The sequence below is a fragment of the Procambarus clarkii genome, chromosome 74 (genome assembly GCF_040958095.1).
Source record: "Procambarus clarkii isolate CNS0578487 chromosome 74, FALCON_Pclarkii_2.0, whole genome shotgun sequence".
Taxonomy (NCBI): domain Eukaryota; kingdom Metazoa; phylum Arthropoda; class Malacostraca; order Decapoda; family Cambaridae; genus Procambarus; species Procambarus clarkii.
The window spans coordinates 18609267-18897624 of record NC_091223.1 but is presented as its reverse complement, the minus strand read 5'-3'; the positions used below and the strand labels follow the sequence as shown (position 1 = coordinate 18897624).

General features: G+C 43.5%; 3 protein-coding genes and 1 long non-coding RNA gene across 8 annotated transcripts in view; 3 read left to right on the top strand and 1 right to left on the bottom strand.

Annotated features, from left to right (window-relative positions):
* LOC123767374 (streptococcal hemagglutinin) overlaps window positions 1–106887 on the top strand; it is a 137079-nt gene extending 30192 nt beyond the window's left edge. The window contains exons 2-9 of the mRNA XM_045757032.2: window positions 11202–12314; window positions 27526–27795; window positions 50128–54556; window positions 62796–62962; window positions 65771–65884; window positions 89014–89135; window positions 100270–100426; window positions 104798–106887. Of these exons, the coding sequence (XP_045612988.2) occupies window positions 11636–12314; window positions 27526–27795; window positions 50128–54556; window positions 62796–62962; window positions 65771–65884; window positions 89014–89135; window positions 100270–100426; window positions 104798–106752 (7893 nt within the window). The 5' untranslated portion in view covers window positions 11202–11635 and the 3' untranslated portion in view covers window positions 106753–106887. The remainder of the gene's footprint in view (window positions 1–11201; window positions 12315–27525; window positions 27796–50127; window positions 54557–62795; window positions 62963–65770; window positions 65885–89013; window positions 89136–100269; window positions 100427–104797) is intronic.
* A 7367-nt stretch (window positions 106888–114254) lies between these two features.
* LOC123767375 (uncharacterized) lies at window positions 114255–130899 on the bottom strand. Its single transcript, XR_011224632.1, has 2 exons — window positions 130486–130899; window positions 114255–114779 (listed from the first exon to the last, which is right to left on the bottom strand). It is a non-coding gene; the product is annotated as an uncharacterized lncRNA (long non-coding RNA).
* Window positions 130900–131049: 150 nt separating this feature from the next.
* Window positions 131050–210057, top strand: LOC123767377 (mucin-4). 4 transcript variants are annotated; one of them, XM_045757034.2, is made up of 9 exons: window positions 131050–131335; window positions 143954–144835; window positions 154071–154340; window positions 162016–162265; window positions 167476–167615; window positions 176040–176153; window positions 186788–186912; window positions 197604–197832; window positions 200691–210057. In XM_045757034.2, exons 2-9 carry the CDS (start codon window positions 144103–144105, stop codon window positions 203372–203374), a joined length of 4545 nt encoding a protein of 1514 aa, XP_045612990.2. In that variant the 5' UTR covers window positions 131050–131335; window positions 143954–144102; the 3' UTR covers window positions 203375–210057. The 4 variants fall into 4 exon arrangements, with proteins under 4 accessions (XP_045612990.2, XP_045612991.2, XP_069169160.1 ...); XM_045757035.2 differs by having other exon boundaries at window positions 131180–131346; XM_069313059.1 differs by lacking the exon at window positions 131050–131335 and adding an exon at window positions 145302–145353 and having other exon boundaries at window positions 144697–144835.
* A 16352-nt stretch (window positions 210058–226409) lies between these two features.
* On the top strand, window positions 226410–276215 carry LOC123767378 (uncharacterized). 2 transcript variants are annotated; one of them, XM_045757037.2, is made up of 9 exons: window positions 226425–226556; window positions 232945–233984; window positions 235894–236160; window positions 241421–241682; window positions 246614–246816; window positions 259496–259609; window positions 267918–268033; window positions 268686–269481; window positions 272718–276215. In XM_045757037.2, exons 2-9 carry the CDS (start codon window positions 233306–233308, stop codon window positions 276071–276073), a joined length of 5793 nt encoding a protein of 1930 aa, XP_045612993.2. In that variant the 5' UTR covers window positions 226425–226556; window positions 232945–233305; the 3' UTR covers window positions 276074–276215. The 2 variants fall into 2 exon arrangements, with proteins under 2 accessions (XP_045612995.2, XP_045612993.2); XM_045757039.2 differs by lacking the exon at window positions 232945–233984 and having other exon boundaries at window positions 226410–226556.
* The last annotated feature ends 12143 nt before the right edge of the window (window positions 276216–288358 follow it).

Below are 288358 nucleotides of genomic sequence, written 5' to 3'. Positions count from 1 at the left end.
ACTATCAAAGAAGTGTGTTCGGAAGTCAAAACCAGAAATGACCAACAAGAAGCAGAAATTAGGCAAGCAGTTAAGAAAGAACTGGTTTCCAACAGTAAACTAGTACAAAACACTGCAGATAGAACTAAGTCCATAATAATTTTTGGATGTTTAGAGAAGGAAATTTCATCTAGGGTGGACCGAGCAGCAGAAGAGATGAAAATCATACAGAAAATAGTAGGTTTAGGAGAAGGCTCAAAGGAAAATGTCAGTGATTTTAGAAGAATAGGAAAATATGAGAAAGTCAAGAACTGCCCTTTAAGGGTGACATTTAATGGAGTGAAAAACATGATGGAAGTGCTTAGAAATGCCTGGAAATTGCAGAGTGATGAGGTTGGCAAACTTTGGTCAAAAGATGAGACCTCTCCAAGGAAGACAGAGAGAAACTGAAAATGAACCTAATTGAGGCAAAACGTCTAAATGGGGATAGAAATGAAGAAGACAGAAATTCTTTTTTCTACAAAGTGACAGGGACTGGAAAGCTTGTGAAATGGTACATAAAAACAAAGCAACAAGATCAGTAGTGGAAGGGGGAGTAAAGAGCAAAGGAAAAGGGAACATGTTCCTGAAAATTGTATATACCAATATAGATGGAGTGAGATCAAAAACTTTGGAGTTGCAAGATATAATCCAGCTTAGGGTCCCAGATATTGTCTCATTATCAGAGACGAAACTTGAAGGAAATATAATAAATGAAGTCGTATTCCCAAGAGGCTATTCAGTTTGGAGACTTGACAGGAAAACTAGGAAGGGAGGAGGAGTGGTTGTACTGGTGAAAAAACACCTGAAGGTAAAAAGAGTTAATATTTGAAAACCCTCGAGATATTGACATAATGGCATTGCAGATCTGGAATCAGGATGATAGGCTGATAATGTTAAATGCCTACAGCCCACCAGCAAGCAACACATGGACAAAGGAAGAACTGGATGACAAACGAGAGGGTCTCATAATGGTCATGAGAGATATTATTGTACAAGCAGATAAAGATAAATCATGACTGTTGATACTGGGGGACTTCAACTTTAAAGGAATAGACTGGGAGGCCTATGAAGCAAGAACGGAGGACTTTTGGACATGTAGATTTGTGAACCTCATTCTTGAGGGAAAAAGATGTACCATCAGTACTGGATCTAGTACTCACCAGGAAACAAGAAGAGATATTTGACATCCAGTACCTTCCTCCCTTGGGAAAAGAGTGATCACGTCCTGTTAGACATTGATTATGCTTTAAGATATCATCTAGAAGAAAATGGGAACATTGAAACAGTTGATAAACTCGATTTAAGGATAGGTCACTATGGGGAACTTCGAATTTTTTTTAATGAGTGTAATTGGACAGACTTGTTGCTAGGCAGGGAAGTAAATGAAATGTATGCCAAATTTTAACAAATATACGAGGAAGGCACACAAACATTCATATTAAAACAGACATGCAGACCTAGGAAACAGGATTGGTTCAACAGAAATTGTGAGAGGGCCAGAGACCAAAAGACACAAAAGTGGATTCAGTATAGGAAGAGGCCAAACCCCCAAACATACCAGCGATACAAAGATGCGAGAAACAACTATACGGCAGTAAGGAGAGAGGCAGAAAGAAATTTTGAAAAAGGGATAGCGGTTAAATGTAAAACAGAACCAGGCCTATTCTACAAATTCATAAACAACAAATTGCAGGTAAAGGATAATATCCAGAGGTTGAAAATGGGAAACGGATTCATGGAAAATGAAAAGGAAATGTGTGAAACATTAAATGAAAAGTTTCAAAGTGTGTTTGTACAAAATGAAATCTTCAGAGAACCAGACACAATAAGAATTCCAGAGAACAACATAGAGCGGATAGAGGTGTCTAGAGATGAAGTGGAAAATATGCTAAAGGAGCTCAGTAAGAACAAAGCAGCTGGCCCAGATAGAGTTTCACCATGGGTTCTGAGAGAATGTGCATCTGAGCTCAGCATTCCACTTCACCTGATCTTTCAGGTATCCCTGTGTACAGGAATCGTAGCAGACGTGTGGAAACAGGCTAACATAGTTCCAATCTACAAAAGTGGCAGCAGGGAAGACCCCCCTCAATTATAGACCTGTATCATTGACAAGTGTAATAGTGAAAGTATTGGAAAAACTAATCAAAACTAAATGGGTAGAACACCTGGAGAGAAATGATATAATATCAGACAGACAGTATGGTTTTCGATCTGGAAGATCCTGTGTATCAAATTTACTCAGTTTTTATGATCGAGCCACAGAGATATTACAGGAAAGAGATGGTTGGGTTGACTGCATCTATCTGGACCTAAAAAAGGCTTTTGACAGAGTTCCACATAAGAGGTTGTTCTGGAAACTGGAAAATATTGGAGGGGTGACAGGTAAGCTTTTAACATGGATGAAAAATTTTCTGACTGATAGAAAAATGAGGGCAGTAATCAGAGGCAATGTATCGGACTGGAGAAATGTCACAAGTGGAGTACCACAGGGTTCAGTTCTTGCACCAGTGATGTTTATTATCTACATAAATGATCTACCAGTTGGTATACAGAATTATATGAACATGTTTGCTGACGATGCTAAGATAATAAGAAGGATAAGAAATTTAGATGATTGTCATGCCCTTCAAGAAGCCCTGGACAAAATAAGTATATGGAGCACCACTTGGCAAATGGAATTTAATGTTAATAAACGCCATGTTATGGAATGTGGAATAAGAGAACATAGACCACACTCAACCTATATATTATGTGAGAAATCTTTAAAGAATTCTGATAAAGAAAGAGTTCTAGGGGTGGTTCTAGATAGAAAACTATCCCCTGAGGACCACATAAAGATTATTGTGCAAGGAGCCTATGCTACGCTTTCTAACTTAAGAATTGCTTTTAAATACATGGATGGCGAAATACTAAAGAAATTGTTCATGACTTTTGTTAGACCAAAGCTAGAATATGCAGCTGTTGTGTGGTGCCCATATCATAAGAAGCACATCAACAAACTGGAAAAGGGTGGCGAAAACTGGCGAGGGTGACCTTTACATATATATATATATATATATATATATATATATATATATATATATATATATATATATATATACTGTATATATATATATATATATATATATATATATATATATATATATATATATATATATATATATATAATATATATATATATATATATATGTCGTACCTAGTAGCCAGAACGCACTTCTCAGCCTACTATGCAAGGCCCAATTTGCCTAATAAGCCAAGTTTTCGTGAATTAATGGTTTTTCGTCTACCTAACCTACCTAACCTAACCTAACGTTTTCGGCTACCTAACCTAACCTAACCTATAAAGATAGGTTGGGTTAGGTTAGGTAGGGTTGGTTAGGTTCGGTCATATATCTACGTTAATTTTAACTCCAATAAAAAAAATTGACCTCATACATAATGAAATGGGTAGCTTTATAATGTCATAAGAAAAAAATTAGAGAAAATATATTATTTCAGGAAAACTTGGCTTATTAGGCAAATCGTTCCTTGCATAGTAGGCTGAGAAGTGCGTTCTGGCTACTAGGTACGACATATATATATATATATATATATATTATATGTAGACACTCGATTATCCGGGATTTGAACATCCAGAAAATGCCTTTATACGGCCAAAATCGTGACCGGATAAAGTTATCTCAATATCTGGCCAAAATGGCTATGGGAGCCGGATAAAAGCTGGTTTAGCCGGATAAAAAATCGGAGCCGGTTAACTTGCTGCTGATGTTACACTGTTCGGACAGTCAGCCAGATAATCATTGAATTGTCCGGATATTAAAGCCATGGGGCGGGCCGTACAGTATTAATCCCGTCTGGCTGTGGCTCAAGGCGCATGGTTGAGGAGGGGGTGGGGTGGGTGGGTGGTGTCGGGAGAGAGGGGAGCGTTGGGTGGGACCTCCTGGGGGGATGTGGAGGGGCCTATACACAACAGTACAGGAATTACCATTAAATTTAGAACAATTCATCATAGAAAAAAAAAAAGAAATGCTAGTAATTATGTAATAACAAATATATAAGTTTCCTAAAAACAATTTGCACAAGCTGAAGTTTCCTTAAAAAATATTGTGAGTGTTTCCTCCTGGCGGCTTATGTACCGTGTTATAGCTGCCCCAAGTGGACATGTCCAATCCTGGTCAACCCATGTTCTCTCGCCCCTCGTGTTATACCACAGTGCTGCGCCATTAGTGAAATATTTTTTTAAATAACTTTTATATTTTCATAGTAATTTTGAACATTTTTGGCCAAGACTATGTCTGGTAGCAGCATCAATCGTTCTGGAGGTGTTAAGAGGAAGAAGGTTGTCCTAACAATTAAAGACAAGTTTCGTGTTATACAACTTTGTGAAAATGGCCGGTCGACTTCAAGTGAAGGGAAGCCTGAGATGAACCTAGGAGCTGATCATGCAACAGGCCAATTAATACAGAAGGCAAGCTAAACTTGATTCTTATATGGTAAGAAAATCAAGCCAAGCACCTTGAACAAGTGAGGCGTCACAGGCAAGCCAAGCACCTTGAACAAGTGAGGCGTCACAGGCAAGCCAAGCACCTTCAACAAGTGAGGTGTCACAGGCAAGCCAAGCGCCTTCAACAAGTGAGGCATCACAGGCAAGCCAATCTAGGAGTGGTTTCAAAATAAGTGCCTTTAGATTGCGTTCAATTTGATACCAGAATGAAAGACGTAACATGAAAATTGATGTCAGAACACTGGAAAGATATGAATAATTTTGTGGTGATGAGCATCAAAAAGTGTCCAAAAGTTAAAATATTTGTTAAAAATTCTATTATTATGGGACTAGTTTTAAAACACGCACCTTTTTATTGAGAACAATTTGATACCAAAATGAAGGACGTAGCTCGAAAATTTATGTTATCAAACTGAACGAGTATATACATTAGTCTGCAGGTGTGCCAATTGGTGCTCGTTTATGGGTAACTTGTATGACTTTGGGCTTTGCTGTGGGGAGTCACTCCAGGCTCTTAGACCTTATATGGATATACCCCTATAGGGAATTCTATTGCGAACTCAATGATACCAAAACGAACAATGTAGCACGAGAAATAAGGTGAGAAAACTGAAACGAGTATATACATTTTACTGATTTTGCGGGCTCACAGGTAGCTATGCCAACTTTAGTCTTCATACTTTGTTATTGGTATTGCTTATATATATTGCAGTTGTTATTGCTTATATTTGTCTTTATATTTAGAGCATTTTATTGTGAATAAATTGATACCACAATGAACAATGTTGCACAAAAACTTCTGTTAGCAAACTGTATGTGTTTGTCTGGTGTATTGGGTGTAGCAGGTGTGGAAATGAGTGTGCTCTAGCCGGTAAGGTTTTGGCAACTTTAGGGGTCGTTGCGGGTTATGCACCCCCATGTTGTCTAATTTATATGCATATGTCTGTGTAGGAAATTTTATTGCGATCACAGTGATACAAAAAAGAACGATGTCGAACAAGTTTGAACTTAATAAACCTGAAAAGAGTAGTAACATGTTCACACTGTTTGGCGTGCACGGCTAACAAACGATTTAGTTTTTTATTTGGTGCCGGCATCATGTTAACTTTGATGACATATTATATATATGTTCCTGTAGGACATTTCATTGAGAACACATTGATACCAAAATGAAATGCGTACATCGAAAATTACGGTCAAAAACATGAATAGAGTATTTTAGTAGGGGTGTAGCCGATGTGCAGTTGGGCGTTCGGTAGCGGGTAACACTTGGGCAACTTCCCAGGGTCTTGTGGGTGGAGCACACCCATGTTTTGTACTCTATACTCATATGTCTGTGTACGGAATTTTATTGTGATCACAGTAATACCAAAATTAACGACATAGAACAATTTTGGGGGTTGACAAACCTGAAAAGAGCATAAACATTTCTTCGCTGTTTGGCGCTCACGGCTAACGATCCCCAGTTTTTTATTTGGTGCGGGTCCCACGTCAGTTTGGCAAAATTTTATATATATATATTCCTCTAGAGCATTAACGTGCAAACAAATTGATACAAAAATTAAATACATACATGGAAAATTAAGGTCAGCAGACCGAAAAAGAGTATAAACATTTCAATGTTTTTGCGTGGTCGCCCGAAATGCTCATCCCACAATGGAAAAGTTAAAGAGCCTTCTGCTGGGATCGTGATAGTGTTAAGAATATTGTATGAGGAGCCTATGCTACACTTTATAACTTCAGAATTGTTTTTAAATACATGGATGGAGAATTACTAAAGAAATTGTTCACACCTTTTGTTAGACCAAAGCTAGAATATGCAGCAGTTGTATAGTGCCCCATATCTTAAGAAGCACATCAACAAACTGGAAAAGGTGCAAAGACATGCCACTAAGTCACTCCCATAACTGAAGGAAAAGAGCTATGCGGAGAGGTTAGAGGCATTAAATGTGCAAAAATTAGAAGATAGAAGAAAAAGAGGCGATATGAACACTACGTACAAAATAGTAACAGGAATCGATAAAATGGATAAAGAAGAATGCCTGAGACCTGGAACTTCAAGAACAAGAGGTCATATGTTTAACCCTTTAACTGCGCAACGTGCCTGCAGGCCCACGTCTTGGGTGCACTATGTGCCCTGGGTACAGTATTTGTATTTTTCACGTTCCATTCAAAACTCCCACGGCTACATGGGGTTCACATCAGCTTCCTCAGGGCTCTTGTAAACAGACGCCATCTTTAAAAAAGATCATGGTCCACATTCCCAGGTGTGAGAGCTTCAGTAGTGAGTGAGCAACCAAGGCCGGCACATGCAGCATGAGCTCACAGCACTGCTGTTCAGCTTGGGACCACAGCATTGCCTAATAATGTCAAAATATATATATAACTTGTATTATTTAGCCATGATAGTATTACATAAGAGCCTGAGTGTGATAATAACTTTGTACAATGTTCAAATATTAGTGATTCAATGCTGTTCACGATGTTCACAGTGCTAGCCACAGCATTATTTCGTCCATCTTGGAATCTTCAAACGACTTCTTAGGTTCCTTTACAAAATAAACTTGTGGTCAATTATGTATTTACAGGATTTAGTGACCAGTATTGTGATAACAGCAGGATTGTGGTGATAATAAGCACTGTGCGTATTATTGTGGGAGGAGTAATTGTGGTGTGGGAGCGAGGGAGAGAATCGAGGTAGCCTCACTGTGTGGCAGCCAATCTTGTTTTGCTCATCATACTAGCTTAGTGGTTCCCTATGGTGAACACATTTGTACATGGGTATATACAATGTGTGTATATAGTATAGTAACAGCAACAGGATTGTGTTGGGAGGAGCTATTTTGGTGAGGGAGGTGACGTAATCGTAGCGTCGTCTGCTGGCTGCTGTGTGATTTTTCATGCAGTGTATGGTGGCCACTGTAAAGTTTGGACACAATACCGGCTTACTTGCATAGTTCTGGTGAATAAAACATGTAGATAGGTATACATAACTTGTGTAAATAGTGTAATACAAACAATAACAGTATGGTGGGAGGAGCAATGTTGGCGAGTAAGATGTTGGTGGAGTGAGGGAGAGAATGGATGTTGGAGGAGTGAAGGTGTGGCAGCTGACACTCATGGAGTTCTGAGTGTGTTGATGGTGAATGTATATAGTGTGTGATAGTGTATAAATAGACTGTATATATACATAAATTAGCATAATACAATGGAAATATGTGCCGGATATGTGTACACATGTGTCATGCATGCAACACAGTGTCTTCGGACAATACAGATGTTCTACTGCCATAATATAGTGTACGTGTTCATTATACATTCTATTGGCATGTAAAAGCATATAAAATGTATTTGGAACTGTGCGCAGAAAATGAACAAAAATATATTCGCAGCAAGTCACGCATCCTGCCCCGAGCGCCCTACTGGCCCCGGGGGCATATGCCGCGGGCGACCTGGGAATGATGATGTCACGCACGAACTTACGGACCACATAGCAGCTAAAGTACTTACAATTTCAACCTGTTACTATACCCTTACTCAGGGAAGGGTTTTTTAACACTTTAAAAACAGAAAAGATTTTTTTTTTCCAGAGATTTTATTTCCTGCACACTTGGGGGGGGGGGTGTCATATTTGGAGGCCGCGCAGTTAAGGGGTTAAACTAACAAAACAAAACTGCCGAAGAAATATAAGAAAATTCACTTTTGTAAATTGAGTGGTAGACAGTTGGAACAAGTTAGGTGAGAGGGGTGGCAGAGGCTAAAACCGTCAGTAATTTCAAAGCGTTATATGACAAAAAGTGCTGGGGAGATGAGACACCACGAGCATAGCTCTCATTCTGTGACTACACTTAGGTAATTACTATTCTGTTTGGACACTGTACCAGCTTAGTTGTATAGTTATGGTGAATAAAACATGTAGATACTTATTATATAACATGTGTGTATAGTGTAATAAAACCACAAATAGCATTATGGGAGTAGGAATATTGTTAAGTTAGGTGTTGAAGGAGTGAGGGAGGGAGGGAGGGCTGGCTGGGTGTCGCAGCCCAATCTTATTTTGTGGGCTCACCATGCCAACTTAGTGGTTCGTTATGGTGAACACATATGTAGATAGGTATATAAAATATGTGTATATAGTGTAATAACAGCAAAAACTGTTTGATTGTAGAATATAAAATATATGTCACATATATGAGCCCCATAATTTTGAGCATAGCACTGTTCCACACATTGAACTATATAAATTCCATAAATTACACACTTTGAAATAATATTGCAGAAAAAAAACAGAAGAAACTAATGAGAAACATCAAAATAATTGTGAAACATTATATTCATGGCAAAGCAGGGCTGAGTGACCCCAAGCACTCCATCGCTCAGCACCCATAATTTGTTCAATTTCCCAGCTCCATCACGGCTAAAGTATGTCACATACAATATTTTTTTTTTAGTTTCCTGTGATCAGAGACTGCATTTTAACCCTTACACTGCTCAGGGGTCCTGGGGACATTTACACCCCTGTGCGCAAGAAAAAAAAAATAAATTTTTTGTCGTCTTCTAAACATGTTAATTTGTGTCCCCTGAGCACGGGGAAAAAAAAAAAATCGTAGGTGACATATTTTGGGCCAACCCGTTCTCACAAATTTAATAAGTCAATATTGACTTATTAAATATGTGCATAGGTGACATACTTAACATAATAGATACCCTTAAAAAGATTCATAGAAAACACCGACCTTACCTAACCTACTTAGTATGTTAAGATAAGCATCTTATTGCTTCGTAATTACAATTATTACCTAACCTATAGCAGGTATAGGTTAAGTAATAATTGTAATTACGAAGCAATAAGATGCTTATCTTAAGATACTAACAAGGTTAGGTAAGGTCGGTGTTTTCTATGAATCTTTTTAAGGGTATCTTTTATGTTTAGTATATCACCTATGCACGTAGTTAATAAGTCAATATTGACTTTACGAATTTGCGAGAACAGGTTGTTTGGGCGCAATTGACCGAGGAAGTCTGGCAAAAAGTGGGCGTTGACAGAGCGGTCGTCAGACCCGGTCAGCGTCACCCGCGCTGACAGATGGGAGTTGCCACAAAGATATTATTACCTAATTGTTTCAATGTCTTTGATTGATTTTTTCTTAGTTTTTTTGCAGTAATATTATTCAATAGTGTGTATTGTAATATATTTATATAATAAAAGTGGTGAATAATCACTATACTCAAAAGAATGATGTGCATATTAGTGATTCAATTATTATGTTTATAAAACAATAAACAAATAGTTTTGCTGCTATTACACTCTATACACTGGTTATATATAAGTATCTGCATGTTTTGGTCACCATAACGAATCACTAAGTTGGTATTGAGAGTCAAAAAGCAACGAAGAGTTACCGCCACACACCAGCCAGCCACTCGCTGCCACTCCCTCAACACACGCACTAAACTTTCTTCCCCAACAATACCATTTGTGGTGTTATTACACTATATACAGACGTTATATATAAGTATGTATATATTTTGTTCACCACAACTGTACAGCTAAGCTGATATAGTTAGTTCAGGCACTAAGAGTCATCGCTATACACAGATGGCGGCTGGCGGCTCCCTCACTCATTCAAGGTCACACGCACTAAACTTTCTCCCCCAACAATACTGTTTGCAGTGTTATTACCCTATATACAAATATTATATATAAGTATCTACATGTTTTATGCACCGTAACTGTACACCTAAGCTTGTAGTGTGCCCAAAGAGCATAGTGGCCACCCTCTAAACAGCTAGACAAATCATGCAGACGACGTCACCTCCGTCACCCATATGGCTCCTCCCAGCATAATCCTTTTGCTGTTATTACACTAATTCACACATTATATATAAGTATCTACATTTGTGTTCACCATAGAGAACCACTGACCTGGTATGGTGAATGCAAACAATAACAGCTAGCCACACAGTAAACGATGCTGTCTCCCTCCATCTCTCAGCATCACTCCTCCCACAGCGCTGATTATTACAACACTCCTGCTATTATCACAACCCTGGTTATTTATATCACAGTCATGGGTCATCTGTAATATTGTCATCGCTAAATAATAACAATTATATATTTATTTTGATATTTTTCGGCGATGCTGTGGTCACAAGCTGAACAGCAATGCTGTTCGCTTATGCTGCGTGCGCCGGCCTTGGTTGCTCCAACAGTACTGTGCCTCTCACACCTGAGAATATTGCCCACGATTTTTTTTTAAAATGGCATCTGTTTACAAGAGCCCTGAGGAAGCTACTGTGAACCCCGTGTAGCCGCGGGCCATTTGAATTGGGTCTGGCACCCTATGGCATATATATACGCAATGCGCACTGTGGGACATATTACTCAGGGCGTATATATACGCCATGCGCAGTTTAAGGGTTAACAATATAAGAAGAGGAAAATAATTTTTTGGAATGAATTTATTTTTGCCACACCACAGGGTTGTCATATTTTAATGCAGAACAGTGCAGTGGTTAAATTTGTATTATATATAAAAAAAGTAAGTTTTATACATTTATGGTGCTGAGAGGGTGAAATCATTACCTTTTCCTGTCTTTATGGTTTTATTTTGCAATTCATCTCTCAAATATAGTAGTTATTTTTGTTTGTAATTCTTTTCTCATTTTCTTTCAGGTGATGAATAGCTGAAATAGTCGTCTGATTAAGTGGCCCAAAAATATAATAGTGTAGATAAAGCATTAATTCAAGTTAAATCTTAACCTATCAGACATTTCAGCAAGAAAACTGGTATTTAAATGTCTTGCTATACACCATTCCACTGGAAAATTTTAACATTTCCTGATATAGTATAATGAATAAAATAGACTTTTTGCAAGAATGCAAAATAATAAAACTTGCAAATAATGTTGTATATTTCATTCAACATGTCTAACTATGAATAGACAAACTCATGAATTATGATGTGCTACTAAAAAAATTGTACTGCATTTCAAACTAAGCAATTTAAAACAGGTTATTTTGTCCTAACAAGGACAAATATAAGACACAAGAGTATTAAAGGCATCAGCCAAGTTTTAGATTTGGAGTACGGTAATTTATAAGCAGACATGACTCGCCCTCGGGATACTGACTGTGCAGTAAGTATTCAGTCAGATCAAAATAATGTTCAACCTACTGATTTTGAAGGGTTTGAACAAAGTGTTGGTGAACAAGAAGCAGCACATAAACAGATCAGTGCATATCAAACCCTTACATTGCAATATCTCAAGGAAAAGCTTACTTCTACTGTCCTCTCTTCAGAAGAGAAAAAACAAATTCAGTGGAAGGTGAAACAATATTCATGCATGTTGAGAAAGCAAACCAAAAGGTTATGCATGTTAAATACTACATATGAACTTTCCGAAAAAGAAAATTTACAAAGGTGGGAGCTAAATGATTTCTCAGATTCATCATCACACACATTTGTAAATGATCATATTCAATGGTTAAACATGGCATTGAAAACACTCAATTATTGTGGTTCTGGTGATAGCAAGTTCAAACTTACATCATACTTTGTGTATGGAAATGTAGTACAAGCTGAGATCTCAGTTAATGCTATTATGTTTTTAAAAAAGAATCTTAATCACCAATCTACAACAAGCTATTTACATCAGAATTTACCAAGTAGCATGAAGAAAACAGTTACTAAAGCTATGCTGAAGAGATTGATGATGTTGAGTCCTCTTTTCCACTTTGACGAGTCACGTGGAGTTTGGAAGCGGTTGTCAGGATTGCAGCAGAAAAGTAAGTGATCATTATTACAGTTATTATATCATCATATTAGACAACATTTGTCTGTGTAATGGATTGACAATAGATGCAGGGTGCAATAAGTGACTAAATTATATTTAGGTTCACAATCAGTCAAATTTGAGTAAAGTCATTGATTTCTAAACAGTTAACCCCTAAGCTGCTCTGGGCTATTTGGCCTTCAACACTGACAGTCACAAAAAAAAAAAAAAAAAAAAAAATCGTCTTATAAAAGTGTTCATTTGTGTTCCCTGATCACGGTAAAAAACAACAACGTAAATCGCATATTTTGGCTGCAATAGGGCGGGGAAGTCTGGCAAAAAAACAGTGTTGAATATAATGAAATGCCATTTTCTGGGTGTGACCCAGAGGCTCCCCGGAGCAATACAGGCTGATATGCTAATGTCAGACTTTGGCATCAGTCAAGTGTATGGAGGAGTTCTGTGGGCCTACCGGGGACCACGAGCCAGAACCTGGCCCCCTCAGAGAGGCAAGGGGGAGCAATAGCCTGTAGAAACCCCCGTGTGATTGGAAGCATTCTATGTCTGCCATCGACTGGATTGGGCACCCAGAAAGGTAAGCGTCCCAAAACAAACCCCTATTCTGGTTAAAATTGATACCTAATGCCGAACTAGTGGATAGAACTCCCCAAAAAGATACAAGCAAACTAGCATGACATCACACGTCACTGCGCCGCTGTCTGCGCAGTTCCCCCCCTCCCCGGGAGGGGGAAGGGGGAGCCCCAGACCCCCACACCAGCAATCCACACCTCAGTTCTGAGGCTGGATGTCAAGAAAACCCGAAAACCACACCTCAGTTCTGAGGCTGGATGTCAAGAAAACCCGAAAACCACCGACCGGAAGGAGGGAGGGATGCCGGGGAGCCTCCGGGTCACACCCAGAAAATGGCGTTTTCATTACATTCAATGCTGATTTTCTGGGGGGGGGGGAGCCCTGTTGGCTCCCCGGAGCTAACTACCCACAGAGGGACACATCCGGGAGGGACACATCCGGGAGGAAGTCGCTGCATGCTCCACTACTCAAAACCGAGACAACTGGCTGCAACTGCCAACCCAAGGCGACACAAGCCCGACTAGGCCCAGGAACGAGTACGAGACCATGAGCAGCCAGGACCCTGTCCGACCGCCAAAAACCCAGCGCCCGAATGTCAAACCAGGCCACGTTGCCAAAAACGGCAGCAAGAGCCGCTAACGTACGAATGTCACAAGCTATGGTCACAAGTTGGTGACCACAAGTTGTGGTCACCAACCCCACAGGCAGCAGATGGAGACAAAACTGTGAGAGTCACTCTGAGACAAGGGGACAAAGCAACCCTCGAACTCGCACAAAGTTAGGGGGGGGGACTCCGGGGCCACATCCATCGGGCCCACGCTACCCCTAGGGGTTTCCCAGGGTCCTGAGCGTTTACTATAAGAGGACTCGCGCTCAGGTAATCCCAGGCAGGGTACTGTTAACCGGCACCCATGTCTACCAAAAAACTTTATAAAAACTGAACCCCGGGACGTGTGCACTCACGGGGACCTAGCAGGGGGAACCACCGGAAGAAGAGAGCTCAGTACAAAAAGGGGGAAAGGACCAAAGGCAGACCCCCCCCCCCACCAGGTAGACAAACAAAAAGAAAAAGAAAACCCCGCAGTAGTACAGCGTACCCAGGCAGAACAGAGCCGGCCGCTATGATTGGTGAAAATAAGCTGCACAGTACCCTGTGCTCCTACCAGTGCAAACTGCCCCTTACCCTAAGGCGAACAAGGGAGACAAAACTCCCTATCACACAAAGGGCGGCCGAAAACCAAGCAGTAAACGGCCTAGCAGAAGCAGGACCCCAAGGAACTTGTGGAAGGTAACCCCAAGCCCCAAGAGTAGTACTTACAGGGCACCTAGGGAAGGGAACCATAGGCGCATACAGCCTGAGTACTGGAGACTCACTCCTGGCTCACGCATCACCTAGAAGACAGACACCACACTCTAGGTACAGTGCTGAAACAACCACTGGAGCTGGAGCACACAACTGATGTCTACAGCATCAGCCGAAGAACTGAGGTGTGGATTGCTGGCGTGAGGGTCTGGGGCTCCCCCTCTCCCCGGCTGCGCAGACAGCGGCGCGGTGACATGTGACGTCATGCTAGTTTGCTCGTATCTTTTTGGGGAGTTCTATCCACTAATCCACTAATTCAGAATTAGGTAGCAATTTTAATCAGAATAGGGGTTTGTTTTGGGATGCTTATCTTTCTGGGTGCCCGATCCGGTCAATGGCAGACATAGAATTCTTCAAACCACACGGGGGTTTCTATAGGCCATTGCTCCCCATGCCTCTCTGAGGGGGGCCACGCAGGTTCTGGCTCGTGGTCCCCGGTAGGCCCACAGAACTCCATACACATGACTGATGCCAAAGTCTGACATTAGCATAGCAGCCTGTATAGCTCCGGGGAGGTCGACGGGGCTCCTCCTAGAGAAGAGCGTTGACAGAGCAGGCGCCAGAAGAGGTCTGCTTTGACACAGCTGTCAGGTGGAAGTTGCCACAAAGAGGATATTACTTAATTATTTCAATGTCTCAGATTGATTTTTTCTAAGATTTTTTGCAGTAATAACATTCAATAGTGGGTAGTGTGATATATTTATATAATAAAATGTGTGAATCATCGCTATACTCAAAATTATGATGTGCATACAGTATTAGTGATTCAATTTTTATGTTCATAAAACAATAAACAAATAGTTTTGTGGTTATTACACTATATACAAATGTTATATATAAGAATCTGCACGTTTTGTTCACCATAACAAACCACTAAGTTTGGTATTGTGAGTCAAAAAACAAGGAGTGGCCACCACACACCAGCCAGCCAGCCATTCACCACCACTCCCTCGCTCAACAATACCTCACTCGCCAACATCCTCCTCCCACCATACTGTTTTTGCTTTTATTCACTATATACAGATGTTATATATAAGTATCTATGTATTTTGTTCACCATAACTGTTCAACTAAGCTGGTATAGTGCCCAAAGAGCATAGTGGCCACCCTTACACAGCATGACATGTCATGCAGATGACACCACCACCCTCACTAAAATGGTTTCTCCCAACACTCCTTTTGCTGTTATTACACTATATTTACACATTATATATTAGTATCTACATTTGTATTCACCATAACGAACCACTAAGTTGGTATGCTGAGTCAAAAAGCAGCCAGAAGTGTCCAGCACCAGCCACTCGCCAGTCTGTCTAATTACCCAAAGCTACCTAAATCTACTCAAAGCTACCCAAAGCTTCCTAGCATTACGTAAGTAATGAAGAAATATGATATATTTACTCACTGTAACATTGGTGCTGAAGGTAGAACATGAAAACATGAACAAACTATTTTTACTCTGAAATAATATACGTTTATAACGAAATTAGATGAAACTAAGTGGCATGAGAGGCCATAGAAAGTCGTCGATTCAAGCGGCAATGTTGTGGAGCGACTTATCCTAAATATATTGTTGCCTACAGGCTATATTAAGTTAGGTTTAGATAGGTTAGGTTTAGTTAGGTTAGGTTTTGTTAGGTTGGGTTTTGTTAGGTTATGTTTGGGTATGTTGGTTAGGTTAGGTAGGTACAGAAGGCTGATATGCCAGCAAACACTCTCCAAGCAACAATGTGTCTTGGATAAGTTGCTCCACAACATTGTTGCTTGGATCGCCGACTAGCTTTCGCATCACCAGCAGCTTATTTTTGTTTAATTTCATTATGAAATGCTACTTTTTCAGAGTAAAAATATTTTTTTCCATGTTCTATATTCAGCACTACCCACATTATAATGAATAAATATATCATATTTATTCATTACTAATGTAATGTCAGGAAGCTTTGAGTAGCTTTGGGTAATTAGACAGACCCCCACTCGCCACCACTCCCTCCCTCAACACCACGTCACTTGTCAACATCTTCCTCCCACCATACTGTTTTTGCTTGAGAAAAACTGCTTGTGGTACGAAAAAAATGGACTCTTGGGACTTCCAGTGAGAGGCAGCCATCTTAGAAAAAATTCACAGAATGTCCTAGGGCTGCTGGCTGGGTTAGTACTGAGTGAGCAACCATGGGTGGCACAAGCACCTCTGGCTCCCAAAAACCTGTCCGACGCAGTGTTGAAAGATCGCTCTCTGTCGGTGAAATTTAGACCATATTGTTTGAAAAACATAAGGTTCATGATATTGATGAAGCTAGGCGCAATAAGGACCTAACACAAAGGTCGGATGCAAGTGATACAGCACCTATGAGGATGATACAGCAAGCGTATCCAGTTGTAGCTCTGAGTGCCACCCTTGCCCACCTACGCCATCTCCAATTTATATAGATGATACATAGATGAATCGTTTTCTGGGTTCAGTGATGATGCACCTGATACAAGTAGCATAGATGAATAGCGTTAGCAGCTTCCATGGTGGTGTTTTCCATATATATTTTCAAGAATAGCTGAATATCTTCCAGAATGGCTGAATTTCTTCCAGATTGACTGACACTCTCCGAGAATGACTGAATCTCTTCCTATGAGAGACCTTACAAAGAGATCTTTTCAATACTCCTTACGCTTTAAAAAGCTTGGCTACATACCACCTACAAGTACTAAAGCCAAGGGTGTACGTGAGTGCGTTATTCGCAAACACTCAGAACGAAGAAACAGGAAGCGAAAATCTTTCTGTCCCTGGTGCAACGAGAGCGAAGTCGCGCTGTGTACTGTGGACTACTTTGTTGATTATTACCCACTTTTGAAATACTGAGTGTGTAATACAGTGTGTTACTGTATAAATAGTGTGTGAAACTGTACATATTGTAATTTTATTGAATTTTTAACAAGTAATATTGCAACAATAAACATTGTGGATACATTACTGACACATGTATCACAGTTCCATGGAACATTATGAACGTTCTACTGTATACATATTATAAAGGACACAAATATACATCATATACGATAAAAAACAAACAAATAAAACTGCATTGGAAATGCATAGAACAAATAATTGAAAATATATTTGTGGCAACTCGTAGTGCTTGAATGGCCTGCTCGACTGCCTCTGGGAGCTTCACGCACAGGCGACCAAGCCGTCATGACGTCATAGCACACCTTGTCCACATCCCCACAGCAAAAGTAAGTGGAATTTGGTATTTATTTTTACATAGACATATTCAGGGAATTTACCATTTTACAAAGAAAAGTGAATTTTTTGGGAATACTTGATTTCATGCACACAGTTCAGGTGAAAGAACACCTGAATGTAAGACAGTTAATATATGGAAACCCTCGAGATATTTACATAATGGCATTGACGATCTGGAATCAGGATGATAAGCTGATAATTTTAAATGCCTACAGCCCACTAGCAAGCAACACATGGACAAAGGAAGAACTGGATGACAAACGAGAGGGCCTCAGAATGGTCATGAGAGATATTATTGTACAAGTAGATAAAGATAAATCACGACTGTTGATACTGAGGGACTTCAACTTCAAAGCAATAGACTGGGAGGCCTATGAAGCAAGAACGGAGGACTTTTGGACATGCAGATTTGTGAACCTCATTCTGGAGACATTCTTGTATCAACACATAAAGCAGGCCACAAGAATGAGGGAAGAAGATATTCACCAGGAAAGAAGAAGAGATATTTGACATCCAGTACCTTCCTCCCTTGGGAAACAGTGATCACGTCCTGTTAGACATTGATTATGCTTTAAGATATCATCTAGAAGAAGATGGGAACATTGAAACAGTTGATAAACTTGATTTAAGGAGAGGTCACTATGGGGAACTTCAAAATTTTTTAATGAATGTAATTGGACAGACTTGTTGCTAGGCAGGGAAGTAAATGAAATGTATGCCAAATTTTGCAAAATATACGATGAAGGCACACAAACATTCATACCAAAACAGAGATGCAGGGCTAAAAAACAGGATTGGTTCAACAGAAATTGTGAGAGGGCCAGTGACCAAAAGACACAAAAATGGAATCAGTATAGGAAGAGGCCAAACCCCCGAACATACCAGCAATACAAAGATGCGAGAAACAACTATACGTCAGTAAGGAGAGAGGCAGAAAGAAATTTTGTAAAAGGGATAGCAGACAAATGTAAAACAGAACCGGGCCTATTCTACAAATTCATAAACAACAAATTGCAGGTAAAGGATAATATCCAGAGGTTGAAAATGGGAAACAGATTCATGGAAAATGAAAAGGAAATGTGTGAAACATTAAATGAAAAGTTCCAAAGTGTGTTTGTACAAAATGAAATCTTCAGAGAACCAGACACAATAAGAATTCCAGAGAACAACGTAGAGCGAATAGAGGTGTCTAGAGATGAAGTGGAAAATATGCTAAAGGAGCTCAGTAAGAACAAAGCAGTTGGCCCAGATGGAGTTTCACCATGGGTTCTGAGAGAATGTGCATCTGAGCTCAGCATTCCACTTTACCAGATCTTTCAGGCATCCTTGTGTACAGGAATCGTAGCAGACATGTGGAAACAGGCTAACATAGTTCCAATCTACAAAAGTAGCAGCAGGGAAAATCCCCCTCAATTATAGACCTGTATCATTGACAAGTGTAATAGTGAAAGTATTAGAAAAACTAATCAAAACTAAATGGGTAGAACACCTGGAGAGAAATGATATAATATCAGACAGACAGTATGGTTTTCGATCTGGAAGATCCTGTGAATCGAATTTACTCAGAGTCTATGATCGAGCCACAGAGATATTACAGGAAAGAGATGGTTGGGTTGACTGCATCTATCTGGCCCTAAAAATGGCTTTTGACAGAGTTCCACATAAGAGGTTGTTCTGGAAACTGGAAAATATTGGAGGGGTGACAGGTAAGCTTCTAACATGGATGAAAAATTTTCTGACTGATAGAAAAATGAGGGCAGTAATCAAAGGCAATGTATCGGACTGGAGAAATGTCACAAGTGGAGTACCACAGGGTTCAGTTCTTGCACCAGTGATGTTTATTGCTTACATAAATGATCTACCAGTTGTTATTCAGAATTATGTGAACATGTTTGCTGATGATGCGAAGATAATAGGAAGGATAAGAAACTTAGATGATTATCATGCCCTTCAAGATGATCTGGACAAAATAAGTATATGGAGCAACACTTGGCAAATGGAATTTAATGTTAATAAATGCCATGTTATGGAATGTGCAATAGGAGAACATAGACCCCACACAACCTATAAATTATGTGAGAAATCTTTAAAGAATTCTGATAAAGAAAGAGATCTAGGGGTGGTTCTAGATAGAAAACTATCACCCTAGGACCACATAAAGAATGCTGTGTGAGGAGCCTATGCCACGTTTTCTAACTTCAGAATTGCTTTTAAATACATGGATGGCGATATACTAAAGAAATTGTTCACAATTTTTGTATGGCCAAAGCTAGAATATGCAGCGGTTGTATGGTGTCCATATCTTAAGAAGCACATCAACAAACTGGAAAAGGTGCAACGACATGCCACTAAGTGGCTCCCAGAACTGAAGGACAAGAGCTACGAGGAGAGGTTAGAGGCATCAAATAAGCAAAAACTAGAAGATAGAAGAAAAAGAGACGATATGATCACTACATACAAAATAGTAACAGGAATTGATAAAATCGACAGGGAAGATTTCCCGAGACCTGGAACTTCAAGAACAAGAGGTCATAGATTTAAACTAAATGATATAATGATGGCGAAGAAATATTAGAAAATTCACTTTCGTCAACAGAGTGATAGACGGTTGGAACAAGTTAAGTGAGAAGGTGGTGGAGGCCAAAACCATTAGTAGTTTCAAAGCATTATATGACAAAGAGTGCTGGGTAGATGGGACACCATGAGTGTAGCTCTCATCCTGTAACTACACTTAGGTAATTACAGAGAGGCATGTCACAATAAACTCTGCGCATCAAAGTTGTTAAAGCTAACATTGTCGTTAACCCTTAAACTGCGCAACACGTCATATGAAGGGTTGAGTAACTTACAATAAATTGCACATCGCGTCATATGACGCGATGGAGTACTATGCAAGAATTAAACAGCATGTGGATTCACGGGGTTCACCTTGCCTTCATCAGGGCTCTTGTAAACAGACGCCAATTTTTAAAAAAATCGTGGGCCAAATTCTCGGGTGTGAGGGCCTCAGTACTGAGTGAGTGTTACGGACCCGAGCCCAACGTCCGAGCACGGAGCAGTGACGACCGCGCCATCTGTGGGTCAGCTCCCGAAACCCCCTCCAAATGGACGGCGCCATCAAGTGAGGACAGGAAATACCAGCCACAAGGGCTAGTTTCCCGTCCTGATCAGCTCATAACACAGCCGCTGCTGACCTCTGGTGAGGTGGAGCTTAGACAGCAACGCCATCTATGGAGTGGATACGTCGGGCGTTTGTGTCTAAGCCTGTAAGTGAGGTGCCCTAGAGTGTCCCTATTACTGATGACGTGTCTGATTACAGAGTCGACCTGGGACTGCTGTAATGGAAGTTGGATCAGTCTACCCAAGGCAGCCGTCTTGTCTCCAAGTATTTGCTGCAGCAGCTGTGAGTCGCCCCCCGGATGAACACTGTGGTGTTAGCCTGCCTGTGAAGTGGCAGTTGAGGGATTGTCATACCTGGGACTGACTGGTGGAGATGCTTAACCACTGGGGTGTTGTGGAAAGGAGAGTGACCTGTGGGATCACACGAGGCTCCTGACTAGGGCTCGCGACCTTAGTATCGATCGTGGAGTGGCCTAACCAGCGTTGCTGATTTGGAACCTGCCAGCTACCGGCTGGATTTGTGGTTGACGGCCTCCACGACGGTGCCCCCAGTGGAACTGTGATTTGGCTGGCCTGTGGCCAGGGTAAACTCAAGAGAATCGAAGGATCCATCGTAAGGCCACAAGAGGACTAAGAGCTTAGCCTTGTTGAGCACCGTGAATGTCCAGAGTCTTCAGAGGAAGACTACGTTGTATATAATAGTGTTTAACCCCCCCCCCCTTTGTGTAACCTTTTATATATTATGGTGACGGTAATTATTATATTATTAAGTTTTTGCCTTTATTTCCCTTCCCCTTTAATTTACTTGCGTTACGGATCACATCCCTTGAAAGCCACTACTAGCTTGGGGCCGGATACCCTACCTCTAACAACATCAGAGAAAGAACCCGATTGCGACCCGAGAGGGCCGTAACAGTGAGCCACCATGGCTGGCGCACGCAGTATGAGCTCACAGCACTGCTGTTCAGCTTGTGACCCACAGCATCGCCTAAAAATGCCATAATATATATGTTCATGCTATTTATTTAGTGATGATAATATTACAGAAGACCCCTGACTGTGATAAAAATTACCAGGATTCTGATAATAGCAGGATTGTTGTGATAATTAGCGCTGTAGTGGGAGGAATAATCTTGGTGGGGAGGGAGGTAGCATTGTCTGCTGACTCTCTGTGACCACCTTTTACTGTCTGGACTCACTATACCAGCTTAGTTGTTTGCTAAGGTGAACGAAACATGCAGATACTTATATATAATGTCTGTATATAGAGAATAAAACCTAAACAGTGATGGTGGGAGGAGAATGGTGACGAGTCAGGTGAGGTGAGGGAGGGAGGAAGTGACAACCGTGGCGGGCTGCCACTGGCTGCCACTGGCTTCCACTGCCACTCAGCATACCAACATAGTGGTTCGTTATGGTGAACACAAATGTAGATACTTATATATAATGTGTACATACAGTGTAATAACAGCAAAAGGAGTGTGGGGGAGAAGCCATTTTGGTGAGGAAGGTGGCGACATCTGCATGATTTGTCATGTGACCGGGGTGGCAACTATGCTCTTTGGGCACTATACAAGCTTAGTTGAACAGTTATTGTAAACAAAACATGTAAATACTTATACAGTGGTACCTCGCATAACGATTGCCCCAAAAGACGAATATTTTGGGTAACGAACGGCCCGATCGGCGTCAAATCGTCCCGTATGACGAACGCTGGTTTGAGTAACGTCAACACCACATGGTGGGGTCGCGCTGCTGCTTGCACATTCTTAGACGCCTCCGACGATGCACATAAATTATGTTGTTCTTGTTTAAAGATGCTAATGATGCTGGGATATAAAAGGGTGACTGCTGAGATGTTGCAAAGCATTGACGTTTTTGTAGGAAAAAAGAATTGAAATATCTGATATACAACAAATGTCAAAAAAGTTCGTTCGGTGTTCGGCAGGTAGGCTGCTCCATTATAACAATCTTTCTTTGTTTCAAATGTGTTCCATTTGTTTTTTATTTGTCATTTACGTCTCAATAATGGAGAAGCCTACCTTACATACACTGAATAAACCATTATGACATTTTCCTTTCTTCAAATGTGTTCAATATTTATTTTTCATTTGTCTTATAGCAAAAGGTTCGTTCGGTGGTCGGCAGGTAGGCTGCTCCATGTTTCTTACATACAAAAAACGTAAATAATAAAAAAAATGAAGAATTTTGAAAACCAGTACAAATGTCAAAAAGGTTCGTTCGGTGGTCTACAGGTCGACTGCTCCATGTTTCTTAAAAAAAAAAAAATAAAAAAATAAAAACTGTTGAAACAATTTGGAAAATGGACAAATGTCATAAAGGTTCGTTCAGTGTTTGTCGGGTAGGCTGCTCCATTATTGAGACGTAAGTGATAAATACAAAACAAATGGAACACATTTGAAACAAAGAAAGATTGTCATAATGGAGCAGCCTACCCAACAAACACTGAACGAACCTTTTGCTATAACGAATATGAAAGACAAGGGCTGCTGGCTGGGTTAGTAGTGCGTGAGCAACCATTTGTAGCACACGTGCCTCTGGCTCTCAAACACCTGTCCCACACGGTGTTGAAAGACTGTACTCAGTCAGTGCAATTCAGACCCTATTGTTTGAAGAACATAAGGGTCATAACATTGGTGAAGCTAGGCGCAATAAGGGCTTAACACAACGGTCGGATGCCTGTGATACAGCACCTATGAGGATGATACAGCGAGCGTATCCAGGTGTAGCTCTGAGCCCCACCCTTGCCATCTCTAATGTATATAGATGATACATAGATGAATCGTTTTCTGCGTTCAGTGATGATGCATCTGATACAAGTAGCATAGATGAACAGTGTTAGCGGCTTCCATGGTGGAGGTGTTCATTGATATTTTTAAGAATACCTAAATCTTTTCCTGACTGATGGACACTCTTTGAGGCTAGCTGAATCTCTTCCTGACTGATGGACACTCTTTGAGGCTAGCTGAATCTCTTCCTGTGTGGGACCTTACAAAGCGATCTTTTCAAGACTACCTTACAAATTGAGCTTTTCCTATAATCGTTTCAATACTACTTTATGCTTTACAAGCTTGGCTACATACCACCTACAAGTACTAAACCCAAGGGTGCACGCGAGTGCATTATTTGCAAGCACACAGAACGATGAAACAGGAAACAAAAATCTATCTGTAGCTGGTGCAAGGAGAGCTAAGTCGCGCTGTGTACCATGGACTACTTCGTTGACTATTATGCACCTCCAAAGTACTGAGTGTGTAATACAGTGTGTTACTGTGTAAATAGTATGTGAAACTGTACATATTGTAATATTAGTGAATTTTTACCACGTAATATTGTGACAATAAACATTTATTGTGGACACATTACTGACACATGTATCACAGTTTCATGGAAAATTATGAACATTCTACTGTATACATATTGTAAAGGTCACAAATATGCATCATATACGATAAAAGAAACAAATAAAACCGCATTGGAAATGCATAGGAAAAATATTTGAAAATATATTTGTGGCAACACGCGGTGCTTGAATGGCCTGCGCGACCGTGTCTGGGAGCTTCACACTCGGGCGACCAGCCCCTGATGACGTCACAGCGCACCTTGTCCACGCCCTCACAGCCAAAGTAAGTGGAATTTGGTAATTATCTTTACATAGACATGTTCAGGGACGGTAATTTATCATTTTACAAAGAAAAATTATATTTTGGGGAACATTTGATGTCATGCACACTAGGGAAATTTCACAATAAACACAGTGCATCACACTGGTTACATGGGAGACACTCGTTTTGTATGACGTCCGTTTCGCATGACGAACATGGAACGGATTAAATTCGTTATGCGAGGTACCACTGTATATATATTGTGTGTATTTAGGGTAATAACACCACAAACAGTATTGTTGGGGGAGAAATTTTAGTGTGTCTGACCTTGAATGTGTGAGGGAGGCAGCCGCCAGCTGACTATGTGTAGCAACATCTCCTAGTGCCTGAACTAACTTATCAGTTTAGTTGTACAGTTGTGGTGAACAAAACATGTAGACACTTATATATAACATCTGTATATAGTGTAATAACACCACAAACATTATTGTTGGGGGAGAAATTTTTGTGCGTCTGACATTGAATGTGTGAGGGAGGCAGCCGCCAGCTGACTGTGAGTGTATCGATGTCTCATAGTGCCTGAACTAACTATATCAGCTTAGTTGTACAGTTGTGGTGAACAAAACATGTAGATAATTATATATAACGTCTGTATATAGTAAATAAAAGCAAAAACAGTATGGTGGGAGGAGAATGTGGGCGAGTGAGATGTTGAGGGAGTGAGTGACAGCGAGTGGCTGGCTGGTGTGTGGTGGTCACACCTCGTTGCTTTTTGACTCATAATACCAACTTAGTGGTTTGTTATGGTGAACAAAACATGCAGATACTTATATATAACCTGTGTATATAGTGTAATAACCAACAAAGTATTTGTTCACTGTTTGATGAACATAATAATTGAATCAACAATATGCACACCATAATTTTGAGTACAGTGATGATTCACACATTTTATTATATAAATAATCACACTACACACTTGAATAATATTACAGAAAAAAAACTAAGAAACATCAATCAGAGACATTGAAATAATTAGGTAATTATCTCTTTGTGGCCACTTCTGCTTGACAGTTGGGGCGGAGCAGACCGCCTGGGATGCATGATGAGTCGGCGCCTCTTTTTTGCCAGACTTGCCTGCCCTATAGCAAGCAAAATATGCCACTTACGATTTTTTTATTATTTTTTTCCATGATCAGAGCACACAAATTAACAGGTTTAGAAGGAAAATTTAATTTTTTATTTTTTGTTATGTGCCTGTGGGTGACAATGGCCAAATAGCCCTTAGCAACACAAGGGATAAATAATGTATGACATCTATCAGGTGTGGGTTATGTATGCTAGGTAAGATGGTGAGATGATGTAAGCTTCCTTTGTAACTGCCAACGTATATTGTAAGCAATTTTTCATAAGTTTGTGATAACTCAGCTTGTTTTCAATTTTTTATTATTAGTAGTGATTATTGTGCCTAGCAAATTTACCCAGTAGACTCATTAGGCTCCCCTATCGTATGGTGCTCGGTCTCACATCTGTAATGTAGCCACATTAGACGCAGGGGAATTTTTTTATACATTTAAAATTAAGAAAAGTGCATCTTATATGCCGGCAAATGCTGCATATAAATTCCTAAAATTACATACTATTGAATAATATTACTGCAAAAACTAGATAGAAAACTATTCAAAGATATTTAAATAATTATGTAAAAATGTATTTCTGGCAGTGCCCGCCACACTGCTCGGCTTGAGCACACCATCACTGGCATGTCAGTGTGTGAATATTTCCCAGACTTCCTCATCCCATCATGGGCAAATTATGTCACATACAATTTTTTTTTTAGTTTCCAGTGATCAGAGAAAGCATTTTAGCAACATAAGAAAAACAAATTGGGGAAATTATTTTTCTGCACACAAGGCGCTTGTCATATGTAACAGAGGTGCAGCAGATTGGTTAAACAGAATGGCAACACTTGTACTGATACAGGCTATCCAGTGTCAAGAACACCGATATTCTCTTGGCCATTTTATCAATGCTACCTAGTAAAAACCCTGCAGCAACTCTACTGGATGCAAACATAGCACTACCTACTTGGTCCACACAGTCACTGATCTGAGGAATGGGGTGTGAGTCAGTGACAGTGGAGGCATTCATCCTTCTTTATTGAGTACAAAAATGGTATGGACCGTCACTCTTCCTTATAGGCAGGGCAAACACCACTTATTGTCACTGACCTTGGCCAACTCATTTGCCAGCAGATATTCAACTTCCTCATTGCTTTATGCTTTTCTGGGCTGACCTTGTAGTGGTTTTGCTTCACTGGTGTCACTCCTGCCACATTAACACCATGCACCACACTTCTGTGGCATTGAGGAACATCTGTGAACAGCGTCTTGTTGGCTGTATCCAAGATTTATGCTCAGGGATTACAAGGGGGGGCCCATCCAGAATTATTACAAATGAAGAAGTAATTTTAATTGATAAAAACTTGACAAAGGATAGCTAATAAATGTTACCTTTGGTACAGAAATTGAACATCAAAAATGAAAATTGAAAAGTAGGTATACACCATCAACCCTTCCTTCGAATAGACAGTACGTTTTAATACTAAATGTAATAAGTACATTCCTGACTGTCTGCATAGTACATAAATACACCTAATTGTGCTGTTACATTTACCTCCCCATATATTCTCTTAATTTTGTGTTAATACACTCAAAATTTTTAGATTGAAATTTTCATGTTCAATTCTATATACACAAGTTTTAAATATAAAGAATTTCTTTTTCAGTTTTATGAAACAATAGAGATATTGTACAAAATTTTAAAATATCCTGAGTTACTTTATAATTTATTGAAAGACTTTAATTTTGTTTTATTAATTTTATAAAATTGTAATATCAATATAGCAATAGGTTAAGTACTACTGTAATTGTAATTAAGAAGCAATAAATGCTATTTACATGCTTGTCCTCCTACACTTTTAAGGTTAGGTTGGTCAGGGTTTTCTATAAAGCTTTTCAGGTAAACTCTAATATTCATAATATTTTGGTGCGATGCTGGCGATTAAGTGTATTTATGCACTATGCCGATAGTCGGGATTGTACTTATTATGTTTAGTATTAAAACGTACTGTCTATTCGGAGGATGGGCTGACACCATAACCTGCATATATACCCATTTCCATCAATGTATATAATAATACTTAATATTAAATAAATTGTCATGTACAGTACATCTTAAAACAAAAATAACAATACAGTATTGTATAAATGCTAACAATATCTTTCAGATGATTCAAAAGCAATGCACAATTATATTCAATGGCTGGGAGTCCTGGACATACGAAAGATGTGGGCATACAGAGGACTGCAGTTACAAAGCTCCGAAATTCGAGCCCTTTGTGTTGAGAGTATACTCCGCAACAACCCACAGATGACTGTCATTGAGATAACAAGATTGATCTCTGATTATTTCTTTGTGCCAGAGTGCAAAGAAATAATGTCTCTAGTTCATCAAGTGCTTCAGTCATCAAAGAAATTTCATTGCTGTGAAGATCAAGGTACAGTATGTATTTTTATATATACTTGTTTAAGTGTGCATATATATTTTCATCATATACAAGAAACATAGTGCATTTGTTTTATCTCATTTTATTGCCAGTCATCAGTTAAGGAAACAGAAACCTTTAAATATTTAACCTTTAAATATTACATTTAAGCATTTTTATTGCACCTTAATATTTTCAAATATTTCAGAGTGCTACATACACATAAGTATTGGATGTTTCTTCAATCTTGTTTCATTATTTGCTCCTTTCCTTTTATACCTCTCTCCTTCGTTTCATCTCTGTCTTGATTTTAATCTCCTGCTCTTTGCTGTCTTGTTTATCTTTGCTCTCTTTGTTTCCGTTTGCCATTTTTTGTGCTCTTTCTCTGCTTTCTTTATTCTCTTTGTTCCTCTCACTTTGTTTCTCTTTTTGTTAGGGGTGTAAATGGACTGGAGTACACCGGTGCAGCGACATAAACCTGCCTGTGAAGCTGGAGCACTAAGCTTGCAGCCGCCCCTTTTGGATCTGGGAAAATTATAACAGTATTAAAACTACTTAAAATTTGTGAACAGTAGATAAATCAAACAAACTTAAATTTAAAAAAAAGCTGTGATTACAGTATTTGCTTCAAGATAGGTCATCTATATCTTAAGTGTTGTGAATTAACTTTGGCCATTATGTGTATGGTCTGAAATTAGTTTGGGTGTAGCCTGTGTGTTAAATCACATCCTTGATATATTAGTTTACATTTGTTTATGATTCTTGTAAACAATAATAAATCTATGTTGAAATTTTAACAGTTTATTTGCCATTTGTATAGTATCATGTAATATGTGATTGAATCACTTGAGTGCTCCAGTACTGTACCTTCATATTCTATTTATATCCCTAAGCATAAGAGCTGTCATTTTTTTTCTGTTACATGAACACTCGTCTGTCTGTCTGTCTGTCTGTCTGTCTGTCTGTCTGTCTGTCTGTCTGTCTGTCTGTCTCTTTCTGTCTGTCTATCTGTCTGTCTCTGTCTGTCTGTCTGTCTGTCTCTGTCTGTCTGTCTCTCTCTGTCTAGTCTATCTCTGTCTATCTGTCTCTCTCTGTCTGTCTGTCTGTCTCTCTCTCTCTCTCTCTCTCTCTCTCTGTCTATCTGTCTCTCTCTCTCTGTCTCTCTCTCTCTCTCTCTCTCTCTCTCTCTCTCTCTCTCTCTCTCTCTCTCTCTGTCTCTCTCTCTCTGTTTCTCTCTCTCTCTCTGTCTCTCTCTCTCTCTCTCTCTCTCTCTGTCTCTCTCTCTCTCTCTCTGTCTCTCTCTCTCTCTCTGTCTCTCTCTCTCTCTCTCTCTCTGTCTCTCTCTCTCTCTCTCTGTCTCTCTCTCTCTCTCTCTCTCTCTCTCTCTCTCTCTCTCTCTCTGTCTCTCTCTCTCTGTCTCTCTCTCTCTCTCTGTCTCTCTCTCTCTCTCTCTCTCTCTCTCTCTCTCTCTCTCTCTCTCTGTCTCTCTCTCTCTCTCTCTGTCTCTCTCTCTCTCTCTCTCTCTCTCTCTCTCTCTCTCTCTCTCTCTCTCTCTCTCTCTCTCTCTCTCTCTCTCTCTCTCTCTCTCTCTCTCTCTCTCTCTGTCTCTCTCTCTCTCTCTCTGTCTCTCTCTCTCTCTCTCTGTCTCTCTCTCTCTCTCTCTGTCTCTCTCTCTCTCTCTCTCTCTCTCTCTCTGTCTCTCTCTCTCTCTCTCTGTCTCTCTCTCTCTCTGTCTCTCTCTCTCTCTCTCTCTCTGTCTCTCTCTCTCTCTCTCTCTCTCTCTCTCTCTCTCTCTCTCTCTCTCTCTCTCTCTCTCTCTCTCTCTCTCTCTCTCTCTCTCTCTCTGTCTCTCTCTCTGTCTCTCTCTCTGTCTCTCTCTCTCTCTCTCTCTCTCTCTCTCTCTCTCTCTCTCTCTCTCTCTCTCTCTCTCTCTCTCTCTCTCTCTCTCTCTCTCTCTCTCTCTCTCTCTCTCTGTCTCTCTCTGTCTCTCTCTCTCTCTGTCTCTCTCTCTCTCTCTCTCTGTCTCTCTCTCTCTCTCTCTGTCTCTCTCTCTCTCTCTGTCTCTCTCTCTCTGTCTCTCTCTCTCTGTCTCTCTCTCTCTCTGTCTCTCTCTCTCTCTCTCTCTGTCTCTCTCTCTCTCTCTCTCTCTCTCTCTCTCTCTCTCTCTCTCTCTCTCTCTCTCTCTCTCTCTCTCTCTCTCTCTCTCTCTCTCTCTGTCTCTCTCTCTCTCTGTCTCTCTCTCTCTCTCTCTGTCTCTCTCTCTCTATCTCTCTCTCTCTCTCTCTCTCTCTCTCTCTCTCTCTCTCTCTGTCTCTCTCTCTCTCTCTGTCTCTCTCTCTCTCTCTGTCTCTCTCTCTCTCTCTCTCTCTCTCTCTCTCTCTCTCTGTCTCTCTCTCTCTCTCTCTCTCTCTCTCTCTGTCTCTCTCTCTCTCTCTCTCTCTCTCTCTCTCTCTCTCTCTCTCTCTCTCTCTCTCTCTCTCTCTCTCTCTCTCTCTCTCTCTGTCTCTCTCTCTGTCTCTCTCTCTCTCTGTCTCTCTCTCTCTCTCTCTCTCTCTCTCTCTCTCTCTCTCTCTCTCTCTCTCTCTCTCTCTCTCTCTCTCTCTCTCTCTCTCTCTCTCTGTCTCTCTCTCTCTCTCTCTCTCTCTCTCTCTCTCTCTCTCTCTCTCTCTCTCTCTCTCTCTCTCTCTCTCTGTCTCTCTCTCTCTGTCTCTCTCTCTCTGTCTCTCTCTCTCTCTCTCTCTCTCTCTCTCTCTCTCTCTCTCTCTCTCTCTCTCTCTCTCTCTCTCTCTCTCTCTGTCTCTCTCTCTCTCTCTCTCTGTCTCTCTCTCTGTCTCTCTCTCTCTCTCTCTCTCTCTCTCTCTCTCTCTCTCTCTCTCTCTCTCTCTCTCTCTCTCTCTCTCTCTCTCTCTCTCTCTCTCTCTCTTTTTTCTGAGGGAAGCCAATGAGACCCCCCTCAGAAAATCATTATCTTGGTCCAATTTAGAGTTTTATGTACACACTTGACAGTGCCAATCATCATGTCACACTTAACAACCAAGCTTATGTTTGTGTTATAGTCAACGACACAATCTGGTTTATATACTGCTTCTTTTGTTGCTCTGTTGACCTTGCCACTTCAAATGGTTGTCAGAATATTCACTTCATGTCTGTCTTTCCATTGCACTGTAAGTGTTTTCTCACACTTTATCTGACCCTCACCTTCTACAATATTTTCTTTAAATACTTGCATTTCCCTACTTTGTGACTTTACTGTACCACACACTCCAGTTCTATGTTCATGCAGAAATCTAGTGATTAAGGAACTAGTATAATAATTTTCTATATATAAAATGTGGCCCTTGTTCAGCAATGGTGCCATCAATGTCTTTACTACACTTCCTGAGAAACCATAAAGATTATTATTTAGAATGTCTGTGTCACTACCAGCATATTAAATCATGTCAGTGACCATTTCTGTTTCACAATCACAGAGAACAATGAATTTGAGTTCAAATCTGTGTTATTTGGATGGGATATATTGCTTGAAGGCAAGACATCCTTTGAAAAGCACAAGGAATTCATCAATCACTAGCTTCTGACCTTCTGTAGTAATCTTTGTACTTCCCATTCATTTCATTTAACACTTTGGCGTACCCCGCAAGCCACCCCTCAACTGTGCGATTTGGGTCCCAGGGTGTCACGGGAGCGCGCGTAAATTCTGAAAAGTGTATACTCTCTTCAACTTTGTCACCTTAATTCTCGTCCTACGATATTAAATTTGGTTTCATTGTGTTCGCAATAGAATTCTCTACAGCACTAAATGCATATAAACTCCAAAAGCCTGGCTAATTACCCGCAGCAAAAAGAGAAAGTGCGAACGAGTTACCCAGGAGCGCGCAAACGCGATAAAATGTTTTCACTATTTTCACTCTGGTCACCTCAATTTTCGTCCTAGGTCTTTCATTTTGGTCTCAATGGTTTCGCAATAGAATTCTCTAGAGGAACATCAGCATATAAAATAAAAAACCTGGTCACGCTCCAACCGCCGACGAGTTGAAGATGGGCCACGCGTTAGCCGCGAGTGAGCGCTCAGACGCCTTCCAGCTACACTCCCAATTCCCGCCCTTTTCAAGCCTTTCTTTCGCAATTTTCTTCCTGGAAGGGCTTTGTTCATGATCACTATCTATCGTGGAGTAAGCGTAGATAGTTTCTAAATCCGCAGTAAGAAATATAGCCACGGAAAATAGCCGAAATGTTCACACGTTTGAGATGCGAGGGGAGGCGACATCGGTCACAACAGTGGGCGAAAACAATGGGCCGATGGCGTGTGCCGAGCCGCCTGCGGGCCACGAGGCGCAACAAAGAAAATGGGAAGACATCGGCACGCATTTTAAAACCAGTCCCAAAAAAATCGGATAAAAACCTGATTTTTGGCGATTATTTAAAGTGGATGACGCAATGCTGCCTCATCCCCGGCATTACCGACAGTAAACGGATTATCTTGGTTTATAATGCCCGGGCGAAAGTGTTAAGATGTGCCTCACCATCTACAATCTTGGGGTCATGGTTTTCACTATTTTCACAATGAATACATCTGAGAATTAGCAGAAACCTGGTGCAAGACATGTATTTTCCAAAACCAGGTGTTGGGACCACAGTCTTTGTTCCAATTGTCCTGGATGATGTGTTTCACAGAAGGTTTCATAAGCATACAAAGTGCAAGAAACACACATAGTTTTGGGGCAGTGGTTACCATTGAATACATACAATTGTGAATGTACTCACCTAATTGTGCTTGCGGGGGTTGAGCTCTGGCTCTTTGGTCCCGCCTCTCAACCGTCAATCAACTGGTGTACAGATTCCTGAGCCTATTGGGCTCTATCATATCTACATTTGAAACTGTGAATGGAGTCAGCCTCCACCACATCACTTCCTAATGCATTCCATTTGCTAACTACTCTGACACTGAAAAAGTTCTTTCTAACGTCTCTGTGGCTCATTTGGGTACTCAGCTTCCACCTGTGTCCCCTTGTTCGCGTCCCACCAGTGTTGAAAAGTTCGTCCTTGTTTACCCGGTCGATTCCCCTGAGGATTTTGTAGGTTGTGATCATGTCTCCCCTTACTCTTCTGTCTTCCAGTGTCGTGAGGTGCATTTCCCGCAGCCTTTCCTCATAACTCATGCCTCTTAGTTCTGGGACTAGTCTAGTAGCATACCTTTGGACTTTTTCCAGCTTCGTCTTGTGCTTGACAAGGTACGGGCTCCATGCTGGGGCCGCATACTCCAGGATTGGTCTTACATATGTGGTGTACAAGATTCTGAATGATTCCTTACACAGGTTCCTGAACGCCGTTCTGATGTTAGCCAGCCTCGCATATGCCGCAGACGTTATTCTCTTTATGTGGGCTTCAGGAGACAGGTTTGGTGTGATATCAACTCCTAGATCTTTCTCTCTGTCTGTTTCATTAAGTACTTCATCTCCTATTCTGTATCCTGTGCCTGGCCTCCTGTTTCCACTGCCTAGTTTCATTACTTTGCATTTACTCGGGTTGAACTTCAACAGCCATTTGTTGGACCATTCACTCAGTCTATCCAGGTCATCTTGTAGCCTCCTACTATCATCCTCTGTTTCAATCCTCCTCATAATTTTTGCATCGTCGGCAAACATTGAGAGGAACGAATCTATACCCTCTGGGAGATCATTTACATATACCAGAAACAGTATAGGTCCGAGGACTGACCCCTGCGGGACTCCACTTGTGACGTCTCGCCAATCTGAGACTTCACCCCTCACACAGACTCGTTGTCTCCTGTTGCTTAGGTATTCCTCTATCCACCGGAGTACCTTCCCTCTCACTCCAGCCTGCATCTCCAACTTTCGCACTAGCCTCTTGTGTGGCACTGTATCAAAGGCTTTCTGACAATCCAAAAATATGCAGTCTGCCCACCCTTCTCTTTCTTGCCTTATTTTTGTTGCCTGGTCGTAGAATTCAAGTAACCCTGTGAGGCAGGACCTGCCATCCCTGAACCCATGTTGATGCTGTGTTACAAAGTTCCTTCGCTCCAGATGCTCCACTAGTTTTTTTCGCACAATCTTCTCCATCAGCTTGCATGGTATGCAGGTTAGGGACACTGGCCTGTAGTTCAGTGCCTCCTGTCTATCCCCTTTCTTGTATATCGGGACTACGTTAGCTGCTTTCCAAATATCTGGCAGTTCCCCTGTTGCCAGTGATTTGTTATACACTATGGAGAGTGGTAGGCTCAGTTCTCTTGCTCCTTCCTTTAGAACCCAAGGGGAGATTCCATCTGGGCCTATAGCCTTCGTCACGTCCAACTCTAGTAAACACTTCCTTACTTCCCCACTGGTAATCTCAAACTCTTCCAGTGGTTCCTGGTTAGCTATTCCCTCACTTACCTCTGGAATTTCTCTCTTGTGGAATGTGGTAATAAGCCTATGTTCTAATGATTTTGGCAGTATATATGTTCATTTCTTGAACAATATGTTCCATGAATGGCTCATGTATGACCTCACATTGTAAACTCAATGCAATATGGGTTTGTTAAAAATAGATCCTGTCTTACAAACCTGTTCACATTTTTGGAAATGGTAACTAGCTACTCAGACAAAGGACTTCCAATGGACATAGTATACTTGGATTTTGCTAAAACCAAAATAAGGTGCAACATGAAAGACTGGCAAGTAAATTACAGGCTCGTGGAATAAATGGTAGAATATTGGAATGGATAAAACAATGGTTAAAACAAAGAAAACAAAAGGTCATGCTAAATGGGAATGAATCTAACTGGAGAAATGTGGTGAGTGGCATACCACAGGGGTTCATTTTGGGTCCAACCCTTTTTGTCATATACATCACTAACAAAGATGAGAGTATTATAAACCACGCTGTGACGTGTGTCGGTAGCGCAGCATATACTGGGCAGGTGGAATGTTCCTCTCACAAAAAAAAAAAGTAAAAAAAAAATGCTGTTTGCCCTTGCGATGTGAAAGTTGCCAGCAGGAGTAAACAATAAACAGATGAACAATACAATTTACAGGGGTACCTCAGTTTAAGAGTTTAATCCGTTCCTGGAGACAGCTCATAACCCGAAAACTCACAAGCAGAAGCTAATTTCCCCATAAGAAATAATGGGAAATGAATTAATCTGTTTCTGACTACCCAAAAGCTTCACTTCAAACTAAATTTTATACCTAATTCATCCAAATCTACACTATAAAAGTATGTTCAAGTTATTACCCTTGCTGATGACTCCTGTTGGTGTATGGAAGATAGTGAGAAGGTGGGGGGAGGAGGAGAGGTGTTACTGTTTGGAAGGGGAGTCCCCTTCCATTATAACATCAGGCAGTAAAGATTTTTCGGGAGTGCACTCTCTGGCATGTTTTGCAGGCCTACCACTAGGTCCTGATTGTGGCTAACTGCTCAATTTTCTCATAGCAAAACGATCCATTAAAGATTGTTTTTCCCTTCTTTGCAACACTTGTCTGTAGTAAGACATCACATTGTCATTTAAAAGGTCAATGCAACAGCCTGCTACAGCTTTATCTGGGTGAGTTTTTTCAACAAAACTTTGCAGTTCTTCCCATACTTCACACATTTTCTTAATGAGGAAGGTACATCCTCTACTGCCTCTACTCACAACTATTTTCTTAGGTTGAACCTTACCACTGGCTTTCTTGGGACCCATGGCGAGATATATAATAACAACTTTTATGCTCAAATAGCCAAAAATCTGACAAAAAACTGTAAATCCTTGTGAAGAATTCAGGTGGGATAGTCACTGGGCGCAAAGCTCTTGTAAACTGACGGGTGATCGCCGTGCCACCACGTGCTAGGTCAGCCTTTACGTGTATCAACACCCTCGTATTCCAATGTAAATTTTCCGAGCAAATGCTGCTCGTAACCTGAAAAACTCATAAACAGGAACACTTGTAATCCGAGGTACCACTGTACTTGAATCTTAATAATAATAAGCATAAACACATGTACCTGTACTTACTTGGCTCATACACTATAGAAAAAAACAAAAGCAAAAGATTAGGATTAACATTATAACAAAGTGGTGACTATCAACATATTTATATAAATTCACCTCGACCACTGTCACACGACGAAGCAGGAAGCGAGCAGCACCTGAAGAGGAGTCATGATGAATTCCCAGGAGCACCAGACAGAGACTGCTTCCTTATGCCAACAACAGGGCTCTATATACGCCCTCTGGTGATATCACGTCTGGTGGCAACACAACTGTTGACTAGAAGCTGGTGAGATAACAAGCAGTTAGCAGGTGTTAAACAGGTCACTGGCGAACACATCTGGCATGGGCTCACGGGGCTTGGTAAGATGACCCAGGGTAGAGGGTATCCAGACATCTGTCTGGGGTGGCTGTCTGGTTTATGCTGCCATAGAGAGTGATTGTAGCATGAAGATGTTGAGGGTGGTAGGAAGAGGCAACTTTCCATGGCTATGCAGGGGAATTATGTGACAGCTCTTCCATAAAGCCTCTTACTATTACCTGAGATGCTGATGCTTGTAGCAGATTGGAAGTGGGAGGTTCTATTTCATGGACTCGGGAGAGTGCATCTGCGACTATATTGTCCAAGCTTTTGATGTAGAAGATCTTGAGATTGTTGTTTAGCAGGTACAAGGACCAACGGAGTAAGCGTTGGGTGGAGAACTGGGCATGTTGCAGGAACCGAAGAGAATTATGATCAGAGTAGATGGTAATGAGTTGGGGGTCCATGAAGATAGGGTTCATAATGTTGCAAGCACAGTACGATGGTGAGTAGCTCCTTCTCTATAGTATTATAATTATGCTGGTGAGGTTTCAGCTTGTAGTTGTAGTAGCTGACTGGCAAGACTTCTCCCTCTTGTTGTTGCATCAGGACACCAATAATGCTGGAGCTGCTGGCATCGACATTAAGGCTGAAGGGTCGTGTTACATCTAGCGAGGCGAGAAGGGGATTAGTACAAAGTAAGGTTTTCAGTTGTTCAAAAGCAATGGATTGGGAGGTGGTCCAAATGTACTAACTTTTAGGGTTGGTAAGGTTGATTAGAGGTGTGGCAACAGTGCTAAAGTTCTTGCAGAAGCGACGATAATATGAGGCTAGGCCTAAGAAATGCATAAGTTGTTTATGTGAAGTAGACTGTAGATATTGTTGGATGGCTTGAAGGTGAGTGTCTAGATGTGCTATGCTTCCACTGCTAATGATATGATCAAGATAGCACACTTTATCTTTGGCAAAAGTGGACTTGCCCAAATTAATGATGAGACCAGCCTGGAGAAGCTTGTAGAACAGACGTAGCTAGTGTAGATGTTCTTCCCAGGTGTTGGCTGCTACATAGGTGTCATCAAGGTAGGTATAGGTATCGTCAAGGTCTTGGATGACAATGTTGACAGCTCGCTAGAAGGTTGCTGGGAATTGCAGAGTCCAAAAGGCAGTCGCTCATATCTAAAGAGGCCAAAAGAAGTGCCGAAAGCAGAGATGTCCTTAGCACGCACTGTAAGACTGATTTGGTAATAGCCCTTTAAGAGATCTATTTGAGACAAGAATATAGCGTTATCAATGGCATCTAGTATGTCGTTGATGCGAGGCAAGGGGTAAGAACCCTTAACTATGACAGTTTAATTTGCGGTAATCAGTGCACAGTCTTACCTTGCTGTGTGGTTTGGGCACCAATATATACAGGGTGAGGTCCAAGGGGACTCACAAGGTGTAGCTACTCCATTGCTGAGGAGGTACTGTACTTCAGCAAACATGGCTTCCCTCTTCTGTGAACTGATGCGGTAGTATGGCTGACAAATGGGCATCGTTTTGGGAAGCAGCTTGATGTCGTGGCGCACTAAAGTACATTCCTGAGGAGTGTCTTGGAACGAGCCTTTATGAGAAGAGATTAGTTGGGTCATAGGAGCACTGTTAGTAGAGTGCTGTGAGTACAATGGGGCCTCGATTTACGATGCTAATCCGTTCCCAGAGACAGATTGTAAGTCAAAATATCGTAAGTCGAAGCGATTTTTCCCATAAGAAATAAACGGATTTGAATTAATCCGTTTCCCACCCTCCAAAATATTAACATATAAATACATTTTATATTGAATACAATGTTTTTTTCTAACTACAATACTGTACTGTACTACAATACAGTACCTAAGTTTATCTTACCTTTATGGAGGGCTCTTGATGGCATATGGAAGATGGTGATGAGGGGGAGAGGAGGAGAGTTGTTACTGTTTGGAAGGGGAGTCCCCTTCCATTATCACATCAAGCAGTGATGTTTTCTCTGGGGTACTCTCTCTCCTACGTTTTGCCTGAATACCATTAGGACCTGGTTGTGGTTCAGTGCTTGTTTTTCTCACTACAAATTTGTCAAGTGATATTTGTTTTTCCCTTCGTTTTAACATTTGTCTGTAATGATGCATCACTTTAGCACCCATAATGTCCTTTTTCTTAGCCAGTATGGTGGATATCGTTGACTGAGATTTGTTGTACTGCCTAGCCAGTCCAACAACCCGCACACCATCTTCATATTTACGAATGATCTCTTGTTTCTGCTCTATGGTCATCCTTACATGGGATCTCATATGTTGAGCCTTACCACTGACTTTCCTGGGACTCATGGTGTGATATATAATAATTAATGTTCAAAATGCAAAAATTCACCACAATAGCAAAATTTCTTATAGGCGCGATTCTCACTAAGCGGGCAGCTGTAGTAAACTGAGGCAGGTCCGCCGCGTGACTGTGAACCACGCACTAGGTCGACCCGATCGTGTACCAACAAATATCGTAAGTCGACGACATCATCGGATGTCGAGTCGCATTTTTCGATGAAATTTACATCGCAACTCGAAATTATCGTAAGTAGGAGCAATCGTAAGTTGAGGTGCCACTGTACTTGGGAAGATGGTTCAGAATTTCACAGTTAGAGATCACTGGGGTTAGAGTCATTGCATTCAGGAGAAGCAGCAGGGTATGTATCACTGTTGGAATGCATATTCGTAAAAGTGGAAACAGCCATCAATACAAGTGGAGGATTACCTTGGTAGATCTTGAGTAGATTGATGTGGTAAGAGTTGAGTCTTGCGCCCGCCGATCAGGAGTCTCTAGAATGTAGTTATGGTTCTTCCTGCATTCTTTGATGTGGTAAGGACCTAAAAATTTACTCTTGAAGGGAGAGCTTGGGATAGAAAAATATTCCAGGACGAAGTCTTCTACATTAAATTTTCATACTTTAGTATTCTGGCCAAAATGTGCTTTCATTTTACATTGGGATTCTGATAAATTAGCACTGGCAAATTGATTTACCTGTTCAAGAGTGTGTGTCAAGTTTTTAAGAAACTGAGACATATAATGAGAACCACTGAAGGTGTTTGACGTTAATGAATCCTTAAATGCTTTGAGTGGGCTATGACACTTATTACCGTAGAGCATCTCATGAGGAGATACGCTAAGGGACTCGTTTGGAAGACTTCTGAAAATGCACATGATAAGGTCTGATTGTTTATCCCAATCTTTCTCTGTACTAATGCAAAACTTTCTCAAGAGTGATATGATTGTTTGATGACTACGTTCTAGAGATCCTTGTGAAACAGGATGATATGGGCTAGACAAGACTTGGGTTATGTTGACTACCTTAACCATTAAACCGCGCAATACATACATATACGATGGAAGTAACTTTACCAAAACCACGCAATACATACATATACAATTGAGGGTCTAGCGCACGATTTTAAATGCCCTGCAAGGGATAGGGGCAGCTGTAGTCCAGCCACAGCCAATAGTAAACAGACACCACCTAGAAAAAAAATCATGGGGTAACATATCTGGTTGTGAAAGCCTCAGTTCTGTGTGAGCCACCAAGGCTGGTGCATGCAGCATGAGCTTACAGCACTGCTGTTCAGCTTGTGATCACAGCATCACCTAAAAAGTCAATATATATATATGTACATACTATTATTTAGAGACGATATTATTACAGAAGACCCCTGACTGATAAAAATGACCAGGATTCTGATAATAACAGGATTGTGGTAATAATTAGTACTGTGGTGGGAGGAGTAATCTTGGTGGGGAGGGAGGTAGCATTATCTGCTGACTCTGTGTGACCACATTTTACTGTCTGGACTCACTATACCAGCTTAGTGATTTGCTATGTTGAAAACAAATGTAGATACTTATATATAACGTGTGTATGTAGTGTAATAACAGCAAAAGGAGTATGTTGGGAGGAGCCATTTTGGCGAGGGAGGTGGCGTCGTCTGCATGACTTGTCATGCAGTGTATGGTGGCCACTATGCTGTTTGGGCACCATATCAGCTTAGTCACCACAAATAGTATGTTTTGCCTTGAACGAGTGAGGGAGAGGAGGAAGCGTTAGCTGACTTTGTGTGGTGACTTCTGTTATTGCCTGAACTCACCATACCAGCTTAGATGAACAGTTATGGTGAACAAAACATGTAGATAGTTATATATAACATCTGTATATAGTGAATAAAAGCAAAAACAGTATGATTGGAGGAGATTGTTGGGGAGTGAGGTGAGAAAGAGAGTGGCGGCTAGTGGCTGGCTGTCAGGTGTGGTGGCCACTCCTCATTGCTTTTTGATTCACCATACCAACCTAGTGGTTTGTAATGGTGACCAAAACATACAGATACTTATATAACCTGTGTATATAGTGTAATAACAGCAAAACTATTTGTTTATTGTTTTATGAACATAAAAATTGAATCACTAATATGCAGACCATAATTTTGAGTATAGCGATGGTTCACACATTTTATTATATAAATATATCACACTACACACCATTGATTAATATTACTGCAAAAATCTAAGAAAAAATAAATCAGAGACATTGAAATAATTAGGTAATACTGAAATATCTTTGTGGCTCCTGCCTGACAGCTTGGGTGGAGCAGACCCCCTTCATTACTTGCTGTGTCAACGCCTCTTTTATGCCAGCCTTCCCCGCCCTATTGCGGCCAAAATATGTCGCCTACGATTTTTTTATTCTTTTTCCCATTATCAGGGAACACAAATGAAGACTTATAAGACGAAAGTATTTTTTTTTTTCATTTTGTTGTTGCGCGTGGCGGTGTTGCAGGCCAAAAAGGCCTTAGTGGTTTCAGGGTTAAGGGTTTTCTTAAATAACTCCTTGGTGAAGTTTGTACCACAGTCACTTTTAATCCCCTTTGGAAATCCATACTGCATGAAGATCTTCAGGAGGTGCTTGACAACTGTAGCAGCTGTGATGTTCTTGATGGGAATTGCTATGGGGAACCTGGTGGTTGGACACAGAATGGTGTTGTATAGGTTGCCAGAACTGGTACTAGGTAGAGGCCCAACGCAGTTGATGATGAGCTTCGAGAAGGGTTCTGAAGGCACATTAATAGGAATCAGTGGTGCATTAGGAATAGGTGCATTAGGTTTACCTGCCATTTGACATGTATGACAAGTATTAACCAAGGTTTTCATGTCTCGTGCCATGCCTGGCCAAAAATAATCTTGTAATAGAGCATGGTAGGTTTTGTTGATGCTGTAATGAGACATCAGGCCATGTGCTAATATAAGTATTTCCTTGCGTAAAGATGTTGGAACTACCAGCTGATTTACATTAGCCCAATCTGCCTCTGCCTTAACCCTCAAACCGCGCATATCATATATAAATGATATCAGTGACAAAACCGAAACCGCGCACATCATTTATATATGATTTCGTGTTTAGCACTATAATTTAAACGCCCTGCCTGGGATAGGGGCAGCTATAGTATAGCCACGACCGATAGTTGCCAGATGCCACCTAGAAAAAAAATCCAGGCCAACATTCTTGGGTTGCACGAGATCACAGCACCGCTGTTCAGCTTGTGACCACAGCATTGCCTACAAATGCCATAATATATATGATACTGCTATTATTTAGCAGTGATAGTATTACTGAAGCCCCCTGACTGTGATAAAACTGACCAGGATTCTGATAATAGCAGGATTGTGGTGATATTTAGCGCTGTGCTCCATGGAGGGAGGAGTAATGCTGTGGGAGGGAGGGTAGTGGCGTCGTCTTCTGACTGTGTGTGGCCACCATTTATTGACTGCACTCGCCATACCAGCTTAGTGGTTCGCTTTGGTGAACACAAATGTAGATACTTATATATAACGTGTGTATAGTGTGAGATAACAGCGAGAGGAGTAGGTTGGGAGCCGCCATTTTGGTGAGGGAGGAGCGTCGTCTGCACGACTTGGCATGTTGTTTACTGATGGCCACTATGGTCTTTGGGCACCATACCAGCTTATTTGTACAGGTATGGTGAATAAAACAGGTAGATACTTATATATAATGTGTGTATATAGCGTAATAACACCACAAACAATATTGTTGGAGGAGAAATATTAGTGCGTCTGGCCTTGAGGGCGGCCGCCGATCAGCTGACTGTGTGAGTAGCTATGTCTTTGTGCCTTTACTCACCATACAAGCTTAGATGTACAGTTATGCTGAACAAAACATGTAAATACATATATATAACGTCTGTGTATAGTGAATAAATGCAAAAACAGTATTGTGGGAGGAGAATGAGGGTGAGTGAGGTTGTGTTGAGGGAGGGAGTGGCAGCGAGTGGCTGGCTGGTGTTTGGCGGTCACTCCTCGTTGCTTTTTGACAAACAAGACCAACTTAGTAGTTCATTATGGTGAACAAAACATGCAGATACTTATATATAACCTGTGTATATAGTGTAACAACAGCAAAACTCTTTGTTTTTTGTTTTATGAACATAATAATTGAATCACTAATATGCACACCATAATTTTGAGTACAGCGATGGTTCACATATTTTATTATATAAATATACCACAATTCACTGTATTGAATAATATTACTGCAAACAAAAATAAGAAAAAATCAATCAGAGACATTGAAATAATTAGGTAATAATATATTTGTGGCAACTGCTGTCTGACAGCTCGGGCGGAGTAGACCTCGTCTGGCGAAGGCTCTGCCAACGCCCCTTTTTTGCCACAGTTCCCTACCCTATTGCGGCTAAAATATGCCACCTATGATTTTTTGTTATTTTTTCTGTGATCAGGGAACAAAAATGAACACTTCTATAAGACGAAAGAATTTTTAGGAATTTTTTTTTTTTGTTGCGCCTGTGGGTGTGAATTCCATTTGGGCCCCTAGCGGTTTGAGGGTTAATCACTGCACTGTGCAATTCACTTTGAGGCTCTCGACGGGTGATGCGCAACGTGCCTAAGAGCTCTTATAGGTATAACGTATCATTCAAAACTCCTGTGGCTACACTGGATTCACATCAGCTTCTTCAGGGCTCTCCTAAACAGACGCCATTTAAAAAAAAAATCGTGGGCAACATTCCTGGGTGTGAAGGCCTCAGTACTGAGTGAGCAACCATCGCCAGAGAAATCCTAGTAAACAACACAGAAATCATCGATAGATACAGCGATAGCAGGCGGCTTGACGTTTGCGAGGCACTACACATTAAGTCAACACCTGCAATTAACATCCAATTAATGCACAAATATATATATATATATATATATATATATATATATATATATATATATATATATATATATATATATATATATATATATGCAACAATGATCACAAAAACACTGATCCAAGTATGCAGAATAACCACATATGAAAAATAGAAAATGCTTAACGCGTTTTCGGCTAATTCGCCTTCATCAGAGCAAAGTAGAATCCAAGATTCTACTTTGCTCTGATGAAGGCGAATTAGCCGAAAACGCGTTAAGCATTTTCTATTTTTCATATGTGGTTATTCTGCATATATATATATATATATATATATATATATATATATATATATATATATATATATATATATATATATATATATATATTTATTTATATATATATATGTCGTACCTAGTAGCCAGAACGCACTTCTCAGCCTACTATGCAAGGCCCGATTTGCCTAATAAGCCAAGTTTTCATGAATTATTATATTTTCTCTAATTTTTTTCTTATGAAATGATAAAGCTACCGATTTCATTATGTATGAGATCAATTTTTTATTATTGGAGTTAAAATTAACGTAGAAATATGGCCGAACCTAACCAACCCTACCTAACATGACAAAACCGAGCCAGTCACTGAACCCCGGATGAATAGGGACGTATACAATAAAATTATGAAACCAAAACGCGTCCCGGAGGACCCGAGACACCATCCAGGCAACCGGTGCCAAAAGGAGCCGTACCTGAGACAGAGTGGTCATCTGAAAGGAGGGGCAAAAGATCCAGGGATTCAGACTAGACAAGTCCAGTATGAATCACAGATCCGCACAGTCCCGTTACGGAACTGAAAACAGGTGGAACCCACCTGAGGGACGTTGTCGTTTCAACCACGACATTATGAGCATGAGCACCCAAGCGAACCCACCCCTGGATGACCTGACAGAGCACAGTAGAAGAGGCCTGCCCCGCCAGCCCTGATCATCCCCGAAGGAGGAGCGACCCAACGCCTCCATAGATCGGAGGAAACAACCAGAAATGCCAGGGACCAGGCGTGAAATCATGGGACCAGGCGTGAAATCGTGGGACCAGGCGAGAGCAAACAGTGCGAGCCTCCCCCCCTATTACCCTGTCAACAGGGCAAACCGCGAAAGAGCCGACAACCCCTATGAGAGCCCAACCGACGCTAAGAGCGATCATTGCGCCGACCAGAATGCCAACAGCTCCAGAGGAGGTGCCGGTCCCGAATCTGGCACTACTGGCTTACGACGACCAAAGGAACCCCGAGACCTGACACGACCCTTCCGGGCAGGACCTCCATGGCCCCCCCTGGAGAACCTACAAGTCCGACAAAGGCCGTCACAGGATGAAGCTGCCTGCAGAAAAAGCACCACCGCAGACTCTGCAAACAGCAACAGACAAAAAGGTGATGAAAATCTAAGAGCCAGGGCCCAAGACTATTCCAAAATTTTGGACGAGCACCGCCTGTCAGCACGCGAGGCGAGAAGTGAAGAACAGACCTCAGAAACGGCACATACAACTTCACCAAAGCTGCCAGCGCCCAAACTGCTGAAGCAAGCACACCGGACCCTGGCCCGGAACTCAGCTCCTCCACACCCAGCACGAAACAGTCCGAAGACAGCTCCAGCAGAGAAAACAAGCGCAAGACCGAAGCCAAGTGCCCACAAATCCTTGGCCACCAGGGATGCCGAAAGGGAACCTGCATGTGAAGCCGCACCTGGCCAACATCATAAGGAAGGACGGGAGCGAATTAGCACACCTTGCGGTGCTCCCAGGAAAACCTGAACGACCGTAAGCAAATCTCGCCATTCAAGTGCGCATTCCGACAGGACGAAAGCCAAGCCTCCCCAAAGAAGAAAAGGCAGTCTGCCAGCCAGGAAGACTCCGGCACTTTGTAACGCACCCAATAAAGAAAAGAGGAGCCAAACTCAAAAAGAAGGCATCATTATCGAGGCGTAATCCGGGTGTCACAGGAAGTAAGCCGCAAGGGGCCTCCCACACCTTCCTCTGTAGGATGCGGGTAGCCAAAAAAAAACTCCAGAAGGAGAGAACCGAAGAACCCAAGGGAACTCGGACCCGAACCCGGGGAGGAGTCGAACTCGTAGCAAAATCGTACAGAGGGGAAAAGGAAAAAAACCCTACCCCTGTAACAACAAGCCCTGCAAGGAGGGTACCAAACACCCAAGCAGGGACAAGTGGGGCTCAGGCCCCCCAAGTCAACTCCTCCCCAGCCCCGGAATCATCCACGTCAGGACCCAGGGCCAAGCAGTCCTCCAAAACCTTTGCCTTTGGAGAAAAAGCAGAGTCCACCGGAAAAGCAGGGATGAAGGAGGCCTGCTTGCGTGGCCCAAAAGCTCCGGCAGGAGGACCAGGCTCGAATGCCTCCACCGCTGATCCAGAAGGGGCAATCCCCAAAGCCACCCGAGTCTCACTACAGTATAATTCAGCGGGGCATCCAGAAAGGCAACCAACTTCGCACCTTGCTGCAACTTAAACCTTGCATGCAATGCTAAAGCTGCCTGCACCCAAATCTCAGTCTCAGTGAACTGGGTGAATGGAGTACAAGCAAAGAACACCACTTGCAGGACTCCGGGTCATAGGTGTCACTGACCCTAACAGGCAGCAAGGCGGAGGCAGAAGGTGAGTGTCACCCCAAAACAGGGGGGACAGAGCAACCTTCAAACTCGCACAAGGCGAGGAGGGACTCAGAGGTCTCCTACATTGGACCACTGAGCCCCAATGGGGGGTTTCCAGGGCCCTTAGGCTGACTGCTAAAGGAAGCCCAGGCGAGGTCCACGAAAGCCTGGTGGATAGCGCGCAGGACTCGTAATTCTGTGGCTCGGGTTCGATTCCCGCACGAGGTAGAAACAAATGGGCAAAGTTTCTTTCACCCTGAATGCCCCTGTTACCTAGCAGTAAATAGGTACTCAGGAGTTAGTCAGCTGTCACGGGCTGCTTCCTGGGGGTGGAGGCCTGGTCGAGGACCGGGCCGCGGGGACACTAAAAAGCCCCAAAATCATCTCAAGATAACCTCAAGAGGTACTGCTAACCGGTTATCCCAGAGCTACCAAGCAAACAATCTAAAAGCTGAACCCCCTGTGATGTGTGCAAGCACAGGGACATAGTGGAGGGCCACCAAAAGCCTACCTGTGGTCCTACCGCCACACCTGGCAGACCCCCGCCAGGCAACACAAAACAAAAACAAAAGAAAACCCCCACAAAAGCACAACGTCTTCAGGAGAACAGAACTAGTCACTATGCGTATATCAGATAGCTGCACAGTACCTCGCCCCCCCAGCCAGCGACAAAACTACCTCCTAACACAAGAGAAACAGGAGAAAGAACCACCCCAGCTGAACTCCCAAGGGCGGGCAATCACCGAGCAGCGACAGAACCACACGGAGGTAGTAGCTCCTGAACGGCTCATGGAAGATAACCCTGAGGCCGCAAAGGCAGTACTTACAGGGCACCTAGGGAAGGCGGCCCTAGGTGCATGCAGTCCCAGTACTCTTGTATTACGTCTGGCTCACACACCACCAAAACCAAGCAACAACACCGCACTGCAGCACTGCGCAGAGTAGAGTTAGAGCGATCGACCGTCACCAACACAACAGCCTCTTGAACTGAGGAGAGTTGCCGGCGAGGTTTGGGAACCCCCATCCCCCTCCATGGGAGTGGGGGGGGGGGGGGTTGCGCAGACGGATGCGCGGCATTTGTGGTGATGTCATACTTGTTAACTTGGTTTTGATTGGGAAGATCTGTTGCTAGTTCGGCTTTTGGTTTGCAATTTATTTGATCAGCAGTAGTTTGTTTTGGAATTCCTACCTTTATGGGTGCCTGACCTGGTAGATGCCAAACAAAGACTGCTTCCAATTACACGGGGGTGTCTTTAGGCCATTGCTCCTCATGCCTCTCTTGAGGGGGCCAGGTTCTGGCTCTGGTCCCTGGTAGGCTTAGAACTACTTTGATTGACTGTTGCCACGGTCTAATATATACACATCAGCCCGGTATAGCTCCAGTGAGCCGAAGGTGCTCCCCGGAGCTATAAAGAAAATTATATAAGTAATTATATAACTATAAATAAAAAGTAATTAAATAAGTTACTCCACAGAAAAGTAAACAAAAAATGCTGCTTTGCCCGTGCGGTGTGAAAGTTGTACAAGTAAACAATAAGCAGATGAACAATACAATTTACTTTAATCTTAACCCTTGTATGGCGCCTGGCTATTTAGCATGTGTCACAGGCGCATACCAACAAAAAAAAAAAAGAAAATTATTTTTTCTTCTAAACCTGTTAATTTGTGATCACTGATCATGGGAAAAATAATAAAAAAAAACGTAAGTGGCATATATTGCCCACTATACGGCAGAAAAGTCTGGCAAAAAACAGGCGCTGACTAAGTGTGCGTCCCAGACGGTCTGTTGCTCGCCAGGTGTCAGGCCGGAGTTGCCACAAAGAGATAATTACCTAATTATTTCAATGTCTTTGATTTTTCGTAGTTTTTTTGCTGTAATATTATTCAATAGTGTGTAGTGTGATATATTTATATAATAAAATGAGTGAATCATCGTTGTACTCAAAAATATGGTGTACATATTGTTGATTCAATTATGTTCATCAAACAGTGAACAAATACTTTGTCAGTTATTACACTATATACACAGGTTATATACAAGTATCTGCATGTTTTGTTCACCATAACGAACCATTAAGTTGCTATTATGAGTCAAAAAGTAACGAGGAGTGATCGCCACATACCAGCCAGCAACTCACTCCCTTAACACCTCACTCGCCCACATTTTCCTCCCACCATACTGTTTTTACTTTTATTCACTATATACATATGTTATATATATAAGTATATACATATGTTATATATAAGTATCTACATTCGTGTTCACCATAACGAACCACTTCGTTGGTATGCTGAGTGTCAGTGCCAGTGGCAGCCTGCCACTGGCTGCTACTTCCTCCCTCCCTCAAGTCACCTGACTCACCCACATTCTCCTCCCACAATACTGTTTTTGCTTTTATTCACTATATACAGACGCTATTTATAAGTATCTACATTCGTGTTCACCATAACGAACCACTAAGTTGGTATGCTGAGTGGCAGTGGCAATGGCAGGCAGTGGCAGCCCGCCACTGCCACTAAGTTGGTATGCTGAGTGGCAGTGGCAATGGCAGGCAGTGGCAGCCCGCCACTGGCTGCCACTCCCTCCCTCACCTCACCTGACTTGCCACCATTCTCCTCCCACCATACTGTTTTTGCTTTTATATTGTGATGAGAAATGTAGGTGTTAAGGCAGTCTTCTTTATGGCTGGTGTAAATGCCAATCACATTAAAAAAAAAGAGAAACAAAAATGTTGACTGCTTGGCTGTTGTCTCCTGTGGTAAAGTGAATAGGAAAAACACGCAAAACAAATTTTATAAATAATGAACTTTAATTTACTTTAAACAAATATAAACAAAATAAAGATAATCCCTTGGCTATGTACAGTGTGGATCAAAAATATATACAAAGACAAAACACAATATAAAATAAAATAATGATTACGTTACTCTACAATAAGCAAGACAAAAATTAGTTAAAGGTGCTGAGAATAGTGGGCTGGCTGAAACCTCTACTAATATACAGGACGTATGCTTAGATAAAAGTGTCAGCTCGAGAGCACAAGAATATTCTGAGGCCAATTGCTCGTGCAAGACTATATATAGACGATGTAGATGGCGCTGGAGTCGCGTGAAGTCGCTGATTCACTAATGGGGAGAGTGTTGGTTTGAAGTGGTTGTTTGGTGATCGACGAGGTGGTGCGCCGACAGTGAGGGAAGGGGGTGAGGAGAGTGAGAGTAGGGTAGTGTACCCCCTGTAGAGACGTCTGTTATTCCACTTATATACTATTCTTGAATGTGGTATCATGATGTTGCACAAGTATAGAAGTAACGCAATGTAGGAAGGAGCAGGCTAAATCTCTCTTGAAAGAGATTACTGTCACAATATACAGACGTTATATATAAGTATTTACATGTTTTGTTCACCATAACTGTACATCTAAGCTTGTATGGTGAGTAAAGGCACAAAGACGTAGCTACTCACACAGTCAGCTGGTGGCGGCCGCCCTTAAGGCCAGACGCACTAATATTTCTCCTCCAAAATACTGTTTGTGGTGTTATTACGCTTTATACACACATTATATATAAGTATCTACCTGTTTTATTCACCATACTTGTACAAGTAAACTGGTATGGTGCCCAAAGACCATAGTGGTCACTAATAAACAACATGGTAAGTCGTGCAGACGACCCCACCTCCCTCACCAAAATGGCAGCTCCCAACCAACTCTTATTGCTGTTTATACCCTCTATACACACGTTATATATGAGTATCTACATTTGTGTTCACCATAGCGAACCACTAAGCTGGTATGGTGAGTGCAGTCAATAAATATATCATAGTATAGTATATATCATAATAATATTACTGTGGAGAAACTGTGGCATAATATTATGGTACAAAATATGTACTGTAATATTATGTTTGTATATGATATAAAAGTTGTAAATATTTTAATAAAAGGTCATATATTACAGCTTTCATGTGTCAACACCTGTTATAAATTTATTGTATTTTCCCCTCCTAATGTCCTATAAATGTCCAGCTCTGCAAATTTATTATCATATTAATACTTCATAAAGTGCAATAATAATAATAATAATAATAATAATAATAATAATAATAATGATGGTGATAGTAATGGAAATAATAAAATTTAAAATGTGTGAATTTCAGTATGTTATGAGACAAATTTTACATAAAAATATTATGTTTTCAGGTATGGAAGAACCTTTAGAGAAAAATTTTATAAGGTGCAAGAAGACCTCATTGAACAGTGCTGAAAATGGTTCGGAAGTTTTAAATGAATTTAAAGAAAATTACCAGTCATTTTTAACTTGGACATCAGAAGTTTTAAATTTTACAGAAAAATCAGATGATTCTGTAATATCTTCACCATATTCTTCATTTTCCAATTCTACATGTAATCTCAATGTTAGAGATGAAAAAGTTTCTATGCATCCTCAAGAGACTGTCTCACAAGAAAGCGTAAGATATGATACACCACCAATGGTACCAGTTTCATGCACTTCAGGAGATCAAAAAGGAAAAACGTCCTATTGTAATATTAAAAAAAGCATGACAAATTGTATTGATAAATCAGGAGCATGGACAACACCCTCATTGTATTCTTCAGTTGCTAATACTGGGAATTACCACATTGAAAAAGATAAAAACGATTTGGACCTCTCCCAAGAGTCTGGATTACATGAAAACTCAAGATGTAATGGGCCAGTAATGGCATCAGTTGCCAGCACTTCAGGAGAAAACAAACACAAAAAAACATCAAATGTTGCTTATGAACAAACAACACCATGGAAAATACTTGTCTCTACTAAGTCTCAGAAAAAGATAAATTTAAATAAATCAAACAGAAATTTGGTTGATAATTCAAGTATTAAAGATATATCTCTCAAAAATTTGGCTACTTTGTATATATATGCTGAAGATACATCCAGTGCAAGTGATGAAAGATCTAGGAAACACGTAACCTCTTTACATATTACTAGTAAGAAAAAGAACACTGACATGAGATTGATGAAAAATCATTGTAAAATTATTGACAGCTTAGGACCATGGTCTAGTCTTCCTTCATCCCAACTTAAGACTAATAATAATAATGTGGAAAATTGTAAGGAAAAAGTAACAGATGTTGCAACTTCACAATACGATAGTACTGCAACAGGTGTGGCAGCTGCACACAGCAAGAGTATTGCAGCAGGTGTAACAATGTCGCAATGCATGAGTAATGAAGGGGTAGCAACTGCACACTACAAGAGTAAGGTAGCAGGTGCAGCAACTGCCCACTACAAGAGTAAATTAGCAGGTGTAGCAACTTCACACTACAAGAGTAAATTAGCAGGTGTAGCAACTTCACACTACAAGAGTAAAGTAGCAGGTGTAGCAACTGCACACTACAAGAGTAAGGTAGCAGGTGCAGCAACTGCCCACTACAAGAGTAAATTAGCAGGTGTAGCAACTTCACACTACGAGAGTAAAGTAACAGGTGTAGCAACTTCACACTACGAGAGTAAAGTAGCAGGTGTAGCAACTGCACAATTTAAGAGTTTTACAAATTCAGAAAAACAAGCACATTTAATGAAATTTGAACAGCATCAATCACTGGAAAGTTTAAAAGAAGAGTATAAAGACTTTTCTTCACAACCTAAAGTGATGCCTCCAAAAAATGCTAATTACATTCCTGATTATAACTTATTTCCATGTGAATCTAAAGGTGAATTAATAACAAAGAATAATGGAAAAGTTCCTGTATGTGGAAACTCTGAAAATATTAGAAACAAATTAAATGACAAAATTTCTTCCTTACTAATAAATACTACAAATGTCACAGTGACAAAGAAACATACTGGCATTTTAACACCAATGAACACAGTGGATTCCAAAAATATAATGGTACATAATAGTACAAGGCTTTCCCCAACTGTCACAGATTCATCACACATGCACAGTCATAGTGCCAGCGCCATGCATGTCAGCATGTCACACTCACCTAATGTGCAGAATAACATGAGTTCACCTAATGTGCAGAATAACATGAGTTCACCTAATGTGCAGAATAACATGAGTTCACCTAATGTGCAGAATAACATGAGTTCATCTCTGCCTATGAAAGTAGCAAACTCAGATGACATACATAAAATTTCTGAAATTTCCCCGACATTTGCTGTAAGATATAGAAAAGACACTATTGCTGGTACTAAATATGTAAACATATCACACTCGCCTAATGAACAGGTGAACACAGCTCCATCTATGCCTACAATGGCAGAAGAATCATTAAATATTCATAGAAATGCTGGAATTACTCCAAATGTAATTTTTCCAGATTCAGCAAACTCTGAAAATATTAGAAACAAATTAAGTGATAACATTTCTTCCTTACTAATAAATACTACAAATGTCACAGTGACAAAGAAACATAGTGGCATTTTAGTACCAATAAACAGAGTGGATTCCAAAAATAAAATGGTTCATAATGGTACTAGGCTTTCCCCAACTGTCACAGATTCATCACCCATGCACAGTCATAGAGCCAGGGCCATGCATGTTAGCATGTCACACTCACCTTATGTGCAGAATAACATGAGTTCACCTAATGTGCAGAATAACATAAGTTCATCTCTGCCTGTGAAAGTAGAGAACTCAGATGACATACATAAAATTTCTGAAACATCCCAGACATTTGCCAAAACATATAGAAGAGACAATTTTGCCAGCACTAAATATGTAAACATATCACACTCACCTAATGAACAGGTGAATACAGTTTCATCTATGCCTGCAATGGCAGAAGAATCCTTAAATATTCATAGAAATACTGGAATTACCCCAAATGTAATTTTTCCAGATTCTGCAAACAGAAAAAATGATGCTTCCAGTTGTGTGTGTGTGAAAATGTCACATTCAGATAATGTGCAAAGTGCAGCTTCATTTCTGCCAGTGATGGCAACAGATTCAGAAAATATACATAAATGTACGGAAATTTCTTCAACTGACACTGTACCAGACTTAACAGACAAGCAAACCAATATTGCTGGCACTATGCCTGTGACCATGTCACACTTACCTAGTCAACAGAGAAAAGTTCCAGTACTTTTGCTTTTTCCTGTGATGCCACCAGAATCAAAATATACAGTTAAAAGTAATGAAATATCCCCATCTGTTAGTGTACCAGTTTCAGCAGATAGACAAAGTAATACTGAAAGCTCTTCGTTTTTTAATATATCACTCATACCTAATCTGCAGAATGATCTACCAATACTTGTGTTTAATCCTATGATGACAACAGATCCAAATTGTGTAAATATAAGTAATGAAATTTCTCCAGCTGTCAGTGTATCAGATTCAACAGATAGACAAAATAGTATTGCTGGCACTCTGTGTGAGAATATGTCACACATACCAAATATTCAGAAAAATGTAGTTTCATTTGACCCTGAGATAACTGCAGATTCACAAAATATACATTCAAATACTGAAATATTCCCAGCTGCCAGTGTACCAGATTCAACAGAGAAGCAAAACAATATTACTGACAATGTGTGTGTGAACATGTCACACATACCACATGTGCAGAACATTATTTCTTCTTTGCCTATAATGGCAGAAGACTCAGAATATGTACATAAAAGTACCGGAACTTCCCCAACTGTCACAGTACCAAATTTAACAGATACACAAGAAAATATTGGTGGTACTGTATATGTGAATGTGGCACACTCACCTCAAATGCAAATGAATTTAATTTCATCTCTACCTGTGATGGCAGAAGAATCAGTAAATATACATAAAAGTGCTGGAATTTCTCCAAATGTCATTATTACAAATTCAGCAGACAAGCAAAACAACATTACAAGCTCTAAGTGCATGAAAGTGTCACATTCAGGTAATGTGCAGAGTATAGTTTCATCTCTACCTGTGATGACAACAAATTCAAAGAATACATATGTAGTGCATAATAATTTTCCATCTTCATGTGATGTAAAGGAAAATATTTGCACTGCTGCATCTGTAGGTGAGAAAGATTCAACTGACACTCAGGAAAATTCTTGTAGTGCCATACTTGCAGAAGAGACCAGCAAAAAGAAGTCATACTTGACAAATATAGAAGATGCAGAAGACATACTGAAGAATCCATGTATATTTCCTTGTGCAGCTGAAGGCCATGATTCTCAAAGATATGAAACAAATTCAATGATTACTCCTAAAACAGTATTAAATTCAAGGATCACATATGACAGTATTGGTATTAATGTAATTGATTCAAGTAATCTGGATAAAAATACAGGATTTATTTCATATGAAAGTCAAATAGAAACAATGAATAATGAGACAAGTGCTTGTTCATTCACATCAGATTTTGAGGGATTGAATGGCAGTGAATCTTCATCAGTAATTTTGGAAATAACTGAAAATTGCTTCAAAAATAAGTCTATACATCAAGATCATACATATGCAAAAAATATAAAGGAAAATACCAGTATATCTGCACAACCTGCAAGTCATGTTTATCCTAATAGCATACTGGGGAATTATCTTATGAATAAAGACCATACTTATGGGAAAATAGATGCATATGAATTTTTACCCATCAATCCTACACCTACATATTCAGAGAGCAATTCAAGGTAAGTTGATTCCTTAAGTTTGTGCATGAATTTCTTTTTGAGTTCATATTAATATACAGAAATGCACAAGTTGCATGCACACACACTTCAGTGTTATTAGTAGTGAAAATCCTTACTGTACGTAGATGTATCAAACCTACCGATACTATAAAAAATAATTGAAACAAATGTTTACAAACAGCTCTACTCCTACCTTGTAACATTCAAATTAAGTCTTTGCCAATTTGGCTTTCATTTGCAAAAAAAAAGAGAGTACCAATGATGCCATTATTAGTTTTCTTGATATAATCTATACAGCTCTTAACAAAAATGAGTTCCCACTTGGCCTTTTCATTGACTGGAAAAATGCCTTTGATACTGTAAATTCTAACTAACTCATACTTAAATTTCATTATGGAACCCGAGGCCTTGCTTTGAACTATAGTATATTAGATCATGTCTTAAGTCTTAATAACAGACACCAATATATAGCCATTAATGACAAAACCTCTCCCACTCTACCATTAACCATAAGAGTGCCACAGGGACTGCTCCTTAGGTTCATGTACAAATGTCCAGTTGCCGTAGTAGCAGGAGTACGAGCATCTGGCTATTGCTGTTGCTTGTATTATCCCGAAAAACCTTAGGACGTCCCTATTTCTTATGTACATCAATGATTTGCCAATTGTATCTAACATGCTTAAACATAAACTATTTGCTGACGATACTGCCTTTATCTGCTCAGACCCCAACCCACACACACTTAATAATATTGTAAATAACAATTTAAAAAAGTCCACTTGTGGATATTGTCATCCAACAAACTCACACTAAACATACAGAAGACTTAATACATTTTATTTGGAAGTAAATCATCAAACCAGGTTCACCTTCAGATAGACAATGTCAACATTAGCATTAAAACTTATGGAAAGTTCCTTTGCCTATATGTAGACAAGAGACTAAACTTTAGCACCCAACTATTACATATAGCAAATAAAAATATCAAAAACCTCTTGATATACAGTACTCTCTAAAATTAAACATTATGTTCCACATTGCTCTCCTTTCACTATACTTTTTGCTAATCTATCCCTATCTAACATATGGTATCTATGCATAGGTTACGGCCACTGTAAATTACCTCAAACCCATCAACACCCAGCAAAAATTTGCTATCAGTATTTTTTAATCATTCTGCCGTTTCTTCAGTGGCATCCTTTGCAGTTTTCCCTTCCTCTGCTACTACCTTAATGCTTTTCTTAAGCTTGTTGAGTCTTGCTTCCCTGCAATGGTCTGTTTTCTTCAGTCTGTTAGCACTCCCAGGCACACCAAGGTGAGGGTTGGTCAACTGCATCAGTCAATATGTTGCCTTGTTTTCTTCATTATTCGTATCAATTAGTAGCTTGTTTAGTTTTGCCTAATCATTTTGATTTGTTTTCTCAGCCTTTGGGTAGATCTTTGAGCACTTATTTCCCCATACTTCGTGATGAGAGCCAGCTTGTAAGCCTACCAGGAAAGGGGATTTCATCACATTCAGCACTTGATTTTCAGGTTTATTTTAAATTCTCTAGTTCCTAATTTCACTTTTAGGTTTTATATTTTATCGTATATATATGACAGCAATGACCTCACTGCACTTGCATCAGTGTCAGAGAAACGATTACTCATTCATTGAGTAGTTAGTAAAGAGGGAGTAATGGTTGTGTTGGTATTGCATGGTAATTAAAAAACTATTGCCATTTTCACATACGGATGGAACAAGTGAAGCGAGAAATTGGTGGATGCCAATATCATCCGTAGTTTTACAGCATCATATGGCAGAGTTGTACTGGGATGATGGGACACTACAAACGTAGGTCTCTTTTGTAACTACACATAGGTAATTACAAGGATTATCATCATTGCTCAACTTTGAACATTTTTTACTGTAAAATATTTAAGATTATTATTACTCTACTCTTCATAATGTTAGAATAAGTTGCATTTCTAATCTTGTAATCAAACCAAACCACACTCCTAAGGATGCCACTCTCAATTAGTGACACATTTATTTTTCACTTGGCCGCCAATAGAAGCCTTGATAGACACAATGCCTTTATTATTTGCCAATATATTGGTGTGATGTTTGAATTTTTACATTAAATCCAGATATATGAGAGAAAGAAGATGCTTGAAAGCCAGTAGAACATGTTCTGATTGGATGGCTTATTGGGAAAATGAGGCCTCTCACATTGAGGATGAGGGTGGTTGCTAGACAACCTATCAAGGAAAACATACTAACCAGATAGCATTATCAGGATATACCATAAGAAGAGAAAGTAGTCAGTCCAAGAAATCAGTGTCCAAATACTATGTTTTAACTGTACAATACAGTACTGTAATTACCTAAGTGTAATTACCAAAGTGTAGTTACAGGATGAGAGCTACACTCATGGTGTCCCGTCTTCCAAGCACTTTATCATATAACGCTTTGAAATTACTGACGGTTTTGGCCATCACCACCCTCTCCCCTAACTTGTTCCAACCATCTTCAACTCTCTTTGCGAAAGTGAATTTTCTTATATTTCTCCGGCAGCTTTGTTTAGCTAGTTTAAGTCTATGATCTCTTGTTCTTGAAGTTCCAGGTCTCAGAAATTATTCCCTATCAATTTTATCGATTCCTGTTACTATTATGTACGTAGGGTACATATGCCTATTTGTACATTGTACAAGTAGGCATATGTACATTGGTATGTACATATGTACGTAGGTATGTACATTGCCTATTTTTCTTCTATCTTCTAGTTTTGGTATATTTAATTTCTCTAACCTCTCCTCAGAACTCTTGTCCTTCAGTTCTGAGAGCCACTTAGTGGCATGTCTGCACCTTTTCCAGTTTGCTGATGTTCTTCTTAAGATATGGGCACCATACGACAACTGCATATTGCAGCTTTGGTCTAACAAAAGTCGTGAACAATTTCTTTAGTGCTGTATTTCACCATCCATGTATTTAAAAGCAATCTAGTTAGAAAGTGTAGCATAGGCTACTGGCAAAATGTTCTTTATGTGATCCTCAGGTGATAGTTTTCTATCTTGAACCACCCCTAGATCTTTCATTATCAGAATTCCTTAAAGATTTCTCACATAATTTATAGGTTGTGTGGGGTCTATGTTCTCCTATACCACATTCCATAACGTGGCATTTATTCACATTAAATTCCATTTGCCAAGTGGTGCTCCATACACTTATTTTGTCCAGGTCTTCTTGAAGGGTATGATCTAAGTTTCATCTAAATTTCTTATCTTCCCTTTTGTCTTAGCATCATTAGCAAACATGTTCATATAATTCTGTATTCCATCTGGTAGATCATTTATGTAGACAATGAACATTACCGGTGCAAGAACTGAACCCTGTGGTACTCCACTCGTGACATTTCTCCAGTCTGATACATTGCCTCTGATTATAGCCCGCATTTTTCTGTCGGTTAGAAAATTTTTCATCCATGTTAGAAGCCAACCTGTCACTCCTCCAATATGTTCTAGTTTCCAGGACAACCTCTTATGTGGAACTCTGTTGAAAGCCTTTTCTGGGAGAGCCCCTTCAGCTCTGGAGCTTATCCAGGCTGATATGCTAATGTCAGACTTTGGCATCAGTCATGTGTATGGAGTTGTATAGGCCTACCGGGCACCACGAGCCAGAACCTGACTCACCAGAGAGAGGCATGGGGGAGCAATGGCCTATAGAAACCCCCGTGTGGTTGGAAGCATTCTAAGTCTGCCATCGACCGGGTCAGGCACCCAGAAAGGTAAGAGTCCCAAAACAAACCCCTATTCTGGTAAAAATTGCTACCACAAGCCGAACAAGTATGTAGAACTCCCCTAAAAGAAACGAGCAAATGATCATGACGTCACACATCACCGCGCTGCTGTCTGCGCAGCAAACCCCTTCCCGGGAGGGGGAAGGGGGAGCCCCAGACCTACCGCGCCAACCATCCACCATCAGTTCTTCTGCTGATGCTAGAGGCTGAGGTCGTGTGCTCCAGCTCCGGTGGTTGTTTCAGCACGGTACCTAGAGTGTAGTGACTCTTCAAGGTGGTGCGTGAGCCGGGAGTGATTCTCCAGTACTCGATCTGCATGTGCCTAGGATTTTCTTCCCTAGGTGCCCTGTAAGTACTGCCCTTGGGCTTTGGGGCCGCCTTCCACAAGTTCCTTGGGTTCTGCCCCTGCTAGGCCGTTTACTGCTTGGTATTTGGCTGCCTTTTGTGAGCTCGGATGTTCTGTCTCCCTTATTCACCTTAGGGTAAGGGCAGTTTTGCACTGGTGGGGAACAGGGTACTGCACTGCATGTTTTCACCAATCATGGTGGCTGGTTCTGTTCCGCCTGGGTACGCTGTCCTCTTGCATGGTTTTCTTTTCTTTTTGTTTATCTGCCTGGTGGGGGGGGGGGGTCTGCCTTCGTTCTTACCCCCTGTGTCCCCTGTGTACTGAGTATTTTTTCTTCTTCCGGTGGTCCTCCTGCTAGGTCCCCGTGAGTGTACACAATCGGGGGGTTGAGTTCTTAGAAGGTTGTTTGGTAGATTTGGGCGCCGGTTAGCAGTACCCTGCCTGGGATTACCTGAGCGTGAATCCTATTATAGTAAACGCTCAGGACCCTGAAAACCCCTGGGGCGCACGGGTCTGATACACTTACCTTTCCGTCACGCTGCCTACTGGGTCGGGGATACTTTCGACCCTGAGTCCTGTTGCTTGCTGGTGACTCAGTTTACCCAGTCTACTGATGATGTTGTTTAGGTACAGGCGGTGCAAGTGTTGCATGTTAGGTTTCAGTTGTTGCAATTCACTAGGGTGGTTGCTGACCCGGAAGCCCCGAGGCTGCCCCGTTTTGGTTATAGAGAACCCGGACTTAGGGGTGATGGTCGCTTCGGCCTTGGTTCAGTCCACACCCCCTCGTCTTTCCCCTGTTGTGGTTTGGTCTGGCATTTAGACCAAATCCTCCCCCCCTTCCCCCCCCCCCTTCTTCCAGCTCCGAAACGTCTGAGGGTTTTGGGGTCGGGGCAGGGTTTAAATGGTGTTGAGACTCAGGCGGTCTCGGGAATGCCCCTTCACGACCGGCGACAGAGGCATTCGAGTCTTTCCTCCCTGCTGAAGCATCTAGGTCAGACCAGTGAACCTCCTTTCTTCCCGCTTTCACGGCTGTGCCAGCCTCTTCTTTTGAGGCTGGGGATTTGGGAGGCCCCGGGGCCTGCTGTAGTGGCTCCTGGGGCAGGGGAGGGGCTGACATGGGGGCCTTGGGGCCCCATTGGACCTCGCCTGGGTTTTTCTACCCTCTGAGCGAGACTTGCTGTTACAAGGAGTGGAGTTTTCATTCCTCCCTTCTGCATATGAATTGGATTTGGGGTCTGCCCCTCCCCGGGATTGGTTCGGTGTCCCTTCGGGTGCTTCGGTCCCGTCCTTCTGGAGGTTTTCAGCTTCCTGCATCCCTCCTGCTGTGGTGCGGGAAGCCTTCGCGGCTTACCTCCTGCGTGACCCGGATTACGCCTCTATTATGGATCCGTGTACGCTCAGGTTTGGGTCTTCGTTTTCCTACTGGCTGGCAGACTGTCCTGTTTTTGCTTTGGAGGCTTGGCATATGTTCTGTCGTTCCCGCGCGCTTGAACGGGTTCTTGGTGGCCCGTCTGCATCTATTAAGTGTTCAGGTGTTGGCCTACCTCGACGATTGGCTGGTCTGGGCTCCCAGCCAGTCCGCATGTCTGCTCGCCAGGAATTTGGTTCTTTCCCAGCTCTCCGGGTTTGGGTTCTTGGTGAACTGGAGGAAGTCCCATTTGGTTCCCTCCCAGGTTCGGACTTGGCTGGGTCTTGTGTGGGACTCTCGGACTGCTTCCTTGCCTCTTCCTCCGGAATCTCTCCTTCGGCTGCGATCCCGCCTTTACCTGTTTCTGGGGGGCTCCCGGGTCACTCGGCAGTTTCTTGAGGGGGTTTGTGCAGGAGTCTGAACTTTGCCATGATGGTCTACCTGCCAGGTAGGGTTTGGCATCATCAGCTGTCCTGGTTTTTTTGGAGCCATCTCTTTTGCCTCTTTCACGATCACTGGGTTCGACTCTCGGGGGGCCTTGCATCGGTTGCTGTGTTGTTGGCTTCCTCTTCGGGTTTTACAGGGTTCAGTGCCTTGGTACCTATCCGAGTCCTCTCTCAATGTGTTCACAGATGCGTCATCTCTGGGCTTGGGCTTTGCGACCAGTGCTCACCAAGCCAGCCAGGGGTGGTGGGGTCCATCCTTCCGTCAAGCGCACAGCATGGAGTGGGAGTTCATGGTGGTGTGGTTTGCACTTTGAAGGGTTCGGGTCACCTGCGGATCGATGATCTGGCTCCATTCGGACTGCTTCCCAGTGGTTCATTGTCTGAACTATGGGGTTTCGATGCGGTTCCTTGGCTCTTTGGGACCGGTCACTTTGGGTGACTTGTTTGCTGAGTTCTCGGGGTTTGGCTTTCCTGGCGGTTCACGTTTGGGGAGTGCCCAACGTTCTAGTGGACAGCTTGTCTCAGTTCATTTCACTGTCCAAGGAATGGACGGTAGACGCAGACTCATTCAGTTGGGTCTGCGGGTCGTTCGGGCACCTGGAAAGAATGAGACTGCTTTCCGGAGGGGTACTTGGATTGTTGATGCTTGGTTAGTCAGGCCGGGGGTGGATCATGTGTTGTGTCCGGTTGCGACTCTCCGCTATTACGCTATTATTTCGCTCCTGTGTCCAGGGATGCGCTTTGGGTTGATCCAGTGTCCCTTCTTCCCTGTTCCAAGTTACAGGTCTCTCTGATCGTCCTCAGGGTTACTTGGTTTAGGCAGCCTGTGGTCTATCCCCGTGCCCACAACAATCGTAAGTTTGCTGCTCTTGCTGCTGCCTTTGGCAACATGTTTTGGGCTGACATTCAGGTACGGGGCTTTTGGCGATCGAACAGGGGTCCTGGCTGCGCGTTACCTCATGAATGTTCCTGGGCCACATTGGGCTTGTGTTGCTTTGGGTCGGGGGTTGCAGCCAGTTGTCTCAGCTTCGTGTTGAGGTGCGAGCAACGACCGCCCGAAGGGGCTCCCCCCCAGAAAGTCAGCGTTGAATGTAATAAAACGCCATTTTCTAGGTGAGACCAGGAGGCTCCCCGGCACCCCTCTCTTCCTCCGATCGGCGGTTTTTCGTGTATTTTGATATCCAACCTCAGAACTGTGGTGTGGATCGCCAGTGCGAGGGGTCTGGGGCTCCCCCTTGCTCCTCTCGGAAAGGGGGGAACTGCGCAGACGGCGGCACGTTGACGTAGTGATGTCATGTTCGTTTGCTCGTTTTTGCTTGGGGAGTTATGTCCACTAGTTCGGCTGTCAGTAGCAATTTCTTAACCAGAATAGGGGTTTGTTTTGGGATGCTTATCTTTCTGGGTGCCTGACCCGGTCGATGGCAGATATGGAATGCTTCCAACCACATGGGGGTTTGTATGGGCCATTGCTCCTTGGGCCTCTCTGAGAGGGCCAGGTTCTGGCTCGTGGTCCCCAGTAGGCCTAAGAACTTCACTCACACTGATGCCAAAAGTCTAATATTAGCATATCATCCTGGATAGCTCTGGGAAGCCTCCGGGTCTCGCCCAGAAAATGGCGTTTCATTACATTCAACGCTGGTTTTTTCCAATATTTTGACTATTACACATGTCAGTGATACAGGTCTATAACTGAGGGGGTCTTCCCTGTTGCCACTTTTGTAGATTGGAACTATGTTAGTCTTATTCCACACATCTGCTAGGACTCCCGTACACAGGGATGATCTAAAAATCAGTTGAAGTGGAATGCTGAGCTCAGGTGCACATTCAGAATCCATGGTGGAAACTCCATCTGGGTCAATTGCTTTGTTCTTACTTAGCTCCTTAAGCATTTTTTTCCTCTTCTTCTCTGGACATCTCGATGTACTCTATGTTGTTCTCTGGAATTCTTATTGTGTCTGGTTCTCTAAAGATTTAATTTTGTACAAACACACTTTGGGGCTTTTTGTTTAATATATTATTACATATATATTACATTTATATATATAACACTATACTGTATATATTGCTGTATAATATTTATTGTGTTCATGTATATATTGGTGGCACTGTATATACTATATATTATACATATACATATGTATAATATATACATATGAGTACTTAGAGTTAAATTTTGAAAGACAATACCTGTTATAGTACTGTATTTGTCACTGTTTACCAAATTTGTACCAATAAAAATTGTCATAACTCATTATTTCAGGGATTTCAGCTGCAAGAAACGAAAGATAAGCAGCTCATATACTTGTAAACTGGACTGTTGTACGCAAATAGATTCGGACAAAGCATCAAAGAAGAAGAAGAGAAGAATGTGCAATGAAAAGAATTACTTTGAAAATTTTGAGAAGTTCAGATTACCAATGACACTGAGTGAGTATTAACCCTTAAACTGCGCATGGCGTATATATACGCCCTGAGTAACATGTCCCATGGTGCGCATGGCGTATATATACGCCATAGGGTGCCAGGCCTGATTCAAATGGCCCGCGGCTACACGGGGTTCACAGTAGCTTCCTCAGGGCTCTTGTAAACAGATGCAATTTAAAAAAAAAATCGTGGGCAATATTCTCAGGTGTGAGAGGCACAGTACTGTTGGAGCAACCAAGGCTGGCGCACGCAGCATGAGCGAACAGCATTGATGTTCAGCTTGTGACCACAGCATCGCCGAAAAATGTCAAAATAAATATATAATTGTTATTATTTAGCGATGACAATATTACAGATGACCAATGACTGTAATATAAATAACCAGGGTTGTGATAATAGCAGGATTGTTGTAATAATTAGCGCTGTGGGAGGAGTGATGCTGAGAGACGGAGGGAGACAGCATCGTTTACTGACTGTGTGGCCACCTGTTATTGTTTGCATTCACCATACCAGGTCAGTGGTTCTCTATGGTGAACACAAATGTAGATACTTATATATAATGTGTGTATTAGTGTATTAACAGCAAAAGGATTATGCTGGGAGGAGCCATATGGGTGACGGAGGTGACGTCGTCTGCACGATTTGTCTAGCTGTTTAGAGGGTGGCCACTATGCTCTTTGGGCGCACTACAAGCTTAGGTGTACAGTTACGGTGCATAAAACATGTAGATATTTATATATAATATGTGTATATAGGGTAATAACACTGCAAAAGGTATTGTTGGGGGAGAAAGTTTAGTGCGTGTGACCTTGAAAGAGTGAGGGAGCCGCCAGCCGCCATCTGTGTATAGCGACGACTCTTAGTGCCTGAACTAACTATATCAGCTTAGCTGTACAGTTGTGGTGAATAAAATATACACATACTTATATGTAATGTCTGTATATAGTATAATAACACCACAACTGGTATTGTTGGGGGAGAAAGTTTAGTGCGTGTGTTGAGGGAGTGGCTGGCTGGTGTGTGGCGGTAACTCCTCGTTGCTTTTCGACTCTCATGTCAAAATATGTCAAAATATATATGTAACTGGTATTATTTAGTGATAATAGTATTACAGAAGACCCCTGACTGTAATAAAAAAAAACCAGCGTTGAATGTAATGAAACGCCATTTTCTGGGTGAAACCCAGAGGTTCCCCGGGGTTATCCAGGCTGATATGGAGATATTAGATTTGGCATCAGTCAATATTTTTTAGGCCTACTGGGGACCACAAGCCAGAACCTGGCCCCTCCCCTCAAAGAGGCATGAGGAGCAATGACCTAAGGAAACCCCCGTGTGGTTGGAAGCATTCCATGTCTGCTATTGATCGGGTCAAGTACCCAGAAAGATAAGAGCCCCAAAACAAACCCCTATTCTGGTAAAGATATCTGGCCCCCTCTATAAGGGGGGCCAGGTTCTGGTTCGTTATCCCCAGTAAGCCTAGAATTCCTTTCACAGGCATTTGGCTGATGCCAAAGTCTAGTATACTGTGTCCATATCAGCCTGGATAGGCTCCAGGAAGCCGTAGGGGCTTCCCCCCAGAAAAGACCACGATTCTGATAATAGCGGGATTGTTGTGATAATTAGTGCTGTGCGTAGCAGGTTGGGAGGAGTGATGCTGAGAGAGGCAGTGTCTGCTAACTCAATAACAGGTGTGGCCACCTGTTATTGTCTGCACTCACCATACCAGCTTAGTGGTTCGCTATGGTGAACACATATGTAGATTATTATATATAATGTGTGTGTATATAGTGAAATAGCAGCAAAAGGAGTATGTTGGGAGGAGCCATTTTGGTGATGGAGGTGGCGTTGTTTTCTGGCTGCTGTGTTTCTTGTCATGCAATTTCGTTGTGGCCACTATGTTGTTTGGACAACATACCAGCTTAGTTGTACAGTTATGGTTAATAAAACATGTAGATATTTATATATAAGGTGTGTATGTAGTGTAAAAATGCACAAATAGTATAGTGGGAGTAGGAATGTTGGCGAGTGAGGGAGGGAGCATCAGCTGACTGTGTGGCGACCTCAATTATTGTCATGACTCACCATACTAGCTTAGTTGTACAGTTGGTTCACACATTTTATTATATAAATCTATCACACTACACACTATTGAATAATATTACTGCAAAACAGAGAAAAAATCAGTCAGAGACATTGAAATAATTAGGTGATAATACCTTTGCGGCAACTCCTGCCTGACAGCTCAGGCGTAGCAAACCTCCGACACTTGCTCTGTCAACGCCTCTTTTTTTTGCCAGACTTCCCCGCCCTATTACGGCCAAGATATGCTACCTACAATTTTTTTATTATTTTTCCTGTGATCAGGGAACTCAAATGAAAAGTTTTATAAGACAATATTTTAATTTTTATTTTTGATATTTCTTGCACTTTGGTGTATTACTGGCTATAATTGCAAGAGCAGCCCAGGGTTAAACTTCATTTGAAAGTCTGAAATTTTCAATTGATAATTTTTTCTCATGTTACATTGGTGATCATTTAGGAAAAGTTGGAGCATTTGCCACGCAGATTATGCAAAAAAAAAAAAAAAAATGAAGGTGTATAAGGAAGTTTGAGAACCACATTTCTCATTCCCTTAAGTTTCAGTAACGAGGTTAGACTATAATTGAAAAAATATTTAATAACAGAAGAAACTTATACAATTATTTTGTTTTCAAATATTTTAATAATTGTTCAAAGGGGAGACCCAGGATTGAGTGAATTGTTCCCTTTAAGGCTTACCAGTTGCTATTATGTTAACTGTTTTTCTCTCAGGATGGATCCGAGAACTTGTAACACGCTCAACGACATCCAAGGCTGAGTATGATGTTTACTATCACCCTCCAGTGGGTAAAAAATTACGGTCCTTAAATGAAATTCAAAGGTTCTGTAAGTACTTATTTGATTAAATTGTAGTATATATTATAAATGTTGCAGTAATCAAAGGCAGTCCCTTAGACAACTGGTATTTAAAATATAAATTATTCCTATTAGTAAATATATAAATAAAAAACCAGTGTTGAATGTAATGAAACTCCATTTTCTGGGTGAGTCCCGGAGGCTCCCCAGTGCTATCCAGGCTAAATGGATATGTATAACTTTTTGGCATCAATCAATGTGCATGGAGTTCTTGTCTACCAGGGACCACGAGCCAGAACCTGGCACCCCTCAGAGAGGCGCAAGGAGCAATGGCCTATGCAAACCCCCATGTGGTTGGGAGCATTCTATGTCTGCGAGACAACTGGCTGCAACCGCCGACCTAAGTCAACGCAGGCCCGACAAGGCCCAGGAACATTCATGAGGTAGTGTGCAGCCAGAACCCTGTTCAACCGCCAAAACCCCCCATGCTCGAACGTCAACCCAAGACATGTTGCCAAAGATGGCAGGCAAGGCAGTAAACTTACGAATGTCATGGGCACGGGGATAGACTGCAGGCTGGCTAGACTTAATAACCCTGCAGACGACTTAAGAGACCCGAGCCCAGGAACAGGGAAGGAGGAAAACTGGGTCAACCCAAAGCGCATCCCCGGCCACCAAAGCCGTGGTGCACAAATAACGGCAGAGTGCCGCAACCGGACACAACACATGATGCACCCCTAACCTGACCAGCAACAACCCAAGGACCCCTCTGGAAAGCAGTAGTCTCATTCTTCGCCAGAAACGAAGGAGATGGCTGCAACAGAACAAACCTACCACCAGAACTGAAGGAGCAGAAACCTCTGTGTCAGAGGAGAGCATGATGCTCCCCGACCTGACCCCCAGAGTCCAATGCCAACAGGAAAAAAACCTTAGAAAAACAATCTTGAACAGAAGGGGCCACCACAAACCGAGGAGAAGAGAGAAAAGAGAGCACCCGGTCCAAAGACCAGGACGGCTCAGAAGGTGCATGAGCAGGCCGGAGGTGAAACAACGCACGAGACCGCTTGCAAAACAGGGCAGAAGTAACATCAACACCAAATGCAAGCTGGAGCGGCTCTACCGGTGCTGCACGATATGAGGCGACAGTATTCGGCATCAGATGACGGTCCTGGAACAACCACGAAAGGAAGGACAAAACAACTCTATCAGAGACCTAGGAACACCTATGCAGTGATAGGAAAAATTGGAAGGATTGCCAGGAAACCACATATTGCTGCTGAGACGAAGGACGCAGGTGATGGGAGACCAACGAAGAAGCCACCTGTGCCCCACACAAGCGATCATAAACTCGAGTCATACTCCAGACACGAAGACTCGAGGAGAAGAACGAGCCAGCCTCGTATTGGGCTGGACCGATCTGCTGAAAGAAGCAAAACTGCGGGAAGACCCTCGGATTCTGACACCAAGCAACCATCGCCTGAAACCAAGACTGGGCCAACCACCAAGGAGCCAGAAGAACAACTCTTCCCTGGTAAGTCTCCAAGCTATCCAGGGCCCAGAGTAATAGCTGAACTGGGAGAAAGAGGTACAGGTAACCTCACCTCGCCCAGTCCTGCTGAAAAACATCGACCCCGATGGCCTCGCAGTTGGGGAAGGGCACCATGTATACCAGGAGACGCCTCGACCACGCTAATGCGAAGAGATCCACTTCCACGGGCTCAAAAGTCTGGCAGAGCCAACTGAACAATTTGGCGTCGACTGTCCATTCCGTGGACAGGGGAATAAACCGGGATAGGCCGTCCGCCAAGACATTGGACACCCCCGAACGTGAACCGCCAGGAGAGCAAACCCCAAGAACTCAGCAGACGAGTCACTCGAAACGACTAGCTCCAAAGAGCCAAGGACCACAGGGAACCCTCTCAGTTCAGGCAATGAACCACTGGGGAACAGTCTGAATGGAGCCTGATCGTTGATCTGCGAGCAACCCAAATCCTCCGGAGCGACATCCACATTGCCGCGAACTCCCGCACAGTGCTGTGAGCCCAACAGAAGGACGGAACCCACTGACCCTGGCCAGCCTGGTCAGAATTGGTCACAAATCCCCAGCCCAGAGACAACACGTTTGTGAACACATCGAGCGAAGGCTCGAGTAGGCGCCAAGGCACTGAACCCCAAAAAACCCGAAGAGGAAGCCGGCGATGCAGCAACCGACACAAAGGCCCCGGAGGCTGAACCTGGCGGTTGCGAGAGAGACGGAAGGGACTTCTCTGAAGGAATCAGAACAGTCGATGAAGCCACACCCGACCCGGTGGGTAGATCATCATGGCAAAGTACAAGCTCCAAACCCTTGAGCAACTGCTGCATGACCCGGGAGCCTCTCAAGAACAGATGAAGGCAGGAACGCAGGCGAAGCAGAGCTGCCAGAGGCAGAGACAAGGAAGCGGTCTGAGCGTCCCACACAAGACCCAGCCAAGATCGAACTTGAGACGGAACCAGATGGGACTTCTGCCAGTTCACCTAGAACCCGAACCCGGCGAGCTGGAAAAGAAACAAATCCCTGGCGAGCAGACACACGGACCGGCTGGGAGCCCACAGCAGCCAGTTGTCGCAGTAGGCCAGAACAGAACCCATACACCCAACAGACACAAGCGGGTCACCACGACTTGAGTAAGGCATGTGAAAATGCGAGGCGCCAGATTCAAGCCGAATGGAAGGCAATGAAAGCCGTAACCTTGACACCCCACATAAAAAACCGAGCCAGTCCCTGAATCTCGGATGTACTGGGACGTGCCAATATGCATCCTTGAAGTCCAGGGACACCATCCAAGCACCTGGCTTCAACAGAAGACGGACCTGGGGACAGTAATCATCCGAAAGGAGGGGCAATAAACCAATGGGTTCAGACGGGACAAGTCAAGAATGAACCGGAGGTTCACGCAGTACTGTTTTGGGACCAGAAACCGACAAGAAACTCACTTGAGGAACGAGGTCGTTTCGACCACACCCAAGCGAACCCACTCCGAGACGACTTGACAAAGCGCAGAAGAGGCCTGCCCCACCAGCCCTGAACCCCTCGAAGGAGGAGGAGCCACCCAATGCCACCGCAGGCCGCACGAAACTACCCGAAAAACCCACAAATCGTGGGACCAGGTGCGAGCAAACAGAGCGAGCCTCCTCCCCATCGCCCCGTCAATGGGACGAACCGCAAAAGAGCCTATGGACCATACGAGAAACTAAGCGGCACACAGGACAATCGCCACGCCGAACAGAAAAAGATGGAATCGGAGGCTGTGCCTGCCCCGAATCTGGCATCACTGGCCTACCACGATGGGAAGAACCCCGAGCCCTGGCACATCCTTTCTGGGAAGGCCTCCCCTGCAACCCGTCCTCTTAAAAATAACGTCGCTTTTTGCTCGTATGCGCGCTATGGCCAAATTTGAATGTAATTTGAAATTAAATCAACTCACAAAAGTGACGTACTGTCCCTTTTCTGTTTGAGTCGTCTGCCTTACTCAGTAAGGTTAGGAGAGGAAACTTTCAAATAACGTTTTTCATAACGTTTTGAAACTTAATGAGAATTTCCTCCCCACCTAACCTATCAGAGGACCCTTAACTTACTGTTGTTGGAAAAAAAAAATTTCTTTTCTTTTTTTTTCATTTTCAAATTACATCCACTTTTGACCATACTGGTAAATGGCCAAAAGTGACATTATTTTTAAGAGGACAGGTTGCCCCATGAGCCCCCTAGAGAACCAACAAGTTGGACATTGGACGGCAACTAGTCGCCTGTAGACAGTGCACCACAGCCGACACTGCAAACAGCAGAGGACAAAAAGGCGAAGATAACCGAAGAGCCAGGACCCAAGTGGATTCCAAAGAAGAAGCAAGCACCGCCTGCTGACATGTGAGTCGAGAAGCAAAAAACTCTCCCTTAGCCTTCTTAACACACTAAGGGAAGCCCAGGCAGGGTACTGCGAACCAGCACCAAAGTCTACCAAACCAAGTTCTAAAAGCTGAACCCTTGGGACATGTCCACTTAAGAGGGCCTAGCAGGGGATACCACAAATACACAGAACCTATACCAACCCTAATAACAGAGAGGGGGGAGGACAAGGTAGACATACCCCCCACCAGGCAGGAACAACAAAAACAAAAGAAAAATCCTGCAAGAGGACAATGTACCAAGGCGGAACAAAGCCGGCTGCTATAATAGGTGATAACTAGCTATGCAGTACCTGGCGCCAGGTAACCAGTCACAAAAATTACTGCCTACCTAGAGACAAACAAGGGCAACAAAACCCCAGCTGACCCCAAGGGCGGCCAAGTACCGAGCAGTAAAAGACACAGCAGAGGTAGATCCCAAGGTGACTTGTGGAAGGAGGCCCCACGCCCCAAGTGCAGTACTTACTTGGCACCAAGGGAAGGTTTTCAGGCGCATGCTACCTGAAAACCGTGGAACATTTTTCCTGTCTCACACAATTCAATCAATAATTCAACCCTAATTGAATCAACCCCAATTGATTCAATAAGAATCAATTGGAAACAAATTGCAAAGCCATGGAAGAAGAAAATAAACTCTTAAAAATAGCTTTGGAAGAAGTTAAAGTAAATTTAAACATAAATGACTACAATAGGTTAGGCAAGGAAATTCAACAGGAGAAACAGCTTTTGTCAGCACAGATGGAGGAAGTTACACAGGGAATAGAACAGTGCAAGAAAGATATGCAACTCACTTATGCACAAGTGGCCAAGGAGAAGGAAAAAATAGAAGAAGCAGTAAAGGAAGTCAAACACTGCAGCAACCAAGATAAAACAAACATTAGGCTAGAAGTGAGGAAAGAATTGGCATCTAACCCGAAGTTGGTGCAAAACACAGTTGATCGGAGTAAGTCCCTTATCATTTTTGGCTGCAAAGAAAAGGCGATAACATCTAGGTCAGAAAGAGCTGTAGAAGAAGCTAAAGTAGTAGATAAAATTGTTGGCCTCGTGGAAGGTCTTACAAACAGAGAGAATGTGTGCGACTACAGGAGAATAGGCAGGTACGTAAAAGGGAAAGATCGACCTTTGAGGATCACCCTAAACGGTGCCAAACAGATGGAAGAAGTACTAAGGAATGCTAGAAAATTGCAAAGGGATGAGGATGGGAAAGGGTGGTCGTTAAGACGAGATCTTTCAAAAGAAGATAGAGAGAAGCTGAAACTGAACCTCGCCGAGGCAAAACATTTAAATGAGAGCAGGAATGAAGAAGAAATAAATTCTTTTTTCTACAAAGTGATAGGGGTAGGCAAACCAGTAAAGTGGTACATAAAGGCAAACCAACAAAATCAATAGAGAGAGGGGGAGTGAAGAATAAGGAGAGGGGGAACAAGTTCCTGAAGATTGCATACACCAACATAGATGGAGTGAGATCGAAGATACTGGAGTTAAGTGATGTAATACAGCTGCAGACACCAGACATTGTTGCACTCACGGAGACAAAACTTGAAGATGTAATTTTAAATGAGGTCATATTCCCAAGGGGCTACTCAATTTGGAGACGGGACAGAAAAATTAGGAAAGGCGGTGGCGTTGCTGTGCTGGTAAAAGAACACCTAAAGGTGAAGGAAATAATGACTGCCAATCCACAAGAAGTTGACATAATAGCACTAGAGATCTGCTATGAGGATGATAAACTAATGATGATAAATGCATATAGTCCACCGCCAAGCAGCACATGGTCAAAGGAGGAGCTAGATAGTAAACGTGAAGGTCTTATAACAATAATGAGAGAGATTATAGCGAGAGCGGATAACGATAGATCACGACTGTTGATAGTCGGTGACTTCAACTTGAAATCCATTGACTGGGAAGCATATGAAGCTAAAACAGAAGATTTTTGGACCTGTAAATTTGTAGACCTCATCCTGGAAACATTCTTGTATCAACATGTTAAACAAGCTACGAGGATGAGGGAAGGGGACGTTCCCTCCATGCTAGATTTGATATTTACCAGGAAGGAGGAAGAGATATTTGACATTCAGTACCTTCCTCCCTTGGGTAAAAGTGACCATGTCTTTTTGGGAATAAAGTATGCAATGCGTTATAAGCTGGAAGAAAATAAGGAGGTTGAAGCAGTTGAAAAACCAGACTTCAGGAGAGGACATTATGGTGACCTTAGAAATTTTTTTAGTGAGTATAATTGGACAGACTTGATGCTAGGCAAGGAAGTGAATGAGATGTATGGCAAGTTTTGTGAAATATATGATAAAGGCACAAAAAAATTTATACCAAAACAGAGATGCAGGACCAGAAAACAGGATTGGTTCGACAGAAATTGTGAGAGGGCAAGAGACCAAAAGACACAAAAATGGAATCAGTATAGGAAGAGGCCAAACCCCCAAACATACCAGCGATACAAAGATGCGAGAAACAATTATACAGCAGTAAGGAGAGAGGCAGAAAGAAATTTTGAAAAAGGGATAGCAGATAAATGTAAAACAGAACCGGGCCTATTCTACAAATTCATAAACAACAAATTGCAGGTAAAGGATAATATCCAGAGGTTGGAAATGGGAAACAGATTCACGGAAAATGAAAAGGAAATGTGTGAAACATTAAATGAAAAGTTCCAAAGTGTGTTTGTACAAAATGAAATCTTCAGAGAACCAGACACAATAAGAATTCCAGAGAACAACATAGAGCGGATAGAGGTGTCTAGAGATGAAGTGGAAAATATGCTAAAGGAGCTCGGGAGGAACAAAGCAGCTGGCCCAGATGGCGTTTCACCATGGGTTCTGAGAGAATGTGCATCTGAGCTCAGCATTCCACTTCACCTGATTTTTCAGGCATCCCTGTGTACAGGAATCGTAGCAGACGTGTGGAAACAGGCTAACATAGTTCCAATCTACAAAAGTGGCAGCAGGGAAGACCCCCTCAATTATAGACCTGTATCATTGACAAGTGTAATAGTGAAAGTATTGGAAAAGCTAATCAAAACTAAATGGGTAGAACACCTGGAGAGAAATGATATAATATCAGACAGACAGTATGGTTTTCGATCAGGAAGATCCTGTGTATCGAATTTACTCAGTTTCTATGATCGGGCCACAGAGATTTTACAGGAAAGAGATGGCTGGGTTGACTGCATCTATCTGGACCTAAAAAAGGCTTTCGACAGAGTTCCACATAAGAGGTTGTTCTGGAAACTGGAAAATATTGGAGGGGTGACAGGTAAGCTTCTATCATGGATGAAAAATTTTCTGACTGATAGAAAAATGAGGGCAGTAATCAGAGGCAATGTATCGGAATGGAGAAATGTCACAAGTGGAGTACCACAGGGTTCAGTTCTTGCACCAGTGATGTTTATTGTGTACATAAATGATCTACCAGTTGGTATACAGAATTATATGAACATGTTTGCTGATGATGCTAAGATAATAGGAAGGATAAGAAATTTAGAGGATTGTCATGCCCTTCAAGAAGACCTGGACAAAATAAGTATATGGAGCACCACTTGGCAAATGGAATTTAATGTTAATAAATGTCATGTTATGGAATGTGGAATAGGAGAACATAGACCCCACACAACCTATATATTATGTGAGAAATCTTTAAAGAATTCTGATAAAGAAAGAGATCTAGGAGTGGTTCTAGATAGAAAACTATCACCTGAGGACCACATTAAGAATATTGTGCAAGGAGCCTATGCAATGCTTTCTAACTTCAGAATTGCATTTAAATACATGGATGGCGATATACTAAAGAAATTGTTCATGACTTTTGTTAGGCCAAAGCTAGAATATGCAGCTGTTGTGTGGTGCCCATATCTTAAGAAGCACATCAACAAACTGGAAAAGGTGCAAAGACATGCTACTAAGTGGCTCCCAGAACTGAAGGGCAAGAGCTACAAGGAGAGGTTAGAAGCATTAAATATGCCAAAACTAGAAGACAGAAGAAAAAGAGGTGATATGATCACTACGTACAAAATAGTAACAGGAATTGATAAAATCGACAGGGAAGACTTCCTGAGACCTGGAACTTCAAGAACAAGAGGCCATAGATTTAAACTAGCTAAACACAGATGCCGAAGAAATATAAGAAAATTCACCTTCGCAAATAGAGTGGTAGACGGTTGGAACAAGTTAAGTGAGAAGGTGGTGGAGGCCAAGACCGTCAGTAGTTTCAAAGCGTTATATGACAAAGAGTGCTGGGAAGACGGGACACCACGAGCGTAGCTCTCATCCTGTAACTACACTTAGGTAATTACACTTAGGTAATTACACACCACCTGTAGAGACAGCCCACACCACAAGACACATTACTGAGACAAAAAACAAGAGCCAGAGGCACACGTCTTCTCCAGAATCGCATCAGCTAAGAACTGGTAGTTGGATCACTGGCACGGGGGTTTGGAGCTCTACCTTCTCCCTCCCGGGGGGGGGGGGGGGAGGGGTTACCCAGACAGCAGCACGGTAATGTGATGATATCATGCTAGTTTGCTAATTTTCACTTGGGAAGTTCTGTCCACTCGTTCAGCTTTCGGTAGCAATAGTTTCACCAGAATAGGGGTTTGTTTTGGGATGCCTACCTCTCTGGGTGTCAGACCCAGTTGATGGCAGACATAGAATGCTCCCAACCACATGGGGGTTTCTATAGGCTATTGCTCCTTGCACCTCTCTGAGGGGGGGGGGCAGGTTCTGATTCGTGGTCCCAGGTAGGCAAGAACTCCATGCACATTGACTGATGCTAGAAAGTTATACATGTCCATTCAGCCTGGATAGCTCCGGGGAGCCGACAGGGCTCCCCCCAGACAAATATTTAAATATTTTCTATCATGGTATTTTAATTTGATATATTTTCTGAAAAATCTCTAAATATATAATCAGTACTTTAAATAATAAATGTACACATTATGTGGTACATATTTGTAGTGTACAATGAATATTAGCAGTTATCCTGAACTTCCATGAAATTGCTTTTGTAGTTTCAAATTTTGCCACACTTATTTTCTAATTCTGTACAGTGGAAACCCACTCAGAAAGGTTGATTGGTGCTAGATCTTTTTTTTGTTCTATGTTTGGTATACTGTATGTTTCAGTTGCTGAGCTATAGCACTCGGTTGCTAACTGAGGCAAGACCCTACTGGTCCTCTGGGTGTTTAGGCTTCGGGCATGTCTGTTTTAGGCTGGGATGTTTGGCAACGGTTTTGTTGTTTGTTTTGGTGTCCATTTTGCCTCCTGGTTTCCTTGCCTGGCCACTTGGAGGCGCTGCGCCTCTTGTTTACATTTGGCAGCTGGGCGTTTTTTGCTTCTGTCTTGCACTATTGTTCTTCCTGGTGTCTCTTTTGTTCTCTTTTTGAGTGGCATATCTCTGCTTGGGTTATGTTTGCTCTGCTTACGGGCATGAAGGTCTGTGGATTGCACTGAGTTTTTGCATCCTTGCTGAGGTGTTGTTGGTTGTTTAAATGAGTTTGTGCTTCTCTCACTGTGCTCATCTTATTTTGCTTGCAGGGATTGCGCTTTGGCTTTTCGGGCCTGCCTTTTCCCCTTGTTTTTCCTAGGGTTCCCATTTCTGTGCTTTTGGCGCTCCTGTGGTTACCGTTTGTAGCCTTCACTTCAGCTCTACCTCCTGCGTTTCCTTCCTTCCTTCCCCCTTTGCCTCTGGGCAAATTTCTTTTCTTGTTTCTGTAGCTCCTTTGGGTACTTGCTTACACCGGTGCTTTTACCCTTACTGTCTTAGATGGTCTGCTCATTTTTGAGTCTTTCATCTTTTTCCTACCCTGTATTGTCTGCAGTGGCATGTACATCTTTCTTTTATCTCTGCACCTTGGTATGTGTTGTTTGCTTTCAGTCCATTCTTATTGACGCCTCTGCTGTTGTGTGTTCTTTACCTGGGTCTGTCTATGGTTGCACTTCCGCTGCAGATTGCATTCTCTGCCTTGTTTCTTTATCTTCAAGGCATCCTACCCTGTATGTTTCCCTAAGGGCTTTTGGGTGATGGTCTTGTCTCATGGTTTTCTGTTTCCTGACTATGGTTCTGGGGTAGATTTCTTTCTGTCCTTCTGGGTGCCGGTTTTAGTCCCTGTGTCCTTGCCCTGTATGCTCTTCCGGCTCTCAAGCCTTCGGTCCTCAGCATCATGTTCATATTATAGCCATTTAGCCAGGAGAGAGAGAGAGAGGTGTTTATCAGGGTCATATGATTTACCCTTCTCTTATTTTTATTAACATCTCTTGACATTTTCATCCCGTGGTGCATCTTTCTGCTGGCAAATGTGGTAGATAGGGCTCCCCTGGGTTAATTTTTTTAGACCCTAGAGTTCCTTGGATTTGTTTTTCTGAGATTTTCTTCCTCTTGGCTTCCCTTTGGGGTGTTTGAGAGGACTTTGGCACATGTCTCTGACAAGAACCGGTTTCACCTGTGTTGGATCCAGTTTTGTTTCCGTTCGGTTTCTCTTACCCTGTTGGAGCATTCAAGGTTCTGGTGCCTTCCTGGCAGACGGCCTACTTGGGTGGCTGGTTGGTTTAAGTTCCCAGCCAGTCTGTATGTCTGCTCGCCAGGGACGTCGTTCTTTCCCAGCTTGCCGGATTCGGATTCCTGGTAAATTGGAGGAAGTCCCATCTAGCTCCATCTTGGGTTCGGACTTGGCTGGGCCTCGTGTGAGATTCTTGGCCTGCCTCCATTTCTTTTTCTCCTATGGCTTTGCTCTGGCTGCAGTCCCGTCCTCAGCTGTTTTTGAGGGGGACCCAGGTCACTCGGCGGTTGCTCAAGCAACTGTGCATGAGCCTGCATTTTTGCCTTGCTTGTTTTCCTGCTGGGCAGGGTCTGGCTTTGGAAGCTGTTCTGGTATCTTCGGGGCAGCCCCTTTCACTGCTCTTGTTATCGTTGGGTTTGACCTCCAGCATCCTCTTCAGGTTTTTCAGGGTACAGTGCCTTGGTGCCTTCCCCCTTCCATCGCTCGATGTATTCACAAATGTCTCATCTCTCGGCTGGGGTTTTGTGACCAGCGCTCACCAGGCCGGCCAGGGGCATTGGGATCTGTTCTTTCGTTGAGCTCACAACACAGTGCGGAAGTTTTCAGCTGTGTGGCAGGTGCTGAAGGGGATTCGATTGCCTTGGAGCTCGGTAATTCAGCTCCATTCAAACTGCTCTCCTGTGGTTCATTATCTTAACTGAGGAGGGTTTCTGCGGTTCGTGGCTCTTTGGGGCTGGTCGTATCGGGTAGCTCTTCCGCCGAGTTCTTAGGGTTTAGCTCTCCACACCATTCACATTCAGGGGGGTGTCCAATGTCCTGGCAGACAGCCTGTCTCACTTCATTCCTCTTTCCACGGAGTGGACGGTTGATGACGCCTCCTTCCTGTGGCTTTGTCGAACGTCCGGTGGTGGACGTCTTTGCGTCTACTTGGTCCGAGCACCTCCCTATATATGTGGTGCCCATTCCACGACTGCAAGGCAGTCGCGGTGGACCCTTCCTGGCAGAACTGGTCGAGATAGGGGTTCCTTGTACCATTGTCCCCTGGTCCAGCTGTTGCTCTGGGTTCTGGCACGGCTTGAGTTCTTTCGGGGGAGAGCGGTTCTCCTAGCCCCCGTGGTGGCTGGCCCAGCCTTGATTTCAGACAATGCATGCAGGGTGTCCGAATCCAAGGGTTTTCCACGGCTCCACCTCGTTCAGCAGGTCGGGCTGGTGAGGTACCTCACTGGTTTGGTGTACTCTTCTGCACTTCCCATCTGGGTTTTCTGACCCGGGTGTATGGCCATTTGTATGGTGATCAGGTGGCTTCGTTGATGGTGTCCCACCTGTGGTCTTCCTCTCAGCGACAGTATGAAGTCTCCTGTTGGTCTTTCCGCCATTTCCTTTCCCTTTTGTCAGTGTCTGTTCCAGTTGTTTTGTCCTTTCTTCCTAGGCTCTTTCAGGACCAGCCTCTTATGCTGAATGCTGATGCTTCTTATCATACGGTGTTGGCAGAGCTGCTCCAGCTTGCATTCAAGGAGGATGTCATGCTCCATTTCGCAAGCTCTCTCGTGCGTTTTTTCACTGTCGGCCTGCTCATGCGCCGGCCGAGCCTACTTGGTCTTTGGACCGGGTGCTCTCGCTTCAATTTCTCCTCGGTTTGTGGTGGTCCCCTCGATCCTGGGTTGTTTTCCCAAGGCGTTGTTTTTGTTGCCTTTAGCCTCTGGGGGTTGGGTGGGTAGGTTCATGCTCTTCTCTGGTGCAGGGGTTTTTGCTATTTGGTACTGAGGGTCGTATTGTTCAGTTTGCAGCCTTCTTCTTTTCTAGCGAAGAATGAGACAGCTGGTTTCCAGAGGGGTCCTTGGGTTGTCGACGCTTGGTTGGTTAGACTAAAGGTGCATCATGTGTTGTGTCCAGTTGCTGCTTTACGTCGTTACGTTTACCTGCGAGCAACTGCTTCAGCGACACTAGAAGCGCTCTGGGTGGTCCCGGTTTCCCTGGTTCCCTGTTCCGGGCCGCGTGTCTCTCAGGTTGTCCGCAGAGTTATCAAGTCTAGCCAGCCTGCATTCTATCCTTGTGCACATGATGTGTGGAAGTATGCAGGTCTTGCTGCCATCTTTGGTAATATGTCTTGGGGTCAGTATTCAGGTGGGGTGGGAGGGTGTTGGATATCAAACAGGGTCCTGGCCACCAGATATCTTGTTAACGTCCCGGGCCCTCTGTGGCCTTGTGTTGCTTTGGGACGTCTGTTATGGCCAGTTGTCTCATCTTCGTCATGAGACCTGTGATGCTGCTGCCTCCCTGGTAAGTCCCTGTTTTTACTTATCTGTGGGTAGATAGTTTTAGGGAGTCAATGGGGCTCCTCTCAGAAAACCAGTGTGGAATGCAATGAAATGCCATTTTCTGGATGAGCCTCAGAGGCTTCCTGACACCCTCCCTCTCTCCGGTTGGCAGTTTTTGTGGGGAAGCCCCGTCAGCTCCATGGAGCTATCCAGGCTGATATTGCTAATATTAGACTTGGCATCAGTCAGTGTGGATGGAGTTCTTTAGGCCTGCCGGGGACCACGAGCCAGACCTGGCCCCCTCAGAGAGGCACGAGGAGCAATGACCTATAGAAATCCCCATGTGGATGGAAGCATTCTATGTCTGCCATCTACTGGGTCAGGCAATCCACAAAGGTAAACATCCCAAAACAAACCCCTAGTCTGGTGAAAAATTTCTACTGAGAGCCGAACTAGTGGACTGAACTCCCCCCCAAAAAATGAAGTAGATGAGCATGACATCATCACATTGCCGCGCCGCCTTGTGAGCAACCCCCCCCCTCCCCCCGGGAGGGGGAAGAGGGAGCCCTAGACCCCTCGCGCTGGCTATCCAAGACCTCAGTTCTCAGGCTGATGTGCTAGGCGAAAACTGTGTGCTCTGGCTCTTGATTTGTTGCTCAGCTCTGTACTTGTGTGGTATGGTGTGCTGCCTGTCTTATAGGGGGTGCACAAGCCAGGAATAATTCTTCAGTACTCGGACTGCATGCACCTAGAGTTGCCTTTCCTAGGTGCCCAGTAAGTATTGCCCTTGGGGCTTGGGGTTGCCTTCCACAAGTTCCTTGGGTTCTGCCTCTGCTTGGTCGTTTGCTGCTCAGCTTTCAGCTGCCCTTTGTGTGCTGCGGTGTTCTGGCATCCTTGTTCACCTTATGGTAGGAGGTAGTTTTCACTGGTAGGGGTGCAGGGTACTATGCAGCTAGTTTTCACCTCTCATAGCAGCCAGCTCTGTTCTGCCTGGATACGCTGTCCTCTTGCGTTTTTTTTCCTGCCTAGTAGGGGTGGGGGGGGGGGGTACCACCAAAACAGAGAAGCGTATTGCATATGCTTCTCTGTTTTGGTGGTATCCCCCCTGCTTGGCCCCCGTGAGTGTTCACATCCCGGGGGTTCAGTTAATTAGAAAGTTCGTTGATAGACTTGGGCGCCGGTTAGCAGTACCCTGCCTGGGCTTCCGTGAGCATGTGTTCCATCTCAGAACCCTGGGAATCCCCACTGGGGGGGGGGGGGGGTGCGCACGGATCCAATGGATGTGACCCTTGAGTCCCCCCTCACTTTGTGCAAGTTTGAGGGTTGCTGTCCCCTTGTTTCAGGGTGACTCTCATTGTTTTGCTTCCATCACACTGCCTGCTGGGTTGAGGACACTTTCGACCCGGAGTCCTGCGAGTTTTGTTGCTTGCTGGTGACTCAGTTTACCCAGTCTACTGATGACGTTATTCGGGTACAGGCGGTGCAAGCATAACACGTTAGGTTTAGGTTGTTGCAATGCGCTAGGTTGGTTGCTGACCTGGAAGCTCCGAGGCTGCCCCATTTTGGTTATAGGGACCCAGACTAGGGGGTGTTGGTCGTTTTGGCCTTGGTTCAGTTCACACCCCCATCGTCCTTACCCCTGAAGTAGATTGGTCTGGTCGTCTTTTCCCCCTGCTTCCGGCTCCGAAACATCTGAGGGTTTTGGAGTTGGGGCAGGGTTTAGATGGTGTTGAGACTCGGATCATCTTGGGGAATGCCCCTTCCGGGTTGGCAACGGACGCATTCTCCCTTCCAAAGCTTCTGGGTCTGACCTGTGGGTCCCTCTTCTTCTGACTTCTACGGCTGCACTGGCCTTTTCTTTTGAGGCCGGGGCTTTGGGGGATGGCTCAGCCTCGAGTCCTGATGTGGTGTATTCCGGGGCTTGGGAGGGGCTGACTTGGGGGCCCCCAAGTCAGCCGTTGGACCCCACCTAGGTTTTTCTTCCCTCTGAACAGGGCTTACTGTTAAAAGGAGTTGGGGTTGTATTCCTACCCCCCCTTCCTCTTCGTACGAGTTGGATTTGGTATCTGCCCCTCCTGGTTTCGGTTCCGTGTCCCTTTGGCTGCTTCGGTTCCAGCTTCTTGCATCTCGCCTCCTGTTGTGCCACAGTTCTTTGCAGCTTACCTCCTGCGTGACCTGGATTACGCCTCTATTATGTATCCATCTACATTCAGGTTTGGGTCTTCATTTCCCTACTGGATTCGGTATGAGGTTCTGGAGTTGTCCTGGTTGGCGGACTGCCCTGGGCTGCTTTGGAGGCTTGGCATACCTTCTGTCGTTCCTGCACGCTTGAGTAGCATGAGGCATTAACAGTGGTCCAGGTTTTCCTGAGGGCGAGTTTGAGCATGTCAATGAGTGCTTGTTTGCGCCTGCCCTTCCTCGGGATGTGGGCAACGTGCAGCTTCACGTGCAGGTTCTTTCCCTTTCAGCTGCGCTGGTTGCTGAAGACTTGCGCACTCGTGGCCTGCTGGCTTCAGCTTTGCGTTTCTTTTCCCTCCTGGAGCTGTCTTCAGACTGGCTTGAGGAGAATGTGGAGGTGCTTGGGGCTGTTCCTGGGTCTAGCGCCTTGGGCTCGGCAGCTTGTTCGTCTGCTACTTTGCTGAAGTTGTTTGTGCTGATCCTGCAGGATGCAGTGTCACTGTTTTATGCCTCCCGGCTCAGGTGTCGGCAGGCGGTGCTTGCTTCCTCCCTGGAATCTGCTTGGGCTCTGGCTCTTAGGATGTCTTCACCTTTTTGTCCCCTGCTGTTCGCTGATTCTGCAGTGGCGGAGTATATGCAGGCGGCCTCTGACAGCTGTACATCCAATGTCCAACTTGTTGGTTCTCTGTGGGTCCCTAGGAGGAGGGGGGACCTTCCTGAAGGGGTTGTGCCAGGGCTCGGGGTTCCACTCGTTGTGATCTAATTCTAATTACCTAAGTGTAGTTACAGGAGGAGAGCTACGCTGGTGGTGTCCCGTCTTCCCAGCACTCTTTGTCATATAACGCTTTGAAACTACTGACGGTCTTGGCCTCCACCACCTTCTCACCTAACTTGTTCCAACCGTCTACCACTCTTGTTTGCGAAAGTGAATTTTCTTATATTCCTTTGGCATCTGTGTTTAGCTAGTTTAAATCTATGACCTCTTGTTCTTAAAGTTCCAGGTCTCAGGAAATCTTCCCTATCGATTTTATCAATTCCTATTACTATTTTGTATGTAGTGATCATATCACCTCTTTTTCTTCTGTCTTCTAGTTTTGGCATATTTAATGCCTCTAACCTCTCCTCGTAGCTCTTGCCCTTCAGTTCTGGGAGCCACTTAGTAGCATGTCTTTGCATCTTTTCCAGTTTGTTGATGTGCTTCTTAAGATATGGGCACCACACAATCGCTGCATATTCTAGCTTTGGCCTAACAAAAGTCGTGAACAATTTCTTTAGTATATCGCCATCCATGTATTTAAAAGCAATTCTGAAGTTTGAAAGCGTGGCATAGGCTCCTCGCACAATATTCTGTATGTGGTCCTCAGGTGATAGTTTTCTATTTAGAACCACCCCTAGATCTCTTTCTTTATCAGAATTCTTTAAAGATTTCTCACATAATATATAGGTTGTGTGGGGTCTATGTTCTCCTATTCCACATTTCATAACATGGCATTTATTAACATTAAATTCCATTTGCCAAGTGGTGCTCCATATACTTATTTTGTCCAGGTTATCTTGAAGGGCATGACAATCATCTAAGTTTCTTATCCTTCCTATTATCTTAGCATCATCAATTACATATTCATATAATTCTGTATACCAACTGGTAGATCATTTATGTAGACAATAAATATCACTGGTGCAGGAACTTAACCCTGTGGTACTCCACTTGTGACATTTCTCCAGTCCGATACATTGTCTCTGATCACTGCCCCTCATTTTTCTATCAGTCAGAAAATTTTCATTCATGTTAGAAGCTTACCTGTCACCCTTCCAATATTTTCCAGTTTCCAGAACAACCTTTTATTTGGAACTCTGTCGAAAGCCTTTTTTAGGTTCAGATAGATGCAGTCAACCCAACCATCTCTTTCCTGTAATATCTCTGTTGCTCGATCATAGAAACTGAGTAAATTCGATACACAGGATCTTCCAGATCGAAAACCATACTGTCTGTCTGATATTATATCATTTCTCTCCAGGTGTTCTATCAATTTAGTTTTAATTATTTTTTCCAATATTTTGACTATTACACTTGTCAATGATACAGGTCTATAATTAAGGGGGGTTTTCCCGGCTTCCACTTTTGTAGATTGGAACTATGTTAGCCTTTTTCCACACATCAGCTACAACTCCTGTAAACAGGGATGCCTGAAAAATCAGTTATAGTGGAATGCTGAGCTCAGGTGCACATTCTCTCAGAGCCCATGGTGAAACTCCATCTGGACCAACTGCTGTGTTCTTATTTAGCTCCTTGAGCATTTTTTCCACTTCGTCTCTAGACACCTCTATGTGCTCTATGTTGTTCTCTGGAATTCTTATTGTGTCTGGTTCCCTGAAGATTTCATTTTGTACAAACACACTTTGGAACTTTTCATTTAATGTTTCACACATTTCCTTTTCATTTTCCGTGAATCTATTTCCCATTTTCCACCTCTGAATATTATCCTTTACCTGCACTTTGTTGTTTATGAATTTATAGAATAGACCTTGTTCTGTTTTACATTTGTCTGCAATCCCTTTTTCAAAATTTCTTTCTGCCTCTCTCCTCGCTGCCGTGTAGTTGTTTCTCGCATCTTTGTATCACTGATATGTTTGGGGGTTTGGCCTCTTCCTGTATTGATTCCATTTTTGTGTCTTTTGGTCTCTGGCCCTCTCGCAATTTCTGTTGAACCAATCCTGTTTCCTAGTTCTGCATCTCTGTTTTGGTATAAATTTTTTTGTGCCTTTATCATATATTTCAGAAAACTTGACATACATCTCATTCACTTCCATGCCTAGCAACAAGTCTGCCCAATTATACTCACTAAAATTTTTTCTAAGGTTGCCATAATGTCCTCTCCTAAAGTCAGGTTTTTCAATTGCATCAACCTTCTTATTTTCTTCCAGATTATAACGCATTGCATACTTTATTCCCAAAAAGACATGGTCACTTTTACCCAAGGGAGGAAGGTACTGAATGTCAAATATTTCTTCCTCCTTCCTGGTAAATATCAAATCTAGCATGGAGGGAACGTCTCCTTCCCTCATCCTCGTAGCTTGTTTAATATGTTGATACAAGAATGTTTCCAGGATGAGGTCTACAAATTTACAGGTCCAAAATTCTTCTGTTTTAGCTTCATATGCTTCCCAGTCTAATATGCTTCCCAGTCTATGGATTTTAAGTTGAAGTCGTCGACTATCAACAGTCGTGATCTATCGTTATCCACTCTCACTATGATCTCTCTCATTATTGTTATAAGACCTTCTCGTTTACTATCTAGCTCCTCCTTTGACCATGTGCTGCTTGGCGGTGGACTATATGCATTTATGATCATTAGTTTATCATCCTCATGGCAGATCTCTAGTGCTATTATGTCAACTTCTTGTGGATTGGCAGTCATTATTTCGTTCACCTTTAGGTGTTCTTTCACCAGCACAGCAAAGCCACCGCCTTTCCTAATTTTTCTGTCCTGTCTCCAAATTGAGTAGCCCCTTGGGAATATGATCTCATTTAAAATAACATCTTCAAGTTTTGTCTCCATGAGTGCAACAATGTCTGGTGTCTGCAGCTGTATTACAGAGGGTTCAGGTTGCCCACGGATCGACGATCCGGCTCAATTTGGACGGCTCACAGTGGTTCATTGTCTGAGCCGCGGAGGTTCGATGCAGTCCTTGGCTCTTTGGGGCTGGTCACTTTGGGTGACTCATCTGCTGAGTTCTCGGGGTTTGCCTCTCCTGGTGGTTCACATTCGGGGGATGTCCAGTGTTCTGGCAGATGGCCCATCTCAGTTTGTTCCCCTGTCCATGGAATGGACAGTCAATGCCGACTCCTTCAGTTAGCTCTTCCAGACGTTCAGGCGCCTGGATGTGGACCTCTTCGCGTCGGCTTGATCAAGGAGTCTTCCAGTGTATGTGGCGCCCTTCCCCGACTGTGCCGCTGTCGGAGTCGATGGCTTTCAGCACGACTGGTCGAGGTGTGGGTTCCTGTTCCTTTTCCCCTCTGGTTCAGCTATTGCTCAAGGTCCTGGCTCGCTTAGAGACTAATCAGGGATGAGACGTCCGCTTGGCCCCATGGTGGCTAGCCCAGACTTGGTTTCAGGCACTGCTTGGTCGGTGTCCAAACCCGGCAGTTTTCCCACAGCTCCGCCTCTTTCAGCAGATTGGTCCAGTCCGTCACGTGGCTGGTTCGATCTTCTCGAATCTTCGCGTTTGGTCTTTTTGACCAAATAGATAAATAGTATGATAAACCATACAGATGGTTTATCACCATCTGTATGGTGATCAGGTGGCATCCTTGACGGTGTCCTACGTGCGGGCTTCGTATCGGCTGCAGTATGAAGTTTCCTGGTGGTCCTTTTATTTATTTCTCTCACTTTGTTGGTATTCTTTGCTCTCGGTTAAAGTTGTCTTGTCCTTTCTTTCATGTTTGTTTCAGGACCGTCATCTTATGTCGAATACTGTCGCCTCGTATTGTGCGGCTCTGGTGGAGCTGCTACAGTTTGCTTTCAATATTGATGCACCATTTTGCAAGCTGTCTTGTGCATTTTTCACCTCTGGCCTGCTCATGCACCGCCTGAGCTGTCCTGTCCTTGGATCGGGTGCGTTCTTTCCTCTCTTCTGTTTGGTTTGTTGTGGCCCCTTCGGTTCTGGATTGATTTTCCAAGGCTCTTTTCTTGTTGGCATTGGCCTCTGTGGGTAGGGTCGGGAGCTTCATGCTCTCCTCTGGCGCAGGGGTTTCTGCTCTTTTGGTCCTATCATGAGGACCAAAAGAGCAGAGGTTGTTCACTTGCAACCGTCTCCTTCTTTTCTGGCGTAGAATGAGACAGCTGTTTTCCAAAGGGGTCCTTGGGTTGTTGATGCTCGGTTGGTTACGCTGGGGGTGCATCATGTGTTGTGTCCGGTTGCGGCCCTCCTCTGTTATTTGCGCGCCACGGCTTCCATGTCCGAGGACGCACTTTGGGTTGATCCAGTTTCTCTTCTTCCCTGTTTCAGGGTGCGGGTCTCTCAGGTTGTCCTCAGGGTTATTCGGTTCAGCCAGCCTGCAGTCTATCCTCGTGCCCACGATGTTTGTTAGTTTGCTGCTCTTGCTGCCGTCTTTGGCAACATGTTTTGGGCTGACATTCAGGTGTTGGGATTTTGATGGTCGAACGGGGTCCTGGCTGCGCATTACTTAGTTAATGTTTCTGGGCATCGTAGGGCCTGTTTCGCTTTGGGTCGCCGGTTGCAGCCGGTTGTCTCAGCTTCATGTTGAGGAGCAAGCGATGTCCGCCTCCCGGGTAAGTCCCTCTTGTTTTTGTCTTTTGGTAACTCCGGGGAGCCGATGGGGCTCCCCCCCAGAAAACCAGCATTGAATGTAATGAAACGCCATTTTTTGGGTGAGGCGCAGAGGCTCCCCGGCACCCCTCCCTCCGGTCTGTGGTTTATCACGTGTTTTTGACATTCAGTCTCAGAACTGGGGTCTTGGATAGCGGGCACAAGGGGTCTAGGCTCCCATTTCTCCCTCCCTGGGAGGGGGAGGGTAGCTGTGCAGACAGCGGAATGGCAATGTGGTGACATCATGCTCATTTGCTTGTTTTTGTTTAGGGAGTTCTATCCACTAGTTCGGCTCTCAGTAGCAATTTTTCACTAGTATAGGGATTTGTTTTGGGATGCTTACCTATCTGGGTGCCTGATTTGTCGATGGCAAACATAGAATGCTTCCAATCACATGGGGGGTTTCTGTAGGCCATTGCTCATCGTGCCTCTCTGAGGGGGCCAGGTTCTGGGTTGTGGTCCCCGGTAGGCCTAAAGAACTCCATTCACACGACTGATGCCAAGTCTAATACTAGGAATATCAGCCTGGATAGCTGATATTGGGGAGTCTCCAGGTCCCACCCAGAAAATATTGTTTCATTACATTCAACACTGGTTTTATCATTCTCCGGACTGAAGGTGGCGAGGCCAAGACATGTTTCAATAGGCTACAGAAAATAATATGGTATTTAATGAAGATAAGTTCCAGTTCTTGCGCTACGAAAAAAATGAAAATATAAAAGCAGAAACCATGTACATAGCGCAGTCAAATCATAACATAGAACAAAAAAGCAATGTAATGGATTTGGGTGTACTCATGTCGGAAGACCTTACCTTTAAAGAACACAATAAAGTAGCCGTCACAACTACAAGAAAAATGACAGGTTGAATAACAAGAACTTTTCAATCTAGAGATGCTATACCAATAATGATACTCTTCAAGATGCTAGTGCTCTCTAGAGTGGAATGCTGCCGTACAGTGACAGCCCCTTTCCAAGCCGGAGAAATTGCTGATCTGGAGAGCATGCAGAGATCCTTCACTGCTAGAATCCACTCAGTAAAACATGAACTGTTGGGACCGATTGAAATGCCTAAATCTGTATTCTCTTGAGCGCAGGCGGGAGAGATACATAATAATTTACACATGGAAAATAGTAGAGGGGCTGGTCCCAAACCTGCACACAGAAATAACACCACATGAGACTAGAAGGCATTGCAGAATGTGCAGAATACCCCCATTGAAGAGCAGAGGTCCAATAGGTACTCTAAGAGAGAACCCTATCAACATCAGAGTGCCGTGACTATTCAACACACTTCTACTATACATAAGGGGCATAACTGGCTGACCCCTCACAGTGTTCAAGAGAGAACTCGACAAACACCTCCAAAGGATACCTGATCAACCAGGCTGTGACTCATACATCAGGCTGCGAGCAGCCACGTCCAACAGCCTGGTTGACCAGTCCAGCAACCAGGAGGCCTGGTCAACGACCGGGTTGCAGGGACACTAAGCCCTGAAAACACCTCAAGGTAACCTCAAGGTAGGCCTGCTCGCCTGAGCAGGGTCCCCCCCCCTTCCCCCTATCAGGGGAGGGTTAGACACTAACGAGTGGTTGCGCTAGTTGGATGACATGTTGCTTGTTTCACTGTTTTCTATTGAGGAAAGTTCTGGGTCTCTGTTTGGACATAGGTTGCAATTTTAACCAGTTAGAGGTTTGTAATGGTTCATCTACCTTTCTGAAGATATCCCCAGTTGATGGCAGATATGACAAACTCTAAATATAGAGAGTTCATATGCCCATAGCCCCAGGTAGTCCCAGGTAGGCACTAGAACTCCAAGGATTGATGGTACCAAACTAATATGGCACATGTCAGTTTGATAGCTTCATGGAGCCTCCAGGGGCTAACCCAGAAAATGGCGTTTCATTACATTCAATGCTGGTTTTTTGCTTTCCTCTCCTTCTTTGTACATATTTTTGAACAATTTCTGTGATGACTTTTGTGAAATTATCTCGCTATGCTTCAGTGTCTTGATTTCTTGATAACCCTATCTAAGGTCCTATAGCATAGTGATCAAAATCCTTGACTCACAACCGATGAACCTGGGTTCAATCCCAAGGAAGGACAAAAACTGTTGTGCTTATTTCCTTTTATCATTGCCTCTATTCTAGCAGTAAAATAGGTGCCTATGAGTTAGGCAATTGTTGTGGGCTGCATCTTGGGTAAGGTCAATGGACAACAGTTACTTAAACTTAGTGGGCCAGCCAGAAGCTCTGGATCCGTGCAGGAACATCCAAGAAAAAACAATAAGATCTATATTTATATATACAAGAGTTTTTTCATTCTTGTACAGCCACTAGCTCAGGTAGCATTTCGGGCATGTCCTTAATCCTGTGTTCCCTGGAATACGACCCCGCCAAATCGTTTAACAACCAGGTACCCATTTTACTGTTGTGTAAACAGAGGCTACAGTTAAGGATTGATGCCCAGCAAATCCTCCCTGACTTGGATATGAACCCAGGACAAAGTGCTTGCGAAATGCAAGGCGAATATCTTAACCACTACACCGTGGGGACTGTTAAAGTATATACAGTATATATCCAGTATATACAGCACACACATATATACAGTATACATACAGTACTGTACTATGGTTTTTGTATTCTTATAATAGACATATTTATGCAGTACTGTACAGTATTTTCATACCAAAATTTCTTGGTAAAAGTAAATTGTTAATATAAGTTAATTTTGCTTTCAGCGCCACCTTTCACTTTAGTAAATATGTAGTATGTCACCTCTAGAATTCCTCAGTTATTTTCTATTATAATCAGGAATTCTTCCAATTCTTCTAAACCTTCTGTTCAGTTGTTTCCTATTTTCTTTTATGAATTTCTACTGTATAGTATTGATGTTCAACAGAGTTTCAGAGAATGATAGCAGCATATCTTATTATATTTCAGTGGAATCCAATGAAGTGAAGGATTTGTCTTTGGACAACTTCAGTTTCAGAAAAACCTTGTTTGGATTTGGTGAGCCCTACGAAATATCTCGTTTTGCCAAGCACAAATATCCAACAGATTCGGTAATTAGATTGTCTTTTTTTTTACATTAAATATTAAACTATTTGCCTAAAACACTTTTGTCCTACAGGTATCATAATTATATTGTATGTAAATTCTCTGCCCATTGTGTAAATTTTCTGTGGATATAACTTTTTCGGAGAGGGCTTCCTCAGTAGCTCCCCCTAGTTACAGTACTGGAACTGCCAAGCCTTAGGGAATTACACCAGGGCTTGGAGATCTACCCAACCTATTAGATGCCAGGACCAGAATGGCTATCTCTTCTAGGCAATGTAAGCTTAGAGATCACAGATAAACCCAGAACCTTGAATATTCCCAATAGAAAGTATAAGAATATCAAAGCAAGCAAATTCTTGACAGAAATCAAGGTAAACTTTCATTGCTTTGGAGTAAACACCCCAACTGTTATGTACCTACAACAAACAAATGGCAGCCCAGTTCACTCTGGGTCACCACCTTCCAGTCACCTCATTTACTTGTCTGGTGCAGCCACATTCAGCTTTGCACTTACAAAAATGTGGTGTTTGCTATTCTTACAATATTTTACTCCACACTTAACCTTTACTCTGCGCAACACGTTATATGACATGATGGAGTACTGCGCAAGATTTGAATGGCCAGCGGGGTAGGGGGCCCCCCCATACGCTGCCCAGGGGCTATGGTAAACAGCTGCCATTTTGAAAAATAATCCAGCTCCACCACCAATGCATGGGAGGCCTCAGTTACCTAGCAGTCACCATGGCAAGCGCACAGCCAAACGCCTCCCAGGCACGCACCACACAATCACTTACTCAAGAGCAAATAACTAGTGAATTATTTTCTGATAGTGAGGAAAGTGATATTGATGACTCTGATATTGATAAGGACTACACACAAATGACCGATGATAGTAGCACAGAGAGTGAATTTGAAATACAGCCTGTTCCTATGACGAGGCCTACACGCTCACCAGTTCCTCCTCGCCCAGTGTCTACTCCAATTCGTGCACGGCCACACAGTTCTTGTATGTATTTAGAGTATGAGGATATTTTGGGCAACGAGTCAGAGGAAGGTGACTCTTTTCCTGGTTTTAGTGAGGTGGAATCAGAGCATATTATTACCACACCTGTCGCTAGTGCCAGTGGTGTTACCAAGCAAGATTTTGTCACATCAGCAGCGTCTCGCCCAGCCAAATGCCGCCGCATGGCACCACATGAGGAACCAAGACCCTCATGTTCACATAAATTTTACCTCAGGTTCAGTTAACGCCCATACTGTGCATAGACGGGCTTCAGTTCCTGGTCCACAGTGTGCAACGATTCCCGTTGCACAGTGTGCAAAACATTCAAGTTGTGTGTGTGTTGATGGTGAATGTATATAGTGTGTGACAGTGTATAGTCTGTAAATAGATTGTATATATACATAAATTAGCATGATACATGGTAAATATATGCAACATATGTGTACACAAGTGTCATGCACGTAACACAGTGTCCTCAGACAGTACGGATGTTTTACTGCCATAATATAGTGTATGTGTTCATTATACATAGGATTAGCACGTAAAAACAAATAAAATGTATTTGAAACTGTGCGCAAAAAATGAACAAAAATATATTCGAGGCAACTCGCGCGCTCCACCGGCCCCGGGAGCTTACTGCATGGGCGAACGGGGAATGATAACGTCATGCGCCTACTTACAGACCCCATAGCAGCCAAGGTAAGTACAAGTTCGAAATTTTTTTGACATACCCATACTGGGGAAAGGGTTTTTGACACTTTAAAAAACAAAAGAATTTTTTCAAGAGAATTTATTTCCTGCGCACCGGGGGGGGGTGTCATATTTATAGGCCGTGCAGTTAAAGGGTTAAATTCATTCGCCATTTCTAAATCAGATGACGGTGTAAGGCCATCCTTAGAAAGTGTTATCTGGTTGTGGGAGTGTTGTTTAGTTCCTAGGATATTAGAGACGGTATTCCATGTGCTTTTCATGTTGCCTTTTGCTTCTTTGAATCTAGTCTCATAATATGAAAGTTTAGCTTTTCTTATGATACTTGTAAGCACTGATGAGTACCTTTTAACTACTTCCTTTGTAACTAGGCCAATCCTAAATTTCTTTTCATATTCATGTTTTTTGTTGATTGATTTAATTATGCCACTTGTGAGCCACGGGTTATTTTTTCTTTTATCAGTTACTTGTTTGGCAAGGAGGGGACAGTGAGTGTTGTAGAGACTTAGAGTTTTGAAGAGAAAGAGGTTAGTTAATGAGTTTATATCCTGTGTATTATTAAATTCAGATTCCCAGTTAATATTGTGAAGTGCAGTGAAGTGAATCACTAATATGCACACCATAATTTTGAGTACAGCAATGGTTCACACATTTTATTATATAAATATATCACAATACACACTATTGAATAAAATTACTGCAAAAAAAATAAAGAAAAAATCAATGAGACATTAAAATAATTAGGTAATAATATCTTTGTGGCAACTGCCACCTGACAGCTTGGGCGGAGCAGACCTCATCTGACGATTGCTCTGTCAACGCCTCTTTTTTGCCAGACTTCCCCACCCGATTGTGGCCAAAATATGCCACCTACGATTTTTTTGTTATTTTTTTCTGTGATCAGGGAACACAAATGAACAATTTTATAAGACAAAAGAATTTTTTTTTTTTTTTTTTTTTTTTTTGTGCCTGTGGGTGTTGAAGCCATTATGACCTTAGCAGCCCAAGGGTTAAACTGCGCAACACTCCATATGAAGTTTTGAGTAACTGACGCAAAGATGCGCATCACTGCATATGAAGTTTTGGAGTACTAAACAAGATTTAAGCGGTCTGCGGATACACAGAGTTCACATCACCTTCCTCAGGGCTCTTGTAAACAGATGCCATTTAAAAAAAAATCATGGGCAACATTCCCGGGTGTGAGGGGTCTCAGTACTGAGTGAGCCACCAAGGCTGGTGCACGCAGCATGAGCTCACAGCACTGCTGTTCAGCTTGTGACCGCAGCATCACGTAAAAATGTAAAAAATATATGTAACTGGTATTGTTTAGCGATGATAATATTACAGAAGACCCCTGACTGTGATATAAATGACCAGGATTCTGATAATAGCAGGATTGTTGTGGTAATTTGCGCTGTGCTGTGGGAGGAGTAATGTTGAGGGTGGGAGAGCTGTAGTGATATGTGCCAAATCTGTGTGGCCACCTGTTGCTGTCTGCATTTACTATACCAGCTTAGTGGTTCACTATGGTGAACAAAACATGCAGATACTTATATATATAACGTCTGTATATAATGAATAAAAGCAAAAACAGTATGGTGGGAGGAGAATGTTGGCGGGTCAGGTGAGGTGAGAGAGGGAGTTACAGCCAGTGGCTGGCTGGCTGGTGTGCTGGCCACTCCTTGCTGCTTTTTGACTCAGCATACCAACTTAGTGGTTCATTATGGTGAACACAAATGTAGATACTTAAATATAACGTGTGTGTATATATAATGTAATAACAGCAAAAGGAGTGTTGGGAGCAGCCATTTTGGTGAGGGTGGTGGCATCATCTGCATGATATGTTATGCTGTGTAAGGGTGACCACTATGCTCTTTGGGCACTATACCAGCTTAGTTGAACAGTTATGGTGAACAAAACATGTAGATACTTATATATATAATGCCTGTATATAGTGAATAAAAACAAAAACAGTATGGTGGGAGGAGAATGTTGGCGAGTCAGGTGAGATGAGGGAGGGAGAGGTGGCGAGTGGCTGGCTGGCTGATGTGTGCCGGCCACTCCTTGCTGCTTTTTGACAAAGTATACTAACTTAGTGGTTTGTTATAGTGAACAAAACATGCAGATAATTATATATAACATGTGTAATAACCACAAAACTATTTGTTTATTGCTTTATGAACATAATAATTGAATCACTGATATGCGCATCATAATTTTGAATATAGTGATGATTCACACATTTTATTATCTAAATATATCACCCTGCACACTATTGAATAATATTACTGCAAAAAAATTAGTAAAAATCAATCAGAGACATTGAAATAATTAGGTAATAATATCCTTGTGGCAACTCCCACCTGACAGCTGGGGCAGAGATCTCCTCTAGCGCCTGCTCCATTAACGCCTCTTTTCTGGGGGGAACCCCGTCAGCTCCCCGGAGCTATCCAGGCTGAATGGATATGTATATCTTTCTGGCATCAGTCAATGCATAGAGTTCTTGCCTACTGGGGGCCATGAGCCAGAACCTGGCCCCCTCTAGAGAGGCACGAGGACCAATGGCCTATAGAGACCCCCCCTGTGGTTGAGAGCATTCTATATCTGCCATCGACCAGGACAGGCCTCCAGAAAGGTAGGTGCCCCAAAACAAACCCCTATTCTGGTAAAAGTATTGCGACCAAAAAACGAATAGGTGGAGAAAACCCCCCAAACAAAAATTAACAAACTAGCATGATGTCATCATGTTGCCGTGCCGCTGTCTTACGCAACCCCCTCCCCTCCCCGGAAGGGGGAGCCCCAGACCCATCTGCTGGCGACCCAACATACAGTTCTTAGGCTGATGGGAGTCTGGTGCAGTCGTGCCTCTGGCTCCAGTTTTTTGTTAGTTCTGTGCCTTGTGGTGTGGGCTGTCCCTTCAGGTGGTGCGTGAACAGGGAGAGAGATTCCACGGTACTCAGGCTGCATGCATCTAGGGTCACCTTCCTTAGGTGCCCTGTAAATACTGCCCTTAGGGCTTGGGGCCTCCTTCCACAAGTTTCCTCAGGATCTACGCTGTGCCGATTACTGCTCGGTATTTGGCAACCCCTTGGAGTCAGCTGGGGTTTTTCTTACCCTTGTTTGTCTCTGAGTAGGGGTAGTTTTCGTCACTGGCAGGGGCACGGGGTACTGCATAGCTAGTTTTCACCTATAACAGCGGCTGGCTCTGTTCCGCCTGGGTTATCTTGAGATGATCTTCTTGAGATGATTTCGGGGCTTTTTAGTGTCCCCGCGGCCCGGTCCTCGACCAGGCCTCCACCCCCAGGAAGCAGCCCGTGACAGCTGACTAACACCCAGGTACCTATTTTACTGCTAGGTAACAGGGGCATAGTGTGAAAGAAACTCTGCCCATTTTTTCTCGCCGGCGCCCAGGATTGAACCAGGGACCACAGGATCACAAGTCCAGCATGCTGTCCGCTTGGCCGACCGGCTCCCAGGTACCCGGCTGGGTACGTTGTCCTCTTGCAAGGTTTTTCTTTTGTTTTTGTTTTTCTGCCTGGTGGGGGTGTCTGCTGTTGTGGTCCCCTGTCGCTGTTCTTGGGGTATATATATCTCTAACTCTGTTGTAGTCCACCCCGTTTGGCCCCCGTGAGTGAACACATCCCAGGGGTTCAGCTTTAGGAGTTTGTTTGGTAGACATGGGCACCGGTTCGCAGTACCCTGCCTGGGCTTCCTTTAGCGTGTCACCAAGGTTAAGGGCCCTGAGTCCCTCCTCGCATCTTGTAAGTTTGAAGGTTGCTCTGTCCCCTTATCTCAGGGTGACACTCACTGGTTTTGCCTCCACCATGCTGCCTGTTGGGTCAGTGACCTGGAGTTGTGCAACGTGTGCTGTCTGTACTCCATTTCACCCAAGCCTCTGATACTGATATGCGGGTACAGGCAGCTACGGCGTTGCATGCTAGATTTAGGTTGCTGCAACATGTTCTGTTGGTTGCAACCCCGGATGCCCCACGACTGCCCCATTTTGGTTATAAGAACCCGGACTTGGGGGTGGGAGTCGCTTCAGCTCTGGTTCCGCCTGCCCCTCCTAGTCCTTTCCCTTTTGTAGTTTATTCAGTCCCCCCTTCCTTGCTTCTGGCTCCAAAGCATCTGAGGGTTTCAGAGTCGGGGCAGGGTCTTGTTGGTGTTGAGACTCGGGCGGTCTTGGGAGTGTCCCCGTCTGGAGTTGCGGCAGAGGCATTCGAGCCTGGTCTTTCTGCCGAAGCTCCTGGGTCTGGCCAGTGGGTCCCCTTCGTTCCTGTTTTTTTGGCAGCTGCCGTCTTTTCTTTGGAGGTGGCGGGTCTGGAGGCTGGCTTGGCCCCGGGTCCTCAAGGATAGGTTCCCGGGGTTGGGGAGGGGTTGGTTTGGGGCCTTGGGCCCTGTTGGACCTCGCCTGGGTTTTTCTGCCCTCTGAGCGGGGCTTGGTGTTACAAGGAGAGAGGTTCTCTTTCGCTCCTTCTGCGTACGAATTGGATTTGATGTCCACCCCTTCCCGGGTTCGGTTCCGTGATCCCGTGGGTTCTTTGGTTCCGTCTTTCTGGAGATTTCCAGCTTCCCGAGTCTCGTCTTCTGAGGTGTGGGAAGCCTTGGCGGCTTACCTCCTGCGCGACCTGGATTATGCCTGCGTGATGGATCCGCGTTCCTTCGTGTTTGGCTCTTCTGGTTTGTACTGGGTTCGTTATGAAGTTCCGGGGTCATCTTGGTTGGCAGATTGACCTCTTTTTTTTTTTTTATTGGAGGCTTGGCACATGTTCTATCGTCCCGCACGCTTGAGTGGCGAGAGACTCATTTGGGGTTTCAGGTTTTCCTGGGGGGAGCCTTTGAGCATCTCAATGCTTGTTTGTTCACCCCTGCTCTTCCGCAGGATGTTGGTGTCATGCAGCTTCATGTGCAGGTTCCTTCCCTTTCGGCTGCCTTGGTGGCGGAGGATTTGCGTATTCGTGGCCTGCATTCTTTGGCCCTGCGTTTCTTTTCCCTCCTTGAGCTGTCTTCTGACTGGCTTGAGTTTGATATGGGGGCACTTGGGGCCACTGCCAGGTCCGGTGCACTGCCCTCTGCAGTGCGAGGGTCGTCTGCTTTGTTGAAGCTCTTTGCGCCACTCCTGCGTGATGCAGTTTTGCAATTCTATGCTTCGCGCCTCCTGTGTCAGCAGGTGGTGCTGGCTTCTTCCTTAGAATCCTCTTGGGCCCTGGCTCTTTGGTCGTCTTGGCTCTTTTGTCTGTTGCTGTTTGCTGAGTCTGCTGTGGTCCAGTACTTGCAGGCGGCCTCAGTTAGTTGTCGGCCTATGTCTTGAGGTGTTGTTGCTCCGGGGGTCTCGTGGGGGCCTTCCTGGAAAGGTCGTGCCAGGGCTCGGGGTTCTTTTCGTCGTGGTAGGCGATTGGTGCCAGATTTGGGGCAGGCGCAGCCTATGGTTCCGGCTGTTTCTGGTCGGAGTGGGGATCACTCTGTTCGCCGCTTAAGTTTCCGCAAGGCACGTTGGCCCTTTCGTGGTTCGTCCCAATGATGGAGCGATGGAGGGGTGGCTCACCCTGTTTGATCACGCCTGGTCTCACAATTTGTGGGCTTTATGGGTTTATTGCCCCATGGGTTTATTGCCCCTCCTTCTGGATGACTATTCTATCCCAGGTCCGTCTTCTGTTGGAGCCAGGTGCTTGGATGGTGTTCCTGGACCTTAAGGACGCGTATTGGCACGTCCTGGTTCATCCAAGGTTCAGGGACTTGCCTGGTTTTATTGTGGGGCATCAAGGTTACCGCTTTCATTGTCTTCCCTTCGGTTTGAATCTGGCACCTCGCGTTTTCACACGCCTCACTCGGGTTGTGGTGTCCCGCCTGCGTCTGTTAGGTGTTCGGGTTCCTGCCTACCTCGACGACTGGCTGGTTTGGGCTCCCAGCCAGTCCATGTGTCTGCTCGCCAGGGATTTGGTTCTTTCCCAGCTTGCCGGGTTCTTGGTGAACAGGAGGAAGTCCTATCTGTTTCCCTCTCAGATTCATTCTTGGCTGGGTCTGGTTTGGGACGCTCGCACCGCTTCCTTGTCTCTGCCTCCGGCGGCTCTGTTTCATCTACGGTCCCGCCTTCGTCTGTTTCTGAGGGGTTCCCGGGTCACGTGGCGGTTGCTCGAGAGTTTGTGTGGGAACCTGAACTTTGCCATGATGGTCTACCCACCGGGTCAGGTGTGGCTTCGTCGGCTGTTCTGGTTCCTTTGGGGATGTTCCTTCCTCTTCTCTCGCGACCGTTGGGTTTGGCCTCCAGGGTCTTTGCGTCTGTTGCTGCGTCGCCGGCTTCCTCTTCAGGTTTTTTGGGGTTCAGTGCCTTGGCGCCTACCCGAGCCCTCGCTCGATGTGTTCACGGACACGTCATCTCTTGGCTGGGGCTTTGTGACCAGTACTCACCAGGCCAGCCAGGGGCAGTGGGGTCCGTTCTTCCGTCGAGCTCACAGCACGGTCGGGGAGTTCGTGGCAGTGTGGATGTCGCTCCAGAGGGTTCGAGTAGCTCGCGGATCGATGATCTGGCTCCATTTGGACTGCTCCCCAGTGATTCATTGCCTGAACCAGGATTCAATGCAGTCCTTCTCTCTTTGGGGCTGGTTGCTTTGGGTGACTCATCTGCTGAGTTCTTAGGGTTTGGCTCTTCTGGTGGTTCACGTCCGGGGGGTGTCCAACGTCCTGGTGGAAGGCCTGTCTCTTTTCCTTCCCCCGTTCCACTGAATGGACGGTCAACGCCAACTCTTTTTGGTGGCTGTGCCAGACTGCGTCCAGATTCGGGACGCCGGACGTGGATCTCTTCACGTCGGCGTGGTCGAGGCGTCTCCCGGTATACATGGCATCCTTCCCCGACTGCAAGGCCGTCAGGGTCAATGCCTTCAGGTAGGACTGGGCAAGGTGAGGTTACCTGTACCTCTTTTCCCTAGTTCAGCTGTTGCTCCAGGTCCTGGCTCGCTTGGAAACTTACCAGGGAAGAGTTGTCCTTCTGGCTCCTTGGTGGCCGGCCCAGCCTTGGTTTCAGGCGCTGCTTGCTCAGTGTCCGAACCCGAGGGTCTTCCCACGGCTCTGCCTTTTTCAGTGGATTGGTCCAGCCCGGTACGAGGTTGGTTCGGTCTTCTCCTTGAGTCTTCGCGTCTGGAGTTTTTGACTCTGGTTTATCGTCACTTGTATGGTGAGCAAGTGGCTTTGTTGTTGGTCTCCCACCTGCGTGCTTCATCACGGTGACAGTATGAAGTTTCCTGGTGGTCCTTCTGGTTCTTCCTGTCACTGCGTAGGTATTCTTCGGTCTCTGATAGGGCTGTTCTGTCCTTTCTCTCTTAGTTGTTCCAGGACCGTCATCTTATGCCGAATATTGTCACCTCGTATCGTGCGGTGCTGGCAGAGCCGCTTCAGCTTGCTTTCGGTGTTGATGCTACTTCTGCCCCATTCCCCAAGCTGTCTCGGGTGTTGTTTCACCTCCGGCCTGCTCATGTGCCTCTTGAGCCATCCTGGTCTTTGGATTGGGTGCTATCGTTTCTCTCTTCTCCTTGGTTTGTTGTGGCCCCTTCCATTCGGGATTGTTTTTCTAAAGCTCTTTTTCTGTTGGCATTGGCCTTTGGGGGTCAGGTCGGGGAGCTTCATGATCTCTTCCAGTGCAGGGGTTTCTGCTCCTTCGGTCCTGGTGGTCGTTTTGTTTGGTTGCAGCTGTCTCCTTGTTTTCTGGCGAAGAATGAAACGGCTACATTTCGGAAGGGGCCTTGGGTTGTTGATACTTGGTTGGTCAGGCCAGGGGTGCATCATGTGTTGTGTTTGGTTGCAGCTCTTTGCCATTATTTGTGCTCCTCTGGGAGTCAGGTCATTTAGCTTCATGCTCTCCTCTGGTGCAGGGGTTTCTGCTCGTTTGGTCCCGGTGGTAGGTTTGTTCGGTGGCAGCCATCTTCTTCTTTTCTGGGGTGGTATGAGTCTGCTGTTTTCAAGAGACTCCTTGGGTTGTTGATGCTTGGTTAGTTTGGCTGGGGGTGCATCATATATTGTGTCCAGTTGCGGCTCTCTGCCGTTATTTGCACGCCTTGGCTTCTGTGTCTGGGGACGCGCTTTGGATTGCCCTGGTTTCCATTCTTCCCTGTTCCTGGGTTTGGGTTTCCCTGGTCGTTTGCTGGGTCCTTCGGTGGATGATAGTTGTCTAGCTTTCGATTTGAGTTGCGTGTGGCGAATGCCTCCCAGGTGCATCCCTCTTTTCCTTATCTTTGGTGAAGTAGCTTCGGGGAGCCGAAGAGGCTACCCCCAGAAAACCAGTGTTGAATGTAATAAAACACCATTTTTTGGAAGACCCCCCCGGAGGCTCCCGGCAACCCTCCCTTCCTTCGGTCAGCGTTTTTTTGCATGTTTCGATATCCAGCCTCAGAACATCAGGGTGGATTGCTGGCACAAGGGTCTGGTGCTTCCCCTTCCCCCTCCCGGGGAGAGGGTGGTTGCACAGACAAGTGGCGCGGCAACATGGTGACGTCATACTCGTTTTCATTTGGGGAGTTCTGTCCACTCGTTTGATTTTCAGTAGTAGTTTCAACCAGAATAGGGGTTTGTTTTAGGGTGTTTACCTTTATGGGTGCCTGACCCAGTCGATGGCAGACATAGAATGCTCCATAACTACATGCGCAATTTTATAGGCCATTGCTCCTCGTGCCTCTCTGAGGGGGACCAGGTTCTGGCTCGTGATCCCCGGTAGACCTAGAACTCCATTCACATTGACTTATGCCAAAATCTATTATATCTATATCAGCCTGGATAGCTCTGGGGAGCCTCCGGGTCTCACCCAGAAAATGCCGTTTCATTACATTCAACACTGGTTTTTTCTCAGTTTTGAGTTGATCTCTAATCCTCAGACTTCCCCCTTGCTGCCTCATACAGACACCAAGAATCTGGTCCTGGTTCCTAGTAAGCCCAGTTGGGTCTGTGAGTCCTGATGTTGTTGCTAAAAGCTTGGCAGTTCCAGTGCTGTAGATCAGGAAGTTACTAAGCAGCTCACCAGAAAAAAAGTTTTTCATTACATTCAGTGTCTAATATTTTTGCTGGTTCTTTCCATCAGTTATGTTGCCCTTTATCAACATACTGTATAGTATACTGTATGAATATTGATGGTTATATAACCCATCCTTAACTTGCAGTTTGATAGAATGACCATCAATTTTGAGTCATTTGAATTATCCCATTTTCATGTTTGTTTTCATGTGTTCATGGCAACAAGTTAATCTATGTGGTAAAACTCACAAATAATTTTATTTGAATTGGTTATCCCCTTTCTCGAGGTTGCCAAAGTATGAGAGGCATGATCTTATCCCACACTTTAGTACATACAGGTAGAAATTTAGATTATATATAAAACTGGAAACAGTAATTTTATTCACATAATTCTTAATATTTTGTATAGTAATTAAGCAATTATCTTACAGACACCTTCTCAGCCAGTTGTGAATAGATATATAAGAAGAAGAAAATATAGAGGCAGGGCACCCATTCCTAGTGATGAAGTAATGCCTGCAAGCATGTTCCCAGAGGATGGTTACTGGGTTACCTCGTTTTATGACCTACATAATAAAATGGGAACTGGTGAGTTAATTATAATTACAGGTTGCTTGGTTCTGCATTAAATGCACAATACTAGTGAGGTATTTTGAAAGAATGAGAATTCACATGCTTAACCTCTGTGATACGTCGAGTTTATTGTGAAATTCCTCCTGTGCGCATATAACACACCCCGTCGTTCCTGGGGGTGTGTTTCACACCCTTTTCCTTACCCTTTTCGCTCTTATGTCGCGATGCTGTTCAAAAAAAAAAAAAGTGTTCAGGTAAGGTACATCCATACAAGGTGTGACACAAACATTGATGGATTTCTATCTTGGCCTAGTACATAGTGCCTCAACCGTTTCGTATCATTGTACCTGCAAGTTCCTTTGTCAGGGGTGCTTGTCGTGGTTCTAAATAAATAATAAATATAAATGTTTATTTAGGTACGGTACATACGTACTAGAGATTTTACAAAGTATGATGGATTTATAGATAGGGCTAGTACATACAATGCCTGGAGCCACTATTACGCAAAGCGTTTCAGGCAAAGCATTCTCGTTGGTTCGCGAGTCTCTTCGTACCTTCCAATATTATTGGAACGTCTGTTGATTTTCGATGTGGTTTCCATCGGGTCTTTTGTCGGCCTTGTTGGTTCCCTTCCATCATCTGTTTTCTTTTGCTTCGTTTTCGCCTTGTTTTATTTTCGCGTCGTCTCTACTTCCAGTTTCGGCGTTCTTTGTCTTCGTTCCGCACACCTTCCTGGTGTTTGTACGATGTCTGTACATTGTGTGTATGATTTGTGTGTCCGCCTGGTGTATGAGCCACGCCTCCCGGTGGACGGGTGGTGCGTTTCGTACCTAGTGTGCTGGGGCCGCGGTGTGCGTTTTGTTTACGGGCGGTATGCTCGTGTGTTCGCGCCGTTTCTCGTGGTTTTCTATGGCTTCTTGCTGGTTTCTCCCTCCAGTTGTGGCCCTCTGGATGCTGAGGGTGTTTTGGATTTATATCTGGGGGTGTCACTTTGTTCTCCCTCTGTACTGCTTCATCTTCTGCAGGGCGCGCACCTCTGGCCATATTTCTCCTTCGACCTCGCATTTTCTTCAGGTAACGGTACATACTATGCCTACTGCCTCGAGTCTGCATGGCTTTCGGGCACACCTTTAGCGCTGCTCCTGGTATGTTGCTTGGCTCGCCTGTGTTGTGGCACGGTCTTGTGTCTGCTCTGCAGGTGACGTTGTCTTGTCTGGCGCTTCTGTCGGCCTAGTGCTGGTTCTCACTTTTGATGGGGTGCTTGCCTAGTTGTGCTTGTGGGGGTTGGCTCTGGCTCTTGGGCCCCGCTTCTCCTCTCAGTTGACGGTTGTGCAGTTTCCTAAGCCTTCTGGGCTCTGTCTTCCCGTTTGCTCCTGTGGGTGGCTTCTGCCTCCTCCACATGGCTTTTTGGTGCTTTTTGCTTCTTTTCCCTTCTGACATTGATCAGGTTCTTTTAGTGTCTGTGTCTCCTTGTGTGCACAAACATACGGACATAAGTACAGTGGACCTGCGGAGGGCCTATTGGCCCGTGCGAGGTTGCTACTGTTTCTTACCATCCATTCCCACTCGCATACATGTCCAACCCGCCCTTGCACCAATCGTGGGGCCCCACCACCACGTTACATGGTAATTGGTTCCACACGTCACCGGGCCTATTACAGTGCAGGTCATTCCTCCGGTCTTTCCTGATTCTGCGCTTATCCCTTTTATGCCCGTTGTTTCGTACCTGCAATGTGTCGCAAGGGTGGCTTGTGCCACTATCTCAGTTTCTATTGTTTCGTGGGGATTGGTCAATAAACACAAACACTAAGAAACTACTTATCTTTTGTTGCATATTCAATAGTTGCGGGTGATATTTTGGTGGGCAATGGTGCGGGTTGGGCACTCTGAGTGTCGGTACGGTGTCTCGCATGTCTGTTCTCGACCACACTTGCAGGTAGTCTAGTTATTCTTCGCTACTCTGCTGGTTATATGCTTGGGCGCTGCCTCACAGTTCTCCACAGGTTGGCAGGACTTTTCCTTGAACGTACAGAACGGTTTGAGTTCCATCGTTGGTGCTTTGGAGAGCTTTGCTTCTCTGGTTAGGCTCATGCGTTTGGAGCGAGTATCTTCTTGGGATACTCTATTCACTCCGCCACCCTTGTTCACTGTTCCATCCTTGTTTACTCTTCCCCCCTTGGCGGGTTTGCGTCGATGGCTCCTGACTGGGGTGTTTGGTCACCTTGCATGTGTCTTTAGTGCCTTTTTTGTCCATCTTTTGTTCTTTGTTGTCCTGTGGGGCTCTGCCCGGCATTTTGGTGTTTTTGTTTTCGTTATCGACCCCGGGGTTTTTTCCCTGTCTGGACACTTTCCTTGCCTCTCTTCGATGCCTGACTGCACACTGCTGTCCGTAAGGTCCCTCAGGTATGTACGCAATCCTCTTCACATTTTGTGGTTGGTCATGTGCGTTACTTCCCGGCCGCTCCTTGGGCCGTATTCGTGGTTTCCTTACTTATTTCCGTTTTTCCTCCCCATGCTACACTTTTTGTGTGTCTGGGTCAGTGCTTCTTGGTTATCCTGTTTGGTGCTCCGGTGGGCCTCTGTCCATGTTCCACGTCCTGCTTTTGGACTTCTCCGGTGTTCCGTTTTGGTACCGAGTTCCTGCGATTTCTGTGTGGTTTTCTGCAGGCTTCAGGTTGCGCTGTCTGTGGGGATGGGGGGGTGTGGACTTTTCGGTCTGCCGCTCCTGCCTTCCTGGTTCCTTTTTCTTGGAATCGGGTTTGCTGGGTTCCGGTCCTGGTTTCGGTTTTTCTTTGTTCCTTTTCCGGACCGGGTGTGTTTGCTTTCCTGCAGTTTCTCGTCCTCGGTAGTTATCCTCTTGGATGCCTCGGGGATGCGTGTCTCATTCTTCCCTGCTGGAGCTGGTTATGTTGCTCCTTTGGGTTGCGGGGTCGCTGTTTTTAGCTTCGCGTTTTGCGAATCTGAACACAGGTCCCAGGTTACTGGTCTCCCACCTGCGTGTTTCGTCTCGGGGGCAGTGTGTGGTTTTCCTATCATTGTGAAGGGTCCTTCGGTCTTTGATAGGGTTGGCTTGTCTTGTCTTCCCTTCGGGGTTGTTCTGGGACCGTTGTCTGGGATTGTCCTGTCACCTCATGTTGGGTGGTGCTGGCAGAGCCGCTCCTGCTTGCGTTCAGTGTTGCAGTTCCTTCTGCTCCATTCCACTTGCTGTCCTGGGCGTTGTTTCCCTCTGGCCTGCTCTTGAGTTTTGGGGCCGTCCTGGTCGTTGGCCTGGGTGGTCTTTTTCTTCTCGTTTTGGTCTTTGTTTTGTCTCTGGTTTTGGTTGTTCAGTTAGGACGTGTGGTATCCGCCTCCCGGTTCCTTCCCTGTTTTACTTATCTTTGGGGAGGTAGCTCCGGGGAGCCGACGGGGCTCCCCCCAGAAAACCAGTGTTGAATGTAATGAAACGCCATTTTTTGGGTGAGTCCCGGAGGCTCCCCGGCATCCTGCCCTCCCTCCGTTCGGCAGCGTTTTTCGCGTATTTGACTTCCAGCCTAAGAACTGCCAGTTGGATCGCCAGCGTGGAGGGTCTGGGGCTCCCCCTTCCCCCTCTCGGGGAGGGGGGGGGGGGGGTTGCGCAGACGGTGGCGCGGCGACGTGATGACGTCATGCTAGTTTGATAATTTTGTTTGGGGAGTTTTGTCCACTCGTTTGGCTTTCGGTAGCAATAATTTCACCAGAATAGGGGTTTGTTTTGAGGCGCCTACCTTTCTGGGTGCCTGTCCCGGTCGATGGCAGACATAGAATGTTCCCAATCACAAAGGGGTTTCTATAGGCCATTGCTCCTTGTGCCTCTCTGAGGGGGCCAGGTTCTGGCTCGTGGTCCCTGGTAGGCAAGAACTCCTAGCACTTTGACTGATGCCAGAAAGTTATACATATCCATTCAGCCTGGATAGCTCTGGGGAGCCTCCGGGACTCACTCAGAAAATGGCGTTTCATTACATTCAACGCTGGTTTTTTCAAATGCAAAAGATATGTTATATTGGCAATGAGAATGATTGGTTTACACTTTAGTTAGAATGTAAACTAAGTGTTGTGCAGTAAATGCAGCATTATACTACATACTGAGAGAAAGAGAGAAAGAAGAGTAACTGAGAATATGGGACTGAGGAGATACTTGATAGAGAAGAGGTATTGTTTTGTAATGCTGCTTCATAGATGGAAAGGAACAAATATTATTTTAAAGTTAATTTCATATTTATTATATCATGAGGTATTACAACACAGGAAATGGGATATGTATTCCTCATTCACCTGTGATCAAACCATATCAGTTAATTACTATACAGTATATTTATGAAGATTAAGAAAAATATTTGATTATGTTGATGTGAACATTTTATATTGCAGATGATGTGGAGATTGTTAATGAAGCTGGAGAGGTAACAGGTTATGAAGAGTGGATCAACATTCAATCACACAGCAAGAAAACTACAAATAAAATACAAAACATTGTGGATTGTGGCACCAGTAAAACATTGACTTGTGTCCAGAATGGTAAAGACTTAATGGATGTGAATCCTATGATTATATCTAATGCTGAAAGTGACGGGGAAAGTACTATATCATTTATGGATTTTGAAGATATGAATGTAGATATGGAAGTAATTAATAACATCAGAGAAGGTACCAAATTGCAGACAGATATAGTGTCTAATGTGGCCTTTAATGAATTTGAATCTAACCAAAGGAAAGCAACTGAGGAAAACCAAAGAATAAAACAAATGAACCAAGAGTCCTGTAGTGGAAATAATTCCCAGATGGGCTTGACATGTGAAGATGGTGAAATTAAACATAATAACACAAATTTAATTAATTTGAAAGATGCAACAATACTATCCAGAGAAAAAGATTTAATCTTAGAATCTCCTAATTATTTGAGGAATCAATTAAGTATCTCTTTGGTGGAAGAATCTTGTGAGAGCCCATATGAAAGTATACCTGTAACTGTAAACATGACAGAAACTATGACTAACAAGAATGGTAAAAAAAGAACTTGCTCAAACCTCAAGCCACTTCATAGGGTTTTTACAAGGCCAGTTATTCAATCAATTGTTAATAAATCATTTCCAGAAAAGAGACATTTAACATATAATAAGATGTTAGAATCCAGTTTAAATAAAAGTGATGACACAAGTATAAAATCAAATCCCATTAATAATTCTGTAGATATTCTTAATTCATCAAACAAAGAAATACACAATAAAATGAATAATATAAGTAGTATAACAAGGCATTCTGATAATTATATGACATTACCTCAGCAAGAACATTCAGTAGATTTGAATGATATAAATCAGTCTCGTGATACTTCAGCACGAGTGTTTGATACACCAACAGGATATGATAAACTACCAAGGACAACTTGTGCTGTAATGAATTCAGTGAACAAAGAATATGAAGATGATGATAAAAAAAATAAAGTAGCAGTTCCTATTTTACAAGGAGACCTTCAAAATACAACCATTTGCAGTAAATATAATATGGATGAAACATACAGTACAACTCATAACAAAATTTCTGTTAATAATCCAGGAAAAATAAATATAGTAAAAACTGTGACATTCCGAGTGCGGCCAGATCTTCAGAGCAATTTTCCAAAGAATAAAATGGGCAAAGATATTCTTCAGAATTGCAGTAATAGCGAAAAACATAATGTTTCTGAAACTGAAGATGGGTTAATTTCAAATCAAGAATTGGAGTCTAATTTAGTTGTACCTAGTAATTTAGATAGCCAGCACATTGTAAGTGCAAACTGTTGTTTACCAGTTTATAAACATATTTCTCTTGATAAGCATGATCTTTGCTCACTTGAGAGTGAAGATTATATTCCACCTATATACTTCAAAGCCGTGAAAGCTGATCCACTTGTTGAACCTGTTAAAAGTTGCTATAAATCAAGTGCAGAAAATCAGCTAAAATATTTGAACTTTGTGACTTCTCAAAAAGACGTTTTAGCACAAGAAAAATGTATAGCAGCTTCCTTGTCACAATATGGTATTTCAGAAAACTCTCGGCATTTGCCCGTGAAAATTGTATCTCGGCAGCAAGAAACAGAGAACGAGAAACAAAGTATTACACTTTATTATGATACCACTTCTGTCATACCTGTGGATAAAAGGCCTCTCTCTTATAGCAATATAAATACCATACCTCTGCATTATGAACCTCCTCCTAATGGGAACTTTGAGACATTAATTATGCAAAACACAATATCATCAAAAGAGCACATTGACACCATATCTTTACACAATAAGAGCATTACCAGTGACAGCAGAGATGTCTCATGCCAAACAACACAATAATACAAATATCACAAAACACACATATTTAAATAGTTGAAAATCTGTTTTCAACAAACCGAGGCATTTTCAAGTGTTTGTATAGATACTAAACACAATAACCATATGAATTTTGACTTGTAACAGTTTCTCAAAGCACAGTTGTTTTTAATGGGTTCGTGGATACCATAACCTTGAAGACTATTGCAACTTTCATGGGTTTTGTGAACACTACATTCTAGATTGTGGTAGTGTACACTGAAAGTGTAACTATACCTTCTCAGAAAACCATAGTGTCAACCAATAATTATTTGAATGCTATTCCTCAGAGTGATAGCTGTTTCTGACAATATTGTAAATTTAGTAACTCTTATTAGCTCTATAGAAAAACACCAATAGAATATCTTGGCAAAGATGTACTATCAACTTTAAAATTCAGTATCAAATGGAGAAAAGTACTCAGCTTTTGAAACCACACATTACAGTATCTAGTTAATGTTATCATATATTCTGGTCTGGAGTATGTAACAATGATGTATCTCTATTTAAATTTTGAGGGAAATAGCATCAGGTCATATCTAGACTAATCAGACATCTAAAATATAGTAATTTGTCAAAAGTTGTGGATTCAAGAGGATAGATGAACTAATGTACAAAATATTATATAAAGAAAAACTAAACTTGAAGACTCACTTGGGTGGATGTGATTTATATTCTGAACTTGCCACTAAGGCTTAATTGCCAGTATTGGTTTTACCAAATAAGCGGAGCATGTACAATGTTTTTATTTCCTCAAACTAAAAAAAATTGTAAATCCCTTGTGAAATTACCCTATATAATTGTGATATTAAATATTACAATATTACTTTACAATAGTATTTGTAATATTACAAATATTACACTGTAAATAAATGATATTAAATATTACTAACTCAAATTAAGCAAACCTTAACTCCTTTGTTAAGTTAAGCTTTAATAGATTGTACAAATTTTGGTAAGGTAGAAAAATTATAATTAGTGCAATATTCTTCAAAGACTTTGTATATAATGTATTCTGTACTTATGCTGTATATATATTATATTAAATTGTATATGTGATTTTTTTTAAATCATTTTGTATACAAGATTATTAGACACGAGGCAACCAATGACATCAAGAGAAGTTTGCCAACAGCTAAGTGCAGTATCCAGCACAAAGGGAGCCTCAGATGAGCAGAACTGACAAGGCACAAATGTCCAAATGGAGTTACCCTGCAACCATGAGGAGGGGTTACACAGGTTGTAACTTCCTAAATGTAGTTTCAAGATGAGAGCTACACTCGTGGTGTCCCATCTTCCCAGTACTCTGTCATATGTCGCTTTGAAACTGCTGACGTTTTGGCATCCACCGTCTTCTTGATTAACTTGTTCTAACCATCTATGACTTTGTTTCCAAAAGAAAAGTCTAATATTTTTTTGGCCACCTTTGTTTCCCTAGCTTGAATCTGAAGCCTCATTCTTGAAATTACAGGCTTCAAGAAAGCCTCTTTGTTAATTTTGTCAATTCCTTTTACTATTTTGTATATAGTGATCATATCGCCTCATTTTTTCTGGAGGGAGCCCCGTTGGCTCCCCGGAGCTATCCAGGCTGAATGGATATGTATAACTTTCCGGCATCAGTCAAGTGCTTGGAGTTCTTGCCTACCGAGGACCATGAGCCAGAACCTTACCCCCTCAGAGAGGCACGAGAAGCAATGGCCTATAGAAACCCCCCCCCTGTAGTTGGGAGCATTCTGTGTCTGCCATCGACAGAGACAGGCACCCAGAAAGGTAGGCGCCCCAAAACAAACCCCTATTCTGGTGAAAATATTGCTACCGAAAGCCGAACGAGTGGACAGAACTCCCCAAAGAAAATGATCAAACTAGCATGATGTCATCGCTTCGCCGCACTGCTGTCTGCGCAACCCCCCCTCCCTGGGAGGGGAAAGGGGGGTTGTGTTGCCCCAGGGTTGCCCCAGTCCCTCCGTGCCGGCGATCCAACCAGTAGTTCTTGGCTGATGTGTTTACTGGCCAGTCGGATGCCTCTGGCTCAAATTTTGTTTCAGTTCTGTGCCTTGTGGTGTAGATGTCTCTACAGGTGGTGTGTGAGCCAGGAGAAATATTCCACGGTACTTGGGCTGCATGCGCCTAGGGCTCTCTTCCCTAGGTGCCCTGTAAGAACTGCCCTTGGGGCTTGGGGCCACCTTCCACAAGTCACCTTGGGATCTACCTCCGCTGTGTCCTTTACTGCTCGGTACTTGACCGCCCTTGGAGTCAGCTGGAGTTTTGTTGCCCTTGTTTGCCTATGGGTAGGAGGTAGTTTTCGTCACTGATAGGGGGTGTGGGGTACTGCGCAGCTAGTTTTCACCAATAACAGAAGCCGGCTCTGTTCCACCGGAGTACGTTGTCCTCTTGCTCGTTTTTTCTTTTATTTTTGTTTTTTGCCTGGTGGGGGGTCTGCCTTTGTGGTCCCCCTTTGCTGTTCTAGAGATATTTATATATATATATATATTTTCTGTTTTGGCTCCCGGAGGTTCAACTTTTAGAAGTTTATTTGGTAGACTTGGGCACCAGTTTGCAGTACCCTGCCTGGGCTTCCCTTAGTGTGTAACCAAGGCTAAGGGCCTTGGGAAACCCCACAGGGGTTACGTGGTCCGATGGATGTGACCCCTGAGTCCTCCCTCACGTCTTGCGAGTTTGAAGGTTGTTGTTGTTGTTTAAGATTCGCCATCCGGAACAAAAAGTTCCAGGGTGGCGAAGGTAGCACGGGCTATGGTTTGAAGGTTGCTCTGTCTCCTTGTCTCAGGGTGACTCTCACCGGTTGTGCCTCCACCATGCTGCCTGTTGGGTCGGTGATTCTTTTGACCTAGAGTCGTGCGACGTGTTTTGTCTGTATATGCTCCCCTTCACCCAAGCTACTGATCATGATTTGCGAGGGCAGGCAGCTGTGGCGTTGCATACTAGGTTTGAGTTGCTGCAATGAGCTAGCTTGGTTGCGGCACTGGATGCCCCGAGACTGCCCCGTTGGTTATCTGGGTCCTGATTTAGGGGTGGGAGTCGCTTCAGGCTCTAGTTCCGTCTGCTCCTCCTAGTCCTTCCCCTTCTGCTGTGCATACTTCCTTCCCCTTGCTTCCGGCTCCGAACCGTTGGCGGGTTTCATGGTTGGGGTAGGATCTGGGTTGGGTTGAGACTCTGGCAGCTTCAGGGATTTTCTTCTTCCGGGGTGGCGGCGGAGGCATTCGAGCCTGTTCCTCCAGTTGTGCCGTATGGGTCTGACCAGTGGGCTCCTTTCCTTAGTGTTTTGCACAGCTGCCCCGGATTTTACTTATAGGGCTGGGGCTTTTGGGGGATGTCTCAGCCCCAGGTCCTACCGTAGAAGTTCTCAGGGTTGGGGAGGGGTTGCCTGGGGGGCCTAGGCCCAATTTGCCCTGCTTGGGTTTTTGTACCAATGGGGCTCCCCCCAGAAAACTAGCATTAAATGTAATGAAACGCCATTTTCTGGGCTAGTCCTGTAGGCTACCTTACCTTGAGGTGATTTCGGGGCTCAGCGACCCTGCGGCCCGGTCATCGACCAGGCCCCCTCGTTGCTGGACTGGTCAACCAGGCTGTTGGACGCAGCTGCTCGCAGCCTGATGTATGAGTCACAGCCTGGTTGATCAGGTATCCTTTGGAGGTGTTTGTCAAGTTCTCTCTTGAACACTGTGAGGGGTCGATCATTTATGCCCCTTCTGTGAAATGGAAGCGTGTTGAACAGTCTCGGGCCTCTGATGTTGATAGAGTTCTCTCTCAGAGTACCTGTTGCACCTCTGCTCTTCAACGGGGGTATTCTGCACATCCTGCCGAATGGTCTCTTGTGCTGTTATTTCTGTGTGCAGGTTTGGGACCAGCCCCTCTACTATTTTCCATGTGTAAATTATTATGTATCATTCCCGCCTGTGCTCAAGAGAATATAGACTTAGGCTCTTTAGTCGGTCCCATTAGTTAAGATGTTTTACTGAGTGGATTCTAGAATCTCAATCTAGAATCTAGTAAAGAATCTCTGCACGCTCTCCAGGTTAGCAATTTTTCCAGCTTTGAAAGGGGCTGTCATTGTGCAGCAGCATTCCACTTTAGAGAGCACTAGTGTCTTGAAAAATATCATCATCGGTATAGCATCTCTAGTGTGAAAGATTCTTGTTATCCAACCTATCATTTTTCTTGCAGTTGTGACGGCTACTTTATTGTATTCTTTAAATGTAAGGTCTTCCGACATCAGTACATCCAAATCCTTTACATTGCCTTTCCGTTCTATATTAAGATTTGATTGAGTTTTGTAAATGGTTTTCGTTTTTATATTTTCAGTTTTTCCATGGCGTTTTACAAAGTCTTGTAAATGTTTACAAATGTTTTCCATAACATTTACAAAGCTGAAACTTGTCTTTGTTAAACACCATATTATTATCTGTAGCACATAGAAAGAATAGAAAGACCTGATTGACATTTGATTTGGAGGTTTGCCGTGTCCTCTATGTTGTCTACTCTCATAAAAATCCTAGTGTCATTTGCAAAGGATGATACAGTACTATAGGTTGTGTCCCTGTCTATGTCCGATATGAGGATGAGAAAAATTACTGGAGCAAGCACAGTACCCTGGGGGACTGAGCTCTTTACGGATGATGGTCCGGATTTTATTTTGTTGACTATTACATATTGGGTTCTATTAGTCAGGAAATTGTAGATGCATCTGCCTATTTTTCCGGTAATTCCTTTTGAACGCATTTTATGTGCAATAACACCATGGTCACATTTGTCAAAGGCTTTTGTGAAATCTGTGTAAATTACATTAGCATTTTGTTTGTCTTCCATGGCATCTAGTGCCATGTCATAGTGGTCCAGCAACTGTGATAGGCAAGAGCGCCCTGTTCTGAAACCATGTTGTTCGGGGTTATGGAGATGATGTGATTCCATGTATTTTGTGATCTTACTTCTTATCACTTTCTCAAAGATTTTTATGATGTGCGATGTTAGTGCTATCGGTCTGTAATTTTTTGCCTCTGCCTTATTTCCTCCTTTATGGAGTGGTGCTATCTCTGCAGTTTATAATATGTCAGGGATAATGCCAATATCTAGGGTTTTTTTCCAAACAGTGTGAAGGGCCTGCAATAGAGGTTTTTTATAGTTCTTGATGAATATAGAGTTCCAAGAATCCGGGCCTGGTGCAGAGTGCATAGGCATACTGTCTATGGCTTCTTCAAAATCCAGTGGGGATAGGGTGACATCTGATATATGATTTGATATTGGTATCATATCCATGAAAAATTCATTTGGGTTATCGATCTTCAGTGAGTTTATTGGCTCGCTGAAAACAGTCGTACTGATTCCTCAGTATTTCGCTCATTTCTTTGTTGTCATCAGTGAAAGTTCCATCTCCCTTTCGCAGGGGCCCGATACTAGATGTGATTTTTATCTTGATTTTGTATAGGAGAAAAAATATTTCGGACTTCTCTCTATTTCACTGATGGCCTTTTGCTCTCTTTGCCTCTCCTGGGTTTTGTATGATTCTTGTAGCTTTAGTTCAATTGTTTCTATTTCTCTACTAACCTTCTTTGCCGTTGTTGAGATAGGGTGCGACTCTCAAGCATTCGACTCTTCGACTCTTCCGCGATTTGTTTTCTTCGCCTATAGAGGGAACGACATTCCCGTTCCAATCTGCATCTCTACCTCTTTTTTTTCTTAGGGGTATGCAGTTTGCACATATTTCTAGTGCTTCTGAGCTTATTTTTTCCAGACACTGGGTTCAGGTTTGCAATTTCTAGCTGTTCTTCCCAGCTTATTTTTGTGAAGTCCTGGTTTATTTGCTCCTAGTTTATCTGTTTATTATGAAGTTGAATTTGCTGAAATCTCCTCCACCGGGAATCGGGACTGGTTTTGAAGGTTTATTCCCCATGCTTGTCAGAACTTCAATTAAGTTGTGATCTGAGTAACAGGTATTTGTAATCATTATGTTCCTGATCAATTCACCATTATTAGTGAAAATGAGGTCCAGCATGTTCTCCTTCCTAGTTGGTTCTACTATTTGCTGGTTTAAGGCAAACCTGTCGCTTATCCGTAGCAGGTCATTTGCATGTGCCTGTTCATTTAGGCTACTTCCTGGAATTCTCTCTGATACAACTGTATCTGCTATGGTCTTCCATTTCAGGTGCCGTAGGTTGAAGTCCCCAAGCAGGATGATGTTTGTGGCTGGATTTGTAAGATTTTCCAAGCAGTGCTCTATTTTCATTAGTTGGTCTTTGAACTGCTGATAATTTGTTTCATGTGACTTATATACAAGGACAATAACTACATTTAAGATCTCTTGTTTTGATTTTTAGCACTTCCACCATATCATTTGTGGTGTTTAGCAGCTCAGTACAGATGAGTGTGTCCTTGATGGCTGACCCCACCCTGTAGCTTGTGTTTCCTGTCTCATCTGAAAAGATTGTACTCTGAGATCCACATTTCACCATCATGATAGTCTTTTGTGTGAGTTTCCGTTAGGGCTGCAAACACTGCATTTGCCTAATGTAAGAGGCCATCTATGAAGTGCACTTTGTTACATTTGCATGTTTTTATACCCTAAATGTTGGCAAATAAAAATGATGTTATGTTTGTAGAAGTGCTGGATGCTTTACTTGGTGTTAATATCTGAGGCTCTGGTAAGGAGGCCACTGTGTTTGCGTCCTCTAGCATTTGACAGAGTTGGTGGTAGAGTCTGGACATTTTTAGCAGTTCTTCTCCTCCTCCTCCTCCTCTTGCTAAAAAATCCTCCTGGTAAATAGTCTTGTGGTTGCTTTCATTGATATGGTTTGTCGGTCTTATTCGATTGGTACCTTTTATATGAAAAGCTGGACATTCTGTGTTGAAACATTCATTCTTATTTAAAGAGTTCTTGCACAGTTCTGGGTGAAAGAGATCACAGCTTTTAGTACATTTACCTGTACTAAGAAGGGTCCTGCACTTTCTGGGATGATCATATTTACATAGTCCATTTGTTCTCCCCGATATCCCATGCTTACAGATACCCCATTTATATTTCCCGGCATCCTGGACTCCCCGACATCCCTCCCTCCCTCAGGTCGGCGGTGTTTTTCACGTATTTTGACATCCAGTCTAAGATCTGCCAGTTGGATCGCTGGCATGGAGAGTTTGGGGCACCCCTTCCCCCTCCCGAGGATGAGGGGGGGTTGCACAGACGGCGGCGTGGTGACGTGATGATGGTGACGAGGCTTCCTCTTTTAACTAGAGTTGTTTCCTTATTAGATCAAACCTTTATCTATAGTTTATAGCTTCATTTCTTACTTCCAAGTCATGTGGTTTAATGTTTGTATTCTTGGCCAGCAGGCATTCCTTTAAGCATATTTGGTTAAATATCACAGCATTGCTTGCATTGTTGATCTTATAATATAAGCTTTCTATGCTAACTATTTTCTTACTCAAGGGGTTAAGAAGAGCAATCGAGTTACCGAAATTCATGATAAAGAAAAACTTGGTTGTTACTGAAGATTTATTTTCTACATTTTGTTCCACTCAGGAACATATTTAGGTAAGAAATGAATACAATATACATAGTTATCTTAAATACACATGTGGGTAAGGTAAAGGGTCAAAGTTATATTAGTGCAATCAAACATAAGGTAAGAAATTTAAGGAAATTTCCTGTTTCATTTTTCCTTCGTGGTCTGACATTGTCACATTCTTAATCACGTGTTTATTTTCGTGATATACACACATAAGGTAAGAAATAAGGGAATAGTGGGGAATGGATGCCAAGCAAACACTGCATGAGTAAGGCGGTGGGCAGGGAGAACTTGGTAGAGATGTTGTCGTTACTTGGTGCTATTTGGACTCTCTTCTGTTGGAAGCCGAGTCGTCCATTAGGGGAGAGGAAAGGAGGATCAGCCTAGTGCTCGTGCGAGCTGGCTGGGCCTGCCCCCCTGTCCAGCCGCCTACCTCAGATGTAGGACCTGGTTATCTTCTTCGATGGTCCCAGATGAGGTACCTACACTTCATCGCCCCTGTAAGAATGAATATAATAAGTTCTCTGCAGGGAAAAGAAGGGCGCCCGTGGCACCAAGGGCACACAGGGTAAAGCATTGGGTATGGTAATAGGGGAGTGAACGACATATAGAGTAGTTCGGCATATAAAGTAATTTTACCTGAGGGGTCACTAGCGCACTAGTGGCCTCGATGTGGACAGGAAGCCACCAGATTGTCAAGGGTCATTTGCCCTAATTTTTCCTATTTTTCCAGCTCAATTTTAAAATTTAATATTTTTGACATTTAAAGCTTTGGCGGGTAGGCAGTTCCAGGGGTTTATAAACCAGTGGGTTAAAAAGCATCCTGTGTTTTCAGTCCTACGTTGTGGCTTGTTGAGATTGAAACCGTTGCTCCTTGCTTATTGCATCTGACCCTTCGAAGAGATTACCTGGATCAACAACCTCCAGGGGCGACCATCAAAGTCATAAATACTCATACTCTGCCCAAGTAAAACAGAAACAAGCAACACTTAGTGGCCCAGCCAGAAGCTTAGAGCCCCGCAAAAATATCCCTGTGAAAAAAAAATTACTCTAAATTGATCCCTGCAGTACAGTCAAGTTTGTTCTCGACTCGCGATCGACAATTCCAGGTTCAAATCCCAGGCAGGACAAAAATGGTTGGGCACATTTCCTATCACCTAATGCCTCCCACCCTTGTTCACTCACCCTCCCCTAGCGCCACTTGTTCCATCGGGGTCCTCTCGCTCGCCACTCATTCCCTTGTGCTCCCCTTGCGTTCCGCTCGTTCCCTTGCATTCCCTTCGTGCACTGCTCGTTTCATCACGCTTCATTCATGCACAGCTTGTTCCCCTCACATACTGCTCACTCTCTCGCACGTTGCTTGTTCTCTCACACACAACTCATTCCCTCACGCTCCCCTTGAGCTCCCGTCATCTACTGCTCGTTCCCTAGCCCTCCCCTTGTTCCTTCACATGCCCCTCACCCCCCGTCATTCCCTCATGCTCCCCCTCATTACCTTATGTGCTCCTTAGTCCCTCACTGTCATTCATTTCCTAGCACTTCCCTCACACGCCTCTCATTTCCTTGCACTCCCATCGTTCCCTTACTCACGCCCCCCCCCCTCACATGTCGTGTGTTCCCTCATGCTCCCCTCGCCTGCTACTAGTTCTCTTGCACTCTCCCCTCGCATGCCCCTCATTTCCTTGCATGCTGCTCATTCACTCTCACACCACACGTGTCCTCGTGCTCCCCTCATATGCCTTTCTCTTTTCTGTGTGCTCCCCTCATGCGCTACTAGTTCTTCCTCACCCCTCATGCACCGCTCGTTCCTCCTCTCCCCTCCATGTGCCGCTCGTTCCTCCTCTTCCTTCATGTGCCGCTTATAGTATCCTATGCCCTCTCCTGCCTCTCACTTGCATACTCCAACATCTAACTCTTCCTCTTGTTTGCACACCCCTTCTCTCTTGCTCATGCATCTTCATTTTCTTTTTCTTCTTATGCATACACATCCAGTCCTCCACTGTCAATTGGTTGCACATGTACTCCACTGTCCTCCTCTCCCTCTGACTCACATACTACCACATCATCCTCTGCCTCTCGCTCATGTACATACTTCTCTGCCTCTCACTCACACGTGTAACCCCTTCACCCAGTCCTCCTCTGCCTCTCACTCGCAGCTGTACTCTTCCAGTCCTCCTCTGCCTCTTGTTCAACTCGTATATTCATTCCCCATATCCGTCCACCTTTCGCTTGTGCAGCATGCTCATTCACACGCCACTTGTTCCCCACCATCCCTCGCGTGGCGCTCATTATCCTGCTCCCTTCCTGCTTCATTCTTACTCAACACATTATAAACAATTGTAATTACCTAAGTGTATTTACAGGATGAGAGCTACACTCGTGGTGTCCCATCTCCCCAGCACTCTGTCATATAATGCTTTGAAATTACAGACGGTCTTGGCCTCCACCACCTTCTCACCTAACGTGTTCCAACTGTCTACCACTCTGTTTACAAAAGTGAATTTTCTTATATTTTCCAGCAGCTTTGTTTCGTTAGTTTAAATCTACGACCTCTTGTTCTTGAAGTTCCGGGTCTCAGGAATTCTTCCCTATCAATTTTATCAATTCTTTCCTATTTTCTACGTAGTGATCATATCACCTCTTTTTCTTCTGTTCTAGTTTTTGCATATTTAATACCTCTAACCTCTCCTTGTAGCTCTTGTCCTTCAGTTCTGGGAGCCACTTAGTGGCATGTCTTTGCACCTTTTCCAGTTTGTTGATGTGCCTCTTCAACCCGTTCTTGCACTTTCTTTAAGTCAATATTGACTTATTGAATAAGTGCATATGTGACATACTAATTTATTGTGAATATTTTAGTTTACCTTGAAAAGCTTCATAGAAAACACCGACCTTACCTAACCTTCTTAGTATGTTGAGATAAGCATCTTATTGCTTCGTAATTACAATTATTACATAACCTATTATAGGTATAGGTTAAGTAATAATTGTAATTACGAAGCAATAAGATGCTTATCTTAACATACTAAGAAGGTTAGGTAATTACGGCAGGTAATTAGGTAATTAGGTAAAAAGGTAGTTAGGTAATTAGGAAGGTTAGGAAAGGTAGGTAATAATTGTAATTACGAAGCAATAAGATGCTTATCTTAACATACTAAGAAGATAAGGTACGGTCGGTGTTTTCTATGAAGCTTTTCAAGGTAAACTTAAATACTCACAATAAATTAGTATGTCACACATGCACGTATTTAATAAGTAAATATTGACTATAAGAAAGCGCGAGAACGGGTTGGCCTCTTAACCCTTAAACCGCGCAAATCATATATATGCTTTCAGTGACAAAACCAAAACCGCGCATGTCATATATATATGATTTCGTATCTAGCGCTATAATTTAAACGCCCCGCCTGGGATAGGAGCAGCTATAGTTCAGCCACGACCGATAGTTGCCAAATGCCACCTAGAAAAAAAATTCAGGCCAACATTCTTGGGTGTGAGGGCTTCAGTATTGTGCAAGCCACCAAGGCTGATGCACACAGCACGAGCTCACAGCACTGCTGTTCAGCTTGTAACCACAGCATCGCCTACAAATGCCATAATATATCTGTTCATATTATTATTTAGCGATGATAGTATTACAGCAGACCCTTGACTGTGATAAAACTGACCAGGATTTTGATAATAGCAGGATTGTGGTAATATTTAGCGCTGTGCTCCATGGAGGGAGGAGTAATGCTGTGGGAGAGAGGGTTGTGGCGTCGTCTTCTGACTGTGTGTGGCCACCTTTTATTGATTGCACTCACCATGCGGTGAGGGAGCCGGTCGGCCAAGCGGACAGCACACTGGACTTGTGATCCTGTGGTCCCGGGTTCGATCCTGGGCACCGGCGAGAAACAATGGGCAGAGTTTCTTTCACCCTATGCCCCTGTTACCTAGCAGTAAAATAGGTACCTGGGTGTTAGTCAGCTGTCACAGGCTGCTTCCTGGGGGTGGAGGCCTGGTCAAGGACTGGGCCGCAGGGACACTAAAGCCCCGAAATCATCTCAAGAAGATAACCTCAAGATAACCATACCAGCTTAGTGGTTCGCTATGGTGAATACAAATATAAAAACTTATATATAACGTGTGTATAGAGTGTATTAACAGCAATAGGAATAGGTTAGGAGCCGCCATTTTGGTGAGGGAGGTGCGTCGTCTGCACGACTTATCATGTTGTTTACTGGTGGCCACTACGTGAATTCAGAGACAATTCTATAACCAGTGTTCCAGCAATGTGTAAATATTTCATTCAAAATGATCTGCTACCAGAAATTTTAGCCAAATATCCCCAGTTTGCTAACTGTAGGTAGTAACTGAGTGATTGTAACCTATCCACCGCTGCCCACTGGATGGGGGGGGGCGGTGTGCAGGACAAACATATAAATTTTGACACTAGCTCTCCACATATGTCAGTTGCTTAATTTAGAACTTGTACTTGAGGTCAATCTTGAACCCATTGTTGATGTGACGACTTATATTGAATTTTGTAACTAGCTCATCAAGATTGTAACTTGCTTAGCTAAATGAATTGTGGGGTTCAGTCCCTGAGCCCATTACAGTGGTACCTTGGAATACGAGTGTTCCTGTATGCGAGTTTTTCGGCATACGAGCAGGATTTCCTCGGAAAATTTGTCTCGGAAGGAGAGGGTTACCTCGGAACGCGAGTTTGTTGATACGTGTACAGGCCGACTAGCACATGGTGGCACGGCGATCGCGCCTCAGTTTACCAGTGTCTCGTGCCCAGTGACTATCCCACCTGAATTCTTCACAAGGATTTACAGTTTTTTGTCATTTTTTTGGCCATTTGAGCATAAAAGTTGTCATTATATATCTCGCCATGGGTCTCAAGAAAGCCATTGGTAAGGTTCAACCTAAGAATATAGCTGTGAGTAGAGGCAGTAGAGGATGTCCCTTCTCGATTAAGAAAATGTGTGAAGTATGGGAAGAACTGCAAAGTTTTGTTGAAAAAACTCGCCCAGATAAAGCTGTAGCAGGCCGTTGCATTGACCTTTTAAATGATAATGTGATGTCTTACTACAGACAAGTGTTAAAATGTAGGGAAAAACAAGTGTCTTTAGACAAATTCTTAGTAAGACAAGCAAGACCTAGTGGTATGCAGGCAAAATGTGCCAGAGTGTGCATACCAGTGAAGTCCTCACTGCCTGATGTGATAATGGAAGGGGACTCCCCTTCCAAACAGTAACTCCTCTCCTCCTCCCCCCTCCTCACCATCTTCCATACGCCTACAGCATTCAACAGCAAGGTAAGTAATAACTTGAACATAGTTTTGGAGGTTTATTTAGATGAATTAGGTATAAAAATTTAGTTTGATGTGGGATTTTGGGGTAGTAAGGAACGGATTAATTCATTTCCCATTATTTCTTATGGGGAAATTAGCTTTGGAATACGAGCCATCTCCAGGAATGGATTAAACTCTTAAACTGAGGTACCCCTCTGTGTGCCTCTGTAACCCTTTCCACTACCACCCACAAGATGGGCATGGGGTGCATAATAAATGAACTAAACTAACTGGCCACTATGGTCTTTGGGCACCATACCAGCTGATTTGTACAGGTATGGTGAATAAAACAGGTAGATACTTATATATAATGTGTGTATATATTTGGTACATTCATACCAAAACAGGCATGCAGACCTAGGAAACAGGGTTGGTTCAACAGAAATTGCGAGAGGGCCAGAGATCAAAAGACACAAGCATGGAATCATTATAGAAAGAGGCCAAACCCCCAAACATACCAGCGATACAAAGATGCAAGAAATAATTACACGTCAGTAAGGAGAGAGGCAGAGAGGAACTTTGAGAATGGTATAGCAGACAAATGTAAATCAGATCCAGGCCTTTTCTATAAATTCATTAAAAGTAAGCTGCAGGTAAAGGATAATATTCAAAGGTTGAAAATGGGGGACAGATACACAGAAAATTAAAAAGAAATGTGTGAAACATAAAACGAAAAGTTCCATAGTGTGTTTGTACAAAATGAGATCTTCAGAGAACCAGACACAATAAGAATTCCACAGAACAACATAAGAGCGTATAGAGGTGTCTAGAGATGAAGTGGAAAATATGCTAAAGGAGCTAAGTAAGAATAAAGCAGTTGGTCCAGATGGAGTTTCACCATGGGTTCTGAGAGAATGTGCATCAACATTTTACGAAGATCTAATTAAGGAGGTAGATGTATTTAATGCAACAGTGAACCGGAAAACATTTAGTATAGTATAAAAAAGCATCCCTCCAGAAAAGAAAATTATACACAGGACAAGATGCTTAAGGGGTGGACATTAACAATGAGGAGAGCTCACAGGGATTGGGATAGGAATGGTAGGACTGAGGAAGGGAAGAATGCTTTACTGGCAGTTGTTAGGCTGTGTGGGGAAAAGAGAAAGGAAATTAGGAGCAAGTATTGGCAGGAGTTTGCAGAGAAAGTTGGGAGTAACAGAAACTTGAAGGAAATCTGGCAAGACAAAAATAAAGTAAGGGATAAAAAAGCATAATTTTGTTGCACATCCTGACCTGCAAATGGTCACGTAAATAAATGGGCGGAAGCTGCCAAACTTAGTTCATTACCCCCTGTAACGACAGAGTCATTAGATTCTTGGAAAGATCTAAGAAAGGATTTTATACTTACAGCAGGTAACAGTGGTGATGTCACTTGCACAGGTATTATCAGAGAAAAACTAATAACGCGATTAAAGTTGGGAAATCTACCGCCCCTTGGGAGGATGGAGTAACTTATGAAATATTTAATGAACTTGCCATTATAACGAAAAGCCCACTGTTAGACCTCTTTTAATATTACTTATAAAGAAGGCAGTATTCCCAGTAAATGGAAAAAAGCTATGATCATCCCTATCCCTAAAGCCAATGGAGAGTACAGACCTGTGTCCTTAACCTCGTGTTTTTGTAAAATGACGGAGAGGATAATTTTAAATAAACTTTTATATATAACAGGTGATCATATGTCTAGTAATTTGTTCGGGTTCCTCAGAGGCAAAAGTACCTCTGACTGTATTATTAAATGTCTAGCTAATAATTATTATAGAATTTTTATTGATTTCAAGGAGCTTTTGATAAAGCCAACAAAGAGGTTATTTTATATGAATTAGCTGGTCTTGGTTTTAAAGGGAGATTATTGCGCTGGATAGGGGACTATCTTTACGAAAGGAAGGCTCAGGTGTGGGTATCAAGGTTGTATGTCAGGTGTGAGATCCTTTGAACTCGGCACACCTCAGGGAGGAGTGTTGGGTCCCACCCTGTTTAATGTACTAATGAATAAGATAGCATCTGAGAGATAACCCCGGGGTAATTGCATCTGGGGGTAACCCCGATCATATATGCTGATGATATTTTGTTTCAGGCCAAAGCTATTTCAAAGGTTCAAACGTTGTTGGATAATTTTGGAAACCTGTGTCACCATATGGGACTGGTGGTTAATGAAAACAAAACTAAGTTTGAATGTAGAAGTCGGAGGCCCATTATATTGAAAATAAATGGTAAAAATATAGAGAGTTAATATATATAAATATTTAGGTACATATGTTGGATATACCCATGAGAGTTTGGAAGCCAAGATTAACAGACTGTTGGGTCAATGTCGGAAGAGATTACAACCTCTGAAGGCCTTGGCATGTTGTGGAAAGGGAGTGAGAGTCCCTGTGCTACGAATGATATACTTGAGTACTGTAAGATCTCTTATTGATTAAGCTGCACCTGTCATTTCTTGTTTTGGTAAAGATAGGATGGGCAAGTTGGAGAAGGTACAAAATGAAGCCATGAGAATTATCTTTGGATGCCCAAGAAATGCTATGATTGAGATAATGAGGATAGAGTTGAATCTGCTGAGTATTGGGGATAGAATTTCAGAGATAAATGTAGCCTTTGCCATTAGATTAATGAGAGGTGGGGGAGCTAATGAATTAATCCTCTTGGTTCAAAAGGTGGGAAGTAATGAACAATGTATGATAAAGAAGAGCATATATGAGTACCTTATGTTCTAATGTTATAAAGTATAATGTTATTACAGAGTGTATTGCTGTGCCTAAGAGACAATTCACACCACCATGGGAGGATTGTAATGTAGATGTAGTAATTATTCCCTTGCAAAAGAAAAAAAGTATGCATGAAATAGGAGAGCTGAGGGAGCCAGTGGCTGAGTGGACAGAACACTGGACGTGTGACCCTGTGGTCCCGGGTTCAATCCCGGGTGCCAGTGAGAAACAATGGGCAGAGTTTCTTTCACCCTGATGCCCCTGGTACCTAGCAGTAAATAGGCACCTGGGAGTTAATCAGCTGTCACGGGCTGCTTCCTGGGGGTGGAGGCCTGGTCGAGGACCGGGCCGCGGGGACACTATGCCCCAAAATCATCTCAAGATAACCTCTGGAAACGCAACATATGATTGTATAATTATTAAATTACCTACAGAAAACACTCTACATGTATATTGTGATGGGTCAGTAGCTAGGGATAGGAAGGCAGGATGTGGAGTCTTGATCAGGGAGTACACTGACATCGGCACTATAGATACTGTTATTGGACACCGCTTAACTGACAATGTCTCTATAATGCAGGCTGAACTCCAAGATGTATTAGCAGGATTACAGGAAGTAGTCAAAAGTGGTAAGAATGCCTGCTTCTTTATTGACAGTAGAGGAGCGTTTGAGTCTTTAAATAGCAGATGCCAAGTATACCAGAATACTGTGATAAAGTGTAGAGAGAATGTTAAGAAATTAGAAAAAACTGTGTAAAAAGTAAGATTCATGTGGATCCCTTCACATGTGGGAATACTGTTGAATGAGGTAGTTGATGAGATAGTGAAGAGAGCCATGGAAAAAACTCTTGTTGATGTTGTATGTCAGATAACCTTGAAACAAATAAAAACAAGAATCAAGATGATCCAAGAGGGTGAAGAAATGGTAAAGAGAATGGCAATGGTGGACAGTAGTAACACATTTAAGAAGTATTCAATAATAAATACAAATTCGTCCTTCACCTATGGTAGAGGAAAGTCTACTTGGAAGGATTCAATTTACATGAGATTAAGATTAGGATACAAATATATCTGGCAATATGGTGCCAGATGTATGCACCTTGTATGTACTTTACCTGAATAAACATTTGATTTGATTTGTATATTATTCCATTTTTGTGTCTTTTGGTCTCTGGCCCTCTTGCAGCTTGTTGAACCAATCCTGTTTCCTAGTTCTGTATCTCTGTTTTAGTATAAATTTTTTTAATCTGACCCAAATAGCAATTGGGTCAACCCATGTGTTGTGTTTCCACAATTGTCGCCCATGTTAAAATCAGTGAACGCAGTTTTTAACGTTCAAAATTTCCCCATAGATGTTGTAACGGTTCTATTGTTACGTAAAGTATGGTGACAAATAAACACAGACACTAAAATACTATATATATATTTGGTCGAATATACAGAAGTACACAGGTGATACGTTGGTGTGAGTTGAGCGCACTGAGCACAGTATCTCACAAGTGTCTGCTCTAGACCACACTTGAAAGTAGACTCTGCTTTAATGTTTGCTATCCTGCTGCTTATATGCCCGGGCAACTCCTCACCATATTGCCCGGGCAATGCCTCACCTCATTCATCTCCAAAGGTTGACAGGAATATTAACAATGCATTTGGAGCGAGTATATTATTGGGATAATCTACTCGCTACAGAACTCCCCCTCCCAGGGGATGAAAGGAAAAATACTTGATCAAGGAATTTAGCTGGTCGGTGAATTGTACGCCCTGCTCGCGTTACATAACCATCAAAGTTAACTTCCTCCTCTTCGCTGATGTCATCTAACTGGGTTTGTAGGGTGGGCGGTCGCACGTACAGGATCGTCCGTCGTCGTAGGATCAGGTTGTGGTGCGGCTGGTAACTGGGGTCGAAAAGTGAACTGCGTAGTCGGCGGATGTGTCTCTGGACTTAGCAGTGTCGCAGACGTTGAGACGAAGCCTGGAGCAGAGCAGAGAGCCGAGTGAGGCCGGAGTCGTGGAGCTCTATGTGGGAGAGCGTGGCGGCTCGATTGAGATTTGTGAGTGTCTAAACTCGGGGAGCGAGAGCGTGGCGGCTCGAAGCGGTCGTAGTCTGCTGTCTGCTCTTGTGTCGAAGCTGTAGCGTCTTGGGTTGATTAGGACTGTACACGCCGAGTACTACATTGTTGACTGTGGAAATTGTAGTCTGGTACCAAAAGATGTAGGCAGTGTGTGGACAAGCTCGGTGTAGCAGGAGAGAAGAATGTGCATAATTGTTGCGTCCTTGGGTCGCTGATGGAGCATTTAGATCCGGGGCGGATGGGCTCGGGCACCAGGACATTAGGAGGTAATGTAGGCACGTAGTTTAGGACAACGAGGTAATCACTGCTAGAGCTGAATTGTCCTAAAGGCGACGAAGAGTCGGAAACGCAAGCTGTAAGTCCTGTACTGCGCAAAGTGCTTGAGTCGGCAGAGTATCAGAATGCAGTGAACGTGTAGATGAATCTGACGAAAGAGCAGCTTTCGTGGGCGCCCCTGTAGAACAAGCAGTGCCCTGGCAGCGACGGAGAGTCGGCAGGACAGGCTGTAGATCACACATTATGTAGTTACTGATGAAGCTGCCAGATGAGTGAGTAGTGATCGTGGAGCAGCAAGCCGTAGTAGATGAAAATGCAGAGACGATCGCGATGAAAATCATAGCTATGGCAAGGGTGTTGGCAACGTTCCATGACAGGTGGCTGCGGTCCACAGCAAGCAGCAGCAGTGGAGGTCCAGTGAGAGTCCATGTTGTAGTCCATCGTGGCTGGGTATCGTCGAAACTCTCTGGGGTCACCAATGTAACGGTTCTATTGTTACGTAAAGTATGGTGACAAATAAACACAGACACTAAGATACTATATATATATTTGGTCGAATATACAGAAGTACACAGGTGATACGTTGGTGTGAGTTGAGCGCACTGAGCACAGTATCTCACAAGTGTCTGCTCTAGACCACACTTGAAAGTAGACTCTGCTTTAATGTTTGCTATCCTGCTGCTTATATGCCCGGGCAACTCCTCACCATATTGCCCGGGCAACGCCTCACCTCATTCATCTCCAAAGGTTGACAGGAATATTAACAATGCATTTGGAGCGAGTATATTATTGGGATAATCTACTCGCTACAATGTGAAGTCCCCATGGTGCAGTGGTAAAACACTAACCTGACCTAACCTAACTTAAAAAACTTTGGATTTTTGGTTAAATAACTTATCAAGATGTTTTCAACAATATTCTTGGGATGTTGACCAGACCACACACTAGAAGGTGACCATCCTCAAGTTAATTGTCTTGAGAATGGTCCAGGATGGACTGAAACGTTGTCGTCCCTTCACCATCTTTACCATTGTGATCATTGCTGTCTTCTTATATGTGCTATCAATCTGCTGTATGGTATCTGTTAATCTTGTTTAAATCACCAATCAAGTTGTCAATGTAATCAATCAGAGCTTTAATATACCAATGTGCTTTAATATACTTACTATTCTCTCTCAACTCATTTTTTTTCTTGCAATGTATCTGTAATCATTTTATAAATTCTGCTAGAATTTATGTACTTAAAATTATCTATTAGTTCAAGTTCAAGTATGTTTATTGAGATAAGAAAGAAATACATCTCAAAGGGATAGAGTAGCGTAGGCTATTTCTACCCCCCTCTACTTCAAGTCCCTCAAGGGGTGCACAAATTCAGTGAGTACATATAGACAAATAACATTACAAGAATCCCATTTAATATTGCAGGTTAATATAGTAAGCACAGCATACATATATTTGTTACACTGTTGAGGCAAAATTCTTCTAGCTCCTAAGTATACTGTCTATCATACCATTATCACACATCCAAACAATTTGATGTGGTACACTATTTACTTCCTTATTTCTATAGTTATCAATAAGTTGACACTCTAATACATAATGTTCTAAGGTGTGGGTGTGCGGCATACTACATAATTTACACTCCTTATCTTTTTCACTTACAACACCATATTGCCAGATATATTTGTATCCTAATCTTAATCTCATGTAAATTGAATCCTTCCAAGTAGACTTTCCTTTACCATAGGTTAGTTTAGTTCATTTATTATGCACCCCATACCCATCTTGTGGGCGGTAGTGGAAAGGGTTACAGAGGCACATAATGGGCTCAGGGACTGAACAACACAATTCATTTAGCTAAGCAAGTTACAATCTTGATGAGCTAGTTACAAAATTCAATATAAATCGTCACATTAACAATGGGTTCAAGATCGACCTCAAGCACAGGTTCTAAATTAAGCAACTGACATATGTGGAGAGTTAGTGTCACAATTTATATGTTTGTCCTGCACACCACCCCCCATCCAGTGGGCAGCAGTGGATAGGTTACAATCACTCAGTTACTACCTACAGTTAGCAAACTGGGGATATTTAGCTAAAATTTCTGGTAGCAGATCATTTTGAGTTAAATATTTACACATCGCTGGAACATAGGTTATAGAATTGTCTCTAAATTCACGTATCTTTTCGCACTCCATCACATAGTGACGGAGGGTGTGCGAATAATTTTGTTGACACAGTTTACATTTGGTCAGGTCTACATCAGCAGATAATGAGAATTCCCAGAGATACTTGTAAACGAGTCTAAGCCAAGCAGTAGTAACATCTTTTTTTTTTTTTTTTTTTGAGATATATACAAGAGTTGTTACATTCTTGTACAGCCACTAGTACGCGTAGCGTTTCGGGCAAGTCCTTAATCCTATGGTCCCTGGAATACGATCCCCTGCCGCGAAGAATCGTTTTTTCATCCAAGTACACATTTTACTGTTGCGTTAAACAGAGGCTACAGTTAAGGAATTGCGCCCAGTAAATCCTCCCCGGCCAGGATACGAACCCATGACACAGCGCTCGCGGAACGCCAGGCAAGTGTCTTACCACTACACCACGGAGACTGATAAAGTCTCCGATCTAGATCTAGATCTAGATAAAGATCTAGAAGTCTGCTGATTTTATTGGATGATCCATAGATGTGTGGCTCCTCTTGCATGATAGTATGATGATAGATGGAATTACTGGTGTCAATTTCACTTTGCCTCAGATCTTCAAGATCTTGTTGAAGTTCTCGGTGTACTGCTGCTCTCAGATAGCTCATTGACAATCCAAGGTGAAGGACGAATTTGTATTTATTATTGAATAATTCTTATGTGTATTACTACTGTACACCATTGCCATTCTCTATCATTTCTTCTCTCTCTTGGATCATCTTGATTCTTTTTATTTGTTTCAAGGTTAAATGACATACATCAACAAGAGTTTTTTCAGTGGCTCTCTTCGCTATGTCATCAACTACCTCATTCAACAGTATTCCTACATGTGAAGGGATCCACGTGAATCTTACTTTATACCTAGTTTTTTCTAATTTCTTAACATTCTCTCTACACTTTATCACAATATTCTGGTATACTGGGTGTCTGCTATTTAAAGACTAACGCTTCTCTGCTGTTAATAAAGAAGCAGGCATTTTTACCATATCTGACTACTTCCTGTAATCCTGCTAATACACCTTGGAGTTCAGCCTGCATTGAAGAGACATTGTCAGTTAAGCGGCGTCCAATAACAGTATCTACAGTGCCGATGTCAGTGTACTCCCTCATCACGACTCCACATCCTGCCTTCCCATCCCTAGCTACTGACCCATCACAATATACATGTAGAGTGTTTTCTGTAGGCAATTTTCTAATTATACAATCATATGTTGCCCTCAGCTCTCCTATTTCATACATACTTTTTTTCTTTTGCAAGGGAGTAATTACTACATCTATATTACAATCCTCCCATGGTGGTGTGAATTGTCTCTTGGGCACAGCAATACATTCTGTAATAACATCATACTTTATAACATTAAAACATAAGTCATTCATATATACTCTCTTCTTCATCATACGCTGTTCACTACTTCCTACCTTTTGAACCAAGAGGATTAATTCATTAGCTCCCCCACCTCTCATTAATCTAATGGCAGAGGCTACATTTATCTCTACAATTCTATCCCCAATACTCTGCAGATTCAACTCCATCCTCATTATCTCAATCATAGCATATCTTGGGCATCCTCAGATAATTCTCATGGCTTCATTTTGTACCTTTTCCAACTTACCCATCCTACCTTTACCAAAACAAGAAATGACAGGTGCAGCATAATCAATAAGAGATCTTACAGTACTCAAGTATATCATTTGTAGCGGGTCCGTCTAATTACCACAAGCTACCACAAACTACACAAACTTCAGAAAGCTTCCTGGCAATACGTTAGTAATGAATAAATATGATATATTAAGTTAGGCTGACCTGACCTAACCTAACCTATCCTAACCTATCCTAACCTAACCTAACCTAACTTAACCAAACCTAACCTAACCTAACCGAAGCTTGGATCGTCGACTTGATTTGGCGTCACCAGCTTTTTATTTTCGTCTAATTTCTTTATAAAAAGATACTTTTTCAGATTAAAATTATGTTTTTTCGTGTTGTACATTCAGCACCAACATTATAATGAGTAAATATATCATATTTATTCATTACTAACGTATTGCCAGGAAGCTTTCTGAAGTTTGTGTAGTTTGTGGTAGCTTGTGGTAATTAGACGGACCGTTTGTAGCACAGGGACTCCTACTCCCTTTCCACAGCATGCCAAGGCCTTCAGAGGTTGTAATCTCTTCTGACATTGACCCACCAGTCTGTTCATCTCAGCTTCCAAACTCTCATGGGTATATCCAACAAGTATGTCTAAATATTTATATATATTAACTCTCTATATTTTTACCGTTTATTTTTAATATAATAGGCCTCCGACTTCTACATTCAAACTTAGTTTTATTTTCACTAATCACCAGTCCCATATGGTACGACAGTTTGAACCTTAGAAATATTAAATAAATATTCGAACCTTTGAAATATCAAATAAATATTTGAACCTGTTAGATTAAAGACCTGCCCGAAACGCTGCGCGTACTAGTGGCTTTACAAGAGTGTAAATGCTATGCTATGTATTCTCTCTAACCCAATGTACCTTCTTGTACATAAATAAATAAATAAAAAATAAATAAATTCTAGTGTGTGGTCTGGTCAACATACTTCAGCCACGTTATTGTGGCTCATTGCCTGCAATATTCTTGGAGTATTCACCAATGTTAACTTGGGCGACCATTATGGAAACACAACACATGGGTTAACCCAATTGACACTCTGGTCAGATTCCAAGAGGGGTTCGACCATAGCCATGCCCTAATCCAATTTTATATAGTACCCAAAATACCGTGAGCCTCTATCTTTTTAATCAGTCTTTCATGTGGCACTGTATCAAAAGCTTTGTTAGTCAAGGTACACAACGTCCCAAACCTTAACATTATGAATGAAGGGCTGAGAACAATTGCTTTTTCACCGACGGGTATAATCCCGTAGAACCGCCTACCCGCCAAAGCTTTAAATGCAAAAACTCTGTTGAGTTTTAAAATACAACTGGAAAAGATCAGGGCAAATGGTGAGGGGGGGGGGTACTTTGACAAGCCGGCGGCTTCTTGTCCTCGCCGAGGCCACTAGTAATAGTGATCCTCAGGTAAACCCATGGAAGGGTCCGTCTAATTACCACAAGCTTCAGAAAGCTTCCTGGCAATACGTTAGTAATGAATAAATATGATATGTTAGGTTAGGCTGACCTGACCTAACCTAACCTAACTTAACCAAACCTAACCTAACCTAACCGAAGCTTGGATCGTCGACTTGATTTGGCGTCACCAGCTTTTTATTTTCGTCTAATTTCTTTATAAAAAGATACTTTTTCAGATTAAAATTATGTTTTTTCGTGTTGTACATTCAGCACCAACATTATAATGAGTAAATATATCATATTTATTCATTACTAACGTATTGCCAGGAAGCTTTCTGAAGCTTGTGTAGCTTGTGGTAATTAAACGGACCGCCATGGAACAGCCTACCCGCCGAAGTCGTAAATACCAAAACACGGCTGAATTTTAAAATCCAGCTCGACAAAATAATCAGGACCAACGGATGACCCTTCAACAAGCTGGCGGCTTCCTGTTCTCGTCGAGGCCACTTGTGAGATACTGACCATCAGGTAAATTCAGGTAAATTACCTTGTGACCCGCAGGTGCCGACGTGAGTTTTGCGTGCTGCCTTCACTTAAGCCGATTCATGCCAATGATAACAAAAACATTCCCGTTTACTATAATTTATTTACTACAATTACTAGAGCATGTAAAGATTGCATAATTATTACTTCATAATATTTGTAACAATCATCTTCAAAAAGAGCTAAAAGTTATATCCTACCACGTCATTGCAAGTCTTTTAACACTCAATTATTCAAGCTTTTACGTATATTAATCTAACCTAACTTTAACACAATGTAACGAAAATCTAAAATAAGTTATTGTGTTTAATGCAGAGTGTGCGTAGGATAGGTGACACGAGTGTGAGGTCACAGATAGACTTGCCCGAAACGCTATGCGTACTAGTGGCTTTAGGTATGTACTAGCTCTATCTATAAATCAATCAGACTGTTTGTAACTGCATCTATATATGTACTTTTTCTAAATAAAATATTATTATTATTATTATTATTATTACTAGTGTGTGGGGTAGGGTTTAGGACACGCATGGCAGCCACCAGCTGGTCGAGGCCCACCTTACGTCCCCTTCCCTGGTGTTGCATCCCAAAATTTACTCTCAATTTCCACGTCAGCAATTCTCGTAAATATGTGCTTAAACCTCTTGGAGTGTACTTAGAAATATTCAGTGACCTAAATTAAACTGAAGAAGCACCAGGAGAAGGCGGTATTAAGTTTGATTACAGTACGGGAGAGTAAAATAATAACGGTGGAAATCAGTGAGAGGGAGAGGTGTGGGTGGTAGTGGTCGGGGCCGCGGCTGGGCTCAGTCAGTCCTTCCTCCGCTCTCTTGCCTGTCTTCCGCTATGGATTTTACGTGAGTAGTCTGTACGTCGGCTTGTGGTTTTGAGTCATCATACGCTTCTAGTGAAATCTTGTTTTTTATAAGACAAGATAAAGTATAAGAAGTGCTTCCATAACCACTGAAACTGCAACGAAGAAAGAGTCGTAATGATACGGACAACGATCTTGTAATAATGTTTCTGTTCAGGAGATATATTATTGCACCTTTCTGTAAAGAAAGAATTGAATATAGAACTGGTATATTGCGTAAACTTAGCAGGGTTATTCTGATTGTATTTGTTAAAAGCAATAATAATAGTAACACAGTAGTAAATGTCTGAGATCATTGGGTATGGAGGCATCGTATTATACGTAGCAGTTGCTTTATGTGAAGACATGGTATCTGTAAAGATTGATTTACATCTAGAAACCATTTCATCATTTCACTTGCATGTGAAATAATGCATATAGGTGAGTATCAGTAGAAATTGGTTTGTCTTCGTACTTTCCAATGTTTTTCCAATCTGTTGGATTAAGTCTATTCTATTCTATTGCAGTAAATCTTCCCAGTACTTGGAGTATTTATTGCAAGCATTAATAAACTTATCATATTTCTCATGCTAAGAATACCTAAATTTGACCTTAACTTGGGTTGATATTTTTTACACAACATTTTCTTTACTTATTCCTTGCATCCATATTAAACGCCCGAATTGCATCCATATTAAACTGCCCGAAACGCTTTGCGTAATAGTGGCTTTAGGCATTGTATGTACTAGCTCTATCTATTAATCCAACAAACTTTGTAAAATCTCTATGTATGTACCTTACCTAAATAAACATTTATTTATTTATTTATTTATTTATTTTAACACTTGAACTGTTTCAGTTCTCATTTGAGACCAACCAGTCTTTGAGTAATTGCTGTGCATTCTCTGAAGTAACTAGAGAATTGCCTGAACAAGGATTCCTTACCTTACCTAAGGAATATTTGAGGGTATGATAGATATAGACTTTAAAATGTGCTGAATGGCTTCAGTAATTTCTGTAAGGTTCTGGTAGTACAGTCAGGTTCATTCTCGGCTCGGGAATTGGGAACTCTGGATTTGAAATCTGGGCAGGACAGAAATGGTTGGGTGCATTTCTTATCACTTAATGTTCCTGTTTACCTAGAAGTAAATAGGTACCCAGGAATTAGTCGGCTTCTTGTGGGGGTTGCATCCTGGGGAGGGCCTCTAACGGAAGATTATGTATGTATACATGTTTGGGTAACAAGACAGAGTTTAGTGGTTTTTGTTGTTTATTTAAGTCTTTGTTACATCAGTCAGTTGTTGGCAATGTAGTAATTTGTTGTGACAGCTAATCTTGAGGTTATCTGAGATGATTTCGGGGCTTAGCGTCGCCGTGGCCCGGTCCTTGACCAGGCAGCTGTTTAACTCCCAGGTACCTATTTACTGCTAGGTAACAGGGGCATCAGGGTGAAAGAAACATTTTGCCCATTTGTCTCTGCCTTTACTGGGGATCGAACCCGGAACCTCAGGACTACAAACCCGAAGCGCTGTCCACCCAGCTGTCAGGTGCTAAGACAAGGCCTGGAGCATAAAACGAGAGTTTGAGTGATGCCTCGGGTAGAGAGCTTAGATGCGGGGGGAGTGCGTAAAGCGTGGAGCTCAAATGCAGGCAGGCTTGAATGTGGGATGAGAACCGGAAGCTCGGATACGACCAGAATCTGGCTGCTCAGTAGTGAGGCTGAAGTGTCTTGTGAGAATAGGAACTGGACTCATCATATTATATTGTTGCTAGTAAATACCGATGGTGTTAAAGATCTGCAGGATCTCTCTAGCATCTACTGAAGCATCATCGGGGTTTCTGACTGATAACACTTCCATTTTTGGGGCTTATATCACAAACTTCAAACTTTGCCAAACTGACCAATATAAGAACATAAGAACATAAGAACAAAGGCAACTGCAGAAGGCCTATTGGCCCATACGAGGCAGCTCCTATTTATAACCACCCAATCCCTCTCATATACTTGTCCAACCCGCGCTTGAAACGATCGAGGGACCCCACCTCCAGCACGTTACGCGGTAATTGGTTCCACAAATCAACAACCCTGTTACTGAACCAGTATTTACCCAAGTCTTTCCTAAATCTAAACTTATCCAATTTATACCCATTGTTTCGTGTTCTGTCTTGTGTTGATACTTTTAATACCCTATTAATATCCCCTTTGTTATGTCCATTCACCCACTTGTAAACCTCTTATCATGTCACCCCTAACTCTTCGCCTTTCCAGTGAATGCAATTTAAGCTTTGTTAATCTTTCTTCATATGAAAGATTTCTAATTTGGGGAATTAACTTAGTCATCCTACGCTGGACACATTCAAGGGAATTTATATCCATTCTATAGTAAGGCAACCAAAACTGAACAGCATAATCTAAATGGGGCCTAACCAGAGCAAGATATAGCTTTTGAACTACACCAGGTGTCTTGTTACTAACGCTGCGATTAATAAATCAGAGTGTTCGATTTGCCTTATTACGAACATTCATGCATTGATCCTTTTGTTTTAAATTCTTACTAATCATAACTCCCAGATCCCTTTCGCAATCCAACTTCGCAATCTCAACACCATTTAGCTCGTATCTTGTAACTCTATCATCATTACCTAGCCTCAGAATTTTATGTGAGGAAATAAACAGCACACAAGGGGAGCGTGAGGGAATGAGCAGCGTGCGAGGAGAGCTAGAGGAAACGAGGGGCATGCATGGATAACGCGAGGTAACGAGTTGCGCTTGAGGGGAGTGCAAGGGAACGAGGTGGCAGCCGAGGGAAGAAGCAGCACATGAGGGGACGCGCGAGGGAATGAGTGGCACCTGAGGAAATGATCGGCATGCGAGAAGAGCGAGAGGAAACGAGGGGAGCACAAAGGAACGAGTGGCATGTGAGGGTGGGAATAAGCCGTCTTTGGGGGGGGGGAACAAGGGGCATGTGAGATGAGCATTAGGGAATGAGGGAATCGGGAGCATGTGAGGGGTGCACAAGGGAATGGGGGGCATGCGAGGGGAACAAGTGGCGCCATAGAGGACGAGCGGCGTGTGAAGAGAGAGCGTGAAAATAAGTGGTGTGCAAGGGGGGTAATGAGGGGCATGCCGGGGGGAGCACAAGGGAATGAGGGGGGTTTGCGAGGGAACAAGCAGCACTTAAGGGGAGTGCAAGGGAACAAGCAGCACATAAGGGGAGTGCGAGGAAACGAGCGGCGTGCAAGGAGAGCGAGAGCAAATGAGGAGACCGTGAGTGGCATGCGAGGGGAGCACGTGGGAATGAGCGGCATGCGAGGGAACAAAGAGCGTGTGAGGGAACAAGCAGCACACAAGGGGAGCACGAGGGAACGAGTGGAGATGCAAGGGGAGCACAAAGGAACAGGTGGGCATGCAAGGAGAGTGCAAGGGAACGAGGGGTATGCGAGGGAATGAGTGGCACACGAGGGAGCGAGTGGCATGCAAGGGGAGCGCCTGGGAATAAGTGCTGTGTGAGGGGAGCTTGAGGGAATGAGCTGCATGTGAGGGAGGGGGCATGCTAGGGAATTAGGGGCGCATGAAAGAACAAGGGATGCGTGAGGGAACTAGGGGAGTGTGAGCGAATGAGGGGAGTATGGAAGGGGAGAACGAGGGAATGAGTGGCATGCTAGGAGAGTGCAAGGCAATGTGGGGTGTGCGAGGGAACGAGGGGAACACTAGAGAATGAGGGAAGTTAAGGGAATGGGTGGTGTGCGAGAGAAGTCCAAGGGAATGAAAGCCATGTGAAATAACCATGAGGGAACGCACGGCATGAGGAAATAAGTGGCATGCGAGGGGCTCGCAAGGGTATGAGGGGCACATGAGGGAATGAGGGAGTGAGTGGAGCACGAGGGAATGAGGGAGCGAGTGGAGTGCTAGGGAATGAGGGGCACGAGAGGGGACAATGGGCACGAGAGGGGACAATGGGCACGCGAGGGGAGCACGAGGAATGAGTCGGGATGCGAAAGGATTGAGGGGGGCGAAACGGGCAGGGAAACGAGCAGGTTGCAGGGTACACAGGGCACATGAGGGAACGAGAGGAGTGTGAGGGAACTAGTGGTGCACGAGGGGATCATGAGGCATTGAAGAATTAAGTGGTGGGGAAGGGAAGCGCGAGGAATGAGTGGGGTGCAAGGGGTCTTAGGGAATGAGTGGAGCACAATGGGAGCAGGCAAACGAGCAGGTCGCAAGGAAGTGGGGGAATAAGTGGACTGCGTAGGCATCATTGGAGCGAGGAGAGGCAGGGAATATGGGGAGTGGTGGAATGCAATCCGCTCTTGTACATATATGACTTATTGCTTATAGTCACTATTTTGCTTATAAATAAGTATATATGTGACATTCCAAGCCATATTTTTTTCCAAGGTACTAACTCTTCCACTCACTTTTATTAACCCTCAAACCGCGCATATCATATATAAATGATATCAGTGACAAAACCAAAACCGCGCACATCATATATATATGATTTCATGTCTAGCGCTATAATTTAAACGCCCCGCCTGGGATAGGGGCAGCTATAGTACAGCCAGGACCAATAGTTGCCAGATGCCACCTAGAAAAAAATCCAGGCCAACATTCTTGGGTGTTACAGCGTCAGTATTGAGCAAGCCACCAAGGCTGGCGCACGCAGCACGAGCTCACAGCACCGCTGTTCAGCTTGTGACCACAGCATCGCCTACAAATACCATAATATAAATGATACTGCTATTATTTAGCAGTGATAGTATTACTGAAGCCCCCTGACTGTGATAAAACTGACCAGGATACTGATAATAGCAGGATTGTGGTGATATTTAGCGCTGTGCTCCATGGAGGGAGGAGTAAGGCTGTGGAGGGAGGGTTGTGGCGTCATCTTCTGACTGTGTGTGGCCACCATTTATTGACTGCACTCACCATACCAGCTTAGTGGTTCGCTATGGTGAACACAAATGTAGATACTTATATATAACGTGTGTATAGAGTGTGATAACAGCGAGAGGAGTAGGTTGGGAGCCGCCATTTTGGTGAGGGAGGAGCGTCGTCTGCACGACTTGGCATGGTATTTACTGATTGCCACTATGGTCTTTGGGCACCATACCAGCTTATTTGTTCAGGTATGGTGAATAAAACAGATAGATACTTATATATAATGTGTGTATATAGCGTAATAACACCACAAACAATATTGTTGGAGGACAAATATTAGTGCATCTGGCCTTGAGGGCGGCCGCCGATCAGCTGACTGTGTGAGTAGCTACGTCTTATGGCATTTACTCACCATACAAGCTTAGATGTACAGTTATGGTGAACAAAACATGTAAATACGTATATATAACGTCTGTGTATAGTGAATAAATACAGAAAGCGTATTGTGGGAGGTGAATGAGGGTGAGTGAGGTGGTGTTGAGGGAGGGAGTGGCAGTGAGTGGCTCGCTGGTGTTTGGCGATCACTCCTCGTTGCTTTTTGACTCACAAGACCAACTTAGTAGTTCGTTATGGTGTACAAAACATGAAGTACTTATATATAACCTGTGTATATAGTGTAACAACAGCAAAACTATTTGTTTATTGTTTTTTATGAACATAGTAATTGAATCACTAATATGCACACCATAATTTTGAGTACAGCGATGGTTCACACATTTTATAATATAAATATACCACAATTCACTGTATGGAATAATATTACTGCAAAAAACTAAGAAAAAATCAATCAGAGACATTGAAATAATTAGGTAATAAAATATTTGTGGCAACTGCCGTCTGACAGCTCGGGCGGAGTAGACCTCGTCTGGCGAAGGCTCTGCCAACGCCCCTTTTTTGCCACACTTCCCTACCATATTGCGGCTAAAATATGCCACCTACGATTTTTTTTTTATTTTTTCCATGATCAGGGAACAAAAATGAACACTTCTATAAGACGAAAGAATTTTTTGGATTTTTTTTTTGTTGCGCCTGTGGGTGTGAATTCCATTTGGGCCCCTAGCGGGCAGTCGTCAACCGAGGTTCCACTGTATTTACTTCTAATTTCGTTATGAAATTAGATTATTTCAGAGTAAAAATAGGTTTGATCATGTTTGCATTCAGCACCAGCATTATAGTGAGTAAATATACCATATTTTTCATTACTTACATAATGCCAGCAGGATTTGGGTAGATTTGGGTGGATTTAGGTAGATTTGGGTAATTCTATGGACCCTGCTGGCTGGTGTGTGGCAGCCACTCTTGTTCTTTGGACTCCTTAAACCAACTTATGGTGAACAAAACATGCAGATACCTATATAAAACCTGTGTATGTAGTGTAATGACAAGACTCTTTGTTTATTGTTTTATGAACATCATAATTGACTCACTATGCTGTTGCTATCACTATGTTGCTGTTGTCAGCACAGATGGAGGAAGTTACACAGGGAATAGAACAGTGCAAGAAAGATATGCAACTCACTTATGCACAAGTGGCCAAGGAGAAGGAAAAAATAGAAGAAGCAGTAAAGGAAGTCAAACACTGCAGCAACCAAGATAAAACAAACATTAGGCTAGAAGTGAGGAAAGAATTGGCATCTAATCCGAAGTTGGTGCAAAACACAGTTGATCGGAGTAAGTCCCTGATCATTTTTGGCTGCAAAGAAAAGGCGATAACATCTAGGTCAGAAAGAGCTGTAGAAGAAGCTAAAGTAGTAGATAAAATTGTTGGCCTCGTGGAAGGTCTTACAAACAGAGAGAATGTGTGCGACTACAGGAGAATAGGCAGGTACGTAAAAGGGAAAGATCGACCTTTGAGGATCACCCTAAACGGTGCCAAACAGATGGAAGAAGTACTAAGGAATGCTAGAAAATTGCAAAGGGATGAGGATGGGAAAGGGTGGTCGTTAAGACGAGATCTTTCAAAAGAAGATAGAGAGAAGCTGAAACTGAACCTCGCCGAGGCAAAACATTTAAATGAGAGCAGGAATGAAGAAGAAATAAATTCTTTTTTCTACAAAGTGATAGGGGTAGGCAAACCAGTAAAGTGGTACATAAAGGCAAACCAACAAAATCAATAGAGAGAGGGGGAGTGAAGAATAAGGAGAGGGGGAACAAGTTCCTGAAGATTGCATACACCAACATAGATGGAGTGAGATCGAAGATACTGGAGTTAAGTGATGTAATACAGCTGCAGACACCAGACATTGTTGCACTCACGGAGACAAAACTTGAAGATGTAATTTTAAATGAGGTCATATTCCCAAGGGGCTACTCAATTTGGAGACGGGACAGAAAAATTAGGAAAGGCGGTGGCGTTGCTGTGCTGGTAAAAGAACACCTAAAGGTGAAGGAAATAATGACTGCCAATCCACAAGAAGTTGACATAATAGCACTAGAGATCTGCTATGAGGATGATAAACTAATGATGATAAATGCATATAGTCCACCGCCAAGCAGCACATGGTCAAAGGAGGAGCTAGATAGTAAACGTGAAGGTCTTATAACAATAATGAGAGAGATTATAGCGAGAGCGGATAACGATAGATCACGACTGTTGATAGTCGGTGACTTCAACTTGAAATCCATAGACTGGGAAGCATATGAAGCTAAAACAGAAGATTTTTGGACCTGTAAATTTGTAGACCTCATCCTGGAAACATTCTTGTATCAACATGTTAAACAAGCTACGAGGATGAGGGAAGGGGACGTTCCCTCCATGCTAGATTTGATATTTACCAGGAAGGAGGAAGAGATATTTGACATTCAGTACCTTCCTCCCTTGGGTAAAAGTGACCATGTCTTTTTGGGAATAAAGTATGCAATGCGTTATAAGCTGGAAGAAAATAAGGAGGTTGAAGCAGTTGAAAAACCAGACTTCAGGAGAGGACATTATGGTGACCTTAGAAATTTTTTTAGTGAGTATAATTGGACAGACTTGATGCTAGGCAAGAAAGTGAATGAGATGTATGGCAAGTTTTGTGAAATATATGATAAAGGCACAAAAAAATTTATACCAAAACAGAGATGCAGAACTAGGAAACAGGATTGGTTCAATAGAAATTGCGAGAGGGCTAGAGACCGAAAGACACAAAAATGGAATCAATACAGGAAGAGGCCGAACCCCCAAACATACCAGCGATACAAAGATGCGAGAAACAACTACACGGCAGTGAGGAGAGAGGCAGAAAGAAATTTTGAAAAAGGGATTGCGGACAAATGTAAAACAGAACCAGGTCTATTCTATAAATTCATAAACAACAAATTGCAGGTAAAGGATAATATTCAGAGGTTGAAAATGGGAAATAGATTCACGGAAGATGAAAAGGAAATGTGTGAAACACTAAACGAAAAGTTCCAAAGTGTGTTTGTACAAAATGAAATCTTTAGGGAACCAGATACAATAAGAATTCCAGAGAACAACATAGAACACATAGAGGTGTCTAGAGACGAAGTGGAAAAAATGCTCAAGGAGCTCGGTAAGAACAAAGCAGCTGGCCCAGATGGCGTTTCACCATGGGTTCTGAGAGAATGTGCATCTGAGCTCAGCATTCCACTTCACCTGATCTTTCAGGCATCCCTGTGTACAGGAATCGTAGCAGACGGGTGGAAACAGGCTAACATAGTTCCAATCTACAAAAGTGGCAGCAGGGAAGACCCCCTCAATTATAGACCTGTATCATTGACAAGTGTAATAGTGAAAGTATTGGAAAAACTAATCAAAACTAAATGGGTAGAACACCTAGAGAGAAATGATATAATATCAGACAGACAGTATGGTTTTCGATATGGAAGATCCTGTGTATCGAATTTACTCAGTTTCTATGATCGAGCCACAGAGATATTACAGGAAAGAGATGGTTGGGTTGACTGCATCTATCTGGACCTAAAAAAGGCTTTCGACAGAGTTCCACATAAGAGGTTGTTCTGGAAACTGGAAAATATTGGAGGGGTGACAGGTAAGCTTCTATCATGGATGAAAAATTTTCTGACTGATAGAAAAATGAGGGCAGTAATCAGAGGCAATGTATCAGAATGGAGAAATGTCACAAGTGGAGTACCACAGGGTTCAGTTCTTGCACCAGTGATGTTTATTGTGTACATAAATGATCTACCAGTTGGTATACAGAATTATATGAACATGTTTGCTGATGATGCTAAGATAATAGGAAGGATAAGAAATTTAGATGACTGTCATGCCCTTCAAGAAGACCTGGACAAAATAAGTATATGGAGCACCACTTGGCAAATGGAATTTAATGTTAATAAATGTCATGTTATGGAATGTGGAATAGGAGAACATAGACCCCACACAACCTATATATTATGTGAGAAATCTTTAAAGAATTCTGATAAAGAAAGAGATCTAGGAGTGGTTCTAGATAGAAAACTATCACCTGAGGACCACATAAAGAATATTGTGCAAGGAGCCTATGCTATGCTTTCTAACTTCAGAATTGCATTTAAATACATGGATGGCGATATACTAAAGAAATTGTTCATGACTTTTGTTAGGCCAAAGCTAGAATATGCAGCTGTTGTGTGGTGCCCATATCTTAAGAAGCACATCAACAAACTGGAAAAGGTGCAAAGACATGCTACTAAGTGGCTCCCAGAACTGAAGGGCAAGAGCTACGAGGAGAGGTTAGAAGCATTAAATATGCCAAAACTAGAAGACAGAAGAAAAAGAGGTGATATGATCACTACATACAAAATAGTTACAGGAATTGATAAAATCGACAGGGAAGACTTCCTGAGACCTGGAATTTCAAGAACAAGAGGTCATAGATTTAAACTAGCTAAACACAGATGCCGAAGAAATATAAGAAAATTCACCTTCGCAAATAGAGTGGTAGACGGTTGGAACAAGTTAAGTGAGAAGGTGGTGGAGGCCAAGACCGTCAGTAGTTTCAAAGCGTTATATGACAAAGAGTGCTGGGAAGACGGGACACCACGAGCGTAGCTCTCATCCTGTAACTACACTTAGGTAATTACTAATATGTGCACCATACTTTTGAGTATAGCAATGCTTCACACATTTTATTGTATAAATATATCACATTACACACAATTGAAAAATAATACTGCAAACAAAAAAAAATAGAGAGAGAGAAATCAGAGACATGGAAATATTGTTATTAGGTATTAATTGTGGCAACTCCCGCCTGAAAACTCAGGTGGAGCAGACCGCCCCCGACGCTTTCTATGTCAATGCCTCAATTTTGCTAGACTTCCTCACCCTATTGCTGCCAAAATATGTCTCCTACAATTTTTTTTTCCCGTGAACAGGGAACACATTTTAACAATCTTAGAAGAAAACAAAAATTGAATTTCTATTTTTGCTTGCGCCTAGAATTTGTTGCACTCTATAACCCCAAGCACCTTCCAAGGGTTAAGGGGCCATTCCAACTTAAACCTAAGACATAGTATGTGCTCCACTTGCAAGTGCCTGAGTTCCAGCCAATTCCTTACATGTAAGGGGTTTGAGTGGAAAATGTTTGCTTTCTTGCATGAAGGTCATTGTTAAAGTTTAGGAAAGTGGAACCCCTCTTGCACGATGAATGGGGAAGGAAAGTGACATCCTGGTCTGCAAGAATCGTGAAGGAAAGTAATGCCCATGCTTGTGAGAAGCTGGAAAGTGACGTCATGCATTTGTGGTTGTAATTAGTGCTGCATTCCAGACCAAATAATGTTGTGTAAATATCCCTTTACCCTTAACCCTTTAACTGCGCGGCCTATAAATATGACATCCCCTCAGTGCGCAGGAAATGAAACCTTGGGAAAAATTTTTTTTTTCTTCTGAAAGTGTCAAAAACCCCTCCCTGTATATGGGTATAGCAACGGAAGTTCGAAATTGTACCTACTTTGGCTGCTATGGGCGTCCGAAAGGTGGGGCTAGACGTCATCATTCCCCGTGCGCCAGAGCAGTATGCTCCCAGGGCCGGTGGGGCGCGCGAGTTGCCGCAAAGATATTTTTGTTCATTTTTTGCGCACAGTTCCAAATACATTTTATTTGTTTTTACGTGCTAATCCTATGTATAATGAACACGTACACTACATTATGGCAGTAAAACATCTGTACTGTCTGAGGACATTGTGTTACGTGCATGACACTTGTGTACACATATGTTGCACATATTTGCCATGTATCATGCTAATTTATGTATATATACAATCTATTTACAGACTATACACTGTCACACACTATATACATTCACCATCAACACACTCAGAACACCGCGAGTGTGAGCAGCCACACCCAGCCAGCCCTCCCTCACTCCTCCAACATCTTACTCGTCAACATTGCTCCTCCCACCATTCTGTTATTGTTTTTATTACACTAATTACATGTTATATATACCTATCTACATGTTTTATTTACCAGAACTATGCAAGTAAGCCGGTATTGTGTCCAAACAGTACAGTGGCCACCATACACTGCATGAAAAATCATACAGCAGACAGCAGACGATGCCACGATTACGACGTCGCCTCCCTCACCAAAATAGCTCCTCACAACATACTCCTGGTGCTGTTATTACACTATATACACACTGTATATACACATGTACATGTGTTCCCCATAGCGAACCACGATGCTAGTATGGTGAGCAAAACAAGAGTTACTGCCACATAGTGAGGCTACCTCAATTCTCTCCCTTGAGGTTATCTTGAGGTTATCTTGAGATGATTTCGGGGCTTTAGTGTCCCCGCGGCCCAGTCCTCGACCAGGCCTCCACCCCCAGGAAGTAGCCCGTGACAGCTGACTAACTCCCAGGTACCTATTTACTGCTAGGTAACAGGGGCATTCAGGGTGAAAGAAACTTTGCCCATTTGTTTCTGCCTCGTGCGGGAATCGAACCCGCGCCACAGAATTAAGAGTCCTGCGCGCTATCCACCAGGTTACGAGGCCCCTTCTTCCCTCCCTCACCAAAATTCCTCCTTCCTACGCACAACGCTAATTATAACCACAATTCTGGTCACTAATACCTGTAAATGAATAATTGACCACACGTTTATTTTGAAAAGGAACCTAAAAAGTCGTTTGAAGATTCCTAGATGGACGAAATAATGCTGTGGTGCTGTGGCTAGTGCTGTGAACATCGTGAACAGCATTGAATCACTGATATTTGAACATTGTACCCAGTCATTATCACACTCGGGCTCTTCTATAATACTATCATGGCTAAATAAAACAGATTATGTATATATTTTGACAATATTAGGCGATGCTGTGGTCACACATTGAACAGCAGTGCTGTGCGCTCATGCTGCGAGCGCCAGCCTTGGTTGCTCAATCACTATTGAGGCTCTGACACCCGGCAATGTGGACCATGATTTTTTTTTAAAGATGGCATCTGTTTACAAGAGCCCTGAGGAAGCTGATGTGAACCCCATGTAGCCGCGGGAGTTTTGAATGGAACGTGAAAAATAAAAACACCCGGAGGCGCATTGCACACCTGAAGCCTGGGCCTGCAGGCCCATTGTGCAGTTAAAGGGTTAAACAGTTAATCAACTCTCAACAATTAAAAGGTTAAAACGCTAATGAAACATCTTAAGTTTTTGGAACATAAAGTACATTCATTTATTACCACAAATTTTATGATCTTTATTATTTTTATTAAACTCTATTATTTTTCCCAGGTGTGTTGGCAGAAGATTCCATAATCATCTCTGGCTACTAACATGAGAAGCAGTTACTACAACCTGAAGCAGAAAAACAGCATTATATAAATATTACACATAATGACATAAAAGTTGGATATTGGTACACAAAAAAACATTAAGTGAAAATGGATGAAATGCCAATCTTACATCCTCAAGATGATTCAATAATTTTACCATTACAAAAAAGTATGCCAGTACTAGAACCTGAATTTTTATCACATGGTAAAGGAATATTGCCAATTTTGAAAGAATTTAAGGAGCCATTAGAAGAAAATCTGATGCCTTTATGTAATGACAGAAAGCAAAATGTTAAAAAAAGGCCAATATCCAAAACCAAAGATGAAGTTGAAATGATTCCTTGTACTCAATATGTTCAACACCTTGCATCTCGCTTAGAAGATAATGAACAAAATACAATTTCACATGAAAAGCAGGAAGTTGAAACAATGGCACCCCTGAAGAAAATCAAACTAACTGAAGACTCTGTTAGTAATGATAGTGACGAGGTCATGTGGAAGCTCTCAAGATGTCAGAAACATGGTTTGCCATTTGTTTTACAGAAACATATGAAGTGGTTCAAAGTACTGCTGTTGAATCGTTTTCAAACACAAGGCACAAATTCTAGTTTCAACGAGACATTTGCTGATTATATGCGGTTGGTGAAAGTTGAGGCAAGTGTTGCCAGAATATTCAACAGTCATAAAAAGGAACCTGACCTAGGCTTTACTACTGAATATCTTTTTTCGCATACGGTTGGGAGCTATGTAGCTGATGTTTCCCAGTTACAAGACTTGCTTAAAAGAAGTCCTCTCTTTTATAATTCCACCAATGGATTGTGGAAGAAGCAGTTTAATAATGGTAAGTGAATTTAATTGTTTGAAGAGTTATAATACCATCTGTAGTACCCTGTATTTGAATTTTCATCATAACCCTGATAGATTTTTAACCCTTGGACAGTGGCTATGAACTGGTCATATCGCCTATGCACAAAAAATAAAACACTTCCAAAAAATAATTTTTCCATTATAGAATTATTCATTTGTATGCAAAATGTAAGAAAAACATTAAAATATGCGAATATTTATAGTTTCACTGGATGGAGGCACTCTGCAAGGCTGTGTTTGGCTCATGTCAACACCTGGCGTTCAAATTTGCTGACGCTTCTTGTTTTATCCTTGGGTGTTTCACTGATTGTTTTATCACTTATTTTTCTTTATTTACATCCACAGAGAGCTATTATATTCATATTTGCATCATATGACGATGACCACATTTATCTAGTAACATTCTTGATGATAACTACATTCTCCTGCAATTCGTCAAGTCATCTTGGAGTGTGTGCGCATGGGCGTGGTCGAAACGACACCGTCCCTCAGGTGGGTTTCCCGGCTGTTTCCAGTGCCGAAACGGGACTGTGCGGATCTGAGGTTCATTCTGGACTTGTCCCGTCTGAACCCCTGGATTCCTTGCCCCTCCTTTCGGATGACTACTGTCTCAGGTTAGGCTCCTGTTAGAGCTGGGTGCCTGGATGGTGTCCCTGGACCTCAAGGATGCTTATTGGCATGTTCCTATGCATTCGGGGTTCAGGGACTGGTTAGGTTTCGTGGTGGGGCGTCAGGCTTACCGCTTTCATTACCCCTCTTTTGGCTTGAATCTGATACCTTGCATTTTCACGCGTCTTACCCGGGTTGTGGTGACCCGTCTGCGTCTGTTAGGGATTCGGGTTTTGGCCTACCTCGAGGACCGGCTGGTGTGGGCTCCCAGTCAGTCAGCTTGTCTGCTCGTTATGGTTCTTTCCCAGGATAAAACAATATGGATATGGTTCTTTCCCAGCTCGCCAGGTTCGGGTTCCTGGTGAACTGGAGGAAGTCCCGTCTGGTTCCGTCCCAGGTTCGGACCTGGTTGGATCTTGTTTGGGATTCTCAGACCGCTTCCTTGTCTCTCCCTACAGAGGCGTTGCTGTGAATGCGGTGTTGCTGTTGGCTGTTTCTGAGGGGGTCCCGGGTCACTTGGTGGTTGCTTGAGCGGTTGTGCGATAGACTGAACTTTGCGGTGTTAGTCTACCCACCAGGTCAGATTTGGCTTCGGCGTCTTTTGGTTCCTTCAGGGATGCCCCTTCTGCCTCTCTCGCAATCATTGGGTTCTTCCTCCTGGGGCCTTGCGTTGGTTACTGCATCACCGGCTTCCTTTTAGGGGTTTTCGGGGTTCCGTGCCTTGGCGCCTTCCCGAGCCTTTGCTCGATGTGATCACGGACGCGTCGTTTCTCGGCTTTGGCTTTGTGATCAGTGCTCACCAGGAACGGTGGGATCCGTCCTTCCGTCGGGCTCACAGCATGGTTCGGGAGTTCGTGTCAGTCTGATTCGCTCGTCGGAGGGGTTCGGTTCGCTCGGGGTTCGACCATCCAGCTCCATTCGGACTGTTCGCCAATTGTTCATTGCTTAAACCGCGGGGGTTCTCTTTGGTCCTTGCCTCCTTGGGGTTGGTCCCTTCGAGTGGTTCGTCTGCTGATTCTCAGGGTTTGGTTCTCTGTGCGGTTTATATCCGGGGAGTGTCCAACGTCCTAGCAGACGGCCTGCCTCGCTTCATTCCCCTGTCTTCGGAATGGACGGTCAACGACGACCTGTTTCGTTGGAGCTGCCACGGACGTGGACCTCTTCGCATCGGTGTAGTCTCGGCGTCTCCCAGTCTGTGACGCCTTTTCCCATCTGTGAGGCGTTCGTGGTAGATGCCTTTCGGCAGGACTGGTTGAGGTGGAGTTACCTGTACATCTTTCCCCCGGTCCAGCTGTTGCTTCAGGTTCTGGCTCGGTTGGAGACCTTCCCAGAGAGAGTAGTCCTTGTGGCCTCTTGGTGGCCGGCCCAGCCTTGGTTTCCGGCGCTGTTTGTGCGGTGTTCCATTCAAGCAGTACATTCCCTCAAAACAAAACCGATTTGGCCTGAAATTTTTTGTTCTTTGTGATTGTGAGACAGGATACGTGTTACACATGATTCTGTACTCGGCTAGTGATGTAGACATTCCTGGTAAAGACGAACATGGATTCTCAGGGAGTATAGTGAAGTCCATAATGGCTCCGTGGATGAACAAGGGACACATTTTATACACGGATAATTACTATACAAGTTCCTTGCTAGCTCGGTTCTTGCTAGAAAGTAGAACCGGTTTGGTTGGTACAGTAAAGCCACAACGAAGGGAAATGCATGTGTTTGACAACGACATTGCAGTTGGTGAGTGTCAGAGAAGGAAAAGTGATAACATTCTGTCAGTTCGGTGGAAAGACAAAAAGAGAGGTGAACTTGTTGACAACAATTCATGATGGAACAATGGTGAACAGTGGGAAAGTGAACCATAAAACAAACGCACCACTGTATAAGCCAGACTGTGTTTTAGACTATAATATCAACATGCAGTTGATTGATAAATCAGACATGATGATTGGCACTGCAGAGTGTGCGGAAAACATGCAGGTGGACGAAAAAAGTGTTCTTCCATCTTCTTATCTTGAGGTTATCTTGAGGCTATCTTGAGATGATTTCGGGGCTTTAGTGTCCCCGCGGCCCGGTCCTCGACCAGGCCTCCACCCCCAGGAAGCAGCCCGTGACAGCTGACTAACTCCCAGGTACCTATTTACTGCTAGGTAACAGGGGCATTCAGGGTGAAAGAAACTTTGCCCATTTGTTTCTGCCTCGTGCGGGAATCGAACCCGCGCCACAGAATTACGAGTCCTGCGCGCTATCCACCAGGCTACGAGGCCATCTTGTGGACATGAGCATGCTGAAATGTTTCAACATGTATCTTGTGAGAACTGGACGTAAGCCCACTTTCCGTGCCTTTGTATTTGATGCTGCAATACAGTTATTAGGAAAGTTTGCAAAAGATGTCCCAGGGATTCAGCGGCCCATCATAAACCCACTGTTGCAGCATGCTGGTACTCCATGCCTCGCTCACACTGAAGGCTTCCTAGCACACAGACTTAAGTATTTGCCACCAGCTGGGAAGCGTGCAATAGCCCAACGTGATTGCTTGGTGTGTAAAACAACGACATATAGAGATCAGAAACGGAAGCTTGTGCAAACATGGTGGAAACGTGTGGTATCCCACCTTATGTGCTGTCGACTGCTTCAATGACTACCACAGTCTAGAAAACTTCTAAGTGTGCTTCAAAGTGTGTATAGCGTGTGTGTGTGTGTGTGTGTGTGTAAATATCTAAACATATAAGCAGATAGCGTGTGTGTAAATATCTAAAAATATAAGCAGAACATACAATATAATAGACTGTAATGGCATATTATATTGCCGTCATTGAAAACATTTGTGTGCGCCTGTGTATACTCAAATATGCAACAATTATTGATATAAAATATGTTCAAACATTATATGGAACACAATTAGTGAAAAAAAATTGGATAAAATGTGCTTAGACATTGTAAATAAATAGCGCGAAAATATATTTGTGGCAACTCTGGCTGCTTGAGGACCGCGCGCAACGCCTCGGGGGCATGTACTGCATGAGCGAACATGCAGATTGTGACGTCATCGCTGATCTTCTCGGCTCTATTGCAACAAAAGTAAGTACAATAGAATTTTTTTTTTATTTTTCCCATGATCAGTGAACACAACAGATTAGCAAAAAAAAAAAAAAAAAAATTTTTTCTTCAAAATGACATGCGCCTGTGGGGAACAAAGGATATTATACCCCTAGCATGTTAAGGGTTAAAGTCAGCCAGGTACCTCCCTGTGATTTATAAGGACCAGCCAAGTGCGTGGATGTCTCGAGTAATATTTGTCAAGTGGTTTAATAAGAACTTTGTACCCGAGGTGAAGGAGCACCTGAAAAGTGTTGGTCTCCCGCAAAACAGCAAAGTTGTGCTGCTGCTAGATAACAGTTCAACGCATCCACGAGGTGATGAGCTTGTAAATGGCAATAATATTGGAACGTTCTTGCCACCCAATACAACTTCAGTGATCCAACCCATGGATCAAGGAATAATTAAGAACCTTAAACACCACTACAAGAGGATGTTTGCCAGACGTCTTAATAATCAGCTTGGAACACTTAAGGACTTTTATAAAGTCTTCACAATAAAGTCAGCTATCTGGACTATTGCTAGTGTGTGGGATGAGGTAAAGCAGACAACACTAAGAAATGGTTGGAAAAAACTTTGGCCCACGTCAAGTCTGTTTCCTGAGGAAGATGACGAGGCAGATTTTGAAGGATTTGCGGTGAAGAAAGTTAGCGAGAAGAAAAAATTGAGAGGAACTCCTAGCCGATGTCAAGGGGATTAAGTCCCCTGAGCTTAGAGCAGAACTGGTGACTGAAACAATAGAAGATGACATAGATGGATAGAATTTGATGAAGAAGCCCCAAACAACCGAAACATGACTGATGATGAAATTATAGAATTAGTAAGTACAGCAAAAAAGCCAGAAGAGTGCAATGAAGAAGATGAAGAAACGATAAAGGAAAATTGTAATATGGAAAAAATTCAGAAAAATTTTGAAGAAATTCTGGCATTTATGGACACGAGTAACAGCGAGTTTGAAATTAAGGACATGATGACTCGGTACAATTTGTATGTGAAGTTTTTAAAAACAAGAGCCAAGGGAATGAAACAAATGTCAATTACAGAGCCTTTTTGCAATGGCTTCCAAGAAAGCTCGCATTGCATCACCTGCACCTGACTCATCGCATGTTGACCCAGTCAACCCAACAACTTCAGTCAACCCAAAAACTTAAGTCAACCCAACACCAACATCCACCACCACCTCTTCCATGTAAATAACTATGCTTCATCAATATAAGCGGATCAGGACTTCAATTATTGGTGAGTACAAACAAAATACGATCGCATTTACGCTATGAACCTGTTGATTTTTTCCCCTAGATTTTTTCACACATTTTTTTTATTTTTTATTTTTCCTCCATTTCTCGTATACGAACTTACATGTTAACCGACGGGTCTCGTCCCCAAGGGGTTCGGAAACCAAGTGGTACTCTGTAATACTGTATGTCTTGGGCTCGTATTCAGGCATGTGGATTTTGGAGATCGAACAGGGTCCTGGCCGCCCGTTATTTGGTGAACGTGCCTGATCCTGGGTGTTCTTGTGTTGCTTTGGGTCGCAGGTTGAAGCCAGTTGCATTGAGGAGCTGAAGCTTAGCTTCCAAACTGGAGTGCTAGGTAGCTGGCATGGTGAGGTCCGGCCACCCCCCCTCCATTCCCCTCTCGGGGAGGGGAGGGCTGCGTGGATGAGCGGCACGGCAGTAAAGTGTGATGTTTGCTGGTTTCCATGTTTCCTTGGGATTGTAGGGAGTTTCTACCTCTGTTCAGTTTTTTGTTTTAGTTTCTTACCGTATGGGGTTTGTTTTGTTATGTCTTATCTTGCTGGGTGCCTAACCCCTGTTGATGGCAGATAAGGAAAACTCCCAACCACAGGGGGGGGGGGGGGAGTTTTCCAGGGCCATTGCTCCCTAAAACACCTCTGAGGGGGGCCAGGTTCCAGCTCTGGTCCCTGGTAGGTCTGAACTTCATAGATAATGTCCTGGTCTAATATAAAGTACATTAGGCCGATAAGCTCAAGGGAGCCTCCAGGGCTTACCCAGAAAATGGCGTTTAATTACATTAAACACTGTTTTTTTTTTTCGGTTGCTTGGAAAAGGAAAGTTCATCTAGGGTAGGCAGAGCAGCAGAAGAGATGAAAATCATAGAGAAAATAGTAGGTTTAGGTGATGGCCTAAACTCAAAGGAAAATGTCAGGGATTTAAGAAGATTTATAGGACAATATGAGAAAGACAATAACCGCCCCTTAAGGGTGACGTTTAATGGTATGAAAAACATGATGAAAGTGCTTAGAAGTGCCAGGAAATTGCAGTGATGAGGTTTGCAAACTTTGGTCAATAAGACAAGACCTCTCAAAGGAAGACAAAGAAAAGCTGAAAATGACCTCATTGAAGCAAAACGTCTAAATGAGAATAGAAATGAAGAAAGAAGTTCTTTTTTCTACAAATTGTTAGGGACTGGAAAGCTAGTGAAATGGTACATAAAAACAAGGCAACAAAATCATTAGTGCAAGGGGGGAGTAAAAAACAAAGGGAATGGGAACATGTTCCTGAAAATTGTATATACTAACATAGGAGTTAGATAAAAAAAACATTGGAGTTGCAAGATATAATTCAGCATAAGGTCCCAGATATTGTTGGATTATCAGAAACAAAACTTGAAGGAAATATTTTAAATGACAGGTCAGGACAACTAGGAAAGTGGGAGGAGTGGCTGTGCTTGTGAGAGAACACCAGAAGGAAAGAGTTAATACTTAAAAACCCTCGAAGTTGACATAATGGCAATCTGGAGGATAAACTGATAATTGTAAATGCCTACAGCCCACCAGCAAGCAACACAGGGATAAAGGAAGAACTGGATGACAAACGAGAGGGGCCTCATAATGGTCATGAGAGTAATTATAGTACAAGCAGATAAAGATAAATGACGACTGTTGATACTGGGGGACTTCAACTTTAAAGCAATAGAATCGGAGGCATATGAAGCAAGAATGGAGGACATTTGAACAGGCAGATTTATAAACCTCATTCTGGACACATTCTTGTATCAACACGTCATGCAGGCTACAAGAATGAGGGAAGGGGGGTGTACCGTCAGTACTGGATCTAATATTCACCAGGAAAGAAGAGGAGATGTTTGACATCCAGTACCTTCCTCCCTTGGCAAAGAGTGATCATGTCCTGCTAACCATTTTAAATATGCTTTAAGATATCGTCTAGAAAATGGGGACATTGAAACAGTTGTTAAACTCGATTTCAAGAGAGGACACTATGAGGAACTTCGGAAAAAAATTTAATGTGTAATTGGACAGACTTGTTTCTAGGCAGGGAAGTAAATGAGATGAATGCCAAATTTTGTAAAATATATGATGAAGGCACACAAACATTCATACCTAAACAGAGATGCAGGGCAGGAAATCAGAATTGTTTCAACAGAAATTGCGAGAGGACCAGAGCCAAGACACAAAAATGGAATCATTATAGAAAGAGGCCAAATCCCCAAACATACCATGTATACAAAGGTTCAAAAAACAACTACACGTCAGTAAGGAGAGGCAGAGAGGAACTTTGAGAATGGTATAACAGACAAATGTAAATCAGATCCAGGCCTTTTCTATAAATTCATTAAAAGTAAGCTGCAGGTAAAGGATAATAGTCAGAGGATGAAAATTGGGGACAGATACACGGAAAATAAAAAGGAAATGTGTGACACATTAAACGAAAAGTTCCAAAGTGTTTATTCAAAATGAGATCTTCAGAGAACCAGACACAATAAGAATTCCAGAGAACGGCATAGAGCACATAGAGGTGTCTAGAGAAGAAGTGAAACAAATGCTCCTGGAGGTATGTAAGAACAAAACAGTTGGAGTTTCACCATGAGTTCTGAGAGAATGTGCACCTGAACTCAGCATTCCACTTCAGCTGATTTTTCAGACATCCCTGTGTACAGGAGTCGTAGCAGATGTGTGGTAAAAGGCTAACATAGTTCCAATCTACAAAAGTGGCAGCAGGGAAGACCCACTCAATTATAGACCTGTATCATTGACAAGTGTAATCGTCAAAATATTGGAAACGGTAATAAAAACTAAATAGGTAGAACACCTGGAGAAAAACGATATAATATCAGACAGACAGTATGGTTTTCGATCTGGAAGATCCTGTGTATTGAATTTACTCGGTTTCTATGATCGAGCCACAGAGATTTTACGAAAAAGATATGGTTGGGTTGACTGCATCTATCTGGACCTAAAAAAGGATTTTGACAGAGTTCCACATAAGAGGTTGTTCTGGAAACTGGAAAATATTGGAGGAAGTGACATGTAAACTTCTAACCTGGATGAAAATTTTCTGACTGATAGAAAAATGAGGGCAGTAATCAGAGGCAATGTATCGGACTAGAGAAATGTCACAAGTGGAGTACCACAGGGTTCAGATCTTGCACTGGTGATGTTCATTGTTTACATAAACGATCTACCAGATGGAATACAGAATTATATGAACATGTTTGCTGATGATGCTAAGATAATTGGGAAGATAAACCTAGATGATTGTCACGCCCTTCAAGAAGACCTGGACAGAATAAGTATATGGAGCACCACTTGGCAAATGGAATTTAATTTCATCAACATGAAATGTTGATGAAATTAATACCCTATTAATACCACACTTTGTTCTGTCTTGTGTTAATGCCACATCACCCCTTCCACCTCACTCAAATGTAGATATAAAATCGGAGATACGTAAGTTCTATTCAGTTGTGTATTTGTGAACTAAAGTCTTTGAAAATGTAATATATATATATATATATATATATATATATATATATATATATATGTCGTACCTAGTAGCCAGAACGCACTTCTCAGCCTACTATGCAAGGCCCGATTTGCCTAATAAGCCAAGTTTTCCTGAAATAATATATTTTCTCAATTTTTTTTCTTATGAAATGATAAAGCTGCCCATTTCATTATGTATGATGTAAATTGATTTTTATTTGAGTTAAAATTAATGTAGATATATGACCGAACCTAACCAACCCTACCTAACCTAACCTAAACTAACACAATTAAGTTAATAGTTTATGTTCTTAATATAATATAATAATAACAATTCCAATAAACTAATTGGAAACAATTTATTGAAAATAAAGAAAATCACTCGGCCTATTAGGCAAATTGGGCCTTGCATAGTAGGCCGAGAAGTGTGTTCTGGCTACTAGGTACGACATATATGTGTGTGTGTGTGTGTGTGTATATATATATATATATATATATATATATATATATATATATATATATATATATATATATATATATATATATATATATATATATATATATATTATATAATTTTTAATTCCAGTGGTCCTCAGTATAGTGTACAATACCAGTACAACCAAAACATTTGTCATAATCGAATCCCTAAAAGACCAATACCAAGATATTGTAGTGTGAATTTTTAGGAGTTTCATTTTATTCTATTGTTGAAATGATAGAAGTTTCTGTACCTTTCATTGTTTTTTTTTTTTGTTTCCTCCAGGAAGCAGCAGTTTCAAAAACCAGGAATTTCATTGGCAAGGAATTGTGTGCATGCGACAGGTATGGTCTGTCTCAGGATCCTCCGCAGCTTCTCATGCTGGCCAAGTTGCATGCTTAGAAGCTATAATAAGAAAATCAGTTATGACTAGTCTTCAAATAGTAAAAGAACTCAGTTGTGCTATGCACATCCCATGGTGTAAAGAAATTTTGGATGCTGTTAAAAGTGTGCTGGCATTATCGCAATCATTTTCCATACATGAAAATGAAAAAGGTCAGTATAGTACTACAGTACTGTATATTTATGTGAGTGCAAAAAAAAAAAAAAATATATATATATATATATATATATATATATATATATATATATATATATATATATATATATATATATATATATATATATAAATAATGTGTGTTGTACCTAGTAGCCATAATGCAGTACTCGGCCTACTATGCAAGCCTCGATTTGCTTTCATTATGTATTAATTCATTTATTTTTGAGTTAAAACTAACATAGATATATGACTGAACCAAACCCAACCTAATCTACCTTAACCTAACATAACTAAGTCAATAATTTATGTTCCTAATATAATATAACAATAATAATTTAAATAAACCAATTGCAAATTTGTTTTTGAAAATAGAAAAAATTACTTGGCCTATTAGCCAAATCAGGCCTTGCATAGTAGGCCAAGAAGTGCATTCTGGCTACTAGGTACGACATTATATATATATATATATATATATATATATATATATATATTAAAGACTCCATCTTTATGTTTAATAATATTTATTATAAACAAATTGATGGAGTAGCAATGGGGTCTCCTTTAGGTCCTGCATTGGCTAATGCTTTTTTGAGTTTTCACGATATATATATATATATATATATATATATATATATATATATATATATATATATATATATATATATATATATATATAATATAAAATATATATATTTTAATAATATCCACTAGGAAATGAAACAAATTCTGAACTTTTTGGGGTTTCACCACATCAAGGATAAAAAAAATATTTTTTTCCCCTTGATAATATGGCAAAACAAAAATATTTAGAATTTTTGTTTCATTTTCATAGTGGATACTTACGCATAATTGAATCACATGTTTTTTGTGATACTTCTTGCAAACTATACATTATATATGAAAAGTAATGTTATAATCATGTATTTTCTGTGGGGAGCACCGTCGGCTCCCTGATGCTATCCTACTGATGTAGACCAATCCTATTTGGGGTCATCAGTCACAGAGTTCTTGTTGCCTATTAGGGACCAGAGCCAGAACCTGGTTCTCTCAGAGAGCAATGGCCTATGGGCATTTTACATTTAAAGTATGTTATACTTGCCATTGACCAGGAAAGACACCCAGAATGGTAGGCAAATGAAAACAGACCACTGTCTGGTTGAAATTTGCATTTTACATCCTCAAAAGAGCAAAAAAAAAAAATCCCCAAGAAAGAAATTAAACGAGCAACCCTTCATTCAACAAGCTGGTCGCTCATTAGTGCCACCCCTCCCCCGCCCACGGGGGAAAGGGGAACCTACCCCAGAACCCACAAATTCAGATCTTGACTGATGTGCTTGGTGATCGGACGTCGCCTCAGGCAACGATTTCTTTTCTGAATTTTTTTTTGACACCTGTTCCTACACTTGTGTGCACTGGCCTGTTGTTCAGGGAACTGGGCTGCATGTGTCTAGGAACACCTTCCCTGGGTGCTCCATGAGTACTGCCTTTGCGTGGTCTAGGTTATCTTCCCTGGGGCATTCGGGAATCACTCTCCATTAGAGGACTTCCTCACTTGTGGTTGTTCTCGCCCTTGGGGTAGGCCAGGGGTCTTGGGCTTTCCGTCTTGCCCCGGGTAGGGGGGATGTTTGTTTGTTGGTGTGGCACACTGCAGCTGGTGCAGGCTGCATTTGCTATCACATGATGACCGTTGTTTTTTCTCCAGCTGGTTGTTTGCTAGTTGTGAGTTTATTTTTCTTGTGTTTGCATTCCGGCATTTTTGCTTGTTTTAGCAGTGGAGGTCTACTTAGCTTCTTATTAGGCTTTGCCTAGGGTGTAGTGGTGGTCCTCCTCTGTTGCCCCCAAGGTTTCAGCTTAGCTGGCCCCAGTGCCTGGGCTTCTTGTGGGGTTATTTACCCTACAGGCCCTGGAAAATCCCTCTGGGCGCGGTCGTACCATGGATACTTCTGAGATCGCGCTCGCCTTGTCTGACTTTGCAAATTGTTCATCGCCCCTGCCTCGGGGAGGCAATCATCTGTCCTGTTGCCGTTGTGCTGCCTGTTGGGTTGGGGACTCCTACGACCCTGAGTTGTGTGGGACTTGTTCCCCGCTTGTGCTCCACTTTCTCATCCATTATCTGATGGTCTCGGGGATCAGGTGGAGGCCACATTACACGGTTAGTTCTCTAAATTGCAATGGACCTGGATGGTTGCCCAGTTGGAGGCCTCAGAGCTCTCTTGCTTAGGTTATTAAGGACATGGATTTGTGTTCCATCTGCACCCCCCCCCCCCCCTTTTCCTTCCCAGGTGGACATGGTTCTTCCTGCTCTCCTCCTCCACCCCTGCTTCCAGCTCCCGAACGTCTGGGGGTTTTGGAGTCAGTGCAGGGTTTCTTCAGGGGGTTGCCCCCTTCCGATGCAAAAGTGGTTGAGCCCATCTTTCCTGCTGAGGCTTCTCAGACGACCCAGCAGACTCCCTTCGAAGGCTTTCCCCTGGACTCCATCTTTCCTTCAGGGGCGGTGGGCATGGATGAAGGGCTCTGCCCTGGAGCCTTTGTCATAGGTTCCCAGGGCGAGTCCACCTGGAGCTCTTGGGTTCCTTTTGACCCTACTTGGGTCCTTGTGCCCTCTGCACAGGGGTTTCTTCTGCAGGGGGTGGGGATTTTCATAACCCTCCTTCCCTTTATGAATTTGAGTTTGGTGGGGTTACCCCCCCAGGTTCGTTTCCAGGTGCCTTTGGGTTCCTTGGATTTTTCTGTCTGGAGGTTTCTTCCTATCAACTTTCTCCTGCAGAGGTTCAGGAGGGGTCTTGGTACTTGCCTCCTGTGGGACCCGGTTTACACCTCTGTAATGGATCCGGCTTTGAGTTTGGTTCTTCTTCCCCTTATTAGGTGCATTACGAGGTTCCAGTCTTCCTGGCTGGCAGACTGTCCCTTTTCTCTGTTGGAACTTGGCAAGGCTTTCGTCGGACCCGCTCGCTTGAGTGGTGGGAGGTTACCATGGTGTTGCATGTGTTTTGGGGGTCCCTCTTTGAGTTTCTCAATGAGTGCATCTTTGCCCCTGTACTTCCTCGTAATGTTGGTCTAGTGCAGCTGCATACTCAGGCCCACTCTTTCAGCTGCTCTGGTGGCCGATGACTTTCGGATTGGCGGTAATCTGGCCCCTGTCTTGCGTTTCTTTAGTCTTCTGTAGCTGTTTTCTGATTGGTTTTCAGAGGATGTGGGAGTGCTGGGTGGAGGGGGGGTTCTCGGCTGGGGGCTGGGTCCCATCTAATGTGTTGGCAGGCTGTGCTGGCTGTCGTTGGATTTAGCTTGGACCCTGGTTCTTCAGTCTTCTTTGCTGTTTTGTCCTCTGTTGTTCCCGGAGGACTGTGTTGCTCAATTTCTGTCAGCGGCTTCTGCTAGTTGCCCGCCTCTTTCGGACTTGTTGGTCCTTCCGGGGGGGGTGGGGTTGCTCCTGGCCCTCCCAGAAAAGTCGTGCCTTGGGCTTCGTTTGGTCTGGGTAGGTCTCAGGTGCCAGTTTCTAATTCTGTGAACTCCCCGGTGCCTTCTTTGTCTGGTTGGCAGGGTGTTTGCTCTGTATGCAGGTTGGCATCTTGGGGTTCGCTTCAGCCCTTTCATGGGTCGCCCCGGGAGACGCGCTTTTTTTTTTTTTCCCCCAATGCCTGGTTCCACGACTAGTGGGCCTTTTGGGTCTTTCTTCCAGCCTTCAGTGGTATTGAGTGGCCCTTCCTTCTTTCGGTAGGTCGGGTCGGGGGGAGGGGAAACCTCCTTCCTGTCCGTCCGTCGGGTCATTTCCAGTGGGGTTCATGCCTTTTTACAATTCCAAAACAGGACTGTGCGGTTATCCGGTATGTTATGGACTTGTCTCGTCAGGAACAGATGCTTCCTTTCAAATGTCCACATTGTTTCAGGTTAGGCTCGTTCTCGATCTGGGCCCTTGGATGATTTCCCTGGACCTCATGGATGCATATTGACATGTCCCTCTCCATCCAAAGTTCAGGGATTGGTTGAGTTTTGTCGTGGGGTGACAAGCTTACCACTTCTGTTGTCTCCCTTTCAGGTTGAATCTGGCACCTCGCGTTTTCACGCATCTGACTCGGGTCGTAATTGCTCATCTGCATCTGCTAGGTCTTCAGGTCTTGACCTACCTCGACAACTGGTTGGTGTGGGCTCCCAGCCGGTTTGCTTGTGTGCATCTGCTCTGCAGGGTTTGGCTTCAAAGGCTGTTCTGGAATATTCGAGGCATCATCTATCACCAGTCTTGCCATCGCTTGGATTGACCCACGGTGTACCTAGGCTGGTTGCTGTGTCACCAGCTTCCTCTTCGGGTTTTTTGGGGGTTCAGGGACCATGGTGTCTTCTTACTCCCTCGCTTGATGTGTTCACAGACGCCTTGTCTGTCGTCTGGAGCTTTGTGATCAGTGCTCACTAGTCCGGCCAGGGGAATTGGCGGCTGTCCATGGGTCATACTCGCAGCACGGCGTGGGAGTTTGCGGCAGTGTGGTTGATGCTGCAGAGTATTCAGTTTCCTCGGGACTCGGTGATCTGTCTCCATTAGAACTACTTCCCTGTAGTTCAGTGTCTCAACCTTGGAGGTTGTTGCTTCAGTCCGTGCCTCTTTGGAGCTGGTCGCCTTGGGTAGCTCTTCTGCTGAATTCTCGGGGGTTTAGCTCTCCATGCCGTTCACACTCGGGGAAAGTAGAATGTTCTGGCAAATTGCCTGTCATGCTTCGTTCCTCTTTTCATGGAGTGGACGGTCAATGCTGCTTCCTTCCTTCCTTTGGTTTTGTGCAGGACATACGGGCACCCTGGAGGTGGACCTCTTCACACTAGCATGGTCGTGGGGTCTCCCATTGTACGTGGTGCCGTTACTCAACTGCGAGGTTCTCGTTTTGGATGTTTTTTGGCAGGACTGGTCGAGGTGGGGGTTCTTGTACATCTTCTTCTTCGCCCCTATCCCCCTTGGTCCAGCCGTTGCTCCGGGTTCTGGCTCTGCTGAAATCACGTCGGGGAAGAGTTGTTCTTCTGGCCCCGTGGGGGCCGGCCCAGCCTTAGCTTCAGGGCTGCTTGCTTGGTGTTCGAACCCAGGTGCTCTGCCTCTTTCAGGAGGTTGGGCGGGTAAGGTACCTTACTGGTTCTACTTCCTCCTCAGCAATACACACCTGGTTTTCTGAAGCATGTGTTTTGCCATTTGTATGGTTCTCAGATGGCTTCTTTGATGGTGTCCCACCTGCAGTCTTTGTTTTGGCGACAGTATGATGTTCTTGATGGTCTTTCTGCCATATTCTTTCTTCATTGGGTTTTGTAGGTGTTGGACCGGGTTGTTTTGGCCTTAAACTTGGGGGGTTTTCTGCCTCTGCATCTCATTCCAAATATTGTCGCTTCTTATCGTGTTGCGTTGGCAGAGTTGCTGCAGCTTATGTTCGGTGTGGATGTCACTTCTGCTCCTTTTCACAAGTTTTTTTGTGCATTCTTTCATCTCCGGCCTGCTTCATGCACCGCTTTAGCCTTCTTGATCGTTGGACCGGGTTCTTTCTTTTCATTCTTCTCCTCGGTTTGTGGTAGACCCTTTGGTTCGTGATTGTATTTGGAGGCCTTATATTTTGTTCGCCTTGGCCTCTGGGGGGTCATGCTTTTCTCCGGTGTTAGGGGTTGTTCTTTTGGTCCTGGTGGTCGTTTTGTTCATTTGCAGCCATCTTCTTTTCCTGGCGAAGAATGAGTCGGCGGGCTTCCAAAGGGGTCCGTTGGTTGTGGATGTTTGGTTGGTTAGACCAAGGGTGAGGTGCACCTTGCTCTGTGTCTGGTAGCTGCTTTGCACCACTGCCTGCAGACCAACAGTTCTGTGTCGGTGGACGAAAATTGTGCTCTGGGTTGATCCTGTTTCCCCTGGTTTCCTGTTCCAGGGTTCGTGTTTCTCAGGTTGTCTACAGTGTCATTAAGTCTAGCCAGCGTGCGGTCTACCCTTGCGCCCATGAGGTTAGGAGGTATGGCACTCTTTTGGGCTGTCTTTGGCAATATGCCTTGAAACTATTCAGACATGGGTGTTTTGGAGGTCGATCAGGGTCTTGGCCGATAGGTATCTCGTAAACATTCCAGTTCCTCAGCGGCCTTGTGTGGCTTTGAGGCGCCTGTCGCGGCCATCTGCCTCTTCCTTGCGTTGAGACCTGCAGTGCTGCTGCCTTTTTTAAATCCCCTGTTTGCTTTCTCCGTGGATAGTTAGCTTCAGGGAGCCGACAGAGCTCCCCCACAGAAAATCAGAGTTGAATGTAATGAAACGTCAGTTTCTGGGTGAGCCCCGGAGGCTCCCTGATACCCTCCCTCCCTTCTGTTGGAGGCTTTCATCATTCAAGAACTGAACTGGTGGATTGCTGTCTTTCCCCTCCCTCTTTGGGGGGGGGGGGGTTACCTTGAGGTGATTCCGGGGCTCAGTGACCCTGCGGCCCGGTCATCGACCAGGCCTCCTCGTTGCTGGACTGGTCAACCAGGCTGTTGGATGCGGCTGCTAGCAGCCTGACGTATGAGTCACAGCCTGGTTGATCAGGTATCCTTTGGAGATGTTTGTCAAGTTCTCCCTTGAACACTGTGAGGGGTCGGCCAGTTATGCCCCTTATGTGTAGTGGGAGCATGTTGAACACTCTCGGGCCTCTGATGTTGATAGAGTTCTCTCTCAGAGTACCTGTTGCACCTCTGCTCTTCAACGGGGGTATTCTGCACATCCTGCAATGCCTTCTGGTCTCATGTGCTGTTATTTTTATGTGCAGGTTTGGGACCAGCCTCTCTACTATTTTCCATGTGTAAATTATTATGTATCTCTCCCGCCTGCGCTGAAGAGAATACAGGTTTAGGCTCTTTAATCGGTCCCAGTAGTTTAGATGTTTTACCGAGTGGATTCTAGCAGTAAAGGATCTCTGCACGCTCTCCAGGTCAGCAATTTCTCCCGCTTTGAAAGGGGCTGTCATTGTGCAGCAATATTCCACTCTAGAGAGCACTAGCATCTTGAAAAGTATCATCATCGGTATAGCATCTCTAGTGTGAAAGGTTCTTGTTATCCAACCTGTCATTTTTCTTGCAGTTGTGACGGCTACTTTATTGTGTTCTTTAAATATAAGGTCTTCCAACATCAGTACACCCAAATCCTTTACATTGCCTTTCCATTGAATGTTATGATTTGACTGAGTTTTGTACGTGGTTTCTATTTTTATATTTTTATTTTTTCCGTAGCGCATGAGCTGGAACTTATCTAAGTTAAACACATATTATTTTCTATAGCCCATAGAAAGAACTGATTTACATCTGATTGGAGGTTTGCCGTGTCCTTGTCGGGGTAGTGCTAATTAGCAGGGGTTGTTGGCTAGTTGGATGAAGAGTTGCTTGTTTTTCTTTGTGGGAATTCTTTTGCTCTTTTGAGGACATAGCTCACAATTTTCAACCAGACAGTTGTCTCTATTGATTCACCTACCTTTCTGGGTGCCTTCCCTGGTCGATGGCAAGTATGACATATTTTAAATGTAAATTGCTCATAGGTCATTGCTCTTGCACCTCTCTGAAGGAGCCAGCTTCTGGCTCAGGTCCCTGATAGGCAACAAGAACTGTGACTGATGAGCTCAAATAGGATAGTCAGTGGGATAGCTTCAGGAAGCATTCGGGGGTTCCCCAGAAACTGGCGTTTCATGACATTCAACACTTTTTTTCCAGATGTTGAAAATAATAACAAACAAACATCTACTAAGGGAAGTAAAACATTTTGTCCATCTTCAGTGAATTCCACGAAGGAATTTGGTGGCATATTACAAAAATATTTAAAAAAAGAAAGAAGAAAAGAAATGTTAGCAGAATGCAAGGATTCTGCAAACTCACTGTATTCAGGAATACAAGGATTCCCTGATTTAACTTCAGCCCTTCAAACTACAGCATTGCCACCACTCACAGACCATATAAATCAAAGGTTTGTACAATATCTCACTGAATTATGAATCATGCTTTATTAACTCATGTATAAGTGTGTATATAAGGTAATGGCAGTTGTGAGGGTTGGTGTAGGGGAGGCAGGTAGCATAAGTTCAATAACATAGAAAATAGTAGGCCTGCAAAGGATGATGAGGATCTGCAAAGGCTGATACCGAGCACCACTTGGTTTCCGAACCCCTTGGGGACGAGACCTGTCGGTTAACGTGTAAGTTCGTATACGAGAAATAGAAAGGAGAAAATAAACTAGAAATGTAAAAAGAAATGGGTATGAAATTTGTTTGAAAACAAAACTCTAGGGGAAAAAATCGACAGGTTCATAGCGTAAATGCGACCGTATTTTGTTTGTACTCGCCAATAAGTGAAGTCCTGATCCGATTTATAAAAGTCCTTTTATTGTTCCTAACTGATTATTAAGACGTCTGGCAAACATCCTCTGGATGTTTCCTGCCAGCCTGCCTGCCTGTGCCTGCCTGCCTATGCCTGCCAGCCTGCCTTTCCCTCCCTAATTCTCACTACTTCCATCCCTTCCTGCCTACCTCCTAGCATATCTCCCTACCTTCCCCTCCCTCTTAGCATCCCTCCCTACCTCCTACCATCTCTCCCTACCTCCCCCTCCCTCCTAGCATCTCTCCCTCCCTTTCTGACTAATTCTCCCCCTCTCTCACTGATTCTCCCCCCCCCCCACCCCTCTCTCATACGGCCTCCCACCTAAGCTCCCTCATCCATCCATCCACCCACCCACCGGTCAGCCATCACTGACGCAATGCGTGCATCTGGAGCCGACATGGTGCACAGATGTTTCTTGATTGTGCAGATATGTAAAACAAAAGCACAGAATGAACATCCAGCCTTATGGCAATTCAAAATAATAGGAATAATAGGCCGTGAATCTGTGAAGTCACAGTGGGCAAACTGGACCATCTCCCACCTACCACCACAAGCCGGCGTGACGCTTGGCGGACCCCTTCCTACCCGATCTTTGTTCGGGTAGCATGACTCCCCAACCCCAATCAGGAAATTGGAAGTTTCAGATAACTAAAGTTCGGAAACCAAGTGGTGCTCTGTACAGTACTATAGATTGTGTTTTTGTCTATGTCCGATATGAGGAAGAGAAAAAGTACTGAAGCAAGCACAGTACCCTGAGGGACTGAGTTCTTCATGGTTGATACCTGCTTCATACCTGCTTGATAGGGTTCTCGGAGTTCTACTCCCCAAGCCCAGCCCGAGGCCAGGCTTGACTTGTGAGAGTTTGGTCCACTAGGCTGTTGCTTGCAGCAGCCTGCAGGCCCACATACCCACCAGAGCCCGGTTGGTCTGGCACTCCTTGGAGGAACCTATCTAGTTTCCTCTTGAAGATGTCCACTGTTGTTCTGGCAATATTTCTTATGCTCGCTGGGAGAATGTTGAACACCCGTGGACCTCTGATGTTTATACAGTTCTCTCTAATTGTGCCTATGGCATCCCTGCTCTTCGCTGGTTCTCTTCTGCATTTTCTTCCATATCATTCACTCCAGTATGTTGTTATTTTACTGTTCAGATTTGGGACCTGGCTCTCCAGTATTTTCCACGTGTATATTATTTGATATCTCTCCCGTCGTCTTTCTAGCGAGTACATTTGGAGAGCTCCAGTCTCCATGGTGTAGTTACCAGTCTCCGTGGTGTAGTGATAAGACACTTGCCTGGCGTTCCGCGAGCGCTTTGTCATGGGTTCGTATCCTGGCCGGGGAGGATTTACTGGGCGCAAATGCTTACCTGTAACCTCTGTTTAACGCAACAGTAAAATGTGTACTTGGTTGTAAAAACGATTCTTCGCAGCGGGGATCGTATTCCAGGGACCTGCCAGAAACGCTACGCGTACTAGTGGCTTACCTTACCTTACCTTGAGGTTATGGTGAACAAAACATGTAAATACTTATATATAACGTCTGTATATAAAAGCAAAAACAGTATGGTGGGTGGAGAATTGTGGCAAGTCAGGTGAGGTGAGGGAAGGAGGGAGTGGCAGCCAGTGGCGGGCTGCCACTGCCTGTCACTGCCACTGCCACTCAGCATACCAACTTAGTGGTTCGTTATGGTGAACACGAATGTAGATGCTTATATATAGCGTCTGTATATAGTGAATAAAAGCAAAAACAGTATTGTGGGAGGAGAATGTGGGTGAGTCAGATGACTTGATGGAGGGCGTGAGTGGCTGGCTGGTACACGGTGGTCACTCCTCGTTACTTTTTGACTCATAATAGCTACTTAGTGGTTCGTTATGGTGAACAAAACATGCAGATACTTATATATAACCTGTGTATATAGTGTAATAACCGACAAAGTATTTGTTCACTGATTGATGAACATAATTGAATCAACAATATGCACACCATATTTTGGAGTATAGCGATGATTCACTCATTTTATTATATAAATATATCAAACTTCACACTATTGAATAATATAACAGCAAAAAAACTATGAAAAATCAATCAGAGACATTGAAATAATTAGGTAATTATCTCTCTGTGGCAACTCCGGCCTGACAGCTGGCGAGCAACAGACCGCCTGGGACGCACGCTGAGTCAGCGCCTGATTTTTGCCAGACTTCCCCGCCCCATAGCGGGCAATATATGCCACTTACGATTTTTTTATTATTTTTCCCGTGATCAGTGAACACAAATTAACAGGTTAGGATTTTATTATTTTTTTTTTTTTTCTCCAAAATTACATGAGCCTGTAGGGAACAAAGGATATTATACCCCTAGCATGTTAAGGGTTAAACATCATGTTATTTTCTGCTGCCCAGTCAAAAACTTTATTAATATCTGCTTGTAGTTAGTTTTTCAATGTCTTTAGCAGAGGTAATTTTCATGCTGATTTTTGTCATCTACAAATGATGATAAGAAGCTATGCCTTGTATTTGAGTCTGTATCTGATATGAGAATAAAGAAAAGCAGTGGTGCAAGGTCTGTACCTTGTACTGAGCTTTTAACTCTGCTTGGACTCGATTTGATATGGTTGACTGTTACTCTTTGTGTTCCGTTTGACAGAAAATTAAGAATCAGACGTCCTACTTTACCAGTTATACCCATTGACCTCATTTTGTGTGCAATCACTCCATGGTCACATTTGTCGAATGCCTTTGCAAAATCTGTGTATACCATATCTGCATTCTGTTTTTCTTCTAACTCCTCAGTGATTTTGTCATAATGGTCAAGTAGCTGTGAGAGGCATGATCTTCCTGCTCTAAATCCATGTTGGCCATGTTGTTGAGGTCATTAGTTTCCATGAAACTAGTGACCTGACTCCTGATCACTTTCTCAAATACTTTTATTATGTGGGTCATTAGTGCAACTGGTCTATAATTATTTGCCAATGCTTTGCTCCCTCCCTTGTGTAGAGGGGCTATGTCTGCTGCTTTAAGCGCATCTGGTATCTTCCCCGTGTCCAAGCTCTTCCTCCACACTATACTGAGTGCCTGTGCTACTGGCACTTTGCATTTTTATAAATATTGAATTCCATGAGTCTAGACCCGGGGCTGAGTGCATGTGCATATTGTCAATTTCTCTTTCAAAATCTGTCACACTCGTGTTGATATCAGTTACATTTACAGGGGTTTGGATATCACGCATAAAAAAGTTGTCTGGATCTTCACTTTCATGCTGTTTATCGGAGTGCCAAACATGTCCTCATACTGCTTTTTTTTAGGATTTCACTAATTTCTTTGTCATCTTCAGTGTATAAATCTTCACTAGTACGAATAGGTCCAATACTGGCAGTGGTGTTTGCTTTTGATTTAGCATATGTGAAGAAAAATTTTGTTTTTTTCTTTATTTCCTGAATTGCTTTCTGTTCTAGTTGCCTTTCTTCAATCTCATATAAATTTTTCAGTCTCTGTTCAATGTCTTCAATCTACCTGTTTAAATTATTCCTTCTTTGTATGGAAAGTCGTGTCTGCTTAAGCATTTCCGTTAATTTTTTTCTTCTTTTGTAGTGTCATCTGCGTTTTCTTTCTACGTTGGACCTCACTGGCTTTCCTCAAAGGAACATGTTTCAGACACTTCATATGCTTCAGAAGTCAGTTTTTCTATTCCTTGTGTAGGATATTTATTACTTAGAACATTTTCCCATTGAATGTTTGTAAGTTCCCCTGTTTATTTTCTCCCAGTCTATCCTTTTATTATTAAAATTGAATTTATTGAATAACCCTTCTCGCCTGTTGTTTTTCTTGGGCTTACTATTATTAATGTTAGTTAGCACTTCAATGAGCTTGTGGTCTGAGTACGTAGTGTCTGAGACAGTAATGTCTCTTGATTAGCTCATCATTGTTCGTGAGTATGAGGTCTAGCAAGTGAAAAGAAATTACAGAACTGAGTTCTGTAATTTCTTTTCACTTGAGAATGAACCATGGAGGTTCGAAACGTGCGATTTTGTAATTAGTGTAATATATTCTTCAGTTATTCAATTCTTTTCTTCACCTAAAAACAACATGACTTTTGGTGAACTCCTCTTCCAGCTGAACCCTGATGCAAGAGCATTAGTAAGTGGGATAGAAGCCCTAAATCAGAAAATAGTAAATACAGAATATGCTGTCATATTCAATGAGACATGCATATGCATATATATATATATATATATATATATATATATATATATATATATATATATATATATATATAAAATGTTGTACCTAATAGCCAGAACGTCGTACTCGGCCAGTTATGCAAGGCCCGATTTGCCTAATAAGCCAAGTTTTCCTGAATTAATATATTTTCTCTAATTTTTTTCTTATGAAATGATAAAGCTACCCATTTCATTATGTATGAGGTCAATTTTTTTTTATTGGAGTTAAAATTAACGTAGATATATGACCGAACCTAACCAACCCTACCTAACCTAACCTAACCTATCTTTATAGGTTCAGTTAGGTTAGGTAGCCGAAAAAGTTAGGTTAGGTAGTCGAAAAACAATTAATTCATGAAAACTTGGCTTATTAGGCAAATCGGGCCTTGCATAGTAGGCTGAGAAGTGCGTTCTGGCTACTAGGTATGACTATATATATATATATATATATATATATATATATATATATATATATATATATATATATATATATATATATATATATATATATATATATATATATAAAATCTTAATTTTGTTTTAAACTTTTTGTTTATAAATAATTTTGTTTATAACTTTTAGCGAACCTGTGAAAGAGATGAAATTCAACAAGAAAAGTAGAACACCTATGGCTAAAAAGAAGAAAACTCCACAAGTAATTTTCCGTCGTGGCATAAATCTTGATGCAAATCATGAACAGTACTTGGTACCTCTTCAGCAGGGTGAGTATACATTCAGTGTTGATTTAATTTGCCATACTGCTGTTATTTGTTCAACAAGTTTTATTTGATTTCCATTGTCAGACAAAGCCTTTCAGGCTTATTGAAATACCTCTAGGCCAGGGGTGGTGAACCTATGTTATGTTTTTGTCACTGTTGTCACATGAGCAAGTTTTGCTGACATGGTGTTTCCATAGATTGTTTAAACCCCACCGACAATAAATAAATACATAAAGATTTTCATTATCTTAACTGGTAAACAAATTGTCTAATCAACATACTGACCTTTCAGAAATAGTTGCTATAAATAAATAAATGTTTATTCAGGTAAGGTGTATACATACAATGCCTAAAGCCACTATTACGCAAAGCGTTTCGGGCAGCAGATAGTACACTATGACAACAGATAGTGCACTCTGCATGATTAGTAAAGAGGCAGATTTTGTAAATGTGTTAGAACTCCATTGGCTTGACTAAGAACTCGCCTAAGAATTCCATTCGCTTGACTGATGCCATGGTCTAATACATTCATATCAGCCCAGATAGCTCCGGGGAGCCGCCGGATCTTACCCAGAAAACGGAGTTTTATTACATTCAACGCTATATATATATATATATATACAGTGGTACCTCGGAATGCGATTGTCCCTGTATGCGAGATTTTCGGAAGGCGAGGTGTATTTACTCCAAAAATTTGTCTCAGAAGGCGAGGGTTACTTCGGGAGGTGAGTTTGGACGCGAGTTTGTTGATACGCGTACAGCCGACCTAGCGCGTTCGTCGCCCCTCCGCCCCTCAGTTTATTATTGTCTCGCGCTCAGTGACTACCCCCACATCAATTCTTCTCGCGGATTTTCAGTGTTTTGTTGGATTTTTGGTGATTTGTCTATACAATTTGTTATTATATATCTCACCATGGGTCCCAAGAAAGCCAGTGGTAAGGATAAAGGCCAGAAAGCTCATGTGAGGATGACAATAGAGGAGAAACAAGAGATCATTCGGAAGCATGAGAACGGTACACGTGTTGTTGAACTTTGTAGGCAGTACAACAAAGCCACATCAACAATATGCACTATACTTAAGAAGAAAAATAAGATTATGGGTGCTAAAGTGGCAAAAGGAGTAAGAACATTAACGGCACAAAGACCACAAATACTTGAAGAAGTGGAAAAGTTGTTATTAATTTGGATACACGACAAGGAGTTGAGGGGTGATAGTGTTTCGGAGGCCATTATTTGTGAGAAAGCCAGGGTGTTGCACGAAGACCTTCTAAAGAATACCCCTGCAACGAGTGATGCAGATAAGAAAGAGTTTAAGGCAAGCAGGGGCTGGTTTGAAAAATTTAGAAAGAGAAGTGGTATCCATAGTGTTACAAGGCATGGGGTTATGTGATGTGATTATGGAAGGGGACTCCCCTTCCAAACAGTAACTCCTCTCCTCCTCCCCCCTCCTCACCATCTTCCATACGCCTACAGCACTCGACAGCAAGGTAAGTAATAACTGGAACACAGTTTTGTAGGTTTATTTAGATGAATTAGGTAAATTAGGTATAAAAATTTAGTTTGATGTGGGGTTTTTGGGGTAGTCAGGAACGGATTAATTCATTTCCCTTTATTTCTTATGGGGAAATTAACTTCGGAATGCGAGTTTTCGGAAGGCGAGGCGTCTCCAGGAACGGATTAAACTCTTATTCTGAGGTATGCCTGTATGTATGTATGTATATATATATATATATATATATATATATATATATATATATATATATATATATATATATATATATATATATATATATATATATATATATATATATATATATATATATATAAAATATATATATATATATATATATATATATATATATATATATATATATATATATATATATATATATATATATATATATATATATATATATATATATATATATATATATATATAAAAACATATGCGAACAAGCCTGAATGGTCTCCAGGCATATATACAACTGAAAACTCATACCCCAGAAGTGACTCGAACCCATACTGCCAGAAGCACTCTGCAACTGATGTACAGGATTCCTTAACCACTCGACCATCACGACCGGACAAAAGAGGATGGACGGCAGCCGAGGCTAATTCCCCATCCTCCATATATATATATATATAAAATATATATATATATATATATAATATAATATAATATACTGTAATATAATATGTCGTACCTAGTAGCCAGAATGCACTTCTCTGCTTGCTATGCAAGACCCGATTTGCCTAATAAGCCAAGTTAACTACCTAAATTAATATATTTTCTCTAATTTTTTTCTTATGAAATGATAAAGCTACCCATTTCATTACGTTTGAGGTCAATTTTTTTTTATTGGAGTTAAAATTAACATAGATATATGACCAAACCTAACCAACCCTACCTAACCTAACCTATCTTTATATGTTAGGTTAGGTAGCCGGAAAAGTTAGGTTAGGTTATGTTAGGTTGGTTAGGTAGTCGAAAAAACATTAATTCATGAAAACTTGGCTTATGAGGCAAATCGGGCCTTGCATAGTATGCTGAGAAGTGCGTTCTGGCTACTAGGTATGACACACATTATATATATATATATATATATATATATATATATATATATATATGTAAATATATGCGAACAAGCCTGAATGGTTGCGTTGCTCCTGGCAGTATGGGTTCGAGTCACTTCTGGGGTGTGAGTTTTCAGTCGCATATAACCCTGGGGACCATTCAGGCTTGTTCGCATTTGTGTTCCTCACGTGTGCCCCAAAGAATGAGGTGATTTGATAAAATGCTATGCCCAAGATTACCATCCGAGTGCCGGAGGGGAAGTGGTTCAAATAGCTTCGGCTATCACTTCCTTATGTCTGGTCGTGATGGTCAAGCGGATTAAGGCGTCCTGTATACCAGTTGCATTGCTCCTGGCAGTATACTCGGCCTACTATGCAAGGCCTAATTTGCCTAATAAGCCAAGTTTTCCTGAATTTATATATTTTTGTCATTTTTTTTCTTATGAAATGATAAATCTGGCTATTTCATTATGTATAAGTTTATTTGTTTAAATTTGAGTTAAAACTATCGTAGATATATGACCGAACCTAACCAACCCTACCTAACCTAACCTATCTAAACCTAACCTAAACTAACACAACTACGTCAATAATTTATGTTCCTAATAATATATAATAATAATAATAATTAAATTAAACTAATTGGAAAAAATTATTGAAAATAAAAAAATCACTCTGCCTATTAGGCAAATCGGGCCTTGCACAGTAGGCTAAGAAGTGCATTCTGGCTACTAGGTTTCACCGCTGAATTCGTTCTACCCGTCGATGCCAGGCTGTCCCTCTCCTGTAGAAACCCATACTCGCCTAATTGTATATGTTTTCCAGGACCTTAACACCTGGATATATATCTGGACGGAGTTCTAGGAGTTCTTCTACTCAACAAGCCTGGCCCTGGGGCCAGGCTTGACTCGTGAGAGCTTAGTTCAATAGGCCCTTGCTTGGAGCTTTCCGCAGGCCCACATATCCACTACAGCCAGGTTAGTCTGGCATTTCTTGAAGAAAAATATCCAGTTTTCAGTTTTCTCTTGAATATGTCCACAGTTGTTCCGGTAATATTTCTTATACTCGCTGGGAGGATGTTGAGCAACCATGGACCTTTGATGTCTATACATTCAAAAGGTGACACCCCTAGTGTCAGCACCTGCATCAGAGGAACTCCAGGATATTTCTAAATTCATAAGTGTTGTAGTACAGATTGACGATAGTGAGTGGTGTCCCAAGGAACATAAAAGTGTAGTGCTTTAGAAAAATAAGTGAGATAACATGAATGTGCCAAGTGAAGTGAAAAATTGGATGAGAAAAAGTGACCCTAGTGTTTACAGTGCAGACAAAAACATTCAAGATGGCCACCAGCAAGAAGAAAAACAAGACAGCGAGATTTTGGGGGTTTTAATGAAGAAAGCATTGATATAAGCAGTCTACACAACAAATTGGCAAAATTAGATAGTATTGTGAACTATCATGTAGAAATAAATCAGCAAATTGAAAGAAGGTAATAAGCACTTGAGTGGCAAGGTTTTAGGTCTTGACGGGTTAGTGAAAGATTTATGCAAGGACAAAAATCAACTGGAAACAAATTGCAAAGCCATGGAAGAGGACAATAAACTCTTAAAAATAGCTTTGGAAGAAGTTAAAGCAAATTTAAACTTAAATGACTATGATAGGTTAGGTAAAGAAATTCAACAGAAAAAACAGCTTTTGTCAGTACAGATGGAGGAAGTTGCACAGAGAATTGAACAGTGCAAGAAAGATATGCAACTCACCTATGCACAAGTAGCCAAGGAGAAGGAAAAAATAGAAGCAGCAGTAAAGGAAGCCAAACACGGCAGCAACCAGGATAAAACAAACATAAGGCTGATAGTCAGAAAGGAACTGGCATCATATCCTAAATTGGTGCAAACAGTTCATCGAAGTAAGTCTCATAATTTTTGGTTGCAAAGAAAAAGAGATAACATCTAGGTCTGAAAGAGCTGTAGAAGAAGAGAAAGTAGTAGATAATATTGTTGGCCTCATGGAAGTTCTTACTACCATAGAGAATGTCTGCAACTACAGTAGGATTGGAAAGTACGCAAAAGGGAAAGATCGACCTTTGAGGATCACCTTGATCAGTGCCAAACAGATCAAAGAAGTTTTAAGGAAAGCTAGAAAATTACAAAGTGATGAAGTAGGGAAAGTAAGACGAGATCTTTCAAAAGAAGACAGAGAAGCTGAAACTGAACCTCTCCGAGGCAAAACGTTTAAAAGAGAGCAGGAATGAAGAAGAAGAAATAAAAAAAAAAAAATCTATAGAGTGATAGGGGTAGGCAGACCAGTAAAGTGGTACATAAAGGCAAACCAACAAAATCTAATGAGAGGGGGAGTGAAGAATGAGGAGAGGGGGAACAAGTTCCTGACAACTGCATACACCAACATAGATGGATTGAGATCAAAAGATACTGGAGTTAAGTGACGTAATACAGCTGCAGACATCAGAACCAGAAATTGTTGCACTTACGGAGACAAAACTTGAAGATGATATTTTAAATGAGTTCATATTCCCAAGAGGCTACTCGGTTTGGAGACGGGACAGAAAAATTAGGAAAGGCAGTGGAGTTGCTGTGCTGGTGAAAAAACACCTAAAGGTAAACGAAATAATAATTGTCAATCCACGAGAAGTTGACATAATAGCACTAGAGATCTGCAATCAGGATGATAAATTAACGATCATAAATGCATATAGTCCACCGCCAAGCAACACATGGACAAAGGAGGAGCTAGATAATAAATGAGAGGGTCTTATAACAATAATGAGAGAAATTATAGTGAGAGCCGTTAAAAGATAGATCAAGACTATTGGTAGTCGGCGACTTCAACTTGAATTCCATAGACTGGGAGGAATATGAAGCTAGAGCGGAGGATTTTTGGACTTGTAGATTCGTAAACCTCATCCTGGAAACATTCATGTTTCAATATGTTAAACAAGCTACGAAGATGAGGGAAGTGGATGTTCCCTCCATGCTGTTTATGATATTTACCAGGAAAGAGGAAGAGATAATTGACATTCAATACCTCCCTTCCTTGGGTAAAAGTAACCATGTCTTTTTAGGAATAAAGTATGCAATGTGTTATAATCTGGAAGAAAATGAGGTTCAAGCATTTGAAAAGCCTGATTTTGCAACCCGTTCTCGCACTTGCTTACAGTCAATATTGGCTTATATAATAAGTGCATATGTGACATATTAATTGATTGTGAATATTTTAGTTTACCTTGAAAAGCTTCATAGAAAATACCGACCTTACCTAACCTTCTTAGTATGTTAAGATAAGCATCTTATTGCTTCTTATTTATAATTATTACTTAACCTATCAATGGTATAGGTTGGATTTCAGGAAAGGTCATTATGGGGAACTCGGACATTTCTTTAAGGAATTTGACTGGAAAGAATTACTGTTAAGACATGAGGTAAATGAGATGCATGTCAAGTTTTGTGAAATATATGATAGACACAAAAAATTTATAACAAAGCAGAGGTTCAGAACTCGGAAACAGGATTGGTTCAACGGAAATTGCAAGAGGGCCAGAGACCAAAAAAAGACAAATGGAATCAATACTGTATAGGAAGAGGCTAAATCCCCAAACATACCAGCGATACAAAGATGCGAGAAACAACTACACGGCAGTGAGGAGAGGCGGAAAGAAATTTTGAAAAAGGGATTGCGGACAAATGTAAAACAGAACCAGGTCTTTTCTATGAATTCATAAACAACAAATTGCAGGTAAAGGATAATATTCAAGTGAAAATGGGAAATAGGTTCGTGGAAAATTAAAAAGAAATGTGTGAAACATTAAAACGAAAAGTTCCAAAGTGTGTTAGTACAAAATGAAATCTTCAGGGAATCTGACACAATAAGAATTCCAAAGAACAGCATAGAGTACATAGAGGAGTCTAGAGACGAAGTGGAAAAAATGCTCAAGAAACTAATTAAGAACAAAGCAGTTGGTCCAGATGGAGTTTCACCATGGGTTTTGAGAGAATGTGCACCTGAGCTCAGCATTCCACTTCAATTGTTTTTTCAGGCATCCCTGTGTAACGGAGTTGTAGCTGATGTGTGGAAAAAGGCTAACAGTTCCAATCTACAAAAGTGGCAGCAGGGAAGACCCCCCCTCAATTATAGACCTGTATCATTGACAAGTGTAATTGTCAAAATATTGGTAAAAAGAATTAAGACTAAATGGGTAGAACCCCTGGAAAAAAACGATATAATATCAGACAGACAGTATGGTTTCAATCTGGAAGATCCTGTGTAACGAATTTACTCAGTTTCTATGATCAAGCCAGAGATTTTACAGGAAAGAGATGGTTGGGTTGACTGCATCTATCTGGACCTAAAAATGGCTTTCGACAGAGTTCCACATAAGTGGTTGTTCTGGAAACTGGACGCTAATTATAATCACAATCCTGATCACTAATTCCTGTAAATGAATAATTTACCACAAGTTTATTTGGAAAAGGAACCTAAAAAGTAGTTTGAAGATTCCTAGATGGACGAAATAGTGCTGTGGTGTTGTGGCTAGCGCTGTGAACATCGTGAACCGCATTGAATCACTGATATTTGAACATTGTACCCAGTCATTATCTCACTCAGGCTCTTCTATAATACTATCATGGCTAAATAATACAAGTTATATATATATTATGACATTATTAGGCGATGCTGTGGTCACACGCTGAACAGCAGTGCTGTGCGCGCATGCTGCGAGCGCTAGCCTTGGTTGCTCACTCACTACTGAGGCTCCCACACCTGGGAATGTGGGCCACGATTTTTTTTAAAGATGGCATCTGTTTACAAAGAGCCCTGAGGAAGCTGATGTGAACCCCATGTAGCTGCGGTAGTTTTGAATTGAACGTGAAAAATACAAATACCCGGAGGCGCGTTGCGCACCTGAAGCCTGGGCCTGCAGGTGCATTGCGCAGTTAAAGGGTTAAAACCCCCAAAATCTCACTCTGTCTTGTTTTTTCTTCTTGCTGGTGGCCATCTTGAATGTTGTTTTTGTCTGCATTGTAAACACTAGGGTCACTTTTTCTCATCCAATTTTTCACTTAACTTGGTACATCGTGTTATCTCACCTATTTTTCCAAAACACTACACTTTTATGTTCCTTGGGACACCACTCACTATCATCAACCTGTACTTCAATACTTAGGAATTGTGAAATATCCTGGAGCTCCTCTGATGCAGGTACTGACACTAGGGGTGTCACCTTTTGAATGTATAGACATCAGAAGTCCACGGTTGTTCAACATCCTCCCAGCGAGTATAAGAAATATTGCCGGAACAACTGTGGACATATTCAAGAGAAAACTGGATATTTTTCTTCAAGAAATGCCAGACTAACCTGGCTGTGGTAGATATGTGGGCCTGCGGACAGCTCCAAGCAAGGGCCTATTGAACCAAGCTCTCACGAGTCAAGCCTGGCCCCAGGGCCAGGCTTGGGGAGTAGAAGAACTCTTAGAACTCCATCCAGACACAATCCAGGTGTTAAGGTTCTGGAAAATATATACAATTAGGAGAGTATGGGTTTCTACATGTACAATATAAGCGTTTATTAACTTATAACCTAATTATAGTACTGTACTTTCTCTTTTTATTTACACTTCCAACAGCTGGTAACTTCTGCATTTCAGACTTCTTCATTGATTCTACAATTTAACATCTCAAATATTAGTACCTTATGCAGAGTTGTTTCTTACTAATTAAATTTTTCTTTATGCCTTTTTACTATTGGAAGAGAGGAATGCTAATTCCCTTAATTCTACCTCAGAGATTTATTCAATATGTATCAAAATATTTCTAGGTCTTAACTTTTTCCAGGTTGGGTTCGAGAAATTGTATACCGTGCTGTTTCTGAAACGTCAAGAAGTGATATTTACTATCATCCACCCAGTGGCAAGAAGCTTCGATCTTGTGTGGATGTCAATAAATACTGTAAGCATTAATATTCTGCACAAATTTATTTATAAGTACCTGAAAAAAACTAGCATTGAATGCAATGAAATGCCATTTCTGGGTAAGCCCTACTTGGCGTCATCAGTTGTGGAGTTCTTGCATTTACCCTGCAAAAGAAGACCCTGCAGAGGGGTCTTGGGCTACACAAATGTAGTCCAGAAGCTCCAATCGGACTTCTCCAAGCCCTGGGAACCACAGGCAAAGGCCCTGGGGCCAAGCCCTCATCCATGTCCACCGCTCAGGAAGGGAAGATGGAGTCCAAGGAAAGACTGAAGCCTCGGCGGGAAAGAGTGTCTCAACTGCCTCCGTTCCCACATTGGAAGGTGCAACCTCTCGAGCTGCCCAAGCCACATCCTGAACTAAACCCTGCCCCGAGTCCAAAACTATCAAGACGCTTCGGACCTGAAAGCAGGGGGAAAAGAAGCGTGAACCATTCCCACCAGGGAAGGAAGAGGGGTTTGGAGGTGTTGGTCAAGTGGGGCAGATCCAGAACATCCAACAAGGCACATAACCTAGCACATTGCAACACAGAAACGAGTCAATGCAACTTGACCGCTGCCTGATACTCGGAATGGTGAGTTGGAGTGCATGGGGAAAAAAGTCCCTCATGACTCAGGGTTATAGGTGTCGCCAACCCAACAAGCAGCATGGTGGAGGAAGAATGTATACATGACACCCGGTGCCACAGGTGAGGAACGACCCTTAAATTTGCGCAAGGCGAGAGCGGGCGCAAATCTCCCCCCCCCCCCCTGTAGTTCTGAGAGTTTTGTTGCTTGCTGGTGACTCAGTTTACCCAGTCTAATGATGATCTTATGCGGGTACAGGTGGCACAGACATTGCATGTGCATTTTAGGTAGTTGCAATGCGCTAGGTTGGTTGCTCACCCGGATGCCCAGAGGCTGCCCCGTTTTGCTTATAGTGACTCGAACTTCAGACTAGATTGAGGAGGATGTGGGGACGCTCAAGGCCATTCCTGGGTCCGGTGTCTTGGGCTCGGCGGCTCGCTCATTGTCTGCCTCGTTGAAGCTCTTTGCGCCGATCCTGCAGGATGTGGTTTTGCTGTTTTATGCTTCCCGGCTCGCGTGTCGGCAGGCGGTGCTTATAGGTTGTCCTCACCTTTTTGTCCTCTGCATTTTGTTGATTCTGCCATTGCGCAGTATTTTTAAGCTGCTTCGGCTAGTTGTCATCCTATATCTGATTTGTTGGTTCTCCTGGTGTCACTAAGGGGGGGGGGCCTTCCCGGAGGGGTCGTGCCAGGGCTCTGGGTTCCTCTCGTCGAGGTAGGCCACTGGTGCCAGTTTCGGGGCTGGACCCGCCTTCGTCTGGTCAGCGCAGTGTTCGCTCTGTGTGAGGTTCGTGAGTCTCGTAAGGGGCGTCGGTTCATTCACGGTTCACCCCATTGACAGGGCGATGGGGGGGGGAGGCTTGTGCTGTTTGCTCAGACATGGCCCCATGATTTGTGGGTGTTTCGGGTCGTTTCCTTCAGCCTGAGTTGGCATTGGGTGGCCCATCCTCCTTTAGGGGGTTCGGGGCTGGTGGGGCATGTCTCTTCTGCGTTCCGTCGGGTCATCTTGGAGTGGGATCGCTTGGGCCTGGTCGAAACAACGACGTCCCTCAATGGGTTTCCCTTCAGTTCCCAGTACCGAAACAAGACTGTGCGGACCTGCGGTTCATTCTGGATTTGTCCTGTCTGAACCCCTGGGTTCATTGCCCCTCCTAGATGACTATGCTGTCCCAGGTTCAGCTCCTGTTGGTGCCGGGCTCTTGGATGGTGTTCCTGGACTTCCTGGACACTTATTGGCACATCCTGATTCATCTGGGGTTCAGGAACTGGCTCGGATTTGTTGTGGGGTGCCAGGGATACCGTTTTTGTTGTCTCCCGTTCGGGTTGAACCTTGTACCTTGCGTGTTCACATGCCTTACCCGAGTCGTCGTGGCCCGTCACTGTCTTTTAGGTGTTCGGGTGTTGGCCTACCTCGACGACTGGCTGGTTTGGGCTCCCAGCCGGTCCTCTTGTCTGCTAGCCAGGGATTTGATTTTTTCCAGCTAGCCAGGTTCGGGTTCTTGGTGAACTGGAGGAAGTCCCATTTGGTTCCCTCCCAGGTTCGTACCTGGCTGGGCCTTGTGTGGGACTCTCGGATCGCTTCCTTGTCTCTTCCTCCGGAGTCTCTCCTTCGGTTGCGGTCCCGCATGCACTTGTTTCTGAGGGGCTCCCGGGTCACCCGGCGGTTGCTCGAAGGTCTGTGCAGGAGCCTGAACTTTGCGATGATGGTCTACCCCTCGGGTCGGGTTTGTTATCATCGGTTGTTCTGGTTCCTTCGGGGACGTCCCTTCCATCTCTCTTGCGATCGCTGGGTTCAGCCTCCTGGGGTCTTGCGTCGGCTGCTGCATCGCTGGCTTCCTCTTCGGGTTTTTTGGGGTTCAGTGATTTGGCGCCTGCCTGAGCCCTCGCTCGATGTGTTCACGGACGTGTCGTCTCTTGGCTGGGGCTTTGTGACCAGTGCTCACTAGGCTGGCCAGTGGCGGTGGGGTCCATCTTTTCGTAGGGCCCACAGCGCGGTGCGGGAGTTCGCGGCGGTGTGGTTTGCTCTTTGGAGGGTTCGGATTGCCCGCGGATCGATGATCAGGCTCCATTTGGTCTGCACCCCGGTGGTTCATTGCCTGAACCGAGGGGGTTCGATGCGGTCCTTGTCTCTTTGGCACCTGTCTCGTTTGAGTTGGCTCTTCCAGATGTTCGGGCACCCTGAGATGGACCTCTTCACGTCGGCGTGGTCGCGGCGCCTTCTGCTGTATGTGGCGCCCTTCCCTGACTGTGAGGCCATAGAGTTTGATGCCTTTCATCAGTACTGGTCGAGGTGGGGATTCCTGTACCTCTTTTCCTCGGTTCAGCTGTTGCTCCAGGTCCTGACTTGCTTGGAGACCTACCAGGAGAGAGTAGTCCTCTTGGCCCCGTGGTTGTAGGGGCTGCTTGCTCGGTGTCCCAACCCGGAGGTTTTCCCGATTCTTTCAGCCGATTGGACTGGTTTGTCACATGGCTGGTTCGATCTTCTCCTTAAGTCTTCACGTATGGTATTTTTTACTATAGTTTATCATCATCTCTATGGTGATCAGATGGCTTCTTTGTTAGTGTCTCCTGCGGGCTTCGTCTCAGCGGCAGTGTGAAGTTTCCAGGCGCTCCTTCTGGTTCTTTTTTACTCTTCTTCATTGTACTTCGCTTTCGGTTCAGGTGGTGGTGTCCTTTCTCTCTTGGTTGTTCCAGGACTGTCATCTTATGCCAAATACTGTCGCCTCTTTTCGTGCGGCGCTGGTGGAGCCGTTTCAGCTTGTCTTCGGTATTGATGTAACTTCTGCGCAGTTTCGCAAGCTGTCTCGTGCGTTGTTTCACCTCCGACCTGCTCATGTGCCACATGAGCCGTCCAGGTCATTGAACAGAGTGCTCTCCTATCTCTCTTCTCCTTAGTTTGTTGTGGCCCCTTCGGTTCAGGATTTTCTCGAAGGCTCTTTTCCTGTTGGCATTGGCCTCTGGGAGTTGGGTCGGGGAACTTCATGCTTTCCTCCAATACAAGGGTTTCTGCTCTTTCGGTCGTGGTGATCGGTTTGTTCGGCTGCAGCCGTCTCATTCTTTTCTGGCGAAGAATGAGACGGCTGCTTTCCGGAGGGGTCCTTGGGTTGTTGATGCTTGGTTGGTCAGGCTGGGGGGGCATCATGTTTTGTGTCCGGTTGCGGCCCTCTGCCGTTATTTGCGCGCCACGGCTTCTGTGTCCGAGAACGCGATTTGGGTTGATCCGGTTTCCCTTCTTCCCTGTTCGTGGGTACGAGTCTCCCAGGTCATCCGCAGGGTTGTTAAGTCTAGTCAGCCTGCAGTCTATCCCGTGCCCATGATGTTCATAAGTTCGCTGCTCTTGCTTTCGTCTTTGGCAACATGTCCTGGGCTGACATTTGGGCGGTTTTTTTTTTTGGCGGTCGAACAGGGTCTTTGCTGCACGCTACCTCATGAACGTTCCTGGGTCTAGTTGGGACTCTGTCACTTTGGGTCAGCGGTTGCAGCCAGTTGTCTCGACTACGGGTTGAGAAGTGAGCAGCGACCGCCTCCCGGGTAAGTCCCTCTGGTTTTCCTGTGGGTAGTTAGCTCCGGTGAGCCATAGGGGCTCCCTCCAGAAAACCAGCGTTGAATGTAATGAAACGCCATTTTCTGGGTGAGACCCGGAGGCTCCCAGGCAACCCTCTCTTCCCTGAGGTCGGCGGATTTTTGTGCGTTTTGTTGACCCGACCACACACTAGCAGGTGAAGGGATGACGACATTTCAGTCCGCCCTGGACCATTCTCAAGTCGATTGTGTGTTCTCGTGTTTTGATGTCCAACCTCAAAACTGATAGGTGGATTGTCGGTGCGGTGGTCTGGGTGCTTCCCCTTTTCCCTCCCAGGGAGGGAGGAGCTACACAGACAGTGCCGCGACAATGTGTGACGTCATATTCGTTTGCTCGTTTCTGTTTGGGGAGTTCTATCCACTTGTTCGGCTTTTTGTAGCAATTTTCACCAGAATAGGGGTTTGTTTTGGGACGCTTACCTTTCTGGGTGCCTGACCCAGTCGATGGCAGACATAGAATGCTTCCAACCACACGGGGGTTTCTGTAGGCTCCTCGTGCCTCTTCTGAGAGTGCCAGGTTCTGGCTCGTGGTCCCCCAGTAGGCCCACAGAACTCCATATACATGACTGATGCCAAAGTCTGACATTAGGATATCAGCCTGGATAGCTCCAGGAAGCCTTCGGGTCCCACCTAGAAAATGGCGTTTCATTACATTCAACACTAGGTTTTTGGGGAGTTCTTTTAGACATTTTGTCTTGTGTTAAACCATGCAATGGTTTGTTTTGACACACCAACCTTTCTGGGTGCCTTCCCTGGATGATGGCAAAAATGATAGACTTTATTTGTAAAGTATTCATTGGCCATTGCTCCCTGTGCCTCTCTGAGGGGGCCAGGTTCTAGCTCGTGGTCCCATGTCGGCAACAAGAACTCCGTGACTGATGACTCCAAGTAGTATGGCACTTAATCAGTATGATAGCTTCAGGGAGCCGACGGGGCTCTCCACAGAAAATAATTTTTGACTTTAAACACTTTCTGAAATATTTATATCCCATGTATTATAGTTGAATAGTATAGGTTCAAAAAGCTTTGTGTGGACTACTAAGATAGTTCAAACTGTTTAAATTATAAGAGTTGTTGTATCTTAAAATGTTTTTCTTAAAACCATTAATGATCATTTTTGGGGGAAGCTCCTTGTAGCTTCTGCTGAGAATCACAAGCCAGAACCTGGCTCCCTCTAATGAAGTGCAGGGAGCAGTGGCACCATGATAAAATTGTCAGTGAATTTGAATCATGTCTACCTTCACTGGGAAAGGACCCACAAAGTCAATAAAACCAAACAGACCACTGCTGATTATAAAATTTATTAACACTATAGCACTCTTCGAATGTCACTTGCATCTGACTTTTTTCTCTCTTGAGTCCGAGCATCAGACTGAGCTTGCATCCAATTAAAAAATATTGATATAAAATTAATTTATTATCCGATCGACTTTGGAATAGTTTCAAAATGAGCGCCTTTAGAGTGCGCACAATTTGATACCAAAATGAAAGATGTAACACAAACTTGATGTCGAAACACTTGAAAGATTATAAATACGTTTTTGGTCAAAATTTTAAAATATTTGTTAAAGTTCTGTTTATTGTGCCGTTATTATGGGACTAGTTTTAAAATGCGCGCCTTTAGATTGCGAACAATTTTATACCAAAATGAAATATGTAACACACAAATTTGTCAGAACACTGGAAAGACATAAATAATTTTGTGATGATGAGTGTCCAAAATTAAAATAATTGTTAAAATTCAAATTATTGCTCTATTATTATGGGAATAGTTTTATAATACACACCTTTATATTGCGAACAATTTGATACCAAAATGAAAGATGTAAGACAAAAATTGATGTTATCAAACTGAACGAGTATACATATTAGGCTGCGGTGTGCAAATTGATGCTCGTTCACGGGTAACTTTAGGCTTTGCTGCGGGGAGTCACGCCTGCCTTTTGGACATTATATGCATATACACCTGTAAGGAATTCTATTGAGAACACAATAATACCAAAACGAACAACGTAGCACGAGAATTCAAGTGAGAAAACTAAAATGAGTATACACATTTCGGTGTCGCCGCGCACTCGCCCGCACGATCATCCATATGCCAGGGGCGTGACCTCTAAGTTGGCGGTGCGCATGCCTGAGGTGCTAAAGTGTTAATACCTGAAAATATCTAAAAGAACTTCCTCAAAGTGTAAACAAACGATCGAAAATTCATGAAACTAGCACTAGATAGTCCACCTCCACCCATCACTTAAAGGGAGAAGGGAGACAGACCGGGTCAGCTGGCTACTGCACCCACAGTTGTTGCTGATGGTAGCTAGTGCCTGGGTATCCTCTGTCACCCAGGATCTGGTTTCCTGCCTTCAACTCATTGGTGGTTTTTGCCATTGTGGCTGTTCCAATGGATGCTTGTTGCTTGTGTTGCATGAGCCAGGAATATAGAGCAGATTCAAGCTAAGGAAACAAAGGTGCTGGAAAAATATTAGAAAGTTTTCTTTTGCAAATAGTGGTAAACAGAGACTGACGCATTCATATCAGACCGAAGAAAAGCAACTAGAACAGAAAGCAATTCAAGAAATAAAGAAAAACCCAAAATATTTCTTCACATATACTAAATCAATCAAATGCAAAAACCACTGCCAGTATTGGACCTATTCGTATTAGTGAAGGTTCATACACTGAGGATGACAAAGAAATTAGTGAAATCCTAAAAAAGTAGTATGAGGACTTGTTTAGCACTCCGATACACAGCATGAAAGTGGAAGATTCGAACAATTTCTTTGAGTGATATCCAAACACCTGTAAATATAACTGATATCAACACAAGCGTAGCAGATTTGAAAGAGAAATTGACAATATGCCCATGCACTCAGCCCCGGGTCCAGACACATGGAATTCAATATTTATAAAGAAATGCAAAGTGCCAGTAGCACAGGCACTCAGTGTAGTGTGGAGGAAGGCACTCAGTGTAGTGTGGAGGAAGAGCTTGGACACGGGGGGAGATATCAGACGCGCTGAAAACAGCAGACATAGCCCCTCTACACAAGGAAGGTAGCAAAGTATTGGCAAAGAATTATAGACCAGTTGCACTAACGTCCCACATAATAAAAGTATTTGAGAGAGTTGACCAGACTACACACTAGAAGGGGAAGGGACGACGACGTTTCAGTCCGTCCTGGATCATTCTCAAGTCAATTGTGATGAGGAAGTAGATGCAGGCAATAAATAGGCTAGAGAGAGGTGAGGAGCAAAGTGGAGTACAGGGGATAGTAGTAGGAATAAGAACTGCAGAGGGCTTATTGGCCCATATGAGGCAGCTCCTATTATAACCACCAAATGAGGAGGAGATAGTAATAGGAATAAGAGGATAGTAAGGGAACGTAAAGAAAACAATGAACAGAAAAGAGAGAAGAGAGAAAGAAAAGGAAAGAGAAAGAAAGATAAATGGAAGGGTAAACTTATGTTAGGTCACGTTTGTTAGAAAGATAAGAGCATTTAAGTATATACTGTGAAAGGGAAGAGTCCACAGCAACAAAGCCAGGACTCAAGTTCATGTTGGGTACATTGTGTATTAGAGCCGATTCAAGAGCGTCTGTGTAGAGTAGAGGCAGGAAAGATTATTTTGGAGGAAGACCCATCAATAGGATGATTGGAATCCCTCACATGACAGAAGAGAGCATTGTTAGTGTCTGCAGACTTAACACTTTTCTTGTGTTCTTTAAGTCTGTCATTCAGTGTACGACCAGTTTCGCCAAAGTATTGGAGAGAACAAGACGAACAGGAAATAGAGTAGACACTAGCAGCATTAGAAGCAGGAGGAGCAGTGTGAACTAGATTGCTACGAAGTGTGTTAGTTTGTCGAAAGGAGAGCTTTATGTCAAGAGGACGAAAGGTATTGGTAAAAGTTTTGAGTTCAGACACTAGTGCTACTAGTGTTGGAAGCAGGTTTAGGATGAAAGAAATTGCGTTTAGCTTGAGAGTAGGCACAGTTGATGAAATGCAAAGGGTAACCAAGGCGAGAGAATGATTTGTAGATAAAGGAAATTTCAGAATCAAGAAACTGAGGGTCGCTGATGCGTAGAGCGCGGAGGAAGAGACGAGGACACTTTTCTTAACAGGAGGAGGATGGTAGGAAAAGAAGTGAATGTACATGTCACTATGCATGGGCAATACTGGGTTCTGAATGGGCTTTGTATGCCAGGAATGTCTTTGCCAAACTTTGTTAGTAACACTGTCACAGCTGTAAAACTAAACGTATGGAAAGTTGGTTTACGCCCTGTTTTTACCAGATACTTATTGAAATTGTTCAGCATGGTTACGTCAACAAGCTGTAAAAACATGTTTTACGTACACACTCGACAGCGCCCACCATCATGTCACATTTATCAACCAAACGAATGCTGATATTGTAGTCCAGAACACAATCTGGTTTATATATGGGTTGTTTCGTTGTTCAGTTCACCTTGCCAGTGTGCAGCATTGAACTATTGTGAACGGCTGTCAACATGTTCACTTCTCTCCTGTCTTTCCACCGCACTGAGAGTATTTGATCACTTTTTCTTAGTTGGCAGTCACCAACTTCAATATTATTGTCAAACATTGGCATTTCCTTTCTTCAAATTCAAGTATGTTTATTGAGACAAGAAAAAAAAAATACATCTCAAAGGGATAGGGTAGCTTTGGCTATTTCTACCCCATTCCCTTCTTCTTGCCTTTACTATGCCACACACTCCAGTTCTATTTTCAAGCAAGAACCTAGTTAGCAAGGGACTTGTATAATAGTTGTGTATAAAATGTGGCCCTTGTTCAGCCATGGTGCTATCAGTGTCATCACCACACTACCTGAGAAACCTTGTTGGTCATTACCGGGAATGTCTTCATTGCTAGCAGTATACAGAATCATGTGTAACACAAGACCTGTTTCACAGTCACAGAGAACAAAGAATTTAAATCCAAATCTGTTGCGTTTGAAGGGAATATACTGCTTGAAGGCAACACGTTCTTTGAAAAGCACAAGGGATTCGTCGATCACCAGCTTCTGTGCTGGTACGTAGAAATCTCTGAACTTTCCAATCTGTTCATTCAGAACATGCCTCACTCTCCAAAGTCTATCATCCTGTGTCTGGTCTTCATTATTTGCAAAATGAAGACACCTGAGGAGTATCTGAAACCTCTCTTGAGACATACATGTCCCAAACAAAGGTGTTGGAACAGTATGGTCTTTGCTCTAATAATCTGAGATAACATGTTTGACACAATGGTTCATCAACATACATAGTGCAAAAAATACATACATTTCACCTACGGTAGTGTTTTTCCAACGCTGTAATCGTGAAAATTATGTTAACTTGTGTTCAATGAGAGCCGCGGGAATGTTCGTTTGCTGAACAATGTGTTCCATGAGCGGCTCATCAAAATATGCAGCAAAAAAGTCCATTTCACACATGTCCTCACCAGTATCAGGGAAAAGATCTGTAATCCCAACATCTTGATTGTCAAAGACAGGAATTAGTGAAACAAAATCGTCACCATCACTCTACACAAGTACACCTGGTTAGGTAAGGTTATCTTGATGATTTTGGGATTTTAGTGTCCTCGCGGCCTGGTCCTCGACCAGGCCTCCACCCCTAGGAAGCAGCCCGTGACAGCTGACTAACACCCAGGTACCTATTTTTACTGCTAGGTAACAGGGGCATAGGGTGAAAGAAACTCTGCCCATTGTTTCTCGCCGGCGCCCGGGATCGAACCCGGGACCACAGGATCACAAGTCCAGGGTGCTGTCCGCTCGGCCAACTGGCTCCCATGGTGTCCTGCGAGATGAAACCGCAGCACCATGATGAGGAATTGTTGCACACCATGGACTAGGAGCTGAAGCCCGTCTACGCAAAGTACAGGCGCAAGCTGAAGATGAGGTATTATCACGTTAACTTGAGGGGCTTTGTTCCTCATTATCTCCATATGGTGCCATTCGGTAGCGCTTGGCTGGGCGAGCCGCTGCTGCTGACGCGACAAAACATCACTTGGTAACACCACTGCCACTAACGAGGGGCGTGGTAATACTATGTTCTGATTGAACTTCACTAAAACCAGAAAAAAGTCACCTTCCTCTGACTTCGTCCAAAATATCCTTATTCTCTAAATAAGTAAAACAACCGTGTGGTCGCTTAAGGGTTAAAGCAGTTGTTTGTTTTATTGTACTTATTCTTTCTACTTGAGTTTTTCTTAGTTTTGTGAAGATCTCTTTATCTCCAATCACCCCTCACTTCATGGAAAGAGCCAGATTCTAGCCTTAGCTCCCGGTAGGCAAGGGTGAATCTCCAGAGGTCTAATGCATTTCCAAAAGGCATGGCCTGTCTAGTGGAGCTATTGTAGTCTCCATAAGAAAATAGTCTTGCATTACATTCAACACATGATTTTTGTATAAGGTGGATATATTTAATTATCATTTTAATCATTCTATTTTTTCCAGTGGAAAAGGAAAATGTGCAGGACCTTACTGTAGCCAACTTCACTTTCCGACCACTTACCCTTGGATTTGGTCCTCCCCATGAAATTTGTCGTAATGCTAAGTTTGGTATTACATTTTTTGGAAAGGTGAGTTTCTTTAACCAGTGTGCTTTTGAAGATACAATTACAATGGTTATTTGCTTAAACTAATTTCTAAATGGTCCAAACAATTTGTTTTTTAGTGCAAACTGTTCACAGCAAACAAGTGGTCCTTGCAGTGAGGGTTCTAGCCTAAGCCAGCACTGAGCCTGGCACTGTGTTGAGCTGACCTAATCCAATAGCAAACTGTTGTGTGTTGTATAAAGTCTTTTAGATATACAGTGCTTAAATATGACATTAATTTACTGACACCCACGTGCTTTGTGAATGCGATGTATCTGAAAATGCCAGTTTTCTGATTGGGGTTGATTTGGATACTCTGGATATTTGGCTTGAGAAAAGCAAGGTTCGTTTAAAATAGTTCTGGTATTTCATCAGGCAAGCGTCCTCCAGCCCGGGTGGTGGGGGGTGGGAGATGGGCCTAGTTTGTCCACTGACAGCGTCGGGCGCCACTCTAGTGCCTTCTATCCTATGACATCACAGATTCACAGCCCATTGTTCCCATTATTTTGATTTGTCACAAGACTGGAGTGTTCATTCCCTGACTTTGTTGGATATATCGTCGAAAGCTAGGAACATTCATGCATCATGTCAGTTCCAAATGCACCCATTGCATCAGTAAAAGCAACAAGAAGCTGGGTACATAAAAGAGGTCAGTGGTGGCATTTGAAAAGAAAGTTGAAATAATTAAGGTGGAGATCGAAGTCCCAAGAAGTGTCATGTGTGCTGAATATGGCAATAGCAAGAGTACTGTTTTTTATCTTCTTAAGGCTAAACCTAAAAAATGTTACTATTTCTCTAGAAGTGAAATTGATAAGGCAATACAAAATAGAAAGGTAGTAAGTAAAGCAAAAGTGGAGTGTTGATAATGCAGTGTGACAGTGGTACAAACAGAATGGTGAGGAGATGAAGAAGCCAGTGGCAGGCTGGCTGCTCATGGAAAAGGCACACAAGTTTCACCATGCAATGAAAATTCTTGAGGTGTATATATGTGTACAGTGATGGATGACTCAGAAGCTTTAAAATTTGCCATGGCATTAGGTTCATTAGGGTACATGGTGAACAAAAGTCTGCTGACATTACTGTACTGACGAGTATTTAAGAAAATTTGCAGAGATGGTGCTTGAACAACATTTATCTCCAGAACAAATTTATTATGCTTACTAGACAGATTTGTGCTGGCGCATGTTACCCACAGACACAATAGCGCATAGTTGTGAAGACGATTCTTCAGGTGGTTATAAGCTGAACAGACGGAGAATTTCTGTGTTGTACTGTGCAAATGCAGCTGTCACGCACAAATTGAAGTTACCTGTGATTGGAATTAGCAAAAACTTCAGGGCTTTAACCCTAGTGTTGCTAGGGGCTATTTGGCCAGTCACCCACAGGCGCATAAAAAAAAAAAATTCTTCTAAACCTGTTAATTTGTGTTCCCTGATCACAGGAAAATATAATAAAAAAAATCGTAAGTAGCATATTTTGCCAGCTATAGAGCGGGGAAGTTTGGTAAAAAAGAGGCGCTGATTCAGTGTGTGTCCGAGGTGGTCTGCTCAGCCCCAGCTGTCAGGTAGGAGTGGCCACAAAAAGATAATTACCTAATTATTTCAATGTCTCTGATTGATTTTACTTTTTTTGTTGTTGTTGTAATATTATTCAGTAGTGTGATATATTTATATAATAAAATGTGTGAATCATCGCTGTACTCAAAATTATGGTGTGCATATTATTGATTCAATTATTGTGTTCATAAAACAATAAATAAATACTTTGTCGGTTATTACACTATATATGCAGGTTATATATACGTATCTGCATGTTTTGTTCACCATAACGAACCACTAAGTTGATATTTGCAAGTCAAAAAGCAGCGAGGTGTGGCTACCACATCTGCCAGTTAGCCTCTCACCGCCACTCCCTCAATGATTCTTCACTCACCCGCATCCTCCTCTCACCATACTGTTCTTGCTTTTATTTACTATATTCAGATGTTATATATAAGTATCTACATGTTCTGTTCACCATAACTGTTCATCTAAGCTGGTATAGTGCCCAAACAGCATAGTGGCCACCCCTACCCAGCATGATAAATCATGCAGATGTTGCCACCTCCCTCACCAAAATGACTTCTCCCCACACTCCCTTTACTGTTATTACACTGTATATAAACATTATATATAAGTACAGTGGCACCTCGACTTACGATTGCACCGACTTACGATAATTTCGAGTTACGATGTAAATTTCTTCGAAAAATGCGACTCGACATCCGATGGTGTCGTTGACTTCTTATATTTGTTGATACATGTTTGGGTCGACCGAACACGTGGTTCCCGGTCACGCGGTCCAACTTGCCTCAGTTTACTACAGCTGCCTGCTTAGTGATGATCGCGCCTATAAGAAATTCCGCTTTTGTGGTGATTTTTTGCATTTTGAACATTAAACTAATTATTATATATCACACCATGAGTCCCAGGAAATTCAATGGTAAGGCTCAACATATGAGATCCCATGTAAGGATGTCCATAGAGCAGAAACAAGAGATCATTCGTAAATATGAAGATAGTGTGCGGGTTGTTGAACTGGCTAGGCAGTACAACAAATCTCAGTCAACGATATCCACTATACTGGCTAAGAAAAAGGACATTATGGGTGCTAAAGTGGCAAAAGGCATTGCCGTAACCTATTCAATGACACTGTGATGCATCATTACAGACAAATGTTAAAATGAAGGGAAAAGCAAATCTCTCTTGACAAATTTGTAGTGAGACAAACAAGCACTGAACCACAACCAGGTCCTAGTGGTATTCAGGCAAAACAGGAGAGAGAGAGTACCCCAGAGAAAACATCACTGCCTGATGTGATAATGGAAGGGGACTCCCCTTCCAAACAGTAACAACTCTCTTCCTCATCCCCCCTCATCACCATCTTCCATACACCATCAAGAGCCCTCCATAAAGGTAAGATAAACTTAGGTACTGTATTATAGTTAGAAAAAACATTGTATTCAGTATAAAATATATTTGTATGTTAATATTTTGGAGGGTGGGGAACGGATTAATTCAATTCCTTTATTTCTTATAGGAAAAATTGCTTCGACTTATGATATTTCAACTCGCGGTCCGTCTCTGGGAACGGATTAGCATCGTAAGTCGAGGCCCCATTGTATCTACATTTGTGTTCACCATAACGAACCACTAAGTTGGTATGCTGAGTGGCAGTGGCAGCCTGCCACTGGCTGTCCCTCCCTCCCTCCCTCCCTCACCTCAACTGACTCGCCACCCTTCTCCTCCCACCATACTGTTTCTGGGGGGAGCCCCCTACGGCTCCCCGGAGCTATCCATGGCTGATATGGATATCCTAACTATTTTGCATCAGTCGATGTGGGTGGAGTTTTAGCCTACCGGGGAACACGAGCCAGAACCTGGCCCCCTCACAGGCACGGGGAGCAATGGCCCATATAAATGCACATGTGATTAGGAGCATTCTATATCTGCCATCGAACGGGACAGGCACCCAGAAAGGTAAGCGCCACAAAACAAACCCCTATTCTGGTGAACAGCGAAAATTGACAAACAAGTAGACAGAACTCCCCAAAAGAAAAACGAGCAAACAAGCATGATGTCACACGAGCTGCGCCGCATGTCTGCGCAGTTCCCCCCTCCCCGGGAGGGGGAAGGGGGGAGCCCCAGACTCCCCGAGCCGGCGATCCACGCCTCAGTTCCTTGGCTGATGGGAAAGTGCATGGTCGTGTGGCTCCAGTTCCAGTCTTGTCTCAGTGCTATGACTTGTTTTCAGTGCTGCTCTTACGGTGGTCGTGTGAGCTGGGAGTAGTATTCTCAGGTACTCGGGCTGCATGTGCTTAGGGTCACCTTCCCTGAGTGCCCTGTAAGTACCGCCCTTGGGGCTTGGGGTTGCCTTCCACAAGTCGCCTTGGGTCTGCCTCTGTTGGCTTTTCGCTGCTTGGCATTTGGCCGCCCCGAGTGTTTGGGGGGTTTTCCTCCCTTGTTTACCTTGGGATAAGTGGTAGTTATAGCATTGGTGGGGCGCAGGGTACTGCGTAGCTAGTTTTCACCTATAACAGCGGTCCGGCTCTGTTCCCACTGGGTATGTTGTCCAAAGAGCTAAGGATTGCATCGAACCCCCTTTGTTCAGGCAATAAACCACCGAGGAGCAGTTCGAGCCGGATCGGCGAACGACACTATAAAAGAAAAAAAAATAACGGAAATGCTTATGCAGATACAAATTTCCCATCAAAGAAGGAATAATTTAAATAGGGAGATTGGAGAAATCGAGCGGAAATTGAAACACTTGTATCAAACTGAAGAAAGGCAGTTAGAACAGAAAGCAATTCAGGAAATAATGAAAAATCCAAAATACTTCACATATGCGAAATCAAAAGCAAAAACCACTGCCAGTATTGGACCTCTTCGTACAAGTGAAGGTTCATACACGGATGATGACAAAGAAATTAGTGAAATCCTAAAAAAGCAGTATGAGGACATGTTTAGCACTCCAATAAACAACATGAAAGTGGAAGATCCAGACAATTTCTTTATGTGGGATATCCAAACCCCTGTAAATATAACTGATATCAACACGAGCGTACTAGACTTTGAAAGAGAAATTTAAAACTTGCCCATGCACTTGGCCCCGGGTTCAGATTCATGGAATTCAATATTTATAAAGAAATGCAATGTGCCGGTAGTACAGGCACTCGGTATAGTGTGGAGCTTGGACACTGGGGAGATACCAGATGCACTTAAACTAGCAGACATAGCCCCTCTACACAAGGGAGGGAGCAAAGCATTGGCAAAGAATTATAGACCAGTTGCACTAATGTCGCACATAATAAAAGTATTTGAGAGAGTGATTAAGAGTCAGGTCACCAATTTCATGGAGACCAATGACCTTCACAACCCAGGCCAACATGGATTTCGAGCGGGAAGATCGTGCCTCTCACAGCTACTTGATCACTATGACAGTCACTGAGGCATTAGAAGAAAAACAGAATGCTGATGTGGTATACACGGACTTCGTAAAGGCTTTCGATAAATGTGACCATGGCATGATAGCACACAAAATGAAGTCAATGGGAATAACTGGTATAGTAGGACGCTGGATACTCGGTTCTCTGTCAAACAGGACTCAGCAAGTAACAGTCAACCATATAAAATCTAGTCCAAGTGCAGTTAAAAGCTCTGTACCTCAGGGTACAGTCCTTGCACCACTGCTTTTCCTTATTCTCATATCAGATATAGACAAAAATACAAGTCACAGCTTCGTATCATCTTTTGCAGATGACACAAAAATCAGTTTGAAAATTACCTCGGCTGAAGATATTGAAAAGCTTAATGCTGATATTATTAAAGTTTTCGACTGGGCATCAGAAAATAACATGGTGTTTAACAGTGATTAATTCCAGGTACTCGGGTATGGTAAAAATGAGGACCTTAAACATAATACAGGGTTCAAAACACAATCAAATGTGCCCATAATAGAAAAACAGCATGTAAAGGATTTAGGAATAATGATGTCTGACAACCTAACGTTTAGGGAGCATAACCAAGCAAATATTGCGACAACCAGAAAAATGATCGGATGGATTACGAGAACTTTCAAAACCAGGGATCCCATCACAATGGTTGTACTCTTCAAGTCACTTGTGTTGTCCCGTCTTGAGTACTGCTCAGTACTTGCCTCCCCCTTCAGAGCAGGAGAGATATCTGAAATAGAGGGAATACAGAGAACATATACGGCACGCATAGACGCGATAAAGCACCTAAATTATTGGGATCGTCTCAAAGCCCTCCAAATGTACTCACTAGAAAGAAGACGAGAAGGATATCAAATAATATACACGTGGAAGATACTGGAGGGCCAGGTCCCAAATCTGCACAGTAAAATAACAACGTACTGGAGTGAACAATTTGGAAGAAAATGCAGAATAGAACTAGTGAAGAGCAGGAGGTGCCATAGGCACAGTCAGAAAACACTGTATAAATATCAGAGGTCCACAGTTGTTCAACACCCTCCCAGCGAAGATAATAAATATTGCGAGAACAACCGTGGACATCTTCAAGAGGAAAACTAGATTGTTTCTAGATTGTTTCCTCCAAGGAGTTCCAAACCAACCGGGCTGTGGTGGGTATGTGGGCATGCGGGCTGCTCCAAGCAACAGCCTAGTGGACCAAACTCTCACAAGTCAAGCCTGGCCTCGGGCCGGGCTTGGGGAGTAGAAGAACTCCCAGAACCCCCATCAACCAGGTATCAACCAGGCGATCCGTGAGCGACCCGAATCCTCCGAAGAGCAAACCACACCACCGCGAACTCCTGCATCGTGCTGTGGGCCCGACGGAAGAACGGACCCCACCGCTCCTGGCCTGCGTGGTAAGCACTGGTCACAAAATCCCAGCCGAGAGACGACGTGTCTGTGAACACATCGAGCAAGGGCTCGGGCAGGCACCAAGACACTGAACCCTGACAAACCCGATGAGGTAGCCAGCAACACAGCAGCCAACACAAGACCCCCTGGGGGCCGAACCCAGCGATTGCGAGAGAGGCGGAAGGGACTTCCCTAAAGGAACCAGAACAGGCGATGCAGCCAAACCCAACCCGGTAGGTAGACCATCATCCCAAAGTTCAGGCTCCCTCATAGACCCTCGAGCAATCGCCGGGTGACCCGGAAGCTCCCCGGAAACATGCGCATGCAGGACCGCAGCCGAAGGAGAGGCTCCGGAGGAAGATACAAGGAAGCAGTTCAAGTGTCCCATACAAGACCCAACCAAGCCCGAACCTGTTTTGGTATGAATGTTTGTGTACCTTCATCATATTTTGTGCAAAATTTGGCATACATCTCATTTACTTCCTTGCCTAGCAACAAGTCTGTCCAATTATACCCACGAAAACAAAATTCTAAGTTCCCCATAGCGTCCTCTCTTGAAATAGAGTTTAACAACTGTTTCACTGTCCCCATTCTCTACTAGATTATATCACATACCGTATTTAATGTCCAAGAGGACGTGGTCACTCTTTCCCAAGGGGGGAAGGTACTGGATGTCAAATACCTCTTCTTGTTTCCTGGTGAATACTAGATCCAGTACTGACGGAACATCCCCTTCCCTCATTCTTGTGAGGGAAGATACAATATCCTACTGTACACTGGTAATTATGTTATATCGCACAACAACCTTTAACAAGTTACGTGGCCCAGGACACCAAACAAATATATCATAGTCTATTCAAAGGATGGAGAATCACATAATTGCCAGCCATTACTGGAACATATATATTAGACAATCCTATTTCTACTAATGTATAAAATAGTTCCACAAGTACAATAAATATACCATGAATTCATATTTGGGATTTTGTGACAGGAATATTATAATAGCAGTTCTGTAGCTAGTCATAGTGAGATGTGTAGAATATTGGGGGCATTGTCTTGCATCACGGGACTGCTGGTGTTGTCTGCTCGTATTATGTGGCTCCATGCTGTCTTTTGATTTCAATACCATTCCCATCAGAACTGCTATTAGTTTGTTATGGTGCATATAAATGTTGATAGTGATATATATAACACGTATATATATAGTGTAATAACAGCAAGAACAGTATGCTAATAGTAGCAATCTTGGCCAGTGAGGTAGTGTTGTCAGCTAACTGGTGTAGTGGTGCTATGCTTTTAGGATTTGCCAAACTAGCTTAGTGGTTTGTTATGGTGCAATAAATGTTGATAGTGATATATAATGTGTGTATATAGTGTAATAACAACAAAAACAGTTTGATTGATCTAAGCATGTCACTATATATGAACCCCATATTTTTTAGCATAGCAGTATTCCACACATTTCATTAGATTGTATAGTTTATTATAAATTAATAACATTCATTTTACTGGGTATAAATTATTCCATTCACCTGGGCTCTAAGAGACTCAAACCATGGATCCCACACGTGTGAGGCAGAAGCTCTATTGACCGAGTTATTGAGTAGTCCTAATAAGGAAAGTTTTCAGACGCAGCATCCTGTTGCCAAACTGGAATTATATAAAATTTCATAAATTATACAGTATTTGATAATATTATTGCAAAACACTAGGTATAAAACCTTTCACAGACACCGAAATAATCATGTAAAAATGTATTTGGGGCAGCCCTTGCACCACTCAACTGTCGGGCACTAAGTTGACCTTTGATTTTTTATTCTGTGTATAATAAACTCTCAACACGATCTTTGTGGTGCACAAAAAATGTAGATATTTATATTTAAATTGTGCATATAGTGTAATAATGGTAAAAACCTGCGTTGAATGTAATGAAACGCCATTTTCTGGGTGAGACCCGGAGGCTTCCCAGAGCTATACCAGGATGATGTGTATATATTTAGACCGTGGCAACAGTCAATCGAAAGAGTTCTAGGTCTACCGGGGACCAGAGCCAGAACCTGGCTTCCTTAAGAGAGGCACGAGGAGCAATGGCCTAAAGACACCCCTGTGTAATTGGAAGAGTACCCCCAGTACTCTTCTGAATTCACTGGGCAGTTTTGGAGCCCAACCAGGATTTTATAGCAGACCCACTCACACTCTGGCCTGCGGTAATGGTGTTCACGCTCTTATACCCCACTATCAGATCACGAAATCTGATCTGATAGTGGGGCGTAAGAGTGTGAACACCATTACAGCAGGCCAAAGTGTGGGGCAGGTCGACTGTAAAATCCTGGTTGGGCTCTAGTTCGGAGCCTCTAGAACATTCCAGTAAATTAATCAGAGTTCCAGGCTGGTCAACTTTTAGCCCATCATGGTCGAGTCTGTTAACCCCTTAACTGCGTTGCCTCCAAATATGACATCCCCGCAGTGCGCAGGAAATAAATTCTCTTGGAAAATTTTTTTTTTTTTTTTTTTTTAGTGTCAAAAACCCTTCCCTGAGTATGGGTATGTAAAAAAAAAAATTGAAATTGTACTTACTTTGGCGGGCTGCTATGGAGTCCATAAGTTGGGGCGTGACGTCATCATTGCCCGTGACGTACGCGCCCGGGGCAGGTGGGGCGCCCGGGGCGTGGCGCACGAGTTGCCGCGAATATATTTTTGTTCATTTTTTGCGCACAGTTCTAAATACATTTTATTTGTTTTTACGTGCTAATCCTGTGTATAATGAACACGTACACTATATTATGGCAGTAAAACATCCGTACTGTCCGAAGACACTGTGTTACGTGCATGACACTTGTGTACATGTATGCTGCACATATTTACTGTGTATCATGCTAATTTATGTATATATACAATCTATTTACAGACTATACACTGTCACACACTATATACATTCACCATCAACACACACACAACTCCTCGAGTGTGAGCTGTCACACCCAGCCAGCCAGTTCTCCCTCTCTCCTCCAACATCATACTCGCCATCACCCCTCCCACCATACTGTTATTTACACCAATGTTTCGTGTTCATTTATGCATATTTACAACACATTTACACTACACTGTCACACACCATAAACACACTCAGAACTCCACGAGTGTGAGCTGTCACACCCAGCCAGCCAGTCCTCCCTCTCTCCTCCAACATCGTACTCGCCATCACCCCTCCTCCCACCATACTCCTACTGTTTATATTACACTATTTACATATGTTATGTATACCTATCTACATGTTTTATTCACCAGAACTATGCAAGTAAGCCGGTATTGTGTCCAAACAGTACAGTTGCTATTATACACTGCATGAGAAATCACACGGCAGACAGCAGACGACGCTACAATTATGACATCACTACCCTCACCAAAATAGCTCCTCCCAACATACTCCTGGTGCTGTTATTATACTATACACACACACTGTATATACCCATGTACATATGTGTTCCCCATACCGAACCACTAAGCTAGTATGGTGAGCAAAACAAGAGTGGCTCCCACACACAGTGGATGCTACCTCAATTCTCTCCCTTCCTCCCTCACCAAAATTCCTCCTTCCTTAATACTATGCACAATGCTAATTATAACCACAATCCTGGTCACTAATTCCTGTAAATGAATAATTGACCACAAGTTTATTTTGAAAAGGAACCTAAGAAGTCATTTGAAGATTCCTAGGTGGACGAAATAATGCTGTGGTGCTGTGACTAGTGCTGTGAACATCATGAACAGCATTGAATCACTGATATTTGAACATTGTTCCCAGTCATTATCACACTCAGGCTCTTCTATAATACTATCATGGCTAAATAATACAGATTATATATATATATATATATTGACATTATTAAGCGATGCTGTGGTCACACGCTGAACAGCAGTGCTGTGCGCTCATACTGCGTGCGCCGGCCTTGGTTGCTCACTCACTACTGAGGCTCCAACACCCGGGAATGTGGACTATGATTTTTTTTAAAGATGGCGTCTGTTTACAAGAGCCCTGAGGAAGCTGATGTGAACCCCATGTAGCCGCGGGAGTTTTGAATGGAACGGGAAAAATACAAATACCCGGAGGCGCGTTGCGCACCCGAAGCCTGGGCCTGCAGGCGTGTTGCGCAGTTTAAGGGATAAGGCAGGCATCTGGGAATCACCATAACACTGGTTCAGGTCACTCCATTGCCTCAAAATTATTTTCACTCTTAATATTAATGTGCATATTAGGGTCATTACATTAATTTTTTATTTTTAAATTTTCCAGACACATTCAAATAGAGAGAATGAATCCAAAACTGAGGACATGAATATAGCGAGTTCTACTGCAAGTACTAAGTCATCTAATCTTAACAAAATAAGAATAACAAGTCCTTCGACAGCTATCAAGTCAAGTAGCTTGAAACCAAAGAAAATAGTGAGTTCTCCCACAGCTTTCAAGTCAACCAACCTACTATCAGGAGATGGCAGGAGCAAGCACACTTTAAAAGAAAATGGTAATATTTCATTGGATATTTTTTCCCCTTTTTGCATGTTTTGCATTTTTGCTATAATCATTTACAAACTTACCAAAAATCTGCTTTAAATGAAACTCTAAACCAAACGCATTAACTACTATACTTTAGAATCTCAGTTTCAACCCATACTCTGCTTGGATGGTTGTAGAGCTCGCATGCTTCCACACGAGTTCCATCAGTAACCCAGCAACACTCATGGTGCATTTTGGATATAGTTTTCCAGCACGTGTAGTTAATTAATAGTGGAATGTTATTAGTAGTGCTGTGCAGGAGTACCAGTCAGATGACCCCTGGCTGTCCAGGTTTAAATCTTGGTGTTGCCAAAGAGTTCATAGTGATTTACGGCTTGGAGATCATTCAAGCTTTCTCACATTTGTGGCTCAACATGATACCTGGAACACACTCTGGAGAGAGAGGAACAGGCAGACAGAAACGTTGCAGGAGTACAGATGGGGAGGGAGAAATGCACAGGATTGGACTACAATTCATCATCAAGCACACTCCCTAATCTCACAAACTACAACACACCCCTAATCCCACAAAAACTACCACTCTCTCCAACATCAGTACCACTACTAAAACTGGATGAACCATTGCCAAAACAGCACAGGGTCAGGGTGGAGAGGGGGGAGAACTACCAAAACCCAGCAGAAGTGGTACACAATATGGAAAATCATTCATATTTGCAAACATACAAGCCTAAAGTCAAAATCAAGAAATAAAGTCAAGTTCATAAATGGCCTTCTAGTAAGAGTCGAATTCAATATTTGGGGCATTCACTGAAACCCATACGAAAGATCACATAAATAGTGAAATCTGAATTCCAAATTATATTTTCTGGGGAAAGCCCCTTGGCTCCCCGGAGCTATCCAGGCTGATATGTAATTATTAGCTTTCTGGCATCAAAGTGCTTGGAATTCTGCCTACCGGGGACCACGAGCCAAAACACGGCCCTCCCTCAGAGAGGCGCGAGGAGCAATGGTCTATAGAAACCCCCGTGTGGTTTGAAGCATTCTGTGTCTGCCATCGACTGGGAATGTCATCCAGAAAGGTAGGCGTCCCAAAACAAACCCCTATACTGGTAAAAATTGCTACCAAAAGCTGAACAAGTGGACAGAACTTCCCAAAAGAAAAACTAGCAATTAGCATGACGTCATCACATCGCCACGCCGCCATCTGCGCAACCCCTCTCACTCCCCGGGAGGGAGAAGAGGAAGCCCTAGAACCCCACACTGGCGATCCAACTGTCGGTTTTTGGCTGATGTGAATACTGGCTAGTCGGGTGCCTCTGGCTCCAGTTTTTGTTTTCAGTTACTGTGCCTTGTGGCATGGTCTGTCTCTACAGGGGGTGTGCAAGCCAGGAGCAATATTCTACGGTACTCAGGCTACATGCACCTAGGGTTACCTTCCCTAGGGGCCCAGTAAGTACTGCCTTTGGAGCTTGGGGCAACCTTTCACAAGTCACCTTGGGGGTCTACCTCCGCTGTGCTTTTTACTGCTCGGTACTTGGCCACCCTTGGGGTCAACTCGGGTCTTGCTGCCCTTGTTTGCCTCTGGGTAGGAGGTAGTTTTTGTCACTGGTAAGGGCGCAGGGTACTGCACAGCTAGTTATCACCTGTTATAGCGGCCGGCTCTGTTCCACCTGCGTACGTTGTCCTCTTGTGGGTTTCTTTTTTTTTTCTGGGGAGAGCTTACTAAACTGATATGCTAATGTCAGACTTTGGCATCAGTCATGTGTATGGAGTTCTATGGGCCTACCAGGGACCACGAGCCAGAACCTGGCCCCCCTCAGAAAAGGCAAGGGGAGCAATGGCCTATAGAAACTCCCATGTGGTTGGAAGCATTCTATGTCTGCTATCGACCGGGTCAAACACCCAGAAAGGTAAGCATCCTAAAACAAACCCCTATTCCGGTGAAAATATTGCTATTAAAAGCCGAACAAGTGGATAGAACTTCCCTAAACGAAACGAGCAAATGATCGTGACGTCACACGTCGCCACGCCACTGTTTGCACATCTCTCCCCCCCCCCTCCCCGGGAGGGGGAAGAGGGGCCCCAGACACCCCACACTGGCTAGCCACCCGTTAGTTCTTAGGCTGATGCTAGAGGCTACGGTTGTGTGCTCTGGCTCCAGACATAGTTTTAGCACTGTGCTTTGAGTGTGGTGGCTGCCTTCTAGGGGTGCGAGAGCCAGGAGTACTCCAGTACTCGGGCTGTATGCGCCTAGGGTTCCCTTCCCTAGGTGCCCTGTAAGTACTGCCCTTGGGGCTTGGGGTTTCCTTCCACAAGTTTCTTGGGTCCTGTCTCTATTGGCCATTTTACTGCTTGGTTTTTCAGCCGCCCTTTGGGTACTTGGGTGTTTTGTCTCCCTTATTTACCCTAGGGTAAGAGGCGGTTTGCACTGGTTCGGGGCGCAGGGTGCTGTGTAGCTTGTTTTCACCGATTATAGCGGCCAGCTCTGTTCCTCTAGGGTACGCTGTCAGGTTCCCTTCCTCTCGACTGCGCAGGTTGCCGAGGACATGCACGCCCGTGACCTTTTGACTTTGGCCTTGCGTTTCTTTTCCCTCCTGGAGCTGTCTTCGGACTGGCTTGAAGTCGACCTATCAGGTTGGGTGTGACATTGGCTGGCTTGGGGTGCACTCAAGTCTGCCATTTTTGCCGAGTTTTCTTAGCAAACAGGTGTTTTAGCTCCTATTTGGCACAAGTGTACTATTCTGCATTTCAGTTGGCTCATATTTATCATTTGTTTGTAGGATCTAAGTCTATTCATTGTCCATGTCTATCTCACCATGGTTATAAAACATGATTCCAAAATATATTTCCTTTATTTTATTACAGGTGGGTTTGAGGTCACTAATGAGGTTGGCGAAACCACGGGATATGAAGATTGGATTCCACGGGGAAATGTGTTGAGAAATATGCATCATGGAAAAATAAGTGTTACTGTTACAGATAACAGAAATAAGACTCCTTTGATGAGTAATAGTGAGAAAAGTCTATTGTCAGAAAAGGAGATCATGGATGAACTTTGTAAAGAAAAACAGATTAGTGATTTTGAATTTGAAATGGCAACGAAAGAACTTGAATGTCAATTAAAAATGAAGATTATAAAAAAGACAAAGAAATGTGCAATATATACAAACCCAAAGAAAGCAAAGGCCAAATCTGTGAGTTATAATTCTAGTCTTAGAAGTAAAAAATTTAGATACAGTAAGCCTGATAGGTTTATAAACCAAAAAAAAAATGAATTTAAAAATGTAATTAGTAAGGAACCAAGTTGTAACGTATCCCCTGTTACTCCAGTGTGTGAAACTGACCAGCAATGTTTGTCTCATAAACAGTCAGAATATAACGGAGAAATACTTGGTTTGGAACTAAATACCACTCAGTCCCAGATATGTAATAATGAAATAAGTAACACTCAGTCTGAGGTATGTAATATAGAAAGAAAAAACTTACAGTCCCAGATATTTTATTCTGATATTATAAATTCTGAATATTATGGAGAAACACTTGGTTTGGCATTAAATACCACTCGGTCCCAAGTGTGTAATCATGAAATAAGCAACACTCAGTCTGAGGTATGCAAATCTGATAGCTTATCTCATGAGTACACCTTGGATTTTCATGAAAATATAATCATAAAGTCAGAGGAAAATTTATATGATGCATGCAATTTTAAGCAAGAATTACACTCAGTTTCTGAGAACCATAATAGTGAAAGCATTTTTGTAAAACCGTCAATTATGTATCCTATAGATATAAAATGTGAACCATTATGTAATACTCCTTTTGAGAATAATGATGGAGTTGATTTAAATATGCTTAAACTTACCCCTGAGGAGAGTTTAAGTTTTTCTTCAGATAGAGTAAATAATTATGAGGAAAGTGAAATCAATTTTTTAGATTCTAATTCTCATGAAGAGGATATTACAGAAACTTTACAGGACACAAGTCTTCCTGTAATATCACAAATTCAGAGTGGGAAGGAAGTTGAGGAACTTTTTGAAGAACCTCTTAGACTCTGGAATACACCACCATTTGCAAATTCAATGAAACCTCCTGAGACAATTGAAACAACTGTTCACCAACCAGTTACCTTTCAGTCCAGTAACAGCAGTCCATCAACCAACACCACACCATTACAGTGTGGGGTAACATCTCTTGCTCAAGAAAGTCCAGTGGCTGAGGATGCTCTTCAAAGAAAGTTGCAAAAAAATACACAGGAGTGTTTATCCAGAAGTGCAGATAAATATTGTAGTTCTATAGTAGGAATAAAGAATAAAATATTTGGAATAGAAAGCAATGTGGCAGTAGTCCAGGAAGGCGCATCAAACCGTGAATCACACAGGACCTTTAGAAAACTAACTAATGACAAAAGACCTAAAAGAAATAGAGGAGAAATTCATATTCCTCAAAACCAGGAAATTATGTTGCCTGAAAAAGTTTCTAATTTAACATCAAAATTGAGTGGATCAGTTGAACAAGAAAACAGGATGTCACAACCAACCTTACATAGTCAGGCATCAACAAGTAAACAAGTAAACTTGCCAGTACAGCAGGGACAAATACAACCCCATCATATATCAACTGGTCAAGTAAAAAATACACTGAGAACATTTAGGAAGTTGAATAGGAGTAAACCTGCGACGAGTCCTTTAGGTAGTAAGACGAGTGTTGTACCATTACATGAAAGTAATATAAAATCTCAGCCGCCTTCATTGAGTGGGCAAATTAATATCTCCCTTAGGAAATTCAGAATTTTGCCAAAGAATAAGTTTTTAGCATTAACAAAAAGAAGTATAGAACAAGCAAATAACTCATCACAGGAGAAAGAGCTACCAACCCAACCATCAAAATCCAGTGAACACGTTATTAACTTTGGATCACAGAAAAAAAACTTGCTTAGCCAACCAACATCATCAGATAAACAAGTATTTAATTTAGCATCACAGCAGAAAGACATGGTGACTGTTCCATTAACCCAAAGTAGACAAATTCAGAATTTAACGTCTCCGAAGAATAACACAGCACAACTATCAACATCTAATGATCAAGTAGTTAACTTTACATCTCAACATAGAAATGTGGCCAAACTATCAACATCAAACGAACAAGTAATTAACTCGGTATCGCAGCAGGAAAACATTCCAACCCAACTGTCTCCATCAATTAGACAAAGTTATTCAGCATCACAGAAAAGTTTACCAACCCAGCTGTCAACTTCAAATGATCCACTAATTAGCTCAGTTTCAAAGAAGATGCGCGTGGAAGTTCAACCATCATGTGAAGAAATTAATGCTCCACAAACACATACAAAAATTACACCAACCCATCAATCGTCATCAAAAGGACAAGTATGTACCACAGCAACTCGGCAACTGGAGAGCATACAACCTCAAACGTCAAGTAAAAAAGTGCTTAATGTAACATTTGTGTCAACATCAGTTGAAAAAATTAAAAAACTAATATTTCAGAGTGAAAGCTTACCAGTTCAACTAGATAATGGACAAACAATTTAACATTGGATCAGATCAATGGATAACCATTTTATTTAGCATCACACATGATGAACATGACAAACCAACCATTAAGTTCAAGTGGACAAATACCGCACTAAAAACACACAGTACTGTATTAAGACCAAAAAGAAACCGCCTAGAACAAGTCATTATAACAACATAGAAACTCAAGCTCAATCATAGGCATCAGGGGTACTAAATAATTTAATATCACAGTAGCAAATGTCGGCATTAAATGGACAAATACTTGAGTTGTCATCCAGAACAATATAGAATAAAACGCTGCCCAGCCGTCAACATAGTGAACATGTCTGTAACTTGACATCGTAGCTGAGAAATATAAAGAAGCACTTTTAGTTTTTCTGGGAAGCTCCCTCAGTAGCTCTTCGAGTCAAGCTCTGGTCCAGCCAGACCTTGAAAAGATGAACAGGCTTTTGAGACCTATCCTTGCCTACCAGAATTCTGACTCTGACACCACACTCTTCAAGGTAAGAGAGTTCGGGAAAACCTAAAACCAAAAAAAGAAAATATCGGAAAGAATAAGTGCAACAAAATGTCAACTGCTTGAAAAAAATTAGGAACCTGCAGATACAGTAAGGCAAACAGTCATTGCTTTGGTGTAAACACAGCAATGCCTTTACACACTGCACCACTTGGTGCAGCCCAAGTCACCTGGAAACCTAGCCAGACAGTGCCTGGCCGTACTTCTTGTGTGTCTGGAGCTTTCCACTTTCACCAAGGGTGTACTTGGGTTGTGTAGACGATTCTTGTCATAGCTACTTGTGCTTTTTCCTGCTGTATTTTTATGGTCTGGGTTTGCTCAGCTGAGAAACAGTCCTAATGCCTGGCTCACCTGTCTGTGTGCTGGTCCAGATGGCTGGATTTCCTTGTGCTTGTCTTGTTTACATTTTCACTCATGCTGTTATGGCATTGCAGTTAGTTTCCATACTTAACAGCAGGAATGCTGTGGTTGCTATCTTTCTGCTTGTAAATGCAGAGCTGCCCTCTTCTAACTCTAGTGGGCTACTGCTGGCTTATGCTGTTGTGGGTGACATTAGTACAACTATGCTTTATGGTGCAGGTGGTTGTTCTCTGATGACCAGACCACACACTAGAATGTGAAGGGACGACGACGTTTCGGTCCGTCTTGGACCATTCTCAAGTCGATTTGATTCTCTACCATTGTAGCTGTGTTGCTGGCTATGACTAGACTTCCATCTTCGCAGTTTCGGGGTTTCTAAGGTCCCTGTTGGACTGATGCTTGACAGCCCCAAGGATTTCCCTTTCCCTACTGGGTTAATCTTCCTTCCTACTAACATGTTGTGGTCTCTGAAGTTGCCTGTAGCAGCTATGACTATGTTCAATTTCCCATAGATGCTCTGTTACCACTGCCAGATTCTGGGAGCTCCCTCTCACCTTTAAGGGTGGTGTATAGGCACTAGGCTTTGTGTACATTGGCCTTCTTACACCATGAGAGCATCTCCACAAGGCCCCTGGAAGGAGTTTGGGTTTTTCCTGGTTTTGACCTGCCCGAGGGGTTTGTATACTGTGTGATAATACCTTGAGTGGAGGTTATTACAATCTTATTTCCTGGTTTGGTTTTCCCTCTGCTTTGGGACCCTCCTGTTATCTTTATCCCAGTCAGTTGTTTCTTACCATGAATGGTTAATGTGACTGGTTCAGGCTTGGCTGCTTTATCCAACTCTGCTTCTCTGTACTTACTGTCAATGTTTTGTACCAACTACTATTCCACTATATTTGCAGGAATCTTTTTAAGGGGGCGCCTGGTTATTATAGTGAAAGTTGTTCAATGTCAACCAATATTATTTTTCTAGTTGTATATGAAAAGTGCTTAAATTGTCCCAAGTTTCAGTACTGCAGCGTAAATAGAAAGGGAGTTTTTTTTTTTTTTTTTCAACGTTTTTTACACATTTTCAAGTCCACACTTCAGAACACACGTTTCAGATATAATTATTCTGTGACACTTTTCTGACACATTAGCATATAATAAAGGATTTGGGGATTTAGAATTTCCAAAACATCTTTAGTTTTCCTAATACAAATGTTCAAAGTTCCCCAAATTTTTTTTGCAAATATGGCATGTTTATTGCTATTATAAAATCAATAAATGAACTTAGAGAAAAATGAAAGCCCCCCAATGTAGAGACATGCCCTCCACATATACTGTGTAAGTTTCATGTAAATTGAATAAAAAAAGGAATCAGTTTTGTAAACGTTTGTGTCAATTGAAAAAAAAACAGGAATTAATAAAGTCTATGGTTCTAAAATCTGTGACTGAGGTTGACATCAACCAATTTTCTCCAAAATTGGCATCCTTACAGATAGGCTTACGTACAGTCAGGTGTGTAAGTTTGATGCAAATCGCCAAAAAAAAATTAAAAAAAAAAAAAAAAAAAAAATTTTAATTTTTTTCCAATTAAACTAATTATAATATTTGTTTAATATATGCTATTGTGATAGCAAAGAGTCGTAGTTATGATTTCAGTTGACACTTTTGATTGATAATCGATTTTGACCATTTTTGCATAATTTTCACAACTACTTCAACATTTTTTTTCTCCCTTCCTATTTATGCTACGATGCTGAAACTTGGACCAGATGAAACACTTTTCATATAGAACTTGTCAAAAAAGTTTGATTGAAATCGAACGAGTTTTCATTTTTGCATTTTTGGACCCAGATGCCAACCAGACGCCCCCTTAAGCCAATTTTTGCCCTCTTGTCATTCTTTAACACTCCCACTCATTGGTTGTTTATATGGTTTATGTGCTGTGCCATATGCTTTTCATGCTGAAGGATATGATCTGTTTGCCCAGAAGGCCCTTGTCTCTGTTCCAGGAGTGTGGTGTCTGGGGGGCTTTTCACGATGTCTAGTACTGAGTTTAGGGTTTCCATGGGCTTGTCTGCCTTGTTACCTTCTTGGGGCGCTGCTCCCTCCATGTATGTGTGCCGCTATAGCTACATTTTATTGCTACTAGTGTGTATTCACCTAGTTGTGCTTGCGGGGGTTGAGCTCTGCTCTTTCAGCCCGCCTCTCAACTGTCAATCAATCAATTGTTACTAACTACTAACTTTTTTTTTTCCCCACACACCTCATAGCAGCTGTCTAACTCCCAGGTACCTATTTACTGCTAGGTAACAGGGGCATCAGGGTGAAGGAAACTGCCCATTTGTTTTTCCGCCGGCTACCAGAATCGAACCCCAGTCCCTAGGTCCACTCGTCTAGAGCGCTGTCCACTCAGCCAGCCAGCCCCTTAACACTTTCGCGCTCTCGGCGCTAAAAAAAAAACAATACCCCAGATGCTTTCGGCACTTCGCGCGCCTACGCGGTAAGACCGAAAAAGTTTACACTCTTTTGACTGTCCTGACAATAATTGAAGGCGCACGTATTTAAATTTGGTATCACTGTGTTCGCAATGAAATTGTCTATAAGAGCATACCTATAAAACGCCGCCCAAGCATAAGGAGTATCAACACCAAATAAAAAACTATGCAGATCACTCGCCGAGAGCGCCAAACAGCAACAAAATGTTTCCACTTTCTTAATGGTTGCGAAGCCTACAGTTGTCCTACATCGCTAATTTTGGTATCATTGGAATCGCAATAAAATTCTCTACACGGACATATGCATATGAATGTTTAATATAGGTAATTGCCCACCCGCAAGAGTGTGTGAAGTGGAGAGTAGTTAGCCGCGAGCGCACTGGCGAAAACACAGGGGGGAAATCATGCTTGGAAAGTTTATACGTTTCCTGACCTTACTTTTCTATGTACGTATTTCTTTTTTATACCAATGTGTTCGCAATAAAATTTTCTATAAGATGAACTGTATAACATTGGTACAAAGCATGTGTAAGAGAAGCGCCAAATATAGAACCACGTCGCTCGGTATGCATTCGCGGCAGAAACGAACGCATTGTTTTCGTTCGTTTGATGTTTGTTATGTTTATACTTGTTGAAACATTTTATAATTTGTATGACAGTGATCGCAGTAAAATTCCCTACACAGACATATACATAACACATACAAATATTTCCCACGTGTTGGATATATCAACGGCTAAAGGGAACCCACTGCCACACGCTCGCCACACCCCCAAACATACTTTGTGTATTTTTTTTTTTTACTCATAGACGTTTATGTGATATAATATTCATTCTGGTACCAAAAAATTCGCAAATAAATTCTCTACAAAATAAAAGTATCCCCATCCATTTCGGTTAAAAAATGGAATTTATAGAAATATTTTTTCGATTGACGAGAAAAGTAGGCAGTTATGCGGAATCGTAAGAAAAACCAGTGACGAGTTATCTCTAATATAAAGCGCGAAAGTGTTAATGTGTGTACTTCATTGAGAGGTCCTAGGTTTCCACTGTGGCATTTCTGGACCTGATGTCAGATTTTGACCCAGGCATCAGGTTGCAAACCTTGTTCTTTGTGGAATGTGCCTGGCTCTTTCCATTCTATTGGTCTGGATGTTTCCGAGTGTTTTTCTCAGTTGTTCATGGGCAGTGTGTTCTGGTGTGCCAAGCCTATATGCCTAGCTGTTTTTGGGCTCCGGAACTGGAATTTTCCCAGGCTGTACACCTAGTACTCTCCATACCTTGAAGTTCAGGGCAGTGTGCCCAGATCTACCCAGAATGTATCCCTGCCTTGACCAAGGTTGACCTAGGCTTCCACCTGGCAGCAGTGAGGTGCATCATGGTTAGGGTGTTTACACAGTGGCCATGATTATTTACCTTGTTATCTCAAGGTACCTAATTTTCTTCACAGTGACCTGCTCTGTTACACATAATAAATGGAATGCAATAGGAAGCGATGTGGTGGAGGCTGGCTCCATACAGTTTCACAGGTAGATATGGTAGATCCCAATAAGTTCAGGAACCTGAACACCAGTAGATTGACAGTTGAGAGGCAGGACCAAAGAGCCAAAACTCAACCCCCCCACAAGCACAACTAGGTGAATGAATACTTATTCTTTCTGGTACTATTTCTTTAGGAAAGGTGTTAATTTCTTTTCCCCAAGCTCTCCTTGCCTTGTAGAGAGAGCCATATTGACCTTTGCTTTCAGGAAACAAGAGTGTAGTCTCATAGGTCTGGTGTATCTGCCTGAGGTTTGCCTCAGTGAGCACTTGGGAATCACTGACATTTATTCAGATTTTTCCTATTCTGACTCCCAACCAGAAATTTGTTTATTGCACTCCTTCCTAAAGCTTGAGGTAGTTGTCTACTGTACAAGATGAGTAAGATTTAGCATGTTTTTACATTATAGTCACTGTAATGAAAGTATGACTAAACATAAACAAAATAGTAGTGCCTAAAATGGGAAGCAAAGTACTATAGCATGAAATGGTAAAAGATTATTGTGAGTGGCAAAACAGGATACGTTCAAGCAACAGTTATGCGTATTACTGTGAACAATGATGTAAATGTTAGTTATAAAATAATGTGGTAAAAATTAAGGGAATGCAGATGGTTTCAGTGAGAGACTAAAGGCAGTTAGAAGAAATTATTGATTTCCAATATAGAGTTTTCAACTCCTTTAAGGAAGGTGAAAGAATTGTTAAAGCAAAAGACTTTAATGATCAAAGTTAATGAGGCTGTTATTAGTGGTAGGGTAGTAAGGATGGAGAAAGGATATAAAGCAAGCCTTTATCTGTGTGAATTTGGTGCGCCTTTTTATAATTACAGTACATGCTACATGTGTGTGTTTGGAGTTCAGAAAAACTATTATATAACAGTGTTTTAGGCATGACTCAATTTACACTTTGTGTTGTGATAATTGTAGCTGGAAGGCACACTTTTTATTATTATTATTGCAAAACTGAGGAATGTGGTGTGGATACATAAATGGGTCATTGTGAAACCATCCTGTAGTCCTCGTTATACAGTGTGGAGGGAAGCTATAGCTGTTACAGGTGCATGAAATGGATAAAGTATGAAATGAGGATAATAGCAGAAGTAATAGGTTAAAAAGAAAGTGGGTAGAATGTGTTATATGGAACTGCTCTGTATATTGTCAAGAAATTTCTTTATGAGGAAGTTCAGGAGATTGGTAACATACACTGATTCAAGTATTTTTTTAATTCAAATACTTTAGGAATATTATTTATACAAATTGATTTTTATGAAGGTACATATAAGCATTGCATTAAAAGGTCAATGAGCACTCAAATTTGCTGGGAGGTTGTGCATTGGTAGATTTATGAGAAATCGAGAGGAATAAAAATAATATTTAAGGTGCTATTTAATATCTAGAAGAACAAAGTGTTTATCCTATTGTGCTGCTAATCCAATGATGCAGAGTTTGAATCTACTTAATTAAAGAGTCACGGTTTCTAATATGGTATAATCAGCTTTATTGTATGTAATGGTATCCTCACTAGTTAGTTGTAAAAATTCAAATTTGCATTTTGGAGAAATATTCCTTGATGACGATGATGATTCCTTGTCTTGTCTGTGATAGTGATGCCAGGACTAAAACTGAGTTCATTCATAAATATTGTTCTGTACTGGTTCTTGCATTATGAGTGGACAGGTTTTTACTCTTGCATGGAGCCTGCTTCACAAAAATAAAATATTTTGTATATAAACTTATTTTTAAGATGAATTCTAGTATTTGTTTTAGCATGTGGAATTGAATATGAAATTATTGATGACTTGAATTATTTTTGTTCCCCCCTCACTTAATATAAATCTCCTGATTTTCATATATACAAAAACTAGTGTTGAATGTAATGAAATGCCATTTTCTGTGTGAGCCTCAGAGGCTCTCTGAAGCTATCCAAATTGACATGTGCAATCTTAGTTTGGGGTCATCGATCATGGGAGTTCTTATGGCTACCGGGGATCACCAGACAGAACCTGGTCCCCTTAGAGGGAAGCAATGGTCTATGAGCACTACATTCAGAGTGTGTCATCTTTGTCATCGACCGGTGGAGGGCACCCAGAAAGACAGGCGAAACAATACAAAGCTTGGATGGTCTCAAAGCTCTCCAAATTTACTCGCTAAAAAGGCGACGAAAGAGAGATCAAATAATATACGCGTGGAAAATATTGGAGGGCCAAATCCCAAATCTACACAGTAAAATATAACAACATACTGGAGTGAACGACATGGAAGAAAATGCAGAATAGAACCAGTGAAGAGCAGAGGTGCCATAGGCACAGAGTGAACTGTATAAACATCAGAGGTCCACAGTTGCTCAACATCCAGCGAGCATAAGAAATATTGCCGGAACAACCGTGGACATCTGCAAGAGAAAACTAGATAGTTTCCTCCAAGGAGTGCTGGACCAACCGGGCTGTGGTGAGTATGTGGGGATGCAGGCCGCTGCAAGCAACAGCCTAGTGGACCAAACTCCCACAAGTCAAGCCTGGCCTCGGGCCGGGCTTGGGGAGTAGAAGAACTCCCAGAACCCCATCAAGCAGGTATCCAGCTGGTAAAAATTACAACCTACGTCCAAACAGTATAAAATACCCCCACCCCCAAAAGAAACCAACAAGCAATACCTTGTCCAACAAATGCATTCACTTGTCAGCTCCTCCCTCCCCCTCCCCCTGGCTTGGGCGAGCCGACAGCTCACCCCTGCAGTTTGAGAATGATGAAAACCCGTCGACCAGAAGGAGAGAGGGTGTCAGGGAGCCTCTGGGGCTCGCCCATAAAATGGCATTTCATTACATTTAATGCTGGTTTTCCGAGGGGAGCCCCATCGCCTCCCTGGAGCTAATTACCCACAGCTAAGTGTAAGAGGTTCCGTGTAACACCAGATTGTATCACCTGCTTGTAACCCCAGCTTCTATACCAACTTAAACCCCCCAGCTTAACACAGCCTGCAAAGCCCACTTTGACCCTTACTGAACTCACTGGCTCTGTTAAACTGACTTATTTAAATGGGGGAATACAACTGTTGTTATTACTCTGTTAACAAAAACTTTAATTAAGCCTAAGCATTGCTACCACCACCCTATAACCCGAATGTGACTCCTCACTAGCCTCCTAGGGAAGGACAGAGACCAGTAATTGTGAACTCGGAGGGTGTAGGACACACTTGGAAATTGATACTTGAAATAATTTATAGAAACTTTTTCTTTACTTACTAGATCAGGGGTCATCTTTTAATCACAATTAAAATGGAAAAAATAAAGGGAACTTCCAATACAGCATGTTCATAAGAATTTTAATGACTCAAAATTAATAAAAGTAAAAATTAGCTAAACACCAAAATTAATTAGTAATGACTTTATTCAATTAAATGACATGAAATATATCTTGGCTCTTAATACATCCTACGAGGCAATTGGTGTGGACAACTGAAATGCACAATCAAGATAGCACATTACCTTCTCCCTGCAATTGCCCATAACAGATGTTCCCAGGTCCCCCTAGACCTGTCCAAGTTCACAACTCTAGTTACACTAACTAAAAATCCTTTGGTATCTTAAGGTGGGCCTCCTGGATCCACCCATAAATCCTCTACGGCCCTCTATGCCATGCCCCTAAGACCAGGCCTAAACCAATCATTTCAAACTTTGCCTGAGGTCTGGCACTCTGACCTATAAGGTGTTGGGCACTTCCCCTTTTCCGGAGGGCTACAACCAATTAGCAGCCTCTCCTTATCTCTACCCAATCACCGTCCAGGCCACAAACCTGGCTTACCTGAAAAGTATGGTTTTACTCCCATAGACTGTGCCCCCGTTAACAGGTTAATAAGGCCTGATTGTTCTACATGACACAACAGACCCTTGTAATACGGCCTTCCCCAGGCAACAACAGAGGACTAGCATGTTTATAGTAAGGCTGAATTATTGCCCTCTACTTGACACGGCCATTGTTATGGTGAGGAAAGAGGGGAGATGGGAAGCATGGAGTGGAGGGAGACAGGAGGGGTGAGTGGGCTGCCCTCAACAGGAGCAGCCTCTTGACTTGATACATGAACATGGCCTCTCCGCACTCCCCCAGGTTGCTCCCTTCCAGGGGTCTGGGTAGGGAGGGAAGACCAGCGACTCCTATCCTAAGCCTGTATGTTGAAACTGGCGTCCTGTCTCTACAGGATCACTCGTCTTCGCTACCTTGCACGGTCCTTACAACACCCTCACTCTCACTTATGTTGTACCTTGACCTTTTCCCCTCCTGTGGTTCCTGTTCCCTTTCACCATCTACCTCTTTCTTTGCGGCTGTCTCGCATACAAAATGCTCTTTCGATTCATGTTGCTTATATTTCCCCTCGTGTTGTTCCGTCTTTGCCCCCCCCCACCCCTATGTAGAATCCCCCTTCCTAAATTTTGTAAAATCTTGACCCACGTGACTAAAGCTTTTACCCCTCCGACAGTTCTGAAACGTCTTTTTATTGAACACTTTTCTTCACACACTCGCTCCATTTCCATCTTCATCGATGGGTCTGAGTCTGCAGACGGTGTAGGCTACTCTGTTGTTTTTCCTGGTCACACATATGTGTCGCCTGCTTCCGGAAACAACAACGGCACTCTCCTGCACCGTGGGAGATTACACCCTTATCAGTTTTAATCCCTCCCTTTCCACCCGAGAAGCAAATTAGAGATCAGCCCAAGCTTCGTCTTGAGGCAAAGCTCAACGCCTTAAGCCATATTGATGCTCTGTCCACAGAGCATTCTCTCTCTCAAATCATATACACTGATGGTTCCCTACATCGCACAACGGGTGCAGCTGGAAGTGCAGTTGATCTGACAATGGGCGATGGCTTGTACTTTGAGTGGGGAGTCCGTATAAACAACTGGGTCTCTACCCTTCAGACCGAACTATATGCCTTGATCCTTGCACTGAAATATGTACAAGTCTCCAAACTTGGTACATTAATTGTAAGTGACTCCTTATCATCCTTAATTGCTCTCAACTCTTTAAGACATAACTGTAACATCCTCGTGTCCGAAGCTAGACACAAATACAACAGAATTATTAAGGATGGTAACAGTCCATTTCATGTGGTCTCCATCACATGTTGGCCTCCGAATGCATGATAGAGCTGATAAGTTAGCCAAAGAATCTGCCTTTAAAGGAGATGTTGAGTGTAACCTTGGATTGTCAATGAGTAATCTGAGAGCAGCAGTACACCGAGAACTTCAACAAAATCTTGTAGATCTGAGGCAAAGTGAAATCGACACCAGTAATTCCATCTATCATCATACTATCATGCAAGAGGAGCCACACATCTATGGTTCATCCAATAAAATCAGCAGACTTCTAGATGTTACTACTGCTCGGCTTAGACTCTGTTACAAGTATCTCTGTGAATTCTCATTATCTGCCGATGTAGACCTGACCAAATGTAAACTGTTTCAACAAAATTATTCGCACACCCTCCGTCACTATGTGATGGAGTGAGAAAAGATACGTGAATTCAGAGACAATTCTATAACCAATGTACCAACGATGTGTCAATATTTCATTCAAAATGATCTGCTACCAGAAATTTTAGCCAAATATCCCCAGTTTGCTAACTGTACGTAGTAATTAAGTGATTGTAACTTATCCACCGCTGCCCACTGGATGGGGGCGGTGTGCAGGACAAACATATCAATTGTGACACTAGCTCTCCACATACGTCAGTTGCTTAATTTAGAAACTGTACTTGTGGTCGATCTCGAACCCATTATTGATGTGACGACTTATACTGAATTTTGTAACTAGCTCATCAAGATTGTAACTTGCTTAGCTAAATGAATTGTGGGGTTGAGTCCCTGAGCCCATTATGTGCCTCTGTAACCCTTTCCATTACCGCCCACAGGATGGGTATGGGGTGCATAATAAATGAACTAAACTAAACTGCTTCTGGAGACTAGCATCTTCATAGCAGAACTTTATGCTGTTCTCTATGCTCTTCGTCAACTGTTTTCTTACTGTCAATCTTCCTTTGTTGGTGTAGTTGACCTTTTCAGTGTTTTCGTAGCTCTGAAGTCCTTTAATCCAGTCCATCCTGTTGTAGTTGAAATTCAACATTGGCTGTTTCTTATCTCCAGTAGATTTAAGACAGTGGAGTTTTGCTGGGTTCCCAGCCATATTAGTGTGTTCTTAAAGGAGCGTGTGGACGCTTCCGCTAAGGAAGCTATCCGCACCTATCCCATCTCCCGTAAAGGAATTCTTTATTTCGACTTTTACCCAGATATTCATTCCCGTTGGCTGGGTCGTTGGTCTTCTGTTACTGGTGACAAACTGAGTGCTTTTAAGAGTCCCCTGTGTCCTTCCTCCTACCACCGTAACTGGCAGTGGGAAACGGCTCTGGCGAGGTTACGTATTGGCTATATACGTTTAACTCACGAGCATTTAATGGAGCGCCTCCCTGCTCTTTCTTGTCCAAACTGCAGTCTCTCTTACGGTCATGCATATCCTTGTTGAATGTCCTGCCTTCCAGGATGTACGTGTGTCTTGGTTCCCGACCGTCCCTTGTGGCCACTTGTCCCTTGATGGAATTCTTGGTGAATCGGAAACCTTTGATATCATTCGCTTTATGCGCTTTTGTTCTCGTATTGATATCCTTAGTGATATTTAACGCCCTATCCTCATCCCTGAAATTGCCCTCATTTGTTTCTTACTACCTCAGATCCAGTAACTCTTGCATTCTATATATATCAAACAATCCCTACCCCATCAACTTCTTCCAGAAAACCAAACTGAGGGGCAACAATATCATGGCATGAGGATCTATGTGGGCAAACCTATCCTCAATGTATTTAATCTATATGCTCCAGCAGGAAAGTTAAATTATATTGATCTTCTAGCTTGCACTCAAGCAGAGCCCACTGGAATGGGAATGAACTGCTGTTGCTACTAAATAGTCACAAAGATATGCAGATTGTGGGCGACCTTGAACCCACGCATATTTGTGATGGCATTCTAGACCTCTGTGTTGGTTTCAACGTCTCACTGATGTACATCATCTATTGTAACAGGTTTGTTGTCAGATCATCACCCTAGATTGACTATTCTATGTATCGGAAATACCATCCTGCCCGGTGTGATTTTTAAACATAAAAGGCTCAGTGTTTCTCCTGCTCGATGAGAAGACTTTGTTGCTCATGTGTCAGGATGGTACAGCACTTTTGATTCCTCCACAGTCCAGACATTTAACGTCGATCAAGTACAAAACATTCCGATGTTCGCTGACCCTTTAGGTCGGCCCTCCGCACCATCCAATAGTCGGATCGATATGAAAAGTAATAAACACCATGCCTATTATAATGACCCCAAACTGCGTACTTTGAAACACACAGCCAGACGAGTTGGACTTGTATATAAGGAAACACATACGCCAGCAATGCTCACGCTCCTTCAGAAAGCCCTAGCCAAGGCGAGAGAGCGCATGACAGAGCTCAGGCAAGATAACAGAAACTTTTGTTAAAAGTCTCAACTCTCTCACCCCCTCAGCCAGGCATGGAAGGATATTAAAAGAATTAAGGCGATAAAATCGGCCAAGTGTCGCACATTCACCCCTCTACACAGAGTAAACGAGTTAGTCGATGCTTGGGCAACCACCTCTAGCTTCAATAATCTTCCCCCAGACACACATTTTAGATTAAATGCTGGTTACGGAGATCGAGAAAGGCTCATTGGCTTCATGCTTCACAAGGAAGATAAATGTAACGTGCCATTTGCCAAGTCTGAGTTGTTTTCGGCCTTAAACAAAGCCACATCCTCTGCTGAGGATGGTATCACTTATGACATATTGCGTTTGCTTCCTCTAGTACCAGGAATTCCCCTTCTTGAGATGTATTGATAGACTGGAAAAGTCTATTGTTACTTTGAGGAACCCAGGGACTAAAAGTCCCTGGGTTCCTCAGTGGAAACAGAGGTCAAAATTGAGCTAAATAAACTACCTTATAGTATTGGACGCATCGCAAGCTGCATTTGTTTGTATCTTCCCTGCCAGACGTAAGACTATTCTTGTTTCTCAAAGAGCATTTAAAGACTGAGCTTGGGGTTGATTATTAAATAATAAAATAAGCACCAACTATGTTTACTAATACTTTCTAATCATTTGTAAAGTAAACCTGAGTAAACTTGAGATAGGAATGCTGTACGATTAGTTGAGTAGTCTGCTGGCAGCGAGTGAACTGAGGGAGGAGAGTGGAGGCGATCTCTCTCTCTGGCTGGCGTTCGAGATGTCGAGATCTCCTCTGAGCTGCTCTGCAACCCTCTACCTTTTCTCCTCCTCCTTCTTTCCCTTACCTTGAATACCTGTAATACTAAGTTAAGTACGGTGTTGTTAAGTGTGCCTACTCTGGTAGGAAAGATTTGTGTAGACCTGGGGTAGTATTTGCCAGTGTTTTGGGTATTCCTAAGAGTTGTGTTGTGTTATGTACCACGTGGTCTCACTACCCTAAGCTGACTCAAGCTTCAAGTTCTTCACTAGTAGTACTTTACCCTAGCTTGTTCTCAGTGTAAACCTTGTATCCTGCTTATGTGGACCAAGGCTTTTAACGTAAGATAGTGTGGTAAAGTAATTATTATTATTGTTATTGGTGTGAATGTATATGGGGGGTTGTTAAGGAGTTAATAAATAAGTAAGTTAGCAAAGGAGTATCCATTCTTCCTGTGTAGGAGATCTATGATCAACCTCTAGACTGACATTGTGTAGCCAATTAATATTCACTGTGGATATTCCACTTGGGGGCCGGGCCTTTTGGATCTCCCATATTTGATAACTCTTAATGCTAACTACTGGCCCTACATCCATGTTATACTAGACTCCCCATAGAACACACATTGATATGTAACATCTATCAAAAGTCTCTATCTGCTACGTTACTGGGAAACTTCCTATCTCTTGGACTAACAATATAATCATTCCAATTCCCAAGCCAAGATAATGCATTCCGCCCAATTTCCCTTATTACCTGCATTTGCAAAACATTCGAGAAAATGGTCCTAAACCGTCTCCTCCATAAAGTAAGAACAATGCTATTCCCCCAGATATATGGCTTCATGCATGGAAGGATTGTGCATCATTGCATCACCACCTTTCTTACCCTGCACATTGAAAAGTCATATACCACTTTCATAGATCTCAAGTCTGCCTTTGATACTGCAAATCGACATGTTATCTTGAGTGAGCTTGCAAGAATGAATTTTGGTGGTCGGCTTCTTTGTTGGAAGAAAAGACTTTAGGGTTACTTATCCAACAAGAAGTCATCTGTATTTTTCCAGGGGCATAGGAGTGTAACAAGAGACTTCGAACTAGGTACCCCGCAGGGAGGTGTCCTCAGTCCTACCTTATTTAATATCTTAATAAATACGCTGTTAAACTCTGATTGATGATTTGCTTGTTGCCGCAAGGGGTGGCTAGTTTATTGTGCATCCCATACTCATCCTGTGAGCGGTAGCGCAAAAAGCATTACAGAGGCCTCATCTTAGATTATTACATAAACAATTTCATCTATCCTTCACACCTTATAGTTACAATGTCAGCTAGTTACAGAGAAAGTGCTATTTCAAGAGCTATATATTTACAGTAAGTCATTATACATTTATTTATTTATTTATTTATTTATTTATTTATATACAAGAAGGTACATTGGGTTAGAGAGAATACATAGCATAGTATTTACAATCTTGTAAAGCCACTAGTACGCGCAGCGTTTCAATCAATTTCTTTCTTTATTATGCACCCCATACCCATCCCGTGGGCGGTGGTGTAAAGGGTTACAGAGGCACATAATCGGTTCAGGAACTGAACCCTCTAGTTCGTTTAGCTAAGCAAATAACAAAGTTTGACGCTAGTTACAAAATTATCAATGTTGTATACACATGTACACACCCTCATACATACATGTACATATATATATATATACGTATACACATATACATACACATACATATCTAATCACCCACACAAATACACACATCAATAATCTTTGTGTCACAAGTGACACAAAGAGGTGTCACAAGTGACATTACAAGAGGCTCACAACAGTCACTATACAAGGCACTTAACATCTATAGTGAGTCACACAGTTACTAGTCTTGCTCCACACCCACCCAACTGGGCGGCAGCTTTACAGTCATGTGCATGCATTACCTACAGTAAGCAAATTTTGGATACTTTGCTAAAATTTCGGGCAGCACATCATTATGAATGAAGTACTTACACATTTCTTGGACACTATTGATGGTGTTATCTCCAAATTCCGCAATTTTTTCACATTCCATTATTTAAAATGACGCAAAGTATGCGAATAATTCTGCTGACAGAGTTTACATTTAGTCAAATCTACATCAGCAGATGTTACAAACTCCCAGAGGTACTTGTAGCCGAGCCTAAGCCTAGCAGTGGTAACATCTAGAAGTCTGCTAACATTATTGGATGACCCATAGACGTGCGGTTCTTCATGCATAATAGAATGATGATGATGGAGTAACTGGTGTGAATTTCACTTTGCCTCAAGTCTCCGAAATTTAGTTGATGTTCCTGGGATATTGCTGCCCTCAGGCTGCTCAAAGGCAGTCCAAGTTGGTAATCAATTCCCTCTTTACGTGCAAAAGTCTTGGCTAGCTCATCAGTTCTGTCATGCATTCGGAGACCAATATGGGAAGGAATCCACAGGAGACAAACTCTAACTCCATCATTGATTATTTCACTATATCTGTGTCTAGCTTCAGAAATAAGCACGTCACAGTTATGCCTTGGGGAGCTGAGGGCAGTCAAGGATGACAAGGAGTCACTTACAATTAGCGTATCAACTTTGGATTCATATACGCGCTCTAGTGCAAGGATTATGGCAACCAATTCTGTTTGAAGAGTGGAGGCCCAGTTATTAATACGCGCTCCACACTCATGGGAGATGGAACCATCTCTCCCTGTCACAACAACTGCACTTCCAGCTGCACCATGAGACTGATGCAAGGGACCATCAGTGTAAATAATCTGGGAAAGGGAGCGCTCTCTGACTAAAGCATCAATTTGGCTTAAGGCATTGTACTTTGCTTCTTGTCGAAGCAAGAACTGTTCTTTAATCAGCTTCTTGGGTGGGAAAGGGGGGACAGTAATTTGGAAAGGAGTGATCTCCCATGGGGCAGGAAAGTGTTGTTGTTGTCTATCTTGGTAGGGGTGATGAACGTTATACATTCTGAGCACATTTGCAGTTACAGTAATCCATTTGGAGGGATGCTGATCTTTTTTTTTTTTTGAGATATATATAAGAGTTGTGACATTCTTGTAGAGCCACTAGTACGCGTAGCGTTTCGGGCAGGTCCCTGGAATACGATCCCCGCCGCGAAGAATCGTTGTTACAACCAAGTACACATTTTACTGTTGCGTTAAACAGAGGCTACAGTTAAGGATTTGCGCCCAGTAAATCCTCCCCGGCCAGGATACGAACCCATGACAAAGCGCTCGCGGAACGCCAGGCGAGTGTCTTACCACTACACCACGGACATCAAGGAAGAAGGCTTGGAGGGCTTCAGTGCAAGGGTTAGGGTGGGTTAGCCTAAGCATCTTGATACCAATTAAAGCATTAATTTCAGTGATACGATCACTTACACATGAAATATTCAGTTCCTTCCTCATGTTTAGTAATTTAGTTGTACGGGGCATCCGAGGATAATCCTCATGGCTTCGTTTTGCATCTTTTCCAGCCCTCCAAGCATTCTCTCAGGCACTAGAGCAAGCATGGATGCAGCATAATCAATCAGAGACCTAATATATGAGAGATACATCATTTTGACAATTCTCACATTTGCACCATAGCTTAGATGGTAGCCTGCCACAGCCTTGAGAGCACGGAGCCTCTCTCTACATTGGCGACCCAGTCTGGCTACAACATTGCGGTACAGTGGAACTTCAAGACCAAGGTATTTGTATCTGGTTACATAGTCGAGCAGAGAGCCATCATGCAACTGCATGTTGCGAACGGCCCCACCCCGTCTGGGTGGGCGTCGGTTCAGGATCTTTGTTTTCTCTACTGAGATGACTAAGCCTAGTTCCTGACATGCGTGCAATACAGAGTTCAGAACATTTTGGGTGTTGGTATACCCATTGGTGTGGATCAGTATATCATTCGCATAGCTAATGATGTGTTCGCTTGGGCTCCTAGTTACTGAGTTTAAAAATGCATTGATTAACACATTGAACAGAGTAGGACTGAGGACACCTCCCTGTGGAGTGCCAAGTTCAAAATCTCTCGTTACACTCCTATGCCCTTGGAACAGTACAGATGACTTCCTGTTGGACAGATAGCCTCTTATCCACCGTAAAAGCCATCCTCCAACATTCATTTTAGCAAGTTCGCTCAGAATGACGTGTGGGTTAGCAATGTCAAAGGCTGACTTAAGATCTAGGAAAGTGGTATATGACCTATCAGTATGCAGGATGAGGAATGTGGTAATACAGTGATATACACTCTTTCCATGCATAAAGCCATATAACTGGGGAGACAACATATTACTAATTCTGTAAAGGAGGCGGTTGAGAACCATCCTCTCAAGACACTTACAGAGACAACTAGTGAGGGAGATTGGGCGAAAAGCACTCTGTTGGTTTGGTTTAGGAATGGAAATAATAAGACTGTTGGTCCATGACTTTGGAAGCTCCCCAGTTACATTGCTCATATTATACAATTCAAGCAAGGGATTCCCTGAAACTAGCAGAAGCATACGCAGTATTCCGTATGTAACTCCATCCTCCCCGGGTGATGTAGCTTTGCCTTTATGTTGACCAGAGTCTAGTTCGTATCCAGTAAAAAGCATGTCACAGTCATCCTCTTGAAGAAGCATGATGTCAAGGAGCCTTGCTCTATCAGCATATTTATTGTTTAATTCGTTCTGTGTGGGTAGAGGAAGACTGTCAAAGCTGGAAGTCGTGGCCCCAAGCATCAACAAGCTCATTTGCTCTGTGCAGAGGATTAGGGTGCGCAATCTCTGCAGCATTTTTCCCTTTGATCTTGTTGATATCCTTCCATGCTCGACTTAGCAGCGTTTCGGGCAGGTTCTTCATCTAACAGATAATTTTAAGTAGGTAAATTCTAGCAGAATTAATAAAATAATAACAGATACATTGCAAGAAAAAAAATGAGATGAGAGAGAATAGTAAGTATATTAAAGCACATTGGTATATTAAAGCTATGGTTGATTACATTGACAACTTGATTGGTAATTTAAACAAGATTAACAGATACCATACAGCAGATTGATAGCACATATAAAAAGACAGCAATGATCACAATGGTAAAGATATTCAGATTGGGTACATAAAGATTGGGAGACTGGGTAGCAAAAGATACAATACAATACAATACAATACAATACAATACAATACAATTTTACAATACAATACAATTTTATTTAGGTAAGGTACATACATACAATAAATATTTACAAGGATTGTTTGACTTATAGGTAGAGCTAGTACATACAATGCCTAAAGCCACTATTACGCAAAGCGTTTCGGGCATGATAAACTTAAATGACAAGCTTAATACTAATTGAGCATAATGAGTAGAATGAAAACAAGAAATGAAAACATAGATGAAAAAGCAGCACAAATACAATTATGTCGACAAACAGCGCTCATTAAAGAAAAAAACAGACATTGGTTGACAATAGAAGGGTAAGGTAGGTTACAGGGAATTTATTAGGTATAGCTTCGCTTTTAACTTAAACTGGTTGAGAGAGGTATAGTCTTTAACATGGTTGGGAAGGTCATTCCACATTCTGGGCCCCTTGATTTGTAGAGCATTTCTAGTTTGATTAAGTCGTACTCTAGGAATATCAAAACTGTATTTATTTCTGGTGTGATGCTCATGGGTTCTGATACAACCTTCTATGAAGCTTTTGAGATCAGGATTGGCATTATAGTTTAGCGTTTTATATATGTATAGTACACATGAGAGAATGTGCAGTGACTTAATGTCTAACATATTCAGAGATTTAAGTAGGGGTACCAAGTGATGTCTGGGGCCAGAATTGGATATTGTCCTAATAGCAGCTTTGTGTTGAGTAATTAGAGGACGTAAGTGATTTTGGGTAGTAGAGCCCCAAGCACAAATACCATAGTTGAGATATGGATAGATAAGGGAGTAATAGAGAGTCACCAGGGCAGGGCGGGGTACATAATATCTGATCTTAGAAAGAATGCCAACAGTTTTTTGAAACTTTTTTTGATATATTTAGAATGTGTCCCTGGAAATTCAGCTTGTGGTCAATGAGAATGCCAAGGAATTTGCCATCCAATTTGTTACAAATTTGGGTATTGTTTATTTTGAGATTTATTTGATTAGAGGATTTATTGCCAAACAGAATATAGAAAGTTTTGTCAGTGTTAAGGGTGAGTTTGTTGGCAGTTAGCCAAAGATGGACTTTATTTAGCTCAGTATTTACTGTGGCATTTAGAGCAAGGGGGTCAGGACTGGAGTAAATGAAGGTTGTTTCGTCAGCAAATAGATTTGGTTTGAGGTGTTGGGAGGCATTTGGAAGGTCATTAATGTAGATGAGAAAGAGGAGAGGGCCAAGTATGCTGCCCTGAGGAACACCAATGTTGATGGGTAGGGTGGGAGAAATTGAATTATTCACAGAAACATACTGGAGCCTGTCAGTAAGGTAGGATTTGAGGTATTGCAGGGAGTGTCCTCTGACTCCATAATGATGTAATTTAAGAAGAAGGTTTTGGTGGTTGACAGTGTCAAAAGCTTTACGCAGGTCCACAAATAACCCAACAGGGAACTCATTTTTATCAAGAGCTGTATGAATCGAGTTAAGCATACTAATAAGTGCATCGTTAGTGCTTTTTTTGGGTCTGAAGCCATATTGGCAAGGGCTAAGTATATTGTGTTTGGCTAGATAAGAGTAAAGCTGCTTATAGATTAGTTTTTCAAAAATTGTTGACAAGTTTGGCAGGATTGATATAGGTCTGTAGTTCTTAACATCTGTGAGATCACCACATTTGTGGACAGGCGTTACTCTCGCTTTTTTTAGAATATCTGGAAAGGTTTGGAGTTCAAGTGACTTGTTGAAGAGCAATGCAATAGCAGGGGCTAAAGATCTGGAGGCTTTTTTGTAAATTAAAGTTGGTATCTCCTCAAGGGCACTAGACTTGGTTTTAAGGGAAAGGATTATCTGATTGACGTCAGTGGAATTAATAGGCTTTAGGTACAGAGACTGTGGATAGTTACCTGTAAGATAGTCCTTAACGTCAGTACTGGAAGATGGAATATCATTTTTCAAGGGATGACCCAATGGAAGAGAAGAACCTATTGAAATCCAATAGCAGAATCAGAGGCTGAAAGCTGACCATCGTTATTGGACAGGAGTGTTGGTTTGTTATTTAAAGTCTTCTTTGATCCCTAGAAATATGTTCAAACCGCATACCCCTAAGAAAAAAGAGGAAGAGATGCAGATTGGAACGGGAACGTCGTTCTCTATATAGGCGAAGAAAACGAATCGCGGAACAACTTGAGAGTCGCACCCTATCTCAAGAACGGCGAAGAAGGTTACTAGGTAGAGAAATAGAAACAATTGAACGGAAGCTACAAGAATCATACAAAACCCAGGAGAGACAAAGAGAGCAAAAGGCCATCAGTGAAATAGAGAGAACTCCGAAATATTTTTCTCCTATGCAAAATCAAGATCAAAAACCACATCTAGTATCGGGCCCCTGCGAAAGGGAGATGGAACTTTCACCGATGACAACAAAGAAATGAGTGAGCTACTGAGGAAGCAGTACGACTCTGTTTTCAGCGAGCCATTAAACACACTAAAGATTGATAACCCAAATGAATTTTTCATGGATATGATACCAACATCAAATCATATATCAGACGTCACCCTATCCCCACTGGATTTTGAAGAAGCCATAAACAGTATGCCTATGCACTCTGCACCAGGCCCGGATTCTTGGAACTCCATATTCATCAAGAACTGTAAAAAAACATTATCGCAGGCCCTCCACATTCTGTGGAGACACAGCCTAGATACTGGCGTTATTCCTGATATACTAAAAACAGCAGAGATAGCACCACTCCATAAAGGAGGAAATAAGGCAGAGGCAAAAAATTACAGACCGATAGCACTAACATCGCACATTATAAAAATTTTTGAGAGAGTGCTAAGAAGTAAGATCACAAAATACATGGAATCACAGCATCTCCATAACCCCGGACAACATGGTTTCAGAACAGGGCGCTCTTGCCTGTCGCAGTTGCTGGACCACTATGATATGGCATTAGATGCTATGGAAGACAAACAAGACGCTGATGTAATTTACACAGATTTCGCAAAAGCTTTTGATAAATGTGACCATGGCGTTATTGCACATAAAATGCGTTCAAAAGGAATTACCGGAAAAATAGGCAGATGGATCTACAATTTCCTCACCAACAGAACCCAATGTGTAATAGTCAACAAAATAAAATCCAGCCCATCAACCGTGAAGAGCTCTGTCCCCCAGGGTACTGTGCTTGCTCCAGTACTTTTTCTCATCCTCATATCAGACATAGACAAGAACACAACCTATAGCACTGTATCATTCTTTGCAGATGACACTAGGATCTTCATGAGAGTAGGCAACATAGAGGACACGGCAAACCTCCAGTCAGATGTAGATCAGGTCTTTCTATGGGCTACAGAAAATAATATGGTGTTTAACGAAGATAAGTTCCAGCTCATGCGCTATGGAAAAAATGAAAATATAAAAACAGAAACCACGTACAAAACTCAGGCAAATCATAACAATGAACGGAAAGGCAATGTAAAAGATCTGGGTGTACTCATGTCGGAAGACCTTACCTTTAAAGAACACAATAAAGTATCCGTCACAACTGCAAGAAAAATGACAGGTTGGATAACACATACTTTTCACACTAGAGATGCTATACCGATGATGACACTTTTCAAAACGCTTGTGCTCTCTAGAGTGGAGTACTGCTGCACAATGACAGCCCCTTTCAAAGCTGGAGAAATTGCTGACCTGCAGAGCGTGCAGAGATCCTTTACTGCTAGAATCCACTCAGTAATACACCTAAACTATTGGGACCGACTAAAGAGCCTAAATCTGTACTCCCTTGAGCGCAGGCGGGAGAGATACATAATAATTTACACGTGGAAAATATTAGAGGGGCTGGGTCCCAAACCTGCACACAGAAATAACATCACACGAGACCAGAAGACATGGCAGGATGTGCAGAATACCCTCGTTGAAAAGCGGAGGTGCAACAGGTACTCTGAGAGAGAACTCTATCAACATCAGAGGCCCGAGACAGTTCAACACGCTTCCGCTACACATAAGGGGCATAACTGGCAATCCCCTCACAGTGTTCAATAGAGAATTGGATAAGCACCTCCAAAGGATACCTGAACAACCAGGCTGTGACTCATACGTCAGGCTGCAAGCAGCCGCGTATGAGTTATGTACCCGACGCTGTCAACAATCGAGAACAAATTCACAATATCCTGTATCACCACGTGCAAAAACGAAGAGTGTGGGGCAATACTCCACCTCCCACCAAGCAGCGTACGTGAAGAGCGCCAACCTTGCGACCGCACACGACCGTCGTCCGGACACAACTGCGTGGTGTAGTGGTAAGACACTCGCCTGGCGTTCCGCGAGCGCTGTCATGGGTTCCTATCCTGGCCGGGGAGGATTTACTGGGCGCAATTCCTTAACTGTAACCTCTGTTTAACGCAACAGTAAAATGCGTACCTGGATGAAAAAACGATTCTTCGCGGCAGGGGATCGTATTCCAGGGACCATAGGATTAAGGACTTGCCCGAAACGCTACGCGTACTAGTGGCTGTACAAGAATGTAACAACTCTTGTATATATCTCAAAAAAAAAAAAAAAAAAAAAAAAAAAAAAAAAAAAAAAAAAAATATATATATATATATATATATATATATATATATATATATATATATATATATATATATATATATATATATATATATATATATATATATATATATATATATGTATATATATATATATATATATTTATATATATTTATATTATGATTTTTGTATATTGGTTTGAGGGTACAAGTTTAGTACAATTAGTTTACCGTGGTATCCCCGTGCAGCAGCAGCACAGGCGACTGGAGGAGAGTTAACACAGTCTTCCCGCTGATGGTGCTGAGGATGCTGGTGTTTACCGTTTTCTCTTCCCACATTGAAACCTAATTTTATCATGAACATTTTATACGTAAGTGTGAACTATTTCTACAGTAGAGTATAAATAATTACAACAGAACAGCTGTGGATGGCGTGTATGTAGTAAACTTCTCTTTGCTTCTTCATACGTATTATTAGACTGTAATTATTTGATAATATTAACAGGTTTAGCTACGCAGCAAAGTGCTGCTAACACTATGCTGTATGCATTAGTAGCACACTGCTACATGCATAGCAGTATGCTGCTAACCTAACATAGTTGATGATAGGAAACCTGGTTGGTTTATTGAGGTCCTCCTAGAGAGGTCCTCCTAGGCCAGCTGATGACCTTCCTCAGGATGCAACCCACAACAGTTGCATAACTCCCGAATATCAATTCACGGCTAGGTAAGCAGAGGCACCAAGTGAAAAGAAATGTCTCCAACCATCTTTGTGCCATGCAGATGAGGATTTGGAGCTCAGAATCATATGGAGAGGCCATTGCTCCCTGTGCCTCTCTTGAGGGGAGCACAGGGGCCAGGTTTGGCTCAGACCTTTGCCTGGTAGGCAAAGAACTCTTGTGACTGATGACCCTACGCTGATAAAGCACATTATCTGTTTGAATAGCTTCAGGGAGACTCCGGGGCTCACCCAAAAAAAATCACCTCAATCACCTCATCTTAAAAATAGGATTAAGGACCTGCGCGAAATGCTATGCATGCTAGTGGCTTTACAAGAATGTAAGAACTCGTGTATATATCAAATAAAATAATAATAACAAAACAAAAACTTGTTCCAACTGTTTACCACCCTGTTTGCAAAAGAAATTTTCTAGTATTTTTTTCAGCACGTTTGGTTACTGTACTGTATTTTCAGAATCATCAAACGAGATACTTGCATTACCCTAGAATTTCAAGCATTATGTAGTTTTTTTAATACAATGCATGGCTACATTTGTCTCGGGAATATGTTTTCTGTTGGACTTTTCAAATTTATTATATTTTTGTTATGTCAATAACACAGCTTAATATTAAAAACACAAGAATATTCGCAGTAAAAAATTGTATTGGGATGTTGATACTAGATGTGCACAATAAAATAAACATTACTTATATAATTGGTGATAATATTTATTAATTTATTTATTTATTTATATACAAGAAGGTACATTGGGTTTATGAGAGTACAGACCATTGAGGTTATACATTCTTGAAAAGGCACTAGCACGCATAGTGTTTCAGGCAGATCCTTAATCTAACATATAATTTTAAGAAGGTAATTTCTAGCAAAATTAACAAAAATGTTTTCAGTGTATTGTAAGAAGGTATAAAAATACAGTGTAAGAAAGTATGAAGATGCATTGTAAGAAAGTATAAAAAAATACATTGTATAAAATTTTTGACTGGATTAGTAGGTACATTAAAGTAAATTTAAACATTATCCACAGATACATTGTTGCATAATTTGATAATTATTGCAAGGTATAATGCAGTAAACTATGTGTTCAGTAAACCTGATATAAGATAACAGCAGTGATTACATTGGTAAAGCTGTATGGCTCAGGTACATGTATTGGGAGATTGGGTAGCACTAGATACAGTGCGAGTTTCAAGCACTAGGTTGGAAATTATGAAGCTGAACTTCGGTACTTTTTGGTTTTATTTTTGAGTAAGGCAAACGTTTGACAGCTATTCAATTTGTTAGGGAGTGAGTTCCATAGACCAGGTCTCTTTATTTACATAGTGTGTACATAGATTAAATTTGACTCGGGATATCAAAGAGATATTTATTTCTGGTGTGGTGATTATGTGTTCTATTACATCTGTCCAGGAAGAGTTTCAGAACAAGGTTTGCACTTAAGAACAAGGTTTTGTAAATGTAATTGGCTTAAGAGAATGTGTGAAGTGAGTTTGTTTAGCATGTTTAGGGATTTAAACAGGGTGGCTGAGTGTTGTCTGAAAGCAGATTTTTGGTGGGAAATGATGGGCTTGAGGTAGTTTGCATATGTTGAACCCTATATACAGATACCATAAGTAAGATAGGGATTGATTAGTGCAAAATATAGTGAGAGGAGAGCAGAGTTAGGTATATAATATCTGATTTTAGAGAGTATACCAACTGTGTTATTTATTTATTATTAATTTATTTATTTATTTATATACAAGAAGGTACATTGGGTTCGTAAGGATACATAGCATGGTATTTACAATCTTGTAAAGCCACTAGTACGCGCAGTGTTTCGGGCAGGTCCTTAATAATCTAACAGATAATTTTAAGTAGGTAAATTCAAGCAGAATTAATAAAATGATAACAGATACATTGTAAGAAAAAAGAAAAGTGAGGTGGGAGAGATTAGTAGGTATGCAAAAGTTGGACAGCTTTTCAATTCATTAGGGAGTGAGTTCCATAGACTGGGTCCTTTTATTTGCATAGTGTGTTTACACAGATTAAGTTTGACTTTGGGGATATCAAAGAGATATTTATTTCTGGTGTGGTGATTATGGGTCCTATTACATCTGTCCACAGAGTTTCAGAGCAGGGTTTTGTAAATGTAGTTGACACAAGAGAATATGTGAAGGGAGTTTATGTTTAGCATGTTTAGGGATTTAAACAAAGGGGCTTAATGTTGTCTGAAAGCAGAATTTGTTATTATTCTGATAAAAGATTTTTGCTGGGTAATGATGGACTTGAGGTAGTTTGCAGTGGTTGAACCCCATGCACAGATACCATAATTAAGATAGGGATGAGAGAGTTAATATAATAAATATTTAGGCATATATGTTGGATATACCCATGAGTTTGGAAGCTGAGATGAACAGACTGTTGGGTTAATGTCGGAAGAGATTACAACCTCTGAAGGCCTTGGCATGCTGTGGAAAGGGAATGGTTGTCCCTGTGCTACGAATGATATAATTGACTACTGTAAGATCTCTTATTGATTATGTTGCACCAGTCATTTCTTGTTTTGGTGAAGGTAGGATGGGTAAGTTTGAGAAGGTACAAAATGAAGCCATGAGAATTATTTTTGGATGCCCAAGAAATGCTATGATTGAGATAATGAGGATGGAGTTGAATCTGCAGAGTATTGGGGATAGAATTATAGAGATAAATGTAGCCTCTGCCATTAGATTAATGAGAGGTGGGGGAGCTAATGAATTAATCCTCTTGGTTCAAAAGGTGGGAAGCAATGAACAATGTATGATAAAGAAGAGCATATATGAGTACCTTATGTTCTAATGTTATAAAGTATAATGTTATTACAGAGTGTATTGCTGTGCCTAAGAGACAATTCACACCACCATGGGAGGACGTACACCAGACGTACACCATGTGTGTACGTCTGATACCATACTACTTGTGAAGGAGGAAATGTATATGTTTACCTCTCAGAATGTTTGGTAATATGTTTATTTGTGATGTGTGTCTATGTATATATTAACACGATGTACTGAATGGGGTGAGAATAGCTTGAGCTACCTCATCCCTTTGTGTGTATTTTACCTCAATAAACTTATTTCAATTTCAATGTATGATAAAGAAGAGAGCATATATGAATATCTTAAGTTCTAATGTTATAAAGTATGATATTACAGAATATATTGCTGTGCCCAAGAGACAATTCACACAACTATGGAAGGATTGTAATATAGATGTAGTAATTATTCCCTTGCAAAAGAAAAGAAGTATGTATGAAATAGGAGAGCTGAGGGCAACATATGATTGTATAATTAGAAAATTACCTACAAAAAACACTCTACATGTATATTGTGATGGGTCAGTAGCTAGGGATGGGAAAGCAAGATGTGGAGTCTTGGTCAGGGAGTACACTGACATTAGCACTGTAGATACTGTTATTGGACGCCGCTTAACTGACAATGTCTTTTCAACGCAGGCTGTACTCCAAGGAGTATTAGCAGGATTACAGGAAGTAGTCAAATGTGGGAAAAATGCCTGCTTATTTATTGACAGTAGAGGAGTGTAGTCTTTAAATAGCAGACGCCCAGTATACCAGAATATTGTGATAGTGTAGAGAGAATGTTAAGAAATTAGAAAAAATTGGGTATAAAGTAAGATTCATGTGGATCCCTTCACATGTGGGAATACTGTTGAAGCTTTCATCGCATGGTTTTTTGAGGGTTTCCTCTGAGGATATTTCAGGGTTCTGTGCTCTGATGCCTTCCCGAGCCTTTGCTCGATGTGTTCACGGATGCCTCGTCTCTCAGCTGGGGTTTTGTGACCAGTGCTCACCAGGCTGGCCCGGGTCGGTGGGGCCCATTCTTTCGTCTTGCTCACAACACAGCGCGGGAGTTTGTGGTGGTGTGGCATTCGCTTCAGAGGGTACGTGTTTCTCGCATAGCAATGATCTGGCTCCATTCGGACTACTCCCCGGTAGTTCATTGTCTGAATTGCTGGGGTTCGATGCAGTCATTGGCTCTTTGGAGCTGGTCGTTTCCGGTGACTTGTCTGCTGAGTTCTCGGGGTTTGGCTCTCCTGAAGGTTCACGTTCAGGGGGTGTCAAACATCCTGGTAGACAGCCTGTCTCGGTTCATTCCCCTGTCGACGCCAACTCATTCAGTTGGGTCTGCCAGATGTACGTGTGCGTAGAGGTGGACCTCTTCATATTGGCATGGTTGATGCATCTTTCAGTGTATGTGGCACCCTTCCCAGACTGCGAGGCCATCGGGGTTGATGCCTTTCGGCTGGACTGGTAGAGGTGGGGTTACAGTGGACCGTCATCTTCTGCCAAATACTGTCGTCGCCTCGTATTGTGCGGAGTTGGTGGAGCCGCTGCAGCTTGCTTGCATTTGTGGTGGACGTCACTTCTGCTCTGTTCCGCAAGCTTTCTCGGGCGTTGTTTCACCTCCGGCTTGCTCATGCGCTGCCTGAGCCATCCTGGTCTTTGGACTGGGTGCTCCCCTGTTTTCTCTCCTCTCCTCGGTTTGTGGTGGCCCTCTCGGTTCAGGACTTTTTCTAAGGCTTTTTTCTTGTTAGTATTGGCCTCTGGGGGTCGGGTCGGAGAGCTTCATGCTCTTCTCCTGCGCAGGGGTTTCTGCTCTTTCGGTCCTGGTGGTCATTTTTACATTTGCAGCCATCTCCCTCTTTTCTGGCGAAGAATGAGTCTGCTGCTTTCCGAAGGGGTCCTTGGGTTGTTGTTGATTGGTTGGTTCGGCCGGGGTGCATCATGTTTTGTGTCCCTTTGTGGCTCTTCGCCGTTATTTGCGCACCACTGTCTCTGTGGCAGATGATGCGGTTTGGGTCGACCTGGTTTCCCTTCTTCCCTATTCCAGGACGCAGGTCTCCCAGGTTGTCTGCAGGATTATTTGGTCCAACCAGCCTGTGGTCTATCCCCATGCCCACTACGTTTGAAAGTTCGCGGCTTTAGCTGCTGTTTTTGGTAATATGTCCTGGGCTAACATTCGGGCATGGGGCTTTGGAGGTCGAACAGGGTCCTGGCTGCACGGTACCTTGTTAATGTTTCTGGCCCTTCTTGGGCATGTATAGGCTTGAGTCCCAGGTTGCAGCCAGTTGTCTTGACTTCGAGTTGAGGAGCGAGTGATGACCGCCTCCCGGGTAAGTTCCTTTCCTTCTTATCTTTGGTTAGGTAGCTCCAGGGAGCCAAAGGGGCTCACCACAGAAAACCAGCGTTGAATCTAATGAAACGCCATTTTCTGCGTGAGACTCGAGTCTCCCTGGCATCCCTGGAGATGCCGGGGAGACTCCTGGTCTCCGAGATTCCGATACTCCGAGATTCTTGGTCGGCATTTTTTATACTCAGCCTCTGAAATGAGGAGAGTTGCCAGCGTGGAGGTCTGGGATCCCCCCCATTCCCCTCCCTGGGAAGGGGGGGGTTGCGCAGACGGATGCGCGGTGGTTGTGGTGACGTCATGTTTGTTTCCTTGTTTTTTACTGGGGAGTTCTGTTTGCTATTTCGACTTTCGATTTGCAGTTTTTGACCAGCAGTAATTTGTTTTTGAATTCCTACCTTTCTTGGTGCCTAACCTGGTAGATGACAGACAAAGACTGCTTCCAATTACACGGGGGTGTCTTTAGGCCATTGCTCCTCGTGCCTCTCTTGAGGGGGCCGGGTTCTGGCTCTGGTCCCCGGTAGACTTAGAACTGCTTCGATTGACTGTTACCACGGTCTAATATATATATACACATCAACCCGGTATAGCTCCGGGGAGCCTCCGGGTCTCACCCAGAAAATGGCGATTCATTACATTCAACGCTAGTTTTTTTTTAATATTTTTATACATATTCCCCCATAAATTTAACTGTTGGACCATGGCCCATGTTTTGAAGAACAACTGACTTTTGGGGCCAAAAATGCATATCTCAATTTTTTTTAATTAAAAAATATTTAATGGATTTTTTGTTTTCTGAACTGTAGGATTTAATTTAATCACTCTACATTAATAATTCTGTATTGCTTTTTCCAGATGTGCTAGCAGAAAATTAAGGAGAATAGGATGTGCTAGCAGAATATTAAGGAGCAAGATCTCAAAGTCTACTAAACAGAAACTAAATTCTGTTGATCATAACTTTTTAACAGACCTGTTACCAGATCAGGGCAAAAAATTCATATGATAAAACATAATAAAAATGTAATCAGTTTAGTGCTGTATCTGAATACTTAAAAAAAAAAAATGCAAAAAATTGTATTGGAAAATTTAACACCGCTGTCACCAATTAAATAATTTTTTTACAAATTAAATCAGTATATATAATGCCAAGAATGTATAGATTATAAAACAAAGAAATAAAAAAGTGATATTAAAACAAATGTTCTAAGTATGAAAAATGGATAAAATGGCAGTCATGTGTAGTCAGGATATGGAGAGACCATTGACACACAAGGAAATATTGCCGGTCCAGGATGCAGATCTTTCAAAGTTGCATACATTAGAAAAACAATGGTTGTATAATAGCAGAACACAAAATGTTAAAAGACCAATATCTCAAATACAAGATAATGAATTGGAAAAGCTTCTTCTTAATCAGGAAGTTAATCATGGTATGCCCAACGTCATGGATATTGAGCAAAAAAATGATCTTCAGAATCTGGATTTGAAAGCTGAAATAATGGCTTCCCCAAAGAAAAATAAATTACTGACCAATTGTGAAATTCATTTCAATAAAGGTATTCTTTGGAGATGCTCTGAAAAAAGTACATCATTGCCATTGGCTTTGTTGAACCATAATTGGCTTAGAGGAATACCAGAGAATATTAGAAAACAAGTGTCGGCTATGAGATTTGTTGATTATGTACTTTTGGTGAAAATAGAGGTTCGTGTGGCTTCCATATTTGAACGAAACAAAGAGGAAGCTGACACTGGCTTTACAATAGAATATATATATTCAGAACTGATTAAGAACGGTTCAGTTGATATTTCACACCTTCCATTTGTGCTTTCTCAGAGTAATCTCTTCATATATGATTCCACTACAGAATTATGGAAAAAGAAATATACTTATCATGGTGAGTGTTTATCATGATTTTGTAATGAAATTAATAGTAGATACAGTATATTAATAGGTTAATAAATATTAAATAGGATGAATACATTATATAATTTTGTGCTTAAAATATACTGGTATTCTACTGCTGTATAGATAATATCCAGTATGTTTACAAGATTGGTAGAATTGTGAAATTATCAGTTAATTTCAAGTAACAGTTTGGATTGCAAGAAAAGCATTTTTCCTAAACTTTTGTCAAATGTTTCATTATGTACGTATTACTGTATTAACACTTTCGTTCGTTTGTTCGGGGTGGATGTCACTTCTGCTCTGTTCACAAGCTTTCTTGGGGGTCGTTTCATCTTCGGCCTAACTCATGCGCTGCCTGGGCCGTCCTGGTCGTTGGACCAGGTGCTTTCTTTTCTCTTCTCCTTGGTTTGTGGTAGCCCCTTCCGTTCAGGACTGTTTTTCCTAAGGCTCTGTTCTTGTTGGCATTGGCCTCTGGGAGTCGGGTATGGGAGCTTTATGCTCTCCTCCAGCTCAGAGGTTTCTGCTCCTTTGATCCTTGTGGTTGTTTTGTTCGCTTGCAGCTGTCTCCTTCTTTTCTGCCGAAGAATGAGACTGCTGCTTTCCAGAGGGGTCCTTGGGTTGTTGATGGTTGGTTGGTTCGTCGAGGGGTGCATCATGTTTTGTGTTCGATTGTGGCTCTTCGCCGTTATTTGCATGCCACAGCCTTTGTGGCAGGGGACGCACTTTGGATGAACCCGGTTTCCCTTCTTCCCTGTTCAAGGGTGCAGGTCTCCCAGGTCATCCACAGGATTATTTAGTCTAGCCAGCCTGCGGTCTATCCCCTTACCGTTCTGTGCCCACGATGTTCATAAATTCGCGGCTTTGGCTGCTGTTTTTGGTGATTTGTCTTGGGCCAACATTCGGGCATGGGGATTTTGGAGGTCGAACAGGGTCCTGGCCGCACGGTACCTTGCTCATGTTCCTGGCCGTTCTCGGGCGTGTGTAGCCTTGGGCCGCAGGTTGCAGACAGTTGTCTCGACTTCGTGTTGAGGAGCGAGTAGTGGCCGCCTCCCGTGTAAGTTGTTACACTTTCCTTTATCTTTGGTTAAGTAGCTCCAGGGAGCCAAAGGGACTTTCCACAGAAAACCAGCATTGAATGTAATGAAACACCATTTTCTGGGTGGGACCTGCTATTTTCTGGGCGAGATCTGGAGGCTCCCTGGAATCCCTCCCTCCCTCCCCTGGTCTTTTTTTTTTTTTTTTTTTTTTTTTTTTTGTGTTTAATATTCAGCCTCTGAACTGAGGTTGGGTAGCCAGCGTGAGGAGGTCTGGGGCTCCCCCTTCCCCTCCCAGGGGGAGAAGGAGAGGGGGGAATTATTCAGATAGCGGCACAGTGGCTGTGGTGATGTCATCTTGTTTGCTTGTTTTCGATTGGGGGAGTTCTGCTTGCGTGATCGACTTTCATTTTACAATTTTTAACCAGCTGTAATTTGTTTTGGAATTCCTACCTTTCTGGGTGCCTGATCTGGTAGATGGCAGACATAGACTGCTTCCAATGACACGGAGGTGTCTATAGGCCATTGCTCCTCGTGTCTCTCTGAGGCACGAGGAGCAATGACGAGGAGAAGTCAGGTTCTGAGGTCAGGTTCTGGTGCTGGTCTCCGGTAGGCCTAGAACTCCATTGATTGACTGTTGCCACAGTCTAATATATTCACATCAGCCCGCTATAGCTCCAGAGAGCCTCCGGGTCTCGCCCAGAAAATGGCATTTCATTAATTTTTTTTTTTAGTTTTTTATTTTTGTTTACAAATGATGTAAGGGATTCTGGATTCAGAAAACATAGATTAAGTGTGAGTCACTTCATAGTTTGACTGTAATATTCTCTACACACTTTGTACAGTGTAATTTTTTTTTTTCAGAAAGTGACAAAGTTTCCCAAGAAATTAAATGGCGAGGAATTTTGGCAATGCGAAAGGCATGGACGAACCCAGGCACGTGTGAACCATCTTGTGTTGGCAAAGTGGCATGCTTAGAAGTTATTATTGGCAAGTCTTTTATGACTGAAAATCAGATATTGCAAGAAGTATGTTATACACTGTCCATCCCAAGGTGCCAAGAAATTATGGATTCCATTCAGAGAGTGCTGGCATCATCATCATCATTTTCCATATTTCAACCAAAAAAAGGTCAGTACTGTATTCCCGGTCTCTTTTGAGTTCGGTTCTTCTTCCCTGTAATGTGTGCTTAGACAATTTTGTCTGAGAACAATTTATACAGTGCAGTAATGTACTCACAAATTGGCTCGGCTCGACTGTGTCGTGACACAGTCGTGTCTCCGCTCTGCAGGTGAGATTGTACAGTCTGGGGACTCTGTCGGCCAGGTACTGGTTCTCAAATTTTAGTGGGTTGTTGGTGTTGTGTGTTTTGCTTGGCCACTTTGCATGAGTCTTACCAGTGGCCTTCCTTGGTCAGTGTATCTTGTTCTTAGTTACACTGTGGGACACAGCTCTGGTATTCGGTGCCGTTTGTTTAGTCTTTAGCCACCTGAAATTTTTCTCGATATCTGGACACTCCTTCGTTGCCTCAGTCCTTGCTGTCTGTTCACTCTTTATTTGCCTCGGTCTATGCACTCTGGATGCTCCTTCCTTGCCTGTCTTTCGGTGCCTGGCTGCACCATTCTATACATTGAAGTCTCTTTGTATATGTGGTTGGTTGTGTACCTTACGTTACCGGCTGCTACTTAGATCTTCGTTCGTCAAATTCATTGTACTCTCTTATCCCTAGCTCCCGGTGCTTGGACCGTTTTTCGGGTCTTTTCATTGTCTAATTCTGTATTTCCTACCCTATACTACGCATTGTGGTGTATCTTGGTAGGTGCTTATTGGCTATACTGATGTTGGTGCTGGGTTACCCTCTGTACCTGTTCAGTTCCCTGATTTTGGGCTGCCCCAGTGTTCAGTTCTGGACCTGCGTTCTTTCATTTTCCGTGTATGTCCCTGCCTGTTTTTGTTCTCACCTAGTTGTTCTTGCAGGGGGTTGAGCTCTGGCTCTTTGGTCCTGCCTCTCAACTGTCGTTCAACTGGTGTACAGATTCCTGAGCCTACTGGGCTCTATCATATCTACATTTGGACCTATGTCTGGAGTCTGCCTCCACCACATCATTGCCTAATGCATTCCATCTGCTAACTCCTCTGACACTGCAAAGGTTTTTTCTACTATCCCTGTGGCTCATTTGGGTACTCAGTTTCCACCTGTGTCCCCTTCCTCGCATACCATCCATGTTGAACAGTTTCTCTTTTTCTGCCCTGTCAATTCCTCTGATAATTTTGGGGGTAGTGTTCATGTCTCCCCCTTGCTCTTCTGTCTTCGTGTTGCGAGTTGCATTTCCCGCAGCCTGTCCTCAACACTCGTGTCTCTTCGCAATGGGACTACCCTAATGGCGTACTTCTGCACTTTTTCAAGCTTCATCTTGTGCTTGACAGGGTATGGGCTCTATGCTGGGGCCACATGCTCCAGGATTGGTCTTTTATATGTGGTAAAATATACCTGGTTCTGATTCTTTGCCTCCTTGGTTGGGGGCGCTTCTTTCCTTGGTGTCCGATAGTGAGGGTCTTCCCGCGGTTCCGCCTCTTTTTGCGGATCGGTCCAGCCCAGTACACGGCTGGTTTGTTCTTCCCCTCGAGGCTTCGCATCTCGGGGTTTTTGTATCTTGTTCTCGTCACTTGTGTGGGTGCTGGTGGCTTCGTTGTTGGTCTCCCACCTGCGTGCTTTGTCTCGGCGGCAGTGTGTAGTTTCCTGGTGGTCCTTCTGGTTTTCTATCACTGCATAGGTGTACTACGGTCTCTGATAGGGTTGTCTTGTCCTTCCCTTTTGGGGTTGTTCCAGGACAGTCGCCTCGTATCGGGAAGCGCTGGCGGGGACGCTCCAGCTTGCGTTTGGTGTTGCTGTGCCTTCTGCTACATTCCGCTAGCTGTCTAGTTTGTTATTTCTGGTGAAGTTTAGGTCTGCAGTTTTCAGGAGGGGTTCTTGGGTTGCTGCTTGGTTAGGCCGGGGGTGCTTCGTGTGTTGTGTTCTGTTGCGGCTCTTTGTTGTTTTCTGCGCATCATGGCCTCTGGGGCCGTGGGCATGTTTTGGTTTGCAGGGTTCCCTTCCTTCTTTCCTATTCTGGGGTTAAAGTCTCCCGGGTCATCTGCGGGGCCCTTTGGTTTGGCCTGTGGTTTTGTTTTTGGGTTGGGCATGTGGTGTCCACCTCCCGGTTCCTTCCCTCCCTCTCTCCCTCCGGTCGGCAGTGTTTTTTCCCGTATTTTGACATCCAACTGCTGGTTGGATCGGCGGCACAAAGGGTCTGGGGCTCCCCCTTTCCCCAGCGCGGGGAGTGGGAGGTTGCGCAGACGGTGGCGCGGCAACGTGATATCATTCTAGTTTGCTAATTTTGTTTGGGGAGTTTTGTCCACTTGTTCGGCTTTCAGTAGCAATATTTTCACCAGAATAGGGATTTGTTTTGGGGCGCCTTCCTTTCTGGGTGCCTATCCCAGTCGATTGCAGACATAGAATGCTCCCAATCACAGGGGGGTTTCTATAGGCCATTGCTCCTCGTGCCTCTCTGAGGGGGCCAGGTTCTGGCTTGTGGTCCCCAGTAGGCAAGAACTCCATGCACTTTGATTGATGCCAGAAAGTTATACATATCCATTCATCCTGGATAGCTCCGGGACTCTCCCAAAAAATGGCGTTTCATTATATTCAACGCTGGTTTTTTATAGCTCTTATTATCTTAACGATGTTGCTAAGCTAAATATATAACCCAAAAATATATCATGATGTAAGTCTAATATTTGAGAGAAATTTATTACTGGATCTGGCTTAAACTTCAGCTTACTGCTGAAGATGAGTGGTGTTAACCGCTCATCCGCCTACCCAAAAACCTGCTCAAATAGCCGCCCATCTGCCTGCCTAAATCCACCCACCCCACCCGAATACTTGCCCACCCACAAATCCACCCACCTTCCCCAAATAGCCGCCCGCCCATCCGCCTGCCCAAATCCACCTACCCTGGCCGAATAGCAGCCCACCCTCACCGCCCGCCCATCCGCCTGCCCTAATCTACCCACACTGCCCGCCTAAATTGGAAATAGCCACCCGCTAAACAAGAAAATTGCTGGAGAATCATTAATTACGCAGCTAAAACCAACACAGCAGCAGCGAGCACCAGCAAAGCTGATGCAAACATCTAGAACATCGTGTGGGTAGAGTGTACAGTTAAAACAAGTGTTAAATTTAAGTATAGTACATAGTGTTAAAATTAAAGTTGCAGTAATTTTAGTGTACAATAGTTTTCATAAACTGTATTGTAGTACTCATCATACAGCAAAACTACAAAATCAATACAGTGCTAACTGCATAATCTTGATCTTGAGGTTATCTTGAGATGATTTCGGGGCTTTTTAGTGTCCCTGCGGCCCGGTCCTCGACCAGGCCTCCACCCCCAGGAAGCAGCCCGTGACAGCTGACTAACACCCAGGTACCTATTTTACTGCTAGGTAACAGGGACATTGGGTGAAATAAACTCTGCCCAATGTTTCTCGCCGGCACCTGGGATCGAACCCAGGACCACAGGATCACAAGCTCAGCGTGCTGTCCGCTCGGCCGACCGGCTCCCACTACAGTAATAAATGTATTTACTGTACAGTGGAACCTCGACATACTAATGTCCCTACTTAGGAATTTTTTGAGTTACGATCCCAATTTTGTCTGAAAATTCTACTCGTCTTACGACCTTTGCCTCGACTTGCGACTCTGTTGATACACGTATGGGTAAACCGAGTGTGTGGTTCCTGGTGGCACGGGCGACTGCACCTCAGTTTACCAGAGCCGCCCACTTAGTGGCGATTGCACTTGAATTCTTTGTAAAGAATGTTGTTATTTTGTGATTTTCTGAGGGGAGCCCCTACGGCTCCCTGGAGCTTATCGGACTAATGTATGTTATGTTAAACCGGGACATTGGCTATGGAGTTCAGACCTACCAGGGACCAGTAATAGAACCTGGCCCTTCAGAGAGGTTTCAGGGAGCAATGGCCCCTGGAAAAACCCCCAGGGGTTAGGGTTTTTCCTTATCTGCCATTGACCAGGGTTAGGCACCCAGAAAGGTAGGCATAACAAAACAAACCCCACATGGTAAGAAACTAGCAACAAAAACCAAGCAGAGAGGTAGAACACTCTACAATTCCAAGGAAAGAAGTATACAAGCAAACATCACACTTTACTGCCACGTTACTCCTCTGCACAGACCTCCCCTCCCCAGAGGGGGAGGGGGGTCCTGGACCTCACCGCGCCAGCTGCCTAGCACTTTAGTTCATAATCTAATGTCAACGGGGACAGACGCTTCGCTGTTTCCTAGGCGGTGTTTGCCTTCGTGGCGCTCACTGCTGTGTTTTTGTGTTGAGCGGTGGCCAGGTGTTTCTCATCAGTACCGGAGCTGCATGTGCTTAGGGGCTTCTTTCCCTAAGCGCCCTGTGAGAACTGCCCCTGGGTGACAGGGTTATCTTATCTGGGGCGTTCGAGAATCATTCCCATAGCGGTTCTTGCTGCTCGGCATTTGCCTCGCTCTTGGGGCCAGCTGGGGCTTGGGGCCTTTGTTTGGCCTTGGGTAGGTACTGGTGTCGCGCTGGTTAGGGCGTCAAGGTGTTGTGTGACCTGCTACCTACGCGGCAGGTAGCAGGTCTGGGTGAGACTCAGAGGCTCCTTGGCACCCCTCCCTCCCTCCGTTTTTTTTTTTTTTTCACAAATTTTTGACATCCAGCCTCTGAACGGGTCTGGATGAGCCTAGGGAACTGGGAACTGGGGTAACCGGCACGAGGGGTCTGGGTTTCCCCCCTTCTCCCTCTCAGGGATAGGGGGAGCTGCGCAGATGACGGCGCAGCAATGTGATGACGTCTTGCTAATGTTTGCTCATTTTTGTTTGGGGAGTTCTGTCCACTAGTTCGGCTCTCAGTAGCAACTTTTTAACCAGAATAGGTTATTCTGGTTAATTCGGGGTTATTCGGGGTTTATTTTGGGATGCTTACCTTTCTGGATGGCTGACCCGGTCGATGGTAGACGTACAATGCTTCCAACCATATGGGGGTTTCTAGAGGCCATTGCTCCTCGTGCCTCTCTGAGGGCTCCAGGTTCTGGCTCGTGATCCCCGGTAGGCCTAAAGAACTCCATTCACACTGACTGATGCCAAAGTCTAATATTAGACTTTTGATAGCTCCGTGGAGTCTCTAAGTCTCGCCCAGAAAATGGCGTTTCATTACATTCAATGCTGGTTTTATCAGGGATGGGAGGGGGGTTGCCAAAGGCCTGACAGTTTGAATTAAATCCCTCAATGAATTCTTGGCCCATATAATTTGTTTGAGTTCACACTACTAATTTCCTCATATGATTTTATAATATATATATTTTTTACAGATGAAAATCAGAGCAGCGTTATGCTTACTGCAACAAATACAACACAGTCTTCATCTTCAGCAGAATCCACCATGGCAAAACAACTCTCTCCAAAAAATAACAAAGAAGAAGAAGACGGACCCATAGAACACATGACACCTAGGACCATAACAATTACAGATTCCCAGAACTTACAATCCCCCGTGTGTTCTGAGGGGGATTGTAAGATAAATGTATCTCCAGATTTTACTCTTCAGCCTAATTTTGCACTTGAATGCCCAAGGTTAGCATCTTTTCAAAGCATGATTTGAATTATACTTTTTCAGTACAGCAGTAATGTACATTTCATTAATATGAAATGTTTCAAACTTCAAACTTTATTATGTAAATACATTTATTATGAAAGTTACTCATTATAAAATAAGGTGTGCTGAAGTGTCCATTTAGATGCAGATAATTATGTTTATTGGCACTCGAGATTTGAGCTGTTTACACTGCATTATTCTGTTATGACATTTTGAAACTCAATGGTTTTGGCATACATGTTCCTCCTATTTAATTTGTTTCATCCACCTATAACTCTGTTTGCAGAAAGAGAATTTCAACTTTTTTTTGACAACACTATTTTCTTGGCTTAAATCCATGGCCTCGTGTTCTCAAAGCTGTTGTAACACCATAAATGGGTTTATTTAAGATATCACATACAATGAGAGTTCAGTCACACAGGGTATTGGAGGCGCCAGGCAGTCAGCCCTAAGCAATTATAATGTTTCCGATGCCTTCCTGGCTGGCAGCCTCCTTTGACGACTGGTTGGTGTGGGCTCCTGGCCGGGATGCATGTCTGCTAGCTAGGGATCTGGTTCTTTCCCAGTTTGCTGGGTTCAGGTTCCTGGTGAATTGGCGAAAGTCCCAGTTGGTTCCTTCTCAGGCTCAGACTTGGCTGGGTCCTGTGTAGGTTCGCAGACTGCATCCATCTCTCTCCCTCCTGCGGCATTGGTCCAGTTGTGGTCCTGCCTTCAGCTGTTTTTGAAGGGGGAACGGGGTCACTCGGCGGTTGCTCAAGCAGTTGTGCGGGAGCCTGTTCTTTGTGTTACTGGTTTTCCTGCTGGGCATGGTTTGTCTTTGGAGGCTGTTCTGGTTCTTCGGGGCATCGCTTTTGCCTTTCTTGCAACTGCTGGGTTCGCATGCCGGTGTTCCGTTGATTGCTGAATCACCAGCTTCCTCTTCGGTGCCATGGCACCCTCCCCTTCCCGCACTCAATGTGTTCTCGGATGCCTCGTCTCTTGGGGGGCTTTTTGACCAGCACTCACCTGGCCGGCCAGGGTCTTTGGGCTCCCTCCTTTCATCGGGCTCGCAGCACGGTGCAAATGTTTGCAGCTGTGTGGTTGGCGTTGTGGCAGATTTGGCTTCCTCAAGGCTTTCTGATCCGGCTTCATTCAGATTGCACCCCTGTGGTTTATTGCCTCAACAGTGGGGGTCTCTGTGGTCCATGCTCTTCTGAGTTTTCGGGGTTTTGCTCTCTGTGCCGTTCATTTCCGGGGAGTGTCCCATGTCCTGGCAGATACCCTGTTGCACTTCATTCCCTTTCCATGGAGTGGACAGTCGACACTGTCTCCTTCCTTGGTTTTGTCGGACGTACGGGTGGAGACAAACAAGGCCAACATGACCTCTTCACGTTGGCATGGTCTCGGCATCTCCCTCCATATGTGGCGTCGTTCCCTGACTGCAGGGCTTAGCAGTAGATGCTTCCGGCAGAAGCATCTACCGGGGTGAGGGGTTCCTGTACCTTTATCCCCCTGTCCTTCTGTTGCTTCGGGTTCTGGCTCGGCTTGAACTGCACTACGTACAAAATAATAACTACTTATAACTTTTTGCTCTACCTACAAACTACAAAATAGCAACAGGAATTGATAAAATTGATAGGGAAGAATTTCTGAGACCTGGAACTTGAAGAACAAGAGGTCATAGATTTACACCTTAAAATGCACAAAACAACATATGATGTCTTGAGTAACTGTTGATAAATTGCACACGACATCATATGATGTTTTGGAGTACCGCGATTTAAACAGTCTACGGGGTAGAGGGGGCTCCATACGCTGACCATGGGCTATATATAGTACCAAAAAAGTACTGAGATATGCTATAGTAAACATCCACCATTTTGAAAAAATCCAGCTAGGCCACCAACATGTGGGAGGTTTCAGTTACCCAGCAGATACCATAAATCCATCCGAGATAATTCTCGTCTAATAGGTCCTTTTAAGGACCTATTTGATAACTCTAGATTCCGTTCAATACTGTCTTTATTTACTGCAGCCTTAGCAAGGGCATCAACTTTGTCATGTTCCTGCAGGCCAATGTGAGAAGGAATCCACAACATTTTTATATTTACCCTCTTGCTAACACCCTCTTCACACATGGTGTGAAGCATGTGCCGTCCCTTTGTGTGCTGTCAACTGCTTCGACGACTACCACTGTGTCAAGGACTTCTAAATGTCCAATAATGGCACAAAAAGCTGTACATATTGAGTGAGGGCATGTATATATATTGATGAAAAATCTGAATACATGTTATATATTGTGTAAAAGAAAACATTTATGTGCGCATTATTGTGACACTAATGTGTGCGTGAGTATTGAATGGATGCAAGTTGTATTGTAAATCAACGTCAAGTAACATTATATGGAGCAGTATTAGTGAATTTTTTTTTGGTAAAATATGCCTAGACACTGTAAATAATCCCGCGAAAATAAATTTGTGGCAACTCTGGCTGCTTGAAGACCGTGACTGATGCGTCAGGGATGTACAGTGCATGAGCGATCAGGTTGCGTGTGATGTCATTGCCCAAGTAGTTGGTTCATTTACGTCATTGTACATTACGTCATTACATCATTGGTAAGTAAGTGGTAAGTGTACTTACATTTTTTCTGTGGGGAGCCTCTACGGCTCCCTGGAGCTTATCGGGCTAATGTATGTTATATTAGACCGGGACATTAGCTAAAGAGTTCAGACCTACCAGGGCCCAGTGCCAGAACCTGGCCCCTTCAGAGAGGTTTCAGGGAGCAATGACCCTGGAAAACCCCCTTGTGGTTTGGGTTTTCCTTATCTGCCATCGACTGGGGTTAGGCACCCAGAAAGGTAGGCATAACAAAACGGAAACGAGCAAACAAGCAAACATCACACTTTACTGCCGTGCCGATCGTCCGCGCAGCCCTCCCCGCCCCGAGAGGGGGAGGGGGGAGCCCCGAACCTCACCGCGCCGGCTGCCTAGCATCAGTTCGTAAGCTAATGTCAACCGGGATAGATGCTTCTCTGGCCTCAGTTTCCTAGGTGGTGTTTGCCTTGTGTGGCGTTCACTGCCATGTGTTGTGTTGTGCGGTGGCCAGGTGTTCCTCATCAGTACCAAGGCTGCATGCCCTTAGGGGCTTCCTTCCCTAAGCGCCCTGTGAGTACTGCCCCTGCGTGACAGGGTTATCTTCCCTGGGGCGTTCGGGAACCATTCCCATAGAGATTTTTGCTGCTCGGCAAGAACCGAGCAGTGTTATATGACAGTGTGCTGGGTAGACGGGACACCATGAGCATAGCTCTCATCCTGTAACTACACTTAGGTTATTTCACACACTCACACTTTCAGAAATTTGTATATCACATATATCAGACCAATCCTGGAGTATGCGGCTCCAGCATGGAGTCCATATCCAGTCAATCATAAGACTAAACTGGAAAAGGTTCAAAGGTTTGCCACCAGACGAGTACCCAAACTGAGGGGTATGAGCTACGAGGACAGACTAAGAGAATTAAACCTCACGTCACTGGGAGACAGAAGAGTTAGAAAAGACATGATCACCACAAAAGATTATCAGAGGAATTGATAGGGTAGATAAAGACAGACTATTTAACACAAGGGGCACACGCACTTGGGGACACAGGTGGAAATTAAGTGCCCAAATGAGCCATAGAGACGTTAGAAAGAATTTTTTCAGTGTCAGAGTAGTAGACAAATGGAATGCATTAGCAAGTGATGTGGTGGAGGCTGACTCCATACACAGTTTCAAGTGTAATTATGATAGAGCCCTATAGGCTCAGGAACCTGTACATTAGTTGATTGACAGTTGAGAGGTGGGACCAAAGAGCCAGAGCTCAACCCCTGCAAGTACAACTAGGTAAGTACTACTAGGTAAGTGCACACATGCACTAATATTCACCAGGAAAGAAGAGATTTATGACATCCAGTACCTTCCTCCCTTGGGAAATAGTGACCTATTGGACATTAAATATGCTTTAAGATATCATCTAGAAAAAAATGGGGACATTGAAACAGTTGTTAAACTCGATTTCAAGAATGGACACTATGGAGGAATTTCAATTTTTTTTTTTAATGAGTGCAATTGGACAGACTGGTTGTTAGGCAGGGAAGTAAATGAGATGTATGCCAAATTTTGCAAAATATACGATGAAGGCACACATCGTATATTTGCTTCTGCTATACTTCTGATAGCAGAAGTATCAGCAACACGTTAGCAGAAGTATCTAGCAACACGCTAGCAGAACTTCTCAACAGATGGCCAGTTCTGTTGTTTTGTAAATCCACTTGGCCAATCCCGGGTACGTCGGTCCAAATCAATAACTCTGCAACCAGTACAACAAACAAAAGACGGTCTTCTGCTGACAGCGGCCACTTGTCCTCGCTGGAACAAATGAGAAGTTCTGGACTGCTCTGGATGAATGTAACTCTGGAGCTTAAGAGACCCTCCACATCACTTCTGTGGGCTTAAAGGTCATTAGCCAGACAATAAATATACAAGGATAACATAGGATGACAGCCTTTCACCGGGGAACAGAAAATATGATAGGGTGTATACAATAGATGGCACTGATATCGTCATCTCCCTCACCAGAGGGCATTATCGTTGACCCACCTCCTTAATCAATTATGATCAGGCAAATGGTTATGCCACACATCCACCAATAGATGGCATTGTCCTCGTCACATCTAAAAGAATCGGGGTTGAGGTGCATTGCCACAGATGGCGTTGCTATTGCCATACCTCTCTCCACAGGTGGTGTTGATATCATCACAACCATCAATATGAGTAAGCGAATGTCCAGACGCAACATAGCTACCTTTATGTATTAGCATTTGTTCTTTAATAGTAATATGTGATTGTTTTATTTTTTATTTATAGGAATATAATTGTATAACATTCCAGTGAACCTGTGAAAGAGGTGAAGGAAAGCTGCAAGAATAGCGATGCACCTAATGATAGAAAGCAAAAAGAAGTACAAAAACCAGGTCATCGTTCTTCAGATCGAAATGCATCTAAGGAACAGTATTTGGTTCCACTTCGGCAACCACGTCGTCGTTCATGTCAAAATGTATCTAAGGAACAGTATTTCGTTCCACTTCAGCAAGGTAAATATATACATTAGTATATGTAAATGCCAGTAAATTATGTAGTATTGTTTATGCTCGCTAATTAGCATTTATGAAGACAACCCCTTTCCGAATCACATGAAGCTTTAAATTACAGTGTGTCCTCACTTGAACAAGCTGTATGTGGGAAGACTGATCCTGATTGATACCTGCTTGATAGGGCTCTTGGAGTTCTTCTACTGCACAAGCCTGGCTTGAGGCCAGGCCTGACTTGAGAGCTTGGTCCACTAGGCTGTTGCTTGGAGTGGCCTGCAAGCCCACATATCCACCTCTGCTCAGTTGGTCTGGCATTCCTTGGAGAAAATTACCTAGTTTCTCTTGAAGATGTTCACAGTTGTTCTGGCAATATTTCTTATACTCGCTTGGAGGATGTTGAACAACTATGGACTTCTGATATGTATAGTGTTCTCTAATTGTGCTTATGGCACCTCTGCTCTTCACTGGTTCTATTCTGCATTTTCTTTCATATCGTTCACTCCAGTATGTTGTTTTACTGTGTAGATTTGGGACCTGGCCCTCCAGTATTTTCCATATGTATATTATTTGATATCTCTCTCAATCTCCCTTCTAGTGAGTACATTTGGAGAGCTTTGAGACAATCCCAATAATTTAGGTGTTTTATTGCATGTATGTATACCATATATGTTCTCTGTACTCCCTCCATTTCAGCAATCTCTCCCACTTTGAAGGAGAAAGTAAGTATTGAGCAGTACTCAAGATGTGACAGTACAAGTTATTTGTATAGTACAACCATTGTGATGGTATTTCTAGATTTGAAAGTTCTCTTAATCCATCCTATTATTTATCTGGCTGACGCAATATTTGCTTGGTTATGCTCCCTAACCGTTAGGTCATCAGACATCATTATTTCCAAATCCTTTACATACTGCTTTCCTACTGTTGGCAGATTTGATTGTGTTTTGTACCCTGTGTTATGTTTAAGGTTCTCATTTTTACTGTACCTGAGTACCTGAAATTTACCACTGCAAACATCATATTATTTTCTGTTGCCCAGTTAAAAACTTTATTAACACTTTCGCGCGCCCGGCGAAGGTAAAAAAAAAAAGCGGTATGTGCGCGCGGCGTTTTTGTCGCTTAAGCGTAAAAACAAAAATGTGTATACTCTTTTTACTCTCCTGACCTTAGTTCTCGAGCTACGTATTTCATTTTGGTACCAACGTGTTCGCAATAAAATTCTCTAGAAGAACATCAGTAAACAAAGTCACAAAACATATAGGGATACCAGCACCAAATAAATAACTACGAAGATGACTCGCCGTGAGCGCCCAACAGCAACAAAATGTTTTTACTCTTGGGATTGTTATCACCTCCACACTTGTCCTACAGCGTTAATTTTGGTATCAATGGACTCGCAATGAAATTCCCAACACGGTGATGTGAATATAAACGTAGAATAATGATCGCGGCCCACCCGCAAGAGTGTGGGAAGTGATGAAATTGTTACCCGGTATCGGTGACGGGACGACACATGTGCAATACGGCGCTTTGAAAGTTTATACTTATTTCACTGTCCTGACATTATTATTCTATGTACGTCATTCATTTTTGTGTCAATGTGTTCGCAATAGAATGTTCTATGAGCCCGTAGGTAAAAAAGATCAACAAAGCGTAAGATAGAATAGCGCCAAATATAAAACAACGCTGGAACATATCAGTGAGCGTCAAACACACACGAAATGTTTTTACTTTTGTTATGTTTGTCAAGTTTGTCACCACAGTCTCCGTGGTGTAGTGGTAAGACACTCGCCTGGCGTTCCGCGAGTGCTATGTCATGGGTTCGTATCCTAGCCGGGGAGGATTTACTGGGCGCAATTCCTTAACTGTAGCCTCTGTTTAACGCAACAGTAAAATGTGTACTTGGATGAAAAAACGATTCTTCAAAAAAAAAAGTTTATACTTGTTGCACACAGTTATTTTTGGTTGTACATTGATCGGAATAAAATTCCCTAAACAGACATATGCATATAATACATGATGTGGGGGAAGCATTACCAGTATAAACGGCTAAAGTCACCCACCTGCAACCCGTTTGGGACACTCGTGCAGAGACACGCTACACCCAAAAAAAAATCTATGAAGGTTCGAGTCTACTTATGGCAGTTTATGTGATACAGTGTTCATTCTGGTATCAAAATATAAAATACATTACCAGTATAAACGGCTAAAGTCACCCATCTGCAACCCGTTTGGGACACTCATACAGACACGCTACACCCAAAAAAAAATCTATGAAGGTTCGAGTCTACTTATGGCAGTTTATGTGATACAGTGTTCATTCTGGCATCAAAATACTCATTTCAGTTTGTAGTTCATGCGATTTTCAGAATCAACTGAATCGCTGGAGGTTCAACATTTGAGTCAGAGTCATCTGACAAAACCGTCTCGTCAAATGGCAGTGTGCCAGACATCACGGGTTCTGATTCGGTTGCTGCTTCAGCTTGAGGTGTTGAAGTGAACAAGGGCCACCTCACACCAGATGGTCCAGGAGTTTGCTTGGCATCAGCATAGGCAGGACCTGTGTCATCATTTATGTCTGGAGCGTGCCGCAAGTGTTGAGATACTGTTGCTGTTGGAGGCCAATCTTCCGGGTCCCAGCACAATAGGGCCCAATTTGCCACCTCGTGGAACTGTAGCAATGTTAGCTTTTTTTGATCAGTTGTGTTGTATTTGTACAAAACAAAGGCATTATGCAAAGCCGTTTGCAGGAAATAAAACGTTATCTTTTAGGTCCACTTGTGAGTTTTCCTGGTAAAATGGTAATACCATTTGATCGAAGTGGTCTACACCTTTCATGAACTTATTGTACCATGCAGCCTAGTGGTGAGAAAGAGAGCCTCATGGCGCGCAGTTTGAAACAAACCCAAAGTAAATTGGATTAAAACTGAATTTTATACAAATATTTTTTTCCGGACATCATTTTATGTCCACATCGCGGAAGCGGGTAGGCGAAACAGGACTCCGGGCGGAGTCCTGATCCGTACAAAGTGTTAATATCTGCTTGAAGGTTTTCAATGTCTTCAGCATAGGTAATTTTCATGCTGATTTTTGTGTCATCTGCAAAGGATGATACGAAACTGTGACTTGTATTTCTGGGGGGAAGCCCCTTCGGTTGCCCAAAGCTTATCCAGGCTGATATGCTAATGTCAGACTTTGGCATCAGTCATATGTATGGAGTTCTATGGGCCTACCAGGGACCACGAGCCAGAACTTGGCCCCCCTCAGAGAGGCATGGGGACCAATAGCCTATTGAAACCCCCGTGTGGTTGGAAGCATTCTATGTCTGCCATCGACTGGGTCAGGCACCCAGAAAGGCAAATGTCCCAAAACAAACCCCTATTCTGGTGAAAATTGCTACCACAAGCCGAACAGGTGGATAGAACTTACCTAAAAGAAACGAGCAAACGATCATGACGTCACATGTCACCGCGTCGCTGTCTGCACAGCTCCCCTCTCCCCGGGAGGGGGAAGGGGGAGCCCCAGACCTCCCACGCCGGCTATCCACCCATCAGTTCTTCGGCTGATGCTATAGGCACCGGTTATGTGCTCCAGCTCCAGTGGTTGTTTCAGTACTGTACCTAGAGTGTGGTGTCTGTTTTCTAGGTGGTGCGTGAGCCGGGAGTGATTCTCCAGTACTCGGGCTGCATGTGCCTAGGGTACCCCTCCCTAGGTGCCCTGTAAGTACTGCCCTTGGGGCCACCTTCCACAAGTTCCTTGAGTTCTGCCCCTGCTAGGCCGTTTACTAATTGGTTTTCGGCCACTCTTTGTGTGCTCGGGTGTTCTGTCTCCCTTGTTCGCGCCTTAGAGTAAGGGGCAGTTTTGCACTGGTGGGGTGCAGGATACTGTGCAGCTTGTCTTTACCAATCATGGCGGCCGGCTCTGTTCCGCTTGGGTACGCTGTCCTCTTGCGGGGTTTTCTTTTTCTTTTTGTTTATCTACCTGGTGGGGGGGGGGGTCTGCCTTCGTTCTTGCCCCTTGTGTCCCTTGTGTTCTGAGTATTTTCTGGTGGTACCCCCTGTTAGGTCCCCGTGAGTGTACACGTCTCGGGGGTTCAACTCTTAGAAAGTTGTTTGGTAGCTTTGGGTGCTGGTTAGCAGTACCCTGCCTGGGATTACCTGAGCGCGAGTCCTCTTATAGTAAACGCTCGGGACCCTGGGAAACCCCTGGGGGCGCGTGGGTCTGATGGATGTGACACCAGAGTCCCCCCTGGCTTCCAGTGAGTTTGAGGGTTGCTCTCATCCTTTGTCTCTGGGTGACTGTTTTGCCTCTGTCTGCTGCCTGTGGGGTCGGTGACACCTTCGACCCGGAGTCCTGCGAGTTTGGTTGCTCGTTGTGGCTTGGTTACCCAGTTGTGCTGACTAAGCGGGTGCGGGCAGCAGGGGTGTTGCACTTTGGGCCTTGGTGGTGGCAACGCTCTCGTGGTTTACTCCTCAGGAGCCTCAGGGCTGCCCCGATTTGGTTCGTGTTGGGACTTGGGGGTGTTGGTTGCTTCGGTTCCTTCCACTCCCCCTTGTCTTTCCCCTGGATCCCCCTTCCTGCCTGCATCCGGTTCCTTACCGTCTGTAGGTTCGGGGGGGGGTTTGATGGTGTTGAGACTCGGGCAGTCTCGGGGAATTCCCCTTCTGGGGTAGTGACGGGCATTTGAGCCTGTTCCTCCAGCTGTGTTGTAAGAGTCTGCCAGTGGGCTCCCTTCCTTAGTGCTTTTGCGGCTGCCCCGGTTTTCTGGTATGGCCGGGGCTTTGGGGGGACGGCTCGGCCCCGGGGCCTGTCGTGTAGGTTCCCGGGGCTGGGGAGGGGCTGACTTGGGGGCCTTGGCCCCGTAGGTCCCCGTGGGGGGTTTTTATCCCCCTCTAGGCGGGGCTTGTGGTTACGCGGAGTGGAGTCTTTCCTCCCCACTCGCCGTATGTGCTGTTGGGCGTCAGCCCCTCTCTGGGCTTGGTTCCTTGGCCTTTGAGTCGGTTGGTTCCATCCTGTGGGTGGATGTTTCCTCCCACCCTTTTTGGGACGGTGTTTTCATCATGTTTCCCCGTTCTTGGGGTTCTACGTGACTTCTGGTGTCGGGTGCACCTGCGCCTTTGGGTTCCATCGGGACTAGTGTTGGCTTCTGTGTTCTCGAGGGTTCGGGAAGGTTTTTGCTATTTCTCGCATTGTTGGAACGTCTGTCGGCTCCTCGTCCGTGTCGCCGTTTGGGCTACTTGTGGCCGGTTGGGCTACTTGTGGCCTTGTTGGGCTGCTTGTGGCCGGGTTGGGTACCTTTTGGGGCTCTGTCTTCGCTTCGTTGGCCGGTTTTATTGTCCCTGCTTCCTCTTTTGGCTACTTTTCTAGTGCAGTAGTCCTGGTTGGCGCCTTCCCGCAGAGAAGGTTGTGCGGTTCGGCCAGCGTGTCATGCGCATGCGTCGTGGAGTTTGTTTTGGTCTGGGCGGTGTGTTTCAGTGCTGGTGTTTTGCGCCCTTTTTGCTCAAGTGCTTCGCCTCTCGCTCTTCACCCTGGCTGGGGTATGTGCCCCTTTGCTCCGGGAGTGTCCTGGTTCCCAGTTGTGGGGAGGACGCCACGGTTTTCCCTGTGTCATGGGTGTGGGCCGCCTCCTTCGCCTCTACCCTGCTCTCCTGCGGGTCCAGCCGGGTCCGGCTCTGGCGTCTTCATCTGGCGGTGCTCCCAGGTTCTTCTGGGCACGGTTGAGTCGTGTCACGTTCGTGCCACCGTTCGCCAGGTGAGTTTCTGCGGTCTGGCGTCTTTTGGCCGGGCACTGGATGCGGTGTTGTTTATATACCTGTTTAATTAGGTATATTTTTGTACGACAGAGACCGTTCGCACACCAGTGACTGTCCCTTTTTCAACCCTTCCTGTCCCACTCATGTGCATGTCCAACCCATGCTAGAGTCATTCAGGGGACCCACCTTTTTTCGTGTTATGAGGTGTGGTGGTTCTGGTGTTAATTCTATGCTCACCTGGTAAGGCTCCTTGCTGTGCTTGCAGGGTTTGAGCTCTGGCTCTTGGGTCCCGCCTATCTGGTAGAACTTGCGGGATAGTACCAGTGGAGTGCAGTGGTGCTATAGTCACAATCGGGGAACACTGTATAACCATCAGAGGTCTGCGGTTGTTACACGACCTACTTGCGAGCATACGCCTTATTGCTGGTACGTCCGTGGACTACCAGGGCACACTAGTCTGTTTTCGAATAGAAGTTCCGGCCCATCCTGGTTGTGGGGGATATGTGGGCCTGCGGGCTGCTCCAAGCAGCTGCCTGGTGGGCCACCCTCTGGCCGGTCTAGCCTGGCCTCGGGCCGGGCTTGGGGTGTAAATGAGCTCCCAGTACCCCATCCAGCAGGTATCGAGTGGGGTTTTCTCCGCCGTCGGTCGCCTGGTGTGCGGGTTTCTGGGCCTGCTGGGTTCTGTCGTGTCTCCGTTGGCCCTGTCTAGGGTCTGCCTGCTCCGTTCTCTGCCTTTGCGGAAGCGAGTTGTTATTTACAGGTTGCATGTTGCGGTGGTGCCTGTTGCTGCTACCGCACGTGTGCATTGGTACCATGTTTCGCGGTGGCGTGTCCTTGTTCCTGTGTCCGGTTGTGGTATGGCACTTTGCTGCTGTTTTGTGCCTAGGGTTTGCATATGGGGGTTTGTTTGTTGTTTTTTGTGGTCTTCGGGTCCCTGGTTTGGCCCTCATGTGCGTGGGATTTTTCTGTCCCTGCCTGTTTGTCCACCCCTGGTTGTTTTCCTGGGGTATTTGTGCTTCTGCTCTTTCATCCTGCCTCTCCCCAGTCGTTTTCCTGGCATCTCCTTTGGTCGGTTTTGCCTGCACTTGCTGCTATGTTCGGGGGCGTGGTTGGTTTCCACCGCTTCATTTCTTGTGTGTTCCCTTGTTTCCTCCTCTGCCGCAGGGGTGTTCTGCGTGTGTTCCTTGGCTTCTTGGGCGTTTTTCAGCCTGTGTCCTGTGGTGTGCTTCTTTGTCTCGGTCTGGTGCAGTTGCTCGTACCTTTTGGTTCGGGTACTGTTTCTGGCGGCAACCCTTCCGCCTTCTTGGTTTCCTAACTTGCCCTGCCGGTTGGTTTTTCGGGGTCTTACGATGTCTCGCGTTGGACCCGTCGTTTCTGAACTCCTGGCGGGCTTGCTTGCTTTGGGAGTTTTTCTGTTCGGCAGACGTTCCATCTCCTTGTGCCGCCTGGGTTTCGGTGGTCGCGCCCGAGATCTCCCCGCGCCTCCGCCTTTTCCTGGGCTCGGAGGGGCTTTGTCGGGGCTGCTTACGTTCTGCCTCGCAGTCTCGCCTCCGTTTGGTGGTCGGGTGGCTTCGTGGTAGGTGTCCCACCTGCGTACTTCTCTTGGCGGCAGTATGGGGTATTTTGGCGGTCCTTCCTTTTCCTGTCCCTTCTTAGGTGGTTACTCTTGTTAGCGTCGGCTTGGTTTTCTGGTGGGGGTTGGGGGCCGTCGTCTTGCCACCTACTGTCGCCTCTTTTCGTGCGGCACTGGCAGAGCCGCTTCGGCTTGCTTTCGGTCTTGGTGTTGCTTCTGCACCGTTATTAAGCTGTCGCGTGCGTCGTTTCACCTCCGGCTTGTTCGTGCGCCGCTTGCACCATCCTAGTCTCTGGTCAGCGTGCTCTGTCTTCTCCTCGGTTGGTAGTGCCCCTTCGGTTCCGGTTTGTTTTTTCGTCGGCGCTTTTTCCTTTTGGCATTTGCCTCTGGGGGTCGGGTCGCTGAGTTTTCTTGCTCCTTCAGTTTTAGCATTTTGGTTGTTCGGTGGCAGCAGTCTCCATCTTTTCTGGCGCGGGGTGAGGCTGCTGCGTTCTGGAAGGGTCCAGGGTTTGTTGGTACTTCGTTGGTCGGGCTGGGGGGATGTCGTGTTTTGTGTTCAGTGGCGGCCCTCCGCTGTTGTTTGCGTGCCACGGCGTCTGTGTCCGGAGCGCGTTTTGTGTTGATCCGGTTCTGTTCTTACTGGTTCGCGGGTGTTGGTGTCCCAAGTTGTCAGCCGTGTTCTTGCGGCTAAGCTGCCTGTGTTCTTCCCTCATGCCCGTGGCGTTCGTGGCTTCGCTGCTCTCGCTGCCGTCTGGGCGACGTTTCCTTACAGTCCTTCGGACATGGGTCTTTGGTGTTCATACGGGGGCCTTGCTGCTCGTTGTTTTCGTGTTGTTCCCTGGACTTTTCGGGGCTGTGGCGCCTTGGGTTGGCATTTGCTGCTGGTTGTCTCGCTTCCGTGGGGGGTGCGTGGTGTCCGCCTCCCGGTTCCGTCCCTTTGACCTTCCTCTGTGGGTAGTTAGCTCAGGGGAGCCGATGGGGCTCCCCCCAGAAAACCAGCGTTGAATGTAATGAAATGCCATTTTCTGGGTGAGACCCGGAGGCTCCCCGGCAACCCTCCCTCCCTCCGGTCGGCGGTTTTTCGTGTGTTTTGAGATCCAGCCTCAGAACTGATGGGTGGATAGCCGGCGTGGGAGGTCTGGGGCTCCTCTTTCCCCCTCCCGGGAAGGGGGAGCTGCACAGACAGCGGCGTGGTGACGTGTGACGTCATACTAGTTTGCTTGTTTTCTGTTGAGGAGTTCTATCCACTAGTTCGGCTTTAGGTAGCAATTTTCACCAGAATAGGGGTTTGTTTTGGAATGATTACCTTTCTGGATGCTTGACCCTGTCGATGGCAGACATAGAATGCTTCCAACCACACGGGGGTTTCTATAGGCCATTTGCTCCCCTTGCCTCTCTGAGGGGGCCAAATTCTGGCCGTGGTACCCGATAGGCCCTAGAACTCCATACACATGACAGATGCCAAAGTCTGACATTAGCATATCAGCCTGGTAATAGCTCCAGGTCTCACCCAGAAAATGGCGTTTCATTACATTCAACGCTGGTTTTTACCCTGTTTTGCTGTTGTTGGCAACAACAGCAAACAGACCCAGGCAACCCCTTTTTCCTAAGAAACCATCAATGGGCCTACATTCACTATAATGCATATAAACGTTTGTGACTTTACCAGGAGAATAGTGAAATATCTTTATACCATATTGTGGTGAAGTGGTCTAAGGCGTGTGCTTTGGAGAACCCAGTGTGAAGGTTCGAATCCTCCTCATAGTTCCTGCTGACTTTCTCATCTTCATAATAACCCATATGCACATTTAGGTAAGTACAAATCCATCATAACCACTCTTTCTTCACATTATATTACAAAAATCACAAATATTTATTATGCATTCTTCAGTTTGGTTGTGGCATATAATAGAGCAGCCATTGACAAAGAATTCCATATTGAGGTTATCTTGAGGTTATCCTGAAATGATTTCGGGGCTTTAGTGTCCACGCGGCCCGGTCCTCGACCAGGCCTCCACCCCCAGGAAGCAGCCTGTGACAGCTGACTAACTCCCAGGTACCTCTTTACTGCTAGGTAACAGGGGTAATAGGGTGAAAGAAACTCTGCCCATTGTTTCTCGCAGGCGCTAGGGATCGAACCCGGGACCACAGGATCACACGTCCAGTGTTCTGTTTGCTCAGCCACTGGCTCCCTTATTAAGGGAGCCGGTTATTAAAGTCATAACTGTATGGCAATTATTAGTGGGTCCAACATTACAAATGACCAGACAAATTTTCCTTGAATTGGTTATACTGTATAACATTGTATGGTGTAGCCATGGTTTTAGCTACACCATAGGTGGTGTGTTGAGAGGCTAAATATTATACTGTATAACATTTAGACCCTCATTCTATGGTGCAGCCATGGCTCTAGTGTTGAGAGTGTTGTGTGTTGAGAGGCCAGAAAGCTTGTTGAATAAAAAAGCATGGGGTCACTTTCGTGAAACATTACTATAATTTATTAACGGCTCACTTGAATAGTATTTCTTTCTTGCTTCATTCTTCCTGCAGCTGGTCACCTTCCTCTGCATCCCATTGCAGCTTATTATCTTTCTTGCAGGTTTCATCTCAAGACAGACAGCTATTCCAGGTATTTTAATATCATAAAATCATAAAATTGTCTTGAAAGGTGTGCTATGGAATGAGCCAGTGGATGATTCCTATTTCACAGAGATTTATTCAGTATCTATCATATTTATCATTTCTGTATATTGAATATTTTCTTGCTTTTCTGGGGGGAGCCCCGTCGGCTCCCCGGAGCTTTACCGGCTGATATGCTAATGTCAGACTTTGGCATCAGTCATGTGTATGGAGTTCTAGGGCCTACCGGGGACCACGAGCCAGAACCTGGCCCCCTCAGAGAGGCAAGGGGAGCAATGGCCTATAGAAACCCCCGTGTGGTTGGAAGCATTCTATGTCTGCCATCGACCGGGTCAAGCATCCAGAAAGGTAAGCATTCCAAAACAAACCCCTATTCTGGTGAAAATTGCTACCTAAGCCGAACTAGTGAATAGAACTCTTCAACAGAAAACAAGGAAACTAGTATGACGTCATACGTCACCGCGCCGCTGTCTGCGCAGCTCCCCCCTCCCCGGGAGGGGGAAGGGGGAGCCCCAGACCTCCCACGCCGGCTATCCACCCATCAGTTCTTCGGCTGATGCTATAGGCACCGGTTATGTGCTCCGGCTCCAGTGGTTGTTTCAGCACTGTACCTAGAGTGTGGTGTCTGTTTTCTAGGTGGTGCGTGAGCCGGGTGTGATTCTTCAGTACTCGGGCTGCATGCGCCTAGGGTTCCCTTCCCTAGGTGCCCTGTAAGTACTGCCCTTGGGGCTTGGGGCCACCTTCCACAAGTTCCTTGGGTCCTGCCCCTGCTTGGCCGTTTACCGCTTGGTTTTTGGCCGCTCTTTGTGTGCTCGGGTGTTCTGTCACCCTTGTTCGCCTTAGAGTAAGGGGCAGTGTTTGCACTGGTGGGGCGCGGGGTACTGTGCAGCTTGTCTTTACCAATCATAGCGGCCGGCTCTGTTCCGCTTGGGTACGCTGTCCTCTTGCGGGGTTTTCTTTTTCTTTTGTTTATATACCTGGTGGGGGGGTCTGCCTTCGTTCCATCTCCTTGTGCCGCCTGGGTTTCGGTGGTCGCGCCCGAGATCTTCTCGCGGCTCCGCCTTTTTCCTGGGCTCGGGGGGGCCTTGTCGGGGCTGCTTATGTTCTGTCTCGTGGTCTCGCCTCCGGTTGGTGGTCGGGTGGCTTCGTGGTAGGTGTCCCACCTGCGTGCTTCTCTTGGCGGCGGTATGGGGTATTTTGGCGGTCCTTCCTTTTCCGGTCCCTTCTTAGGTGGTTCCTCTTGTTAGCTTGGTTTACTCTCGGCTTAGTTTTCTAGTGGGGGGTTGGGGGCCGTCGTCTTGCCACATACTGTCGCCTCTTTTCGTGCGGCGCAGGCGGAGCCGCTTCAGCTTGCTTTCGGTCTTGGTGTTGCTTCTGCACCGTTAGTCAGCTGTCTTGTGCGTCATTTCACCTCCGGCCTGTTCGTGCGCCGCTTGCACCATCCTGGTCTCTGGTCAGCGTGCTCTGTCTTCTCCTCGGTTGGTAGTGCCCCTTCGGTTCTGGTGTGTTTTTTCGTCGGCGCTTTCTTTTGGGCCTTTGCCTCTGGGGGTCGGTTCGCTGTGTTTTCTTGCTCCTTTGGTTTTAGCGTTTTGGTTGTTTGATGGCAGCAGTCTCCATCTTTTCTGGCGCGGGGTGGGGCTGCTGCATTCTGGAGGGGTCCAGGGTTTGTTGGTGCTTCGTTGGTCGGGCCGGGGGTGTGTCGTTTTTGTGTTCAGTGGCGGCCCTCTGCTGTTGTTTGCGTGCCACGGCGTTTGGGTCCGGAGCGCGTTTTGCGTTGATCCGGTTCTGTTCTTCCCGGTTCGCGGGTGATGGTGTCCCGGGTGGTCAGCCGTGTTCTTGCGGCTAAGCTGCCTATGTTCTTCCCTCATGCCTGTGGCGTTCGTGGCTTCGCTGCTCTCGCTGCCGTCTGGGCGACGTGGCCTTGCAGTCTTTCGGGCTTGGATTTTGGTGTTCGTGCAGGGGCCTTGCTGCTCGTGGTTCTCGTGTTGTTCCCGGGATTTTCGGGGCTGTGGCGTCTTGGGTTGGCGTTTGCTGCCGGTTGTCTCGCCTCCTTGGGGGGTGCGTGGTGTCCGCCTCCCGGTTTTGTCCCTTTGACCTTCCTCTGTGGGTAGTTAGCTCCGGGGAGCCGACGGGGCTCCCCCCAGAAAACCAGCGTTGAATGTAATGAAACGCCATTTTCTGGGTGAGACCCGGAGGCTCCCCGGCAACCCTCCCTCCCTCCGGTCGGCGTTTTTTCGCGTGTTTTGACATCCAGCCTCAGAACTGATGGGTGGATAGCCGGCGTGGGAGGTCTGGGGCTCCCCCTTCCCCCTCCCGGGGAGGGGGGAGCTGCGCAGACAGCGGCGCGGTGACGTATGACGTCATACTAGTTTCCTTGTTTTCTGTTGAAGAGTTCTATTCACTAGTTCGGCTTAGGTAGCAATTTTCACCAGAATAGGGGTTTGTTTTGGAATGCTTACCTTTCTGGATGCTTGACCCGGTCGATGGCAGACATAGAATGCTTCCAACCACACGGGGGTTTCTATAGGCCATTGCTCCCCTTGCCTCTCTGAGGGGGCCAGGTTCTGGCTCGTGGTCCCCGGTAGGCCCTAGAACTCCATACACATGACTGATGCCAAAGTCTGACATTAGCATATCAGCCGGTAAAGCTCCGGGGAGCCTCCGGGTCTCACCCAGAAAATGGCGTTTCATTACATTCAACGCTGGTTTTTTCCAGGTTGGGTTCGTGAAATTGTATTCCGTGCAGTTTCTGAATCTGCAAATCGTGATGTTTATTATCATACACCTACGGGCAGAAAACTTCGATCTCGTGTGGATATAGCAAAGTACTGTGAGTATTAGAAGTCAAAACTCTGTAGTGTTTTTATACAACAGTTAAGTAGAGTAACTCTTGGTATTTAACAAATAACATCAGTTATTAATTAATACAATACTTTAATTGCCTAGTGTCCCATATGTAATTGCAAGTTGTAAAGGTTCAAGAAGCTTTATGCAATCTACTTAAATAATTTTGTTGTAATTTGATGTTATTCATTTATTTTCCTCTGTTTATTTACATGAAACAGGTTAAATGTAATTACAGGATGAGAGCTACGCTCATGATGTCCCATCTTCCCACTACTCTTTGTCATACATCACTTTAGAACAACTGATGGCTTTGGCCTCCACCACCTTCTTACTTGGGGTGTTCCAACCGTCTACCATTCTGTTTGCAAAAAAACAGCGTTGAATGTAATGAAACGCCATTTTCTGGGCGAGACCCAGAAGCTCCCCGAAGCTATACCGGGCTGATGTGTATATATTAGACCGTGGCAACAGTCAGTCAAAGGAGTTCTAGGCCTACTGGGGGACCAGAGCCAGAACATGGCTCCCTCAAGAGACGCACGAGGAGCAATGGCCTACAGACATCCCCATGTAATTGGAAGCGGTCTTGTGAAGGTGAGGAAAAGGGGGCGAAACACACCCCCAAGAATGACAGGTCCGATGGACCCGAACCCAGGGAGGGGTATACCTGAAACCAACAGGAACACTGAGGGGGAAGGAACAACCCCACTCTGAGGAACTGCCAGCCCCTCACCGAGGGTACAAAGACCCAAGAGTGGCAAAACGGGGCCAAGACCCCTCGGGCAACCCCGCCCCAACCCCAGGAACCTATACAGCAAAACCCTGGGGCGAAGACGCTCCCTCAAAGCCCCAGCTTTACAAGGAAAAGCCAGGGCAGCCGTACAAACACTAACCCTCAAACCGCTAGGGGCCCAAATGGATTTAACACCCACAGGCGCAACAAAAAAAAAATCCAAAAAATTCTTTCGTTTTATAGAAGTGTTCATTTTTGTTCCCTGATCACTGAAAAAATAACAAAAAAATCGTAGGTGGCGTATTTTAGCCGCAATAGGGTAGGGAAGTCTGGCAAAAAACCAGTGTTGAATGTAATGAAATGCCATTTTCTGGGTGAGCCCCGGAGGCTCTCTGGAGCTTATCGGGCTAATGTATGTTATATTAGATCGGGACATTAGCTAAGGAGTTCAGACCTACCAGGGACCAGCGCCAGAACCTGGCCCCTTCAGAGAGGTTTCAGGGAGCAGTGGCCCTGGAAAACCCCCTTGTGGTTGGGGTTTCCCTTATCTGCCATTGACCGGGCACCCAGAAAGGTAGGTTTATCATAACAAAACAAACCCCACATGGTAAAAAACTAAAACAAAAAAATGAACAGAGAGGTAGAAACTCCCTACAATCCCAAGGAAACAAGCAAACATCACACTTTACTGCCGCGCCGACCGTCCGCGCAGCACTCCCCACCCCGAGAGGGGGAGGGGGAAGCCCCGGACCTACCGCACCTGCTGCCTAGCATCAGTTCGGAAGCTAAGCTTAAACCAACGCGAAAAAACTGCCGACCGGTGGGAGGGAGGGAGGGTTGCCAGGGAGCCTCCAGGACTCACCTAGAAAATGGCGTTTCATTACATTTAACACTGGTTTTCTGTGGGGAGCCCCTATGGCTCCCTGGAGCTTCATACCCAAAGCAAAGGAAAAGAAACGGCTAACCCAGGAGACGGCTGCCACAAACTCTGCAACGCGAAGCCGAGACAACAGGCTGCAACCTGCGACCCAAGGCAACAAGAACGCACAAGAGCAGATGCGCATAAAGAATGGGCGGCCAAGAACCTGTGCGACCCTCAATCCCTGTGCCTGAAATGAGCCCTAGACGTCACCAACACAGCAGCAAAAGCTGCAAAAGTCCGAACAGCACGGGCGCAAGGCTGGAAAACTGGAAAACTCTGCGGATGACCTGGGAGACCCGAGCCATGAAAAAGGGAACGAGAGGAACCAGATCAATCCAAAGCGCATCCCCAGACACAGTATGCAGGAAATGGCAAAAAAGCGCAACCGAATAACACAGGACGCACCCCCGGCCAAGCCAATCAAGCATCAATAACCCAAGAACCCCTCCGGAAAGCAGCCGTCTCGACCGTCGCCAGGACGGAGAAAGGCTGCAAACGTACAAACCTACCACCAGTACCAAAGAGCAGAAACCTGAACCGAAGGGGCTACCACAAACTTAGGAGAAGATAAGAAGGCACCCTGATCAAGGACCAGGACGGCTCAGGCGACACATGAGCAGGCCGGAGGTAAAACAAAACACGAGAAAGCGTACGAAACGGGGCAGATGTGACGTCCACCCCGAACACAAGCCGGAACGGCTCCGCCAGCGCTGCACAAAACGAGGCGACAGTAAGAAACATCAAATAACTGTAGTCCTGAAAACCCAAGAAAGGACAAGATAACCCAATGCGAAGGAGAAGACAACCTATGAAGAGCAAGAAAAAGTACATAGAAACACCAGGAACGTCATACTGTCACCGAGACGAAGCTCGCAGGTGGGACACCGTCAACAAAGCCACCTGATCACCACAGAGATGGTGATACTCGTGTCAAAAAACCAGACTCGAAGTGCCGAGGAGAAGGGCGAACCAGTCACATACAGGACCGATCCGACCTGCCGAAAGAGGCGGAGCCGCGGGAAAACGCCCCGGGTTTGGACACCTATCATGCAGCGTCTGAAAATAAAGCTGTGCCGGCTACCAAGGAACCATAAGGACTACTCTCGTGGGAATGGGCTCCAACCGAGCCAGAATCCAGAGCAACAGCTGGACTGGGAGAAGAGGAACAGGTACCCCCACCTCGACCAGTTCTGCCGAAAGGCATCCACCGTGAACGCCTCGCAGGCGGGTAAGGGCGCCACATAAAATAGGGGACGCCTAGACCACGCCGACTCGAAAACGTCCATGGCCAGGAGTCCATACGTCAGACAGAGCCAACGAAACGAGTCGGCGACGACTGGCCAATCCGCGAACAGGGGAATGAACCAAGACATCTGTCCTCCAGAACGCAGGACACACCCTGGACATGAACCTCACGGTTAACCAAACCCCGAGAATCCAGCAAACGAGCCACTCTAAGGAACCAACCCCAAAGGTCAACACCTAAGAGAAACCCTGTGGTTCCGGCAAAGAACCGCCAGAGAACAGTCCGAATGAAGCTGAAAGGTAGAGCACCGAGTGACCCAAACCCTCTGAAGCGCGAACCAAATAGCCTCGAACTCCCGGACCGTACTGTAAGCCCGACGGACGGACAGACCCCACCATCCCCGGCCGACCTTGTGAGCACTGGTCACAAAGCCCAAACCGAGAGATGACCCGTCCGTGAACACATCGAGCGAAGGCTCGGGGAGGTGCCAAGGCACGGAACCCCAAAAACCCCAAAGAGGAAGCTGGTGACACAGCACCAACACAAGATCCCCAAAGGAACAAACCCAACGATTGCAAGAGAGGCGGAAGGGGAGTCTCCAGAGGTACCAAACAGACGCTGAAGCCAAACCTGTGTTGGTCTGCCCGACCCCGCACGGGCAGACCAGCACATCGAAGTTCAGACTCCCACACAACTGCTCGAGCAACCGCTGAGCAACCTTGGACCCCCTCATGAACAGCCGAAGGCGGGACCACAGCCGCAGCAACACTTCTGGAGGGAAAGACAAGGAGCGGCCCAAGAGCCCTAAACAAGGCCCAGCCAGGTCTGAACCCGGGACAGAAAGAGATGGAATGTCCTCCAGATCACCAGGAAACCAAACCCAGTGATCTGGAAAGAACCACACCCCTGGCGAGCAGACAAGCAGACCGACTGGGAGCCCACACCAGCCATTCGTCGAGGTAGGCCAGACACCGAATCCCAAGCAGACTCAGACAGGGCACCAAGATCCAGTAAAGATGCAAAAATACACAAAGTGCCAATTACAAAATAGGGAAGGCAACAAAAACGGCAAGCCTGAAGCCCCACCACCAGCTGTGCCAGTCCCGGAAAACTGGAGAGGAACATGTCAAGAATTGACCTGGAGGTCCAGGGGCACCATCCAGGCACCCGGCCCCAACAGAAGCCGGACAGGAGACAACAGACTTCTGAATAGGGCAAAGAATCCAGGGCGCAGACTGAGTCCAGAAGAACCGCAGATCCGCAAAGTCCCGTGTCTGCATTAGAACAAGCGGGAACCCCGGAAGGATGGGGCGGATTGACCAAGTCCAAACGTACCCACACCAAGAAGACATGACGAAGTGCAGGGGAAGAAGCCCAACTGCCAGCCCCGAGCCTCCCAAAGGGGGGAGAAGCTGCCCAACGCCACTAGAGGCCAGAAGACAACCAACACATGCACATGCAGTCCAAGTAATGTGGAATCTCACTCCTGGCTCACACCCCACCGGTAGAGACAGTCCACACCACAAGGCATAGAACTGAAACAAAAACCGGAGCCAGAGGCACTCGACCTGCCAGTAAATCCATCAGCCAAGAACTAACAGTTGGATCGCAGGTGCGGAGGGTCTGGGGCTCCCCTTCACCCTCCCAGGTAGGGGGGGGGGTTGCGCAGATGGCAGCGCGGCAACGTGATGACGTCATGCTAATTTGATAATTCTGTTTGGGTAGTTCTGTCCACTCGCTCGGCTTGTCGTAGCAATATTTTCACCAGAATAGGGGTTTGTTTTGGGGCGCCTACCTTTCTGGGTCCCTATTCTGGTCGATGGCAGACATAGAATGCTCCTAACCACAGGGTGGTTTTCTATAGGCCATTGCTCCTCGTGCCTCTCTGAGGGGGCCAGGTTCTGGCTCGTGGTCCCTGGTAGGCAAGAACTCCAAGCACTTTGATACCAGAAAGTTATACATATCCATTCAGCCTGGAGAGCTCCGGGGAGCCTCTGGGACTCACCCAGAAAATGGCGTTTCATTACATTCAACGCTGTTTTTTTTTTTCCTCTAAATTTTGTGCATATGTTAAAGGCTACATTGACTATTTTTTTCTTTTACAGTAAACTATACTCCCAAACTAAATTTTGTCCTTAGGAAAATGAGCATTATATGCCATTCTGAGTCCCTAATGAATTTAAAAAAAAATAATTGATGAAATATCAAATTAATTTTATGAATGTGAAATTGTGAAATTATCAATTTTTTTATAATATTTTCTGGGGGGAGCCCCTTCGGCTCCCCGGTGCTATCCAGGCTGAATAGATATGTATAACTTTTTGGTATCAAAGTGCTTGGAGTTCTTGCCTACCAGGGACCACGAGAGGCAGGGACCACCTCTCCTGTCAGTTGACGGTTGTGCAATTTCCTGAGCCTCCTGGGCCCTGTCTTCTTTACGTTTGCTTCTGTGGGTGGCGTCTGCCTCCACCACATGGCTTTTTGGTGCTTTTCGTTTCCTTTCCCCTCTGACATTAATCAGGTTCTTTTTAGTGTCTGTGGCTCCTTTGGGTGCTCACTTCCTCCTGTGTCCCCTTGTGCGTACAAACATACGGACATAAGTACAGTAGACCTGCTGAGGGCCTATTGGCCCGTGCGAGGCAGCTACTGTTTCTTGCCACCCATTCCCACTCACATACATGTCCAACTTGCCCTTGCACCAATCGTGGGGCCCCACCACCACGTTATGTGGTAATTGGTTCCGTGAATCAGCGGGCCTGTTACCGCGCCGGTCGTTCCTCCGGTCTTTCCTCATTCTGCGCTTATCCCTTTTATGCCCATTGTTTCGTGCCCACAATGTGCCGCAAGGGTGGCGTGTGCCACTATCCCAGTTTCTATTGTTTCGTGGTGATTGGTCACTAAACACAAACACTAAGGAACTACTTATCTTTTGTTGCATATACAGTTGTTGCGGGTGATATTTTGGCGGGCAATGGTGCGGGTTGGGCGCACTGAGTGTCGGTACGGTGTCTCGCATGTCTGTTATAGACCACGCTTGCAGGTAGACTAGTTATTATTCGCTACTCTGCTGGTTATGTGCTTGGGCGACGCCTCACAGTTCTCCAAAGGTTGGCAGGAATTTTCCTTGGAAGTACGGAACGGTTTGAGTTCCATTGTTGGTACTTCGTAGAACTTTGCTTCTCTAGTTAGGCTCATGCGTTTGGAGCGAGTGTCTTCTTGGGATACTCTACTCACTCCGCCACCCTTGTTCACTGTTCCATCCTTGTTTACTCTTCCCCGCTTGGCGGGTTTGCGTCGATGGCTCCTGACTGGGGTGTTTGGTGTGGTGTTTGGTCACCTTGCATGTGTCTTTAGTGCCTTTTTCATCCATCTTTTGTTCTTTGTTGTCCTGTGGGGCTCTGCCCTTCATTTCGGTGCTTTTGTTTTCGTTGTCGACCCCTGGGTCAACAACGAAAACGTCTGGACACTTTCCTTGCCTATCTTCGGTGCCTGACTGCACTCTGCTGTCCATAAGGTCCCACAGGTATGTACGCGCTCCTCTACACATTTTGTGGCTGGTCGTGTGCATTACTTCCCGGCCGCTCCTTGGGCCGTATTCGTGGTTTTCCTTACCTATTTCCGTTTTTCCTCCCCCATGCTACACTTTTTTGTGTATCTGGGTCAGTGCTTCTTGATTATCCTGTTTGGTGCTCCGGTGGGCCTCTGTCCATGTTCCGCGTCCTGCTTTTGGACTTCTCCGGTGTTCTGTTTTGGTACCGAGTTCCTGCGATTTCTGTGTGGTTTTCTGCAGGCTTCGGGTTGCGCTGTCTGTGGGGAGTGTGGACTTTTCAGTCTGCCGCTCCTACCTTCCTGGTTCCTTTTCTTGGAACCGGGTTTGCTGGGTTCCGGTCCTGGTTTCGGTTTTTCTTTGTTCCTTTTCCGGACCGGGTGTGTTTGCTTTACTGCGGTTTCTCGTCCTCGGTAGTTATCCTCTTGGATGCCTCGGGGATGCGTGTCTCATTCTTCCCTGCTGGAGCTGGTTATGTTGCTCCTTTGGGTTGCGGGGTCGCTGTTTTTAGATTCGTGTTTTGCGCTTTCGATCGTGGTGTTCGTTTCTCGTCATTTGTGTTGGCACAGGTGGGTTCGTTATTGGTCTCCCACCTGCGTGTTTCGTCTTGGGGGCAGTGTGTGGTTTTCCTATCACTGCGAAGGGTCCTTCGGTCTTTGATAAGGGTTGGCTTGTCTTCCCTTCGAGGTTGTTCTGGGACCGTCGTCTGGGATTGTCCTGTCACCTCATGTTGGGTGGTGCTGGCAGAGCCGCTCCTGCTTGCGTTCAGTGTTGCGGTTCCTTCTGTTCCATTCCACTTGCTGTCCTGGGCGTTGTTCCCCTCTGGCCTGCTCTTGAGTTTTGGTGCCGTCCTGATCGTTGGCCTGGGTGGTCATTTTCTTCTCGTTTTGGTCTTTGTTTTGTCTGGTTTTGGTTGTTCAGTTAGGACATGTGGTATCCGCCTCCCGGTTCCTTACCTGTTTTACTTATCTGTGGTGAGGTAGCTCCGGGGAGCCGACGGGGCTCCCCCCAGAAAACCAGTGTTGAATGTAATGAAACGCCATTTTCTGGGTGAGTCCCGGAGGCTCCCCGGCATCCCTCCCTCCCTCCGGTCGGCGGCATTTTTCGCGTATTTTGACATCCGGCCTAAGCACTCCCAGTTGGATCGCTGGCGTGGAGGGTCTGGGGCTCCCCCCTTCCTCCTCTCGGGGAGGGTCTGGGGCTCCCCCCCCCCTTCCTCCTCTTCGGGGAGGGGGGGTTGCGCAGACGGTGGCGCGGCGACGTGATGACATCATGCTAGTTTGATAATTTTGTTTGGGGAGTTCTGTCCACTCGTTCGGCTTTCAGTAGCAATAATTTCACCAGAATAGGGGGTTTGTTTTGGGGGACCTACCTTTCTGGGTGCCTGTCCCGGTCGATGGCAGACATAGAATGCTCCCAATCACAAGGGGGTTTCTATAGGCCATTGCTCCTCGTGCATCTCTGAGGGGGCCAGGTTCTTGCTCGTGGTCCCTGGTAGGCAAGAACTCCTAGCACTGACTGATGCTAGAAAGTTATACATATCCATTCAGCCTGGATAGCTCCGGGGAGCCTCCGGGACTCACCCAGAAAATGGGCGTTTCATTACATTCAACGCTGGTTTTATTTCCTGTTCATGTTATGATATTGATCATCAGGAAACATTGGAGCATTTACCATGTAGATTATGCCAAAAAAATTGAGTGGTTAAGAAAGGTTGAGAAATTGTGCACCCGGCCCCTTAATTGTTTAAATTATTTTGTTTAAAATATTTACTTTTTAGGGTTAACTATAGTCTTGTATAAGTACTATATTTACTGAACTATAAATTATGACTTCTTTTTTGCAGTGAAAAATGAAAATGTGGAAAATCTGACTGTTGAAAATTTCACTTTTAACAAGTTTCCTTTTGAATTTGGTGAACCTTATGAAGTCATTCGGAATGCCAAATTTAGAAAAAGAAAGGTAAGTTTTGTTTATGTACTTTATAAAACATAATTATTACCTTTCCAAATTTAACCCTTTTTAACATACACAATTTTAGGTGACAGCATTCAAAGAGTATGGTTGTTTTGATGTTTATTACAGTTTGGTTACTGTAGTCTGATTATGTGTCATGATAGGTTGAGACAAAGATGCTTGGTATATGACACTGGTAGAGTTAGGTAGGATGTAGTGCTGAGGCTGGCTTGAAGAGGAGAGCTTGTGCGAGGCATGGAGCCGAGAGCAGAAGGCCTGAGCGAGGCTGGGGGTAGTGAACTCGAAGGAGGGCGGAATCATAGAGCTCTGATGAGGGAGGAGAGCAGGTAGGGCAAATTAGGCCAGGATTGGCTGTCTGCTCTAGATATGTCTAGTGTTACATCGAACTAAAAGGTTTTCTGTATTGCCAGAAAAGAATGTTGACCGGCACGACTTGTTGATGAGCGTGTCCATTAAACTCAGAACGATCTAACTCTTTGGAGCAACAGTGTGTTCTGCCTTGAAAGAAAATTTAAACATGTTATCAAAACCTTATTTTTATTAGTTTAAAATAAAAAATATAGTTAAATATTTATGTACTGTATATTGTACAGAAATGTTTCTCACAGTTTTTAGTCAGCTTTGAAATTGTCAACAGATACAGTTAAATGAGGAAGATGCGATAGAGGGTATTTTGAAGAAACGTTTAAATTCTACTACAACTGCTAAGGCAAAAACCCCGGGAAAAAAGAAAAGTGTTTATTCCACTTCAGCTGCCAAGCCGACTGCTTCAGATGCCAAGCTGACTGCTTCAGATGCCAAGCTGACTGCTTCAGCTGCCAAGCCGACTGCTCCAGCTGCCAAGCCGACTGCTCCAGCTGCCAAGCCGACTGCTCCAGCTGCCAAGCCGACTGCTCCGGCTGCCAAGCCGACTGCTCCGGCTGCCAAGCCGACTGCTCCGGCTGCCAAGCCGACTGCTCCGGCTGCCAAGCCGACTGCTCCGGCTGCCAAGCCGACTGCTCCGGCTGCCAAGCCGACTGCTCCGGCTGCCAAGCCGACTGCTCCGGCTGCCAAGCCGACTGCTCCGGCTGCCAAGCCGACTGCTCCGGCTGCCAAGCCGACTGCTCCGGCTGCCAAGCCGACTGCTCCGGCTGCCAAGCCGACTGCTCCGGCTGCCAAGCCGACTGCTCCGGCTGCCAAGCCGACTGCTTCGGCTGCCAAGCAGACTGCTCCACCTGCCAAGCCGACTGCTCCACCTGCCAAGCCGACTGCTCCGGCTGCCAAGCCGACTGCTCCACCTGCCAAGCCGACTGCTTCACCTGCCAAGCCGACTGCTCCACCTGCCAAGCCAACTGCTCCAGCTGCCAAACCAACTACTCCAGCTGCCAAGCCAAGCCTGGGGTCTGAGGATTGTTGGGGCATCCTTCATGAAAAACACACCTTGAAAGAAAATGGTAATGTACCTCATAGCCTTTTTTGTTTTTTGCCTTGGTGGTCATTTTGGTTTGTTTTTTTTCAGGTAAATTTATATGGCACTTAATTTGAACATAAGTAATTTGTTCTCAACCCTGTGGCTGCAGTAGGCAGTAGCACTCACCTGATAAAAAGTACTTTCAAGACTTTGGTCTTCAGAACAGGACTTTTAGACCCTGTAGCTGAAGATAATATAGGAGATCTAAATCAGTCAGAATAACTTTTTTTTTAAGACATGTTAACCATTACGAATGCTATAATGGTTTATAATGGTTAACTCCCTGTGCTGCGCAAATTCTATACTGTAGAAGTTCGCTAATCCGGACTATGTGGGAGGCCCCCTTGCCGGATTAACTGACTTTTCACCACGGAAATCCAAAAGTGAACACTTCCAAAAATGTTTGCACCACAAACAACATAATTTGAATTTCCACACAATAAGTAGTGTGTGGAGCTGGGTGGGTGGGCAGGCAAGTATGGTAGGTGGGTGGGTGGGCAGGTAGGGATATGTGGGTTCAGGCAGGCAGATTTTGGATGGGTGGATGGCAGGCAGATGGGCTTGGTGGGTTCAGGTAGGCAGGTTTTGGCAGATAGGTGGGTTCAAGAAAGCAGGGTTTGGATGGTAGGTGAGTGGGCAGGCTGGTGGGTGGGTGGGCAGGCAGGCGGGTGGGTGGGTGGACAGGCAGGGATAGGTGGGGTTCAGGTAGATGGGTGGGCGAGACAACACTGGAAAGAAACAGAGATCACACATCTCCTTCCTGTTCACAAACCCCACCTCACACAAGCCCTTCCCAACTCACCCCTACAAGCCATCCACCCATCCAAACCCTGCTTTCCTTAACCCACCTATCCCTGCCAAAACCTGCCTCCCTGAACCCACCTATCCCTGCCTGTCCACCCACCCACCCACCCACCCACCCACCCACCTGCCTGCCCACCCAACCACCAGCCTGCCCACCCAACCACCAGCCTGCCCACCCAACCACCAGCCTGCCCACTCACCTGCCCACTCACCTGCCATCCAAACCCTGCTTTCTTGAACCCACCTATCTGCCAAAACCCGCCTGCCTGAATCCACCAAGCCCATCTGCCTGCCATCCACCCATCCAAAATCTGCCTGCCTGAACCCACATATCCCTACCTGCCCACTCGTGAGAGTGACTCGTTTGCAGTACTTAGTTGTTTGGCAGTTTTTCGAGGCTTCATTTTCTCTGAACCCTCTAGTTGTCTGTAAAGCTGTTCTGACTTTCTGGAGGCTTCCTCTGGTGAGGTGGCAGATTGTCACCTGCTCTCTTTTCCACTGTGGAACAGTTGGTTCAGGATAGGGGGTGGGGGGGGGCAGGTTCTGGCAATCTCAGGCAGATGGTTTTACTCCATACATTCCCATTATGGGCCATGAAACAAAATTCAGCTGGATATACTCAGTTTGGTATTACAACTTTTCCTGTTCAGTAGTTGTGTAATATACTTCCTCAGTGCACCTTCATTGGACCTAAAATACTTATGCTACTGCTACCAGCACCTCCGCCTCACACCCTACCCCCACACACATACACACAAGGTAATCACCCTACCCCCCCACACACATAAACACAAGGTAATCACCCTACCCCCACACACATACACACAAGGTAATCACCCTACCCCCACACACATACACACAAGGTAATCACCCTACCCCCACACACATACACACAAGGTAATCACCCTACCCCCACACACATACACACAAGGTAATCACCCTACCCCCACACACATACACACAAGGTAATCACCCTACCCCCACACACATACACACAAGGTAATCACCCTACCCCCACACACATACACACAAGGTAATCACCCTACCCCCACACACATACACACAAGGTAATCACCCTACCCCCACACACATACACACAAGGTAATCACCCTACCCCCACACACATAAACACTAGGTAATCACCCTACCCCCACACACATACACACAAGGTTATCACCCTACCCCCACACACATACACACAAGGTTATCACCCTACCCCCACACACATACACACAAGGTAATCACCCTACCCCCACACACATACACACAAGGTAATCACCCTACCCCCACATACATAAACACAAGGTAATCACCCTACCCCCACACACATACACACAAGGTAATCACCCTACCCCCACACACATACACACAAGGTAATCACCCTACCCCCACACACATACACACAAGGTAATCACCCTACCCCCACACACATACAAGGTAATCACCCTACCCCCACACACATACACACAAGGTAATCACCCTACCCCCACACACATACACACAAGGTAATCACCCTACCCCCACACACATACACACAAGGTTATCACCCTACCCCCCCACACACATACACACAAGGTAATCACCCTACCCCCCCACACACATACACACAAGGTTATCACCCTACCCCCACACACATACAAGGTAATCACCCTACCCCCACACACATACACACAAGGTAATCACCCTACCCCCACATACATAAACACAAGGTAATCACCCTACCCCCACACACATACACACAAGGTAATCACCCTACCCCCACACACATACACACAAGGTAATCACCCTACCCCCACACACATACACACAAGGTAATCACCCTACCCCCACACACATACAAGGTAATCACCCTACCCCCACACACATACACACAAGGTAATCACCCTACCCCCACACACATACACACAAGGTAATCACCCTACCCCCACACACATACACACAAGGTTATCACCCTACCCCCACACACATACACACAAGGTTATCACCCTACCCCCACACACATACACACAAGGTTATCACCCTACCCCCACACACATACACACAAGGTAATCACCCTACCCCCACATACATAAACACAAGGTAATCACCCTACCCCCACACACATACACACAAGGTAATCACCCTACCCCCACACACATACACACAAGGTAATCACCCTACCCCCACACACATACACACAAGGTAATCACCCTACCCCCACACACATACAAGGTAATCACCCTACCCCCACACACATACACACAAGGTAATCACCCTACCCCCACACACATACACACAAGGTAATCACCCTACCCCCACACACATACACACAAGGTAATCACCCTACCCCCACACACATACACACAAGGTAATCAATTCTTTCTGAAGCTTTTTTCTAGGTATACAGTATAACATTTTTATTTTATTTTATTTCAGATGGATTTGAGGTTACTAATGAAATTGGAGAAACGACTGGATATGAAGATTGGATCCCATTTACCTCATCTAAACCTAATGTTGCCAAACAGGGAAATAACTCTGAACATTCCTTAAAGCCCACTCATGAATATCAAAATCAAGATTTGTTGAAACAAAGAGATTATACAATGAGAAGGGATACTCTTTTAGAGAACAGAAATTCTCAGGTTAACAATGAGATACAAAATGAAATATTAGAAATATGTAAGGAACTCAAAACTGATGAAGATTATATCACAGATTTAGCTGATATTCCTGGCCCAAATAAGAATAACATCAGTATTGACAACAAATTGGCTAACAGAGACCTTAAGTGTGAAATACAAAAGGCAAAACATAAAGTGAATTCTGTGAGTTATGGTTCTAGTTTTAAAAGTAATAATAATGGTAAAATATATTTGAGCAAAGAGAATGGCAAAATAATTATTTCATCTCAAAATGGAAAAATGTTGGGTAAAACATCAAATTCCATTCAGGCCCGGGTATGCAATTCTGACAGAAGATTGTCAAATAAGTGTGACATGGAATTTCATGAAAGTTTAGTCATGTCAGAAGAAAACTTAAAAAAAATTGATATTAAGAAAGAAATAGAGATAGATCCTGAGACTCCTGATGGTGAAAGTGTATATGAAAAAGAAATGTCGGAATCTCTTGATATAAAATTTGAACCAATAAGTGATATTCCATTTGAGAGTAATGATCCAGGTGTTCCTGGACTATTGTCAAATGAGAAAGAGTATTGTTCAGATTTGATGTCAGAGTATACAGATAATTGTGTAAAAAGTGAAATCAATTGTTTAGACTCTGATCCACTTGGAGATGATTTTGAAGCTTCTAATGGAAGTCTTCCTGTAATATCAGAAATTCAAAGTGGAGAGGAGGTGGAAAAACTTTTCTCATTCACCGAGCATCCTCTTAGATTATGGCATCCAGTACCAACAGAAAATACAAAGACTTGTATTAATACAAGGAATGTAAATTCATTAACCAATTTACAGACTTCAGAGAATATGTACCGTCGGGATTTACCTCTGACACATGAAGCAAGTGTTCAGCAACCTGTTAGCCTTCAGTCCAGTAATACATCAACCAGCGCCACACCACCACAGTGTGTGATAACATCTCGTGCTCAAGAAAGTCCAGTATCTAAGGAAGCTGGTCAAAGAAAGTTGCCAGAAATGCAATGCTTACCACTAGATAATAAGGCCAAAATGACAGATAAGTACTGTAAGTCTACAGCTACAAGACAAAATATTTTGCCTTATTGTCAGTATAAGAAGGCCTCCAAAAAAATAATTGGAATAATAAAAAATAATGTGGCTGTTTTCCAGGAAAGCACAGCAAATGATGAATCACTTCGAACATTTAGAAAATTAACTATGAACACGCCATCAGAAAAAAATACATTTAGTAGACAAATACATAATATACCAAAGGAGCAGAAAATAACATTAAATGAGAAGGATACTAATTTGTCAAAAGATTTGCATGGAGTAGTTGGACAACCAAACATGTCGCAACGCTTGAATAATCCAGAATCAACATTTACTTCTCAAATAAATAACTCGTCAATGGAGCAAGAAAAAATACAACAGTATAAGAATGTATTTTTATCATCCGGGCACAACTCTCTAAGAACATTTAGAAAACTGAAAACAATTGTGACAGCTCCTTTAAATAGCAAAGCAAATAATATACCATTATATGAGAATAACATACCTAAACCATCTACATCAAATGAAGAAATAAGTGTTTCACTTAGGAAATTTAGGAATCAAACAAGAAATAGTGCACTAGAGGCAAGTACAAGAGGAACATTAAAAGAAGGCAACATTAAAATTCAAAAACCAGTTTTATGCAGTCAATTAAATGAGTCTCCATCACAGCAGACAAATCTGCCAATCCAACCATCAAGTGGACAAGCAACTAACTTGATATCACAGCAGACAAATCTGCTGCCCCGACCATCAAGTGGACAAGTAACTAACTTGATATCACAGCAGACAAATCTGCCAACCCAACCATCAAGTGGACAAGTAACTAACTTGATATCACAGCAGAAACACCTGCCAACCCAACCATCAAATGGACAAGTAACTAACTTGATATCACAGCCAAAAATGGCAACTTTCTTGATATCACAGCAGCAAATAGCAACTAACTTGATATCACAACAGAAGGAACTGCCAACCCAATCATCAAGTGGACAAGTAACTAACTTGATATCACAGCAGAAACACCTGCCAACCCAACCATCAAATGGACAAGTAACTAACTTGATATCACAGCCAAAAATGGCAACTTTCTTAATATCACAGCAGCAAATAGCAACTAACTTGATATCACAGCAGAAAAATCTGCTAACCCAACCATCAAGTGGACAAGTAACTAACTTGATATCACAGCAGAAAAATCTGCTAACCCAACCATCAAGTGGACAAGTAAGTAACTTGATATCACAGCAGAAAAATCTGCCAACCCAACCATCAAGTGGACAAGTAAGTAACTTGATATCACAGCAGAAGAATCTGCCAACCCAATCATCAAGTGGACAAGTAACTAACTTGATATCACAGCAGAAAATAGCAACTTTCTTGATATCACAGCAGCAAATAGCAACTAACTTGATATCACAGCAGAAGAATCTGCCAACCCAATCATCAAGTGGACAAGTAACTAACTTGATATCAGAGCAGAAAATAGCAAATTTCTTGATATCACAGCAGCAAATAGCAACTAACTTGATATCACAGCAGAAGAATCTGCAAACCCAATCATCAAGTGGACAAGTAACTAACTTGATATCCCAGCCAAAAATGGCAACTTTCTTAACATCACAGCAGCAAACAGTAACTAACTTGATATCACAGCAGACACACCTGCCAACCCAACCATCAAGTGGACAAGTAACTAACTTGATATCACAGCAGACAAATCTGCTAACCCAACCATCAAGTGGACAAGCAACTAACTTGATATCACAGCAGAAAAATCTGCCAACCCAACCATCAAGTGGACAAGTAACTAACTTGATATCACAGCAGAAAAATCTGCCAACCCAACCATCAAGTGGACAAGTAACTAACTTGATATCACAGCAGACAAATCTACCAACCCAACCATCAAGTGGACAAGTAAGTAAATTAACATTGCAGCTTGAAAATGTGAAGATGCCACCATTTACAATTAAAGAAGAAAGGCTTCCGTTACCACAAAAAAGTATTATATTAACTCAGCCATTATTAAAAAGAGAGAGATTTAGTGCTTCACCTGAAAACTGTGACAATGCAAGCATCATCAAGTGGGAAAGTTAATGATGCAGGAACATGGCAAACAAACATACTAGTATCAAATGGACAATTAAATGCCTCACAAATACAAACAAAAAACATGTGAACTCTAGCATCTGCTGTCAAGACAACTAAATTGGCTTGACAGCAGTAAAGTATGTCAACCTAACAATCAACATTAAGTGGACATAATGGCTCAACTCTTCATCAGCAGCAACTAGACCATTTAATAAGTTAATATCTGAACAGTTAATGTATCAATGCAGTTATCAAGTGGACAAATAGTTAACTTGCCAATTAACTACATACACACAAAAACAGCATAGTGTTGACAGTGTATTGCCTTGACATTGCACCAGGCAAGCTTAACCCAGAGCCCAACTGTAAATATTAAGTTGGCAAATAAATAAGTTAATAACGCAGAGGGACATCACATGCCAATAACAAGCAAATGTAGTACTCTACCATACCATTCATATTTAGTCAAATGATTGGAGTAAAAGACAAAGATACTGTCTATGCTTGCTAATCTGGATCATGTGTAGCCCCACATCTCCTAAAAGTTAGCCGGACACCTGGATTAGCAGGAATTTCTGGATCATGTGTAGCCCTACATCTCCTAAAAGTTAGCCGGACACCTGGATTAGCAGGAATTTTTATTGGGAAAGTATAAAAAAATTTAAATCATAATTTATTGTACCATAATTTGTAACATAATTTGTATTTTCACATGCACTAAACATAAATTTACATGGTTAGGGGAGGATCGTCATACACATTATATGCAGTACTCGAATACTTTATTGGCAATACAGTAACAATTTCAACTTGCCTTTTGGAGTTTGTCAGCTTGCTTGCTGAAAGACTTCAATATTATAATTTAACTAGCCGAACACTACAATAAAATTATTGTACATGAGCTTTGCGTTCCCTTATTTCGCAGACTGTTCATCCCCATACCAAAACCCTTTGCAACACTTAGGAGCTGATGTCACTGCTGTAGAAGTTACTTGTGCATTTCACACTGTTAAAAATCACAATAGTTTTCTGTCCATGGATTGTTCATATGTTTTGCTAAAAAAAAAAAAAAAGGACTTTCTCCGATTCTGAGGTGGCAAAGAAGTTTTCTAGTACGCAAATAAAGACAGAAGCAATTGTTACATCTGTGCTTGTACCATATTCTGTTGTTGATGCCTTGAAAGGTCTTGAAGAAAATGAGATTACATACTGTAGAATTGTTACATATAGAAGCAATCACGATACATTAAAGCTATTTCCTTTAATTATTCAGTATTTTGATAGAGAGAATTGTGGTTTACAGTTGCAACTGATTGAGTTTAAGAACAAGCCTAATGAGACTGCAGACACAACTACTAATTATGTAAAAGAAACCATAAAGAAAAATGGACTTTGAAAAGTGTGTGTGTCATTCTCGGGGGACAACTTCAATACAATATTTAGACTCGAGCATAATGAGGAAGGGAATATTGTGTTTTCAAATTTGAAGAAAATGATGGAAGATAGATCATTAATTTCAATGGGTTACCCAGAACATATCTGCAACAACTGTGTCCATCGCGGAGCAGAAAGAATGAATATTGATATTGAAAATCAATAAAATTTATCAGTACATACTTTCATATCTATACAGCTGGAACTGAGCAGGTGAAGGAGTACTGTGACTTTGTGGAGATTAAGGACAGAAGGCTCCTCTCTCATAGTAAGACTTGCTGGCTGTCACTATTTCCTGGCATTACAAGGCTGATACAGATGTTTCCTGTGCCTAAATCCTTCTTTCTGTCCCAAGACCACCTACCCAGTAATTTAACAATTTTTGGAGAATGAAATGAGCGAGATATACCTCTGGCACATGCACTCATTAATGTCTTTTCTGGGGGGAGCCCCGTCTGCTCCCCGGAGCTATCCCAGGCTGATATGCTAATGTCAGACTTTGGCATCAGTCATGTGTATGGAGTTCTTAGGCCTACCGGGGACCACGGCCAGAACCGGGCCCCCTCAGAGAGGCAAGGGGAGCAATGGCCTATAGAAGCCCCCGTGTAGTTGGAAGCATTCTATGTCTGCCATCGACCGGAACAGGCACCCAGAAAGGTAAGCGCCCCAAAACAAACCCCTATTCTGGTTAAAATTGCTACCAAAAACCGAACTAGTGGATAGAACTCCCCAACCGAAAACAAGCAAACTAGTGTGACGTCACACACCGCCGCGCCGCTGTCTGCGCAGCTCCCCCCTCCCCGGGAGGGGGAAGGGGGAGCCCCAGACCCCCCGCGCCGGCTACCCACACCTCAGTTCTTGAGGCTGATGCTATAGGCGATGGTCGTGTGCTCTGGCTCCGGTGTCGCTACTGCACTGTGCTTTGCGTGTGGTGTTGGTTTTGTGGGTGCGAGAGCCAGGAGTTATCTTCAGTACTCGGGATGCATGCACCTAGGTGCCCTGTAAGTACTGCCCTTGGGGCCACCTTCCACAGGCTCCTCGGGGTCTGCCTCTGCTGGTCCGTTTTACCTTTCGGTTTTTCGGCCGCCTGTTGGGCTCTTGGGTGTTCTGTTCTCCCTTGTTACCGGCAGGTAAGAGGCAGTTTGCACTGGTAGGGGCACAGGGTGCTGCTCAGCTTGTATTTCCCGACATCGCGGCCGGCTCTGTTCCTTGGGGTTCGCTGTCCTCTTGCGGGGTTTTGTTTTTCTTTTTGTTTTTGCCTGGTGGAGGGTTCTGTCATTTTATTCAGTTTGTTTTTGCCCTTGCACTGTTCTCCTCGGTGGCGCCCCCTGCTAGGTCCCCGTGAGTGTACACGTCCCTGGGGTTCAGCTTTAGAAGGTTGCGGCGCTTCGCCGTTATTTGCGCGCCACAGCTTCTGTGTCCGGGGACGCGCTGTGGGTTGATCCGGTTTCCCTTCTTCCCTGTTCGCAGGGTCGGGTCTCTCAGGTCGTCCGCAGGGTTATTAGGTCCAGCCAGCCTGCGGTCTATCCCCGTGCCCATGACGTTCGTAAGTTCGCAGCTCTTGCTGCCGTCTTTGGGAATATGTCTTGGTCTGATATTCGGGCGCGGGGATTTTGGCGGTCGAACAGGGTCCTGGCTGCTCGTTACCTTGTGAATGTCCCTGGGCCTCGTCAAGCCTGTGTTGCTTTGGGTCGGCGGTTGCAGCCAGTTGTCTCGGCTTCGAGTTGAGGAGTGAGCGATGACCGCCTCCCGGGTAAGTCCCTCTTTTTTCTGTCTGTGGGTAGTTAGCTCCGGGGAGCCGACGGGGCTCCCCCCAGAAAACCAGCGTTGAATGTAATGAAACGCCATTTTCTGGGTGAGTCCCGGAGGCTCCCCGGCATCCCTCCCTCCCTCCGGTTGGCGGTTTTTCGCGTTTTTGACAGCAAGCCTCAAGAACTGAGGTGTGGGTAGCCGGCGCGAGGGGTCTGGGGCTCCCCCTTCCCCCTCCCGGGGAGGGGGCAGCTGCGCGGCGGTGTGTGACGTCACACTAGTTTGCTTGTTTTCGGTTGGGGAGTTCTATCCACTAGTTCGGTTTTTGGTAGCAATTTTAACCAGAATAGGGGTTTGTTTTGGGGCGCTTACCTTTCTGGGTGCCTGTTCCGGTCGATGGCAGACATAGAATGCTTCCAACTACACGGGGGCTTCTATAGGCCATTGCTCCCCTTGCCTCTCTGAGGGGGCCCGGTTCTGGCCTTGGTCCCCGGTAGGCCTAAGAACTCCATACACATGACTGATGCCAAAGTCTGACATTAGCATATCAGCCTGGGATAGCTCTGGGGAGCCTCCGGGACTCACCCAGAAAATGGCGTTTCATTACATTCAACGCTGGTTTTTCATACACATATTCAAACAATTGAAAAGGAAAGCAGTTGTGTTGTAGAAGTGGTGACAAATATGAAGTCTGTTCATAAAGTGCTTGTAGAAAGAATATATTTCATGTTCTTAAAAGTTACAGGACTGGTTGCTTGAAATGCACAGAAGGATATGAAGAAGAGTGAAACAAATTTTGTCCTGAAGTAGTTAATCTCTACAACAAATGCTGGAGTATTTGGGTAAGTGGATGAAACCAATGGAGAGTTTTCTTGTTTGAAGTGGATGACTTTGAGTGAAATATCAAATTGTAATGATGTGGAGCCTTGCATCAAATATGTGATAGATAAGGGGGTAGAGGATGATGATGTGAAATGTTTTAATCAAGTTAGTAACTAGAAACAGTTTTTAGACAATTATAAGTGATGAAGAATTAGTAAATTGCTAGCACATAAAAAAATGGATCAGATACTTTGAAAAATCAAAGAATATTGAATGCCACTCAGAACTGCTAAGAAGATCATTTTTCTTTGCTTTAGCATCCCACAATGCAAATGTATAGTGAGTATGTAAGTTGAGTGTTGATACAATGAAGGTTTCTGACTGCAAAGTACAACTTTTGGATACATCTTCCAGTGACTTCTTCGCCTTTTTAAAGTTCAATAAAGCATTGCTGAAAAAATCAGAGCTACAGAAAAATATGGATAGGCGCATCAAGTCATAGACAGAGTGGGGGAAGATTGTAACGAGGAGTTCAAGATGATCAGCCTTATGTAAAGGTAATTGTGTTACATTTTCTTTTCTTTTCTGTGGGTAGTTCCTCTAGCTCCCTGGATCTATCTGACTGATATGCGATATATTAGTCTGGGGCATCAGTCAGTCGGAGTTCAGCCTACTGGGGACCATGAGCCAGACCCTGGCCCCCTCAGAGGCAAAGGGAGCAATGGCTTATGGAAACCCCACATGGTAAGAAAATTGCAACCAAAGACTGAACAGAGAGGCAGAACTCCCCCAACATAAAACAAGCAAACATCACACCCCGTCGCCGCTTGTCCACGCAGCCTTCCCTTCCCTGGGAGGGGGAGCTCCAAACCCCCCCCCCGCACCGGTTACTCAACAACTCCAGTTCGTTGGCTGATGCGATTTGGGGCAGTTGTCGACTCTGGCCTGAGATTCTTGGCAGTTGTGTACCTTAGTGGTGTTCTGCAGTGTGTGGTGCAGTGGCCAGGAGAAATTTTAAGAGTACTGGGACTGCATGCACTTAGGGCTATCTTCCCTAAGCACCCTGTAAGTACTACCCTTGGGTTCTAGGGTTATCTTGCATTGAGCTTTCAGGAACTGCTTTTGCAAGGGTCTTTGCTGTTTGGCAATTACCTTGCTCTTAGGGCCAGTTGAGATTTTCATGGCCTTTAGCCTTGGGTAGGAAGTGGCATTGTTCCTATTCCCAGCTCTGAAGCGTCTGAGGGTTTCGGTGTCAGGGCAGGGTTTAGTTGGTGATGACTCGGATGGCTTCAGGGGCTGCCCCATTCGGGTTGGGGATGGAGGCATTCAAGCCGGTTTCTCCTGCCGAGGCTTCTGGGTCTTACCAGTGGACTCCCTTCTTCTCTGCCATTCCCCTGGACTTTTCTTCAGGGGTAGAGGGTGTGGAGGATGGCTCTGCCCCGGGGCCTGGTTCGGAGGCTCCCAGGGCTGGGGAGTTGACGACATGGGGGCTAGGGTCCCTTTTGATCCCGCTTGGGTTTTGGTGCCCTCTTTCCGATGTATGTTGTCGCAGGGAGAGGGGTTTTCATACCCCCCTTCCCTGTATGAGTATGATTTGGGGTCCTCGAAGCCTTGGGTCTGAGGAACTCAAGGGAACCCGGGTTCCCTTGGGGTTCCTCGGCTCCCTGTTTCCGAAGGTTTTCTGCCTCTCGAATCTTGCCTAAGGTTTTGCTGGATCCGCATGCTCAAGTAGCGGAAGGCGGTTACTGTACTGCACGTTTACCTTGGAGGCGAGTTCGAGCACCTTAATGCGTGCTTGTTTGCTGCTGTGCTTTCCCGGGATGTTGGCCTTTTTCAGCTGCAAGTGTAGGTTCCCATCCTTTCGGCGTCTTTGGTCTCTGGGGACTTTCGCACTCGCGGACATTTGGCTTCAGTCTTGCACTTCTTTTCCCTTCTTGAGTTGTCCTCGGACGGGCTTGAGGATGATGTGGAGGCATTGAGTGCCGGGCTTTCGTCTGGTGTGCTTGACTCGGTGGCTTGGGCGTCGGTCGTGCTGTTGAAGCTCTTTGCGCCTATCCTGAAGGAAGTGGTGTCTTTGTTCTTTGCCCCTCCTCTTGCGTCCCGTCAGACCATGCCCACCTCTTCTTGGAATCCACTTGGGCCCTGGCTCTTAGGTTTTCATTACTTTTTTGGTCGTGCAGGCCATTCCAGCACTGGATGTTGCCACAAATATATTTTTAATTATTTGTTCTATGTATTTCCAATGTGGTTTTATTTGTTTTTTTATGGTATATGTTGCACATTTGTGTCCTTTACAATATGTATACAGTAGACCGTTTATAATGTTCCATGGAACTGTGATACACATGTCAGTAATATGTCCACAATAAATGTTTATTGTCACAATATTACTTGTTAAAAATTCACTAAAATTACAATATCTACAGTTTCACACACTATTTACACAGTAACACACTGTATTACACACTCAGTACTTCAGAAGTGAGTAATAATTAACGAAGTAGTCCATGGTACACAGCGCGACTTCGCTCTCGTTGCACCAGGTACAGATAGATTTTCGCTTCCTGTTTCTTTGTTTTGTGTGCTTGCAAATAACGCACTCATTTACACTCTTGGCTTTAGTACCTGTAGGTGGTATGTAGCCAAGCTTGTAAAGCATAAGGTAGTCTTGAAAAGATTATAGGAAAAGATCAATTTGTAAATTAGTCGTGAAAAGATCGCTTTGTAAGATCCCACACAGGAAGAGATTCAGCCAGCCTCAAAGAGTGTCCGTCAGTCTGGAAGAGATTCTGGCATTCTGGCCTCAAAGAGTGACCATCAGTCAAGAAGAGATTCAGCTATTCTTGAAAATGTATATGGGAAACACTATGGAAGCCACTAACACTGTTCATCTATGCTACTTGTATCAGATGCATCATCACTAAATGCAGAATGTTAATAAATACCTGTCGATGTGTTCACAGATGGGTCATCTCTCAGCTGGGGCTTTGTGGCCATTGCTCACAAGGCCGATCGGGGATGGTGGGGTCTGTCCATCCGTCGGGCTCACAGCATGGTTCGGGAGATCGTGGCTGTCTGGTTTGCGCTCCGGAGGGTTCTGGTCACTCGGGGCTCCCCCATCCTGCTCCATTCGGACTGTTTTTCGGTGGTTCATTGCCGGAACCACGGGGATTCTCTTAGGACCTTGACCTTTGGGGTTGGTCCCTTCGAGTGGCTCGTCTGCTGGATTCTCAAGGTTTGGCTAGATGTGCATTTCATGTCCGGGGTGTCCTGAGTCCTGGTGGATGGCCTGTCTCAGTTCATTCCTCTGTTTACGGATTGGCCCGGTCATCGCCAACTCGTTTCGTTGGCTCTGCCAGACGTACGGACTCCTGGACATGGACATCTTCGTGTCAGCGTGGTCTCGGCGTCTCCCATTCTATGTGGCGCCCTTACCTGCCTGCGAGTCGTTCACGGTGGATGCCTTTCGGCAGGACTGGTTGGGGTGGAGTTACCTGTTCCTCTTCTCCCGGTCCAGCTGTTGCTTCGGGTTCTGGCTCAGTTGGAGTCTTTCCCAAGGAGAGTAGTCCTTGTGGTCTCTTGGTGGCCAGCCCAACTTTGTTTTCAGACGCTGCTTAATAGGTGTCCGAACCCGGGGTGTTTCCCACGGCTCCACCTCTTTCGGCAGGTCGGACCGGTCCTGTACGTGACTGATTTGGCCTTCTCCTCGGCTCTTTAGGTTCGCTCTTTTGACAAGGGTTAATCACCATCTCTATGGTGATCAGGTGGCTTCGTTGCTGGTGTCCCACCTGCGAGCTTCGTCTCGGCAACAGTATGAAGTTCCTGGCATTTCTATTCGCCATTTTCTTGCTCTTTGTAGGTTGTCTTCTCTTTTGCATCGGGTTGTCTTGCCCTTTCTTGGGTTTTCAGGACTGTTAATTGATGCTTCTTACTATCACCTCGTATTGTGTGGCGCTATCGCCTCGTATTGTGTATCCACCCCGAACGCAAGCCAGAGCGGCAGAGCCGCTCAGGCTTGCATTCGGGGTGGACGTCACATCCTCTCCATTCCATATGCTTCTCGTGTTGTGTTTCACCTCCGGCCTGCTTATGCGCCGCCTGAGCCATCCTGCTCCTTGATCAGGGTGCCCTCTTATCCTTCCTCTCCTCAGTTTGTGATAGCCCCTTCGGTTCAAGATTGTTTTTCAAAGGCCATATTTTGTTGGCATTGGCCTCTGTGGGTCGGGTCGGAGAGCTTCCAGCTGTCCTCCAGCGCAGAGGTTTCTGTTCTTTTGGTACTGGTGGTAAGTTTGTACGCTTGCAGCCCTTCTCTGTCCCTCTGGTGATGGTTGAGATGGCTGCTTTCCGGAGGGGTCCTTGGGCTATTGATGCTTAGTTGGTTCGGCCGGGGGTGTAACGTATTGTCCGGTTGCGGCTCTTCGCCGTTACCTGCGTGCCGTGGCTGGGGAGGCGCTTTGAGTTGATCCGGTTCCCCTCATTCCCTGTTTCAGGGCTCTGGTCTCCCAGGTCGTCCGCAGGTTTCTACCAACAATGCATCATCACTAAATGCCCCCAAAGGGGGTTTTCCAGGGCCATTGCTCCCTGAAACCTCTCTGAAGGGGCCAGGTTCTGGTGCTGGTCCCTGGTAGATTTGAACTCTATAGCTAATGTCCCAGTCTAATATAACACACATTAGCCCGATAAGCTCCAGGGAGCCTCCGGGGCTCGCCCAGAAAATGGCATTTCATTACATTCAACGCTGGTTTTTTGTGTAAGCAGTTTTATGAATCTGCATGGAAGCACCTTTGCCCGTCCTTCATTGGAAGCAGAGTGGTGGGTGGGTGATGAATTTACTGTGATTTTTGAATGTCCTGATTGAAACTGACACCTCCCCCACTAAATTGATTGTCACCTCCATACTGTATTCATGACCTTGGAGCATACCAGGAACGAGTGTACCACTGCACTAGGGCGGGACCTAGTGTCAGCTAGTTCTTTGATTTGTGATACGATTATTATTATTATCCCGAGAAGCTTTAATAAAAGCTATTTTGATTTGGTTCTTGAGGAATAGTTTGATATGTCTGTATATATATGTATTAGTGTCATGCATAGGTATGCCCCAGTAAACTTGTAATTTTTTATTTACCTTTCCCCTAACCCTAGACAGTATTATTGTAGGCCAGGTGGCTTTATTGTGATTTCAGGAAAGTTCTACATTGCCAGCGATGCTGTGGGTAGTGCAGACACAACTGTAAGTGGGGTGTCAGTAAATGGTAAATGTCTGGGAGAGTTCTGCCTCTCTGTTCGGTCTTTGGTTGCAATTTTCTTACCATGTAGGGGTCTGTTTTGTTATGTCTACCTTTATGGGTGCTAACCCTGGTTGATGGTAGACATGGAATGCCCCCAAGTACAATGGGGTTTCCATAGGCCATTACTCCCTTTGCCTCTGAGGGGGCCAGGTTCTGGCTCGTGGTCCCCGGCAGGCTGAACTCAAATTGACTGATGCCCCAGACTAATATATTGCATATCAGGCTTTTAGCTCCAGGGAACCTCCGGGGCTAACCCAGAAAATGGTGTTTCATTACATTCAATGCTGGTTTTTTTATAAATGTTGTATTTGTCGTAATTTTCAAAAACTATACTTGTTTCCCATTATGATGGTAATTATATTTAAAAAAATTAAAGCATGTGGTCGAATGCAACACAATATATTGTGTGTGTGTGTGTGTAATATATATATATTTTGTACCTAGTAGCCAGAACGTAGTACTCGGCCTACTATGCAAGGCCCAATTTACCTAATTAGCCAAGTTTTCCTGAATTTATATATTTCTCATTTTTTTCTTATGAAATGATAAATCTGTCCATTTCATTATGTATAACTTAATTTGTTTAAATTTGAGTTAAAACTAACGTAGATATATGACAGAAGCTAACTAACCTTACCTAACCAAACCTATCTAAACCTAACCTAAACTAACACAACTAAGTCAATAATTTATGTTCCTAACATAATAATAATAATTCAAATAAACTAATTGAAAACAATTTATTGAAAATAAAGAAAATCACTCAGCCTATTAGGCAAATTGAGCCTTGCATAGTAGGCCGAGAAGTGCGTTCTGGCTACTAGGTACGACGTGTGTGTGTGTGTGTGTGTGTGTATATATATATGTATATATATATGTATATATATATGTATATATATATGTATATATATATATATATATATATATATATATATATATATATATATATATATATATATATATATATATTTATATATATTTTATGGCAACTATAATCCTATAACTACACTTTGGTAATTACACACACAAATACGTTACATACAGGTATAAATATTGTACCACAAAATCCAGGTTTTCCAGGTTTGGGACAGAACCCTTAATTCTGGTCAAAACCCAACTTGTCAGTATTTTTTAGTTTATTTTTATCCTTAAGTTAATGTTTTATTAGTATAGAGGACAGAATGTGAACAGATGAAATTTGTTTATTTTGTGGTAGAGACTAAAGTCACATTATTTGTATTTTTTATTTTGTACATTTGTTGCCACAAATTATTTGCATGCATCATCATATACTCTTAACTATTATTGTTCGTGCTAAGTCAATTCTGTATTGTACAAATGTGCTTGCACTTACCAAAGAATTGTTGTATTCCTTCCAAATACTGTTTTTATCTTCTGTGTATATAGGTATACTATATACTATATGAAGGTATACTGTGTATACCTTCCTGTGTATACTATGTATACCTTCCAAATATTACATGATTGAGTGAGACAACATATTTTCCATTCCCCTCCTTTTCTCCTTCCTCCAATGAGAGAGAGAATGATACACCCAGACACACAAGAAAAGACAAAATACGCGTACTGTACATTGCTTGTCTTCCCTTAGGGTTTCATTCATCTATGAAAATTGTTGAAATCACAATCAGAGCTAAATTAAGGAAATTATAATTCATATCCTAATTTTTCCCATGCTCTGTGGGTTAATTTCACTGATCAAAATTTTAATTTCAATTGATAATATGATGGGCAACTGCTAAGAGGACCCGTCTGCAAGAGACTTTATTATATGTATCTTACTTATCTGTCATGTAAGAGATTTCACTAGCTAGCTTATTTCCCATGTCCCAGCCTTGAAACCTCATTTTCGAAAGAAGCAGAACCCATACCTTGGTGAACAAGTAATTAACCAACTCTAAATTAAAACAAGGCTCCAATTGTTTTTTTTAGTGTTGTGTATTTCCTACAGAAATCATCGAAAACATGTTTGGAACCATATTTAGTGTCACCATTCATACTTTAATATTTCCCAAGGTCCATTGGCAAATTCCACAGAGCAAAAAGTTTATTTCTAGTGACTCTTTGATGGACAATTATTGGGAAAGCCTGACTGAAGAGATATGGCACTCATTGCCAATATTTCTCAGGCTGCAGCCCTCTAAATCTAATATTTTAAAGTTAGGGCCATGACCTCAAAACTGTTTTGCATCTGTATTTTTCAGTTTGTATCTTTATAATCCACTTGTTTTTCTCATCAACTGCTCTTGCCAACTCATAGCAACAAGCAATTAATCACTTTCTTCATATTAGTTTGTGGAATTCCGTACACTTGGCTTTTTGGTTAATATTTACAGTATACGTGCCACATGGCACTAAGGTTCATTTGCTATTCTCTTTCACTAAATTTGTCTACCAGTTGTCTCACTTAACTTTTAAAATCTTACCTCTTGGATGAGATATAACATTTTGATCATTTAGATTAACTTACGAAGGATCAACATGTAATCAGACAAACCTCACTGTATAAGCTCTCATAGCTCTTGTGTTATAGTTCTCAACAAGCGCGTACTCTAATAATTTGAACTTTTTGTACAAATTCATCAATTACCCTTTACCCAATATAATTTATGAATCCTTATGTTTAAAGTATGTTTTAGTAATGCTTAACTTTCGTTTCATCAAATCTTTCAGTCTGCAGTATTCTCATTTATTCCTGAGACACCATTGCTACTGTCATTCTCTAGCTCTGTTCCCTTTGTTTTCACTTGTATTCTTAAAACATTAGTTACATTCCACTCTCCCACAGCCTTTCTTTTTATTTTTGTGTACTATAAACCTGGCACAGCAAGCTTTCCTTGTATATAATGGTTTTACCTCTTGAAACTACTGTATTTCTGTTCCTGATAAAGTCCTGTTGCATTCCATAAAGCCTCCCTTTACTTTCTGAATCTTGGGAAGGTGAAGATCTCAGATCCAAGGCTATTTCTGGGGG

Coding starts and splice junctions, on each gene's coding strand:
- LOC123767377 (XM_045757034.2), top strand. CDS start 144,103: ATGGATGAAATGCCAATCTTACATCCTCAAGATGATTCAATAATTTTA. Junction 176,154..186,787: donor TGTGGATGTCAATAAATACT/GTAAGCATTAAT, acceptor TATTTTTTCCAG/TGGAAAAGGAAAATGTGCAG. Junction 197,833..200,690: donor GCACACTTTAAAAGAAAATG/GTAATATTTCAT, acceptor ATTTTATTACAG/GTGGGTTTGAGGTCACTAAT.
- LOC123767378 (XM_045757037.2), top strand. CDS start 233,306: ATGGATAAAATGGCAGTCATGTGTAGTCAGGATATGGAGAGACCATTG. Junction 233,985..235,893: donor AAAGAAATATACTTATCATG/GTGAGTGTTTAT, acceptor TTTTTTTTTCAG/AAAGTGACAAAGTTTCCCAA. Junction 241,683..246,613: donor TTTGCACTTGAATGCCCAAG/GTTAGCATCTTT, acceptor ATAACATTCCAG/TGAACCTGTGAAAGAGGTGA.